General features: G+C 47.0%; 1 protein-coding gene across 1 annotated transcript; it reads right to left on the reverse strand.

The window, feature by feature from the left end:
- Nucleotides 1-10,307: 10,307 nt before the first annotated feature.
- Nucleotides 10,308-185,931, reverse strand: LOC140390209 (uncharacterized). The gene is made up of 3 exons (XM_072475175.1): nucleotides 185,774-185,931; nucleotides 159,990-160,119; nucleotides 10,308-16,568 (listed from the first exon to the last, which is right to left on the reverse strand). The coding sequence occupies exons 2-3, from the start codon at nucleotides 160,087-160,089 to the stop codon at nucleotides 12,817-12,819; spliced, it is 3,852 nt and encodes a 1,283-aa protein (XP_072331276.1). The 5' UTR covers nucleotides 160,090-160,119; nucleotides 185,774-185,931; the 3' UTR covers nucleotides 10,308-12,816.
- Between the last annotated feature and the right edge of the window lie 102,427 nt (nucleotides 185,932-288,358).

Below are 288,358 nucleotides of genomic sequence, written 5' to 3' on the forward strand. Positions count from 1 at the left end.
CACCCAGACAAGTCGAGACCTCATGGAGAAACTGCAGACTCTGAAACAGTTCCAGACTTCTGGTAACATAGATGTTAATTGGAAAGTTTTTAAGCAACAATTTCAACTTTACCTTTCTGCCTCAGATTTAGACTCAGCTAATGTTTTTTGCAAAATTGCTTTCTTTTTAATAATGGCTGGAGCTATATAATTCCTTCCATTTCTCCACCGAAGATGATAAAAATAAATTTAGTGTGGCGATTGAAAAATTTGATCTTCACTGCAAAACTCAGATGAATGCAACCTATAAGAGATTTGTCTTTAAAACGAGAGTGCAGAGAGATGGAGAATCCATAGATTACTTCATTACTGATCTGAAATTAAAGTCACAAACCTGAAACTTCTCAACCCTTTCAGACTCAATGATTCGGGATCAAATTGTTTTTGGCATCAAAGATGAAAAGTTAAGAGAATGTTTATTGAGGCAAAAAGATTTAAAATTGGAAGATGCAACTGAAATGTGTAGAGCGAATGAAATATCAAGGAATCGATATTCCGACATACCGATTAAAGAAAAAGGCGCAAAAACGCACCTCGGGGCCGACTGCGTTGGATCTGTGGCGCAGTTAAGAAATAAGCAAGTTTCGGACGGCAACCATATTGCGCATGCGCATAGTCGTTCTGCACATGCGCACTTCAACAAACTACACGATTTGGAAGAAGACCGTTTTGCGCATACACGCAGCCCTTTTACACATGAAGAAAGCAATGTCATGACGTGTGGATATTGTGGACACGCCCACCCACACAAAAAAATGCCCAGCAGATGGAAAAGTTTGCTCCAAGTGTGGCAAACTGAATCACTTCACTGTGCAGTGCAGATCTGCATTAAAAACATCCCCAACCTTGCTTCACAAACAACTGCCTTGCATCACCTCACAAGGAAGACCACTTTCTGCTCATGGACTGCAGAGCACACAAAAGAATGGTCTGATCTCAAGTCAGCACTGACCACTGCCCCTGTCCTTTCCTTCTTTTACCGTGGTGAGAGAAAAACATTTCCACAGATGACCATCCATTTTTTTTTGGGCCACTTCCTTAAGTACTCTGGGATATAGATTATCAGGCCCTGGGGATTTATCAGCTAGTCAAAAGGGGATTGGGGCAGTTCTCTTTCAAAAGAATGATGATGCTTTTTGGAGACCCGTTGCATATGCATCCAGATCTATGACAACCACGGAGACATATTACACTCGAGTCGAGAAAGAGTGTTTAGGCTTGTTTTTGGGAATACAGAAATTCCATGACTACATGTATGGACTTCCAATGTTCACGGTTGAAAAAGACCACCGACCACTTGTTCATATAATCAAGAAACAGTTGAATGATATGGCTCCAAGACTGCAACGAATCATCATGAAACTAAGAATTTACGACTTTCAACTGCTCTATACTCCAGGGAAAGACCTTGGCCGAGATTCTCCGAGCCCCCGTGCCGCAATCGCGCCCGGCGTGGGGGAGGAGAATCAGGCGTCAAACCCGTGACGCCGGGGCACGATTCTCTGTACACTAGAGAATCGCCCGCCAGCCGTGCGCGCGCGGTTGACATGGCGCCGGTCGGGGGCCGTTGAAAGCAGTCAGGGGCCAGAGCTGGGAGCTCTATGCTCCCTGGCTGCTAGCTCCCCTGAAGCAGGGATTCAGTGGCTGTCAATGCTGGCGTAAAACACCACCGGTTTCATGCCGGCGTGGGGACTTAGTCTCCCAAATGGAGACTAATTTATAATGGGGAACAAAGAAATGGTTCACCAACTAAATACTTACGGTCTTCACGAAGGAGGACACAAAAAAGATACCAGAAATGTTGGGGAATGCAAAGTTTAGTGAGAGGGAGGAACTGAAGGAGATCAGTATTCGTGGAGAAATGGTAATTGGGAGAACTGATGGGATTGAAGGCTGATAAATCCCCAGGGCCTGATAATCTATATCCCAGAGTACGTAAGGAAGTGGCCCGAGAAAAAATGGATGGTCATCTTCCAAGTGTTTAGCTTCCAAGATTCTATAGACTCTGGAACAGTTCTTACAGATTGGAAAGTAGCTTATGTAACCCCACTATTTAAAAAAGGAAGCAGGGAGAAATCAGGGAATTATAGGCCAGTAAGTTTGATGTCAGTAGTGAGGATGATTTGAGAATCCATTATCTAAGATTTTATAACGGAACACTTGGAACACAGAGAATCGGACAGAATCAGCTTGGACTGAAAAATAAATCATGCTTGACATATCTACTGGAATTCTTCTTCTGGTAGAGTTGATGAGGGAGCACCAGTTGATGTGATATATTTGGGGCTGGATTCTCCTTCGGCGGGATCCTCCACTTCACCGGCAGCGCACTCACGCCCGCAGATTTCCCGACGGCGTTGGGGTGGCCAAAATGGGAAACCCCATTGGTCGGCTGTCAGGACGGAGGATCCTGCTGCCAGTGGGGGTGCGCCATACCAGGAAATGGGTGTAGTAGGACAGAGAATCACACCCTTGGACTTTCAGGATTTCAACAAAGACCCACACGGGATTAGGAGTACTGTATTGAGATGGAAAGAAAACTGATCAGCAGACAGGAAACAAAAAATAGGAATAAATTGGCAGGCAGTGACTAGTGGGGTATCGCAGGGATCAGTGTTGGGACCCCAGCTATTCACAATATATATTAATAATTTAGATTAAATAACTAAATGTAACATCTCCAAATTTGCAGATTACACAAAGCTGGTTGGGGGGGGGGGGGCTGCGTTTTGATATATGTGAGGTTATCCAGTCTAGTAGCAAAAGCGGGAAGGCAGATTTTTTATCTGAATTGCCATAGGTTAGGAGAGTGGAGTGTGCAATAAGACCTAGGTGTGCTCCTACACCAGTCACTGAAGGTAAGCATGCAGGTACATCAGGCGGTAAAGAAGGCAAATATTATTATAATCTTTATTGTCACAAGTGGGCTTACATTAACACTGCAATGAAGTTACTGTGAAAATCCCTTAGTCGCCATATTCCAGCACCTGTTCGGGTACACTGAGTGAGAATACAGCATGTCCAATTCACCTAACAGCACGTCTTTCGGACTTGTGGGAGGAAATGGGAGCACCCGGAGGAAACCCATGCAGACATAGGGAAAATGTGCAGTCCTTCATAGCAAGAGGATTCGGGTACAGGAGCAGGGATGTCTTGCTGCAATTTTACAGGGCCTTGATGAGGTCACACCTGGAATATTGTGTGCTGTTTTGGTCTCTTTTCTGAGGAAAGATATTCATGCAGAAATGGTTTACCAGACTGATTCCTGGATGGCAGGACTGATGTATGAGGAGAGATTGGGTCGGTAAGGATTATATTTGCTAGAGTTTAACAGAATGAGGGGGAATCTCAGAGAAACCTATAAAATTAGAACAGAACTATTCAGGGTAGATGCAAGAAGGATGTTACAGATGATGGGGTTTGCAGAACCAGAAGCCACAGTCTGAGGATAAGGGGTAGACTGTTTCGGACCGAGGTGAGGAGAGCTTTCTTCACCTCGAGAGTGATGAGCCTATGGAATTTGCTTCCAAAGAAAGTGCCAAGTCAGCTGGCTCAGGGTGCCCGGCATGATCTAGATCATGCGCATTAAACTCATTTAAATATGCATGGCCTATTTGAGGCCGCATTCTGCCAGCTCCCAGAAGTCACAGTCCGCACCGACGCAGCCTCACTGGGCACCAATTAGGACTGGTCTCCATAAGATGAAATCAGGCGTGGTGGTCACACCAGAAGTTTGGGCCAAAACCCAATGGGAAACATCTTGCCAAACTCTCCAAAAATGACTTAGGGTGCGATTCTGCACATTCTCCCTGCGACTGCATGGGTTTCCCCCGGGTTCTCCAGTTTCCTCCCACAGTCCAAAGATGTGCAGGCTAGGTGGATTGGCCATGCTAAATTTCCCCTAGGTTAGATGGGGTTGCAGGGTTACGGGGATAGGGTGGAGGTGTGGGCTTAAGTAGGGTGCTCTTTCCAAGAGCTGGTGCAGACTCGATGGGCCGAATGGCCTCCTTCTGTACTGTAAATTCTATGATCTATGATACTATGATACTAAGTGATTCATTTAGATTCAATATAGGAAAGACCGGTGTCTGAAATTGTACCTTCAGTAGGTCTCGCCGATTACGTCGAAAAGGTTTTTCAAAAGGAGTACTAATCTGCATCAGCATGACCACTTGCTGGGGAGGTTCTTAGCTTATTCAAGCCTTCTTTACCGTTTTACTCTCTAGCATCGTTATTGAGGGTACAACAATTTAATAAGCTAAACTACATCAGGATGGACTCAGGCCTAAAACCAGAGAAGCTCAATCTGGAAGCACAGACACCGGAGGCAAAGGAAATTTTAAAATACTGGCTCCGATGCCCAGCCCTCTCCGCCGTCTGCAGCGACTGCGGGAAGATGGGGCATTTTTCGAGGGTCTGCCTGGCCAGGCCCAAGGGCCAGAAACACAAAGAACAGCAGGCCCAAAAATCAGGCTCACAGGCCCGCAGGCCTCGCAACGCGGCTGCGCATCGACTTGACATGCCCCCTTCTGACGCATCATCTGCCTTGTGCGAATCATGGGGGCGGCCATCTTGGCGGCGCCATCTTCTCGACCCGACTCGTGCGACCGACGGCGGCGGCCATTTACAAATCCGATTCGGCTGAGGACTCGGACTACCCGCAATTGGGAGCGGTCACCCTCGACCAAACGCAGCCAAAACACCTGCAGAACTCTATGATGAAGGTCCATGTCAATGGGTGCAACACTCCATACCTTTTAGACTCCGGGAGCACGGAAAGGTTTATTCATCCAGAAATGGTAAGGTGCTGCTCCTTGCACATCCATCCCGTGTCCTAGACCATAGCCCTCGCATCCAGGTCCCACTCGGTCCAAATCAAGGGGTATTGTATTGCGGATCTCTCGATCCAGGGCGCCGAATATACCCGTTTCAAATTGTATATCCTCCCTCACCTCTGCGCCCCCCTGCTGCTCGGATTGGATTTCCAGTGCAGCCATCGAAGCCTGACATTGAAGTTCGGCGGACCCTTGCCCCTCCCTCATGGTATACAGCCTTGCGACACTGAAAGTCGCACCTCCCTCTCTATTCATGAACCTCACACCCGACTGTAAGCCCGTTTCCTCAAGGAGCCGGCGGTACAGTGCCCAAGACATGACTTTTATCAAGTCAGAGGTTCAGCGTTTACTGGGAGAGGGGGTCATCGAGGCTAGCAACAGCTCCCGGAGAGCACAAGTGGTGGTAGTCCGGTCCCGGGAAAAGAAACGGATGGTCGTGGATTATAGCCAGACCATAAACCGCTTCACGCACCTCGATGCGTACCCCCTTCCTCGCATAGCAGAAATGGTAAATCGGATCGGCCAATACCGGGTATTTTCCACAGTCGATCTCAAATCCGCCTACCACCAGCTCCCTATCCGACCGAAAAACCGCCCTTATACCGCCTTCGAAGCAGCTGGCCGGCTCTTCCACTTCCTCAGAGCCCCCTTCAGCGTCACAAATGGGGTCTCCATCTTCCAGAGGGCGATGGACCAAATGGTGGACCAGTACGGCTTGCGGGCTACATACCCGTACTTGGACAATGTCACCATCTGCGGCCATGATCAGCAGGACCATGATGCGAACCTCGAACAGTTCCTCCAGACCGCCTGAGCCCTCAACCTGACCGATAACAAGGAAAAATGCGTTTTCCACACAACCCGGCTAGCCATCCTCGGCTATGTCGTGGAAAACGGGGTCCTAGGTCCCGACCCCGACTGCATGCGCCCCCTTAAGGAACTTCCCCTCTGCTGCAGCCTCAAGGCCCTCAAACGGTGGGCTCCGACCACCGTGCTCCTGGACGTACTCTCAACTAAGACGTCCGTGTCCGCCGCTCGAGCTGAAGAGGTCGATGAGGACGATCAGGCCGCCGAAACGAATGGACTTATGATTTCACTTCACCCCTGCCGGACTTTGTTTTTTTTAAACAGGGGGTGAATGTGATGAACGGTTACTGTATTACTGTACCCTTATCATCATATAAGGTGATGTCCCCTTTAAGACCGGGCTTTGTAGGGGGTTCCATCTCTGCTACTCCACTACTGGGCCGATATCTGGGGTTTGAGTATCTGTGTGTGTCTCTCTCCAGCTGGCACTGAAACTTCAGAGGCCAGGGGATGCCGCACTGGGACACCTCCACGGAAGAGAGCACTGAATCAAGCCTGCCGTTTATCCCTAACCGGAAGCCTGAGGCTTATATCACACAGATATCCAGACCCCCACCAATGCCCAGGTGATTCTCTCTCTTGCCGGTGGTGCAACACCCACCCGGTTCCTACTTCGCTGGAGTAGCTTTCCCAAGAGAGAGAATAGGACACTGCTGTTTATTACCTAACCAGCAGCCTGTCCTGAGTGAACGGGTTCGAATCGTTCAAGATGACCCTAGATTCTCGACCCCGGAATTAAGGTGAGGAATATCTTAACAATGACTTGGTCAGAGATCGCTGGTGAGAGATTGAAGAATTGAAACAACTCCAATTATCAGCAAATCGAGGTTTATTGCAAAACCCAGGTCAAAATCATCAAACAGAAGAAATTATAATAAAATCTTAAACTCTAACACAAACTAAGTCTATTCAGGAAGTACTATAACGGACACAACGTAAAATCTTATTGTTACACAATTTTAGCAATGGCACAAAACACAAATCAAGCCCCCTGCCCCAAAGCCTCAACCACTATCAAGGTAAAGGGAGTTTCGCAAGCTGCTGCAGGGTACTTACGGTCACAGGCTGCGAGAGGTCAAGTCGAAGGTGGAGAGGTCAAGCCAACAGACCCTCAATCGAAACACAGCCCCTTTTATATCCGTTTTACCTGGCTTTTTCCTGTGTTCGGCCAGCCCCTTTTGCATTGAATCCATAAAGTTTAAAGTTCCCGCTGGTCCTGCCCCCTTTGAGCCGGTCAGACCTGTCAAGATGGGAGTACCTCCCCTAGGTCCGCCTCCAGTCTGCTTTTTGAGATAACGAGGTTGAGCTCCCTTGTGAAGATTTTCAAAGTCTTCCATCTGCTCTGGAGATCGCTGCTAGGTTGATGGGGTGTTGATTGGATTCTGCTCTGGTGGAGGCAAAGTCATTTACATCTGCATGGGGCTATGACCATCCCATTGTCCTGCTTGCAGGCAGGCCCCTTGTGTATTCCCGTGCCCCTTTGTCTGTGTTTTAATCTTATCTAGTTGTCTGTCTCCTTCTTCCTTGTAGCGCCTGGGTGGGGGTTTGTAAATACCTGTGCCTCTACTCAGCTCAGCGGACCAAGCCTGCTGGGAAATCTGGTTACGTTCCTTTGGCTGAAAAGTGTCCAGTTTACAGTCTCTGGGTTTTATCCTTGGGCAGTCAAAAAAGGGCCGAATTGCCCGAAAACCTTACAGCTTGGAACCCTGAGGGACTCCGCCTCCGGCTCCGCCCACCTGGGAGTCGTATATAAGGGGCCGCCTTCTAGGCGGCACCCAGTAAGCTCCCGTCTCGGCACCAGGCTAGTTCTTAGCTTATTAAAGCCTTCTTTACGTTTTACTCTCTAGCGACATTATTGAGGGTACAACAATCCAGCCCGCAGGCCACCTCAGATAAGGAAGCAGAGGACCCATTTGAAGAAGATCCACCTGTGCATTCACCAGTTCCCTCCACCAACTCAGAGACACAACTCACTGGGTCGGAGTTGAAATGTAGGCTGATTGTTACATTCTAGGGAATGCTCATGGACACATCTCCACAGCAGGCTGACCCAGTGGCAGCCCAGATCTCTGACACTCTGAGGACTACTGGGGAACAGTCTGAGTCTGGTGATGCACCTCTGGAAATGACCATGTCCAATATGTGAATGGCAGTCAGCGGTAAATCACGTAGAGTTGTTAGAGGCATTCAACAGACTGGACCAAAGGTTGGAGGACTTCGTCCGCATTATCTTTGATATCATTGATCCGACATGTGAGGGTCTCGACTCAATGGGAAGGATGGCGGCCAACTTAGAGAGCTTGGCCCAGCAAATTCTGCTGGAATTACGCTCAAACCTGCACTCAATCGCTATAGGCATTTGTTAGATCCATTAATGACTAGGTAGGTTGAGACTGACTCCTGAACTGGGCCACCTGAGTGTAGCCCTGGTCTCCTCCCACATGGACTCCGACCCCCCTCCCTTCCAGATTCCTTTCCAGTTTTCATTTATCACTGCACCATTGTGTCATCCTGATAAGATGGTGGTGCTATGATTTTATTATGAGACCAGTTTCGACCATCCCTCGGTGAGTGTTAATGTGCCTCAAATATTCCAAGACCCTCACAGTGTGCCGATAAAACTCCCTCCCTTTCTTTTCCAGCCTCACCCAGCATTCCATAATCATCATGGTTGATATTCCAACCCTCCCGTCTAAACCCATAACTATAGTTGTCCCCATGTCCACTGTGCCCTCACCCATCAATGACTCAAGGCTGTGAAGGCATCACTTACGGAGGAGACTTTGAGTCTCTCCTAAGGAAGCTTCAACACCCTCCTCTCTATTACCTTTGCCCCTTAATGGGCAGAAGTTGCCTCCCCGAACCATTACCACCTCCTCTGTAGCTCAGTACCAGGCCAGACAATACCATGGTCAGTGACGCCCTATATACTGAGCTGTGTCATTTTGCAACTGAGCACAGCCTTTATCTCCCCCACCCCCACCACCCCTCACACCCAATAGCGGGACTGCAATGCCATGTATAGTCCTATAACCAAGCCTGCAAAGCCCAGGACTGATTTCATTCTTGCACCCGAACAGATGTAACGTGACCCAGGACTGACTTGAGTCTAGCACCTGTTGTTTTTGGTCCCTTGTACTTTGTGAAGTAACTCACCAAACACTTTGATATGTGCAAACCAGGATCCTTTTATTGTGTCTCGTGTGGTAAGATGGGAATCTGATACAGAGCACGTTATCATGCAGTCTTGCTACTCCTCTGGAACTTACACCTAGCACTGACCAATTAAATGTACGCCTTATTACCCTCTCAACCTTCTTCTGAAGATGGCCGGATGCGTCACCCTTTATATCTGGGTCCCAGGCCACATGACCTTGGTCTGGAGACTTCATGGTGTGCCTGTACCACCACCTGCTGGTTGAAGATCGCACATCATCCAACTATGATATAGCCCATAGGCATATTACCACAGCATCCTGATTACTTTGCGTCAGGCTGTCTTTCTCTTCACTCTTCCATTTCCTTGATACTGACAAGAGTGTCCCTCCCAACCTTCCATCAGTCTCTGTGCAACCTGTCCCTCATGTGAGGTCTTTCTCCTTCCCCAACTCCACATGTCTTGGTGCAAGCCCTCCCCTCTTGTCCCACATGAACACAAACCCCACATGCTCTGGAATCTGTGTACATCCGCTCCAACTCGTGTAGTTCTGTTCCTACTGTGCCTGTGTTCCAGTCTTTACTGTTAGACTCGAGCTTCCACTTCATAGCTTGCCGCTCTGCCTGCCATCGTTCCTCTCCCAAATCCGAAGTTCGTCCACTGCCCCGTGTCTCCATCCTCCTCTCCGTCACAATCCACCATCCCCATTTTGTCCCGTGTCTCCTTCCTCCTCTCCCACCACAATCCCACCATTTCCCATTATGTCTCGTGTCTCCTCCATCCTTCCCACCACAATCCCAATATTCCCCATTCTGTCCCATGTCCCCCTCCTATTTTCCAAGCACAATTCCACCATTTCCCATTCTGTCCCGTGCCTCCTTGCTCCTTTCCCACCACAATCCCACCATTCCCATTCTGTCTCGTGCCTCCTTGCTCCTCTGCTATCACAATCTCACTATTCCCCATTCTGTCCTGTGCCTCCTCTCCCAACACAATCTCACCATTTCCATTCTGTCCCGAGTCTCTCCTCTCCCACCACAAACCCACCATTTCCCATTCTGTCCTGCGCCTCCTCTCCCACCACAATCCCACCATTCCCCATTCTGTCCCGTGTCTCCTCTCCCACCACAATCCCACCATTCCCCATTCTGTCCTGCGCCTCCTCTCCCACCACAATCCCACCATTCCCCATTCTGTCCTGCGCCTCCTCTCCCACCACAATCCCATGTTGCAGTTCAGTCTAATTTGTTGCTGACGAGGCTCTGAATGGGAGGGGGTGTTACAGCACCCTGTGGTCAACTCCAGCTCCACTCGCCCCGGAGTCACAACACAAGGGAATTAACCAGTAATTCATTGAAAATATACCAGATTTCTGGCCCTTGGCTATCCAATAATGTCAGTCAAGAGGCTTGTAAGCTTAAACACAATTACTGTTTATTTATAATCAGAACAAATAAAGAATATGCAGTAAAACAACTACTTAACAGCGAGTGTATCGCTGACCGCACTAAACTGCACCCACACTCTACCCATACACACAATACAGACAAACACAGAGACGAAGGGAAAGGGTGAAAAATAATAAGGGTTAAGCAGATTGCTAAGAGTTTTTGTTCAGATGATGAGTTCTTCAGTATGAGTGTGGTTTAAAGTCTCTGGTCCACAGCTTGCAATATTCTTCTTTGCAGCTCAGCAGTGCATCCTATTTGCAGCTTTTCCAGGAGAGGCCTCTGGCTTCTTTCCTGCAAAGAGAGCTATCAGATTCTGGTCTCTGCTTCACCTCAGCCTCTTTCCTGCAAAGAGAGCTAACAGATTCTGGTCTCTGCTTCACCTCAGCCTCTTTCCTGCAGAGAGGGCTTTCAGATTCTGCATTCTGCTTGCACAGTCTTTTCTGGAGGGAGAGAGAGAGCTCTAACACTGAATTTCTAGAGCTAATTCATCAGATTTTTGAGAGAGGTTTAGTATTCCTCCACCCAGCTTGTAGAATTGAAAGTGAAATTTAAAAAAACAGCCATATGATGCGAAGAAACATTTCAGTAAGACCAGAACCAATTACCACTGGTTACCTGCAAAGCCCAGCATTTTGAGCCAGTTCATTGGTCAGCAGCCAAGTCAGACAAAGCGAGTCATTACTGATCTCTCCCCTGCCTGAATTTGGAGGTACTGGCCACCCACAAACTGCTTTGCCTTAAAGATACAGGCTGCATTACAGTCACAGGTCCATTACTCATCCATGGATCAAAGTGCTAATAGCAAAATAGAATAAAGGGAAAAATAGAGGAATAGACAGGAACAAACAGGTGGGATCCTCACAGGGGGTGTTGGGATCAGTGTGATTCCAGGGAGTAGGGTTTTTATTGAGCATCCATGACATGGCAATGGATGTACACACGGTTCCCGCCATGAATCATTCTGAAACTCAACCCGTCATCCGCTTGCCATAATTGGAGAGGAGGAATTTCCAAACTGTTTTCCCGTCGGCAGGTTTCCCATTTCTGGCCTCCCTCCAAATTTTCTGGCCCCGCCCACCACAAAACCTACCACAGGCTGGAGGGGAACATTTACCCTGAGTTTCTCTTTTCACTCTCACAGACCCTCATTTCCAATTTTTCCGGCGGCAGCGCACCCCCACCCCTAGGTTTCCCAGAGGGAGGGGTGGCTTCAATGGGAAATCCCATTGACAAGTGGCTGGTGTAGATAATCCCGCCGGCAGTGAGCGGCGTTGCCGAGAAACACGGAGCCGGGGATCCGGAGAATCAGCTCCCTGTGTTTTAACAAATACACCTGATTGGGGAGTCCAGACTTTAATCCTCAATTTCTCTTCCACATTTACTTTCTACAACTACTTCTTACTGGCAATATACTGTATCATTGTACAGACTGTGGAAACCACACAAGAATGTTCCTTCTTATCCTCTCCCTAATGATCTTGTTCATCTCTCAGGGCAGATACTAAAACTGTGACCTTTATTTATGCTTCTGAATTCTTGGTTTCTCATTACTCTCCCTGATCCAAGTACAAGTCATTGTTGTGGAACCACATTACTCTCCACTGCTGTATCTTAGTCAAAATTCACCGTACGACAATTGAAAAATGGAACAGCACACACATATAATTCTGTATATTTTTCCTGCTGAATCATAGAATCTCTACAGTGCAGAAAGAGGCCATTTGGCCCATCAAGACTGCACTGACCTTCTGAAAGAGCACTTTACCTCAGCCCATTTCTGTAACCCCACCTAACCTGCACATCCCTGGACTCTCAAGGACAATTTTTGTCATGGCCAATCCACCTAAGTTGCACATCTTTTGACTGTGGTAGGAAACCGGAGCACCTGGAGGAATCCCGCACAGACACGGGGAGAAAGTGAAAACTCCACACAGATAGTCATCCACGGTTGAAATTGAACCCGGGTTCCTGGTGCTGTTTTGAGACAATTTAACCGATAGTGAAGAAGAATATTTTTGACATCTCAAACTTAATTGTCCATTCTGATGAGTCTATTGTAGTCTTTTGGGATTCTTACCAGTAAAGTCTCTGGTATGTGATCATCTGAACACAAATGTCTATTTGAGAATTTACAGGTTGGGATTTTCCATTTAGCCAACAATTCCAAAGAGTCATTATTCTCAGAGTTAGTCCTGCTAAAGTTTAACAAAAAGAGTCCTGTACCCTGCAGAGTTATTTAGATCAGTGAAATAGAATGAATTCAATCAACCGAGAGAATGGAGCTCTCCAATTGGAACCTCTGGATATAGTTAGTTTAATTAGTGAAATAGAATGAAGCATTAGTTTATAGACTGAGCAAAACAGCTGTTCTCCACATAAGGGAAAGCGGATAGAGTCAGCAAATTTAAAGCTTAAAAATCAACTGGGTGAAACATCAGCTTCCCACCTTTGAAACAGTTGAATGATATTAATATTTATCAACAAACTCTCCAAGTTGACTGGCTTTTTCACTGATCCATTGGCACATATTAGACACCCTTCCTTTAACACCTTTTCTTTCCTTTGCCCTTTCCTTTCCAGCTTGATATTCTTTCCATTGCTCTGGTAACAGCTCCTCTTTCCCGGCAACTTTTGCGATTAACTGAGCCTGTTGCTTGACTTCGTTCAGAGACTGGATTCTCTCGATGAACCCAGGCTTCGCCTCCTCTTTCTCAGATTGAATCAGCAGATCGATGTAATCTGGGGTTGACAATGGGTTTGGTCGGAGAGCAATTTCTTCAAGTCTTAAAATGCTTTGGGATGATTTTTCAATTAATTCCAACACGACATCCTGAACATCACCAAATTCCTGCTGAAGTTTCTCCAGGATTCTCTGCTGTGACATCTTTTCACCAGATGCCCTTTCATACTTTTCCTTCAGCTCACTGTATGTCTGTTTCTCGTTTCTGGTTTCATAAATAAATCTGAACTTTTGATTGAAATGAACATTCCAGATACATTTATTTGGACAGACTGTGCAGTAACCATCACAGTCCATTGCTGCACATCTCTTTTTACCATCATCATTCAGGATTGGACAGGGATAGTGACAGGTGAAGTGACATTTTTGACAGTTGGTTATGTAATTATCCTTCACTCTGTTTTTCAGCTTTACCGGAACTGTGATTTTAATTTTATATTCAAAATCTTTATTTGCATCCAGATCGGCCTGGTGTTGGTTCAAAGCTTGTTTTGTCTTCCTGATCTCCTCCAGTTTTGTCAGACCTGCTGTGATCTGAGGCTGTAATCCCTGTACTGCAGCCTGCAGATGCTGACGCTCCCCAAGGACCTCCTTTGTTAAGAGTAAACTCTTTGTTTCCATTTTGGTCAGAGCTGAAAAAAATTTTTGCATACTGATCGATCCCATCTTCCAGAACATCGAATCAAAGTTATCACCCTCCCCCTCATCGCTATCACAAGGACTGCTCCTGTTGGCAGAGTTTCCAGAAGCTGATCTTTGAGCAAATACGGCTGAATTGTTGAATTTGAAGTGAACTGGAAAACCTTTTTTATCTTTGGGACACGGTACCTCAGCAACATTGATGGCCTCCAGAACAGGGGGAACCTGCCCATCTGCAAATGTCACCAGGATTTGGATATTCTCAGCAATATCTTTACCAAAAATGGAAAGAATTGAGTCAAAGATATATTTCTGTGTCTGAGTCAGACGAGCCAATGAGGCTTGAGCAACAAAACACACGGCATCGATCTGATCAATGCCATCTGGGGAAGTAAAGAACTCTCGGATCTGGTCAGTGATCAGTTTATCTCGGGTTAACCCTCTGGTATCTCCGAATCCCGGTGTGTCAATGATAGTGAGAGAGTAATCAATCTGGAATCCTTCTCGATGGTGGAGTTCATAGGCAGTGATTGAGGATGTCTGACTTTCAGCCTGGGATCTTCCTGTCCCTTCATCTATTAATTTATATCTGAAATTGTCCTCCCATTTCACACCCAGGATGTAGTTGATCATTCCGTTGATGAGGGTTGTTTTTCCAGCTCCTGTTGCTCCAAGAACCATGATTTTCTTGACACTGTGATTTCTGGTGCGTTTTCCGAAGGAGCATTTTACACGATGTCCATCCTTGTCAAGTTTCTTCTTCTTTAAGGGGAGGGTGTAAATGGAAGGGTTCCCATTGGCTGTTAATGTACTTTCTCTGCAAAGTTTCTCAGCTAGTCTCTTTGGTTTATTTTTATCACTTGGTTCATGAGAACCTCCTTCTCCACAGACAGCAGACACTTGCACTCTGTCGGATGTCTTGGGTCCCTCTAAAGTATAACGACATTCACTGTCTGTTGTCTTCATTGCCCTCATCATTACATTAATCTGGCTGGAGGAATCTGCCTTTTTTTCGCAGTTAGAACTCCCTTTCAGAACTCCATTAGCAGCAGCTCCAGTCTCAATTTGTTTGAACCTGTTGAGTATTGCAGAGAAATCACCAGGTAGATTTGTAGGGAGTGTGGTGACACTGTAACTCTCACTGACCGGACTGATCCCTGCCTTGGTCACTGCTCTGTATTGGAATTGATATTCCTGGTGTGGCTGTAACCCGGATATTGTGAAGGATGTGGATTTATCGGATGTACCAACAGTTGTCCATTCCTCCTGTTGGGTAGCTCGGTACTCCACCCTGTACCCAGCAATCTCACCAGTACCGTATCTCGGTGGCTGGAATTGGAGGGTCACACTGTCATGTGTTGTTCCACTAATCACAGGTCTCTCCGGCTGTGACGGGGGTTCGAAGCAGTGACTGACCACAATCCCTCTCTCATACAGGGAAATCGATGCTCCCACATTACTGTCATCCTGCACAGAAGCAACAATGAACTTTGTTTTCCCTCGTGCTCTGTTGGCTGTGGCAAAATCCAGGAATAATCGAGAGATCGCCCTCATCTTCTGGTATACAGGTGCTGAGTTAAACCACTGCTGGATGTGATGTTCTGCACTAACTCGGTCAGCAGGATTTGGTATCAGCATTTTCTCAGCTGTGTGAGATTGTAGGTAACTGTCTGCTTCTGACAGATAGAAATCCTCTTGATGCAGTGATGTGAATGAGAAGCAGACCACATACTCTGTCTGTGAATCCAACACTTCTCTTTCGAACTCACTCCTTGATTTCACAAAGTGTATAGCTGTCAATCTCGTGAGATAAGATCTCACCACATTCATTTCCCGCTTCTGGTTAGCCAGCCATTTGGTCAGTGACTGGTGTTTGAATGGTGACTGTTCCTTGTTCTTCAGAATATCCACCAGTGACCCCTCCTCCTCCCCACCTCCACGGATAGATGGTAACACTCTAGATAAAGTCTTCTGGAAAACCAGTTTGTACTCCAGACACATCTCTCGGAATTTATTTGTCCGGTTCCCAATCTCTGGAAATTGAGCAGTGACACTGTCTCTCATCATATCATTGCATCTCATCACTGCCTCATTGAGCTGCTCCAGCACAGACTGGCAGCGATTGACCAGTCCGACACTGATGTCTCGTACCAGCTGAGCAGCTTTGGAGTCCAGTTTGTTGAGTGGGTAGAGCCAGACTCTCATGGGCACTGCGTGCTCTCCATCCCGTCCCAGTAACTTTGGGAGGGTTCTGTAGATGTTAATGGCATCTTGGAATGTGGTGGGATTGTTTTCCAGGAAGAAATCCCCATAAAAGGTGCAGCTGCATTTCTGAATATTAGACTTTTGACCATCTGTTATTTTTAGGGAGGCCTGACCCTCAATTGCAATATTAGGAATCATTTTAATTACCTGCTCTAGGTTACCCTGAATATTCTGTAGGCTCTGTGTTGCAGAGACCTCTTGATCAAACACAAAGAAAGCCTGAGCTCCGTACAGCACTGCTGTAACCATGTGAGTTGCTGTTCCCTGATCAAACACATCCGGGTGGGTTACATTCTGCCTCCCTAAGTGGCCCATTGTCAGTTGCTCCAACCTGGTTGTTGTTCGGTATTGAAGGGTCACTCGGGCTTGTTGCTTTGATCGCTTTGTGTCATTGAGATATTTTGCTGATCCATTCACCTCGACCAATCCAGACAAGAAACTTGCTTTCAGTGATCCGTTCACATTCAGAGCCGAGGTTTTATTCTCAAAGGAGTCAGATGCAATGATGTGAAATTCTGTCATAGGCTGAAATTGTCCCTGCGACTGACGTTTCTCAAAATCGCACAGCATGACCCCTATGGGAGCAAAGATTAATAAAATGAGCGATATTGAGAAAAAGAATATCAGCAAATTCTACAAAAGTTAACAGAGAATTTGACAGAGGGGTTCTCATGGTTCGTATGGAGATTAATATAGAATCTGACAAAGAGGTTCACACGGCTCTTACTGAGATTTACATAGAATCTGAGAGAGAGGATCACACGGCTCTTACAGAGATTAATATAGAATCTGACAGAGAGGATCACACTGCTCTTACTGAGATTTACATAGAATCTGAGAGAGAGGATCACACGGCTCTTACTGAGATTAATATAGAATCTGACAGAGAGGATCACACGGCTCTCACTGAGATTAATATAGAATCTGACAGAGAGGATCACACGGCTCTTACTGAGATTAATATAGAATCTGACAGAGAGGATCACACGGCTCTTACAGAGATTAATATAGAATCTGACAGAGAGGATCACACGGCTCTTACTGAGATTAATATAGAATCTGACAGAGAGGATCACACGGCTCTTACTGAGATTAATATAGAGTCTGACAGAGAGGATCACAATGCTCTTACTGAGATTAATATAGAATCTGACAGAGGGGATCATACGGCTCTTAATGAGATTAATATAGAATCTGACATGGAGGATCACACGGCTCTTACAGAGATTAATTTTGAATCTGACAGAGAGGATCACACGGCTCTTACTGAGATTAATATAGAATCTGACAGAGAGGATCACACGACTCTTACTGAGATTAATATAGAATCTGACAGAGGACCACACGGCTCTTACTGAGATTAATATAGAATCTGACAGAGAGGATCACACGGCTCGCACTGAGATTAATATAGAATCTGACAGAGAGGATCACACGGCGCTTACTGAGATTAATATAGAATCTGACAGAGAGGATCACACGGCTCTTACTGAGATTAATATAGAATCTGACAGAGAGGATCACACGGCTCTCACGGAGATTAATATAGAATCTGACAGAGAGGATCACACGGCTCTTACTGTGATTAATATAGAATCTGACAGAGGGGATCACACGGCTCTGACTGTGATTAATATAGAATCTGACAGAGAGGATCACACGGCACTTACTGAGATTAATATAGAATCTGACAGAGAGGATCACACGGCTCTCACGGAGATTAATATAGAATCTGACAGAGAGGATCACACGGCTCTTACTGAGATTAATATAGAATCTGACAGAGAGGATGACACGGCTCTTACTGAGATTAATATAGAATCCGACAGAGACGATCACACGGCTCTTACTGAGATTAATATAGAATCTGACAGAGACGATCACACGGCGCTTACTGAGATTAATATAGAATCTGACAGAGAGGATCACACGGCTCTTACAGAGATTAATATTGAATCTGACAGAGTGGATCACACGGTTCTTACTGTGATTAATATACAATCTGACAGAGAGGATCACACGGCTCTTACTGAGATTAATATAGAATCTGACAGAGAGGATGACACGGCTCTTACTGAGATTAATATAGAATCTGACAGAGAGGATCACACGGCTCTTACTGAGATTACTATAGAATCTGACAGAGAGGATCACACGGCTCGTAGTGAGATTAATATAGAATCTGACAGAGACGATCACACGGCTCTTACTGAGATTAATATAGAATCTGACAGAGAGGATCACACGGCTCTTACTGAGATTAATATAGAATCTGACAGAGAGGATCACAAGGCTCTTACTGAGATTAATATAGAATCTGACAGAGAGGATCACACGGCTCTTACTGAGATTAATATAGAATCTGACAGAGCTGATCACACGGCTCTTACTGTGATTAATATAGAATCTGACAGAGAGGATCACACGGCTCTTACTGAGATTAATATAGAATCTGACAGAGAGGATCACACGGCTCTTACTGAGATTAATATAGAATCTGACAGAGCTGATCACACGGCTCTTACTGAGATTAATATAGAATCTGACAGAGAGGATCACACGGCTCTCACTGAGATTAATATAGAATCTGACAGAGAGGATCACACGGCTCTTACTGAGATTAATATAGAATCTGACAGAGAGGATCACACGGCTCTTACAGAGATTAATATAGAATCTGACAGAGCTGATCACACGGCTCTTACTGAGATTAATATAGAATCTGACAGAGCTGATCACACGGCTCTTACTGTGATTAATATAGAATCTGACAGAGAGGATCACACGGCTCTTACTGAGATTAATATAGAATCTGACAGAGTGGATCACACGGCTCTTACTGAGATTAATATAGAATCTGACAGTGAGGATCACACGGCTCTTACTGAGATTAATCTCGAATCTGACAGAGAGGATCACACGGCTCTTACTGAGATTAATATAGAATCTGACAGAGAGGATCACACGGCTCTTACTGAGATTAATATAGAATCTGACAGAGAGGATCACACGGCTCTTACTGAGATTAATATAGAATCTGACAGAGAGGATCACACGGCTCTTACAGAGATTAATATAGAATCTGACTGAGAGGATCACACGGCTCTTACTGACATTAATATAGAATCTGACAGAGAGGATCACACGGCTCTTACTGAGATTAATATAGAATCTGACAGAGAGGATCACACGGCTCTTACTGAGATTAATATAGAATCTGACAGAGAGGATCACACGGCTCTTACTGAGATTAATATAGAATCTGACAGAGAGGATCACACGGCTCTTACTGATATTAATATAGAATCTGACAGAGAGGATCACACGGCTCTTACTGACATTAATATAGAATCTGACAGAGAGGATCACACGGCTCTTACTGTGATTAATATAGAATCTGACAGAGAGGATCACACGGCTCTTACTGAGATTAATATAGAATCTGACAGAGAGGATCACACGGCTCTTACTGAGATTAATATAGAATCTGACAGAGCTGATCACACGGCTCTTACTGAGATTAATATAGAATCTGACAGAGCTGATCACACGGCTCTTACTGAGATTAATATAGAATCTGACAGAGCTGATCACACGGCTCTTACTGTGATTAATATAGAATCTGACAGAGAGGATCACACGGCTCTTACTGAGATTAATATAGAATCTGACAGAGTGGATCACACGGCTCTTACTGAGATTAATATAGAATCTGACAGTGAGGATCACACGGCTCTTACTGAGATTAATATAGAATCGGACAGAGAGGATCACACGGCTCTTACTGACATTAATATAGAATCTGACAGAGAGGACACACGGCTCTTAATGAGATTAATATAGAATCTGACAGAGTGGATCACACGGCTCTTACTGAGATTAATATAGAATCTGACAGAGAGGATCACACGGCTCTTACTGAGATTAATATAGAATCTGACAGAGAGGATCACACGGCTCTTACTGAGATTAATATAGAATCTGACAGAGAGGATCACACGGCTCTTACTGAGATTAATATAGAATCTGACAGAGAGGATCACACGGCTCTTACTGACATTAATATAGAATCTGACAGAGAGGACACACGGCTCTTAATGAGATTAATATAGAATCTGACAGAGTGGATCACACGGCTCTTACTGAGATTAATATAGAATCTGACAGAGAGGATCACACGGCTCTTACTGAGATTAACATAGAATCTGACAGAGAGGATCACACGGCTCTTACTGAGATTAATATAGAATCTGACAGAGAGGATCACACGGCTCTTACTGAGATTAATATAGAATCTGACAGAGAGGATCACACGGCTCTTACTGAGATTAATATAGAATCTGACAGAGAGGATCACACGGCTCTTACTGAGATTAATATAGAATCTGACAGAGAGGATCACACGGCTCTTACTGAGATTAATATAGAATCTGACAGAGAGGATCACACGGCTCTTACTGAGATTAATATAGAATCTGACAGAGAGGATCACACGGCTCTTACTGACATTAATATAGAATCTGACAGAGAGGATCACACGGCTCTTACTGAGATTAATATTGAATCTGACAGAGAGGGTCACACGGCTCTTACTGAGATTAATATAGAATCTGACAGAGACGATCACACGGCTCTTACTGAGATTAATATAGAATCTGACAGAGAGGATCACACGGCTCTTACAGAGATAAATATTGAATCTGACAGAGAGGATCACACAGCTCTTACTGAGATTAATATAGAATCTGACAGAGAGGATCACACGGCTCTTACAGAGATAAATATTGAATCTGACAGAGAGGATCACACGGCTCTAACTGAGATTAATATAGAATCTGACAGAGAGGATCACACGGCTCTTACTGAGATTAATATAGAATCTGACAGAGAGGATCACACAGCTCTTACTGAGATTAATATAGAATCTGACAGAGAGGATCACACGGCTCTTACTGAGATTAATATAGAATCTGACAGAGAGGATCACACGGCTCTTACTGAGATTAATATAGAATCTGACAGTTAGGATCACACGGCTCTTACTGAGATTAATATAGAATCTGACAGAGAGGATCACACAGCTCTTACTGAGATTAATATAGAATCTGACAGAGACGATCACACGGCTCTTACTGAGATTAATATAGAATCTGACAGAGAGGATCACACAGCTCTTACTGAGATTAATATAGAATCTGACAGAGAGGATCACACGGCTCTTACTGAGATTAATATAGAATCTGACAGAGAGGATCACACGGCTCTTACTGAGATTAATATAGAATCTGACAGAGAGGATCACACGGCTCTTACTGAGATTAATATAGAATCTGACAGAGAGGATCACACGGCTCTTACTGAGATTAATATAGAATCTGACAGAGAGGATCACACGGCTCTTACTGAGATTAATATAGAATCTGACAGAGAGGATCACACAGCTCTTACTGAGATTAATATAGAATCTGACAGAGAGGATCACACGGCTCTTACTGAGATTAATATAGAATCTGACAGAGAGGATCACACGGCTCTTACTGAGATTAATATAGAATCTGACAGAGAGGATCACACGGCTCTTACTGAGATTAATATAGAATCTGACAGAGAGGGTCACACAGCTCTTACTGAGATTAATATAGAATCTGACAGAGAGGATCACACGGCTCTTACTGAGATTAATACAGAATCTGACAGAGAGGATCACACGGCTCTTACAGAGATTAATATAGAATCTGACAGAGAGGATCACACGGCTCTTACTGAGATTAATATAGAATCTGACAGAGAGGATCACACGGCTCTTACTGAGATTAATATAGAATCTGACAGAGAGGATCACACGGCTCTTACTGAGATTAATATAGAATCTGACAGAGAGGATCACACGGCTCTTACTGAGATTAATATAGAATCTGACAGAGAGGATCACACGGCTCTTACTGAGATTAATATAGAATCTGACAGAGAGGATCACACGGCTCTTACAGAGATTAATATAGAATCTGACAGAGAGGATCACACGGCTCTTACAGAGATTAATATAGAATCTGACAGAGAGGTTCACACGGCTCTTACTGAGATTAATATAGAATCTGACAGAGAGGATCACACGGCTCTTACTGAGATTAATATAGAATCTGACAGAGAGGATCACACGGCTCTTACTGAGATTAATATAGAATCTGACAGAGAGGATCACACGGCTCTCACTGAGATTAATATAGAATCTGACAGAGAGGATCACACGGCTCTTACTGAGATTAATATAGAATCTGACAGAGAGGATCACACGGCTCTTACTGAGATTAATATAGAATCTGACAGAGAGGATCACACGGCACTTACAGAGATTAATATAGAATCTGACAGAGAGGATCACACGGCTCTTACTGAGATTAATATAGAATCTGACAGAGAGGATCACACGGCTCTTACTGAGATTAATATAGAATCTGACAGAGAGGATCACACGGCTCTTACTGAGATTAATATAGAATCTGACAGAGAGGATCACACGGCTCTTACTGAGATTAATATAGAATCTGACAGAGAGGATCACACGGCTCTTACTGAGATTAATATAGAATCTGACAGAGAGGATCACACGGCTCTTACTGAGATTAATATAGAATCTGACAGAGAGGATCACACGGCTCTTACAGAGATTAATATAGAATCTGACAGAGAGGATCACACGGCTCTTACAGAGATTAATATAGAATCTGACAGAGAGGTTCACACGGCTCTTACTGAGATTAATATAGAATCTGACAGAGAGGATCACACGGCTCTTACTGAGATTAATATAGAATCTGACAGAGAGGATCACACGGCTCTTACTGAGATTAATATAGAATCTGACAGAGAGGATCACACGGCTCTCACTGAGATTAATATAGAATCTGACAGAGAGGATCACACGGCTCTTACTGAGATTAATATAGAATCTGACAGAGAGGATCACACGGCTCTTACTGAGATTAATATAGAATCTGACAGAGAGGATCACACGGCACTTACAGAGATTAATATAGAATCTGACAGAGAGGATCACACGGCTCTTACTGAGATTAATATAGAATCTGACAGAGAGGACACACGGCTCTTACTGAGATTAATATAGAATCTGACAGAGAGGATCACACGGCTCTTACTGAGATTAATATAGATTCTGACAGAGAGGATCACACGGCTCTTACTGAGATTAATATAGAATCTGACAGAGAGGATCACACGGCTCTTACTGAGATTAATATAGAATCTGACAGAGAGGATCACACGGCTCTTACTGAGATTAATATAGAATCTGACAGAGAGGATCACACGGCTCTTACTGAGATTAATGTAGAATCTGACAGAGAGGATCACATGGCTCTTACTGAGATTAATATAGAATCTGACAGAGAGGATCACACGGCTCTTACTGAGATTAATATAGAATCTGACAGAGAGGATCACATGGCTCTTACTGAGATTAATATAGAATCTGACAGAGAGGATCACACGGCTCTTACTGAGATTAATATAGAATCTGACAGAGAGGATCACACGGCTCTTACTGAGATTAATATAGAATCTGACAGAGAGGATCACACGGCTCTTACTGAGATTAATATAGAATCTGACAGACAGGATCACACGGCTCTTACTGAGATTAATATAGAATCTGACAGAGAGGATCACACGGCTCTTACTGAGATTAATATAGAATCTGACAGACAGGATCACACGGCTCTTACTGAGATTAATATAGAATCTGACAGTGAGGATCACACGGCTCTAACTGAGATTAATATAGAATCTGACAGAGAGAATCACACGACTCTCACTGAGATTAATATAGAATCTGACAGTGAGGATCACACGGCTCTTACTGAGATTAATATAGAATCTGACAGAGAGGATCACACGGCTCTTACTGAGATTAATATAGAATCTGACAGACAGGATCACACGGCTCTTACTGAGATTGATATAGAATCTGACAGAGAGGATCACACGGCTCTTACTGAGATTAATATAGAATCTGACAGAGAGGATCACACGGCTCTTACTGAGATTAATATAGAATCTGACAGAGTGGATCACACGGCTCTTACAGAGATTAATATTGAATCTGACAGAGTGGATCACACGGTTCTTACTGTGATTAATATAGAATCTGACAGAGAGGATCACACGGCTCTTACTGAGATTAATATAGAATCTGACAGAGAGGATCACACGGCTCTTACAGAGATTAATATTGAATCTGACAGAGTGGATCACACGGTTCTTACTGAGATTAATATAGAATCTGACAGAGAGGATCACACGGCTCTTACAGAGATTAATATTGAATCTGACAGAGAGGATCACACGGCTCTTACTGAGATTAATATAGAATCTGACAGAGAGGATCACACGGCTCTTACTGAGATTAATATAGAATCTGACAGAGAGGAACACACGGCTCTTACTGAGATTAATATAGAATCTGACATAGAGGATCACACGGCTCTTACAGAGAATAATATAGAATCTGACAGAGAGGATCACACGGCTCTTACAGAGAATAATATAGAATCTGACAGAGAGGATCACACGGCTCTTACAGAGATTAATATAGAATCTGACAGAGAGGATCACACGGCTCTTCCTGAGATTAATATAGAATCTGACAGAGAGGATCACACGGCTCTTACTGAGATTAATATAGAATCTGACAGAGAGGATCACACGGCTCTTACTGAGATTAATATAGAATCTGACAGAGAGGATCACACGGCTCTTACTGAGATTAATATAGAATCTGACAGAGAGGATCACACGGCTCTTACTGAGATTAATATAGAATCTGACAGAGAGGATCACACGGCTCTTACAGAGATTAATATAGAATCTGACAGAGGATCACACGGCTCTTACTGAGATTAATATAGAATCTGACAGAGAGGATCACACGGCTCTTACTGAGATTAATATAGAATCTGACAGAGAGGATCACACGGCTCTTACTGAGATTAATATAGAATCTGACAGAGAGGATCACACGGCTCTTACTGATATTAATATAGAATCTGACAGAGAGGATCACACGGCTCTTACAGAGATTAATATAGAATCTGACAGAGGATCACACGGCTCTTACTGAGATTAATATAGAATCTGACAGAGAGGATCACACGGCTCTTACTGAGATTAATATAGAATCTGACAGAGAGGATCACACGGCTCTTACAGAGATTAATATAGAATCTGACAGAGGATCACACGGCTCTTACTGAGATTAATATAGAATCTGACAGAGAGGATCACACGGCTCTTACTGAGATTAATATAGAATCTGACAGAGAGGATCACACGGCTCTTACTGAGATTAATATAGAATCTGACAGAGAGGATCACACGGCTCTTACTGAGATTAATATAGAATCTGACAGAGTGGATCACATGGCTCTTACTGAGATTAATATAGAATCTGACAGAGAGGATCACACGGCTCTTACTGAGATTAATATAGAATCTGACAGAGAGGATCACACGGCTCGTACTGAGATTAATATAGAATCTGACAGAGAGAATCACACGGCTCTTACTGAGATTAATATAGAATCTGACAGAGAGAATCACACGGCTCTTACAGAGATTAATATAGAATCGGACAGAGTGGATCACACGGCTCTTACTGAGATTAATATAGAATCTGACAGAGAGGATCACACGGCTCTTACTGAGATTAATATAGAATCTGACAGAGAGGATCACATGGCTCTTACTGAGATTAATATAGAATCTGACAGAGAGGATCACATGGCTCTTACTGAGATTAATATAGAATCTGACAGAGAGGATCACACGGCTCTTACTGAGATTAATATAGAATCTGACAGACAGGATCACACGGCTCTTACTGAGATTGATATAGAATCTGACAGAGAGGATCACACGGCTCTTACTGAGATTAATATAGAATCTGACAGAGTGGATCACACGGCTCTTACAGAGATTAATATTGAATCTGACAGAGTGGATCACACGGTTCTTACTGTGATTAATATACAATCTGACAGAGAGGATCACATGGCTCTTACTGAGATTAATATAGAATCTGACAGAGTGGATCACACGGCTCTTACAGAGATTAATATTGAATCTGACAGAGTGGATCACACGGTTCTTACTGTGATTAATATACAATCTGACAGAGAGGATCACAAGGCTCTTACTGAGATTAATATACAATCTGACAGAGAGGATCACACGGCTCTTACTGAGATTAATATACAATCTGACAGAGAGGATCACACGGCTCTTACTGAGATTAATATAGAATCTGACAGAGAGGATCACACGGCTCTTACAGAGATTAATATTGAATCTGACAGAGTGGATCACACGGTTCTTACTGAGATTAATATAGAATCTGACAGAGAGGATCACACGGCTCTTACAGAGATTAATATTGAATCTGACAGAGAGGATCACACGGCTCTTACTGAGATTAATATAGAATCCGACAGAGAGGATCACACGGCTCTTACTGAGATTAATATAGAATCTGACAGAGAGGATCACACGGCTCTTACAGAGAATAATATAGAATCTGACAGAGAGGATCACACGGCTCTTACAGAGATTAATATAGAATCTGACAGAGAGGATCACAAGGCTCTTACTGCGATTAATATAGAATCTGACAGAGAGGATCACACGGCTCTTACTGAGATTAATATAGAACCTGACAGAGAGGATCACAGGGCTCTTACTGAGATTAATATAGAATCTGACAGAGAGGATCACACGGCTCTTACTGAGATTAATATAGAATCTGACAGAGAGGATCACACGGCTCTTACAGAGAATAATATAGAATCTGACAGAGAGGATCACACGGCTCTTACTGAGATTAATATAGAACCTGACAGAGAGGATCACAGGGCTCTTACTGAGATTAATATAGAATCTGACAGAGAGGATCACACGGCTCTTACTGAGATTAATATAGAATCTGACAGAGAGGATCACACGGTTCTTACTGAGATTAATATAGAATCTGACAGAGAGGATCACACGGCTCTTACTGAGATTAATATAGAATCTGACAGAGAGGATCACAGGGCTCTTACTGAGATTAATATAGAGTCTGACGGAGAGGATCACACGGCTCTTACTGAGATTAATATAGAATCTGACAGAGAGGATCACACGGCTCTTACAGAGAATAATATAGAATCTGACAGAGAGGATCACACGGCTCTTACTGAGATTAATATAGAATCTGACAGAGAGGATCACACGGCTCTTACTGAGATTAATATAGAATCTGACAGAGAGGATCACACGGCTCTTACTGAGATTAATATAGAATCTGACAGAGAGGATCACACGGCTCTTACTGAGATTAATATAGAATCTGACAGAGAGGATCACACGGCTCTTACTGAGATTAATATAGAATCTGACATAGAGGATCACACGGCTCTTACTGAGATTAATATAGAATCTGACAGAGAGGATCACAGGGCTCTTACTGAGATTAATATAGAATCTGACAGAGAGGATCACACGGCTCTTACTGAGATTAATATAGAATCTGACAGAGAGGATCACAGGGCTCTTACTGAGATTAATATACAGTCTGACGGAGAGGATCACACGGCTCTTACTGAGATTAATATAGAATCTGACAGAGAGGATCACACGGTTCTTACTGAGATTAATATAGAATCTGACAGAGAGGATCACACGGCTCTTACTGAGATTAATATAAAATCATACAGAGAGGATCACGCGGCACTCACAGAGATTAAAATAGAATCTGACGGAGATGAACACACGGTTTTTACAGAGATTCATATAGAATCTGACAGAGAGGATCACACGGCTCATACTGAGATTAATATAGAATCTGACAGAGAGGAACACACGGCTCTTACTGAGATTAATATAGAATCTGACAGAGAGGATTACACGGCTCTTACTGAGATTAATATAGAATCTGACAGAGAGGATCACACGGCTCTTACTGAGATTAATATAGAATCTGACAGAGAGGATCACACGACACTTCCTGAGATTAATATAGAATCTGACGGAGATGATCACACGGTTTTTACAGAGATTAATATAGAAGCTGACAGAGAGGATCACATGGCTCTTACAGAGATTAATATAGAATCTGACAGAGTGGATCACACGGCTCTTACTGAGATTAATATAGAATCTGACAGAGAGGATCACACGGCTCTCACTGAGATTAATATAGAATCTGACAGAGAGGATCACACGGCTCTTACTGAGATTAATATAGAATCTGACAGAGAGGATCACACGGCTCTTACTGAGATTAATATAGAATCTGACAGAGAGGATCACACGGCTCTTACTGAGATTAATATAGAATCTGACAGAGAGGATCACACGGCTCTTACTGAGATTAAGATAGAATCTGACAGAGAGGATCACACGGCTCTTACTGAGATTAATATAGAATCTGACAGAGAGTATCACACGGCTCTTACTGAGATTAATATAGAATCTGACAGAGAGGATCACACGGCTCTTACTGAGATTAAGATAGAATCTGACAGAGAGGATCACACGGCTCTTACTGAGATTAATATAGAATCTGACAGAGAGTATCACACGGCTCTTACTGAGATTAATATAGAATCTGACAGAGAGGATCACACGGCTCTTACTGAGATTAATATAGAATCTGACAGAGAGAATCACACGGCTCTTACAGAGATTAATATAGAATCTGACAGAGAGGATCACACGGCTCTTACTGAGATTAATATAGAATCTGACAGAGAGGATCACACGGCTCTTACTGAGATTAATATAGAATCTGACAGACAGGATCACACGGCTCTTACTGAGATTAAGATAGAATCTGACCGAGAGGATCACACGGCTCTTACATAGATTAATATAGAATTTGACAGTGAGGTTCACACGGCTCTCACTGAGATTAATATAGAATCTGACAGAGAGGATCACACGGCTCTTACATAGATTAATATAGAATCTGACAGAGAGAATCACACGGCTCTTACAGAGATTAATATAGAATCTGACAGAGAGAATCACACGGCTCTTACAGAGATTAATATAGAATCTGACAGAGAGGATCACACGGCTCTTAATGAGATTAAGATAGAATCTGACAGAGAGGATCACACGGCTCTTACTGAGATTAATATAGAATCTGACAGAGAGGTTCACACGGCTCTTACTGAGATTAATATAGAATCTGACAGAGAGGTTCACACGGCTCTTACTGAGATTAGTATAGAATCTGACAGAGAGAATCACACGGCTCTTACTGAGATTAATATAGAATCTGACAGAGAGGATCACACGCCTCTTACAGAGATTAATATAGAATCTGACAGAGAGGATCACACGGCTCTTACAGAGATTAATATAGAATCTGACAGAGAGGATCACACGGCTCTTACTGAGATTAATATAGAATCTGACAGAGAGGATCACACAGCTCTTACAGAGATTAATATAGAATCTGACAGAGAGGATCACACGGCTCTTACTGAGATTAATATAGAATCTGACAGAGAGGATCACACGGCTCTTACTGAGATTAATATAGAATCTGACAGAGAGAATCACACGGCTCTTACTGAGATTAATATTGAATCTGACAGAGAGGATCACACGGCTCTTACTGAGATAAATATAGAATCTGACAGAGAGGATCACACGGCTCTTACTGAGATTTATATAGAATCTGACAGAGAGGATCACACGGCTCTTACTGAGATTAATATAGAATCTGACAGAGAGGATCACACGGCTCTTACTGAGATTAATATAGAATCTGACAGAGAGGATCACACGGCTCTTACTGAGATTAATATACAATCTGACAGAGAGGATCACACGGCTCTTACTGAGATTAATATACAATCTGACAGAGAGGATCACACGGCTCTTACAGAGATTAATATAGAATCTGACAGAGAGGATCACACGGCTCTTACTGAGATTAATATAGAATCTGACAGAGAATCACACGGCTCTTACTGAGATTAATATAGAATCTGACAGAGAGGATCACACTGCTCTTACTGAGATTAATATAGAATCTGACAGAGAGGATCACACGGCTCTAACTGAGATTAATATAGAATCTGACAGTGAGGATCACACGGCTCTTACTGAGATTAATATAGAATCTGACAGAGAGGATCACACGGCTCTTACAGAGATTAATATAGAATCTGACAGAGTGGATCACACGGCTCTTACTGAGATTAATATAGAATCTGACAGAGAGGATCACACGGCTCTTACTGAGATTAATATAGAATCTGACAGAGAGAATCACACGGCACTTACAGAGATTAATATAGAATCTGACAGAGAGGATCACACGGCTCTTACTGAGATTAATATAGAATCTGACAGAGAGAATCACACGGCACTTACAGAGATTAATATAGAATCTGACAGAGAGGATCACACGGCTCTTACAGAGATTAATATAGAATCTGACAGAGAGGATCACACGGCTCTTACTGAGATTAATATAGAATCTGACAGAGAGGATCACACTGCTCTTACTGAGATTAATATAGAATCTGACAGAGAGGATCACACGGCTCTTACTGAGATTAATATAGAATCTGACAGAGAGGATCACAAGGCTCTTACAGAGATTAATATAGAATCTGACAGAGAGGATCACACGGCTCTTACTGAGATTAATATAGAAACTGACAGAGAGGATCACACGGCACTTACAGAGATTAATATAGAATCTGACAGAGAGGATCACACGGCTCTTACTGAGATTAATATAGAATCTGACAGAGAGGATCACACGGCTCTTACTGAGATTAATATAGAATCTGACAGAGAGGATCACACGGCACTTACAGAGATTAATATAGAATCTGACAGAGAGGATCACACGGCTCTTACTGAGATTAATATAGAATCTGACAGAGAGGATCACACGGCTCTCACTGAGATTAATATAGAATCTGACAGAGAGAATCACACGGCTCTTACTGAGATTAATGTAGAATCTGACAGAGAGGATCACACGGCTCTTACAGAGATTAATATAGAATCTGACAGTGAGGATCACACGGCACTTACAGAGATTAATATAGAATCTGACAGAGAGAATCACACGGCTCTTACTGAGATTAATATAGAATCTGACAGAGAGGATCACACGGCTCTTACTGAGATTAATATAGAATCTGACAGAGAGGATCACACGGCTCTTACTGAGATTAATATAGAATCTGACAGAGAATCACACGGCTCTTACAGAGATTAATATAGAATCTGACAGAGTGGCTCACACGGCTCTTACTGAGATTAATATAGAATCTGACAGAGAGGATCACACGGCTCTTACTGAGATTAATATAGAATCTGACAGAGAGGATCACACGGCTCTTACTGAGATTAATATAGAATCTGACAGAGAGGATCACACGGCTCTTACTGAGATTAATATAGAATCTGACAGAGAGGATCACACGGCTCTAACTGAGATTAATATAGAATCTGACAGAGAGGATCACACGGCTCTTACTGAGATTAATATAGAATCTGACAGACAGGATCACACGGCTCTTACTGAGATTAATATAGAATCTGACAGAGAGGATCACACGGCTCTTACTGAGATTAATATAGAATCTGACAGACAGGATCACACGGCTCTTACTGAGATTAATATAGAATCTGACAGAGAGGATCACACGGCTCTTACTGAGATTAATATAGAATCTGACAGACAGGATCACACGGCTCTTACTGAGATTAATATAGAATCTGACAGAGAGGATCACACGGCTCTTACTGAGATTAATATAGAATCTGACAGAGAGGATCACACGGCTCTTACTGAGATTAATATAGAATCTGACAGAGAGGATCACAAGGCTCTTACAGAGATTAATATAGAATCTGACAGAGAGGATCACACGGCTCTTACTGAGATTAATATAGAAACTGACAGAGAGGATCACACGGCACTTACAGAGATTAATATAGAATCTGACAGAGAGGATCACACGGCTCTTACTGAGATTAATATAGAATCTGACAGAGAGGATCACACGGCTCTTACTGAGATTAATATAGAATCTGACAGAGAGGATCACACGGCACTTACAGAGATTAATATAGAATCTGACAGAGAGGATCACACGGCTCTTACTGAGATTAATATAGAATCTGACAGAGAGGATCACACGGCTCTCACTGAGATTAATATAGAATCTGACAGAGAGAATCACACGGCTCTTACTGAGATTAATGTAGAATCTGACAGAGAGGATCACACGGCTCTTACAGAGATTAATATAGAATCTGACAGTGAGGATCACACGGCACTTACAGAGATTAATATAGAATCTGACAGAGAGAATCACACGGCTCTTACTGAGATTAATATAGAATCTGACAGAGAGGATCACACGGCTCTTACTGAGATTAATATAGAATCTGACAGAGAGGATCACACGGCTCTTACTGAGATTAATATAGAATCTGACAGAGAATCACACGGCTCTTACAGAGATTAATATAGAATCTGACAGAGTGGCTCACACGGCTCTTACTGAGATTAATATAGAATCTGACAGAGAGGATCACACGGCTCTTACTGAGATTAATATAGAATCTGACAGAGAGGATCACACGGCTCTTACTGAGATTAATATAGAATCTGACAGAGAGGATCACACGGCTCTTACTGAGATTAATATAGAATCTGACAGAGAGGATCACACGGCTCTAACTGAGATTAATATAGAATCTGACAGAGAGGATCACACGGCTCTTACTGAGATTAATATAGAATCTGACAGACAGGATCACACGGCTCTTACTGAGATTAATATAGAATCTGACAGAGAGGATCACACGGCTCTTACTGAGATTAATATAGAATCTGACAGACAGGATCACACGGCTCTTACTGAGATTAATATAGAATCTGACAGAGAGGATCACACGGCTCTTACTGAGATTAATATAGAATCTGACAGACAGGATCACACGGCTCTTACTGAGATTAATATAGAATCTGACAGAGAGGATCACACGGCTCTTACTGAGATTAATATAGAATCTGACAGAGAGGATCACACGGCTCTTACTGAGATTAATATAGAATCTGACAGAGAGGATCACACGGCTCTTACTGAGATTAATATAGAATCTGACAGAGAGAATCACACGGCACTTACAGAGATTAATATAGAATCTGACAGAGAGGATCACACGGCTCTTACTGAGACTAATATAGAATCTGACAGAGAGGATCACACGGCTCTTACTGAGATTAATATAGAATCTGACAGAGAGAATCACACGGCTCTTACAGAGATTAATATAGAATCTGACAGAGAGGATCACACGGCTCTTACTGAGATTAATATAGAATCTGACAGAGAGGATCACACGGCTCTTACTGAGATTAAGATAGAATATGACAGAGAGGATCACACGGCTCTTACTGAGATTAATATAGAATCTGACAGAGAGGATTACACGGCTGTTACTGAGATTAATATAGAATCTGACAGAGAGGATCACACGGCTCTTACTGAGATTAATATAGAATCTGACAGAGAGGATCACACGGCTCTTACTGAGACTAATATAGAATCTGACAGAGAGGATCACACGGCTCTTACTGAGATTAATATAGAATCTGACAGAGAGAATCACACGGCTCTTACAGAGATTAATATAGAATCTGACAGAGAGGATCACACGGCTCTTACTGAGATTAATATAGAATCTGACAGAGAGGATCACACGGCTCTTACTGAGATTAAGATAGAATCTGACAGAGAGGATCACACGGCTCTTACTGAGATTAATATAGAATCTGACAGAGAGGATCACACGGCTCTTACTGAGATTAATATAGAATCTGACAGAGAGGATCACACGGCTCTTACTGAGATTAAGATAGAATCTGACAGAGAGGATCACACGGCTCTTACTGAGATTAATATAGAATCTGACAGAGAGAATCACACGGCTCTTACAGAGATTAATATAGAATCTGACAGAGAGGATCACACGGCTCTTAATGAGATTAATATAGAATCTGACAGAGAGAATCACACGGCTCTTACAGAGATTAATATAGAATCTGACAGAGAGGATCACACGGCTCTTACAGAGATTAATATAGAATCTGACAGAGAGGATCACACGGCTCTTACTGAGATTAATATAGAATCTGACAGAGAGAATCACACGGCTCTTACTGAGATTAATATAGAATCTGACAGAGAGGATCACACGGCTCTTACTGAGATTAATATAGAATCTGACAGAGAGGATCACACGGCTCTTACTGAGATTAATATAGAATCTGACAGAGAGGATCACACGGCTCTTACTGAGATTAATATAGAATCTGACAGAGAGGATCACAAGGCTCTTACTGAGATTAATATAGAATCTGACAGAGAGGATCACACGGCTCTTACTGAGATTAAGATAGAATCTGACCGAGAGGATCACAAGGCTCTTACTGAGATTAATATAGAATCTGACAGAGAGGATCACACGGCTCTTACATAGATTAATATAGAATTTGACAGTGAGGTTCACACGGCTCTCACTGAGATTAATATAGAATCTGACAGAGAGGATCACACGGCTCTTACTGAGATTAATATAGAATCTGACAGTTAGGATCACACGGCTCTTACTGAGATTAATATAGAATCTGACAGAGAGGATCACATGGCTCTTACTGAGATTAATATAGAATCTGACGGAGATGATCACACGGTTTTTACAGAGATTAATATAGAATCTGACAGAGAGGATCACACGGCTCTTACTGAGATTAATATAGAATCTGACAGAGAGGATCACATGGCTCTTACTGAGATTAATGTAGAACCTGACAGAGAGGATCACACGGCTCTTACTGAGATTAATATAGAATCTGACAGAGAGGATCACACGGCTCTTACTGAGATTAATATAGAATCTGACAGAGAGGATTACACGGCTCTTACTGAGATTAATATAGAATCTGACAGAGAGGATCACAAGGCTCTTACTGAGATTAATATAGAATCTGACAGAGAGGGTCAGACGGCTCTTACTGTGATTAATATAGAATCTGACAGAGAGGATCACACGGCTCTTACTGAGATTAATATAGAATCTGACAGCGAGGATCACACGGCTCTTACAGAGATTAATATAGAATCTGACAGAGAGGATCACACGGCTCTTACTGAGATTAATATAGAATCTGACAGACAGGATCACACGGCTCTTGCTGAGATTAAGATAGAATCTGACCGAGAGGATCACTAGGCTCTTACTGAGATTAATATAGAATCTGACAGAGAGGATCACACGGCTCTTACATAGATTAATATAGAATTTGACAGTGAGGTTCACACGGCTCTCACTGAGATTAATATAGAATCTGACAGACAGGATCACACGGCTCTTACAGAGATTAATATAGAATCTGACAGAGTGAATCACATGGCTCTCACTGAGATTAATATAGAATCTGACAGTTAGGATCACACGGCTCTTACTGAGATTAATATAGAATCTGACAGAGAGGATCACACGGCTCTTACTGAGATTAATATAGAATCTGACAGACAGGATCACACGGCTCTTGCTGAGATTAAGATAGAATCTGACCGAGAGGATCACTAGGCTCTTACTGAGATTAATATAGAATCTGACAGAGAGGATCACACGGCTCTTACATAGATTAATATAGAATTTGACAGTGAGGTTCACACGGCTCTCACTGAGATTAATATAGAATCTGACAGACAGGATCACACGGCTCTTACAGAGATTAATATAGAATCTGACAGAGTGAATCACATGGCTCTCACTGAGATTAATATAGAATCTGACAGTTAGGATCACACGGCTCTTACTGAGATTAATATAGAATCTGACAGAGAGGATCACACGGCTCTTACAGAGATTAATATAGAATCTGACAGAGAGGATCACATGGCTCTTACTGAGATTAATATAGAATCTGACAGTGAGGATCACACGGCTCTTACTGAGATTACTATAGAATATGACAGAGAGGATTGCACGGCTCTTACTGAGATTAATATAGAATCTGACAGAGTGGATCACATGGCTCTCACTGAGATTAATTCAGAATCTGACAGTGAGGATCACACGGCTCTTACTGAGATTACTATAGAATATGACAGAGAGGATCGCACGGCTTTTACTGAGATTAATATAGAATCTGACAGAGAGGATCACACGGTTCATACAGAGAGAAATATAGAATCTGGCAGAGAGGATCACACGGCTCTTACTGAGGTCAATATAGAATCTGACAGACAGGAGCACACGGCTCTTACTGAGATTAATATAGAATCTGACAGAGAGAATCACATGGCTCTTACTGAGATTAATATAGAATCTGACAGAGAGGATCACACGGCTCTTACTGAGATTAATATAGAATCTGACAGAGAGGATCACAAGGCTCTTACTGAGATTAATGTAGAATCTGACGGAGAGGATCACACGGCTCTTACTGAGATTAATATAGAATCTGACAGAGAGGATCACACGGCTCTTACTGAGATTAATATAGAATCTGACAGAGAGGATCACACGGCTCTTACTGAGATTAATATAGAATCTGACAGAGAGGATTACACGGCTCTTACTGAGATTAATATAGAATCTGACAGAGAGGATCACAAGGCTCTTACTGAGATTAATATAGAATCTGACAGAGAGGATCACACGGCGCTTACTGAGATTAATATAGAATCTGACAGAGAGGATCACACGGCTCTTACTGAGATTAATATAGAATCTGACAGAGAGGATCACACGGCTCTTACTGAGATTAATATAGAATCTGACAGAGAGGATCGCACGGCTCTTACTGAGATTAATATAGAATCTGACAGAGAGGATCACAAGGCTCTTACTGAGATTAATATAGAATCTGACAGAGAGGGTCAGACGACTCTTACAGAGATTAATATTGAATCTGACAGAGAGGATCACACGGCGCTTACTGAGATTAATATCGAATCTGACAGAGAGGATCACAAGGCTCTTACTGAGATTAATATAGAATCTGACATAGAGGATCACACGGCTCTTACTGAGATTAATATAGAATCTGACAGAGAGGATCACAAGGCTCTTACTGAGATTAATATAGAATCTGACAGAGAGTGTCAGACGGCTCTTACAGAGATTAATATAGATCTGACAGAGAGGATCAGACGGCTCTTACTGAGATTAATATAGAATCTGACAGAGAGGATCACACGGCACTTACTGAGATTAATATAGAATTTGACAGAGAGGATCAGACGGCTCTTACTGAGATTAATATAGAATCTGACAGAGAGGATCAGACGGCCCTTACTGAGAATAATATAGAATCTGACAGAGAGGATCACACGGCTCTAACAGAGATTAATATAAAATCTTACAGAGAGGATCACGCGGCACTCACAGAGATTAAAATAGAATCTGACGGAGATGATCACACGGTTTTTACAGAGATTAATATAGAATCTGACAGAGAGGATCACACGACACTTCCTGAGATTAATATAGAATCTGACGGAGATGATCACACGGTTTTTACAGAGATTAATACAGAATCTGACAGAGAGGATCACACGGCTCTTACTGTGATTAATATAGAATCTGACAGAGAGGATCACACGGCTCTTAATGAGATTAATATAGAATCTGACAGAGAGGATCACAAGGCTCTTACTGAGACTAATATAGAATCTGACAGAGTGGATCACACGTCTCTTACTGAGATTAATATAGAATCTGACAGTGAGGATCACACGGCCCTTACTGAGATTAATATAGAATATGACAGAGAGGATCACACGGCTCTTACTGAGATTAATATAGAATCTGACATAGTGGATCACACGGCTCTTACTGAGATTAATATAGAATCTGACAGAGTGAATCACATGGCTCTCACTGAGATTAATATAGATTCTGACAGAGAGGATCACTCGGCTCTTACTGAGATTAATATAGAATCTGACAGAGAGGATCACACGGCGCTTACTGAGATTAATATAGAATCTGACAGAGAGGATCACACGGCTCTTACTGAGATTAATATAGAATCTGACATAGAGGGTCAGACGACTCTTACAGAGATTAATATAGAATCTGACAGAGAGGATCACACGGCGCTTACTGAGATTAATATTGAATCTGACAGAGAGGATCACACGGCTCTTACTGAGATTAATATAGAATCTGACATAGAGGATCACACGGCTCTTACTGAGATTAATATAGAATCTGACAGAGAGGATCACACGGCTCTTACTGAGATTAACATAGAATCTGACAGAGAGGATCACACGGCTCTCACTGAGATTAATATAGAATCTGACAGAGAGGATCACACGGCTCTTACTGAGATTAACATAGAATCTGACAGAGAGGATCACACGGCTCTTACTGAGATTAATATAGAATCTGACAGAGAGGATCACACGGCTCTTACTGAGATTAATATAGAATCTGACAGAGAGGATCACACGGCTCTTACTGAGATTAATATAGAATCTGACAGAGAGGATCACACGGCTCTTACTGAGATTAATATAGAATCTGACAGAGAGGATCACACGGCTCTTACTGAGATTAATATAGAATCTGACAGAGAGGATCACACGGCTCTTACTGAGATTAATATAGAATCTGACAGAGAGGATCACACGGCTCTTACTGAGATTAATATAGAACCCGACAGAGAGGATCACACGGCTCTTACAGAGGTTAATATAGAATCTGACAGAGAGGATCACACGGCGCTTACTGAGATTAATATAGAATCTGACAGAGAGGATCACACGGCTCTTACTGAGATTAATATAGAATCTGACAGAGAGGATCACACGGCTCTTACTGAGATTAACATAGAATCTGACAGAGAGGATCACACGGCTCTTACTGAGACTAATATAGAATCTGACAGAGAGGATCACACGGCTCTTACTGAGATTAATATAGAATCTGACAGAGAGGATCACACGGCTCTTACTGAGACTAATATAGAATCTGACAGAGAGGATCACACGGCTCTTACTGAGATTAATATAGAATCTGACAGAGAGGATCACATGGCGCTTACTGAGATTAATATAGAATCTGACAGAGAGGATCACACGGCTCTTACTGAGATTAATATAGAATCTGACAGAGAGGATCACACGGCACTTACTGAGATTAATATAGAATCTGACAGAGAGGATCACACGGCTCTTACTGAGATTAATATAGAATCTGACAGAGAGGATCACACGGCTCTTACTGAGATTAATATAGAATCTGACAGAGAGGATCACACGGCTCTTACTGAGATTAATATAGAATCTGACAGAGAGGATCACACGGCTCTTACTGAGGTTAATATAGAATCTGACAGAGAGGATCACACGGCTCTTACTGAGATTAATATAGAATCTGACAGAGAGGATCACACGGCTCTTACTGAGATTAATATAGAATCTGACAGAGAGGATCACACGGCTCTTACTGAGATTAATATAGAATCTGACAGAGAGGATCACACGGCTCTTACTGAGATTAATATAGAATCTGACAGAGAGTATCACACGGCTCTTACAGAGATTAATATAGAATCTGACAGAGAGGATCAGACGGCTCTTACTGAGATTAATATAGAATCTGACAGAGAGGATCAGACGGCTCTTACTGAGATTAACATAGAATCTGACAGAGAGGATCACACGGCTCTAACAGAGATTAATATAAAATCTTACAGAGAGGATCACGCGGCACTCACAGAGATTAATATAGAATCTGACAGAGAGGTTCACACGGCTCTTACTGAGATTAATGTAGAATCTGACAGAGAGGATCACACGGCTCTTACTGAGATTAATATAGAATCTGACAGAGAGGATCACACGGCTCTTACTGAGATTAACATAGAATCTGACAGAGAGGATCACACGGCTCTTACTGAGACTAATATAGAATCTGACAGAGAGGGTCACACGGCTCTTACTGAGATTAATATAGAATCTGACAGAGAGGATCACACGGCTCTTACTGAGACTAATATAGAATCTGACAGAGAGGATCACACGGCTCTTACTGAGATTAATATAGAATCTGACAGAGAGGATCACACGGCTCTTACTGAGATTAATATAGAATCTGACAGAGAGGATCACACGGCTCTTACTGAGACTAATATAGAATCTGACAGAGAGGATCACACGGCGCTTACTGAGATTAATATAGAATCTGACAGAGAGGATCACACGGCTCTTACTGAGATTAATATAGAATCTGACAGAGAGGATCACACGGCTCTTACTGAGATTAATATAGAATCTGACAGAGAGGATCAGACGGCTCTTACTGAGATTAATATAGAATCGGACAGAGACGATCACACGGCTCTTACTTAGATTAATATAGAATCTGACAGAGAGGATCACACGGCGCTTACTGAGATTAATATAGAATCTGACAGAGAGGATCACACGGCTCTTACTGAGATTAATATAGAATCTGACAGAGAGGATCACACGGCTCTTACTGAGATTAATATAGAATCTGACAGAGAGGATCACACGGCTCTTACTGAGATTAATATAGAATCTGACAGAGAGGATCACACGGCTCTTACTGAGATTAATATAGAATCTGACAGAGAGGATCACACGGCTCTTACTGAGACTAATATAGAATCTGACAGAGAGGATCACACGGCGCTTACTGAGATTAATATAGAATCTGACAGAGAGGATCACACGGCTCTTACTGAGATTAATATAGAATCTGACAGAGAGGATCACACGGCTCTTACTGAGATTAATATAGAATCTGACAGAGAGGATCACACGGCTCTTACTGAGACTAATATAAAATCTGACAGAGAGGATCACACGGCGCTTACTGAGATTAATATAGAATCTGACAGAGAGGATCACACGGCTCTTACTGAGATTAATATAGAATCTGACAGAGAGGATCACACGGCTCTTACTGAGATTAATATAGAATCTGACAGAGAGGATCACACGGCTCTTACAGAGATTAATATAGAATCTGACAGAGAGGATCACATGGCGCTTACTGAGATTAATATAGAATCTGACAGAGAGGATCACACGGCTCTTACTGAGATTAATATAGAATCTGACAGAGAGGATCACACGGCTCTTACTGAGATTAATATAGAATCTGACAGAGAGGATCACACGGCTCTAACTGAGATTAATATAGAATCTGACAGAGAGGATCACACGGCTCTTACAGAGATTAATATAGAATCTGACAGAGAGGATCACACGGCTCTTACAGAGATTAATATAGAATCTGTCAGAGAGGATCAGACGGCTCTTACTGAGATTAACATAGAATCTGACAGAGAGGATCACACGGCTCTAACAGAGATTAATATAAAATCTTACAGAGAGGATCACGCGGCACTCACAGAGATTAAAATAGAATCTGACGGAGATGATCACACGGTTTTTACAGAGATTAATATAGAATCTGACAGAGAGGATCACACGACACTTCCTGAGATTAATATAGAATCTGACGGAGATGATCACACGGTTTTTACAGAGATTAATATAGAATCTGACAGAGAGGATCACACGGCTCTTACTGAGATTAATATAGAATCTGACAGAGAGGATCACACGGCTCTTACTGTGATTAATATAGAATCTGACAGAGAGGATCACACGGCTCTTACTGTGATTAATATAGAATCTGACAGAGAGGATCACACGGCTCTTACTGAGATTAATATAGAATCTGACACAGAGGATCACACGGCTCTTACTGAGATTAATATAGAATCTGACGGAGATGATCACACGGCTCTTACTGAGATTAATATAGAATCTGACAGAGAGGATCACACGGCTCTTACTGTGATTAATATAGAATCTGACAGAGAGGATCACACGGCTCTTAATGAGATTAATATAGAATCTGACAGAGAGGATCACAAGGCTCTTACTGAGATTAATATAGAATCTGACAGAGTGGATCACACGTCTCTTACTGAGATTAATATAGAATCTGACAGTGAGGATCACACGGCCCTTACTGAGATTAATATAGAATATGACAGAGAGGATCACACGGCTCTTACTGAGATTAATATAGAATCTGACATAGTGGATCACACGGCTCTTACTGAGATTAATATAGAATCTGACAGAGTGAATCACATGGCTCTCACTGAGATTAATATAGATTCTGACAGAGAGGATCACTAGGCTCTTACTGAGATTAATATAGAATCTGACAAAGAGGATCACACGGCGCTTACTGAGATTAATATAGAATCTGACAGAGAGGATCACACGGCTCTTACTGAGATTAATATAGAATCTGACAGAGAGGATCACACGGCTCTTACTGAGATTAATATAGAATCTGACAGAGAGGATCACAAGGCTCTTACTGAGATTAATATAGAATCTGACAGAGAGGGTCAGACGACTCTTACAGAGATTAATATAGAATCTGACAGAGAGGATCACACGGCGCTTACTGAGATTAATATCGAATCTGACAGAGAGGATCACACGGCTCTAACTGAGATTAATATAGAATCTGACATAGAGGATCACACGGCTCTTACTGAGATTAATATAGAATCTGACAGAGAGGATCACAAGGCTCTTACTGAGATTAATATAGAATCTGACAGAGAGGATCACACGGCTCTTACTGAGATTAATATAGAATCTGACAGAGAGGATCACACGGCTCTAACAGAGATTAATATAAAATCTGACAGAGAGGATCACACGGCACTCACAGAGATTAATATAGAATCTGACAGAGAGGATCACACGGCTCTCACTGAGATTAATATAGAATCTGACAGAGAGGATCACACGGATCTTACTGAGATTAATATAGAATCTGACAGAGAGGATCAGACGGCTCATACTGAGATTAATATAGAATCTGACAGAGACGATCACACGGCGTTTACTGAGATTAATATAGAATCTGACAGAGAGGATCACACGGCTCTTACTGAGATTAATATAGAATCTGACAGAGACGATCACACGGCGCTTACTGAGATTAATATAGAATCTGACAGAGAGGATCACACGGCTCTTACTGAGATTAATATAGAATCTGACAGAGAGGATCACACGGATCTTACTGAGATTAATATAGAATCTGACAGAGAGGATCAGACGGCTCATACTGAGATTAATATAGAATCTGACAGAGACGATCACACGGCGCTTACTGAGATTAATATAGAATCTGACAGAGAGGATCACACGGCTCTTACTGTGATTAATATAGAATCTGACAGAGAGGATCAGACGGCTCATACTGAGATTAATATAGAATCTGACAGAGACGATCACACGGCGCTTACTGAGATTAATATAGAATCTGACAGAGAGGATCACACGGCACTTACTGAGATTAATATAGAATCTGACAGAGAGGATCAGACGGCTCTTACTGAGATTAATATAGAATCTGACAGAGAGGATCACACGGCACTTACTGAGATTAATATAGAATCTGACAGAGAGGATCAGACGGCTCTTACTGAGACTAATATAGAATCTGACAGAGAGGATCACACGGCGCTTACTGAGATTAATATAGAATCTGACAGAGAGGATCACACGGCTCTTACTGAGATTAATATAGAATCTGACAGAGAGGATCACACGGCACTTACTGAGATTAATATAGAATCTGACAGAGAGGATCACACGGCTCTTACAGAGATTAATATAGAATCTGACAGAGAGGATCAGACGGCCCTTACTGAGAATAATATAGAATCTGACAGAGAGGATCACACGGCTCTAACAGAGATTAATATAAAATCTTACAGAGAGGATCACGCGGCACTCACAGAGATTAAAATAGAATCTGACGGAGATGATCACACGGCTTTTACAGAGATTAATATAGAATCTGACAGAGAGGATCACACGGCTCTTACTGAGATTAATATAGAATCTGACAGAGAGGATCAGACGGCTCTAACTGAGATTAATATAGAATCTGACAGAGACGATCACACGGCGCTTACTGAGATTAATATAGAATCTGACAGAGAGGATCACACGGCTCTTACTGAGATTAATATAGAATCTGACAGAGAGGATCACACGGCACTTACTGAGATTAATATAGAATCTGACAGAGAGGATCAGACGGCTCTTACTGAGATTAATATAGAATCTGACAGAGAGGATCACACGGCTCTTACTGAGATTAATATAGAATCTGACAGAGAGGGTCACACGGCTCTTACTGAGATTAATATAGAATCTGACAGAGAGAATCACACGGCTCTTACAGAGATTAATATAGAATCTGACAGAGAGGATCAGACGGCCCTTACTGAGAATAATATAGAATCTGACAGAGAGGATCACACGGCTCTAACAGAGATTAATATAAAATCTTACAGAGAGGATCACGCGGCACTCACAGAGATTAAAATAGAATCTGACGGAGATGATCACACGGTTTTTACAGAGATTAATATAGAATCTGACAGAGAGGATCACACGACACTTCCTGAGATTAATATAGAATCTGACGGAGATGATCACACGGTTTTTACAGAGATTAATACAGAATCTGACAGAGAGGATCACACGGCTCTTACTGTGATTAATATAGAATCTGACAGAGAGGATCACACGGCTCTTAATGAGATTAATATAGAATCTGACAGAGAGGATCACAAGGCTCTTACTGAGACTAATATAGAATCTGACAGAGTGGATCACACGTCTCTTACTGAGATTAATATAGAATCTGACAGTGAGGATCACACGGCCCTTACTGAGATTAATATAGAATATGACAGAGAGGATCACACGGCTCTTACTGAGATTAATATAGAATCTGACATAGTGGATCACACGGCTCTTACTGAGATTAATATAGAATCTGACAGAGTGAATCACATGGCTCTCACTGAGATTAATATAGATTCTGACAGAGAGGATCACTCGGCTCTTACTGAGATTAATATAGAATCTGACAGAGAGGATCACATGGCGCTTACTGAGATTAATATAGAATCTGACAGAGAGGATCACACGGCTCTTACTGAGATTAATATAGAATCTGACATAGAGGGTCAGACGACTCTTACAGAGATTAATATAGAATCTGACAGAGAGGATCACACGGCGCTTACTGAGATTAATATCGAATCTGACAGAGAGGATCACACGGCTCTTACTGAGATTAATATAGAATCTGACATAGAGGATCACACGGCTCTTACTGAGATTAATATAGAATCTGACAGAGAGGATCACAAGGCTCTTACTGAGATTAATATAGAATCTGACAGAGAGTGTCAGACGGCTCTTACAGAGATTAATATAGAATCTGACAGAGAGGATCAGACGGCTCTTACTGAGATTAATATAGATTCTGACAGAGAGGATCACACGGCTCTAACAGAGATTAATATTGAATCTGACAGAGAGGATCACACGGCTCTTACTGAGATTAATATAGAATCTGACAGAGAGGATCACACGGCTCTTACTGAGATTAATCTAGAATCTGACAGAGAGGATCACACGGCTCTTACTGAGATTAACATAGAATCTGACAGAGAGGATCACACGGCTCTCACTGAGATTAATATAGAATCTGACAGAGAGGATCACACGGCTCTTACTGAGATTAACATAGAATCTGACAGAGAGGATCACACGGCTCTCACTGAGATTAATATAGAATCTGACAGAGAGGATCACACGGCTCTTACTGAGATTAATATAGATTCTGACAGAGAGGATCACACGGCTCTTACTGAGATTAATATAAAATCTGACAGAGAGGATCACACGGCTCTTACTGAGATTAATATAGATTCTGACAGAGAGGATCACACGGCTCTTACTGAGATTAATATAGATTCTGACAGAGAGGATCACACGGCTCTTACTGAGATTAATATAAAATCTGACAGAGAGGATCACACGGCTCTTACTGAGATTAATATAGATTCTGACAGAGAGGATCACACGGCTCTTACAGAGATTAATATAGAATCTGACAGAGAGGATCACACGGCTCTTACTGAGATTAATATAGAATCTGACAGAGAGGATCACACGGCTCTTACTGAGATTAACATAGAATCTGACAGAGAGGATCACACGGCTCTTACTGAGACTAATATAGAATCTGACAGAGAGGATCACACGGCTCTTACTGAGATTAATATAGAATCTGACAGAGAGGATCACACGGCTCTTACTGAGACTAATATAGAATCTGACAGAGAGGATCACACGGCTCTTACTGAGATTAATATAGAATCTGACAGAGAGGATCACACGGCACTTACTGAGATTAATATAGAATCTGACAGAGAGGATCACACGGCTCTTACTGAGATTAATATAGAATCTGACAGAGAGGATCACACGGCTCTTACTGAGATTAATATAGAATCTGACAGAGAGGATCACACGGCTCTTACTGAGATTAATATAGAATCTGACAGAGAGGATCACACGGCTCTTACAGAGATTAATATAGAATCTGACAGAGAGGATCACACGGCTCTTACTGAGATTAATATAGAATCTGACAGAGAGGATCACACGACTCTTACAGAGATTAATATAGAATCTGACAGAGAGGATCAGACGGCTCTTACTGAGATTAACATAGAATCTGACAGAGAGGATCACACGGCTCTAACAGAGATTAATATAAAATCTTACAGAGAGGATCACGCGGCTCTTACTGAGATTAATATAGAATCTGACAGTGAGGATCACACGGCTCTTACTGAGATTAATATAGAATCTGACAGAGAGGATCACACGGTTCTTACTGTGATTAATATAGAATCTGACAGAGAGGATCACACGGCTCTTACTGTGATTAATATAGAATCTGACAGAGAGGATCACACGGCTCTTACTGAGATTAATATAGAATCTGACAGAGAGGATCACACGGCTCTTACTGAGATTAATATAGAATCTGACGGAGATGATCACACGGCTCTTACTGAGATTAATATAGAATCTGACAGAGAGGAACACACGGCTCTTACTGTGATTAATATAGAATCTGACAGAGAGGATCACACGGCTCTTAATGAGATTAATATAGAATCTGACAGAGAGGATCACAAGGCTCTTACTGAGATTAATATAGAATCTGACAGAGTGGATCACACGTCTCTTACTGAGATTAATATAGAATCTGACAGTGAGGATCACACGGCCCTTACTGAGATTAATATAGAATATGACAGAGAGGATCACACGGCTCTTACTGAGATTAATATAGAATCTGACATAGTGGATCACACGGCTCTTACTGAGATTAATATAGAATCTGACAGAGTGAATCACATGGCTCTCACTGAGATTAATATAGATTCTGACAGAGAGGATCACTAGGCTCTTACTGAGATTAATATAGAATCTGACAGAGAGGATCACACGGCGCTTACTGAGATTAATATAGAATCTGACAGAGAGGATCACACGGCTCTTACTGAGATTAATATAGAATCTGACAGAGAGGATCACACGGCTCTTACTGAGATTAATATAGAATCTGACAGAGAGGATCACAAGGCTCTTACTGAGATTAATATAGAATCTGACAGAGAGGGTCAGACGACTCTTACAGAGATTAATATAGAATCTGACAGAGAGGATCACACGGCGCTTACTGAGATTAATATCGAATCTGACAGAGAGGATCACACGGCTCTAACTGAGATTAATATAGAATCTGACATAGAGGATCACACGGCTCTTACAGAGATTAATATAGAATCTGACAGAGAGGATCACACGGCACTCACAGAGATTAATATAGAATCTGACAGAGAGGATCACACGGCTCTTACTGAGATTAATATAGAATCTGACAGAGAGGATCACAAGGCTCTTACTGAGATTAATATAGAATCTGACAGAGAGGATCACACGGCTCTTACTGAGATTAATATAGTATCTGACAGAGAGGATCACACGGCTCTTACTGAGATTAATATAGAATCTGACAGAGAGGATCACACGGCTCTAACAGAGATTAATATAAAATCTGACAGAGAGGATCACACGGCACTCACAGAGATTAATATAGAATCTGACAGAGAGGATCACACGGATCTTACTGAGATTAATATAGAATCTGACAGAGAGGATCAGACGGCTCATACTGAGATTAATATAGAATCTGACAGAGACGATCACACGGCGTTTACTGAGATTAATATAGAATCTGACAGAGAGGATCACACGGCTCTTACTGAGATTAATATAGAATCTGACAGTGAGGATCACACGGTTCTTACTGAGATTAATATTGAATCTAACAGAGACGATCACACGGCGCTTACTGAGATTAATATAGAATCTGACAGAGAGGATCACACGGCTCTTACTGAGATTAATATAGAATCTGACAGAGAGGATCACACGGATCTTACTGAGATTAATATAGAATCTGACAGAGAGGATCAGACGGCTCATACTGAGATTAATATAGAATCTGACAGAGACGATCACACGGCGCTTACTGAGATTAATATAGAATCTGACAGAGAGGATCACACGGCTCTTACTGTGATTAATATAGAATCTGACAGAGAGGATCAGACGGCTCATACTGAGATTAATATAGAATCTGACAGAGACGATCACACGGCGCTTACTGAGATTAATATAGAATCTGACAGAGAGGATCACACGGCACTTACTGAGATTAATATAGAATCTGACAGAGAGGATCAGACGGCTCTTACTGAGATTAATATAGAATCTGACAAAGAGGATCACACGGCTCTCACTGAGATTAATATAGAATCTGACAGAGAGGATCACACGGCTCTTACTGAGATTAATATAGAATCTGACAGAGAGGATCACACGGCTCTTACTGAGATTAATATAGAATCTGACAGAGAGGATCACACGGCACTTACTGAGATTAATATATAATCTGACAGAGAGGATCACACGGCTCTTACTGAGATTAATATAGAATCTGACAGAGAGGATCAGACGGCCCTTACTGAGAATAATATAGAATCTGACAGAGAGGATCACACGGCTCTAACAGAGATTAATATAAAATCTTACAGAGAGGATCACGCGGCACTCACAGAGATTAAAATAGAATCTGACGGAGATGATCACACGGCTTTTACAGAGATTAATATAGAATCTGACAGAGAGGATCACACGACACTTCCTGAGATTAATATAGAATCTGACAGAGGATCACACGGCTCTTACTGAGATTAATATAGAATCTGACAGAGAGGATCACACGGCTCTTACTGAGATTAATATAGAATCTGACAGAGACGATCACACGGCGCTTACTGAGATTAATATAGAATCTGACAGAGAGGATCAGACGGCTCTTACTGAGATTAACATAGAATCTGACAGAGAGGATCACACGGCTCTAACAGAGATTAATATAAAATCTTACAGAGAGGATCACCCTGCTCTTACTGAGATTAATATAGAATCTGACAGTGAGGATCACACGGCTCTTACTGAGATTAATATAGAATCTGACAGAGAGGATCACACGACACTTCCTGAGATTAATATAGAATCTGACGGAGATGATCACACGGTTTTTACAGAGATTAATATAGAATCTGACAGAGAGGATCACACGGCTCTTACTGAGATTAATATAGAATCTGACAGAGAGGATCACACGGCTCTTACTGTGATTAATATAGAATCTGACAGAGAGGATCACACGGCTCTTACTGTGATTAATATAGAATCTGACAGAGAGGATCACACGGCTCTTACTGAGATTAATATAGAATCTGACAGAGAGGATCACACGGCTCTTACTGAGATTAATATAGAATCTGACGGAGATGATCACACGGCTCTTACTGAGATTAATATAGAATCTGACAGAGAGGATCACACGGCTCTTACTGTGATTAATATAGAATCTGACAGAGAGGATCACACGGCTCTTAATGAGATTAATATAGAATCTGACAGAGAGGATCACAAGGCTCTTACTTAGATTAATATAGAATCTGACAGAGTGGATCACACGTCTCTTACTGAGATTAATATAGAATCTGACAGTGAGGATCACACGGCCCTTACTGAGATTAATATAGAATATGACAGAGAGGATCACACGGCTCTTACTGAGATTAATATAGAATCTGACATAGTGGATCACACGGCTCTTACTGAGATTAATATAGAATCTGACAGAGTGAATCACATGGCTCTCACTGAGATTAATATAGATTCTGACAGAGAGGATCACTAGGCTCTTACTGAGATTAATATAGAATCTGACAGAGAGGATCACACGGCGCTTACTGAGATTAATATAGAATCTGACAGAGAGGATCACACGGCTCTTACTGAGATTAATATAGAATCTGACAGAGAGGATCACACGGCTCTTACTGAGATTAATATAGAATCTGACAGAGAGGATCACAAGGCTCTTACTGAGATTAATATAGAATCTGACAGAGAGGGTCAGACGACTCTTACAGAGATTAATATAGAATCTGACAGAGAGGATCACACGGCGCTTACTGAGATTAATATCGAATCTGACAGAGAGGATCACACGGCTCTAACTGAGATTAATATAGAATCTGACATAGAGGATCACACGGCTCTTACAGAGATTAATATAGAATCTGACAGAGAGGATCACACGGCACTCACAGAGATTAATATAGAATCTGACAGAGAGGATCACACGGCTCTTACTGAGATTAATATAGAATCTGACAGAGAGGATCACAAGGCTCTTACTGAGATTAATATAGAATCTGACAGAGAGGATCACACGGCTCTTACTGAGATTAATATAGAATCTGACAGAGAGGATCACACGGCTCTAACAGAGATTAATATAAAATCTGACAGAGAGGATCACACGGCACTCACAGAGATTAATATAGAATCTGACAGAGAGGATCACACGGCTCTCACTGAGATTAATATAGAATCTGACAGAGAGGATCACACGGATCTTACTGAGATTAATATAGAATCTGACAGAGAGGATCAGACGGCTCATACTGAGATTAATATAGAATCTGACAGAGACGATCACACGGCGTTTACTGAGATTAATATAGAATCTGACAGAGAGGATCACACGGCTCTTACTGAGATTAATATAGAATCTGACAGAGAGGATCACACGGCTCTTACTGAGATTAATATAGAATCTGACAGAGAGGATCACACGGCGCTTACGGAGATTAATATAGAATCTGACAGAGAGGATCACACGGCTCTCACTGAGATTAATATAGAATCTGACAGAGAGGATCACACGGCTCTTACTGAGATTAATATAGAATCTGACAGAGAGGATCACACGGATCTTACTGAGATTAATATAGAATCTGACAGAGAGGATCAGACGGCTCATACTGAGATTAATATAGAATCTGACAGAGACGATCACACGGCGCTTACTGAGATTAATATAGAATCTGACAGAGAGGATCACACGGCTCTTACTGTGATTAATATAGAATCTGACAGAGAGGATCAGACGGCTCATACTGAGATTAATATAGAATCTGACAGAGACGATCACACGGCGCTTACTGAGATTAATATAGAATCTGACAGAGAGGATCACACGGCACTTACTGAGATTAATATAGAATCTGACAGAGAGGATCAGACGGCTCTTACTGAGATTAATATAGAATCTGACAGAGAGGATCACACGGCTCTCACTGAGATTAATATAGAATCTGACAGAGAGGATCACACGGCTCTTACTGAGATTAATATAGAATCTGACAGAGAGGATCACACGGCTCTTACTGAGATTAATATAGAATCTGACAGAGAGGATCACACGGCACTTACTGAGATTAATATATAATCTGACAGAGAGGATCACACGGCTCTTACTGAGATTAATATAGAATCTGACAGAGAGGATCACACGGCTCTTACAGAGATTAATATAGAATCTGACAGAGAGGATCAGACGGCCCTTACTGAGAATAATATAGAATCTGACAGAGAGGATCACACGGCTCTAACAGAGATTAATATAAAATCTTACAGAGAGGATCACGCGGCACTCACAGAGATTAAAATAGAATCTGACGGAGATGATCACACGGCTCTTACTGAGATTAATATAGAATCTGACAGAGAGGATCACACGACACTTCCTGAGATTAATATAGAATCTGACAGAGGATCACACGGCTCTTACTGAGATTAATATAGAATCTGACAGAGAGGATCACACGGCTCTTACTGAGATTAATATAGAATCTGACAGAGACGATCACACGGCGCTTACTGAGATTAATATAGAATCTGACAGAGAGGATCACACGGCTCTTACTGAGATTAATATAGAATCTGACAGAGAGGATCACACGGCACTTACTGAGATTAATATAGAATCTGACAGAGAGGATCAGACGGCGCTTACTGAGATTAATATAGAATCTGACAGAGAGGATCACACGGCTCTTACTGAGATTAATATAGAATCTGACATAGAGGATCACACGGCACTTACTGAGATTAATATAGAATCTGACAGAGAGGATCACACGGCTCTTACTGAGATTAATATAGAATCTGACAGAGAGGATCACACGGCTCTTACTGAGATTAATATAGAATCTGACAGAGAGGATCACACGGCTCTTACTGAGATTAATATAGAATCTGACAGAGAGGATCACACGGCTCTTACTGAGATTAATATGGAATCTGACAGAGAGGATCACACGGCTCTTACTGTGATTAATATAGAATCTGACAGAGAGGATCACACGGCACTTACTGAGATTAATATAGAATCTGACAGAGAGGATCACACGGCTCTTACTGAGATTAATATAGAATCTGACAGAGAGGATCACACGGCTCTTACTGAGATTAATATAGAATCTGACAGAGAGGATCACACGGCACTTACTGAGATTAATATAGAATCTGACAGAGAGGATCACACGGCTCTTACTGAGATTAATATAGAATCTGACAGAGAGGATCACACGGCACTTACTGAGATTAATATAGAATCTGACAGAGAGGATCAGACGGCGCTTACTGAGATTAATATAGAATCTGACAGAGAGGATCACACGGCTCTTACTGAGATTAATATAGAATCTGACAGAGAGGATCACACGGCACTTACTGAGATTAATATAGAATCTGACAGAGAGGATCAGACGGCGCTTACTGAGATTAATATAGAATCTGACAGAGAGGATCACACGGCTCTTACTGAGATTAATATAGAATCTGACAGAGACGATCACACGGCGCTTACTGAGATTAATATAGAATCTGACAGAGAGGTTCACACGGCTCTTACTGAGATTAATATAGAATCTGACAGAGAGGATCACACGGCTCTGACTGAGATTAATATAGAATCTGACAGAGAGGATCACACGGCTCTTACAGAGATTAATATAGAATCTGACAGAGAGGATCACACGGCTCTAACAGAGATTAATATAAAATCTTACAGAGAGGATCACACGGCTCTTACTGAGATTAATATAGAATCTGACAGAGAGGATCACACGACACTTCCTGAGATTAATATAGAATCTGACGGAGATGATCACACGGTTTTTACAGAGATTAATACAGAATCTGACAGAGAGGATCACACGGCTCTTACTGTGATTAATATAGAATCTGACAGAGAGGATCACACGGCTCTTACTGAGATTAATATAGAATCTGACAGAGGGGGTCACACGGCTCTTACTGTGATTAATATAGAATCTGACAGAGAGGATCACAAGGCTCTTACTGAGATTAATATAGAATCTGACAGAGTGGATCACACGTCTCTTACTGAGATTAATATAGAATCTGACAGTGAGGATCACACGGCCCTTACTGAGATTAATATAGAATATGACAGAGAGGATCACACGGCTCTTACTGAGATTAATATAGAATCTGACATAGTGGATCACACGGCTCTTACTGAGATTAATATAGAATCTGACAGAGTGAATCACATGGCTCTCACTGAGATTAATATAGATTCTGACAGAGAGGATCACTAGGCTCTTACTGAGATTAATATAGAATCTGACAGAGAGGATCACACGGCACTTACTGAGATTAATATAGAATCTGACAGAGAGGATCACACGGCTCTTACTGAGATTAATATAGAATCTGACAGAGAGGATCACACGGCTCTTACTGAGATTAATATAGAATCTGACAGAGAGGATCACAAGGCTCTTACTGAGATTAATATAGAATCTGACAGAGAGGGTCAGACGACTCTTACAGAGATTAATATAGAATCTGACAGAGAGGATCACACGGCGCTTACTGAGATTAATATCGAATCTGACAGAGAGGATCACACGGCTCTAACTGAGATTAATATAGAATCTGACATAGAGGATCACACGGCTCTTACTGAGATTAATATAGAATCTGACAGAGAGGATCACAAGGCTCTTACTGAGATTAATATAGAATCTGACAGAGAGGATCACACGGCTCTTACTGAGATTAATATAGAATCTGACAGAGAGGATCACTCGGCTCTAACAGAGATTAATATAAAATCTGACAGAGAGGATCACACGGCTCTTACTGAGATTAATATAGAATCTGACAGAGAGGATCACACGGCTCTTACTGAGATTAATATAGAATCTGACAGAGACGATCACACGGCGCTTACTGAGATTAATATAGAATCTGACAGAGAGGATCACACGGCTCTTACTGAGATTAATATAGAATCTGACAGAGAGGATCACACGGATCTTACTGAGATTAATATAGAATCTGACAGAGAGGATCAGACGGCTCATACTGAGATTAATATAGAATCGGACAGAGACGATCACACGGCGCTTACTGAGATTAATATAGAATCTGACAGAGAGGATCACACGGCTCTTACTGTGATTAATATAGAATCTGACAGAGAGGATCAGACGGCTCATACTGAGATTAATATAGAATCTGACAGAGACGATCACACGGCGCTTACTGAGATTAATATAGAATCTGACAGAGAGGATCACACGGCTCTTACTGAGATTAATATAGAATCTGACAGAGAGGATCACACGGCACTTACTGAGATTAATATAGAATCTGACAGAGAGGATCAGACGGCTCTTACTGAGACTAATATAGAATCTGACAGAGAGGATCACACGGCTCTTACTGTGATTTATATAGAATCTGACAGAGAGGATCACACGGCTCTTACTGAGATTAATGTAGAATCTGACAGAGAGGATCACACGGCTCTTACTGAGATTAATATAGAATCTGACAGAGAGGATCACACGGCTCTTACAGAGATTAATATAGAATCTGACAGAGAGGATCAGACGGCCCTTACTGAGAATAATATAGAATCTGACAGAGAGGATCACACGGCTCTAACAGAGATTAATATAAAATCTTACAGAGAGGATCACGCGGCACTCATAGAGATTAAAATAGAATCTGACGGAGATGATCACACGGTTTTTACAGAGATTAATATAGAATCTGACAGAGAGGATCACACGACACTTCCTGAGATTAATATAGAATCTGACGGAGATGATCACACGGTTTTTACAGAGATTAATATAGAATCTGACAGAGAGGATCACACGGCTCTTACTGTGATTAATATAGAATCTGACAGAGAGGATCACACGGCTCTTACAGAGATTAATATAGAATCTGACAGAGTGAATCACATGGCTCTCACTGAGATTAATATAGAATCTGACAGTTAGGATCACACGGCTCTTACTGAGATTAATATAGAATCTGACAGAGAGGATCACACGGCTCTTACAGAGATTAATATAGAATCTGACAGAGAGGATCACATGGCTCTTACTGAGATTAATATAGAATCTGACAGTGAGGATCACACGGCTCTTACTGAGATTACTAGAGAATATGACAGAGAGGATCGCACGGCTCTTACTGAGATTCATATAGAATCTGACAGACAGGATCACACGGCTCTTACTGAGATTAATATAGAATCTGACAGAGAGGATCACACGGCTCTTACTGTGATTTATATAGATCTGACAGGGAGGATCACACGGCTCTTACTGAGATTAATATAGAATCTGACAGAGAGGATCACACGGCTCTTACTGATATTAATATTGATCTGGCAGAGAGGATCACACGGCTCTTACTGTGATTAATATAGAATCTGACAGAGAGGATCACACGGCTCTTACTGTGATTAATTTGGAATCTGACAGACAGGATCACACGACTCTTCCTGAGATTAATATAGAATCTGACAGAGAGGATCACACGGCTCTTACTGTGATTAATATAGAATCTGACAGAGAGGATCACACGGCTCTTACTGAGATTAATATAGAATCTGACAGAGAGGATCACACGGCTCTTACTGAGATTAATATAGAATCTGACAGAGAGGATCACACGGCTCTCTCTGAGATTAATATAGAATCTGACATAGAGGATCACACGACTCTTACTGAGATTAATATAGAATCTGACATAGAGGATCACACGGCTCTTACTGACATTAATATAGAATCTGACAGAGAGGATCACACGGCTCTCTCTGAGATTAATATAGAATCTGACAGACAGGATCACACGACTCTTACTGAGATTAATATAGAATCTGACAGAGAGGATCACACGGCTGTTACAGAGATTAATATAGACTCTGACAGAGAGGATCACACGGCTCTCTCTGAGATTAATATAGAAACTTACAGAGAGGATCACACGGCTCTTACTGAGATTTATATAGAATCTAACAGAGGATCAGATGGCTGTTACTGAGATTAATATAGAATCTGTCAGAGAGGATCACACGGCTCTTACTGAGATTAATATAGAATCTGACAGTTAGGATCACACGGCTCTTACTGAGATTAATATAGAATCTGACAGAGAGGATCACACGGCTCTTACAGAGATTAATATAGAATCTGACAGAGAGGATCACATGGCGCTTACTGAGATTAATATAGAATCTGACAGTGAGGATCACACGGCTCTTACTGAGATTACTAGAGAATATGACAGAGAGGATCGCACGGCTCTTACTGAGATTAATATAGAATCTGACAGAGTGGATCACATGGCTCTCACTGAGATTAATTCAGAATCTGACAGTGAGGATCACACGGCTCTTACTGAGATTACTATAGAATATGACAGAGAGGATCGCACGGCTTTTACTGAGATTAATATAGAATCTGACAGAGAGGATCACACGGTTCATACAGAGAGAAATATAGAATCTGGCAGAGAGGATCACACGGCTCTTACTGAGGTTAATATAGAATCTGACAGACAGGATCACACGGCTCTTACTGAGATTAATATAGAATCTGACAGAGAGGATCACATGGCTCTTACTGAGATTAATATAGAATCTGACAGAGAGGATCACACGGATCTTACAGAGATTAATGTAGAATCTGACAGAGAGGATCACACGGCTCTTACTGAGATTAATGTAGAACCTGACAGAGAGGATCACACGGCTCTTACTGAGATTAATATAGAATCTGACAGAGAGGATCACACGGCTCTTACTGAGATTAATATAGAATCTGACAGAGAGGATCACAAGACTCTTACTGAGATTAATATAGAATCTGACAGAGAGGGTCAGACGGCTCTTACTGTGATTAATATAGAATCTGACAGCGAGGATCACACGGCTCTTACTGAGATTAATATAGAATCTGACAGAGAGAATCACACGGCTCTTACAGAGATTAATATAGAATCTGACAGAGAGGATCACACGGCTCTTACTGAGATTAATATAGAATCTGACAGAGAGTATCACATGGCTCTTACTGAGATTAATATAGAATCTGACAGACAGGATCACACGGCTCTTACTGAGATTAATATAGAATCTGACCGAGAGGATCACTAGGCTCTTACTGAGAATAATATAGAATCTGACAGAGAGGATCACACGGCTCTTACTGAGATTAATATTGATCTGGCAGAGAGGATCACACGGCTCTTACTGTGATTAATATAGAATCTGACAGAGAGGATCACACGGCTCTTACTGTGATTAATATAGAATCTGACAGACAGGATCACACGACTCTTCCTGAGATTAATATAGAATCTGACAGAGAGGATCACACGGCTCTTACTGTGATTAATATAGAATCTGACAGAGAGGATCACACGGCTCTTACTGTGATTAATATAGAATCTGACAGACAGGATCACACGACTCTTACTGAGATTAATATAGAATCTGACATAGAGGATCACACGGCTGTTACAGAGATTAATATAGAATCTGACAGAGAGGATCACACGGCTCTCTCTGAGATTAATATAGAATCTGACAGAGAGGATCACACGGCTCTTACTGAGATTAATATAGAATCGGACATAGAGGATCACACGGCTGTTACAGAGATTAATATAGAATCTGACAGAGAGGATCACACGGCTCTCTCTGAGATTAATATAGAATCTGACAGACAGGATCACACGACTCTTACTGAGATTAATATAGAATCTGACATAGAGGATCACACGGCTCTCTCTGAGATTAATATAGAAACTTACAGAGAGGATCACACGGCTCTTACTGAGATTTATATAGAATCTGACAGAGGATCAGATGGCTGTTACTGAGATTAATATAGAATCTGACAGAGAGGATCACACGGCTCTTACTGAGATTAATATAGAATCTGACAGTTAGGATCACACGGCTCTTACTGAGATTAATATAGAATGTGACAGAGAGGATCACACGGCTCTTACAGAGATTAATATAGAATCTGACAGAGAGGATCACATGGCTCTTACTGAGATTAATATAGAATCTGACAGTGAGGATCACACGGCTCTTACTGAGATTAATATAGAATCTGACAGAGAGGATCACACGGCTCTTACTGAGATTAATATAGAATGTGACAGAGAGGATCACACGGCTCTTACAGAGATTAATATAGAATCTGACAGAGAGGATCACATGGCTCTTACTGAGATTAATATAGAATCTGACAGTGAGGATCACACGGCTCTTACTGAGATTACTAGAGAATATGACAGAGAGGATCGCACGGCTCTTACTGAGATTAATATAGAATCTGACAGAGAGGATCACACGGCTCTCACTGAGATTCATATAGACTCTGACAGAGTGGATCACACGGCACTTACTGAGATTAATATAGAATCTGACAGAGAGGATCACACGGCTCTTACTGAGATTAATATAGAATCTGACAGAGAGGATCACACGGCTCTTACAGAGATTAATATAGAATCTGACAGAGAGGATCAGACGGCCCTTACTGAGAATAATATAGAATCTGACAGAGAGGATCACACGGCTCTAACAGAGATTAATATAAAATCTTACAGAGAGGATCACACGGCACTCACAGAGATTAAAATAGAATCTGACGGAGATGATCACACGGTTTTTACAGAGATTAATATAGAATCTGACAGAGAGGATCACACGACACTTCCTGAGATTAATATAGAATCTGACGGAGATGATCACACGGTTTTTACAGAGATTAATATAGAATCTGACAGAGAGGTTCACACGGCTCTTACTGTGATTAATATAGAATCTGACTGAGAGGATCACACGGCTCTTAATGAGATTAATATAGAATCTGACAGAGAGGATCACAAGGCTCTTACTGAGATTAATATAGAATCTGACAGTGAGGATCACACGGCCCTTACTGAGATTAATATAGAATATGACAGAGAGGATCACACAGCTCCTACTGAGATTAATATAGAATCTGACATGGTGGATCACACGTCTCTTACTGAGATTAATATAGAATCTGACAGAGTGAATCACATGGCTCTCACTGAGATTAATATAGAATCTGACAGTTAGGATCACACGGCTCTTACTGAGATTAATATAGAATCTGACAGAGAGGATCACACGGCTCTTACAGAGATTAATATAGAATCTGACAGAGAGGATCACATGGCTCTTACTGAGATTAATATAGAATCTGACAGTGAGGATCACACGGCTCTTACTGAGATTACTAGAGAATATGACAGAGAGGATCGCATGGCTCTTACTGAGATTCATATAGAATCTGACAGACAGGATCACACGGCTCTTACTGAGATTAATATAGAATCTGACAGAGAGGATCACACGGCTCTTACTGAGATTAATATAGAATCTGACAGAGAGTATCACACGGCTCTTACTGAGATTAATATAGAATCTGACAGACAGGATCACACGGCTCTTACTGAGATTAAGATAGAATCTGACCGAGAGGATCACTAGGCTCTTACTGAGATTAATATAGAATCTGACAGAGAGGATCACACGGCTCTTACTGAGATTAATATTGATCTGGCAGAGAGGATCACACGGCTCTTACTGTGATTAATATAGAATCTGACAGAGAGGATCACACGGCTCTTACTGTGATTAATATAGAATCTGACAGACAGGATCACACGACTCTTCCTGAGATTAATATAGAATCTGACAGAGAGGATCACACGGCTCTTACTGTGATTAATATAGAATCTGACAGAGAGGATCACACGGCTCTTACTGTGATTAATATAGAATCTGACAGACAGGATCACACGACTCTTACTGAGATTAATATAGAATCTGACATAGAGGATCACACGGCTGTTACAGAGATTAATATAGACTCTGACAGAGAGGATCACACGGCTCTCTCTGAGATTAATATAGAATCTGACAGAGAGGATCACACGGCTCTTACTGAGATTAATATAGAATCGGACATAGAGGATCACACGGCTGTTACAGAGATTAATATAGAATCTGACAGAGAGGATCACACGGCTCTCTCTGAGATTAATATAGAATCTGACAGACAGGATCACACGACTCTTACTGAGATTAATATAGAATCTGACATAGAGGATCACACGGCTCTCTCTGAGATTAATATAGAAATTTACAGAGAGGATCACACGGCTCTTACTGAGATTTATATAGAATCTGACAGAGGATCAGATGGCTGTTACTGAGATTAATATAGAATCTGACAGAGAGGATCACACGGCTCTTACTGAGATTAATATAGAATCTGACAGTTAGGATCACACGGCTCTTACTGAGATTAATATAGAATGTGACAGAGAGGATCACACGGCTCTTACAGAGATTAATATAGAATCTGACAGAGAGGATCACATGGCTCTTACTGAGATTAATATAGAATCTGACAGTGAGGATCACACGGCTCTTACTGAGATTAATATAGAATCTGACAGAGAGGATCACACGGCTCTTACTGAGATTAATATAGAATGTGACAGAGAGGATCACACGGCTCTTACAGAGATTAATATAGAATCTGACAGAGAGGATCACATGGCTCTTACTGAGATTAATATAGAATCTGACAGTGAGGATCACACGGCTCTTACTGAGATTACTAGAGAATATGACAGAGAGGATCGCACGGCTCTTACTGAGATTAATATAGAATCTGACAGAGAGGATCACACGGCTCTCTCTGAGATTAATATAGAATCTGACAGAGAGGATCACACGGCTCTTACTGAGATTAATATAGAATCGGACATAGAGGATCACACGGCTGTTACAGAGATTAATATAGAATCTGACAGAGAGGATCACACGGCTCTCTCTGAGATTAATATAGAATCTGACAGACAGGATCACACGACTCTTACTGAGATTAATATAGAATCTGACATAGAGGATCACACGGCTCTCTCTGAGATTAATATAGAAACTTACAGAGAGGATCACACGGCTCTTACTGAGATTTATATAGAATCTGACAGAGGATCAGATGGCTGTTACTGAGATTAATATAGAATCTGACAGAGAGGATCACACGGCTCTTACTGAGATTAATATAGAATCTGACAGTTAGGATCACACGGCTCTTACTGAGATTAATATAGAATGTGCCAGAGAGGATCACACGGCTCTTACAGAGATTAATATAGAATCTGACAGAGAGGATCACATGGCTCTTACTGAGATTAATATAGAATCTGACAGAGAGGATCACACGGCACTTACTGAGATTAATATAGAATCTGACAGAGAGGATCAGACGGCCCTTACTGAGAATAATATAGAATCTGACAGAGAGGATCACACGGCTCTAACAGAGATTAATATAAAATCTTACAGAGAGGATCACATGGCTCTTACTGAGATTAATATAGAATCTGACGGAGTTGATCACACGGTTTTTACAGAGATTAATATCGAATCTGACAGAGAGGATCACACGGCTCTTACAGAGATTAATATAGAATCTGACAGAGAGGATCACACGGCTCTCACTGAGATTAATATAGAATCTGACAGAGAGGATCACACGGCTGTTACAGAGATTTATATAGAATCTGACAGAGAGGATCGCACGGCGCTTACTGAGATTAATATAGAATCTGACAGAGAGGATCACACGGCTCTTACTGAGATTAATATAAAATCTGACAGAGAGGATCAGACGGCTCTTACTGAGACTAATATAGAATCTGACAGAGAGGATCACACGGCTCTTACTGAGATTAATATAGAATCTGACAGAGAGGATCACACGGCTCTTACTGAGATTAATATAGAATCTGACAGAGAGGATCACACGGCTCTTACTGAGATTAATATAGAATCTGACAGAGAGGATCACACGGCTCTTACTGAGATTAATATAGAATCTGACAGAGAGGATTACACGGCTCTTACTGAGATTAATATAGAATCTGACAGAGAGGATCAGACGGCTCTTACTGAGATTAATATAGAATCTGACAGAGAGAATCACACGGCTCTTACTGAGATTAATATAGAATCTGACAGAGAGGATCACACGGCTCTCACTGAGATTAATATAGAATCTGACAGAGAGGATCACACGGCTCTTACTGAGATTAATATAAAATCTTACAGAGAGGATCACGCGGCACTCACAGAGATTAAAATAGAATCTGACAGAGAGGATCAGACGGCTCTTACTGAGATTAATATAGAATCTGACAGTGAGGATCACACGGCTCTTACTGAGATTAATATAGAATCTGACAGAGAGGATCACACGGCACTTACTGAGATTAATATAGAATCTGACAGAGAGGATCACACGGTTTTTACAGAGATTAATATAGAATCTGACAGAGAGGATCACACGGCTCTTACTGAGATTAATATAAAATCTTACAGAGAGGATCACGCGGCACTCACAGAGATTAAAATAGAATCTGACGGAGATTATCACACGGTTTTTACAGAGATTAATATAGAATCTGACAGAGAGGATCACACGACACTTCCTGAGATTAATATAGAATCTGACGGAGATGATCACACGGTTTTTACAGAGATTAATACAGAATCTGACAGAGAGGATCACACGGCTCTTACTGTGATTAATATAGAATCTGACAGAGATGATCACACGGCTCTTACTGAGATTAATATAGAATCTGACAGAGAGGATCACACGGCTCTTACTGTGATTAATATAGAATCTGACAGAGAGGATCACAAGGCTCTTACTGAGATTAATATAGAATCTGACAGAGTGGATCACACGTCTCTTACTGAGATTAATATAGAATCTGACAGTGAGGATCACACGGCCCTTACTGAGATTAATATAGAATATGACAGAGAGGATCACACGGCTCTTACTGAGATTAATATAGAATCTGACATAGTGGATCACACGGCTCTTACTGAGATTAATATAGAATCTGACAGAGTGAATCACATGGCTCTCACTGAGATTAATATAGATTCTGACAGAGAGGATCACTCGGCTCTTACTGAGATTAATATAGAATCTGACAGAGAGGATCACACGGCGCTTACTGAGATTAATATAGAATCTGACAGAGAGGATCACACGGCTCTTACTGAGATTAATATAGAATCTGACAGAGAGGATCACACGGCTCTTACTGAGATTAATATAGAATCTGACAGAGAGGATCACAAGGCTCTTACTGAGATTAATATAGAATCTGACAGAGAGGGTCAGACGACTCTGACAGAGATTAATATAGAATCTGACAGAGAGGATCACACGGCGCTTACTGAGATTAATATCGAATCTGACAGAGAGGATCACACGGCTCTTACTGAGATTAATATAGAATCTGACATAGAGGATCACACGGCTCTTACTGAGATTAATATAGAATCTGACAGAGAGGATCACAAGGCTCTTACTGAGATTAATATAGAATCTGACAGAGAGTGTCAGACGGCTCTTACAGAGATTAATATAGAACCTGACAGAGAGGATCACACTACTCTTACTGAGATTAATATAGAATCTGGCAGAGAGGATCACACGGCTCTTACTGAGATTAATATAGAATCTGACAGAGAGGATCACAAGGCTCTTACTGAGATTAATATAGAATCCGACAGAGAGTGTCAGACGGCTCTTACAGAGATTAATATAGAACCTGACAGAGAGGATCACACTACTCTTACTGAGATTAATATATAATCTGGCAGAGAGGATCACACGGCTCTTACTGAGATTAATATAGAATCTGACAGTGAGGATCGCACGGCTCTTACTGAGATTAATATAGAATCTGACAGAGAGTGTCAGACGGCTCTTACAGAGATTAATATAGAACCTGACAGAGAGGATCACACGGCTCTTACTGAGATTAATATAGAATCTGGCAGAGAGGATCACAAGGCTCTTACTGAGATTAATATAGAATCTGACAGAGAGTGTCAGACGGCTCTTACAGAGATTAATATAGAATCTGACAGAGAGGAACACACGGCTCTTACAGAGATTAATATAAAATCTGACAGAGAGGATCACACGGCACTCACAGAGATTCATATAGAATCTGACAGAGAGGATCACACGGCTCTTACTGTGATTAATATAGAATCTGACAGAGAGGATCAGACGGCTCATACTGAGATTAATATAGAATCTGACAGAGACGATCACACGGCGCTTACTGAGATTAATATAGAATCTGACAGAGAGGATCACATGGCTCTTACTGAGATTAATATAGAATCTGACAGAGAGGATCACACGGCTCTTACTGAGATTAATATAGAATCCGACAGAGAGGATCACATGGCTCTTACTGAGATTAATATAGAATCTGACAGAGAGAATCACACGGCTCTTACTGAGATTAATATAGAATCTGACAGAGAGTATCACACGGCACTTACTGAGATTAATATAGAATCTGACAGAGATGATCAGACGGCTCTTACTGAGACTAATATAGAATCTGACAGAGAGGATCACACGGCGCTTACTGAGATTAATATAGAATCTGACAGAGAGGATCACACGGCTCTTACTGAGATTAATATAGAATCTGACAGAGAGGATCACACGGCACTTACTGAGATTAATATAGAATCTGACGGAGATGATCACACGGTTTTTACAGAGATTATTATAGAATCTGACAGAGAGGATCACACGGCTCTTACTGTGATTAATATAGAATCTGACAGAGAGGATCACACGGCTCTTAATGAGATTAATATAGAATCTGACAGAGAGGATCACAAGGCTCTTACTGAGATTAATATAGAATCTGACAGAGTGGATCACACGTCTCTTACTGAGATTAATATAGAATCTGACAGAGAGGATCACACGGCTCTTACTGAGATTAATATAGAATCTGACAGAGAGGATCACACGGCACTTACTGAGATTAATATAGAATCTGACGGAGATGATCACACGGTTTTTACAGAGATTATTATAGAATCTGACAGAGAGGATCACACGGCTCTTACTGTGATTAATATAGAATCTGACAGAGAGGATCACACGGCTCTTAATGAGATTAATATAGAATCTGACAGAGAGGATCACAAGGCTCTTACTGAGATTAATATAGAATCTGACAGAGTGGATCACACGTCTCTTACTGAGATTAATATAGAATCTGACAGTGAGGATCACACGGCCCTTACTGAGATTAATATAGAATATGACAGAGAGGATCACACGGCTCTTACTGAGATTAATATAGAATCTGACATAGTGGATCACACGGCTCTTACTGAGATTAATATAGAATCTGACAGAGTGAATCACATGGCTCTCACTGAGATTAATATAGAATCTGACAGAGAGGATCACACGGCGCTTACTGAGATTAATATAGAATCTGACAGAGAGGATCACACGGCTCTTACTGAGATTAATATAGAATCTGACAGAGAGGATCACACGGCTCTTACTGAGATTAATATAGAATCTGACAGAGAGGGTCAGACGACTCTTACAGAGATTAATATAGAATCTGACAGAGAGGATCACACGGCGCTTACTGAGATTAATATCGAATCTGACAGAGAGGATCACACGGCTCTTACTGAGATTAATATAGAATCTGACATAGAGGATCACACGGCTCTTACTGAGATTAATATAGAATCTGACAGAGAGGATCACAAGGCTCTTACTGAGATTAATATAGAATCTGACAGAGAGTGTCAGACGGCTCTTACAGAGATTAATATAGAACCTGACAGAGAGGATCAGACGGCTCATACTGAGATTAATATAGAATCTGACAGAGACGATCACACGGCGCTTACTGAGATTAATATAGAATCTGACAGAGAGGATCAGACGGCTCATACTGAGATTAATATAGAATCTGACAGAGACGATCACACGGCGCTTACTGAGATTAATATAGAATCTGACAGAGAGGATCACACGGCTCTTACTGAGATTAATATAGAATCTGACAGAGAGTATCACACGGCACTTACTGAGATTAATATAGAATCTGACAGAGATGATCAGACGGCTCTTACTGAGACTAATATAGAATCTGACAGAGACGATCACACGGCGCTTACTGAGATTAATATAGAATCTGACAGAGAGGATCACACGGCTCTTACTGAGATTAATATAGAATCTGACAGAGAGGATCACACGGCGCTTACTGAGATTAATATAGAATCTGACAGAGAGGATCACACGGCTCTTACTGAGATTAATATAGAATCTGACAGAGAGGATCACACGGCACTTACTGAGATTAATATAGAACCTGACAGAGAGGATCACACGGCTCTTACTGAGATTAATATAGAATCTGACAGAGAGGATCACACGGCTCTTACAGAGATTAATATAGAATCTGACAGAGAGGATCAGACGGCCCTTACTGAGAATAATATAGAATCTGACAGAGAGGATCACACGGCTCTAACAGAGATTAATATAAAATCTTACAGAGAGGATCACGCGGCACTCACAGAGATTAAAATAGAATCTGACGGAGATGATCACACGGTTTTTACAGAGATTAATATAGAATCTGACAGAGAGGATCACACGACACTTCCTGAGATTAATAAAGAATCTGACGGAGATGATCACACGGATTTTACAGAGATTAATATAGAATCTGACAGAGAGGATCACACGGCTCTTACTGTGATTAATATAGAATCTGACAGAGAGGATCACACGGCTCTTAATGAGATTAATATAGAATCTGACAGAGAGGATCACACGGCTCTTACTGAGATTAATATAGAATCTGACAGAGAGGATCACAAGGCTCTTACTGAGATTAATATAGAATCTGACAGTGAGGATCACACGGCCCTTACTGAGATTAATATAGAATATGACAGAGAGGATCACACGGCTCTTACTGAGATTAATATAGAATCTGACATAGTGGATCACACGGCTCTTACTGAGATTAATATAGAATCTGACAGAGTGAATCACATGGCTCTCACTGCGATTAATATAGAATCTGACAGTTAGGATCACACGGCTCTAACTGAGATTAATATAGAATCTGACAGAGAGGATCACACAGCTCTTACAGAGATTAATATAGAATCTGACAGAGAGGATCACATGGCTCTTACTGAGATTAATATAGAATCTGACAGTGAGGATCACACGGTTCTTACTGAGATTACTAGAGAATATGACAGAGAGGATCGCACGGCTTTAACTGAGATTCATATAGAATCTGACAGACAGGATCACACGGCTCTTACTGAGATTAATATAGAATCTGACAGAGAGGATCACACGGCTCTTACTGTGATTTATATAGATCTGACAGGGAGGATCACACGGCTCTTACTGAGATTAATATAGAATCTGACAGAGAGGATCACACGGCTCTTACTGAGATTAATATTGATCTGGCAGAGAGGATCACACGGCTCTTACTGTGATTAATATAGAATCTGACAGAGAGGATCACACGGCTCTTACTGTGATTAATTTGGAATCTGACAGACAGGATCACACGACTCTTCCTGAGATTAATATAGAATCTGACAGAGAGGATCACACGGCTCTTACTGTGATTAATATAGAATCTGACAGAGAGGATCACACGGCTCTTACTGTGATTAATATAGAATCTGACAGACAGGATCACACGACTCTTACTGAGATTAATATAGAATCTGACTTAGAGGATCACACGGCTGTTACAGAGATTAATATAGAATCTGACAGAGAGGATCACACGGCTCTCTCTGAGATTAATATAGAATCTGACAGAGAGGATCACACGACTCTTACTGAGATTAATATAGAATCTGACATAGAGGATCACAAGGCTGTTACAGAGATTAATATAGAATCTGACAGAGAGGATCACACGGCTCTTACTGAGATTAATATAGAATCTGACAGAGAGGGTCACACGGCTCTCACTGAGATTAATATAGAATCTGACAGAGAGGATCACACGGCTCTTACTGAGATTAATATAGAATCTGACAGAGAGGATCACACGGCTCTTACAGAGATTAATATAGAATCTGACAGAGAGGATCACACGGCTCTTAATGAGATTAATATAGAATCTGACAGAGAGGATCACAAGGCTCTTACTGAGATTAATATAGAATCTGACAGAGTGGATCACACGTCTCTTACTGAGATTAATATAGAATCTAACAGTGAGGATCACACGGCCCTTACTGAGATTAATATAGAATATGACAGAGAGGATCACACGGCTCTTACTGAGATTAATATAGAATCTGACATAGTGGATCACACGGCTCTTACTGAGATTAATATAGAATCTGACAGAGTGAATCACATGGCTCTCACTGAGATTAATATAGATTCTGACAGAGAGGATCACTCGGCTCTTACTGAGATTAATATAGAATCTGACAGAGAGGATCACACGGCGCTTACTGAGATTAACATAGAATCTGACAGAGAGGATCACACGGCTCTTACTGAGATTAATATAGAATCTGACAGAGAGGATCACACGGCTCTTACTGAGATTAATATAGAATCTGACAGAGAGGATCACAAGGCTCTTACTGAGATTAATATAGAATCTGACAGAGAGGGTCAGACGATTCTTACAGAGATTAATATAGAATCTGACAGAGAGGATCACACGGCGCTTACTGAGATTAATATCGAATCTGACAGAGAGGATCACACGGCTCTTACTGAGATTAATATAGAATCTGACATAGAGGATCACACGGCTCTTACTGAGATTAATATAGAATCTGACAGAGAGGATCACAAGGCTCTTACTGAGATTAATATAGAATCTGACAGAGAGTGTCAGACGGCTCTTACAGAGATTAATATAGAACCTGACAGAGAGGATCACACTACTCTTACTGAGATTAATATAGAATCTGACAGAGAGGATCACACGGCTCTAACAGAGATTAATATAAAATCTGACAGAGAGGATCACACGGCTCTTACTGAGATTAATATAGAATCTGACAGAGAGGATCACACGGCTCTTACTGAGATTAATATAGAATCTGACAGAGAGGTTCACACGGCTCTTACTGAGATTAATATAGAATCTGACAGAGAGGTTCACACGGCTCTGACTGAGATTAATATAGAATCTGACAGAGAGGTTCACACGGCTCTGACTGAGATTAATATAGAATCTGACAGAGAGGATCACACGGCACTCACAGAGATTAATATAGACACTGACGGAGTTGATCACACGGTTTTTACAGAGATTCATATAGAATCTGACAGAGAGGATCACACGGCTCTTACTGAGATTAATATAGAATCTGACAGAGAGGATCAGACGGCTCATACTGAGATTAATATAGAATCTGACAGAGACGATCACACGGCGCTTACTGAGATTAATATAGAATCTGACAGAGAGGATCACACGGCTCTTACTGAGATTAATATAGAATCTGACAGAGAGTATCACACGGCACTTACTGAGATTAATATAGAATCTGACAGAGATGATCAGACGGCTCTTACTGAGACTAATATAGAATCTGACAGAGAGGATCACACGGCGCTTACTGAGATTAATATAGAATCTGACAGAGAGGATCACACGGCTCTTACTGAGATTAATATAGAATCTGACAGAGAGGATCACACGGCACTTACTGAGATTAAAAGAATCTGACAGAGAGGATCACACGGCTCTTACTGAGATTAATATAGAATCTGACAGAGAGGATCACACGGCTCTTACAGAGATTAATATAGAATCTGACAGAGAGGATCAGACGGCCCTTACTGAGAATAATATAGAATCTGACAGAGAGGATCACACGGCTCTAACAGAGATTAATATAAAATCTTACAGAGAGGATCACGCGGCACTCACAGAGATTAAAATAGAATCTGACGGAGATGATCACACGGTTTTTACAGAGATTAATATAGAATCTGACAGAGAGGATCACACGACACTTCCTGAGATTAATATAGAATCTGACGGAGATGATCACACGGTTTTTACAGAGATTAATATAGAATCTGACAGAGAGGATCACACGGCTCTTACTGAGATTAATATAGAATCTGACAGAGAGGATCACACGGCTCTTACTGAGATTAATATAGAATCTGACAGAGAGGATCACACGGCTCTTAATGAGATTAATATAGAATCTGACAGAGAGGATCACAAGGCTCTTACTGAGATTAATATAGAATCTGACAGTGAGGATCACACGGCCCTTACTGAGATTAATATAGAATATGACAGAGAGGATCACACGGCTCTTACTGAGATTAATATAGAATCTGACATAGTGGATCACACGGCTCTTACTGAGATTAATATAGAATCTGACAGAGTGAATCACATGGCTCTCACTGAGATTAATATAGAATCTGACAGTGAGGATCACACGGCTCTTACTGAGATTAATATAGAATCTGACAGAGAGGATCACACGGCTCTTACAGAGATTAATATAGAATCTGACAGAGAGGATCACATGGCTCTTACTGAGATTAATATAGAATCTGACAGTGAGGATCACACGGCTCTTACTGAGATTACTAGAGAATATGACAGAGAGGATCGCACGGCTTTAACTGAGATTCATATAGAATCTGACAGACAGGATCACACGGCTCTTACTGAGATTAATATAGAATCTGACAGAGAGGATCACACGGCTCTTACTGTGATTTATATAGATCTGACAGGGAGGATCACACGGCTCTTACTGAGATTAATATAGAATCTGACAGAGAGGATCACACGGCTCTTACTGAGATTAATATTGATCTGGCAGAGAGGATCACACGGCTCTTACTGCGATTAATATAGAATCTGACAGAGAGGATCACACGGCTCTTACTGTGATTAATTTGGAATCTGACAGACAGGATCACACGACTCTTCCTGAGATTAATATAGAATCTGACAGAGAGGATCACACGGCTCTTACTGTGATTAATATAGAATCTGACAGAGAGGATCACACGGCTCTTACTGTGATTAATATAGAATCTGACAGACAGGATCACACGACTCTTACTGAGATTAATATAGAATCTGATTTAGAGGATCACACGGCTGTTACAGAGATTAATATAGAATCTGACAGAGAGGATCACACGGCTCTTACTGAGATTAATATAGAATCTGACAGAGAGGATCACACGGCTGTTACAGAGATTAATATAGAATCTGACAGAGAGGATCACACGGCTCTCTCTGAGATTAATATAGAATCTGACAGAGAGGATCACACGACTCTTACTGAGATTAATATAGAATCTGACATAGAGGATCACACGGCTGTTACAGAGATTAATATAGAATCTGACAGAGAGGATCACACGGCTCTTACTGAGATTAATATAGAATCTGACAGAGAGGGTCACACGGCTCTCACTGAGATTAATATAGAATCTGACAGAGAGGATCACACGGCTCTTACTGAGATTAATATAGAATCTGACAGAGAGGATCACACGGCTCTTACAGAGATTAATATAGAATCTGACAGAGAGGATCACACGGCTCTTAATGAGATTAATATAGAATCTGACAGAGAGGATCACAAGGCTCTTACTGAGATTAATATAGAATCTGACAGAGTGGATCACACGTCTCTTACTGAGATTAATATAGAATCTAACAGTGAGGATCACACGGTCCTTACTGAGATTAATATAGAATATGACAGAGAGGATCACACGGCTCTTACTGAGATTAATATAGAATCTGACATAGTGGATCACACGGCTCTTACTGAGATTAATATAGAATCTGACAGAGTGAATCACATGGCTCTCACTGAGATTAATATAGATTCTGACAGAGAGGATCACTCGGCTCTTACTGAGATTAATATAGAATCTGACAGAGAGGATCACACGGCGCTTACTGAGATTAACATAGAATCTGACAGAGAGGATCACACGGCTCTTACTGAGATTAATATAGAATCTGACAGAGAGGATCACACGGCTCTTACTGAGATTAATATAGAATCTGACAGAGAGGATCACAAGGCTCTTACTGAGATTAATATAGAATCTGACAGAGAGGGTCAGACGATTCTTACAGAGATTAATATAGAATCTGACAGAGAGGATCACACGGCGCTTACTGAGATTAATATCGAATCTGACAGAGAGGATCACACGGCTCTTACTGAGATTAATATAGAATCTGACATAGAGGATCACACGGCTCTTACTGAGATTAATATAGAATCTGACAGAGAGGATCACAAGGCTCTTACTGAGATTAATATAGAATCTGACAGAGAGTGTCAGACGGCTCTTACAGAGATTAATATAGAACCTGACAGAGAGGATCACACTACTCTTACTGAGATTAATATAGAATCTGACAGAGAGGATCACACGGCTCTAACAGAGATTAATATAAAATCTGACAGAGAGGATCACACGGCTCTTACTGAGATTAATATAGAATCTGACAGAGAGGATCACACGGCTCTTACTGAGATTAATATAGAATCTGACAGAGAGGTTCACACGGCTCTTACTGAGATTAATATAGAATCTGACAGAGAGGTTCACACGGCTCTGACTGAGATTAATATAGAATCTGACAGAGAGGTTCACACGGCTCTGACTGAGATTAATATAGAATCTGACAGAGAGGATCACACGGCACTCACAGAGATTAATATAGACACTGACGGAGTTGATCACACGGTTTTTACAGAGATTCATATAGAATCTGACAGAGAGGATCACACGGCTCTTACTGAGATTAATATAGAATCTGACAGAGAGGATCAGACGGCTCATACTGAGATTAATATAGAATCTGACAGAGACGATCACACGGCGCTTACTGAGATTAATATAGAATCTGACAGAGAGGATCACACGGCTCTTACTGAGATTAATATAGAATCTGACAGAGAGTATCACACGGCACTTACTGAGATTAATATAGAATCTGACAGAGATGATCAGACGGCTCTTACTGAGACTAATATAGAATCTGACAGAGAGGATCACACGGCGCTTACTGAGATTAATATAGAATCTGACAGAGAGGATCACACGGCTCTTACTGAGATTAATATAGAATCTGACAGAGAGGATCACACGGCACTTACTGAGATTAAAAGAATCTGACAGAGAGGATCACACGGCTCTTACTGAGATTAATATAGAATCTGACAGAGAGGATCACACGGCTCTTACAGAGATTAATATAGAATCTGACAGAGAGGATCAGACGGCCCTTACTGAGAATAATATAGAATCTGACAGAGAGGATCACACGGCTCTAACAGAGATTAATATAAAATCTTACAGAGAGGATCACGCGGCACTCACAGAGATTAAAATAGAATCTGACGGAGATGATCACACGGTTTTTACAGAGATTAATATAGAATCTGACAGAGAGGATCACACGACACTTCCTGAGATTAATATAGAATCTGACGGAGATGATCACACGGTTTTTACAGAGATTAATATAGAATCTGACAGAGAGGATCACACGGCTCTTACTGAGATTAATATAGAATCTGACAGAGAGGATCACACGGCTCTTACTGAGATTAATATAGAATCTGACAGAGAGGATCACACGGCTCTTAATGAGATTAATATAGAATCTGACAGAGAGGATCACAAGGCTCTTACTGAGATTAATATAGAATCTGACAGTGAGGATCACACGGCCCTTACTGAGATTAATATAGAATATGACAGAGAGGATCACACGGCTCTTACTGAGATTAATATAGAATCTGACATAGTGGATCACACGGCTCTTACTGAGATTAATATAGAATCTGACAGAGTGAATCACATGGCTCTCACTGAGATTAATATAGAATCTGACAGTGAGGATCACACGGCTCTTACTGAGATTAATATAGAATCTGACAGAGAGGATCACACGGCTCTTACAGAGATTAATATAGAATCTGACAGAGAGGATCACATGGCTCTTACTGAGATTAATATAGAATCTGACAGTGAGGATCACACGGCTCTTACTGAGATTACTAGAGAATATGACAGAGAGGATCGCACGGCTTTAACTGAGATTCATATAGAATCTGACAGACAGGATCACACGGCTCTTACTGAGATTAATATAGAATCTGACAGAGAGGATCACACGGCTCTTACTGTGATTTATATAGATCTGACAGGGAGGATCACACGGCTCTTACTGAGATTAATATAGAATCTGACAGAGAGGATCACACGGCTCTTACTGAGATTAATATTGATCTGGCAGAGAGGATCACACGGCTCTTACTGCGATTAATATAGAATCTGACAGAGAGGATCACACGGCTCTTACTGTGATTAATTTGGAATCTGACAGACAGGATCACACGACTCTTCCTGAGATTAATATAGAATCTGACAGAGAGGATCACACGGCTCTTACTGTGATTAATATAGAATCTGACAGAGAGGATCACACGGCTCTTACTGTGATTAATATAGAATCTGACAGACAGGATCACACGACTCTTACTGAGATTAATATAGAATCTGATTTAGAGGATCACACGGCTGTTACAGAGATTAATATAGAATCTGACAGAGAGGATCACACGGCTCTTACTGAGATTAATATAGAATCTGACAGAGAGGATCACACGGCGCTTACTGAGATTAATATCGAATCTGACAGAGAGGATCACACGGCTCTTACTGAGATTAATATAGAATCTGACATAGAGGATCACACGGCTCTTACTGAGATTAATATAGAATCTGACAGAGAGGATCACAAGGCTCTTACTGAGATTAATATAGAATCTGACAGAGAGTGTCAGACGGCTCTTACAGAGATTAATATAGAACCTGACAGAGAGGATCACACAACTCTTACTGAGATTAATATAGAATCTGACAGAGAGGATCACACGGCTCTAACAGAGATTAATATAAAATCTGACAGAGAGGATCACACGGCTCTTACTGAGATTAATATAGAATCTGACAGAGAGGATCACACGGCTCTTACTGAGATTAATATAGAATCTGACAGAGAGGTTCACACGGCTCTTACTGAGATTAATATAGAATCTGACAGAGAGGTTCACACGGCTCTGACTGAGATTAATATAGAATCTGACAGAGAGGTTCACACGGCTCTGACTGAGATTAATATAGAATCTGACAGAGAGGATCACACGGCACTCACAGAGATTAATATAGACACTGACGGAGTTGATCACACGGTTTTTACAGAGATTCATATAGAATCTGACAGAGAGGATCACACGGCTCTTACTGAGATTAATATAGAATCTGACAGAGAGGATCAGACGGCTCATACTGAGATTAATATAGAATCTGACAGAGACGATCACACGGCGCTTACTGAGATTAATATAGAATCTGACAGAGAGGATCACACGGCTCTTACTGAGATTAATATAGAATCTGACAGAGAGTATCACACGGCACTTACTGAGATTAATATAGAATCTGACAGAGATGATCAGACGGCTCTTACTGAGACTAATATAGAATCTGACAGAGAGGATCACACGGCGCTTACTGAGATTAATATAGAATCTGACAGAGAGGATCACACGGCTCTTACTGAGATTAATATAGAATCTGACAGAGAGGATCACACGGCACTTACTGAGATTAAAAGAATCTGACAGAGAGGATCACACGGCTCTTACTGAGATTAATATAGAATCTGACAGAGAGGATCACACGGCTCTTACAGAGATTAATATAGAATCTGACAGAGAGGATCAGACGGCCCTTACTGAGAATAATATAGAATCTGACAGAGAGGATCACACGGCTCTAACAGAGATTAATATAAAATCTTACAGAGAGGATCACGCGGCACTCACAGAGATTAAAATAGAATCTGACGGAGATGATCACACGGTTTTTACAGAGATTAATATAGAATCTGACAGAGAGGATCACACGACACTTCCTGAGATTAATATAGAATCTGACGGAGATGATCACACGGTTTTTACAGAGATTAATATAGAATCTGACAGAGAGGATCACACGGCTCTTACTGAGATTAATATAGAATCTGACAGAGAGGATCACACGGCTCTTACTGAGATTAATATAGAATCTGACAGAGAGGATCACACGGCTCTTAATGAGATTAATATAGAATCTGACAGAGAGGATCACAAGGCTCTTACTGAGATTAATATAGAATCTGACAGTGAGGATCACACGGCCCTTACTGAGATTAATATAGAATATGACAGAGAGGATCACACGGCTCTTACTGAGATTAATATAGAATCTGACATAGTGGATCACACGGCTCTTACTGAGATTAATATAGAATCTGACAGAGTGAATCACATGGCTCTCACTGAGATTAATATAGAATCTGACAGTGAGGATCACACGGCTCTTACTGAGATTAATATAGAATCTGACAGAGAGGATCACACGGCTCTTACAGAGATTAATATAGAATCTGACAGAGAGGATCACATGGCTCTTACTGAGATTAATATAGAATCTGACAGTGAGGATCACACGGCTCTTACTGAGATTACTAGAGAATATGACAGAGAGGATCGCACGGCTTTAACTGAGATTCATATAGAATCTGACAGACAGGATCACACGGCTCTTACTGAGATTAATATAGAATCTGACAGAGAGGATCACACGGCTCTTACTGTGATTTATATAGATCTGACAGGGAGGATCACACGGCTCTTACTGAGATTAATATAGAATCTGACAGAGAGGATCACACGGCTCTTACTGAGATTAATATTGATCTGGCAGAGAGGATCACACGGCTCTTACTGCGATTAATATAGAATCTGACAGAGAGGATCACACGGCTCTTACTGTGATTAATTTGGAATCTGACAGACAGGATCACACGACTCTTCCTGAGATTAATATAGAATCTGACAGAGAGGATCACACGGCTCTTACTGTGATTAATATAGAATCTGACAGAGAGGATCACACGGCTCTTACTGTGATTAATATAGAATCTGACAGACAGGATCACACGACTCTTACTGAGATTAATATAGAATCTGATTTAGAGGATCACACGGCTGTTACAGAGATTAATATAGAATCTGACAGAGAGGATCACACGGCTCTTACTGAGATTAATATAGAATCTGACAGAGAGGATCACACGGCTCTTACTGAGATTAATATAGAATCTGACATAGAGGATCACACGGCTGTTACAGAGATTAATATAGAATCTGACAGAGAGGATCACACGGCTCTCTCTGAGATTAATATAGAATCTGACAGACAGGATCACACGACTCTTACTGAGATTAATATAGAATCTGACATAGAGGATCACACGGCTCTTACAGAGATTAATATAGAATCTGACAGAGAGGATCACACGGCTCTCTCTGAGATTAATATAGAAACTTACAGAGAGGATCACACGGCTCTTACTGAGATTTATATGGAATCTGACAGAGGATCAGATGGCTGTTACTGAGATTAATATAGAATCTGACAGAGAGGATCACACGGCTCTTACTGAGATTAATATAGAATCTGACAGTTAGGATCGCACGGCTCTTACTGAGATTAATATAGAATCTGACAGAGAGGATCACACGGCTCTCACTGAGATTAATTCAGAATCTGACAGTGAGGATCACACGGCTCTTACTGAGATTACTATAGAATATGACAGAGAGCATCGCACGGCTTTTACTGAGATTAATATAGAATCTGACAGAGAGGATCACACGGTTCATACAGAGAGAAATATAGAATCTGGCAGAGAGGATCACACGGCGCTTACTGAGGTTAATATAGAATCTGACAGACAGGATCACACGGCTCTTACTGAGATTAATATAGAATCTGACAGAGAGGATCACATGGCTCTTACTGAGATTAATATAGAATCTGACAGAGAGGATCACACGGCTCTTACTGTGATTAATATAGAATCAGACAGCGAGGATCACACGGCTCTTACTGAGATTAATATAGAATCTGACAGAGAGAATCACACGGCTCTTACAGAGATTAATATAGAATCTGACAGAGAGGATCACACGGCTCTTACTGAGATTAATATAGAATCTGACAGAGAGTATCACACGGCTCTTACTGAGATTAATATAGAATCTGACAGACAGGATCACACGGCTCTTACTGAGATTAAGATAGAATCTGACCGAGAGGATCACTAGGCTCTTACTGAGATTAATATAGAATCTGACAGAGAGGATCACATGGCTCTTACTGAGATTAATATTGATTTGGCAGAGAGGATCACACGGCTCTTACTGTGATTAATATAGAATCTGACAGAGAGGATCACACGGCTCTTACTGTGATTAATATAGAATCTGACAGACAGGATCACACGACTCTTCCTGAGATTAATATAGAATCTGACAGAGAGGATCACACGGCTCTTACTGTGATTAATATAGAATCTGACAGAGAGGATCACACGGCTCTTACTGTGATTAATATAGAATCTGACAGAGAGGATCACAAGGCTCTCTCTGAGATTAATATAGAATCTGACAGAGAGGATCACACGACTCTTACTGAGATTAATATAGAATCTGACAGAGTGGATCACATGGCTCTCACTGAGATTAATTCAGAATCTGACAGTGAGGATCACACGGCTTTTACTGAGATTACTATAGAATATGACAGAGAGGATCGCACGGCTTTTACTGAGATTAATATAGAATCTGACAGAGAGGATCACACGGTTCATACAGAGAGAAATATAGAATCTGGCAGAGAGGATCACACGGCTCTTACTGAGGTTAATATAGAATCTGACAGACAGGATCACACGGCTCTTACTGAGATTAATATAGAATCTGACAGAGAGGATCACATGGCTCTTACTGAGATTAATATAGAATCTGACAGAGAGGATCACACGGCTCTCTCTGAGATTAATATAGAATCTGACAGAGAGGATCACACGACTCTTACTGAGATTAATATAGAATCGGACATAGAGGATCACACGGCTGTTACAGAGATTAATATAGAATCTGACAGAGAGGATCACACGGCTCTCTCTGAGATTAATATAGAATCTGACAGACAGGATCACACGACTCTTACTGAGATTAATATAGAATCTGACATAGAGGATCACACGGCTGTTACAGAGATTAATATAGAATCTGACAGAGAGGATCACACGGCTCTCACTGAGATTAATATAGAATCTGACAGAGAGGATCACACGGCTCTTACTGAGATTAATATAGAATCTGACAGTGAGGATCACACGGCTCTTACAGAGATTAATATAGAATCTGACAGAGAGGATCACACGGCTCTTACTGAGATTAATATAGAATCTGACAGAGAGGATCACACGGCTCTTACTGAGATTAATATAGAATCTGACAGAGAGGATCACACGGCTCTTAATGAGATTAATATAGAATCTGACAGAGAGGATAACATGGCTCTTACTGAGATTAATATAGAATCTGACAGAGAGGATCACACGGCTCTTACTGAGATTAATATAGAATCTGACATAGTGGATCACACGGCTCTTACTGAGATTAATATAGAATCTGACAGAGTGAATCACATGGCTCTCACTGAGATTAATATAGATTCTGACAGAGAGGATCACTCGGCTCTTACTGAGATTAATATAGAATCTGACAGAGAGGATCACACGGCGCTTACTGAGATTAACATAGAATCTGACAGAGAGGATCACACGGCTCTTACTGAGATTAATATAGAATCTGACAGAGAGGATCACACGGCTCTTACTGAGATTAATATAGAATCTGACAGAGAGGATCACAAGGCTCTTACTGAGATTAATATAGAATCTGACAGAGAGGGTCAGACGATTATTACAGAGATTAATATAGAATCTGACAGAGAGGATCACACGGCGCTTACTGAGATTAATATTGAATCTGACAGAGAGGATCACACGGCTCTTACTGAGATTAATATAGAATCTGACATAGAGGATCACACGGCTCTTACTGAGATTAATATAGAATCTGACAGAGAGGATCACAAGGCTCTTACTGAGATTAATATAGAATCTGACAGAGAGTGTCAGACGGCTCTTACAGAGATTAATATAGAACATGACAGAGAGGATCACACTACTCTTACTGAGATTAATATAGAATCTGACAGAGAGGATCACAGGGCACTCACAGAGATTAATATAGACACTGACGGAGTTGATCACACGGTTTTTACAGAGATTCATATAGAATCTGACAGAGAGGATCACACGGCTCTTACTGAGATTAATATAGAATCTGACAGAGAGGATCAGACGGCTCATACTGAGATTAATATCGAATCTGACACAGACGATCACACGGCGCTTACTGAGATTAATATAGAATCTGACAGAGAGGATCACACGGCTCTTACTGAGATTAATATAGAATCTGACAGAGAGTATCACACGGCACTTACTGAGATTAATATAGAATCTGACAGAGATGATCAGACGGCTCTTACTGAGACTAATATAGAATCTGACAGAGAGGATCACACGGCGCTTACTGAGATTAATATAGAATCTGACAGAGAGGATCACACGGCTCTTACTGAGATTAATATAGAATCTGACAGAGAGGATCACACGGCACTTACTGAGATTAATATAGAATCTGACAGAGAGGATCACACGGCTCTTACTGAGATTAATATAGAATCTGACAGAGAGGATCACACGGCTCTTACAGAGATTAATATAGAATCTGACAGAGAGGATCAGACGGCCCTTACTGAGAATAATATAGAATCTGACAGAGAGGATCACACGGCTCTAACAGAGATTAATATAAAATCTTACAGAGAGGATCACGCGGCACTCACAGAGATTAAAATAGAATCTGACGGAGATGATCACACGGTTTTTACAGAGATTAATATAGAATCTGACAGAGAGGATCACACGACACTTCCTGAGATTAATATAGAATCTGACGGAGATGATCACACGGTTTTTACAGAGATTAATATAGAATCTGACAGAGAGGATCACACGGCTCTTACTGTAATTAATATAGAATCTGACAGAGAGGATCACACGGCTCTTAATGAGATTAATATAGAATCTGACAGAGAGGATCACAAGGCTCTTACTGAGATTAATATAGAATCTGACAGTGAGGATCACACGGCCCTTACTGAGATTAATATAGAATATGACAGAGAGGATCACACGGCTCTTACTGAGATTAATATAGAATCTGACATAGTGGATCACACGGCTCTTACTGAGATTAATATAGAATCTGACAGAGTGAATCACATGGCTCTCACTGAGATTAATATAGAATCTGACAGTTAGGATCACACGGCTCTTACTGAGATTAATATAGAATCTGACAGAGAGGATCACACGGCTCTTACAGAGATTAATATAGAATCTGACAGAGAGGATCACATGGCTCTTACTGAGATTAATATAGAATCTGACAGTGAGGATCACACGGCTCTTACTGAGATTACTAGAGAATATGACAGAGAGGATCGCACGGCTTTAACTGAGATTCATATAGAATCTGACAGACAGGATCACACGGCTCTTACTGAGATTAATATAGAATCTGACAGAGAGGATCACACGGCTCTTACTGTGATTTATATAGATATAACAGGGAGGATCACACGGCTCTTACTGAGATTAATATAGAATCTGACAGAGAGGATCACACGGCTCTTACTGAGATTAATATTGATCTGGCAGAGAGGATCACACGGCTCTTACTGTGATTAATATAGAATCTGACAGAGAGGATCACACGGCTCTTACTGTGATTAATTTGGAATCTGACAGACAGGATCACACGACTCTTCCTGAGATTAATATAGAATCTGACAGAGAGGATCACACGGCTCTTACTGTGATTAATATAGAATCTGACAGAGGGGATCACACGGCTCTTACTGTGATTAATATAGAATCTGACAGACAGGATAACACGACTCTTACTGAGATTAATATAGAATCTGATTTAGAGGATCACACGGCTGTTACAGAGATTAATATAGAATCTGACAGAGAGGATCACACGGCTCTTACTGAGATTAATATAGAATCTGACAGAGAGGATCACACGGCTCTTACTGAGATTAATATAGAATCTGACATAGAGGATCACATGGCTGTTACAGAGATTAATATAGAATCTGACAGAGAGGATCACACGGCTCTCTCTGAGATTAATATAGAATCTGACAGACAGGATCACACGACTCTTACTGAGATTAATATAGAATCTGACATAGAGGATCACACGGCTCTTACAGAGATTAATATAGAATCTGACAGAGAGGATCACACGGCTCTCTCTGAGATTAATATAGAAACTTACAGAGAGGATCACACGGCTCTTACTGAGATTTATATAGAATCTGACAGAGGATCAGATGGCTGTTACTGAGATTAATATAGAATCTGACAGAGAGGATCACACGGCTCTTACTGAGATTAATATAGAATCTGACAGTTAGGATCGCACGGCTCTTACTGAGATTAATATAGAATCTGACAGAGAGGATCACACGGCTCTCACTGAGATTAATTCAGAATCTGACAGTGAGGATCACACGGCTCTTACTGAGATTACTATAGAATATGACAGAGAGGATCGCACGGCTTTTACTGAGATTAATATAGAATCTGACAGAGAGGATCACACGGTTCATACAGAGAGAAATATAGAATCTGGCAGAGAGGATCACACGGCTCTTACTGAGGTTAATATAGAATCTGACAGACAGGATCACACGGCTCTTACTGAGATTAATATAGAATCTGACAGAGAGGATCACATGGCTCTTACTGAGATTAATATAGAATCTGACAGAGAGGATCACACGGCTCTTACTGTGATTAATATAGAATCAGACAGCGAGGATCACACGGCTCTTACTGAGATTAATATAGAATCTGACAGAGAGGATCACACGGCTCTTACTGAGATTAATATAGAATCTGACAGAGAGTATCACACGGCTCTTACTGAGATTAATATAGAATCTGACAGACAGGATCACACGGCTCTTACTGAGATTAAGATAGAATCTGACCGAGAGGATCACTAGGCTCTTACTGAGATTAATATAGAATCTGACAGAGAGGATCACACGGCTCTTACTGAGATTAATATTGATTTGGCAGAGAGGATCACACGGCTCTTACTGTGATTAATATAGAATCTGACAGAGAGGATCACACGGCTCTTACTGTGATTAATATAGAATCTGACAGACAGGATCACACGACTCTTCCTGAGATTAATATAGAATCTGACAGAGAGGATCACACGGCTCTTACTGTGATTAATATAGAATCTGACAGAGAGGATCACACGGCTCTTACTGTGATTAATATAGAATCTGACAGAGAGGATCACACGGCTCTCTCTGAGATTAATATAGAATCTGACAGAGAGGATCACACGACTCTTACTGAGATTAATATAGAATCTGACAGAGTGGATCACATGGCTCTCACTGAGATTAATTCAGAATCTGACAGTGAGGATCACACGGCTTTTACTGAGATTACTATAGAATATGACAGAGAGGATCGCACGGCTTTTACTGAGATTAATATAGAATCTGACAGAGAGGATCACACGGTTCATACAGAGAGAAATATAGAATCTGGCAGAGAGGATCACACGGCTCTTACTGAGGTTAATATAGAATCTGACAGACAGGATCACACGGCTCTTACTGAGATTAATATAGAATCTGACAGAGAGGATCACATGGCTCTTCCTGAGAATAATATTGAATCTGACAGAGAGGATGACACGGCTCTGACAGAGATTAATATAGAATCTGACAGAGAGGATCACACGGCTCTTACTGAGATTAATATAGAATCTGACAGTTAGGATCACACGGCTCTTACAGAGATTAATATAGAATCTGACAGAGAGGATCAGACGGCCCTTACTGAGAATAATATAGAATCTGACAGAGAGGATCACACGGCTCTAACAGAGATTAATATAAAATCTTACAGAGAGGATCACGCGGCACTCACAGAGATTAAAATAGAATCTGACGGAGATGATCACACGGTTTTTACAGAGATTAATATAGAATCTGACAGAGAGGATCACACGACACTTCCTGAGATTAATATAGAATCTGACGGAGATGATCACACGGTTTTTACAGAGATTAATATAGAATCTGACAGAGAGGATCACACGGCTCTTACTGTAATTAATATAGAATCTGACAGAGAGGATCACACGGCTCTTAATGAGATTAATATAGAATCTGACAGAGAGGATCACAAGGCTCTTACTGAGATTAATATAGAATCTGACAGTGAGGATCACACGGCCCTTACTGAGATTAATATAGAATATGACAGAGAGGATCACACGGCTCTTACTGAGATTAATATAGAATCTGACATAGTGGATCACACGGCTCTTACTGAGATTAATATAGAATCTGACAGAGTGAATCACATGGCTCTCACTGAGATTAATATAGAATCTGACAGTTAGGATCACACGGCTCTTACTGAGATTAATATAGAATCTGACAGAGAGGATCACACGGCTCTTACAGAGATTAATATAGAATCTGACAGAGAGGATCACATGGCTCTTACTGAGATTAATATAGAATCTGACAGTGAGGATCACACGGCTCTTACTGAGATTACTAGAGAATATGACAGAGAGGATCGCACGGCTTTAACTGAGATTCATATAGAATCTGACAGACAGGATCACACGGCTCTTACTGAGATTAATATAGAATCTGACAGAGAGGATCACACGGCTCTTACTGTGATTTATATAGATATAACAGGGAGGATCACACGGCTCTTACTGAGATTAATATAGAATCTGACAGAGAGGATCACACGGCTCTTACTGAGATTAATATTGATCTGGCAGAGAGGATCACACGGCTCTTACTGTGATTAATATAGAATCTGACAGAGAGGATCACACGGCTCTTACTGTGATTAATTTGGAATCTGACAGACAGGATCACACGACTCTTCCTGAGATTAATATAGAATCTGACAGAGAGGATCACACGGCTCTTACTGTGATTAATATAGAATCTGACAGAGGGGATCACACGGCTCTTACTGTGATTAATATAGAATCTGACAGACAGGATAACACGACTCTTACTGAGATTAATATAGAATCTGATTTAGAGGATCACACGGCTGTTACAGAGATTAATATAGAATCTGACAGAGAGGATCACACGGCTCTTACTGAGATTAATATAGAATCTGACAGAGAGGATCACACGGCTCTTACTGAGATTAATATAGAATCTGACATAGAGGATCACATGGCTGTTACAGAGATTAATATAGAATCTGACAGAGAGGATCACACGGCTCTCTCTGAGATTAATATAGAATCTGACAGACAGGATCACACGACTCTTACTGAGATTAATATAGAATCTGACATAGAGGATCACACGGCTCTTACAGAGATTAATATAGAATCTGACAGAGAGGATCACACGGCTCTCTCTGAGATTAATATAGAAACTTACAGAGAGGATCACACGGCTCTTACTGAGATTTATATAGAATCTGACAGAGGATCAGATGGCTGTTACTGAGATTAATATAGAATCTGACAGAGAGGATCACACGGCTCTTACTGAGATTAATATAGAATCTGACAGTTAGGATCGCACGGCTCTTACTGAGATTAATATAGAATCTGACAGAGAGGATCACACGGCTCTCACTGAGATTAATTCAGAATCTGACAGTGAGGATCACACGGCTCTTACTGAGATTACTATAGAATATGACAGAGAGGATCGCACGGCTTTTACTGAGATTAATATAGAATCTGACAGAGAGGATCACACGGTTCATACAGAGAGAAATATAGAATCTGGCAGAGAGGATCACACGGCTCTTACTGAGGTTAATATAGAATCTGACAGACAGGATCACACGGCTCTTACTGAGATTAATATAGAATCTGACAGAGAGGATCACATGGCTCTTACTGAGATTAATATAGAATCTGACAGAGAGGATCACACGGCTCTTACTGTGATTAATATAGAATCAGACAGCGAGGATCACACGGCTCTTACTGAGATTAATATAGAATCTGACAGAGAGGATCACACGGCTCTTACTGAGATTAATATAGAATCTGACAGAGAGTATCACACGGCTCTTACTGAGATTAATATAGAATCTGACAGACAGGATCACACGGCTCTTACTGAGATTAAGATAGAATCTGACCGAGAGGATCACTAGGCTCTTACTGAGATTAATATAGAATCTGACAGAGAGGATCACACGGCTCTTACTGAGATTAATATTGATTTGGCAGAGAGGATCACACGGCTCTTACTGTGATTAATATAGAATCTGACAGAGAGGATCACACGGCTCTTACTGTGATTAATATAGAATCTGACAGACAGGATCACACGACTCTTCCTGAGATTAATATAGAATCTGACAGAGAGGATCACACGGCTCTTACTGTGATTAATATAGAATCTGACAGAGAGGATCACACGGCTCTTACTGTGATTAATATAGAATCTGACAGAGAGGATCACACGGCTCTCTCTGAGATTAATATAGAATCTGACAGAGAGGATCACACGACTCTTACTGAGATTAATATAGAATCTGACAGAGTGGATCACATGGCTCTCACTGAGATTAATTCAGAATCTGACAGTGAGGATCACACGGCTTTTACTGAGATTACTATAGAATATGACAGAGAGGATCGCACGGCTTTTACTGAGATTAATATAGAATCTGACAGAGAGGATCACACGGTTCATACAGAGAGAAATATAGAATCTGGCAGAGAGGATCACACGGCTCTTACTGAGGTTAATATAGAATCTGACAGACAGGATCACACGGCTCTTACTGAGATTAATATAGAATCTGACAGAGAGGATCACATGGCTCTTACTGAGATTAATATAGAATCTGACAGAGAGGATCACACGGCTCTCTCTGAGATTAATATAGAATCTGACAGAGAGGATCACACGACTCTTACTGAGATTAATATAGAATCGGACATAGAGGATCACACGGCTGTTACAGAGATTAATATAGAATCTGACAGAGAGGATCACACGGCTCTCTCTGAGATTAATATAGAATCTGACAGACAGGATCACACGACTCTTACTGAGATTAATATAGAATCTGACATAGAGGATCACACGGCTGTTACAGAGATTAATATAGAATCTGACAGAGAGGATCACACGGCTCTCACTGAGATTAATATAGAATCTGACAGAGAGGATCACACGGCTCTTACTGAGATTAATATAGAATCTGACAGTGAGGATCACACGGCTCTTACTGAGATTAATATAGAATCTGACAGAGAGGATCACACGGCTCTTACTGAGATTAATATAGAATCTGACAGAGAGGATCACACGGCTCTTACTGAGATTAATATAGAATCTGACAGAGAGGATCACACGGCTCTTAATGAGATTAATATAGAATCTGACAGAGAGGATAACATGGCTCTTACTGAGATTAATATAGAATCTGACAGAGAGGATCACACGGCTCTTACTGAGATTAATATAGAATCTGACAGAGAGGATCACACGGCTCTTACTGAGATTAATATAGAATCTGACAGAGAGGATCACACGGCTCTTACTGAGATTAATATAGAATCTGACAGAGAGGATCACACGGTTCTTACTGAGATTAATATAGAATCTGACAGAGAGTATCACACGGCTCTCTCTGAGATTAATATAGAAACTTACAGAGAGGATCACACGGCTCTTACTGAGATTTATATAGAATCTGACAGAGGATCAGATGGCTGTTACTGAGATTAATATAGAATCTGACAGAGAGGATCACACGGCTCTTACTGAGATTAATATAGAATCTGACAGAGAGGATCACACGGCTCTTACTGAGATTAATATAGAATCTGACAGAGAGGATCACACGGCTCTTACTGAGATTAATATTGAATCTGACAGAGAGGATCACACGGCTCTTACTTAGATTAATATAGAATCTGACAGAGAGGATCACACGGCTCTTACTGAGATTAATATAGAATCTGACAGAGAGGATCACACGGCTCTTACTGAGATTAATATAGAATCTGACAGAGAGGATCACACGGCTCTTACTGAGATTAATATAGAATCTGACAGAGAGGATCACACGGCTCTTACTGAGATTAATATAGAATCTGACAGAGAGGATCACACGGCTCTTAATGAGATTAATATAGAATCTGACAGAGAGGATCACACGGCTCTTACTGAGATTGATATAGAATCTGACAGAGAGGATCACACGGCTCTTAATGAGATTAATATAGAATCTGACAGAGAGGATCACACGGCTCTTACTGAGATTAATATAGAATCTGACAGAGAGGATCACACGGCTCTTACTGTGATTAATATAGAATCTGACAGAGAGGATCACACGGCTCTTAATGAGATTAATATAGAATCTGACAGAGAGGATCACACGGCTCTTACTGAGATTAATATAGAATCTGACAGAGAGGATCACACGGCTCTTAATGAGATTAATATAGAATCTGACAGAGAGGATAACATGGCTCTTACTGAGATTAATATAGAATCTGACAGAGAGGATCACACGGCTCTTACTGAGATTAATATAGAATCTGACAGAGAGGATCACACGGCTCTTACTGAGATTAATATAGAATCTGACAGAGAGGATCACACGGTTCTTACTGAGATTAATATCGAATCTGACAGAGAGTATCACACGGCTCTCTCTGAGATTAATATAGAAACTTACAGAGAGGATCACACGGCTCTTACTGAGATTTATATAGAATCTGACAGAGAGGATCAAACGGCTCTTACTGAGATTAATATAGAATCTGACAGAGAGGATCACACGGCTCTTACTGAGATTAATATAGAATCTGACAGTTAGGATCACACGGCTCTTACTGAGATTAATATAGAATGTGACAGAGAGGATCACACGGCTCTTACAGAGATTAATATAGAATCTGACAGAGAGGATCACACGGCTCTTACTGAGATTAATATAGAATGTGACAGAGAGGATCACACGGCTCTTACTGAGATTAATATAGAATCTGACAGAGAGGATCACACGGCTCTTACTGAGATTAATATAGAATCTGACAGAGAGGATCACACGGCTCTTACTGAGATTAATATAGAATCTGACAGTTAGGATCACACGGCTCTTACTGAGATTAATATAGAATGTGACAGAGAGGATCACACGGCTCTTACAGAGATTAATATAGAATCTGACAGAGAGGATCACATGGCTCTTACTGAGATTAATATAGAATCTGACAGTGAGGATCACACGGCTCTTACTGAGATTACTAGAGAATATGACAGAGAGGATCGCACGGCTTTTACTGAGATTAATATAGAATCTGACAGAGAGGATCACACGGTTCATACAGAGGGAAATATAGAATCTGGCAGAGAGGATCTCACGGCTCTTACTGAGGTTAATATAGAATCTGACAGACAGGATCACACGGCTCTTACTGAGATTAATATAGAATCTGACAGAGAGGATCACATGGCTCTTACTGAGATTAATATAGAATCTGACAGAGAGGATCACACGGATTTTACAGAGATTAATGTAGAATCTGACAGAGAAGATCACACGGCTCTTACTGAGATTAATGTAGAACCTGACAGAGAGGATCACAAGGCTCTTACTGAGATTAATATAGAATCTGACAGAGTGGATCACATGGCTCTCACTGAGATTAATTCAGAATCTGACAGTGAGGATCACACGGCTTTTACTGAGATTACTATAGAATATGACAGAGAGGATCGCACGGCTTTTACTGAGATTAATATAGAATCTGACAGAGAGGATCACACGGTTCATACAGAGGGAAATATAGAATCTGGCAGAGAGGATCTCACGGCTCTTACTGAGGTTAATATAGAATCTGACAGACAGGATCACACGGCTCTTACTGAGATTAATATAGAATCTGACAGAGAGGATCACATGGCTCTTACTGAGATTAATATAGAATCTGACAGAGAGGATCACACGGATCTTACAGAGATTAATGTAGAATCTGACAGAGAAGATCACACGGCTCTTACTGAGATTAATGTAGAACCTGACAGAGAAGATCACAAGGCTCTTACTGAGATTAATATAGAATCTGACAGAGAGGGTCACACGGCTCTTACTGAGATTAATATAGAATCTGACAGAGAGAATCACACGGCTCTTACAGAGATAAATATAGAATCTGACAGAGAGGATCACACGGCTCTTACTGAGATTAATATAGAATCTGACAGAGAGTATCACACGGCTCTTACTGAGATTAATATAGAATCTGACAGACAGGATCACCCGGCTCTTACTGAGATTAAGATAGAATCTGACCGAGAGGATCACTAGGCTCTTACTGAGATTAATATAGAATCTGACAGTGAGGTTCACACGGCTCTTACTGAGATTAATATAGAATCTGACAGACAGGATCACACGGCTCTTACTGAGATTAATATAGAATCTGGCAGAGAGGATCACAAGGCTCTTACAGAGATTAATATAGAATCTGACAGAGTGAATCACATGGCTCTCACTGAGATTAATATAGAATCTGACAGTGAGGATCACACGGCTCTTACTGAGATAACTATAGAATATGACAGAGAGGATCGCACGGCTCTTACTGAGATTAATATAGAATCTGACAGAGTGGATCACATGGCTCTCACTGAGATTAATTCAGAATCTGACAGTGAGGATCACACGGCTCTTACTGAGATTACTATAGAATATGACAGAGAGGATCGCACGGCTTTTACTGAGATTAATATAGAATCTGACAGAGAGGATCACACGGTTCATACAGAGAGAAATATAGAATCTGGCAGAGAGGTTCACACGGCTCTTACTGAGGTTAATATACAATCTGACAGACAGGATCACACGGCTCTTACTGAGATTAATATAGAATCTGACAGCGAGGATCACATGGCTCTTACTGAGATTAATATAGAATCTGACAGAGAGGATCACACGGATCTTACAGAGATTAATGTAGAATCTGACAGAGAGGATCACACGGCTCTTACTGCGATTAATGTAGAATCTGACAGAGAGGATCACACGGATCTTACAAAGATTAATATAGAATCTGACAGAGAGGATTACACGGCTCTGTCTGAGATTAATATAGACTCTGACAGAGAGGATCACACAGCTCTTACAGAGATTAATATAGAATCTGACAGAGAGGATCTCAAGGCTCTTACTGAGATTAATATAGAATCTGACAGAGAGGGTCAGACGGCTCTTACTGTGATTAATATAGAATCTGACAGCGAGGATCACACGGCTCTTACTGAGATTAATATAGAATCTGACAGAGAGTATCACACGGCTCTTACTGAGATTAATATAGAATCTGACAGACAGGATCACACCGCTCTTACTGAGATTAATATAGAATCTGACAGAGAGTATCACACGGCTCTTACTGAGATTAATATAGAATCTGACAGAGAGAATCACACGGCTCTTACTGAGATTAATATAGAATCTGACAGAGAGTATCACACGGCTCTTACTGAGATTAATATAGAATCTGACAGAGAGGATCACACGGCTCTTACTGAGATTAATATAGAATCTGACAGAGAGTATCACACGGCTCTTACTGAGATTAATATAGAATCTGACAGACAGGATCACACGGCTCTTACTGAGATTAATATAGAATCTGACAGAGAGTATCACACGGCTCTTACTGAGATTAATATAGAATCTGACAGACAGGATCACACGGCTCTTACTGAGATTAAGATAGAATCTGACCGAGAGGATCACTCGGCTCTTACAGAGATTAATATAGAATCTGACAGAGAGGATCACACGGCTCTTACTGAGATTAATATAGAATCTGACAGAGAGGATCACACGGCTCTTACTGAGATTAATATAGAATCTGGCAGAGAGGATCACAAGGCTCTTACTGAGATTAATATAGAATCTGACAGACAGGATCACACGGCTCTTACTGAGATTAATATAGAATCTGGCAGAGAGGATCACAAGGCTCTTACAGAGACTAATATAGAATCTGACAGAGTGAATCACACGGCTCTTACTCAGATTAATATAGAATCTGACAGAGAGGATCAAACGGCTCTTACTGAGATTAATATAGAATCTGACAGAGAGGATCACACGGCTCTTACAGAGATTAATATAGAATCTGACAGAGAGGATCACATGGCTCTTACTGAGATTAATATAGAATCTGACAGTGAGGATCACACGGCTCTTACTGAGATTACTATAGAATATGACAGAGAGGATCGCACGGCTCTTACTGAGATTAATATAGAATCTGACAGAGTGGATCACACGGCTCTTACTGAGATTAATATAGAATCTGACAGAGAGAATCACACGGCTCTTACAGAGATTAATATAGAATCTGACAGAGAGGATCACACGGCTCTTACTGAGATTAATATAGAATCTGACAAAGAGTATCACACGGCTCTTACTGAGATTAATATAGAATCTGACAGACAGGATCACACGGCTCTTACTGAGATTAAGATAGAATCTGACCGAGAGGATCACTAGGCTCTTACTGAGATTAATATAGAATCTGACAGAGAGGATCACACGGCTCTAACTGAGATTAATATTGATCTGGCAGAGAGGATCACACGGCTCTTACTGTGATTAATAAAGAATCTGACAGAGAGGATCACACGGCTCTTACTGTGATTAATATAGAATCTGACAGAGAGGATCACACGGCTCTTACTGTGATTAATATAGAATCTGACAGACAGGATCACACGACTCTTACTGAGATTAATATAGAATCTGACATAGAGGATCACACGGCTGTTACAGAGATTAATATAGAATCTGACAGAGAGGATCACACGGCTCTTACTGAGATTAATATAGAATCTGACAGAGTGGATCACACGGCTCTTACTGAGATTAATATAGAATCTGACAGAGAGGATCACACGGCTCTCACTGAGATTAATATAGAATCTGACAGAGAGGACACACGGCTCTTACTGAGATTAATATAGAATCTGACAGAGAGGATCACACGGCTCTTACTGAGATTAATATAGAATCTGACAGACAGGATCACACGGCTCTTACTGAGATTAAGATAGAATCTGACCGAGAGGATCACTAGGCTCTTACTGAGATTAATATAGAATCTGACAGAGAGGATCACACGGCTCTAACTGAGATTAATATTGATCTGGCAGAGAGGATCACACGGCTCTTACTGTGATTAATAAAGAATCTGACAGAGAGGATCACACGGCTCTTACTGTGATTAATATAGAATCTGACAGAGAGGATCACACGGCTCTTACTGTGATTAATATAGAATCTGACAGACAGGATCACACGACTCTTACTGAGATTAATATAGAATCTGACATAGAGGATCACACGGCTGTTACAGAGATTAATATAGAATCTGACAGAGAGGATCACACGGCTCTTACTGAGATTAATATAGAATCTGACAGAGTGGATCACACGGCTCTTACTGAGATTAATATAGAATCTGACAGAGAGGATCACACGGCTCTCACTGAGATTAATATAGAATCTGACAGAGAGGACACACGGCTCTTACTGAGATTAATATAGAATCTGACAGAGAGGATCACACGGCTGTTACAGAGATTAATATAGAATCTGACAGAGAGGATCACACGGCTCTCTCTGAGATTAATATAGAAACTTACAGAGAGGATCACACGGCTCTTACTGAGATTTATATAGAATCTGACAGAGGATCAGATGGCTGTTACTGAGATTAATATAGAATCTGACAGAGAGGATCACACGGCTTTTACTGAGATTAATATTGAATCTGACAGAGAGGATCACACGGCTCTTACTGAGATTAATATAGAATCTGACAGAGAGGATCACATGGCTCTTACTGAGATTAATATAGAATCTGACAGTGAGGATCACACGGCTCTTAATGAGATTAATATAGAATCTGACAGAGAGGATCACATGGCTCTTACTGAGATTAATATAGAATCTGACAGTGAGGATCACACGGCTCTTAATGAGATTAATATAGAATCTGACAGTGAGGATCACACGGCTCTTACTGAGATTAATATAGAATCTGACAGAGAGGATCACATGGCTCTTACTGAGATTAATATAGAATCTGACAGAGAGGATCACACGGCTCTTACTGAGATTAATATAGAATCTGACAGAGAGGATCACACGGCTCTTACAGAGATTAATATAGAATCTGACAGAGAGGATCACATGGCTCTTACTGAGATTAATATAGAATCTGACAGTGAGGATCACACGGCTCTTAATGAGATTACTAGAGAATATGACAGAGAGGATCGCGTGGCTCTTACTGAGAATAATATAGAATCTGACAGAGAGGATCACACGGCTCTTACTGAGATTAATGTAGAATCTGACAGAGAGGATCACACGGCTCTTACTGAGATTAATATAGAATCTGACAGAGTGGATCACACGGCTCTTACTGAGATTAATATAGAATCTGACAGAGAGGATCACACGGCTCTCACTGAGATTAATATAGAATCTGACAGAGAGGACACACGGCTCTTACTGAGATTAATATAGAATCTGACAGAGAGGATCACACGGCTCTTACTGAGATTAATATAGAATCTGACAGACAGGATCACACGGCTCTTACTGAGATTAAGATAGAATCTGACCGAGAGGATCACTAGGCTCTTACTGAGATTAATATAGAATCTGACAGAGAGGATCACACGGCTCTAACTGAGATTAATATTGATCTGGCAGAGAGGATCACACGGCTCTTACTGTGATTAATAAAGAATCTGACAGAGAGGATCACACGGCTCTTACTGTGATTAATATAGAATCTGACAGAGAGGATCACACGGCTCTTACTGTGATTAATATAGAATCTGACAGACAGGATCACACGACTCTTACTGAGATTAATATAGAATCTGACATAGAGGATCACACGGCTGTTACAGAGATTAATATAGAATCTGACAGAGAGGATCACACGGCTCTTACTGAGATTAATATAGAATCTGACAGAGTGGATCACACGGCTCTTACTGAGATTAATATAGAATCTGACAGAGAGGATCACACGGCTCTCACTGAGATTAATATAGAATCTGACAGAGAGGACACACGGCTCTTACTGAGATTAATATAGAATCTGACAGAGAGGATCACACGGCTGTTACAGAGATTAATATAGAATCTGACAGAGAGGATCACACGGCTCTCTCTGAGATTAATATAGAAACTTACAGAGAGGATCACACGGCTCTTACTGAGATTTATATAGAATCTGACAGAGGATCAGATGGCTGTTACTGAGATTAATATAGAATCTGACAGAGAGGATCACACGGCTTTTACTGAGATTAATATTGAATCTGACAGAGAGGATCACACGGCTCTTACTGAGATTAATATAGAATCTGACAGAGAGGATCACATGGCTCTTACTGAGATTAATATAGAATCTGACAGTGAGGATCACACGGCTCTTAATGAGATTAATATAGAATCTGACAGAGAGGATCACATGGCTCTTACTGAGATTAATATAGAATCTGACAGTGAGGATCACACGGCTCTTAATGAGATTAATATAGAATCTGACAGTGAGGATCACACGGCTCTTACTGAGATTAATATAGAATCTGACAGAGAGGATCACATGGCTCTTACTGAGATTAATATAGAATCTGACAGAGAGGATCACACGGCTCTTACTGAGATTAATATAGAATCTGACAGAGAGGATCACACGGCTCTTACAGAGATTAATATAGAATCTGACAGAGAGGATCACATGGCTCTTACTGAGATTAATATAGAATCTGACAGTGAGGATCACACGGCTCTTAATGAGATTACTAGAGAATATGACAGAGAGGATCGCGTGGCTCTTACTGAGAATAATATAGAATCTGACAGAGAGGATCACACGGCTCTTACTGAGATTAATGTAGAACCTGACAGAGAGGATCACACGGCTCTTACTGAGATTAATATAGAATCTGACAGAGAGGATCACACGGCTCTTACTGAGATTAACATAGAATCTGACAGAGAGGATTACACGGCTCTTGCTGAGATTAATATAGAATCTGACAGACAGGATCACACGGCTCTTACTGAGATTAATATAGAATCTGACAGAGAGGATCACAAGGCTCTTACTGAGATTAATATAGAATCTGACAGAGAGGATCACAAGGCTCTTACTGAGATTAATATAGAATCTGACAGAGAGGGTCAGACGGCTCTTACTGTGATTAAAATAGAATCTGACAGCGAGGATCACACGGCTCTTACTGAGATTAATATAGAATCTGACAGAGAGAATCACACGGCTCTTACTGAGATTAATATAGAATCTGACAGAGAGAATCACACGGCTCTTACATAGATTAATATAGAATTTGACAGTGAGGTTCACACGGCTCTTACTGAGATTAATATAGAATCTGACAGACAGGATCACACGGCTCTTACTGAGATTAATATAGAAAATGACAGAGAGGATCACAAGTCTCTTACAGAGATTAATATAGAATCTGACAGAGAGGATCACATGGCTCTTACTGAGATTAATATAGAATCTGACAGTTAGGATCACACGGCACTTACTGAGATTAATATAGAATCTGACAGAGAGGATCACAAGGCTCTTACAGAGATTAATATAGAATCTGACAGTTAGGATCACACGGCTCTTACAGAGATTAATATAGAATCTGACAGAGTGAATCACATGGCTCTCACTGAGATTAATATAGAATCTGACAGTTAGGATCACACGGCTCTTACTGAGATTAATATAGAATCTGACAGAGAGGATCACACGGCTCTTACAGAGATTAATATAGAATCTGACAGAGAGGATCACATGGCTCTTACTGAGATTAATATAGAATCTGACAGTGAGGATCACACGGCTCTTACTGAGATTACTATAGAATATGACAGAGAGGATCGCACGGCTCTTACTGAGATTAATATAGAATCTGACAGAGTGGGTCACATGGCTCTCACTGAGATTAATTCAGAATCTGACAGTGAGGATCACACGGCTCTTACTGAGATTACTATAGAATATGACAGAGAGGATCGCACGGCTTTTACTGAGATTAATATAGAATCTGACAGAGAGGATCACACGGTTCATACAGAGAGTAATATAGAATCTGACAGAGAGGATCACACGGCTCTTACAGAGATTAATATAGAATCTGACAGAGAGGATCACATGGCTCTTACTGAGATTAATATAGAATCTGACAGAGAGGACACACGGCTCTTACTGAGATTAATATAGAATATGACAGAGAGGATCACACGGCTCTCACTGAGATTAATATAGAATCTGACAGAGAGGATCACACGGCTCTCTCTGAGATTAATATAGAATCTGACAGACAGGATCACACGACTCTTACTGAGATTAATATAGAATCTGACAAGAGGATCACACGGCTGTTACAGAGATTAATATAGAATCTGACAGAGAGGATCACACGGCTCTCTCTGAGATTAATATAGAAACTTACAGAGAGGATCACACGGCTCTTACTGAGATTTATATAGAATCTGACAGAGGATCAGATGGCTGTTACTGAGATTAATATAGAATCTGACAGAGAGGATCACACGGCTCTTACTGAGATTAATATTGAATCTGACAGAGAGGATCACACGGTTCTTACTGAGATTAATATAGAATCTGACAGAGAGGATCACACGGCTCTTACTGAGATTAATATAGAATCTGACAGTTAGGATCACACGGCTCTTACTGAGATTAATCTAGAATCTGACAGAGAGGATCACACGGCTCTTACAGAGATTAATATAGAATCTGACAGAGAGGATCACATGGCTCTTACTGAGATTAATATAGAATCTGACAGTGAGGATCACACGGCTCTTACTGAGATTACTAGAGAATATGACAGAGAGGATCGCACGGCTCTTACTGAGAATAATATAGAATCTGACAGAGAGGATCACACGGCTCTTACTGAGATTAATGTAGAACCTGACAGAGAGGATCACACGGCTCTTACTGAGATTAATATAGAATCTGACAGAGAGGATCACACGGCTCTTACTGAGATTAATATAGAATCTGACAGAGAGGATTACACGGCTCTTACTGAGATTAATATAGAATCTGACAGAGAGGATCACAAGGCTCTTACTGAGATTAATATAGAATCTGACAGAGAGGGTCAGACGGCTCTTACTGTGATTAAAATAGAATCTGACAGCGAGGATCACACGGCTCTTACTGAGATTAATATAGAATCTGACAGAGAGAATCACACGGCTCTTACAGAGATTAATATAGAATCTGACAGAGAGGATCACACGGCTCATACTGAGATTAATATAGAATCTGACAGAGAGTATCACACGGCTCTTACTGAGATTAATATAGAATCTGACAGACAGGATCACACGGCTCTTACTGAAATTAATATAGAATCTGACAGAGAGAATCACACGGCTCTTACATAGATTAATATAGAATTTGACAGTGAGGTTCACACGGCTCTTACTGAGATTAATATAGAATCTGACAGACAGGATCACACGGCTCTTACTGAGATTAATATAGAATCTGGCAGAGAGGATCACAAGGCTCTTACAGAGATTAATATAGAATCTGACAGAGAGGATCACACTGCTCTTACTGAGATTAATATAGAATCTGACAGAGAGGATCACAAGGCTCTTACAGAGATTAATATAGAATCTGACAGTTAGGATCACACGGCTCTTACAGAGATTAATATAGAATCTGACAGAGTGAGTCACATGGCTCTCACTGAGATTAATATAGAATCTGACAGTTAGGATCACACGGCTCTTACTGAGATTAATATAGAATCTGACAGAGAGGATCACACGGCTCTTACAGAGATTAATATAGAATCTGACAGAGAGGATCACATGGCTCTTACTGAGATTAATATAGAATCTGACAGTGAGGATCACACGGCTCTTACTGAGATTACTATATAATATGACAGAGAGGATCGCACGGCTCTTACTGAGATTAATATAGAATCTGACAGAGTGGATCACATGGCTCTCACTGAGATTAATTCAGAATCTGACAGTGAGGATCACACGGCTCTTACTGAGATTACTATAGAATATGACAGAGAGGATCGCACGGCTTTTACTGAGATTAATATAGAATCTGACAGAGAGGATCACACGGTTCATACAGAGAGTAATATAGAATCTGACAGAGAGGATCACATGGCTCTTACAGAGATTAATATAGAATCTGACAGAGAGGATCACATGGCTCTTACTGAGATTAATATAGAATCTGACAGTGAGGATCACACGGCTCTTACTGAGATTACTAGAGAATATGACAGAGAGGATCACACGGCTCTTACTGAGATTAATATAGAATCTGACAGAGAGGATCACACGGCTCTTACAGAGATTAATATAGAATCTGACAGAGAGGATCACATGGCTCTTACTGAGATTAATATAGAATCTGACAGTGAGGATCACACGGCTCTTAATGAGATTACTAGAGAATATGACAGAGAGGATCGCGTGGCTCTTACTGAGAATAATATAGAATCTGACAGAGAGGATCACACGGCTCTTACTGAGATTAATGTAGAACCTGACAGAGAGGATCACACGGCTCTTACTGAGATTAATATAGAATCTGACAGAGAGGATCACACGGCTCTTACTGAGATTAACATAGAATCTGACAGAGAGGATTACACGGCTCTTACTGAGATTAATATAGAATCTGACAGACAGGATCACACGGCTCTTACTGAGATTAATATAGAATCTGACAGAGAGGATCACAAGGCTCTTACTGAGATTAATATAGAATCTGACAGAGAGGATCACAAGGCTCTTACTGAGATTAATATAGAATCTGACAGAGAGGGTCAGACGGCTCTTACTGTGATTAAAATAGAATCTGACAGCGAGGATCACACGGCTCTTACTGAGATTAATATAGAATCTGACAGAGAGAATCACACGGCTCTTACTGAGATTAATATAGAATCTGACAGAGAGAATCACACGGCTCTTACATAGATTAATATAGAATTTGACAGTGAGGTTCACACGGCTCTTACTGAGATTAATATAGAATCTGACAGACAGGATCACACGGCTCTTACTGAGATTAATATAGAAAATGACAGAGAGGATCACAAGTCTCTTACAGAGATTAATATAGAATCTGACAGAGAGGATCACATGGCTCTTACTGAGATTAATATAGAATCTGACAGTTAGGATCACACGGCACTTACTGAGATTAATATAGAATCTGACAGAGAGGATCACAAGGCTCTTACAGAGATTAATATAGAATCTGACAGTTAGGATCACACGGCTCTTACAGAGATTAATATAGAATCTGACAGAGTGAATCACATGGCTCTCACTGAGATTAATATAGAATCTGACAGTTAGGATCACACGGCTCTTACTGAGATTAATATAGAATCTGACAGAGAGGATCACACGGCTCTTACAGAGATTAATATAGAATCTGACAGAGAGGATCACATGGCTCTTACTGAGATTAATATAGAATCTGACAGTGAGGATCACACGGCTCTTACTGAGATTACTATAGAATATGACAGAGAGGATCGCACGGCTCTTACTGAGATTAATATAGAATCTGACAGAGTGGGTCACATGGCTCTCACTGAGATTAATTCAGAATCTGACAGTGAGGATCACACGGCTCTTACTGAGATTACTATAGAATATGACAGAGAGGATCGCACGGCTTTTACTGAGATTAATATAGAATCTGACAGAGAGGATCACACGGTTCATACAGAGAGTAATATAGAATCTGACAGAGAGGATCACACGGCTCTTACAGAGATTAATATAGAATCTGACAGAGAGGATCACATGGCTCTTACTGAGATTAATATAGAATCTGACAGAGAGGACACACGGCTCTTACTGAGATTAATATAGAATATGACAGAGAGGATCACACGGCTCTCACTGAGATTAATATAGAATCTGACAGAGAGGATCACACGGCTCTCTCTGAGATTAATATAGAATCTGACAGACAGGATCACACGACTCTTACTGAGATTAATATAGAATCTGACAAGAGGATCACACGGCTGTTACAGAGATTAATATAGAATCTGACAGAGAGGATCACACGGCTCTCTCTGAGATTAATATAGAAACTTACAGAGAGGATCACACGGCTCTTACTGAGATTTATATAGAATCTGACAGAGGATCAGATGGCTGTTACTGAGATTAATATAGAATCTGACAGAGAGGATCACACGGCTCTTACTGAGATTAATATTGAATCTGACAGAGAGGATCACACGGTTCTTACTGAGATTAATATAGAATCTGACAGAGAGGATCACACGGCTCTTACTGAGATTAATATAGAATCTGACAGTTAGGATCACACGGCTCTTACTGAGATTAATCTAGAATCTGACAGAGAGGATCACACGGCTCTTACAGAGATTAATATAGAATCTGACAGAGAGGATCACATGGCTCTTACTGAGATTAATATAGAATCTGACAGTGAGGATCACACGGCTCTTACTGAGATTACTAGAGAATATGACAGAGAGGATCGCACGGCTCTTACTGAGAATAATATAGAATCTGACAGAGAGGATCACACGGCTCTTACTGAGATTAATGTAGAACCTGACAGAGAGGATCACACGGCTCTTACTGAGATTAATATAGAATCTGACAGAGAGGATCACACGGCTCTTACTGAGATTAATATAGAATCTGACAGAGAGGATTACACGGCTCTTACTGAGATTAATATAGAATCTGACAGAGAGGATCACAAGGCTCTTACTGAGATTAATATAGAATCTGACAGAGAGGGTCAGACGGCTCTTACTGTGATTAAAATAGAATCTGACAGCGAGGATCACACGGCTCTTACTGAGATTAATATAGAATCTGACAGAGAGAATCACACGGCTCTTACAGAGATTAATATAGAATCTGACAGAGAGGATCACACGGCTCTTACAGAGATTAATATAGAATCTGACAGAGAGGATCACACGGCTCTTACTGAGATTAATATAGAATCTGACAGAGAGGATCACACGGCTCTTACTGAGATTAATATAGAATCTGACAGAGAGGATCACACGGCTCTTACTGAGATTAATATAGAATCTGACAGAGTGGATCACACGGCTCTTACTGAGATTAATATAGAATCTGACAGAGAGGATCACATGGCTCTCACTGAGATTAATATAGAATCTGACAGAGAGGATCACACGGCTCTTACTGAGATTAATATAGAATCTGACAGAGAGGATCACACGGCTCATACTGAGATTAATATAGAATCTGACAGAGAGTATCACACGGCTCTTACTGAGATTAATATAGAATCTGACAGACAGGATCACACGGCTCTTACTGAAATTAATATAGAATCTGACAGAGAGAATCACACGGCTCTTACATAGATTAATATAGAATTTGACAGTGAGGTTCACACGGCTCTTACTGAGATTAATATAGAATCTGACAGACAGGATCACACGGCTCTTACTGAGATTAATATAGAATCTGGCAGAGAGGATCACAAGGCTCTTACAGAGATTAATATAGAATCTGACAGAGAGGATCACACTGCTCTTACTGAGATTAATATAGAATCTGACAGAGAGGATCACAAGGCTCTTACAGAGATTAATATAGAATCTGACAGTTAGGATCACACGGCTCTTACAGAGATTAATATAGAATCTGACAGAGTGAGTCACATGGCTCTCACTGAGATTAATATAGAATCTGACAGTTAGGATCACACGGCTCTTACTGAGATTAATATAGAATCTGACAGAGAGGATCACACGGCTCTTACAGAGATTAATATAGAATCTGACAGAGAGGATCACATGGCTCTTACTGAGATTAATATAGAATCTGACAGTGAGGATCACACGGCTCTTACTGAGATTACTATAGAATATGACAGAGAGGATCGCACGGCTCTTACTGAGATTAATATAGAATCTGACAGAGTGGATCACATGGCTCTCACTGAGATTAATTCAGAATCTGACAGTGAGGATCACACGGCTCTTACTGAGATTACTATAGAATATGACAGAGAGGATCGCACGGCTTTTACTGAGATTAATATAGAATCTGACAGAGAGGATCACACGGTTCATACAGAGAGTAATATAGAATCTGACAGAGAGGATCACATGGCTCTTACAGAGATTAATATAGAATCTGACAGAGAGGATCACATGGCTCTTACTGAGATTAATATAGAATCTGACAGTGAGGATCACACGGCTCTTACTGAGATTACTAGAGAATATGACAGAGAGGATCGCACGGCTCTTACTGAGAATAATATAGAATCTGACAGAGAGGATCACACGGCTCTTACTGAGATTAATGTAGAACCTGACAGAGAGGATCACACGGCTCTTACTGAGATTAATATAGAATCTGACAGAGAGGATCACACGGCTCTTACTGAGATTAATATAGAATCTGACAGAGAGGATTACACGGCTCTTACTGAGATTAATATAGAATCTGACAGAGAGTATCACACGGCTCTTACAGAGATTAATATAGAATCTGACAGAGAGGATCACACGGCTCTTACTGAGATTAATATAGAATCTGACAGAGAGTATCACACGGCTCTTACTGAGATTAATATAGAATCTGACAGAGAGGATCACACGGCTCTTACTGAGATTAAGATAGAATCTGACCGAGAGGATCACTAGGCTCTTACTGAGATTAATATAGAATCTGACAGAGAGAATCACACGGCTCTTACTGAGATTAATATAGAATCTGACAGAGAGGATCACACGGCGCTTACTGAGATTAATATAGAATTTGACAGTGAGGTTCACACGGCTCTTACTGAGATTAATATAGAATCTGACAGACAGGATCACACGGCTCTTACTGAGATTAATATAGAATCTGGCAGAGAGGATCACAAGGCTCTTACAGAGATTAATATAGAATCTGACAGAGAGGATCACATGGCTCTTACTGAGATTAATATAGAATCTGACAGTTAGGATCACACGGCTCTTACTGAGATTAATATAGAATCTGACAGAGAGGATCACAAGGCTCTTACAGAGATTAATATAGAATCTGACAGTTAGGATCACACGGTTCATACAGAGAGAAATATAGAATCTGGCAGAGAGGATCACACGGCTCTTACTGAGGTTAATATAGAATCTGACAGACAGGATCACACGGCTCTTACTGAGATTAATATAGAATCTGACGGCGAGGATCACATGGCTCTTACTGAGATTAATACAGAATCTGACAGAGAGGATCACACGGATCTTACAGAGATTAATGTAGAATCTGACAGAGAGGATCACACGGCTCTTACTGCGATTAATGTAGAATCTGACAGAGAGGATCACACGGCTCTTACAAAGATTAATATAGAATCTGGCAGAGAGGATTACACGGCTCTGTCTGAGATTAATATAGAATCTGACAGAGAGGATTACACGGCTCTTATTGAGATTAATATAGAATCTGACAGAGAGGATCACACGGCTCTTACTGAGATTAATATAGAATCTGACAGAGAGGATCACACGGCTCTTACTGAGATTAATATAGAATCTGACAGAGAGGGTCAGACGGCTCTTACTGTGATTAATATAGAATCTGACAGCGAGGATCACACGGCTCTTACTGAGACTAATATAGAATCTGACAGAGAGGGTCAGACGGCTCTTACAGAGATTAATATAGAATCTGACAGAGAGGGTCAGACGGCTCTTACTGTGATTAATATAGAATCTGACAGAGAGGATCACACGGCTCTTACTGAGATTAATATAGAATCTGACAGAGAGGATCACACGGCTCTTACTGAGATTAATATAGAATCTGACAGAGAGGATCACACGGCTCTTACTGAGATTAATATAGAATCTGACAGAGAGGGTCAGACGGCTCTTACTGTGATTAATATAGAATCTGACAGCGAGGATCACACGGCTCTTACAGAGATTAATATAGAATCTGACAGAGAGGATCACACGGCTCTTACTGAGATTAATATAGAATCTGACAGAGAGTATCACACGGCTCTTACTGAGATTAATATAGAATCTGACAGACAGGATCACTCGGCTCTTACTGAGATTAAGATAGAATCTGACCGAGAGGATCACTAGGCTCTTACTGAGATTAATATAGAATCTGACAGAGAGAATCACACGGCTCTTACATAGATTAATATAGAATTTGACAGTGAGGTTCACACGGCTCTTACTGAGATTAATATAGAATCTGACAGACAGGATCACACGGCTCTTACTGAGATTAATATAGAATCTGGCAGAGAGGATCACAAGGCTCTTACAGAGATTAATATAGAATCTGACAGAGTGAATCACATGGCTCTCACTGAGATTAATATAGAATCTGACAGTTAGGATCACACGGCTCTTACTGAGATTAATATAGAATCTGACAGAGAGGATCACAAGGCTCTTACAGAGATTAATATAGAATCTGACAGAGAGGATCACATGGCTCTTACTGAGATTAATATAGAATCTGACAGTGAGGATCACACGGCTCTTACTGAGATTACTATAGAATATGACAGAGAGGATCGCACGGCTCTTACTGAGATTAATATAGAATCTGACAGAGTGGATCACATGGCTCTCACTGAGATTAATTCAGAATCTGACAGTGAGGATCACACGGCTCTTACTGAGATTACTATAGAATATGACAGAGAGGATCGCACGGCTTTTACTGAGATTAATATAGAATCTGACAGAGAGGATCACACGGTTCATACAGAGAGAAATATAGAATCTGGCAGAGAGGATCACACGGCTCTTACTGAGGTTAATATAGAATCTGACAGACAGGATCACACGGCTCTTACTGAGATTAATATAGAATCTGACAGCGAGGATCACATGGCTCTTACTGAGATTAATATAGAATCTGACAGAGAGGATCACACGGATTTTACAGAGATTAATGTAGAATCTGACAGAGAGGATCACACGGCTCTTACTGCGATTAATGTAGAATCTGACAGAGAGGATGACACGGCTCTTACAAAGATTAATATAGAATCTGACAGAGAGGATTACACGGCTCTGTCTGAGATTAATATAGAATCTGACAGAGAGGATTACACGGCTCTTACTGCGATTAATATAGAATCTGACAGAGAGGATCACAAGGCTCTTACTGAGATTCATATAGAATCTGACAGAGAGGGTCAGACGGCTCTTACTGTGATTAATATAGAATCTGACAGCGAGGATCACACGGCTCTTACTGAGACTAATATAGAATCTGACAGAGAGAATCACACGGCTCTTACAGAGATTAATATAGAATCTGACAGAGAGGATCACACGGCTCTTACTGAGATTAATATAGAATCTGACAGAAAGGATCACACGGCTCTTACTGAGATTAATATAGAATCTGACAGACAGGATCACACGGCTCTTACTGAGATTAATATAGAATCTGACAGAGAGGATCACACGGCTCTTACTGAGATTAATATAGAATCTGACAGAGAGGATCACACGGCTCTTACTGAGATTAAGATAGAATCTGACCGAGAGGATCACAAGGCTCTTACTGAGATTAATATAGAATCTGACAGAGAGGATCACACGGCTCTTACTGAGATTAAGATAGAATCTGACCGAGAGGATCACACGGCTCTTACTGAGATTAATATAGAATCTGACAGAGAGGATCACACGGCTCTTACTGAGATTAAGATAGAATCTGACTGAGAGGATCACATGGCTCTTACTGAGATTAATATAGAATCTGACAGAGAGGATCACACGGCTCTTACTGAGATTAAGATAGAATCTGACCGAGAGGATCACATGGCTCTTACTGAGATTAATATAGAATCTGACAGAGAGGATCACATGGCTCTTACAGAGATTAATAAAGACTCTGACAGACAGGATCACACGGCTTTTACTGAGATTGATATAGAATCTGACAGAGAGGATCACACGGCTCTTACTGAGATTCATATAGAATCTGACAGACAGGATCACACGGCTCTTACTGAGATTAATATAGAATCTGACAGAGAGGATCACACGGCTCTTACTGAGATTAATATAGAATCTGACAGAGAGGATCACACGGCTCTTACTGAGATTAATATAGAATCTGACAGAGAGGATCACACGGCTCTTACTGAGATTAAGATAGAATCTGACCGAGAGGATCACAAGGCTCTTACTGAGATTAATATAGAATCTGACAGACAGGATCACATGGCTCTTACTGAGATTAATATAGAATCTGACAGAGAGGATCACATGGCTCTTACAGAGATTAATAAAGACTCTGACAGACAGGATCACACGGCTTTTACTGAGATTGATATAGAATCTGACAGAGAGGATCACACGGCTCTTACTGAGATTCATATAGAATCTGACAGACAGGATCACACGGCTCTTACTGAGATTAATATAGAATCTGACAGGGAGGATCACACGGCTCTTACTGAGATTAATATAGAATCTGACAGAGAGGATCACACGGCTCTTACTGAGATTAATATTGAATCTGACTGAGAGGATCACACGGCTCTTACTGTGATTAATATAGAATCTGACAGAGAGGATCACACGGCTCTTACTGTGATTAATATAGAATCTGACAGAGAGGATCACACGGATCTTACAGAGATTAATGTAGAATCTGACAGAGAGGATCACACGGCTCTCTCTGAGATTAATATAGAATCTGACAGAGAGGATCACACGACTCTTACTGAGATTAATATAGAATCTGACAGAGTGGATCACACGGCTCTTACTGAGATTAATGTAGAATCTGACAGAGAGGATCACACGGCTCTTACTGAGATTAATATAGAATCTGACAGAGAGGATCACACGGCTCTTACTGAGATTAATATAGAATCTGACAGAGAGGATCACACGGCTCTCACTGAGATTAATATAGAATCTGACAGAGAGGATCACACGGCTCTTACTGAGATTAATATAGAATCTGACAGAGAGGATCACACGGCTCTTACTGAGATTAATATAGAATCTGACAGAGAGGATCACACGGCTCTTACTGAGATTAATATAGAATCTGACAGAGAGGATCACACGTCTCTTACTGAGATTAATGTAGAATCTGACAGAGAGGATCACACGGCTCTTACTGAGATTAATATAGAATCTGACAGAGAGGATCACACGGCGCTTACTGAGATTAATATAGAATCTGACAGAGAGGATCACACGGTTCTTACTGAGATTAATATAGAATCTGACAGAGAGAATCACACGGCTCTTACTGAGATTAATATAGAATCTGACAGAGAGGATCACACGGCTCTTACTGAGATTAATATAGAATCTGACTGAGAGGATCACACGGCTCTTACTGAGATTAATATAGAATCTGACAGACAGGATCACACGGCTCTTACTGAGATTAATATAGAATCTGACATAGAGGATCACACGGCTCTTACTGAGATTAATATAGAATCTGACAGAGGATCACACGGCTCTTACTGAGATTAATATAGAATCTGACAGAGAGGATCACACGGCTGTTACAGAGATTAATATAGAATCTGACTGAGAGGATCACACGGCTCTTACTGAGATTAATATAGAATCTGACTGAGAGGATCACACGGCTCTTACTGAGATTAATATAGAATCTGACAGACAGGATCACACGGCTCTTACTGAGATTAATATAGAATCTGACAGAGGATCACACGGCTCTTACTGAGATTAATATAGAATCTGACTGAGAGGATCACACGGCTCTTACTGAGATTAATATAGAATCTGACAGACAGGATCACACGGCTCTCACTGAGATTAATATAGAATCTGACATAGAGGATCACACGGCTCTTACTGAGATTAATATAGAATCTGACAGAGGATCACACGGCTCTTACTGAGATTAATATAGAATCTGACATAGAGGATCACACGGCTCTTACTGAGATTAATATAGAATCTGACAGACAGGATCACACGGCTCTTACTGAGATTAATATAGAATCTGGCAGAGAGGATCACAAGGCTCTTACAGAGATTAATATAGAATCTGACAGAGTGAATCACATGGCTCTCACTGAGATTAATATAGAATCTGACAGTTAGGATCACACGGCTCTTACTGAGATTAATATAGAATCTGACAGAGAGGATCACACGGCTCTTACAGAGATTAATATAGAATCTGACAGAGAGGATCACATGGCTCTTACTGAGATTAATATAGAATCTGACAGTGAGGATCACACGGCTCTTACTGAGATTACTATAGAATATGACAGAGAGGATCGCACGGCTCTTACTGAGATTAATATAGAATCTGACAGAGTGGATCACATGGCTCTCACTGAGATTAATTCAGAATCTGACAGTGAGGATCACACGGCTCTTACTGAGATTACTATAGAATATGACAGAGAGGATCGCACGGCTTTTACTGAGATTAATATAGAATCTGACAGAGAGGATCACACGGTTCATACAGAGAGAAATATAGAATCTGGCAGAGAGGATCACACGGCTCTTACTGAGGTTAATATGGAATCTGACAGACAGGATCACACGGCTCTTACTGAGATTAATATAGAATCTGACAGCGAGGATCACATGGCTCTTACTGAGATTAATATAGAATCTGACAGAGAGGATCACACGGATCTTACAGAGATTAATGTAGAATCTGACAGAGAGGATCACACGGCTCTTACTGCGATTAATGTAGAATCTGACAGAGAGGATGACACGGCTCTTACAAAGATTAATATAGAATCTGACAGAGAGGATTACACGGCTCTGTCTGAGATTAATATAGAATCTGACAGAGAGGATTACACGGCTCTTACTGCGATTAATATAGAATCTGACAGAGAGGATCACAAGGCTCTTACTGAGATTCATATAGAATCTGACAGAGAGGGTCAGACGGCTCTTACTGTGATTAATATAGAATCTGACAGCGAGGATCACACGGCTCTTACTGAGATTAATATAGAATCTGACTGAGAGGATCACACGGCTCTTACTGAGATTAATATAGAATCTGACAGACAGGATCACACGGCTCTTACTGAGATTAATATAGAATCTGACAGAGGATCACACGGCTCTTACTGAGATTAATATAGAATCTGACTGAGAGGATCACACGGCTCTTACTGAGATTAATATAGAATCTGACAGACAGGATCACACGGCTCTCACTGAGATTAATATAGAATCTGACATAGAGGATCACACGGCTCTTACTGAGATTAATATAGAATCTGACAGAGGATCACACGGCTCTTACTGAGATTAATATAGAATCTGACATAGAGGATCACACGGCTCTTACTGAGATTAATATAGAATCTGACAGACAGGATCACACGGCTCTTACTGAGATTAATATAGAATCTGGCAGAGAGGATCACAAGGCTCTTACAGAGATTAATATAGAATCTGACAGAGTGAATCACATGGCTCTCACTGAGATTAATATAGAATCTGACAGTTAGGATCACACGGCTCTTACTGAGATTAATATAGAATCTGACAGAGAGGATCACACGGCTCTTACAGAGATTAATATAGAATCTGACAGAGAGGATCACATGGCTCTTACTGAGATTAATATAGAATCTGACAGTGAGGATCACACGGCTCTTACTGAGATTACTATAGAATATGACAGAGAGGATCGCACGGCTCTTACTGAGATTAATATAGAATCTGACAGAGTGGATCACATGGCTCTCACTGAGATTAATTCAGAATCTGACAGTGAGGATCACACGGCTCTTACTGAGATTACTATAGAATATGACAGAGAGGATCGCACGGCTTTTACTGAGATTAATATAGAATCTGACAGAGAGGATCACACGGTTCATACAGAGAGAAATATAGAATCTGGCAGAGAGGATCACACGGCTCTTACTGAGGTTAATATAGAATCTGACAGACAGGATCACACGGCTCTTACTGAGATTAATATAGAATCTGACAGCGAGGATCACATGGCTCTTACTGAGATTAATATAGAATCTGACAGAGAGGATCACACGGATCTTACAGAGATTAATGTAGAATCTGACAGAGAGGATCACACGGCTCTTACTGCGATTAATGTAGAATCTGACAGAGAGGATGACACGGCTCTTACAAAGATTAATATAGAATCTGACAGAGAGGATTACACGGCTCTGTCTGAGATTAATATAGAATCTGACAGAGAGGATTACACGGCTCTTACTGCGATTAATATAGAATCTGACAGAGAGGATCACAAGGCTCTTACTGAGATTCATATAGAATCTGACAGAGAGGGTCAGACGGCTCTTACTGTGATTAATATAGAATCTGACAGCGAGGATCACACGGCTCTTAATGAGATTAATATAAAATCTGACAGCGAGGATCACACGGCTCTTACTGAGACTAATATAGAATCTGACAGAGAGGATCACACGGCTCTTACTGAGACTAATATAAAATCTGACAGAGAGGATCACACGGCTCTTACTGAGACTAATATAGAATCTGACAGAGAGAATCACACGGCTCTTACTGAGATTAATATAGAATCTGACAGAGAGGATCACACGGCTCTTACAGAGATTAATATAGAATCTGACAGAGAGGATCACACGGCTCTTACTGAGATTAATATAGAATCTGACAGAGAGGATCACACGGCTCTTACTGAGATTAATATAGAATCTGACAGAGAGGATCACACGGCTCTGACTGAGATTAATATAGAATCTGACAGACAGGATCACACGGCTCTTACTGAGATTAATATAGAATCTGACAGAGAGGATCACACGGCTCTTACTGAGATTAATATAGAATCTGACAGAGAGGCTCACACGGCTCTCACTGAGATTAATACAGAATCTGACAGAGAGGATCACACGGCTCTTACTGAGATTAATATAGAATCTGACAGAGAGGATCACACGGCTCTTACTGAGATTAATATAGAATCTGACCGAGAGGATCACAAGGCTCTTACTGAGATTAATATAGAATCTGACAGACAGGATCACATGGCTCTTACTGAGATTAATATAGAATCTGACAGAGAGGATCACACGGCTCTTACAGAGATTAATAAAGACTCTGACAGAGAGGATCACACGGCTTTTACTGAGATTGATATAGAATCTGACAGAGAGGATCACACGGCTCTTACTGAGATTAATATAGAATCTGACAGAGAGGATCACACGGCTCTTACTGTGATTTATATAGATCTGACAGGGAGGATCACACGGCTCTTACTGAGATTAATATAGAATCTGACAGAGAGGATCACACGGCTCTTACTGTGATTAATATAGAATCTGACAGAGAGGATCACACGGCTCTTACTGAGATTAATATTGAATCTGACAGAGAGGATCACACGGCTCTTACTGTGATTAATATAGAATCTGACAGAGAGGATCACACGGATCTTACAGAGATTAATGTAGAATCTGACAGAGAGGATCACACGGCTCTCTCTGAGATTAATATAGAATCTGACAGAGAGGATCACACGACTCTTACTGAGATTAATATAGAATCTGACAGAGTGGATCACACGGCTCTTACTGAGATTAATGTAGAATCTGACAGAGAGGATCACACGGCTCTTACTGAGATTAATATAGAATCTGACATAGAGGATCACACGGCTCTTACTGAGATTAATATAGAATCTGACAGTGAGGATCACACGGTTCTTACTGAGAGTAATATAGAATCTGACAGAGAGGATCACACGACTATTACTGAGATTAATATAGAATCTGACAGAGTGGATCACACGGCTCTTACTGAGATTAATGTAGAATCTGACAGTGAGGATCACACGGCTCTTACTGAGATTAATATAGAATCTGACAGAGAGGATCACACGGCTCTTACTGAGATTAATATAGAATCTGACAGAGAGTATCACACGGCTCTTACAGAGATTAATATAGAATCTGACAGAGAGGGTCACACGGCTCTTACTGAGATTAATATAGAATCTGACAGAGAGGATCACACGGCTCTTACTGAGATTAATATTGAATCTGACAGAGAGGATCACACGGCTCTTACTGAGATTAATATAGAATCTGACAGAGAGGATCACACGGCTCCTACAGAGATTAATATAGAATCTGACAGAGAGGATCACACGGCTCTGACTGAGATTAATATAGAATCTGACAGAGTGGATCACACGGCTCTTACAGAGATTAATATAGAATCTGACAGAGTGGATCACACGGCTCTTACTGAGATTAATATAGAATCTGACAGAGAGGATCACACGGCTCTTACATAGATTAATATAGAATCTGACAGAGAGGATCACACGGCTCTTACTGAGATTAATGTAGAATCTGACAGAGAGGATCACACGGCTCTTACTGAGATTAATATAGAATCTGACAGAGAGGATCACACGGCTCTTACTGAGATTAATGTAGAATCTGACAGAGAGGATCACACGGCTCTTACTGAGATTAATATAGAATCTGACAGAGAGGATCACACGGCTCTTACAGAGATTAATATAGAATCTGACAGAGAGGATCACACGGCTCTTACTGAGATTAATATAGAATCTGACAGAGAGGATCACACGGCTCTTACTGAGATTAATATAGAATCTGACAGAGAGGATCACACGGCTCTTACTGAGATTAATATAGAATCTGACAGAGAGGATCACACGGCTCTTACTGAGATTAATGTAGAATCTGACAGAGTGGATCACACGGCTCTTACCGAGATTAATATAGAATCTGACAGAGAGGGTCACACGGCTCTTACTGAGATTAATATAGAATCTGACAGAGAGGGTCACACGGCTCGTACTGAGATTAATATAGAATCTGACAGAGAGGATCACACGGCTCTTACTGAGATTAATATAGAATCTGACAGAGAGGATCACACGGCTCTTACTGAGATTAATATAGAATCTGACAGAGAGGATCACACGGCTCTTACTGAGATTAATATAGAATCTGGCAGAGAGGATCACAAGGCTCTTACAGAGATTAATATAGAATCTGACAGAGTGAATCACATGGCTCTCACTGAGATTAATATAGAATCTGACAGTGAGGATCACACGGCTCTTACTGAGATTACTATAGAATATGACAGAGAGGATCGCACGGCTCTTACTGAGATTAATATAGAATCTGACAGAGTGGATCACATGGCTCTCACTGAGATTAATTCAGAATCTGACAGTGAGGATCACACGGCTCTTACTGAGATTACTATAGAATATGACAGAGAGGATCGCACGGCTTTTACTGAGATTAATATAGAATCTGACAGAGAGGATCACACGGTTCATACAGAGAGAAATATAGAATCTGGCAGAGAGGATCACACGGCTCTTACTGAGGTTAATATACAATCTGACAGACAGGATCACACGGCTCTTACTGAGATTAATATAGAATCTGACAGCGAGGATCACATGGCTCTTACTGAGATTAATATAGAATCTGACAGAGAGGATCACACGGATCTTACAGAGATTAATGTAGAATCTGACAGAGAGGATCACACGGCTCTTACTGCGATTAATGTAGAATCTGACAGAGAGGATCACACGGATCTTACAAAGATTAATATAGAATCTGACAGAGAGGATTACACGGCTCTGTCTGAGATTAATATAGAATCTGACAGAGAGGATTACACGGCTCTTACAGAGATTAATATAGAATCTGACAGAGAGGATCTCAAGGCTCTTACTGAGATTAATATAGAATCTGACAGAGAGGGTCAGACGGCTCTTACTGTGATTAATATAGAATCTGACAGCGAGGATCACACGGCTCTTACTGAGATTAATATAGAATCTGACAGAGAGAATCACACGGCTCTTACTGAGATTAATATAGAATCTGACAGAGAGTATCACACGGCTCTTACTGAGATTAATATAGAATCTGACAGACAGGATCACACGGCTCTTACTGAGATTAAGATAGAATCTGACCGAGAGGATCACTAGGCTCTTACTGAGATTAATATAGAATCTGACAGAGAGAATCACACGGCTCTTACTGAGATTAATATAGAATCTGACAGAGAGGATCACACGGCTCTTACTGAGATTAATATAGAATCTGGCAGAGAGGATCACAAGGCTCTTACTGAGATTAATATAGAATCTGACAGACAGGATCACACGGCTCTTACTGAGATTAATATAGAATCTGGCAGAGAGGATCACAAGGCTCTTACAGAGACTAATATAGAATCTGACAGAGTGAATCACATGGCTCTCACTGAGATTAATATAGAATCTGACAGTTAGGATCACACGGCTCTTACTGAGATTAATATAGAATCTGACAGAGAGGATCAAACGGCTCTTACTGAGATTAATATAGAATCTGACAGAGAGGCTCACACGTCTCTTACTGAGATTAATATAGAATCTGACAGAGAGGCTCACACGTCTCTTACTGAGATTAATATAGAATCTGACAGAGAGGATCACACGGCTCTTACTGAGATTAATATAGAATCTGACAGAGAGGATCACACGTCTCTTACTGAGATTAATATAGAATCCGACAGAGAGGATGACACGGCTCTTACTGAGATTAATATAGAATCTGACAGAGAGGCTCACACGTCTCTTACTGAGATTAATATAGAATCTGACAGAGAGGATCACACGTCTCTTACTGAGATTAATATAGAATCCGACAGAGAGGATGACACGGCTCTTACTGAGATTAATATAGAATCTGACAGAGAGGATCACACGGCTCTTACTGAGATTAATATAGAATCTGACAGAGGATCACACGACTCTTACTGAGATTAATATAGAATCTGACAGAGAGGATCACACGGCTCTTACAGAGATTAATATAGAATCTGACAGAGAGGATCACATGGCTCTTACTGAGATTAATATAGAATCTGACAGTGAGGATCACACGGCTCTTACTGAGATTACTATAGAATATGACAGAGAGGATCGCACGGCTCTTACTGAGATTAATATAGAATCTGACAGAGTGGATCACACGGCTCTTACTGAGATTAATATAGAATCTGACAGAGAGAATCACACGGCTCTTACAGAGATTAATATAGAATTTGACAGAGAGGATCACACGGCTCTTACTGAGATTAATATAGAATCTGACAAAGAGTATCACACGGCTCTTACTGAGATTAATGTAGAATCTGACAGACAGGATCACACGGCTCTTACTGAGATTAAGATAGAATCTGACCGAGAGGATCACTAGGCTCTTACTGAGATTAATATAGAATCTGACAGAGAGGATCACACGGCTCTAACTGAGATTAATATTGATCTGGCAGAGAGGATCACACGGCTCTTACTGTGATTAATAAAGAATCTGACAGAGAGGATCACACGGCTCTTACTGTGATTAATATAGAATCTGACAGAGAGGATCACACGGCTCTTACTGTGATTAATATAGAATCTGACAGACAGGATCACACGACTCTTACTGAGATTAATATAGAATCTGACAGAGAGGATCACACGGCTGTTACAGAGATTAATATAGAATCTGACAGAGAGGATCACACGGCTCTTACTGAGATTAATATAGAATCTGACAGAGTGGATCACACGGCTCTTACTGAGATTAATATAGAATCTGACAGAGAGGATCACACGGCTCTCACTGAGATTAATATAGAATCTGACAGAGAGGACACACGGCTCTTACTGAGATTAATATAGAATCTGACAGAGAGGATCACACGGCTCTTACTGAGATTAATATAGAATCTGACAGACAGGATCACACGGCTCTTACTGAGATTAAGATAGAATCTGACCGAGAGGATCACTAGGCTCTTACTGAGATTAATATAGAATCTGACAGAGAGGATCACACGGCTCTAACTGAGATTAATATTGATCTGGCAGAGAGGATCACACGGCTCTTACTGTGATTAATAAAGAATCTGACAGAGAGGATCACACGGCTCTTACTGTGATTAATATAGAATCTGACAGAGAGGATCACACGGCTCTTACTGTGATTAATATAGAATCTGACAGACAGGATCACACGACTCTTACTGAGATTAATATAGAATCTGACATAGAGGATCACACGGCTGTTACAGAGATTAATATAGAATCTGACAGAGAGGATCACACGGCTCTTACTGAGATTAATATAGAATCTGACAGAGTGGATCACACGGCTCTTACTGAGATTAATATAGAATCTGACAGAGAGGATCACACGGCTCTCACTGAGATTAATATAGAATCTGACAGAGAGGACACACGGCTCTTACTGAGATTAATATAGAATCTGACAGAGAGGATCACACGGCTGTTACAGAGATTAATATAGAATCTGACAGAGAGGATCACACGGCTCTCTCTGAGATTAATATAGAAACTTACAGAGAGGATCACACGGCTCTTACTGAGATTTATATAGAATCTGACAGAGGATCAGATGGCTGTTACTGAGATTAATATAGAATCTGACAGAGTGGATCACACGGCTTTTACTGAGATTAATATTGAATCTGACAGAGAGGATCACACGGCTCTTACTGAGATTAATATTGAATCTGACAGAGAGGATCACACGGCTCTTACTGAGATTAATATAGAATCTGACAGTTAGGATCACACGGCTCTTACTGAGATTAATATAGAATCTGACAGAGAGGATCACACGGCTCTTACAGAGATTAATATAGAATCTGACAGAGAGGATCACATGGCTCTTACTGAGATTAATATAGAATCTGACAGTGAGGATCACACGGCTCTTAATGAGATTACTAGAGAATATGACAGAGAGGATCGCGTGGCTCTTACTGAGAATAATATAGAATCTGACAGAGAGGATCACACGGCTCTTACAGACATTAATATAGAATATGACAGAGAGGATCACACGGCTCTTACAGAGATTAATATAGAATCTGACAGAGAGGATCACACGTCTCTTACAGACATTAATATAGAATCTGACAGAGAGGATCACACGGTTCTTACTGAGATTAATATAGAATCTGACAGAGAGGATCACACGGCTCTTACTGAGATTAATATAGAATCTGACAGAGAGGATCACACGGCTCTTACTGAGATTAATATAGAATCTGACAGAGAGGTTCACACGGCTCTTACTGAGATTAATATAGAATCTGACAGACAGGATCACACGGCTCTTACTGAGATTAATATAGAATCTGGCAGAGAGGATCACAAGTCTCTTACAGAGATTAATATAGAATCTGACAGAGAGGATCACATGGCTCTTACTGAGATTAATATAGAATCTGACAGTTAGGATCACACGGCACTTACTGAGATTAATATAGAATCTGACAGAGAGGATCACAAGGCTCTTACAGAGATTAATATAGAATCTGACAGTTAGGATCACACGGCTCTTACAGAGATTAATATAGAATCTGACAGAGTGAATCACATGGCTCTCACTGAGATTAATATAGAATCTGACAGTTAGGATCACACGGCTCTTACTGAGATTAATATAGAATCTGACAGAGAGGATCACACGGCTCTTACAGAGATTAATATAGAATCTGACAGAGAGGATCACATGGCTCTTACTGAGATTAATATAGAATCTGACAGTGAGGATCACACGGCTCTTACTGAGATTACTATAGAATATGACAGAGAGGATCGCACGGCTCTTACTGAGATTAATATAGAATCTGACAGAGTGGATCACATGGCTCTCACTGAGATTAATTCAGAATCTGACAGTGAGGATCACACGGCTCTTACTGAGATTACTATAGAATATGACAGAGAGGATCGCACGGCTTTTACTGAGATTAATATAGAATCTGACAGAGAGGATCACACGGTTCATACAGAGAGTAATATAGAATCTGACAGAGAGGATCACACGGCTCTTACAGAGATTAATATAGAATCTGACAGAGAGGATCACACGGCTCTTACTGAGATTAATATAGAATCTGACAGTGAGGATCACACGGCTCTCACTGAGTTTAATATAGAATCTGACAGAGAGGATCACACGGCTCTTACTGAGATTAATATAGAATCTGACAGAGAGGATCACACGGCTCTTACAGAGATTAATATAGAATCTGACAGAGAGGATCACATGGCTCTTACTGAGATTAATATAGAATCTGACAGTGAGGATCACACGGCTCTTACTGAGATTACTAGAGAATATGACAGAGAGGATCGCACGGCTCTTACTGAGAATAATATAGAATCTGACAGAGAGGATCACACGGCTCTTACTGAGATTAATGTAGAACCTGACAGAGAGGATCACACGGCTCTTACTGAGATTAATATAGAATCTGACAGAGAGGATCACACGGCTCTTACTGAGATTAATATAGAATCTGACAGAGAGGATTACACGGCTCTTACTGAGATTAATATAGAATCTGACAGAGAGGATCACAAGGCTCTTACTGAGATTAATATAGAATCTGACAGAGAGGGTCAGACGGCTCTTACTGTGATTAAAATAGAATCTGACAGCGAGGATCACACGGCTCTTACTGAGATTAATATAGAATCTGACAGAGAGAATCACACGGCTCTTACAGAGATTAATATAGAATCTGACAGAGAGGATCACACGGCTCTTACTGAGATTAATATAGAATCTGACAGAGAGGATCACACGGCTCTTACTGAGATTAATATAGAATCTGACAGAGAGGATAACATGGCTCTTACTGAGATTAATATAGAATCTGACAGAGAGGATCACACGGCTCTTACAGAGATTAATATAGAATCTGACAGAGAGGATCACACGGCTCATACTGAGATTAATATAGAATCTGACAGAGAGGATCACATGGCTCTTACTGAGATTAATATAGAATCTGACAGACAGGATCACACGGCTCTTACTGAAATTAATATAGAATCTGACAGAGAGAATCACACGGCTCTTACATAGATTAATATAGAATTTGACAGTGAGGTTCACACGGCTCTTACTGAGATTAATATAGAATCTGACAGACAGGATCACACGGCTCTTACTGAGATTAATATAGAATCTGGCAGAGAGGATCACAAGGCTCTTACTGAGATTAATATAGAATCTGACAGTTAGGATCACACGGCTCTTACAGAGATTAATATAGAATCTGACAGAGTGAATCACATGGCTCTCACTGAGATTAATATAGAATCTGACAGAGAGGATCACACGGCTCTTACTGAGATTAATATAGAATCTGACAGAGAGGATCACACGGCTCTTACTGAGATTAATATAGAATCTGACAGAGAGGATCACACGGCTCTTACTGAGATTAATATAGAATCTGACAGTTAGGATCACACGGCTCTTACTGAGATTAATATAGAATCTGACAGAGAGGATCACAAGGCTCTTACAGAGATTAATATAGAATCTGACAGTTAGGATCACACGGCTCTTACAGAGATTAATATAGAATCTGACAGAGTGAATCACATGGCTCTCACTGAGATTAATATAGAATCTGACAGTTAGGATCACACGGCTCTTACTGAGATTAATATAGAATCTGACAGAGTGGATCACATGGCTCTCACTGAGAATAATATAGAATCTGACAGAGAGGATCACATGGCTCTTACTGAGATTAATATAGAACCTGACAGAGAGGATCACACGGCTCTTACTGAGATTAATATAGAATCTGACAGAGAGGATCACACGGCTCTTACTGAGATTAATATAGAATCTGACAGAGAGGATTACACGGCTCTTACTGAGATTAATATAGAATCTGACAGAGAGGATCACAAGGCTCTTACTGAGATTAATATAGAATCTGACAGAGAGGGTCAGACGGCTCTTACTGTGATTAAATTAGAATCTGACAGCGAGGATCACACGGCTCTTACTGAGATTAATATAGAATCTGACAGAGAGAATCACACGGCTCTTACAGAGATTAATATAGAATCTGACAGAGAGGATCACACGGCTCTTACTGAGATTAATATAGAATCTGACAGAGAGTATCACACGGCTCTTACTGAGATTAATATAGAATCTGACAGACAGGATCACACGGCTCTTACTGAGATTAAGATAGAATCTGACCGAGAGGATCACTAGGCTCTTACTGAGATTAATATAGAATCTGACAGAGAGAATCACACGGCTCTTACATAGATTAATATAGAATTTGACAGTGAGGTTCACACGGCTCTTACTGAGATTAACATAGAATCTGACAGTGAGGATCACACGGCTCTTACTGAGATTAATATAGAATCTGACAGACAGGATCACACGGCTCTTACTGAGATTAATATAGAATCTGACAGAGAGGATCACACGGCTCTTACTGAGATTAATATAGAATCTGACAGAGAGGATCACACGGCTCTTACTGAGATTAGTATAGAATCTGACAGACAGGATCACACGGCTCTTACTGAGATTAATATAGAATCTGACAGAGAGGATCACACGGCTCTTACTGAGATTAATATAGAATCTGACAGTGAGGATCACACGGCTCTTACTGAGATTAATATAGAATCTGACAGACAGGATCACACGGCTCTTACTGAGATTAATATAGAATCTGACAGAGAGGATCACACGGCTCTTACTGAGATTAATATAGAATCTGACAGACAGGATCACACGGCTCTTACTGAGATTAATATAGAATCTGACAGAGAGGATCACACGGCTCTTACTGAGATTAATATAGAATCTGACAGACAGGATCACACGGCTCTTACTGAGATTAATATAGAATCTGACAGAGAGGATCACACGGCTCTTACTGAGATTAATATAGAATCTGACAGAGAGGATCACACGGCTCTTACTGAGATTAATATAGAATCTGACAGACAGGATCACACGGCTCTTACTGAGATTAATATAGAATCTGACAGTTAGGATCACACGGCTCTTACTGAGATTAATATAGAATCTGACAGAGATGATCACAAGGCTCTTACAGAGATTAATATAGAATCTGACAGTTAGGATCACACGGTTCATACAGAGAGAAATATAGAATCTGGCAGAGAGGATCACACGGCTCTTACTGAGGTTAATATAGAATCTGACAGACAGGATCACACGGCTCTTACTGAGATTAATATAGAATCTGACGGCGAGGATCACATGGCTCTTACTGAGATTAATATAGAATCTGACAGAGAGGATCACACGGATCTTACAGAGATTAATGTAGAATCTGACAGAGAGGATCACACGGCTCTTACTGCGATTAATGTAGAATCTGACAGAGAGGATCACACGGCTCTTACAAAGATTAATATAGAATCTGGCAGAGAGGATTACACGGCTCTGTCTGAGATTAATATAGAATCTGACAGAGAGGATTACACGGCTCTTATTGAGATTAATATAGAATCTGACGGAGAGGATCACAAGGCTCTTACTGAGATTAATATAGATTCTGACAGAGAGGGTCAGACGGCTCTTACTGTGATTAATATAGAATCTGACAGCGAGGATCACACGGCTCTTACTGAGACTAATATAGAATCTGACAGAGAGGATCACACGGCTCTTACTGAGATTAATATAGAATCTGACAGAGAGGATCACACGGCTCTTACTGAGATTAATATAGAATCTGACAGAGAGAATCACACGGCTCTTACTGAGATTAATATAGAATCTGACAGAGTGGATCACACGGCTCTTACTGAGATTAACATAGAATCTGACAGAGAGGATCACACGGCTCTTACTGAGATTAATATAGAATCTGACAGAGAGGATCACACGGCTCTTACTGAGATTAATATAGAATCTGACAGAGAGGGTCAGACGGCTCTTACTGTGATTAATATAGAATCTGACAGCGAGGATCACACGGCTCTTACTGAGACTAATATAGAATCTGACAGAGAGAATCACACGGCTCTTACAGAGATTAATACAGAATCTGACAGAGAGGATCACACGGCTCTTACTGAGATTAATATAGAATCTGACAGAGAGGATCACACGGCTCTTACTGAGATTCATATAGACTCTGACAGAGTGGATCACACGGTTCTTACTGAGATTAATATAGAATCTGACAGAGAGGATCACACGGCTCTTACAGAGATTAATATAGAATCTGACAGAGAGGATCACACGGCTCTTACTGAGATTAATATAGAATCTGACAGAGAGGATCACACGGCTCTTACTGAGATTAATATAGAATCTGACAGAGAGGGTCAGACGGCTCTTACTGTGATTAATATAGAATCTGACAGCGAGGATCACACGGCTCTTACAGAGATTAATATAGAATCTGACAGAGAGGATCACACGGCTCTTACTGAGATTAATATAGAATCTGACAGCGAGGATCACACGGCTCTTACAGAGATTAATATAGAATCTGACAGAGAGGATCACACGGCTCTAACAGAGATTAATATGGAATCTGACAGAGAGGTTCACACGGCTCTTACTGAGATTAATATAGAATCTGACAGAGAGTATCACACGGCTCTTACTGAGATTAATATAGAATCTGACAGACAGGATCACACGGCTCTTACTGAGATTAATATAGAATCTGACAGAGAGGATCACACGGCTCTCACTGAGATTAATATAGAATCTGACAGAGAGAATCACACGGCTCTTACATAGATTAATATAGAATTTGACAGTGAGGTTCACACGGCTCTTACTGAGATTAATATAGAATCTGACAGACAGGATCACACGGCTCTTACTGAGATTAATATAGAATCTGGCAGAGAGGATCACAAGGCTCTTACAGAGATTAATATAGAATCTGACAGAGTGAATCACATGGCTCTCACTGAGATTAATATAGAATCTGACAGTTAGGATCACACGGCTCTTACTGAGATTAATATAGAATCTGACAGAGAGGATCACACGGCTCTTACAGAGATTAATATAGAATCTGACAGAGAGGATCACATGGCTCTTACTGAGATTAATATAGAATCTGACAGTGAGGATCACACGGCTCTTACTGAGATTACTATAGAATATGACAGAGCGGATCGCACGGCTCTTACTGAGATTAATATAGAATCTGACAGAGTGGATCACATGGCTCTCACTGAGATTAATTCAGAATCTGACAGTGAGGATCACACGGCTCTTACTGAGATTACTATAGAATATGACAGAGAGGATCGCACGGCTTTTACTGAGATTAATATAGAATCTGACAGAGAGGATCACACGGTTCATACAGAGAGAAATATAGAATCTGGCAGAGAGGATCACACGGCTCTTACTGAGGTAAATATAGAATCTGACAGACAGGATCACACGGCTCTTACTGAGATTAATATAGAATCTGACAGCGAGGATCACATGGCTCTTACTGAGATTAATATAGAATCTGACAGAGAGGATCACACGGATCTTACAGAGATTAATGTAGAATCTGACAGAGAGGATCACACGGCTCTTACTGCGATTAATGTAGAATCTGACAGAGAGGATGACACGGCTCTTACAAAGATTAATATAGAATCTGACAGAGAGGATTACACGGCTCTGTCTGAGATTAATATAGAATCTGACAGAGAGGATTACACGGCTCTTACTGCGATTAATATAGAATCTGACAGAGAGGATCACAAGGCTCTTACTGAGATTCATATAGAATCTGACAGAGAGGGTCAGACGGCTCTTACTGTGATTAATATAGAATCTGACAGCGAGGATCACACGGCTCTTACTGAGATTAATATAGAATCTGACAGAGAGAATCACACGGCTCTTACAGAGATTAATATAGAATCTGACAGAGAGGATCACACGGCTCTTACTGAGATTAATATAGAATCTGACAGAAAGGATCACACGGCTCTTACTGAGATTAATATAGAATCTGACAGACAGGATCACACGGCTCTTACTGAGATTAATATAGAATCTGACAGAGAGGATCACACGGCTCTTACTGAGATTAATATAGAATCTGACAGAGAGGATCACACGGCTCTTACTGAGATTAATATAGAATCTGACAGAGAGGATCACACGGCTCTTACTGAGATTAAGATAGAATCTGACCGAGAGGATCACAAGGCTCTTACTGAGATTAATATAGAATCTGACAGACAGGATCACATGGCTCTTACTGAGATTAATATAGAATCTGACAGAGAGGATCACATGGCTCTTACAGAGATTAATAAAGACTCTGACAGACAGGATCACACGGCTTTTACTGAGATTGATATAGAATCTGACAGAGAGGATCACACGGCTCTTACTGAGATTCATATAGAATCTGACAGACAGGATCACACGGCTCTTACTGAGATTAATATAGAATCTGACAGAGAGGATCACACGGCTCTTACTGTGATTTATATAGATCTGACAGGGAGGATCACACGGCTCTTACTGAGATTAATATAGAAACTGACAGAGAGGATCACACGGCTCTTACTGAGATTAATATTGAATCTGACTGAGAGGATCACACGGCTCTTACTGTGATTAATATAGAATCTGACAGAGAGGATCACACGGCTCTTACTGTGATTAATATAGAATCTGACAGAGAGGATCACACGGATCTTACAGAGATTAATGTAGAATCTGACAGAGAGGATCACACGGCTCTCTCTGAGATTAATATAGAATCTGACAGAGAGGATCACACGACTCTTACTGAGATTAATATAGAATCTGACAGAGTGGATCACACGGCTCTTACTGAGATTAATGTAGAATCTGACAGAGAGGATCACACGGCTCTTACTGAGATTAATATAGAATCTGACAGAGAGGATCACACGGCTCTTACTGAGATTAATATAGAATCTGACAGAGAGGATCACACGGCTCTCACTGAGATTTGGGGCAGCACGGTAGCACAAGTGGATAGCACTGTGGCTTCACAGCGCCAGGGTCCCAGGTTCGATTCCCCGCTGGGTCACTGTCTGTGCGGAGTCTGCACGTTCTCCCCGTGTCTGCGTGGGTTTCCTCCGGGTGCTCCGGTTTCCTCCCACAGTCCAAAGACGTGCAGGTTAGGTGGATTGGCCATGCTAAAAATTGCCCGTAGTGTCCACAAGGGTTGGGAGGGGTTATTGGGTTGCGGGGATAGGGTGGAAGTGAGGGATTAATGTGGGTCGGTGCAGACTCGATGGGCCGAATGGCCTCCTTCTGCACTGTATGTTCTATATGTATGAGATTAATATAGAATCTGACAGAGAGGATCACACGGCTCTTACTGAGATTAATATAGAATCTGACAGAGAGGATCACACGGCTCTTACTGAGATTAATATAGAATCTGACAGACAGGATCACACGGCTCTTACTGAGATTAATATAGAATCTGACATAGAGGATCACACGGCTCTTACTGAGATTAATATAGAATCTGACAGAGGATCACACGGCTCTTACTGAGATTAATATAGAATCTGACAGAGAGGATCACACGGCTGTTACAGAGATTAATATAGAATCTGACTGAGAGGATCACACGGCTCTTACTGAGATTAATATAGAATCTGACTGAGAGGATCACACGGCTCTTACTGAGATTAATATAGAATCTGACAGACAGGATCACACGGCTCTTACTGAGATTAATATAGAATCTGACAGAGGATCACACGGCTCTTACTGAGATTAATATAGAATCTGACTGAGAGGATCACACGGCTCTTACTGAGATTAATATAGAATCTGACAGACAGGATCACACGGCTCTCACTGAGATTAATATAGAATCTGACATAGAGGATCACACGGCTCTTACTGAGATTAATATAGAATCTGACAGAGGATCACACGGCTCTTACTGAGATTAATATAGAATCTGACATAGAGGATCACACGGCTCTTACTGAGATTAATATAGAATCTGACAGACAGGATCACACGGCTCTTACTGAGATTAATATAGAATCTGGCAGAGAGGATCACAAGGCTCTTACAGAGATTAATATAGAATCTGACAGAGTGAATCACATGGCTCTCACTGAGATTAATATAGAATCTGACAGTTAGGATCACACGGCTCTTACTGAGATTAATATAGAATCTGACAGAGAGGATCACACGGCTCTTACAGAGATTAATATAGAATCTGACAGAGAGGATCACATGGCTCTTACTGAGATTAATATAGAATCTGACAGTGAGGATCACACGGCTCTTACTGAGATTACTATAGAATATGACAGAGAGGATCGCACGGCTCTTACTGAGATTAATATAGAATCTGACAGAGTGGATCACATGGCTCTCACTGAGATTAATTCAGAATCTGACAGTGAGGATCACACGGCTCTTACTGAGATTACTATAGAATATGACAGAGAGGATCGCACGGCTTTTACTGAGATTAATATAGAATCTGACAGAGAGGATCACACGGTTCATACAGAGAGAAATATAGAATCTGGCAGAGAGGATCACACGGCTCTTACTGAGGTTAATATAGAATCTGACAGACAGGATCACACGGCTCTTTCTGAGATTAATATAGAATCTGACAGCGAGGATCACATGGCTCTTACTGAGATTAATATAGAATCTGACAGAGAGGATCACACGGATCTTACAGAGATTAATGTAGAATCTGACAGAGAGGATCACACGGCTCTTACTGCGATTAATGTAGAATCTGACAGAGAGGATGACACGGCTCTTACAAAGATTAATATAGAATCTGACAGAGAGGATTACACGGCTCTGTCTGAGATTAATATAGAATCTGACAGAGAGGATTACACGGCTCTTACTGCGATTAATATAGAATCTGACAGAGAGGATCACAAGGCTCTTACTGAGATTCATATAGAATCTGACAGAGAGGGTCAGACGGCTCTTACTGTGATTAATATAGAATCTGACAGCGAGGATCACACGGCTCTTACTGAGATTAATATAGAATCTGACTGAGAGGATCACACGGCTCTTACTGAGATTAATATAGAATCTGACAGACAGGATCACACGGCTCTTACTGAGATTAATATAGAATCTGACAGAGGATCACACGGCTCTTACTGAGATTAATATAGAATCTGACTGAGAGGATCACACGGCTCTTACTGAGATTAATATAGAATCTGACAGACAGGATCACACGGCTCTCACTGAGATTAATATAGAATCTGACATAGAGGATCACACGGCTCTTACTGAGATTAATATAGAATCTGACAGAGGATCACACGGCTCTTACTGAGATTAATATAGAATCTGACATAGAGGATCACACGGCTCTTACTGAGATTAATATAGAATCTGACAGACAGGATCACACGGCTCTTACTGAGATTAATATAGAATCTGGCAGAGAGGATCACAAGGCTCTTACAGAGATTAATATAGAATCTGACAGAGTGAATCACATGGCTCTCACTGAGATTAATATAGAATCTGACAGTTAGGATCACACGGCTCTTACTGAGATTAATATAGAATCTGACAGAGAGGATCACACGGCTCTTACAGAGATTAATATAGAATCTGACAGAGAGGATCACATGGCTCTTACTGAGATTAATATAGAATCTGACAGTGAGGATCACACGGCTCTTACTGAGATTACTATAGAATATGACAGAGAGGATCGCACGGCTCTTACTGAGATTAATATAGAATCTGACAGAGTGGATCACATGGCTCTCACTGAGATTAATTCAGAATCTGACAGTGAGGATCACACGGCTCTTACTGAGATTACTATAGAATATGACAGAGAGGATCGCACGGCTTTTACTGAGATTAATATAGAATCTGACAGAGAGGATCACACGGTTCATACAGAGAGAAATATAGAATCTGGCAGAGAGGATCACACGGCTCTTACTGAGGTTAATATAGAATCTGACAGACAGGATCACACGGCTCTTACTGAGATTAATATAGAATCTGACAGCGAGGATCACATGGCTCTTACTGAGATTAATATAGAATCTGACAGAGAGGATCACACGGATCTTACAGAGATTAATGTAGAATCTGACAGAGAGGATCACACGGCTCTTACTGCGATTAATGTAGAATCTGACAGAGAGGATGACACGGCTCTTACAAAGATTAATATAGAATCTGACAGAGAGGATTACACGGCTCTGTCTGAGATTAATATAGAATCTGTCAGAGAGGATCACACGGCTCTTACAGAGATTAATATAGAATCTGACAGAGAGGATCACATGGCTCTTACTGAGATTAATATAGAATCTGACAGTGAGGATCACACGGCTCTTACTGAGATTACTATAGAATATGACAGAGAGGATCGCACGGCTCTTACTGAGATTAATATAGAATCTGACAGAGTGGATCACATGGCTCTCACTGAGATTAATTCAGAATCTGACAGTGAGGATCACACGGCTCTTACTGAGATTACTATAGAATATGACAGAGAGGATCGCACGGCTTTTACTGAGATTAATATAGAATCTGACAGAGAGGATCACACGGTTCATACAGAGAGAAATATAGAATCTGGCAGAGAGGATCACACGGCTCTTACTGAGGTTAATATAGAATCTGACAGACAGGATCACACGGCTCTTTCTGAGATTAATATAGAATCTGACAGCGAGGATCACATGGCTCTTACTGAGATTAATATAGAATCTGACAGAGAGGATCACACGGATCTTACAGAGATTAATGTAGAATCTGACAGAGAGGATCACACGGCTCTTACTGCGATTAATGTAGAATCTGACAGAGAGGATGACACGGCTCTTACAAAGATTAATATAGAATCTGACAGAGAGGATTACACGGCTCTGTCTGAGATTAATATAGAATCTGACAGAGAGGATTACACGGCTCTTACTGCGATTAATATAGAATCTGACAGAGAGGATCACAAGGCTCTTACTGAGATTCATATAGAATCTGACAGAGAGGGTCAGACGGCTCTTACTGTGATTAATATAGAATCTGACAGCGAGGATCACACGGCTCTTACTGAGATTAATATAGAATCTGACTGAGAGGATCACACGGCTCTTACTGAGATTAATATAGAATCTGACAGACAGGATCACACGGCTCTTACTGAGATTAATATAGAATCTGACAGAGGATCACACGGCTCTTACTGAGATTAATATAGAATCTGACTGAGAGGATCACACGGCTCTTACTGAGATTAATATAGAATCTGACAGACAGGATCACACGGCTCTCACTGAGATTAATATAGAATCTGACATAGAGGATCACACGGCTCTTACTGAGATTAATATAGAATCTGACAGAGGATCACACGGCTCTTACTGAGATTAATATAGAATCTGACATAGAGGATCACACGGCTCTTACTGAGATTAATATAGAATCTGACAGACAGGATCACACGGCTCTTACTGAGATTAATATAGAATCTGGCAGAGAGGATCACAAGGCTCTTACAGAGATTAATATAGAATCTGACAGAGTGAATCACATGGCTCTCACTGAGATTAATATAGAATCTGACAGTTAGGATCACACGGCTCTTACTGAGATTAATATAGAATCTGACAGAGAGGATCACACGGCTCTTACAGAGATTAATATAGAATCTGACAGAGAGGATCACATGGCTCTTACTGAGATTAATATAGAATCTGACAGTGAGGATCACACGGCTCTTACTGAGATTACTATAGAATATGACAGAGAGGATCGCACGGCTCTTACTGAGATTAATATAGAATCTGACAGAGTGGATCACATGGCTCTCACTGAGATTAATTCAGAATCTGACAGTGAGGATCACACGGCTCTTACTGAGTTTACTATAGAATATGACAGAGAGGATCGCACGGCTTTTACTGAGATTAATATAGAATCTGACAGAGAGGATCACACGGTTCATACAGAGAGAAATATAGAATCTGGCAGAGAGGATCACACGGCTCTTACTGAGGTTAATATAGAATCTGACAGACAGGATCACACGGCTCTTACTGAGATTAATATAGAATCTGACAGCGAGGATCACATGGCTCTTACTGAGATTAATATAGAATCTGACAGAGAGGATCACACGGATCTTACAGAGATTAATGTAGAATCTGACAGAGAGGATCACACGGCTCTTACTGCGATTAATGTAGAATCTGACAGAGAGGATGACACGGCTCTTACAAAGATTAATATAGAATCTGACAGAGAGGATTACACGGCTCTGTCTGAGATTAATATAGAATCTGTCAGAGAGGATTACACGGCTCTTACTGCGATTAATATAGAATCTGACAGAGAGGATCACACGGTTATTACAGAGATTACTATAGAATCTGACAGAGAGGATCACACGGCTCTTACAGAGATTAATATAGAATCTGACAGAGAGGATCACACGGCTCTTACTGAGATTAATATAGAATCTGACAGAGAGGATCACACGGCTCTGACTGAGATTAATATAGAATCTGACAGAGGGGATCACACGGTTATTACAGAGATTACTATAGAATCTGACAGAGAGGATCACACGGCTCTTACAGAGATTAATATAGAATCTGACAGAGAGGATCACACGGCTCTTACTGAGATTAATATAGAATCTGGCAGAGAGGATCACACGGCTCTGACTGAGATTAAAATAGAATCTGACAGACAGGATCACACGGCTCTTACTGAGATTAATATAGAATCTGACAGAGAGGATCACACGGCTCTTACTGAGATTAATATAGAATCTGACAGAGAGGATCACACGGCTCTTACTGAGATTAATATAGAATCTGACCGAGAGGATCACAAGGCTCTTACTGAGATTACTATAGAATATGACAGAGAGGATCGCACGGCTCTTACTGAGATTAATATAGAATCTGACAGAGTGGATCACATGGCTCTCACTGAGATTAATTCAGAATCTGACAGTGAGGATCACACGGCTCTTACTGAGATTACTATAGAATATGACAGAGAGGATCGCACGGCTTTTACTGAGATTAATATAGAATCTGACAGAGAGGATCACACGGTTCATACAGAGAGAAATATAGAATCTGGCAGAGAGGATCACACGGCTCTTACTGAGGTTAATATAGAATCTGACAGACAGGATCACACGGCTCTTTCTGAGATTAATATAGAATCTGACAGCGAGGATCACATGGCTCTTACTGAGATTAATATAGAATCTGACAGAGAGGATCACACGGATCTTACAGAGATTAATGTAGAATCTGACAGAGAGGATCACACGGCTCTTACTGCGATTAATGTAGAATCTGACAGAGAGGATGACACGGCTCTTACAAAGATTAATATAGAATCTGACAGAGAGGATTACACGGCTCTGTCTGAGATTAATATAGAATCTGACAGAGAGGATTACACGGCTCTTACTGCGATTAATATAGAATCTGACAGAGAGGATCACAAGGCTCTTACTGAGATTCATATAGAATCTGACAGAGAGGGTCAGACGGCTCTTACTGTGATTAATATAGAATCTGACAGCGAGGATCACACGGCTCTTACTGAGATTAATATAGAATCTGACTGAGAGGATCACACGGCTCTTACTGAGATTAATATAGAATCTGACAGACAGGATCACACGGCTCTTACTGAGATTAATATAGAATCTGACAGAGGATCACACGGCTCTTACTGAGATTAATATAGAATCTGACTGAGAGGATCACACGGCTCTTACTGAGATTAATATAGAATCTGACAGACAGGATCACACGGCTCTCACTGAGATTAATATAGAATCTGACATAGAGGATCACACGGCTCTTACTGAGATTAATATAGAATCTGACAGAGGATCACACGGCTCTTACTGAGATTAATATAGAATCTGACATAGAGGATCACACGGCTCTTACTGAGATTAATATAGAATCTGACAGACAGGATCACACGGCTCTTACTGAGATTAATATAGAATCTGGCAGAGAGGATCACAAGGCTCTTACAGAGATTAATATAGAATCTGACAGAGTGAATCACATGGCTCTCACTGAGATTAATATAGAATCTGACAGTTAGGATCACACGGCTCTTACTGAGATTAATATAGAATCTGACAGAGAGGATCACACGGCTCTTACAGAGATTAATATAGAATCTGACAGAGAGGATCACATGGCTCTTACTGAGATTAATATAGAATCTGACAGTGAGGATCACACGGCTCTTACTGAGATTACTATAGAATATGACAGAGAGGATCGCACGGCTCTTACTGAGATTAATATAGAATCTGACAGAGTGGATCACATGGCTCTCACTGAGATTAATTCAGAATCTGACAGTGAGGATCACACGGCTCTTACTGAGTTTACTATAGAATATGACAGAGAGGATCGCACGGCTTTTACTGAGATTAATATAGAATCTGACAGAGAGGATCACACGGTTCATACAGGGAGAAATATAGAATCTGGCAGAGAGGATCACACGGCTCTTACTGAGGTTAATATAGAATCTGACAGACAGGATCACACGGCTCTTACTGAGATTAATATAGAATCTGACAGCGAGGATCACATGGCTCTTACTGAGATTAATATAGAATCTGACAGAGAGGATCACACGGATCTTACAGAGATTAATGTAGAATCTGACAGAGAGGATCACACGGCTCTTACTGCGATTAATGTAGAATCTGACAGAGAGGATGACACGGCTCTTACAAAGATTAATATAGAATCTGACAGAGAGGATTACACGGCTCTGTCTGAGATTAATATAGAATCTGTCAGAGAGGATTACACGGCTCTTACTGCGATTAATATAGAATCTGACAGAGAGGATCACACGGTTATTACAGAGATTACTATAGAATCTGACAGAGAGGATCACACGGCTCTTACAGAGATTAATATAGAATCTGACAGAGTTGATCACACGGCTCTTACTGAGATTAATATAGAATCTGACAGAGAGGATCACACGGCTCTGACTGAGATTAATATAGAATCTGACAGAGGGGATCACACGGTTATTACAGAGATTACTATAGAATCTGACAGAGAGGATCACACGGCTCTTACAGAGATTAATATAGAATCTGACAGAGAGGATCACACGGCTCTTACTGAGATTAATATAGAATCTGGCAGAGAGGATCACACGGCTCTGACTGAGATTAAAATAGAATCTGACAGACAGGATCACACGGCTCTTACTGAGATTAATATAGAATCTGACAGAGAGGATCACACGGCTCTTACTGAGATTAATATAGAATCTGACAGAGAGGATCACACGGCTCTTACTGAGATTAATATAGAATCTGACCGAGAGGATCACAAGGCTCTTACTGAGATTAATATAGAATCTGACAGACAGGATCACATGGCTCTTACTGAGATTAATATAGAATCTGACAGAGAGGATCACATGGCTCTTACAGAGATTAATAAAGACTCTGACAGACAGGATCACACGGCTTTTACTGAGATTGATATAGAATCTGACAGAGAGGATCACACGGCTCTTACTGAGATTCATATAGAATCTGACAGACAGGATCACACGGCTCTTACTGAGATTAATATAGAATCTGACAGAGAGGATCACACGGCTCTTACTGTGATTTATATAGATCTGACAGGGAGGATCACACGGCTCTTACTGAGATTAATATAGAATCTGACAGAGAGGATCACACGGATCTTACAGAGATTAATGTAGAATCTGACAGAGAGGATCACACGGCTCTCTCTGAGATTAATATAGAATCTGACAGAGAGGATCACACGACTCTTACTGAGATTAATATAGAATCTGACAGAGTGGATCACACGGCTCTTACTGAGATTAATGTAGAATCTGACAGAGAGGATCACACGGCTCTTACTGAGATTAATATAGAATCTGACAGAGAGGATCACACGGCTCTTACTGAGATTAATATAGAATCTGACAGTGAGGATCACACGGTTCTTACTGAGATTAATATAGAATCTGACAGAGAGGATCACACGACTCTTACTGAGATTAATATAGAATCTGACAGAGTGGATCACACGGCTCTTACTGAGATTAATGTAGAATCTGACAGTGAGGATCACACGGCTCTTACTGAGATTAATATAGAATCTGACAGAGAGGATCACACGGCTCTTACTTAGATTAATATAGAATCTGACAGAGAGTATCACACGGCTCTTACAGAGATTAATATAGAATCTGACAGAGAGGGTCACACGGCTCTTACTGAGATTAATATAGAATCTGACAGAGAGGATCACACGGCTCTTACTGAGATTAATATTGAATCTGACAGAGAGGATCACACGGCTCTTACTGAGATTAATATAGAATCTGACAGAGAGGGTCACACGGCTCTTACTGAGATTAATATAGAATCTGACAGAGAGGATCACACGGCTCTCACTGAGATTAATATAGAATCTGACAGAGAGGATCACACGGCTCTTACATAGATTAATATAGAATCTGACAGAGAGGATCACACGGCTCTTACTGAGATTAATGTAGAATCTGACAGAGAGGATCACACGGCTCTTACTGAGATTAATATAGAATCTGACAGAGAGGATCACACGGCTCTTACAGAGATTAATATAGAATCTGACAGAGAGGGTCACACGGCTCTTACTGAGATTAATATAGAATCTGACAGAGAGGATCACACGACTCTTACTGAGATTAATGTAGAATCTGACAGAGAGGATCACACGGCTCTTACTGAGATTAATATAGAATCTGACAGAGAGGATCACACGGCTCTTACTGAGATTAATATAGAATCTGACAGAGAGGATCACACGGCTCTTACTGAGATTAATATAGAATCTGACAGAGAGGATCACACGGCTCTTACTGAGATTAATATAGAATCTGACAGAGAGGATCACACGGCTCTTACTGAGATTAATATAGAATCTGACAGAGAGGATCACACGGCTCTTACTGAGATTAATATAGAATCTGACAGAGAGGATCACACGGCTCTTACTGAGATTAATATAGAATCTGACAGAGAGGATCACACGGCTCTTACTGAGATTAATATAGAATCTGACAGAGAGGGTCACACGGCTCTTACTGAGATTAATATAGAATCTGACAGAGAGGATCACACGGCTCTTACTGAGATTAATATAGAATCTGACAGAGAGGATCACACGGCTCTTACTGAGATTAATATAGAATCTGACAGAGAGGATCACACGGCTCTTACTGAGATTAACATAGAATCTGACAGAGAGGATCACACGGCTCTCACTGAGATTAATATAGAATCTGACAGAGAGGATCACACGGCTCTTACTGAGATTAATATAGAATCTGACAGAGAGGATCACACGGCTCTTACTGAGATTAACATAGAATCTGACAGAGAGGATCACACGGCTCTTACTGAGATTAATATAGAATCTGACAGAGAGGATCACACGGCTCTCACTGAGATTAATATAGAATCTGACAGAGAGGATCACACGGCTCTTACTGAGATTAACATAGAATCTGACAGAGAGGATCACACGGCTCTTACTGAGATTAATATAGAATCTGACAGAGAGGATCACATGGCTCTTACTGAGATTAATATAGAATCTGACAGAGAGGATCACACGGCTCTTACTGAGATTAATATAGAATCTGACAGAGAGGATCACACGGCTCTTACTGAGATTGATATAGAATCTGACAGAGAGGATCACACGGCTCTTACTGAGATTAATATAGAATCTGACTGAGAGGATCACACGGCACTTACTGAGATTAATATAGAATCTGACAGAGAGGATCACACGGCTCTTACTGAGATTAATATAGAATCTGACTGAGAGGATCACACGGCACTTACTGAGATTAATATAGAATCTGACAGAGAGGATCACACGGCTCTTACTGAGATTAATATAGAATCTGACTGAGAGGATCACACGGCACTTACTGAGATTAATATAGAATCTGACAGAGAGGATCACACGGCTCTTACTGAGATTAATATAGAATCTGACAGAGAGGATCACACGGCTCTTACTGAGATTAATATAGAATCTGACAGAGAGGATCACACGGCTCTTACTGAGATTAATATTGAATCTGACAGAGAGGATCACACGGCTCTTACTGAGATTAATATAGAATCTGACAGAGAGGATCACACGGCTCTTACTGAGATTAATATAGAATCTGACAGAGAGGATCACACGGCTCTTACTGAGATTAATATTGAATCTGACAGAGAGGATCACACGGCTCTTACTGAGATTGATATAGAATCTGACAGAGAGGATCACACGGCTCTTACTGAGATTAATATTGAATCTGACAGAGAGGATCACACGGCTCTCACTGAGATTAATATAGAATCTGACAGAGAGGATCACACGGCTCTTACTGAGATTAATATTGAATCTGACAGAGAGGATCACACGGCTCTTACTGAGATTGATATAGAATCTGACAGAGAGGATCACACGGCTCTTACTGAGATTAATATAGAATCTGACAGAGAGGATCACACGGCTCTTACTGAGATTAATATAGAATCTGACATAGAGGATCACACGGCTCTTACTGAGATTAATATAGAATCTGACAGCGAGGATCACACGGCTCTTAGTGAGATTAATATAGAATCTGACAGTGAGGATCACACTGCTCTTACTGAGATTAATATAGAATCTGACAGAGAGCATCACACGGCTCTTACTGAGATTAATATAGAATCTGACAGAGAGCATCACACGGCTCATACTGAGATTAATATAGAATCTGACAGAGAGGATCACACGGCTCTTACTGAGATTAATATAGAATCTGACAGAGAGGATCACACGGCTCTTACTGAGATTAATATAGAATCTGACAGAGAGGATCACACGGCTCTTACTGAGATTAATATTGAATCTGACAGAGAGAATCACACGGCTCTTACTGAGATTAATATAGAATCTGACAGAGAGGATCACATGGCTCTTACTGAGATTAATATAGAATCTGACAGAGAGGATCACACGGCTCTTACTGAGATTAATATAGAATCTGACAGAGAGGATCACACGGCTCTTACTGAGATTAATATAGAATCTGACAGAGAGGATCACACGGCTCTTACTGAGATTAATATAGAATCTGACAGAGAGGATCACACGGCTCTTACTGAGATTAATATAGAATCTGACAGAGAGGATCACACGGCTCTTACTGAGATTAATATAGAATCTGACAGAGAGGATCACACGGCTCTTACTGAGATTAATATAGAATCTGACAGAGAGGATCACACGGCTCTTAGTGAGATTAATATAGAATCTGACAGAGAGGATCACACGGCTCTCACTGAGATTAATATAGAATCTGACAGAGAGGATCACACGGTTCTTACTGAGATTAATATTGAATCTGACAGAGAGGATCACACGGCTCTTACTGAGATTAATATAGAATCTGACGGAGAGGATCACACGGCTCTTACTGAGATTAATATAGAATCTGACAGAGAGGATCACACGGCTCTTACTGAGATTAATATAGAATCTGACAGAGAGGATCACACGGCTCTTACTGAGATTAATATAGAATCTGACAGAGAGGATCACACGGCTCTTACTGAGATTAATATAGAATCTGACAGAGAGGATCACACGGCTCTTACTGAGATTAATATAGAATCTGACAGAGAGGATCACACGGCTCTTACTGAGATTAATATAGAATCTGACAGAGAGGATCACACGGCTCTTACTGAGATTAATAAAAAATCATACAGAGAGGATCACACGGCTCTTACTGAGATTAATATAGAATCTGACAGAGAGGATCACACGGCTCTTACAGAGATTAATATAGAATCTGACAGAGAGGATCACACGGCTCTTACTGAGATTAATATAGAATCTGACAGAGAGGATCACACGGCTCTTACTGAGATTAATATAGAATCTGACAGAGAGGATCACACGGCTCTTACAGAGATTAATATAGAATCTGACAGAGAGGATCACACGGCTCTTACTGAGATTAATATAGAATCTGACAGAGAGGATCACACGGCTCTTACTGAGATTAATATAAAATCATACAGAGAGGATCACACGGCTCTTACTGAGATTAATATAGAATCTGACAGAGAGGATCACACGGCTCTTACAGAGATTAATATATAATCTGACAGTGGGGATCACACGGCTCTTACTGAGATTAATATAGAATCTGACAGAGAGGATCACACGGCTCTTACTGAGATTAATATAGAATCTGACAGAGAGGATCACACGGCTCTTACTGAGATTAATATAGAATCTGACTGTGAGGATCACACGGCTCTTACTGAGATTAATATAGAATCTGACAGAGAGGATCACATGGCTCTTACTGAGATTAATATAGAATCTGACAGAGAGGATCACACGGCTCTTACTGAGATTAATATAGAATCTGACAGTGAGGATCACACGGCTCTTACTGAGATTAATATAGAATCTGACAGAGAGGATCACAAGGCTCTTACTGAGATTAATATAGAATCTGACAGAGAGGATCACACGGCTCTTACTGAGATTAATATAGAATCTGACAGAGAGGATCACACGGCTCTTACTGAGATTGATATAGAATCTGACAGAGAGGATCACACGGCTCTTACTGAGATTAATATTGAATCTGACAGAGAGGATCACACGGCTCTCACTGAGATTAATATAGAATCTGACAGTGAGGATCACACGGCTCTTACAGAGATTAATATAGAATCTGACAGAGAGGATCACACGGCTCTTACTCAGATTAATATAGAATCTGACAGAGAGGATCACACGGCTCTTACTGAGATTAATATAGAATCTGACAGAGAGGATCACACGGCTCTTACTGAGATTAATATAGAATCTGACAGAGAGGATCACACGGCTCTTACTGAGATTAATATAGAATCTGACAGAGAGGATCACACGGCTCTTACTGAGATTAATATTGAATCTGACAGAGAGGATCACACGGCTCTTACTGAGATTAATATAGAATCTGACAGAGAGGATCACACGGCTCTCACTGAGATTAATATAGAATCTGACAGAGAGGATCACATGGCTCTTACTGAGATTAATATAGAATCTGACAGAGAGGATCACACGGCTCTTACTGAGATTAATATAGAATCTGACAGAGAGGATCACATGGCTCTTACTGAGATTAATATAGAATCTGACAGAGAGGATCACACGGCTCTCACTGAGATTAATGTAGAATCTGACAGAGAGGATCACACGGCTCTTACAGAGATTAATATAGAATCTGACAGAGAGGATCACACGGCTCTTACTGAGATTAATGTAGAATCTGACAGAGAGGATCACATGGCTCTTACAGAGATTAATATAGAATCTGACAGAGAGGATCACACGGTTCATACAGGGAGAAATATAGAATCTGGCAGAGAGGATCACACGGCTCTTACTGAGGTTAATATAGAATCTGACAGACAGGATCACACGGCTCTTACTGAGATTAATATAGAATCTGACAGCGAGGATCACATGGCTCTTACTGAGATTAATATAGAATCTGACAGAGAGGATCACACGGATCTTACAGAGATTAATGTAGAATCTGACAGAGAGGATCACACGGCTCTTACTGCGATTAATGTAGAATCTGACAGAGAGGATGACACGGCTCTTACAAAGATTAATATAGAATCTGACAGAGAGGATTACACGGCTCTGTCTGAGATTAATATAGAATCTGTCAGAGAGGATTACACGGCTCTTACTGCGATTAATATAGAATCTGACAGAGAGGATCACACGGTTATTACAGAGATTACTATAGAATCTGACAGAGAGGATCACACGGCTCTTACAGAGATTAATATAGAATCTGACAGAGTTGATCACACGGCTCTTACTGAGATTAATATAGAATCTGACAGAGAGGATCACACGGCTCTGACTGAGATTAATATAGAATCTGACAGAGGGGATCACACGGTTATTACAGAGATTACTATAGAATCTGACAGAGAGGATCACACGGCTCTTACAGAGATTAATATAGAATCTGACAGAGAGGATCACACGGCTCTTACTGAGATTAATATAGAATCTGGCAGAGAGGATCACACGGCTCTGACTGAGATTAAAATAGAATCTGACAGACAGGATCACACGGCTCTTACTGAGATTAATATAGAATCTGACAGAGAGGATCACACGGCTCTTACTGAGATTAATATAGAATCTGACAGAGAGGATCACACGGCTCTTACTGAGATTAATATAGAATCTGACCGAGAGGATCACAAGGCTCTTACTGAGATTAATATAGAATCTGACAGACAGGATCACATGGCTCTTACTGAGATTAATATAGAATCTGACAGAGAGGATCACATGGCTCTTACAGAGATTAATAAAGACTCTGACAGACAGGATCACACGGCTTTTACTGAGATTGATATAGAATCTGACAGAGAGGATCACACGGCTCTTACTGAGATTCATATAGAATCTGACAGACAGGATCACACGGCTCTTACTGAGATTAATATAGAATCTGACAGAGAGGATCACACGGCTCTTACTGTGATTTATATAGATCTGACAGGGAGGATCACACGGCTCTTACTGAGATTAATATAGAATCTGACAGAGAGGATCACACGGATCTTACAGAGATTAATGTAGAATCTGACAGAGAGGATCACACGGCTCTCTCTGAGATTAATATAGAATCTGACAGAGAGGATCACACGACTCTTACTGAGATTAATATAGAATCTGACAGAGTGGATCACACGGCTCTTACTGAGATTAATGTAGAATCTGACAGAGAGGATCACACGGCTCTTACTGAGATTAATATAGAATCTGACAGAGAGGATCACACGGCTCTTACTGAGATTAATATAGAATCTGACAGTGAGGATCACACGGTTCTTACTGAGATTAATATAGAATCTGACAGAGAGGATCACACGACTCTTACTGAGATTAATATAGAATCTGACAGAGTGGATCACACGGCTCTTACTGAGATTAATGTAGAATCTGACAGTGAGGATCACACGGCTCTTACTGAGATTAATATAGAATCAGACAGAGAGGATCACACGGCTCTTACTTAGATTAATATAGAATCTGACAGAGAGTATCACACGGCTCTTACAGAGATTAATATAGAATCTGACAGAGAGGGTCACACGGCTCTTACTGAGATTAATATAGAATCTGACAGAGAGGATCACACGGCTCTTACTGAGATTAATATTGAATCTGACAGAGAGGATCACACGGCTCTTACTGAGATTAATATAGAATCTGACAGAGAGGGTCACACGGCTCTTACTGAGATTAATATAGAATCTGACAGAGAGGATCACACGGCTCTCACTGAGATTAATATAGAATCTGACAGAGAGGATCACACGGCTCTTACATAGATTAATATAGAATCTGACAGAGAGGATCACACGGCTCTTACTGAGATTAATGTAGAATCTGACAGAGAGGATCACACGGCTCTTACTGAGATTAATATAGAATCTGACAGAGAGGATCACACGGCTCTTACAGAGATTAATATAGAATCTGACAGAGAGGGTCACACGGCTCTTACTGAGATTAATATAGAATCTGACAGAGAGGATCACACGACTCTTACTGAGATTAATGTAGAATCTGACAGAGAGGATCACACGGCTCTTACTGAGATTAATATAGAATCTGACAGAGAGGATCACACGGCTCTTACTGAGATTAATATAGAATCTGACAGAGAGGATCACACGGCTCTTACTGAGATTAATATAGAATCTGACAGAGAGGATCACACGGCTCTTACTGAGATTAATATAGAATCTGACAGAGAGGATCACACGGCTCTTACTGAGATTAATATAGAATCTGACAGAGAGGATCACACGGCTCTTACTGAGATTAATATAGAATCTGACAGAGAGGATCACACGGCTCTTACTGAGATTAATATAGAATCTGACAGAGAGGATCACACGGCTCTTACTGAGATTAATATAGAATCTGACAGAGAGGGTCACACGGCTCTTACTGAGATTAATATAGAATCTGACAGAGAGGATCACACGGCTCTTACTGAGATTAATATAGAATCTGACAGAGAGGATCACACGGCTCTTACTGAGATTAATATAGAATCTGACAGAGAGGATCACACGGCTCTTACTGAGATTAACATAGAATCTGACAGAGAGGATCACACGGCTCTCACTGAGATTAATATAGAATCTGACAGAGAGGATCACACGGCTCTTACTGAGATTAATATAGAATCTGACAGAGAGGATCACACGGCTCTTACTGAGATTAACATAGAATCTGACAGAGAGGATCACACGGCTCTTACTGAGATTAATATAGAATCTGACAGAGAGGATCACACGGCTCTCACTGAGATTAATATAGAATCTGACAGAGAGGATCACACGGCTCTTACTGAGATTAACATAGAATCTGACAGAGAGGATCACACGGCTCTTACTGAGATTAATATAGAATCTGACAGAGAGGATCACATGGCTCTTACTGAGATTAATATAGAATCTGACAGAGAGGATCACACGGCTCTTACTGAGATTAATATAGAATCTGACAGAGAGGATCACACGGCTCTTACTGAGATTGATATAGAATCTGACAGAGAGGATCACACGGCTCTTACTGAGATTAATATAGAATCTGACTGAGAGGATCACACGGCACTTACTGAGATTAATATAGAATCTGACAGAGAGGATCACACGGCTCTTACTGAGATTAATATAGAATCTGACTGAGAGGATCACACGGCACTTACTGAGATTAATATAGAATCTGACAGAGAGGATCACACGGCTCTTACTGAGATTAATATAGAATCTGACTGAGAGGATCACACGGCACTTACTGAGATTAATATAGAATCTGACAGAGAGGATCACACGGCTCTTACTGAGATTAATATAGAATCTGACAGAGAGGATCACACGGCTCTTACTGAGATTAATATAGAATCTGACAGAGAGGATCACACGGCTCTTACTGAGATTAATATTGAATCTGACAGAGAGGATCACACGGCTCTTACTGAGATTAATATAGAATCTGACAGAGAGGATCACACGGCTCTTACTGAGATTAATATAGAATCTGACAGAGAGGATCACACGGCTCTTACTGAGATTAATATTGAATCTGACAGAGAGGATCACACGGCTCTTACTGAGATTGATATAGAATCTGACAGAGAGGATCACACGGCTCTTACTGAGATTAATATTGAATCTGACAGAGAGGATCACACGGCTCTCACTGAGATTAATATAGAATCTGACAGAGAGGATCACACGGCTCTTACTGAGATTAATATTGAATCTGACAGAGAGGATCACACGGCTCTTACTGAGATTGATATAGAATCTGACAGAGAGGATCACACGGCTCTTACTGAGATTAATATAGAATCTGACAGAGAGGATCACACGGCTCTTACTGAGATTAATATAGAATCTGACATAGAGGATCACACGGCTCTTACTGAGATTAATATAGAATCTGACAGCGAGGATCACACGGCTCTTAGTGAGATTAATATAGAATCTGACAGTGAGGATCACACTGCTCTTACTGAGATTAATATAGAATCTGACAGAGAGCATCACACGGCTCTTACTGAGATTAATATAGAATCTGACAGAGAGCATCACACGGCTCATACTGAGATTAATATAGAATCTGACAGAGAGGATCACACGGCTCTTACTGAGATTAATATAGAATCTGACAGAGAGGATCACACGGCTCTTACTGAGATTAATATAGAATCTGACAGAGAGGATCACACGGCTCTTACTGAGATTAATATTGAATCTGACAGAGAGAATCACACGGCTCTTACTGAGATTAATATAGAATCTGACAGAGAGGATCACATGGCTCTTACTGAGATTAATATAGAATCTGACAGAGAGGATCACACGGCTCTTACTGAGATTAATATAGAATCTGACAGAGAGGATCACACGGCTCTTACTGAGATTAATATAGAATCTGACAGAGAGGATCACACGGCTCTTACTGAGATTAATATAGAATCTGACAGAGAGGATCACACGGCTCTTACTGAGATTAATATAGAATCTGACAGAGAGGATCACACGGCTCTTACTGAGATTAATATAGAATCTGACAGAGAGGATCACACGGCTCTTACTGAGATTAATATAGAATCTGACAGAGAGGATCACACGGCTCTTAGTGAGATTAATATAGAATCTGACAGAGAGGATCACACGGCTCTCACTGAGATTAATATAGAATCTGACAGAGAGGATCACACGGTTCTTACTGAGATTAATATTGAATCTGACAGAGAGGATCACACGGCTCTTACTGAGATTAATATAGAATCTGACGGAGAGGATCACACGGCTCTTACTGAGATTAATATAGAATCTGACAGAGAGGATCACACGGCTCTTACTGAGATTAATATAGAATCTGACAGAGAGGATCACACGGCTCTTACTGAGATTAATATAGAATCTGACAGAGAGGATCACACGGCTCTTACTGAGATTAATATAGAATCTGACAGAGAGGATCACACGGCTCTTACTGAGATTAATATAGAATCTGACAGAGAGGATCACACGGCTCTTACTGAGATTAATATAGAATCTGACAGAGAGGATCACACGGCTCTTACTGAGATTAATAAAAAATCATACAGAGAGGATCACACGGCTCTTACTGAGATTAATATAGAATCTGACAGAGAGGATCACACGGCTCTTACAGAGATTAATATAGAATCTGACAGAGAGGATCACACGGCTCTTACTGAGATTAATATAGAATCTGACAGAGAGGATCACACGGCTCTTACTGAGATTAATATAGAATCTGACAGAGAGGATCACACGGCTCTTACAGAGATTAATATAGAATCTGACAGAGAGGATCACACGGCTCTTACTGAGATTAATATAGAATCTGACAGAGAGGATCACACGGCTCTTACTGAGATTAATATAAAATCATACAGAGAGGATCACACGGCTCTTACTGAGATTAATATAGAATCTGACAGAGAGGATCACACGGCTCTTACAGAGATTAATATATAATCTGACAGTGGGGATCACACGGCTCTTACTGAGATTAATATAGAATCTGACAGAGAGGATCACACGGCTCTTACTGAGATTAATATAGAATCTGACAGAGAGGATCACACGGCTCTTACTGAGATTAATATAGAATCTGACTGTGAGGATCACACGGCTCTTACTGAGATTAATATAGAATCTGACAGAGAGGATCACATGGCTCTTACTGAGATTAATATAGAATCTGACAGAGAGGATCACACGGCTCTTACTGAGATTAATATAGAATCTGACAGTGAGGATCACACGGCTCTTACTGAGATTAATATAGAATCTGACAGAGAGGATCACAAGGCTCTTACTGAGATTAATATAGAATCTGACAGAGAGGATCACACGGCTCTTACTGAGATTAATATAGAATCTGACAGAGAGGATCACACGGCTCTTACTGAGATTGATATAGAATCTGACAGAGAGGATCACACGGCTCTTACTGAGATTAATATTGAATCTGACAGAGAGGATCACACGGCTCTCACTGAGATTAATATAGAATCTGACAGTGAGGATCACACGGCTCTTACAGAGATTAATATAGAATCTGACAGAGAGGATCACACGGCTCTTACTCAGATTAATATAGAATCTGACAGAGAGGATCACACGGCTCTTACTGAGATTAATATAGAATCTGACAGAGAGGATCACACGGCTCTTACTGAGATTAATATAGAATCTGACAGAGAGGATCACACGGCTCTTACTGAGATTAATATAGAATCTGACAGAGAGGATCACACGGCTCTTACTGAGATTAATATTGAATCTGACAGAGAGGATCACACGGCTCTTACTGAGATTAATATAGAATCTGACAGAGAGGATCACACGGCTCTCACTGAGATTAATATAGAATCTGACAGAGAGGATCACATGGCTCTTACTGAGATTAATATAGAATCTGACAGAGAGGATCACACGGCTCTTACTGAGATTAATATAGAATCTGACAGAGAGGATCACATGGCTCTTACTGAGATTAATATAGAATCTGACAGAGAGGATCACACGGCTCTCACTGAGATTAATGTAGAATCTGACAGAGAGGATCACACGGCTCTTACAGAGATTAATATAGAATCTGACAGAGAGGATCACACGGCTCTTACTGAGATTAATGTAGAATCTGACAGAGAGGATCACATGGCTCTTACAGAGATTAATATAGAATCTGACAGAGAGGATCACACGGCTCTTACTGAGATTAATGTAGAATCTGACAGAGAGGATCACACTGCTCTTACTGAGATTAATATAGAATCTGACAGAGAGGATCACATGGCTCTTACTGAGATTAATATAGAATCTGACAGAGAGGATCACATGGCTCTTACTGAGATTAATATAGAATCTGACAGAGAGGATCACACGGCGCTTACTGAGATTAATATAGAATCTGACAGAGAGGATCACACGGCGCTTACTGAGATTAATATAGAATCTGACAGAGAGGATCAGACGGCTCTTACAGAGATTAATATAGAATCTGACAGAGAGGATCACACGGCTCTTACTGAGATTAATATAGAATCTGACAGAGTGGATCACACGGCTCTTACAGAGATTAATATAGAATCTGACAGAGAGGATCACACGGCGCTTACTGAGATTAATATAGAATCTGACAGAGTGGATCACACGGCTCTTACTGAGATTAATGTAGAATCTGACAGAGAGGATCACATGGCTCTTACTGAGATTAATATAGAATCTGACAGTGAGGATCACACGGCTCTTACTGAGATTAATGTAGAATCTGACAGAGAGGATCACATGGCTCTTACTGAGATTAATATAGAATCTGACAGAGAGGATCACACGGCTCTTACTGAGATTAATATAGAATCTGACAGTGAGGATCACACGGCTCTTACTGAGATTAATATAGAATCTGACAGAGAGGATCACACGGCTCTTACTGAGATTAATATAGAATCTGACAGAGAGGATCACACGGTTCTTACTGAGATTAATATAGAATCTGACAGAGGATCACACGGCTCTCACTGAGATTAATGTAGAATCTGACAGAGAGAATCACACGGCTCTTACTGAGATTAATATAGAATCTGACTGAGAGGATCACACGGCTCTTACTGTGATTAATATAGAATCTGACAGAGAGGATCACACGGCACTTACTGAGTTTAATATAGAATCTGACTGAGAGGATCACACGGCTCTTACTTAGATTAATATAGAATCTGACAGAGAGGATCACACGGCTCTTACAGAGATTAATATAGAATCTGACTGAGAGGATCACACGGCTCTTACTGAGATTAATATAGAATCTGACAGAGAGGATCACACGGCTCTTACTGAGATTAATATAGAATCTGACAGAGAGGATCACAAGGCTCTTACTGAGAATAATATAGAATCTGACAGAGAGAATCACACGGCTCTTACTGTGATTTATATAGAATCTGACAGAGAGGATCACACGGCTCTTACTGAGATTAATATAGAATCTGACAGAGAGGATCACAAGGCTCTTACTGAGATTAATATAGAATCTGACAGAGAGGATCACACGGCTCTTACTGAGATTAATATAGAATCTGACAGAGAGGATCATACGGCTCTTACTGAGATTAATATAGAATCTGACAGAGAGAATCACACGGCTCTTACTGTGATTTATATAGAATCTGACAGAGAGGATCACACGGCTCTTACTGAGATTAATATAGAATCTGACAGAGAGGATCACACGGCTCTTACTGAGATTAATATAGAATCTGACAGAGAGGATCACACGGCTCTTACTGAGATTAATATAGAACCCGACAGAGAGGATCACACGGCTCTTACATAGATTAATATAGAATCTGACAGAGAGGATCACACGGCTCTTACTGAGATTAATATAGAATCTGACAGAGAGGATCACACGGCTCTCACTGAGATTATTGTAGAATCTGACAGAGAGGATCACACGGCTCTTACTGAGATTAATATAGAATCTGACAGAGAGGATCACACGGCTCTTACTGAGATTAATATAGAATCTGACAGAGAGGATCACACGGCTCTTACAGAGATTAATATAGAATCTGACAGAGAGGATCACACGGCTCTTACTGAGATTAATATAGAATCTGACAGAGAGGATCACACGGCTCTTACTGAGATTAATATAGAATCTGACAGAGAGGAACACACGGCTCTTACTGAGATTAATATAGAATCTGACAGAGAGGATCACACGGCGCTTACTGAGATTAATATAGAATCTGACAGAGAGGATCACACGGCGCTTACTGAGATTAATATAGAATCTGACAGAGAGGATCAGACGGCTCTTACAGAGATTAATATAGAATCTGACAGAGAGGATCACACGGCTCTTACTGAGATTAATATAGAATCTGACAGAGTGGATCACACGGCTCTTACAGAGATTAATATAGAATCTGACAGAGAGGATCACACGGCGCTTACTGAGATTAATATAGAATCTGACAGAGTGGATCACACGGCTCTTACTGAGATTAATGTAGAATCTGACAGAGAGGATCACACGGCTCTTACTGAGATTAATATAGAATCTGACAGTGAGGATCACACGGCTCTTACTGAGATTAATGTAGAATCTGACAGAGAGGATCACATGGCTCTTACTGAGATTAATATAGAATCTGACAGAGAGGATCACACGGCTCTTACTGAGATTAATATAGAATCTGACAGTGAGGATCACACGGCTCTTACTGAGATTAATATAGAATCTGACAGAGAGGATCACACGGCTCTTACTGAGATTAATATAGAATCTGACAGAGAGGATCACACGGTTCTTACTGAGATTAATATAGAATCTGACAGAGGATCACACGGCTCTCACTGAGATTAATGTAGAATCTGACAGAGAGAATCACACGGCTCTTACTGAGATTAATATAGAATCTGACTGAGAGGATCACACGGCTCTTACTGATATTAATATAGAATCTGACAGAGAGGATCACACGGCACTTACTGAGTTTAATATAGAATCTGACTGAGAGGATCACACGGCTCTTACTTAGATTAATATAGAATCTGACAGTGAGGATCACACGGCTCTTACTGAGATTAATATAGAATCTGACTGAGAGGATCACACGGCTCTTACTGAGATTAATATAGAATCTGACTGAGAGGATCACACGGCTCTTACTGAGATTAATATAGAATCTGACTGAGAGGATCACACGGCTCTTACTGAGATTAATATAGAATCTGACTGAGAGGATCACACGGCTCTTACTGAGATTAATATAGAATCTGACTGAGAGGATCACACGGCTCTTACTGATATTAATATAGAATCTGACAGAGAGGATCACACGGCACTTACTGAGTTTAATATAGAATCTGACTGAGAGGATCACACGGCTCTCACTGAGATTAATATAGAATCTGACAGAGAGGATCACACGGCTCTTACTGTGATTAATATAGAATCTGACAGAGAGGATCACACGGCACTTACTGAGTTTAATATAGAATCTGACTGAGAGGATCACACGGCTCTTACTTAGATTAATATAGAATCTGACAGAGAGGATCACACGGCTCTTACAGAGATTAATATAGAATCTGACTGAGAGGATCACACGGCTCTTACTGAGATTAATATAGAATCTGACAGAGAGGATCACACGGCTCTTACTGAGATTAATATAGAATCTGACAGAGAGGATCACAAGGCTCTTACTGAGATTAATATAGAATCTGACAGAGAGGATCACACGGCTCTTACAGAGATTAATATAGAATCTGACAGAGAGGATCACACGGCTCTTACTGAGATTAATATAGAATCTGACAGAGAGAATCACACGGCTCTTACTGTGATTTATATAGAATCTGACAGAGAGGATCACACGGCTCTTACTGAGATTAATATAGAATCTGACAGAGAGGATCACACGGCTCTTACTGAGATTAATATAGAATCTGACAGAGAGGATCACACGCTCTTACTGAGATTAATATAGAATCTGACAGAGAGGATCACACGGCTCTTACTGAGATTAATATAGAATCTGACAGAGAGGATCACACGGCTCTTACTGAGATTAATATAGAATCTGACAGAGAGGATCACACGGCTCTTACTGAGATTAATATAGAACCCGACAGAGAGGATCACACGGCTCTTACAGAGATTAATATAGAATCTGACAGAGAGGATCACACGGCTCTTACTGAGATTAATATAGAATCTGACAGAGAGGATCACACGGCTCTCACTGAGATTAATGTAGAATCTGACAGAGAGGATCACACGGCTCTTACTGAGATTAATATAGAATCTGACAGAGAGGATCACACGGCTCTTACTGAGATTAATATAGAATCTGACAGAGAGGATCACACGGCTCTTACAGAGATTAATATAGAATCTGACAGAGAGGATCACACGGCTCTTACTGAGATTAATATAGAATCTGACAGAGAGGATCACACGGCTCTTACTGAGATTAATATAGAATCTGACAGAGAGGAACACACGGCTCTTACTGAGATTAATATAGAATCTGACAGAGAGGATCACAAGGCTCTTACTGAGATTAATATAGAATCTGACAGAGAGGATCACACGGCTCTCACTGAGATTAATATAGAATCTGACAGAGAGGATCACAAGGCTCTTACTGAGATTAATATAGAATCTGACAGAGAGGATCACACGGCTCTTACTGAGATTAATATAGAATCTGACAGAGAGGATCACACGGCTCTTACTGAGATTAATATAGAATCTGACAGAGAGGATCACACGGCTCTTACTGAGATTAATATAGAATCTGACAGAGAGGATCACACGGCTCTTACTGAGATTAATATAGAATCTGACAGAGAGGATCACACGGCTCTTACTGAGATTAATATAGAATCTGACAGAGAGGATCACACGGCGCTTACTGAGATTAATATAGAATCTGACAGAGAGGATCACATGGCTCTTACTGAGATTAATATAGAATCTGACAGAGAGGATCACACGGCGCTTACTGAGATTAATATAGAATCTGACAGAGAGGATCACACGGCTCTTACTGAGATTAATATAGAATCTGACAGAGAGGATCACACGGCTCTTACTGAGATTAATATAGAATCTGACAGAGAGGATCACACGGCGCTTACTGAGATTAATATAGAATCTGACAGAGAGGATCACACGGCTCTTACTGAGATTAATATAGAATCTGACAGAGAGGATCACACGGCTCTTACTGAGATTAATATAGAATCTGACAGAGTTGATCACACGGCTCTTACAGAGATTAATATAGAATCTGACAGAGAGGATCACACGGCGCTTACTGAGATTAATATAGAATCTGACAGAGTGGATCACACGGCTCTTACTGAGATTAATGTAGAATCTGACAGAGAGGATCACATGGCTCTTACTGAGATTAATATAGAATCTGACAGTGAGGATCACACGGCTCTTACTGAGATTAATGTAGAATCTGACAGAGAGGATCACATGGCTCTTACTGAGATTAATATAGAATCTGACAGAGAGGATCACACGGCTCTTACTGAGATTAATATAGAATCTGACAGAGAGGATCACACGGCTCGAACAGAGATTAATATAGAATCTGACAGAGAAGATCACACGGCTCTCACTGAGATTAATATAGAATCTGACAGAGAGGATCACACGGCTCTCACTGAGATTAATATAGAATCTGACAGAGAGGATCACATGGCTCTTACTGAGATTAATATAGAATCTGACAGTGAGGATCACACGGCTCTTACTGAGATTAATGTAGAATCTGACAGAGAGGATCACATGGCTCTTACTGAGATTAATATAGAATCTGACAGAGAGGATCACACGGCTCTTACTGAGATTAATATAGAATCTGACAGTGAGGATCACACGGCTCTTACTGAGATTAATATAGAATCTGACAGAGAGGATCACACGGCGCTTACTGAGATTAATATAGAATCTGACAGAGAGGATCACACGGCTCTTACTGAGATTAATATAGAATCTGACAGAGAGGATCGTACGGCTCTTACTGAGATTAATATAGAATCTGACAGAGAGGATCACACGGCTCTTACTGAGATTAATATAGAATCTGACAGAGGATCACACGGCTCTTACTGAGATTAATATAGAATCTGACAGAGAGGATCACACGGCTCTTACTGAGATTAATATAGAATCTGACAGAGGATCACACGGCTCTCACTGAGATTAATATAGAATCTGACAGAGAGGATCACACGGCTCTTACTGATATTAATATAGAATCTGACAGAGAGGAACACACGGCTCTTACTGTGATTAATATAGAATCTGACAGAGAGGATCACACGGCACTTACTGAGATTAATATAGAATCTGACTGAGAGGATCACACGGCTCTTACTTAGATTAATATAGAATCTGACAGAGAGGATCACACGGCTCTTACTGAGATTAATATAGAATCTGACTGAGAGGATCACACGGCTCTTACTTAGATTAATATAGAATCTGACAGAGAGGATCACACGGCTCTTACTGAGATTAATATAGAATCTGACAGAGAGGATCACACGGCTCTTACTGAGATTAATATAGAATCTGACAGAGAGGATCACACGGCTCTTACTGACATTAATATAGAATCTGACAGAGAGGATCACACGGCTCTTACTGAGATTAATATAGAATCTGACAGAGAGGATCACACGGCTCTTACTGAGATTAATATAGAATCTGACAGAGAGGATCACACGGCTCTCACTGAGATTAATATAGAATCTGACAGAGAGGATCACACGGCTCTTACTGAGATTAATATAGAATCTGACAGAGAGGATCACACGGCTCTTACTGAGTTTAATATAGAATCTGACAGTGAGGATCACACGGCTCTTACTGAGATTAATATAGAATCTGACAGAGAGGATCACACGGCTCTTACTGAGATTAATATAGAATCTGACAGAGAGGATCACACGGCTCTTACTGAGATTAATATAGAATCTGACAGAGGATCACACGGCTCTTACTGAGATTAATATAGAATCTGACAGAGAGGATCACACGGCTCTTACTGAGTTTAATATAGAATCTGACAGTGAGGATCACACGGCTCTTACTGAGATTAATATAGAATCTGACAGAGAGGATCACACGGCTCTTACTGAGATTAATATAGAATCTGACAGAGAGGATCACACGGCTCTTACTGAGATTAATATAGAATCTGACAGAGGATCACACGGCTCTTACTGAGATTAATATAGAATCTGACAGAGAGGATCACACGGCTCTTACTGAGAATAATATAGAATCTGACAGTGAGGATCACAAGGCTCTTACTGAGAATAATATTGAATCTGACAGAGAGGATCACATGGCTCTTACTGAGAATAATATGGAATCTGACAGAGAGGATCACATGGCTCTTACAGAGATTAATATAGAATCTGACAGAGAGGATCACACGGCTCTTACTGAGATTAATATAGAATCTGACAGAGAGGAACACACGGCTCTTACTGAGATTAATATAGAATCTGACAGAGAGGATCACACGGCTCTTACTGAGATTAATATAGAATCTGACAGAGAGGAACACACGGCTCTTACTGAGATTAATATAGAATCTGACAGAGAGGATCACACGGCTCTTACTGAGATTAATATAGAATCTGACAGAGAGGAACACACGGCTCTTACTGAGATTAATATAGAATCTGGCAGAGAGGATCACACGGCTCTTACTGAGATTAATATAGAATCTGACAGAGAGGATCACACGGCTCTTACTGAGATTAATATAGAATCTGACAGAGAGGATCACACGGCTCTTACTGAGATTAATATAGAATCTGACAGAGTGGATCACACGGCTCTTACTGAGATTAATATAGAATCTGACAGAGAGAATCACACGGCTCTTACTGAGATTAATATAGAATCTGACAGAGAGGGTCACACGGCTCTTACTGAGATTAATATAGAATCTGACAGAGAGGGTCACACGGCTCTTACTGAGATTAATATAGAATCTGACAGTGAGGATCACACGGCTCTTACTGAGATTAATATAGAATCTGACAGAGAGGATCACACGGCTCTTACTGAGATTAATATAGAATCTGACAGAGAGGATCACATGGCTCTTACTGAGAATAATATTGAATCTGACAGAGAGGATCACATGGCTCTTACTGAGAATAATATTGAATCTGACAGAGAGGATCACACGGCTCTTACAGAGATTAATATTGAATCTGACAGAGAGGGTCACACGGCTCTTACTGAGATTAATATAGAATCTGACAGAGAGGATCACACGGCTCTTACTGAGATTAATATAGAATCTGACAGTGAGGATCACACGGCTCTTACTGAGATTAATATAGAATCTGACAGAGAGGATCACACGGCTCTTACTGAGATTAATATAGAATCTGACAGAGAGGATCACACGGCTCTCACTGAGATTAATATAGAATCTGACAGAGAGGATCACACGGCTCTTACTGAGATCAATATAGAATCTGACAGAGAGGATCACACGGCTCTTACTGAGATTAATATAGAATCTGACAGACAGGATCACACGGCTCTTACTGAGATTAATATAGAATCTGACATAGAGGATCACACGGCTCTTACTGAGATTAATATAGAATCTGACAGAGGATCACACGGCTCTTACTGAGATTAATATAGAATCTGACAGAGAGGATCACACGGCTGTTACAGAGATTAATATAGAATCTGACTGAGAGGATCACACGGCTCTTACTGAGATTAATATAGAATCTGACTGAGAGGATCACACGGCTCTTACTGAGATTAATATAGAATCTGACAGACAGGATCACACGGCTCTTACTGAGATTAATATAGAATCTGACAGAGGATCACACGGCTCTTACAGAGATTAATATAGAATCTGACAGTGAGGATCACACGGCTCTTACTGAGATTAATATAGAATCTGACAGACAGGATCACACGGCTCTCACTGAGATTAATATAGAATCTGACAGAGAGGATCACACGGCTCTTACTGAGATTAATATAGAATCTGACTGAGAGGATCACACGGCTCTTACTGAGATTAATATAGAATCTGACAGACAGGATCACACGGCTCTTACTGAGATTAATATAGAATCTGACAGAGAGGATCACACGGCTCTTACTGAGATTAATATAGAATCTGACAGAGAGGATCACACGGCTCTTACAGAGTTAATAAAGAATCTGACAGAGAATATTGCATGCCTCTTAATGGATTAATAATATGGGGCGGGATTCTCCGACCCCCTGTCTGGTCGGAGAATCGCCGGGGGCTGGCGTGAATCCCACCCCCTCTGGGTGCCAAATTCACCGCAACTGGGGGCGGGAATCGCACCGCGCCGGTTGGCTGGCAGCCCCCCCACCCCCCGTCGATTCACTGGCCCGCAATGTGTCCAAGTCCTGCTGCTGTTGTCTTTTCTGCCAGCAAGAATCAAACCACCTCTCTTACCGGCGGGACTAGGCGGCACGGGCGGGCTCGGGGATCTAGGGGGGGCGTGGGGCGATATGGCCCTGGGGGGTGCCCCACGGTGGCCTTGCCCGCGATCGGGGCCCACCGATCCGCGAGCGGGCCTGTGCCTTGGGGGCACTCTTTTCCCTCCGCCTTGGCCACAGCCTCCGCGATGGCTGATGCGTAAGAGACCCCCCCCGAGCATGCGCGGGGATGACGTCAGCAGCCGCTGATGCTCCCGCGCTTGCGCGGACTTCCGCCGACCGGTGCAGTCCCTTCAGCCCCGGCTGGCATGGCGCCAATGGCCTTTCCAGCCAGCCGGCGGCGCATCAACCACTCCGGCGCGGGCCTCGCTCCTGAAGGTGAGGGCTTAGCCCTAAAGGTGCGGAGAAATCCGTACCTTTGGGACGTCCCGACGCCGGTGTGGTTCACGTCACTCCGTCTCGCCGGGACCCCCCGCCCCACCGGGGAGGGGATAATCCCGGCCATGGTGACTAGAAAACTTTAGGAATAATAGCTCCTCTGTATCGGGCAGTTTAGGGTTAAAAGCCTTGGATTAGTGTGTGTTTGACTGCAGTGGTCATGATTTTGTACAAGAATTCTGTTTTGTTGGGGCTGGATATTTTTAGCAGCTAGATTGTGAAATTGACAAACAAATGTTCTTTTGTCTCGCCTAAAGGACTGTGCTTTGACTGTGGAAGTCCCTGGGGAGTTGAAATACTTTGCAGCCGGCAAAGATAATTCGTTTTTGAGCTTGGGGAGATGAAGTCTTTGCTGGGTGGTGCGAAGAACGGCAGGAAGAAAATTTGAAAGCATTAGAGAGGAAGTTGTTGGATAAACCTTGTCGGGAGCGTTAAATTATGATCTGTTTGATGCTGAGTCCACAATTACAGAATCATAGCATCAGAAGGAAGCCATTTGGCCCATCGAGCCTGCACCATCCCTTCAAATGAGCATTCGGGGCAGCACGGTAGCCCAGTGGGTAGCACTGTTGCTTCACAGTGCCCGGATCCCAGGTTCGATTCCCAGCTTGCGTCGCTGTCTGTGCTGAGTCTGCACAATCTCCCAGTGTCTGCTTGGGTTTCTTACTGGTGTTCCAGTTTCCTCCCACAAGTCCCAAAAGACGAGCTGTTAAGTTAATGGGACAGCCTGGATTCTCCCTCAGTGTACCCGAATAGGCGCTGTGACGAATCGGGGCTTTTCACAGTAACTTCAGTGCAGTGTTTATGGAATCTTATTATTATTGATCATCTACCCATGTCCAGTCCCCTGTCCACCCCAACCTATCCTGCTAAACCTATAACCTAACCTGTATATCCCTGGTCACTGAGGGGCAATTTCCCATGGCCAATGCACCTAACCTGCACATCTTTGGACTGTGGGAAAGAATTGGAGCACCCGGAGGATACCCACGCAGACACGGGGGAGAACATATAAACTCTACACGGAGAGTGATACAAGGTCGTAATTGAACCCGGGTCCCTGGTGCTGTCAGGCAGCAGTGCTAACCACTGTACCACCATGCCGCCCTATTGCCACCCTGCTTCCCTAATTCTCGCACAGGCGGATAGATTGAGATCTGTATGTTTTTTGCTGTGAAATGGAAAATTAAGTAGTAGCATTTAAGTTGTAAATTGTAAACTGTTCTTTTGGGTGTGAATTGAAAAAGTTTAATATTGTACTGAAAGTAAAGATTTATTTTCAAAATAACCAAGTCCTATTTCTTCATCACTCTTGGAGGGAATCAATTCTTCCACACTGTCTTTAAAATAATCTAAAATATTTGGGTTTCATTCCAATATCCTCGCCCCTATTGAGGTCTGATCTGGAATCGTAATAAAATTAGGGGCCTGTCCGCACTCAGACCCTTGTTTAGCTTGGGGTTATTGAACTTAAAGACGGTGAGTGTATGTGGAATCTATGCGTTCTTTCAGGTTTTTAATTGTTCCCCCTGCTGGAGGCGGAGGCCACAGAGAATACCGGGTCAGGCCAACTAATGATATGCAAATGGCGTTCACTGTACATGCGGAGTGGAGAGCATTGACGCCGTTGTCGAGGCACTGGAGAATTGCGTTATGGCGTGAAACCGGCGCCCGCCACGTTTACGGTGTCAAAACCGATTCTCTGCCCAATCTCGTTTCTCGATTCCGGAGTCAGCCAACGGAGAATCCCACCCAAAGAATCTGATGGAGAAGATCACACGGTTTTTACAGACATTAGTGTGATTTATTCCACAGTTAGTTTCTATGATTTACCTGTTATAAAAGATTCGGATCGACAATCGTACAACATTCCCAGCTGGAAAGGACGGCTCAGAGCTGCCACTTCCATCACTGCGCTATCCATATGAGTCATTGCTCCAAACTATTCAATCAACAGAATTATCTGTAATTCAAGTTTTGAAGGTTAATATCTTTCATGAAGCACAATATAAATACATATCAACCATTAGACATTCAACAGTCACAACGTTAAATACCCTGATATTTTACTGACAGTCCAATGGGATTGATCGTTACTTAATCATTGATAATGAACAGGAATACACTGTTGGTTTAAAGTTTGCAGATACATGAAGCAACTTCTTAAAGCAAACAAACTTTACAACACAAACAAAAAGGGAGGACAGAGTTGCATTTCAAGGGGACATTCACAGTCAAAACACAAAGGCCCGTACGTTCACATGATGCCTTGGGAAACATGAATTGAGTTATATCCATCTATTGATGGCCTGTCTTGAGTCCATTTATTGTCTTTATTCTGTCCATCGATGTTCTGTATTGTTCCCATGGATGACCTGTTTTACGTCCAGCGGTGGGCTGTGCTGCACCCTTTGATTCGTACATACAAACAAGGAATAAGCCATTCGACAAATCAAGCTTGCTTCGCCATTTAGTAAGATCATAGCTGACCTGATGATAATGTCAAATCTGCGTCCTGTCTGCCCCAATATCCTGGGTGCACTTACTTCTCAAGAATCTATCCATTTCTGCCTTAAAAAGATTCAAAGACTCTGCATCCACTACCTTTTCAGGAAGAAAGTTCCAAAGACTAACGACCCACTGAGAGAAAATAATTTGCTTCATCTCCATTTTAAATGGGGGGACCCTTATTTTTAAACAGTGACCCCTCGGTCTACATTCTCCCACAAGGGTAAACATCTGTTCCATGTCCATCCCGTCAATATCTCTCAGGATTTTTTATGTTTCAATCAAGTCACCTCTCACTCTTCTAAACTCCAGCGAATACAAGCCAAGCCTGTCCAACCTTTCCTCATAAAGGCAATCTGCCCGTTTGAGAGATTAGTCTGGTAAACCTTCCTGAACTGCTTCCAATGTGTTTACATATTTCCTTAAATAAGGTGACTAGTACTGTTCACAATAATCCAGACGTGGTCTCACCAAATACATATATAACTGAGGTATAAACTCCTTTTTTATTCAATACCCCTCACAATAAACCAAACATTCTATTAGCTTTCTGAATAACTTGCTGGACCTGTACATTCGCATTCTGCAAGTAATGCATGAGAACACTCAAATCTCTCTGCATCTCAGTGCTCTGCAATCTCCGACCATTTAGATAATAGGCTGATTCGCTACTACCAACCGACAGTAGAGAATTCCGCAATTGGGTGGAGAATCCAGCAGCACCAAAAAAACGCACTTGGAGCCCAATGTCAATCCCTTTCCGATGGCGGCGGTATTGAGGTTCGCTCCTCCGAGGCAGCAGTAGTCAATGGGTCAATTTGACCTATTTACATCCGAGCAACAGGCTGGACACCAAATTCTCCACATCTCCATGATTCTCTGGTCCTCTGGGCCAGGATTCACGTGGGTGACAATTGGTGCAGGTATTTCCAACGTGGCACAATGAATCTTGCATTGTCCAAGGTGGTACGTCTTTCAGGTAGGTGCCCCTAAAGTCTATTGGGGGCCCTCTTCCCCCCGCAATGCTAGTCCTGCAGACCGCACCCTCACCAGACACCTCATCAGAGCCCCATCACAGCCTCCTACCAGGGTTCCCCACCTGACAGCCCCCATAACAGAGAGCCCCATAACAGAGACGCACACCAGAGATCTCTCACCAGGGTATTGGGTATTTAAATGAGCCATTCGGGTAATTTAAATATGCAGATGTGGATTTTGCCCAGTGAGGCAAAATGCAGATTGCGTCGGGAGGAGCGAGTCAGATGATTCCGATCGGCCCAGCATGGAGCCCAATTTGTGTCTCTTGCGCGATTCACCTGTTGGCCGCTGAATCATGCCTGTAGAATCCGCCTGGGTGGAACGAAGAAACATCAAGGGATAGAAAATATTCATGGGAGTTGTTTACAGGCCTCCAAACAATGATGGTAAGGTAGTGGACAGCATGAAACTGGGAATTAGAGATGCCTGCAACAAAGGTGCGAAGGTAATCATGGGTGACTTCAATCTACAGACAGATTGGGCAAAGCAAATTAGCAATATTATTGTGGCGGATGAATTCCTGAAGTGTTTTAGACCAGCATGCTGGGGAGCCAACTAGGGAACTTGATATCCTAAATTTGGTATTTGGTGAAAAGGGATTAATTAATAATCTTGTTGTGGGGGTCCTTTAGTGATTATAACATGATAGAATTCTTTATTAGGATAGAAAATGAGGATGTCTCATCTGAAAATAAGGTCCCAAACCTAATCAAAAGAAACTAAGAAATTATGAGCCGTGAGTTGGCTAAAGTCGATTGGGGAACTTCATTAAAAGGCATGACAGTGGATAGGCAATAGCTAATATTTAAGGAATGAATGTATTTATTGCAGCAGTTTCTGGGGCAAAAACACAAGAAAGCAACCCAACCATGGCTAACAAAAGAAATTCAGGATAGTTTTCGATAATAAGAGGAGTTGTATAAAATAAAAACAGGAATGCTGGATAAATTCAACAGGTCTAGCAGCATCTGTGGAGAGAAACAGTGAAACAGAGTCAACATTTCATATCCAAATGATCCTTCAACAGAATTGATGTCATATAAAGTTGCTAGGAAAAGTATCAATGCTGAGGATTAGGAGCAATTCAGAATTCAGCAAAGGACAACCAATAGATAGATTAAGAGGTGAAAAATAGAGAATGAAAGTAAACTTACAAGTCACATAAAAGCAGACTGTGTAAGTTTGTATCAGGAAAGGAAAAAAAATGATTAGAGAACAAAAAACTGGCTGAACAATTAAACAACTACTTTAGTTGTGTCTTCACAATGGCAGAAATGCTAAGGAACCAAGGGTCCAATGAGAAAGACAAATTCAAGAAAATCAGAATTACTAAAAGAAATTGCTGGGGAAATTAATGGGACTGAAAACCAATAAATCCCCAAAGCCTGATAATCTACAAGCCAGGATCTCAAGGCTGCCATGGAAATAGTGGATTTGTTGTCATCTTCCAAATTTCTGTAGGCTTTGGCAGATTCCTGGCAGATTGAATCGTGGGAAAAGTTCCTATGAACCTTTTCCTAGTCCTCTGGATAATCCTGACAATAGGCCCTCAATATGGTTTTTAAAGTTTGGTGTTATCTTTCTAACGCTCCCTGCAATTCTGGATGATACGCAGTGAATTAAAATTGCTCTACTCTTTTTTAAATATAAATTTTGAGTACCCGATTCTTTTTTTCCCAATTAAGCGGCAACTTAGCGTAACCAATTCACCTACCCTGCACATCTTTTTGGGTTGTGGGGTGAGACCAATGCAGATACGGGATGGAACTCAGGTCGTCGGCGCCGTGAGGCAGCAGTGCTAACCACTGCCCCAGTTTGCCGCCCCTTAATTGCTCTACTTCTAAGCTTTCCATAACTTCCCTGAATAACTCTGACATAGAATTGGATTCTTGGTCTGACTGGATTTCTTTTGGTAGTCCATATCTAGTAAAATAATTAACTTAACTCCCCTACAACCCTCTTAGCTGTAATATTTTGCAATCGAATCGCCTCCAGAAATTGAGGAGACACATCCATTATCATCAACAAATACCAATTCTTGCTTTTCATTTCAGGAAGGGGTCCTATGCAATCAATTAGAACCATGGTAAAATGTTCCTCAAATGCTGGAATGGGTTTTAAAGATGCTGGTTTGATTATTTCTTAAGGTTTTTCCTGTTGCCTGACATGTGTGACATGTATGACAATATTCAACGACATCCTTATGCAGTCCAGGCCATTAAAAATGTTTTTCCATTTTTGCTTGAAATTTCCTTGCAACTAATTGACTCCCTACTAGAACCTCATGCACTATCCTCTACGCTTTGTTTCAATAACCCACCGGTAATACCACTTGATGAATCTGCCCATTTACATCTGCCTGAATATGTAAAGGACTCTGCTTCCTCATTAATACATTTTTTCCAATCTACACTTAGATTCTATTTCTGTATATACTTTCTGATACAACTGCTTTATCTCTGAATCCTTCTGTTGCAATCAGACCAACTTTCCTGAACTAAATATATCCACTTCACCCTCTATCTGCTCTTGTTCTTTATCAATCATCTGGTCAAAGATTTATTTGATAACTGAACTTCAGCCTCCATATCTGTACTCCTCAAGTTCTCTTCTCCCTATCTCAACCTGTGGCTTTGTGATCTTGTGGGATCCACCAACCAAGATGACAGGGAAATTTTGGCCTATCTGTTTTTTTCTTGAGGTTTGATACTATCTTCAACTTGGATATTTTCATATTCTTTAGAATATATTCTGTGTATTTTGAAATAACCTCTTAAATGTATTCCACTGCATCTCTATTGACCTATACGCTTGCCAATTCACTTCAGCCAGTTCTCAAATCATCTCCCCGTAATTGTCCTTATTTAAGTATAAAAGCATAGGATGGGAATTCTTCTCCATCCAGCGACGTCGGAATCGCGAAATGCAATTTGGGCAGAGAAGCGCGCGTCAGCCAAAAATCGAGGCTGTTGCCGGTGCCCAATGGAATGCCGTGCTCCGGCGCCTCGACAGCGATGTGCATACATACCACACTGCACACCTGTACGGGCATGCAAATTGTACAGTCGAGGCCATTAGCATATCCTTAATGGGCCTGATCCGGTATTCTCCGGCCTCCCGTGAATATTTGTTTTGGGGGAGGACTGTACGAGGCCACCAAAGGCTCGAATGGAGCCAAAAATATGACTTAAAGGGAATGTGTTGAACTTATGATCGGGCTGTTTTGAGGACTTGCTGCTGCAGCCAGCATACTGCCCATCCGCCCGCCTTAAGGTTATTCAGCGACTTGGCAATGTATTTTCCAAGGGATGGTAACATATTTACCACTTTTGGGGAGCTGTCATAGAAATTTGGAGTAATTGTTTGTGTTTCAACAAAAATCTGTCTGTCTTCTGATATAAAGTACTTTCCCCTTTAAATAAAGGTATCTTTCTTTTTAATTTTTACATTAACATTTATAGTTGTCTTATCATTATTGTTTCTTATTATTGTAATACAATATTCAATAAATTTGTTTGAACACATTTCAGGTCATAATTACTGATTCCTGTTATGTTCAGATTAGAGCTTTGAACGGAAGTGAGACTCTGAAAGGGACTCTCATGACTCTTTACAAAGGCCGAGGTCTGCGAGCAGGGGGAAGGCCTAGATCTGGGGGTGGGATGTCTAGGTCTGAGGACTGGTGTTGAAGGTCAACTGTTGAGACTCCTGGTGGTGACTGAGGGTGAATGTGATCAGAGGGGGTGGTGAGGGTAACAGGAGGCAGATTGAACTGATAGGTAGGGAGGGTGAGGCTGCAACGGTATCGCTAGAAGGGACGGCGAGGGTGAACATGGAGATAAACATCAACACAGGGGAAGGAAGAGGTTGGGGAATACTCAGTTGGAATACTCAGTTGGACAACAGAGAGAGAACCCCATCAGGCAGCATTAGAAAAGTTCAGTGGGATGAAGGATGAAGGCTCTGCTTGCACAAGTCTCTGAGAGTTCCTGCCAGACACACACTTCTCCCTCCAGAATCAATCGTGGCCCAGCTGCATACAGCTGAATCACCAGTGGGGAGGTCAGGGATTAGGTGAAGCTGAAAGAGAAAGACAATATTCAGCAAAAGTGAATATATTTGTGGATTATAAAGTTGCCGCGGAGTTCAGTAATCATCCTCTGGAGGGCCAAGGTCTAGAGGGGGGCTGGATTCCTTTGGCTGTCCTTCTGTGGGTTAGCTGCTCCTTCTGCAGTGACAGTATTGAGGGGGTCACAGGCAAAGGGTATTTGGAGAGCACGAACAACCCCTGGAATCACTAAGTTGGTAACCAAGGGGTTCCAGATGCTGCTCCACCTGCCTTTGGGTGCTCAATGATCCCAGCCTGACTCCTTGAGGGGAAGGAGCATCTGAAGGTAGGTCGAGGCGCCTCGTATCCTTTTTGTATTGCAACTGCAGGAATTCATCCATGTGCAGGTCTGCGCGCTTCCTCAAGAGAAACCAGACACTCTGCTACATCAGGATCTCATTGGCATCTGACATCTTCCCCATGGAGACCTCCATGTGCCAAATGTGGGCACCACTTCATCATTGATCAGGCGGATGGACTCTTTGCATGCTGTCCGCTGAGGAACTCCAACAGCTCTGCCTGATGTTGCTCAGGACTTTGCTGACTCTCCATCATGTTTTGGGAGGTCAATTCAAGAGGATTGTGACCTGACTCAGACCTCACAGATACCTCCTCCTCAGCAGCCCCCTGAGAACCGAGGAGCTCAGCTGAAGCTGCCTCCACCTGCTTCAGACATATGTCCATACGGTGATCACCAGATTGTGAGACACTTCTGAAGCTCACACTGATTCCCACCGAGATATGTGTTTCTCAGTTGCTGGAACGTGCAAGTGACCACAGTGATGTCTATAACGGTGTTTAGTTCTCCGCTTCTGGGTCATCTCTGCCTGGGGCTGAAGCTGCAGTTGAAACCTGATGAATTCCTACACCTCCTCAAGCCTGGTATCTTCCTCGAAGCACCTGTAAGGAGAGTGAAAGTGACAGTACCAGCTGCCTTCAACGTGCTGGTACCTTTGACCCTCATGTTTACATTGAATGAATGAATCCTTGCTAGGTGAAAGGCCAAGTCCGAGCTCCCACCACCATTGACTCGGTCCTACTCCGCTCCTGTGAACTCAGACACAATCTCCTCGAACTTTGTGAAAAACCTGAGAAATTGACATCCCAGACCCATCACAACCCCCATCTGCCCGCACTCCATAAAACCAGCCACCTTCACATAGTCTCTTGGGTTGTGTCGGATCTTTTCTTCCTCAAAGAGAGCGGAGTGTTTGATAGCAATTGAGTAGTGGAAATGGATTCATTTATCATTCCTGCCTGATGTGTTGGGTACTCTGCTACACAGACGAACCAACATGGTTGCAAATGGTACAACTCAGTTTTATTACTAACATATATTTACAGTGGTAAACTGGTTACTGAGTTTCAATTATAACCCTTGAATCTGTGGACCTATTCCTAATACTATCTTTGAGTGGCACTCAGCACATGGTGGATGTCTGAATGGCTTGCAGTGAGCTCTGTGCCCTGAGCTGTCTCCTGCTGGAATCAGCCGGAAGTGTTGTGTTCCCTGTTTTGTAGTGTGTATGCTCTTGCCTGTGATTGGCTGTGGTGTTGTGTGTGTTGATTGGTCCATTGATCTGTCTATCAGTGTGTATGTATGTTTGTACCATGATGTTTACCTGAATATCATGACATCCCCCCTTTTTTACAAGAACATGTGCCTATGTGGTTATAAATAGAGAAGTGTACTGAGTGCAGCTGGATGTGTGTGTGCAATATCTACAGCATGCACATGGGGCTAAACTATATACAAGGTGCGATGTTGGGTGCGACGTAGCAATGAGGTTGTACCAGAAACAGAACTGGGAAATGTTGAACGACAATACAAACTCCTGTAACGACAAGGAAGAACAGAAACATATTAACACAGTGGTATTACGAGTTCAATGTACAAACAGGCTCATAAGTCCAGTCTAGTAGGTGGGTGACGAATTCGGGTTGACCGTAAGGGTGGCACACCATTCATCACCCGGATTGACAGTGTTCACTTGCAACGGCTGGTGGGTCCTGGCTGGAGACATCCGGATCCCATCAATGACTGCAACACGGAAGACGTCCCGGTCGTCTGTGTCACTGGTCTGGATATCGTCTGGGCACGACTCGTAGTAAGGAGGCTGAATGGTGTGCACATCCCTGCGAGGTTGTCAGAATTGGGGAACATTGGCAGGTTGAGCAGCTCGACAGCAGGCAGCGTAGTGGCCCATCTTGCCACAGCGGAGGCATTGTCGGTTTCTTGCCGGACATTGCCGTTTTAAATGTGCGGCTCCGCAGTTGACGCACGTCGTGATGTCATGGCTTTCGTTGCGCCACCGCGCATGCGCAGTTCGGTCTTGCGTCGAGCATGCCTGCGCATCACGTCCCTCTGTGGCGACGTCTTTTTGGGCGCGCACAAACGCGGGAGGCCTCGAAAAGCTCGCAAAATGGCCGTCCTCATCCGGGCCGCGGGCCGGGAGGAAATCGATCGCCTGGACCCGTTCGGCCTCGTAGGACGCCTGCCTCGCCGATCCGGCCGCGTAGGACCCCTGCCGTGCCAATTCGGCCGCTTGAAATTGGGAGTAGCGGCTAGTCACGTTTTCGTGCAGGACACAGGCTTCGATTGCGGAGGTTAGGGTGAGGCCTTTAATTTTCAGGAGCTGCTGGTGTAGGGTGCCCGAGGTGACCCCAAAAACAATCTGGTCGCGAATCATTGAAGCGGAGGTGGTGTCGTAACCGCAGGACTGCGCGAGGATACGGAGGTGCGTAAGGAAGGATTGAAAGGGCTCATCCTTACCCTGCAGGTGCTGCTGGAAGAGATACCTCTCGAAACTCTCGTTGACCTCGACGTTGAAGTGTTGGTCGAGCTTGAGAAGGACCGTCTTGTATTTGGTCTTACCCTCACCTTCTGCGAACACCAGGGAGTTGTAGACATGGATGGCGTGTTGACCTGCCGTGGAGAGGAGGATGGCGATCTTTCTGGTGTCCAAAGCGCTCTCCCTTTCGGTGGCTTCCAGGAAGAACTGGAAGCGCTGTTTGAACAGCTTCCAATTGACGCCGAGGTTTCCAGCGACTTGTAGCAGCTGTGGCGTGCTGACGGTGTCCATGGCGTAGGATGGCAGATTCCAGAGGATTCGTAGGTAGGTCCCACAGTTACCGGGTTCCACTCCTGGTACCATGATGTGTTGGGTGCTCTGCTACATAGACAAACCAACACGGTTGCGAATGGTACAACTCAGTTTTATTACTAACATATATTTACAGTGGAAAACTGATTACTGAGGTTCGATCATAACCCTTGAATCTGTGGACCTATTCCTAATACTATCTTTGAGTGGCACTCAGCACATGGTGGATGTCTGAGTGGCTTGCTGTGAGCTCTGTGCCCTGAGCTGTCTCCTGCTGGAATCAGCCGGAAGTGTCGTGTTCCCTGTTTTGTAGTGTGTATGCTCTTGCCTGTGATTGACTGTGCTATTGTGTGTGTTGATTGGTCCGTTGATCTGTCTATCAGTGTGTATGTATGTTTGTACCATGATGTTTACCTGAATATCATGACATCCCCCCTTTTTTACAAGAACATGTGCCTATGTGGTTATAAATAGAGAAGTGTACTGAGTGCAGCTGAATGTGTGTGTGCAATATCTACAGCATGTACATGGGGCTAAACTATATACAAGGTGCGATGTTGGGTGCGACGTAGCAATGAGGTTGTACCAGAAACAGAACTGGGAAATATTGAACGACAAAACAAACTCCTGTAACGACAAGGAAGAACAGAAACATATTAATCATAGAATTTACAATGTAGAAGGAGGCCATTCGGCCCATCGAGTCCACACTGGCTCTCGGAAAGAGCACCCTACCCAAGGTCAACACCTCCACCCTATCCCCACATCCCAGCAAACCCACCCAACATTAAGGGCAATTTTGGACACTAAGGGCAATTTATCATGGCCAATCCACCTAACCTGCACATCTTTGGACTGTGGGAGGAAACCGGAGCACCCGGAGGAAACCCACGAACACACGGGGAGGACGTGCAGACTCTGCACAGACAGTGACCCAAGCCGGAATCGAACCTGGGACCCTGGAGCTGTGAAGCAATTGTGCTATCCACAATGCTACCGTGCTGCCCCAAATTAACACGGTGGTATTACGAGTTCAATGTACAAACAGGCTCATAAGTCCAGTCTAGTAGGTGGGCGACGAATTCGGGTTGACCGTAAGGGTGGCACACCATTCATCACCCGGATTGACAGTGTTCACTTGCAACGGCTGGTGGGTCCTGGCTGGAGACATCCGGATCCCATCAATGACTGCAACACGGAAGACGTCCCGGTCGTCTGTGTCACTGGTCTGGATATCGTCTGGGCACGACTCGTAGTAAGGAGGCTGAATGGTGTGCACATCCCTGCGAGGTAGTCAGAATTGGGGAACATTGGCAGGTTGAGCAGCTCGACAGCAGGCAGCGTAGTGGCCCATCTTGCCACAGCGGAGGCATTGTCGGTTTCGTGCCGGACATTGCCGTTTTAAATGTGCGGCACCGCAGTTGACGAATGTCGTGACGTCATGGCGTTCGTTGCGCCACCGCGCATGCGCAGTTCGGTCTTGCGTCGAGCACGCCTGCGCATCACGTCTCTCCGTGTCAACGTCTTTTTGGGCGCGCACAAACGCGGGAGGCCTCGAAAAACACGCGAAATGGCCGTCCTCATCCGGTCCGCGGGCCGGGAGGAACTCGATCGCCTGGACCCGTTCGGCCTCGTAGGACGCATGCCTCGCCGATCCGGCCGCGTAGGACCCCTGCCGCGCCAATTCGGCCGCTTGAAATTGGGAGTAGCGGCTAGTCACGTTTTCGTGCAGGACACAGGCTTCGATTGCGGAGGCTAGGGTGAGGCCTTTAATTTTCAGGAGCTGCTGGTGTAGGGTGCCCGAGGTGACCCCAAAAACAATCTGGTCCCGAATCATTGAATCGGAGGTGGTGTTGTAACCGCAGGACTGCGCGAGGATACAGAGGTGCGTAAGGAAGGATTGAAAGGGCTCATCCTTACACTGCAGGCGCTGCTGGAAGAGATACCTCTCGAAACTCTCGTTGACCTCGACGTTGAAGTGTTGGTCGAGCTTGAGAAGGATCGTCTTGTATTTGGTCTTACCCTCACCTTCTGCGAACACCAGGGAGTTGTGACATGGATGGCGTGTTGACCTGCCGTGGAGAGGAGGATGGCGATCTTTCTGGTGTCCGAGGCGCTTTCCTTTTTGTTGACTTCCAGGAAGAGCTGGAAGCGCTGTTTGAACAGCTTCCAATTGACGCCGAGGTTTCCAGCGACTTGTAGCGGCTGCGGCGTGCTGACGGTATCCATGGCGCAGGATGGCAGATTCCAGAGGATTCGTAGGTAGGTCCCACAGTTACCGGGTTCCACTCCTGGTACCATGATGTGTTGGGTGCTCTGCTACACAGACGAACCAACACGGTTGCGAATGGCACAACTCAGTTTTATTACTAACATATATTTACAGTGGTAAACTGGTTGCTGAGGATTGATTATAACCCTTGAATCTGTGGACCTATTCCTAATACTATCTTTGAGTGGCACTCAGCACATGGTGGATGTCTGAATGGCTTGCTGTGAGCTCTGTGCCCTGAGTGTCTCCTGCTGGAATCAGCCAGAAGTGTTGTTTTCCCTGTTTTGTAGTGTGTATGCTCTTGCCTGTGATTGGCTGTGGTGTTGTGTGTGTTGATTGGTCCGTTGATCTGTCCATCAGTGTGTATGTATGTTTGTACCATGATGTTTACCTGAATATCATGACACTACCTTTGTGAGATAGTCTTCTTTTGTGACATGTCATCGTTTGTGAGAATTAGGCATAAAGGTTGTGGATTACTAACCCCCCCCCTTCCAAAGAACACTGAGCACATCCACATGCAACAGAAACGCTCACACAACCTTTAATTTTCTGTATGCACCGAAGCCGGTTCACCCCCTCGGCCTTCCCTCCCTCCGCCTTCCCTCCCTCCTTTCCATGCCGAGTTCCTTGTCTACTGAAGGGTGAAGGAGACACAGTGGTCACTCCATCACAGTGTGGATTTACTGAAGTGAGGCCGTGAGGCGCTACATGCCTTTGACACTGGCAGGTTGACCCTGTCATGTTGGAGTGCTTGTGGTTTATGTGGCCACCTGATAAGACGTGTCCTGAAGTGAATAAGGGCGTTCATTCTCTTCCAGCTCTTTGTTGCCAACCTCTTGTGCACCCCATGGGCACTGGCAGCATCGGCCGCCTGTAGGCATGCAGGGTTGCTTTCCCTGCTTGATCTCTTTACCCTATCAGAGTACATTTTTCTGTATGTTATGACATCCTGGGTGAGTGCCCAGTCAGTTCCAAGCCCACAGATCGCGGAGTCCGGTGGCACAGTGGTTAGCACTGCTGCCTCACAGCACCAAGGATCCGGGTTCAATTCCGGCCCTGGGTGACTGACTGTGTGGAGTTTGAACTTTCTCCCTGAGTCTGCACAGGTTTCCTCCGGGTGCTCCGGAGATGCTCACGTTAGGCGGATTGGCCATGCTAAATTGCCCTTAGCATCCAAAAGATTAGGTGGGGTTACTGGGTTACGGGAATAGGGTGGGGTCTGGCCCTCGGTAGGTGCTCTTTCGGAGGGTCGGTGCAGACTCGATGGGTCGAATGGCCTCCTTCTGCACTGCAAAGATTTTCTGATCCTATGATAAGTGAATTAACGAAGAATTTATGTGTTTTTCTGTGATCTTTAACCCTTGACTGCTCCAATGAGTTCCAGGCACCAGGTTTACAAGTAAAACATAAAAAAACTGTTTATTTATAACAAGAGTAAAAGATGAACATATAATGGAAATAATCAGTCAATGGTCTACTAGCCTAACTATTCCCCAAATTTTCCCCCTCTCTGCTCTTTAAACAGTTACTTAAACAATTACTATCCCAGTTCATTTAAAGAGAATAAAAAAACAGATTGGGCAGGATTCTCTGGTTCCCCAGCCACGGTTTCTCGACGGCGCACTGTTTGCTGGTGGTGGGATTCTGTCTTCCCGCCGCTTGTCAATGGGATTTCCCATTGGAGCCATCCCAGGCTGCCAGGAAGTCCGTTGGAGAGGGTGGGCTCCAACATTGTAATTTTCTCCTTAGAGCTGCACCGACGCCTCCTCCATTATTTCCTTCCTTCTTTCCCTCCATGAAACCCCGTACCCGGGAATATTTAGATGTCAATTGTCCCTTTTTGTAGAGTCAGATATCCAATATCACGCTCACTCCCTCTCATCATTTAGCAAATCTCATCCCAGCCTCTCAGAGTAGAGAAAACATGTCGACGTCTGAAGGTGAAGTCTGAGGAATCTCTCAGTCTCATTGTTACATTTAAAGCTTCAACCCAGCCTTTTGGAGCAGTTTAGTCACCTATCCATTTTACAATCTCAGTTAAAACTAGAAATGGTGACAGGTTTGGGTCTGGAAACAAATTTGTGAAACCTTAATCTCTCACCTGTTCCAATTCAGCCCAATTTGTCACAAAATTCCTTCTATACAGTAATAGGTACGCAGTGAAATTCAGAGTGTAATATGAACTCTGAGTGAAGAATGAAGTGAGTGGGAGAAAGAGAGTGAGAAAGGAGATAAAAGAACAAAGAAAAATACAACACAGGAACAGGCCCTTCGGCCCTCCAAGCCTGCACCGACCATGCTGCCCATCAAACTGAATCCTTCTACATTTCCGGGGTCCGTATCCCTCTATTCCCATCCTATTCATGTATTTGTCAAGATGCCCCTTAAATGTCACTATCATCCCTGCTTCCACCACCTCCTCCGACAGCGAGTTCCAGGCTCCCACTACCCTCTGTGTAAAAAACGTCCCTCGCACATCTCCTCTAAACTTTGGCCCTCGCAGCTTAAACCTATGTCCCCTAGTAATTGGCTCTTCCACCCTGGGAAAAAGCTTCTGACTGTCCACTCTGTGCAGGGCAGAGTATTCTCACCCTGCCAATGCAATATTGTGGCACAGGAATGGGATTCTCCGGTTCCTCCTGTCACGTGTTTCTCGGCCGCGCGCTGTTCCCTGTCGACGGGATTCTATCCACCCACAGCTTGCCAATGGGATTTCCAATTGAAACCACCCCGTGCTGCCAGAAAATCCATTGGCAGCACATTCCCACTGTGAAAAGTGAATCTTAACAACCGGAGAATTACGACCCTGCTCCTTTCAGACCATGGGCGGGATTGTGCGGGAAACGGCGGGGTGGGCAACACCGGCTGGAAGGAGTGGCATGAACCACTTCGGCGTCGGGCCATCCCAAATGTGCGGAATCCTCCACACCTTCAGGGGCTAGGCCGGCGCCAGAGTGGTTTGCGCCGTGCCGGCCGGCGCGTGTTGGCGCATGCACGGGAGTGCCAGCGTGTGCTGGCGTCATCCTCGCGCATGCGCAGAGGGGGTTCATCTCCGCGTCGGCCATCGCGGACTGTTACAGCATTCGACGGGGAGGAATAGAGTGCCCCCACGGCACAGGCCTGCCCGTGGATTGGTGGGCCCCGATCGCGGGCCAGGCCACCGTGGGGGCACCCCTCGGGGCCAGATCCTCCTGCGCCCCCCGGAGGCCGTCCTCGGAGCCAGGTCCCGCCGGTAAGTACCTACTCTAATTTACGCCGGCGAGACCGGCTGAAAACGGGCTGCCATGCGGCCCATCGCGGGCTTAAGAATCACGGGGGGGGGGGGCTTCCCGACCAGCGCGATTACCACCCCCACCAAAACCCGGTCGCCAGAGAATTTGGCAGCCGGCAGGGGTGGGATTGACACCGCCCCCCCCCCCCCCCCCACCTCCCCCCCACGGCGATTCTCCGACCTGGCGGGGGGTCGGAGAATCCCGCCCCATTTCTTTAACTTGTTTACATGTGGGTGTCTCTGGCTGGGTCAGTATTTATTGCCCATCCTTAATTGCTCCTGAACTGAGTGGCTTGCTGCAGAGTGCATTTAAGAGTCAATCACATTGCTGTGGATTTGGAATCACATGTAGACCAGACCAGGTAAGGAAAGCAATGATCCTTCCCGAAAGGTTATTAATAATAAAAATCTTTATTATTGTCACAAGAAAGCTTACATTAACACTGCAATGAAGTTACTGTGAAAAGCCCCTGGTCGCCACATTCCGGTGCCTGTTCGGGTACACTGAGGGAGAATTCAGAATGTCCAAATTACCGAACAGCACGTCTTTCGGACTTGTGGGAGGAAACCGGAGCACCCGGAGAAAACCCGCGCAGACACAGGGGGAACGTGCAGACTCCACACATACAGTGACCCAAGCCGGGAATCGAACCTGGAACCCTGGAGCTGTGAAGCAACAATGCTAACCACTGTGCCAGATGGGGGGTTATGACAATCTACAGTGTTTTTATACTCATCATTGGACTGTAAAATCCAGATTTTTCTTGAATTCAAATTCCACCATCTGCCATGGACTTGAACCTGAGTCCCCAGAGAATTATCCTGGGTGGCTGGATTACTCATCCAGTGACAATACGATGATACCACTGTCTCCCCACAAGGAGCATAGGAGCTGAAGTAGTCCATTTGGCCTATCGAGTCTGCTCTGTCATGACTGATCCGATAATCGTCCTCCACTTTCCCATATTCTCCACAATCCTCAATCCCCTTACTGATTAAAAATCTGTCTGTCTCAGCCTTGAACATACTTAACGATCCAGCCTCGACAGCTTTCTGTGGTAAATAATTTCACAGACTCTTTACCCTCTGGGATAAGAAATTCCTCCTCATCTCTGTCTCAAATGGGCGACCACTTATTCTGAGATTATTACCTGTGGTCCCAGACTCTCTTCCAAGAGGAAACATCCTCTCAGCAGCTACCCTATCAAACCCCCCTGAGAATCCTAAACATCTCAATAACGCTGCCACTCATTCTTCCAAGCTCCCGTGAATTGTTGCAAGGTGGTGGCGGAGTGTAATGACTCTCTGCAAGCTCTCTCTCACAAATCCTCTTCCTACATCTCTTATTCATGTATGGAAAGATCTGTCTGGACTGTACCCAGAACAAACTTTTCACTGCACCTCAGTACACGTGGCAATAAATCCAAACCCAATTAGTACTGGCCCAACCTACTCAAGCTCTCCTCTTCAGAAGGTCCCTCCATACAGGTGGATGAGGGTAAAGCAGTTGATGTGGTGTATATGGATTTCAGTAAAGCGTTTGATAAGGTTCCCCACGGTAGGCTACTGCAGAAAATACAGAGGCATGGGATGCAGGGTGATTTAGCAGTTTGGATCAGAAATTGTCTAGCTGGAAGAAGACAAAGGGCGGTGGTTGATGGGAAATGTTCAGGCTGGAGTCCAGTTACTAGTGGTGTTTTGGGGCTACTGCTGTTTATCATTTTTATAAATGACCTGGAGGAGGGCGTAGAAGGATGGGTGAGTAAATTTGCAGATGACACTAAAGTCGGTGGGGTTGTGGACAGTGCGGAAGGATGTTACAAGTTACAGAGGGACATAGATAAGCTGCAGCGCTGGGCTGAGAGGTGACAAATGGAGTTTAATGCAGAAAAGTGTGAGGGGATTCATTTTGGAAGCAATAACAGGAAGATAGAGTACTGGGCTAATGGTAAGATTCTTGGTAGTGTGGATGAGCAGAGAGATCTCGGTGTACATAGATCCCTGAAAGTTGCCACCCAGGTTGAGAGGGTTGTTAAGAAGGCGTACGGTGTGTTAGCTTTCATTGGTAGAGGGATTGAGTTTCGGAGCCATGAGGTCATGTTGCAGCTGTACAAAACTCTGGTGCGGCCGCATTTGGAGTATTGCGTGCAATTCTGGTCGCCGCATTATAGGAAGGATGTGGAAGCATTGGAAAGGGTGCAGAGGAGATTTACCTGAATGTTGCCTGGTATGGAGGGAAGATCTTATGAGGGAAGGCTGAGGGACTTGAGGCTATTTTCGTTAGAGAGAAGAAGGTTAAGAGGTGCCTTAATTGAGGCATGCAAGATGATCAGAGGATTAGATAGGGTGGACAGTGAGAGCCTTTTTCCTCGAATGGTGATGTCTAGCATGAGGGGACATAGCTTTAAATTGAGGGGAGATAGATATAGGACAGATGTCAGAGGTAGGTTCTTTACTCAGAGAGTAGTAAGGGCGTGGAATGCCCTGCCTGCAACAGTAGTGGACTCGCCAACACTAAGGGCATTCAAATGGTCATTGGATAGACATATGGACGATAAGGGAATAGTGTAGATGGGCTTGAGAGTGGTTTCACAGGTCGGCGCAACATCGAGGGCCGAAGGGCCTGTACTGCGCTGTAATGTGCTATGTTCTATGTTCTGGGACCAATTGCATTTCAGGTGTGGTCTAACTCGTGCCTCGTATAATTTTAGCGGGCTTTTTCCCTAGGTGTGGGATTACAATTATGGACACGTGGGTTTTTAAACACAAAACACTGTTTATTCCACTAATTCAACTTAACATCTTAAATAAACATTGGATCTCTCAACAGCCCTTACTTCAAAGATAACTCAGAAAATATTGCAACAGTAAATAATTCCTTAAAATGTTCCTTCAAACTTCCAAGAGACTTAACACCTTTAAACAAAATCACATCAGGTTAAAGGCTTCACTATTATAAGTTGAAATCACCCAATTCATAGAATTTTCATAGAATTTACAGTGCAGATGGAGGCCATTTGGCCCATCGAGTCTGCACCGGCTCTTGGAAAGAGCACCCTACCCAAGATCAACACCTCCACCCTATCCCCATAACCCAGTAACCCCACCCAACACTAAATGATCCAGAGATAGTCTTTCATGGCAGAGATCCAGTTCACTGCAAACACAGACAATCCCAAAGCTCTTTTCAAACTGCAACTGCAGCTATCTGGAAACACACAGACACACACAAGCTGCTTTTACAAACTGCAAAACTAAACTGCAAAATGGCTGACCTGAGCTCAGCCCCACCCACTCTCTGACATCACTGTTTTCATGATGTGGAGATGCCGGCATTGGACTGGGGTGAGCACAGTACGAAGTCTTACAACACCAGGCTAAAGTCCAACAGGTTTGTTTCGATATCACTAGCTTTCGGAGCGCTGCTCCTTCCTCAGGTGAATGAAGAGGTCTGTTCCAGAAACACATATATAGACAAATTCAAAGATGCCAAACAATGCTTGGAATGCGAGCATTAGCAGGTGATTAAATCTTTACAGATCCAGAGATAGGGTAACCCCAGGTTAAAGAGGTGTGAATTGTACCAAGCCAGGACAGTTGGTAGGATTTCGCAGGCCAGATCACTGTTTTCTTAAAGGTACATTGCTTAAACATCCATGTCTTAAAGGTACTCTCACATGACACATCCTAATTAAGCTAATTGGCCGACAGTTACCTGATTTTTGTTTCCCTCGCTTCTTGAATAAGGGTGTTATTTGGCAGTTTTCCAATTCTCTGGGACTTTTCCAGATTTAAAGATTCTTAGAAGATTTCGACCAGTGCATTCACTATTTCTGTAGCTACTTCCAGGATGCCCCCCATAAAGTCCAGGGGACTTATCAATCTTCCCAATTAGTTTCCCTCATACTTTTCTATAGAGATATTGTACTTATTTCCAATTTACTCCTTGATTTAGTATTTTTGGAACATTATTAGTGTCTTTGGCTGTGAATACTGACATAAAGTATGTATTTACCTCCTCTGCCATTTTATGGTTCCCCAAAAACCATGGCCTGATCTACTTAGCTGGGTGTTGAGCGAGCGCCGGGAAATATTCTGCTATCTAATACTCATCTGGGTAGATCGGGGCCGCAACAGGGGTCACAGAGCCAAGGCCGCAGTTAGCCCCGTTCCTTGCACTGAAGAGCTCTGCTCTCCTCGGTGTGACCCCCGTACCCTCCTGCCCAAGCCTCAACCCCTGGATAAGGGGATCTCCCCCCCCCTCGCTCCGTCCCACACAGGGCACCTCCCAGTCTGATCCCTGAAATGCAAAAAGTGCCAGCTTGGCACACTGGTAGTGCCAGCTGGAAGTATGACCTGGACACCTTGGCAGTGCTGGGCTGGCATCCAGGTGGCACTGCCAAGGTGCTAGGCTGCCACTGCCAAGATGCCCAGGTGGCACCAACAGTTCCATGGTGCCACCCAGTCAGAGGGTAAGCACATGGGAGACCCTCACGAGTACCGTTCTATCTGGTCCCCGTTTGTGGATACTAGCACTGAACAGCGCTCGCCCAAGCTATCTCACTCTAATATGCAGAATTGCCAAAAAGTGACCCTGCCCAAAACGTGCGGGATTCACATCATGATGTCTTGCGAGATTGCGTTAGATCTTGCTTGGCATGAAAAGCTGGGTAAATCCCAGAAGTGGAATCTCCTGGCATATACCGGCTGCACCATGCTAATATACGACCCCCAACAACATGGGCTCTTATCTAATTAAATATTTTTTTGTGCAGTAGCTTATTGTGGCGCACAAAGACTCCGTGAGACGAATAGAGTGAAGTCGATGAGGCTTTATTAAGCGTGTCTGTTCCCCCGCAGCCCGATAGTAAACTGGCCTGCGGGGGAAGGCACCGGCTTCTTATACTTCGCCTTCAGGGCGGAGTATGAGGTCAACGGCCAACCAGGACCCGGGATCTGTCAGCCAATGACATTAGGGCTTCCAGTCCCACATGACCCCCAATACATACTACCACATTCACCCCTTGTCAAAAATGAACCCGGCGGGGTGATGCTTCGTATGGTGGTAAGGGTTTACAGTACTGGTCCTGGGAGGATAGAACAGTTACATAGTAGAACCGTATTGGACAGTATCGTTCTGTTACAACTATTTACAGAGGATATAGGAAAAACAAAATGTTCATTGGACAGTCCATCTTTGTTTTACATCGACGCCACGAGTCGGTCGGGCGGTCTGGTCGTCCGTGTCGATCGCCTCGGCCCCGGCGGTGGTGGTGGTGCTTGTACCAGCGTTGTTGCCTCCGGGAGCCGCACGGTTTCAGCTGTCGGTGCAAAGGGGAGGGGGACTGATCCTCCTGGGAAGGGGGCGGTCGCGGGGTGCGGCGGTGGCAGGAAGGGGGGCGGTTGGGTTGATGGTGCCGGGGGGGTGTGCGTGGTGCCGGCGGGCGCCAGATCCCGCAGGGAGACCGTGTCCTGTCGGCCGTCGGGGTACTCCACGTAGGTGTACTGGGGGTTTGCGTGGAGGAGGTGAACCCTTTCGACCAACGGGTCCGCCTTATGTGCCCGCGCGTGCTTTCGGAGCAGGATGGGTCCTGGGGCCGCCAGCCAGGTCGGCAGCGACGTTCCAGAGGAGGACCTCCTAGGGAAGACAAGGAGATGCTCGTGAGGCGTTTGATTAGTGCTCGTACATAATAACGACCGGATGGAATGGAGAGCGTCCGGGAGGACCTCCTGCCACCGTGAAACTGGGAGATCCCTGGACCGTAGGGCCAGTAGGACGGCCTTCCAGACCGTGCCGTTCTCCCTTTCTACTTGCCCGTTCCGCCGGGTGTTGTAGCTGGTCGTCCTGCTTGAAGCTATGCCCTTGCTGAGCAGGAACTGGCGCAGCTCGTCACTCATGAAAGAGGACCCCCTGTCGCTGTGGACGTATGCGGGGTAACCGAACAGTGTGAATATGCTGTTCAGGGCTTTAATGACTGTGGCTGCGGTCATGTCGGAGCAGGGAATGGCAAAAGGGAAGCGGGAGTATTCGTCCACTACATTAAGGAAATACGCGTTACGGTCGGTGGAGGGGAGGGGCCCTTTGAAATCGAGACTGAGGCGTTCAAAGGGGCGGGAAGCCTTAATCAGGTGCGCTCCATCTGGCCTGAAAAAATGCGGTTTGCATTCTGCGCAGATGTGGCAGTCTCTTGTGACTGTACGGACCTCCTCTAAGGAGTATGGGAGATTGCGGGACTTGATGAAGTGGTAAAACCGAGTGACCCCCGGGTGGCAGAGGTCCTCGTGGAGGGCTTGGAGGCGGTCAATTTGTGCGTTGGCACATGTCCCGCGGGATAGGGCATCAGACGGCTCGTTCAGCTTTCCGGGCCGGTACAAGATCTCATAGTTGAAGGTGGAGAGTTCGATCCTCCACCGCAAGATCTTGTCGTTCTTGATCTTGCCCCGCTGTGCATTATCGAACATGAAGGCTACCGACCGTTGGTCAGTGAGGAGAGTGAATCTCCTGCCGGCCAGGTAATGCCTCCAATGTCGCACAGCTTCCACTATGGCTTGGGCTTCCTTTTCCACTGAGGAGTGGCGGATTTCTGAGGCGTGGAGGGTTCGGGAGAAGAAGGCCACGGGTCTGCCCGCTTGGTTAAGGGTAGCCGCTAGAGCTACGTCAGAGGCGTCGCTCTCGACCTGGAAGGGGAGGGACTCGTCGATGGCGCGCATCGTGGCCTTTGCGATGTCCGCTTTGAGGCGGCTGAAAGCCTGGCAAGCCTCTGTTGACAGCGGGAAAGTCGTGGTCTGTATTAGGGGGCGGGCTTTGTCTGCGTACTGGGGGACCCACTGGGCGTAGTATGAAAAGAACCCCAGGCAGCGTTTCAGGGCTTTTGGGCAGTGCGGGAGGGGAAATTCCATGAGTGCGCGCATACGTTCGGGGTCGGGGCCTATTATCCCATTGCGCACTATGTAGCCCAGAATGGCTAGCCGATCGGTGCTAAAAACGCACTTGTCCTCGTTGTACGTGAGGTTCAAGGCTTTGGCGGTCTGGAGGAATTTTTGGAGGTTGGCGTCGTGGTCCTGCTGATCATGGCCGCAGATGGTTACATTGTCGAGGTACGGGAACGTGGCCCGTAACCCATGTTGATCAACCATTCGGTCCATTTCCCGTTGGAAGACCGAGACGCCGTTTGTGACACCAAAAGGGACCCTTAGGAAGTGGTATAATCGCCCGTCTGCCTCGAAGGCTGTGTACTTGCGGTCACTTGGGCGGATGGGGAGCTGATGGTAGGCGGACTTGAGGTCCACGGTGGAGAAGACTTTATACTGGGCAATCCGATTGACCATGTCGGATATGCGGGGGAGAGGGTACGCGTCTAGTTGTGTGTACCTGTTGATGGTCTGGCTATAGTCAATGACCATCCTTTGTTTCTCCCCTGTCTTCACTACTACCGCCTGCGCTCTCCAGGGACTATTGCTGGCCTGGATTATGCCCTCCTTTAGTAGCCGCTGGACTTCGGAGCGAATGAAGGTCCGGTCCTGGGCGCTGTACCGTCTGCTCCTAGTGGCGACGGGTTTGCAATCCGGGGTGAGGTTCGCAAACAAGGACGGGGGTTGCACCTTGAGGGTGGCGAGGCCGCAGATAGTGAGTGGGGGTATGGGGCCGCCGAATTTAAACGTAAGGCTCTGTAGGTTACATTGAAAATCTAAGCCCAGCAAGGTGGGGGCACAGAGTTGGGGAAGGACGTTAAGTTTGTAGTTTTTGAATTCCCTCCCCTGTACCGTTAGGGTAACTATGCAGAATCCCTGGATCTGTACGGAGTGGGATCCTGCAGCTAGGCAAATCTTTTGTGCGCTGGGGTAGGTAGTTAAGGAACAGCGTCTTACCGTGTCGGGATGTATAAAACTTTCCGTGCTCCCGGAGTCGACTAGGCATGGCGTCTCGTGGCCGTTAATTAGGACCGTTGTCGTCGTCGTCTGGAGAGTCCGGGGCCGAGCCTGATCGAGTGTAACCGAAGCGAGCCGTGGTTGTAGTAGTGGGGTGGGGTCCGTTGTTGCCGTCCAAGATGGCGTCGGGGATGGACAAAATGGCCACCCCCATACCTCGCCCGTAGCTGAGGGGTCACAAGATGGCGTCGGGGATGGACAAAATGGCCACCCCCATACCTCGCCCGTAGCTGAGGGGTCACAAGATGGCGCGGGGGTGGACAAAATGGCCGCCCCCATGCGTCGTACAGGTCGGGGGCGGTCCAAGATGGCGGGGCCCCTCCTCCCCTCGTGGTGGTCGGGACCCAAAATGGCGGCGTCTGCGGGTCGCACATTGAGTGCTGGGGGGTCTGGGGGGCGCTAGGACCGCGCGGAGTTCCTGCGTTGCGAGTGCCCGGGCCGCGGGTGCTAGGACCGCGCGGAGTTCCTTGGCTGCGAGCGCCAGGGCCGCGGGCGCTAGGACCGCGTGGAGCTCCCTCGCCGGGGACAGCGGTGGTCGGGGCCAAGGCCGGTGGGTCAGTACTGCGAGCGCTGGGACCGTGAGGAGCTCCCTCGCCGGGGACGGAGGTGATCGGGGTCCAGGTAAGTTGTATTGCCGGCGGGTCAGGCGTGGGGCGCGGGACGGGGGTGAGGGCCCAGGTCGGCGGCGCTGGCGGGTCAGGCATGGGGCGCGGGACGGGGGTGAGGGCCCAGGTCGGCGGCGGCGGCGGGTCAGGCGTGGGGCGCGGGACGGGGGTGAGGGCCCAGGTCGGCGGCACCGGCGGGTCAGTCGTGGGGCCGCGAGCGCTGGCACCGCGCGGAGCTCCCTCGCCGGGGACAGCGGTGGTCGGGGCCCAGGCCGGCGGGTCAGGCGTGGGGCGCGGGACGGGGGTGAGGGCCCAGGTTGGCGGCTCCGGCGGGTCAGTCGTGGGGCCGCGAGCGCTGGCACCGTGCGGAGCTCCCTCGCCAGGGACAGCGGTGGTCGGGGTCAAGGTAGGTGGCGCCGGCGGGTCAGGCGTGGGGCGCGGGACGGGGGTGAGGGTGGCGTTCGGGATGCGAAAAACCCCCTCCTCTCCGTGGAGAGTGTTGGCCGGCACCCAAATCGGGAGCGCCGGCGGCGGGTCGTACATGGACTGCGGGGAGGGGGGTTGGGGAGCGTAGGCGGCGTGCAGGGCTCCCAGTTCTCCCGGGGCCGCGGTGGTCGGGACCCAAAATGGCGGCGCCTGCGGGTCGCACATGGCGTGCTGGGGGGGTTGGGAGGCATAGACTGCCTGTAGGGCTCCCTGTTGTCCCGGGACGGCGGCGACCACGCGGGATCGGCACACCACCGCATAGTGGCCCTTTTTCCCGCAGCTTTTGCAGATGGCTGCGCGGGCCGGACAGCGTTGTCGGGGGTGCTTCGCCTGGCCGCAGAAATAACAGCGGGCGCCCCCGGTGCGACTCGGCGTTTGGACTGCGCAAGCCTGTGGGGTGTCCGGGGGGGGGGGGTAGGGGGTTTGCCGCGGCGGGTACGTACGGGGCCCAATGGCCTGCCGCACGGTCGGGGCCGTAGGCGCGGGTATTACGCGCGGCTACGTCCAGCGAGGCTGCCAGGGCCCGTGCCTCTGAGAGTCCTAGTGACTCTTTTTCTAGAAGTCTTTGGCGGATTTGGGAGGATTGCATACCTGCAACAAAAGCATCGCGCATTAACATGTCCGTGTGTTCACCGACGGCAGCTGCAGGCTCGTCCCAAAATCAGCAGCGCGGCGTAGAACTCGTCCATCGATTCTCCGGGAGCTTGCCGTCTTGTCGCGAGCTGGTAGCGAGCGTAGATTTGGTTAACTGGGCGAACGTAGAGACTTCTCAGTGCTGTGAAGGCCGTCTGGAAATCGCGGGTGTCTTCAATGAGGGCGAAAATCTCCGTGCTCACCCTCGAGTGCAGGACCTGCGGTTTTTGTTCGCATTCACTGCATGGGGGCTGATCCTCAGGCATTCTGGAATGATCCTGAGCTCCATAGTCCTTTTTAGGCACGCTTAATAAATTGTGGCGCACAAAGACTCCGTGAGACGAATAGAGTGAAGTCGATGAGGCTTTATTAAGCGTGTCTGTTCCCCAGCAGCCCGATAGTAAACTGGCCTGCGGGGGAAGGCACCGGCTTCTTATACTTCGCCTTCAGGGCGGAGTATGAGGTCAACGGCCAACCAGGACCCGGGATCTGTCAGCCAATGACATTAGGGCTTCCAGTCCCACATGACCCCCAATACATACTACCACACTTATCAATTGCATTTTGAAAATCCAAGTATATTACATCTACCATTTTCCCTTTATCCTCGCTCCCCCCCCCCCCCCCCCCCCCCCCCCGTCTCATTCGCTAAGGGGCCTCTATGTTCACTTTGGCCTTTCTTCCTTTTTGTGTATTTTAAAAAACCTATTCCTGTTTGCTTTCATATTACCAGCGAATTTACCCTCAGGGTTTAACTTCACCCTCTTTATTATTTTTTGGTTATCTTTTGTTGGGTTATAAAACGTTCTGAATCCTTTGACTTACCACTGATCTTTGCTACAGCGTATGTTTTTTCTTTCAGTTTAGTACTATCGTAAACTGCCTTGGTTAACTATGGTTAATATCTGCCATTGCTGATGAACCGTCTTTCCTGCAAAACTCCTTTCTCAGTCCACTCCAGCCAAGTCTTCCCTCATTCTTTTGTAATCACCCTTATTTAAGTTTGGCACAGTTATTTCTGACCAAAGTTTCTCACTCTCAAATTGTGTGCGATATTCTACCATGTTATGGTCAGTGTTTGCTTGGGCACCTTTTACTCTGAGATTGTTTACTAAACCTGCCTCATTACACTTTACCAGATGCAAATAGTGTGACCCCTGATTGGATCCACAACGTATTGTTCTCGGAAAATGTCCTTAATATACTGTTTGAATTGTTCCCCAAGACTACCTTTGGCAGTTTCATTTTCCCAATCCACGTGAAGATTAAAGTCACCCATTATTAATGTATAGCATTTTTTACATGCCGTCAGTATCTCCTGATTTATGCTCTATCTTACAGTACAGCTACTATTAGGGGGCCTATAGACCACTCCCACCAGTGACTGCTTCCCCTTGTTATTTCGTCCACCCATATGGATTCTACATTTTCCAATCCAAGATGATTTCTTGCTATTGTACTTATTCCATCTCGTACTAACAAAGCTATCCCACCACACTTTTCTTTCTTCCTGTCTTTATGAAAAATCACATACCCCTGAATGTGTCGTCCCCAGACATTGATAGTCCCACTCCCAGTAAAATCCCAGGAGGTTTTTTTGCCCAGCTACTGAGCTGGAGAAATGAGAGAGTGAGAATAGAAGAGTGAATTCTGTACTTACCAGGAGAAACCCGGGAAAATCACTGGAAGTTGGAGAAAAGGATCAGCAACATTCTGGAAATCCACTGTCCCTGTTCTAGTCAGTGACTGAGCATAAAATACATTATGTGTGACAGATGCTGTTTATTCACATAGCTAAAAGAACAAGTCCATCCAGACTCGAGTTAATTATTCAAATTTGATAGTTTCCTGAACTCAAACTGAGTTTGAGATTGGTTAGTTCAGAGAAACACCCAATTAGAGGAATACAAGTTTGCGTGTTATCAGTTATCTGAAAGCTTAAACTCTGAAAGGTTGAGATTCAGGCTGGGAAACTGAAACTAAAGAGTTGTTTTTATGGCCAGACCCCACCCACCCCTACAGCCATCTCCACCCAGCAAGAAAGGAAGAAGAGATCATCCATCAGTTTCCTGTCCACCTCCAAGCTGCCCCCCAAGATATGGTGGGTGTGTAAGGCATCAGCCAGCCCACCTTTGGGCCTATGGAGGCCCTTAACTAACTAATTAAATGTCAGTTAAGTGCCTTTTGCGACCCTACTGCAATAAAACAGTCAACGAGGATGACAGAATGAATGTCAGCTTGTCATTTCAGATGAAAATGCAGAGAGCAAGGGGCTATTTCCTTCTGGGGGGGGGGGGTGCCCCATCAGGGATCCTCCCCTCCCCTCCCTCCCCCCCCCTCCCTCCCGCTAACACTTTGTGAAACCCCCAATCCTCGCCTCCAAAATCTTACCTTAACCCACTTCTCTCTCCCCCCCCCCCCCCCCTCCCCCCCACGCAAGACCCTTGTTCCCTCCTCAACCAAAAATCCCTGAACTTTAAGCTTGGTCACCATGGATCTTCTCATTGGAATTGCATGTAGTTCCAGCAGTGGGCATTACTGAGTTCTGGAGCTGCTGGGACTACATCGCTGCCAGCCAACCTTGAGGATGTACCTTACAATGTAGAAAACATACAATTTCTTTGTTAAAGGTCACTGCCAATGTATTGTCATTCGTCAGCTGAATCCCAACATTTTTATTGGGGGTGTCAGGTGGGGTGTGTTAGCGTGCATGTTCCATTGTACAAGCCTCATTCACAAGCTGCGTTGCAAAGAGACCAGGGGCGGGATTCTCCCGGACACGGCGGGACGGTGTTGCGTGAACCACTCTGGCGTCGGGCCGCCCCAAAGATGCGGAATCCTCCGCACCTTTAGGGGCTAGGCCCGCCCCGGAGTGGTTGGCACCCCGCCGGCCAGCGTGGAATGCCTTTGGCACCGTGCCAGCCGGGGCCGAAGGGACTTCGCCGGCCGGCGCGGGTCCGTGCATGCGCGGGAGCATCAGTGGCTGCTGACGTCATCCCCGCGCATGCACGGGGGGGCGGGGGGGGGTCACCTACGCGTCGGCCATGGCGGTGGTTGACATGGTCGGCGTGTAGGAAAAGACTGCCCCCACGGCACAGGCCCGCTCGCGGATCGGTGGGCCCAGATCGCGGGCCAAGCCACCGTGGGGGCACCCCCCGGGGCCAGATTGCCCCCAGGACCCTGGAGCCCGCCCGTGCCGCCAGGTCCCACCGGTAAGGGACCTAGTTCAATTTACGCCGGCGGGACTGGCATGGAACCAGCGGGACTTCGGCCCATCGCGGGTCTGAGAATCGCCGGGGGGGGGGGCCGACCAACCGGCGCGATTCCCGCCCCCGCCGAATCTCCGATGCCGGAGAATTCGGCGGCTGGCGGGGGCGAGATTCACGCCGCCCCCCGCCGATTCTCCGACCCGGCGGGGGGTGTCGGAGAATCCCGCCCCAGGTCCTGGGAGCCTAGGCACATGCATCATCGTAAAAGCTGGTCCTATTTAATTCACTAACCACAAACTCCCTCTTACTGCAGTCCAGGAACACAACCTGTCCTGCCCATCTTCGTTTAGTTTATTTAAATTATTTGCATCTATTTATTAATGTTTACTCCCTTTTCTACACAATAACTTAATTGCACAATGCAATTGGAAAGATTTTGAACACTTGTAACCTCGGGCAACCACAACAATAGGAGCAACACGGTAGCATTGTGGATAGCGCAATTGCTTCACAGCTCCAGGCTCCCAGGTGAATTCGGCGGCTGGCGGGGGCGAGATTTTTTTGTGCAGTAGCTTATCAATTGCATTTTGAAAATCCAAGTATATTACATCTACCATTTTCCCTTTATCCTCGCCCCCCCCCCCCCGTCTCATTCGCTAAGGGGCCTCTATGTTCACTTTGGCCTTTCTTCCTTTTTGTGTATTTTAAAAAACCTATTCCTGTTTGCTTTCATATTACCAGCGAATTTACCCTCAGGGTTTAACTTCACCCTCTTTATTATTTTTTGGTTATCTTTTGTTGGGTTATAAAACGTTCTGAATCCTTTGACTTACCACTGATCTTTGCTACAGCGTATGTTTTTTCTTTCAGTTTAGTACTATCCTAAACTGCCTTGGTTAACCATGGTTAATATCTGCCATTGCTGATGAACCGTCTTTCCTGCAAAACTCCTTTCTCAGTCCACTCCAGCCAAGTCTTCCCTCATTCTTTTGTAATCGCCCTTATTTAAGTTTGGCACAGTTATTTCTGACCAAAGTTTCTCACTCTCAAATTGAGTGCGATATTCTACCATGTTATGGTCAGTGTTTGCTTGGACACCTTTTACTCTGAGATTGTTTACTAAACCTGCCTCATTACACTTTACCAGATGCAAATAGTGTGACCCCTGATTGGATCCACAACATATTGTTCTCGGAAAATGTCCTTAATATACTGTTTGAATTGTTCCCCAAGACTACCTTTGGCAGTTTCATTTTCCCAATCCACGTGAAGATTAAAGTCACCCATTATTAATGTATAGCCTTAATTACATGCCGTCAGTATCTCCTGATTTATGCTCTATCTTACAGTACAGCTACTATTAGGGGGCCTATAGACCACTCCCACCAGTGACTGCTTCCCCTTGTTATTTCGTCCACCCATATGGATTCTACATTTTCCAATCCAAGATGATTTCTTGCTATTGTACTTATTCCATCTCGTACTAACAAAGCTATCCCACCACACTTTTCTTTCTTCCTGTCTTTATGAAAAATCACATACCCCTGAATGTGTAGTCCCCAGACATTGATAGTCCCACTCCCAGTAAAATCCCAGGAGGTTTTTTTGCCCAGCTACTGAGCTGGAGAAATGAGAGAGTGAGAATAGAAGAGTGAATTCTGTACTTACCAGGAGAAACCCGGGAAATCACTGGAAGTTGGAGAAAAGGATCAGCAACATTCTGGAAATCCACTGTCCCTGTTCTAGTCAGTGACTGAGCATAAAATACATTATGTGTGACAGATGCTGTTTATTCACATAGCTAAAAGAACAAGTCCATCCAGACTCGAGTTAATTATTCAAATTTGATAGTTTCCTGAACTCAAACTGAGTTTGAGATTGGTTAGTTCAGAGAAACACCCAATTAGAGGAATACAAGTTTGCGTGTTATCAGTTATCTGAAAGCTTAAACTCTGAAAGGTTGAGATTCAGGCTGGGAAACTGAAACTAAAGAGTTGTTTTTATGGCCATCCCCACCCAGCAAGAAAGGAAGAAGAGATCATCCATCAGTTTCCTGTCCACCTCCAAGCTGCCCCCCAAGAAACGGTGGGTGTGTAAGGCATCAGCCAGCTCACCTTTGGGCCTATGGAGGCCCTTAACTAACTAATTAAATGTCAGTTAAGTGCCTTTTGCGACCCTACTGCAATAAAACAGTCAACGAGGATGACAGAATGAATGTCAGCTTGTCATTTCAGATGAAAATGCAGAGAGCAAGGGGCTATTTCCTTCTGGGGGGGGGGTGCCCCATCAGGGATCCTCCCCTCCCCTCCCTCCCCCCCCTCCCTCCCGCTAACACTTTGTGAAACCCCCAATCCTCGCCTCCAAAATCTTACCTTAACCCACTTCTCTCCCCCCACCCCCTCCCCCCCACGCAAGACCCTTGTTCCCTCCTCAACCAAAAATCCCTGAACTTTAAGCTTGGTCACCATGGATCTTCTCATTGGAATTGTATGTAGTTCCAGCAGTGGGCATTACTGAGTTCTGGAGCTGCTGGGACTACATCGCTGCCAGCCAACCTTGAGGATGTACCTTACAATGTAGAAAATATACAATTTCTTTGTTAAAGGTCACTGCCAATGTATTGTCATTCGTCAGCTGAATCCCAACATTTTTATTGGGGGTGTCAGGTGGGGTGTGTTAGCGTGCATGTTCCATTGTACAAGCCTCATTCACAAGCTGCGTTGCAAAGAGACCAGGGGCGGGATTCTCCCGGACACGGCGGGACGGTGTTGCGTGAACCACTCTGGCGTCGGGCCGCCCCAAAGATGCGGAATCCTCCGCACCTTTAGGGGCTAGGCCCGCCCCGGAGTGGTTGGCACCCCGCCGGCCAGCGTGGAATGCCTTTGGCACCGTGCCAGCCGGGGCCGAAGGGACTCCACCGGCCGGCGCGGGTCCGTGCATGCGCAGGAGCATCTGTGGCTGCTGACGTCATAGAACATAGAAAATACAGCACAGAATTTTTTTTTTTTTTAGTATGAAGTTACTGTGAAAAGCCCCTAGTTGCCACATTCCGGCGCCTGTTCGGGTAAGCCGGTACGGGAATTGAACCCGCGCTGCTGGCCTTGTTCTGCATCACAAACCAGCAGTCTAGCCCAGAGTTAACCGGCCCGGGTTCCCAGGGCGTTACCCTGGGTCTCTGGATTACTAGTCATGTGGCAACACCAGTACGTCACTGCCCCCCCTGTGGATCTTCCCGTACGTGCGGAGAAGGCCTGCTTCCTGTGTCTCAAGGCCCCTTCACCCATTCTGAAGGGTCTTGGCTGTTAGGAAAGAGTTAAGTTCCCCAACATTTGAATTAGAACTGGTGTTTTAATTGTTTTATTATTTAATAGATTTCACTTAATGTTTAAAGAGACTGCACCATATAAGTAAAGGGAATACAGGTGGCACTGGGTGAGTTGGTGGAGAAGTGATTGCTTCACAGAATAAACCTGCATCTGACGAAGTCAAGATTTACTTTCTAGACTTATTGGCGGCGTTATCATTGGAACCACCATTTGGGTTACCTGGGGGTCATCCTGTGGTGCCCACATGAGATTTGGGTCCTTCCTTTTGTTGATTTTGAGGCCAGTTCTCTTCGCTGGTGAGTATAGTCACCCTGTCGGATAACCGGGTCGGCCTGAGTCTTCGTTCATCTTCTCTTTCCTTTCTGCCTTGGGAGGCCCGATGGGCCTGATCATAATCTGGACACGCTGTTACTATTGCCAGTCTTCCCTTCCTGGACACGCTGTTACTATTGCCAGTCTTCCCTTCCTGGACACGCTGTTACTATTGCCAGTCTTCCCTTCCTGGACACACTGTTACTATTGCCAGTCTTCCCTTCCTGGACACACTGTTACTATTGCCAGTCTTCCCTTCCTGGACACACTGTTACTATTGCCAGTCTTCCCTTCCTGGACATGCTGTTACTATTGCCAGTCTTCCCTTCCTGGACACACTGTTACTATTGCCAGTCTTCCCTTCCTGGACATGCTGTTACTATTGCCAGTCTTCCCTTCCTGGACACGCTGTTACTATTGCCAGTCTTCCCTTCCTGGACATGCTGTTACTATTGCCAGTCTTCCCTTCCTGGACACGCTGTTACTATTGCCAGTCTTCCCTCCCTGGACACGCTGTTACTATTGCCAGTCTTCCCTTCCTGGACATGCTGTTACTATTGCCAGTCTTCCCTTCCTGGACATGCTGTTACTATTGCCAGTCTTCCCTTCCTGGACACGCTGTTACTATTGCCAGTCTTCCCTTCCTGGACACACTGTTACTATTGCCAGTCTTCCCTTCCTGGACACGCTGTTACTATTTCCAGTCTTCCCTTCCTGGACATGCTGTTACTATTTCCAGTCTTCCCTTCCTGGACACGCTGTTACTATTGCCAGTCTTCCCTTCCTGGACATGCTGTTACTATTGCCAGTCTTCCCTTCCTGGACACACTGTTACTATTGCCAGTCTTCCCTTCCTGGACATGCTGTTACTATTTCCAGTCTTCCCTTCCTGGACACGCTGTTACTATTGCCAGTCTTCCCTTCCTGGACATGCTGTTACTATTGCCAGTCTTCCCTTCCTGGACACGCTGTTACTATTGCCAGTCTTCCCTTCCTGGACATGCTGTTACTATTTCCAGTCTTCCCTTCCTGGACACGCTGTTACTATTGCCAGTCTTCCCTTCCTGGACATGCTGTTACTATTGCCAGTCTTCCCTTCCTGGACACACTGTTACTATTGCCAGTCTTCCCTCCCTGGACACGCTGTTACTATTGCCAGTCTTCCCTCCCTGGACACGCTGTTACTATTGCCAGTCTTCCCTTCCTGGACATGCTGTTACTATTGCCAGTCTTCCCTTCCTGGACACGCTGTTACTATTGCCAGTCTTCCCTCCCTGGACACGCTGTTACTATTGCCAGTCTTCCCTTCCTGGACATGCTGTTACTATTGCCAGTCTTCCCTTCCTGGACATGCTGTTACTATTGCCAGTCTTCCCTTCCTGGACACGCTGTTACTATTGCCAGTCTTCCCTCCCTGGACATGCTGTTACTATTGCCAGTCTTCCCTTCCTGGACATGCTGTTACTATTGCCAGTCTTCCCTTCCTGGACACGCTGTTACTATTGCCAGTCTTCCCTCCCTGGACACGCTGTTACTATTGCCAGTCTTCCCTCCCTGGACACGCTGTTACTATTGCCAGTCTTCCCTTCCTGGACACGCTGTTACTATTGCCAGTCTTCCCTTCCTGGACACGCTGTTACTATTGCCAGTCTTCCCTTCCTGGACGTCATCCCCGCGCATGCACGGGGGGGCGGGGGGGGGTCACCTACGCGTCGGCCATGGCGGTGGTTGACATGGTCGGCGTGTAGGAAAAGACTGCCCCCACGGCACAGGCCCGCTCGCGGATCGGTGGGCCCAGATCGCGGGCCAGGCCACCGTGGGGGCACCCCCCGGGGCCAGATTGCCCCCAGGACCCTGGAGCCCGCCCTTTCCCCCAGGTCCCACCGGTAAGGGACCTAGTTCAATTTACGCCGGCGGGACTGGCATGGAAACAGCGGGACTTCGGCCCATCGTGGGTCTGAGAATCGCCGGGGGGGGGGGGGGGGCCGACCAACCGGCGGGATTCCCGCCCCCGCCGAATCTCCGATGCCGGAGAATTCGGCGGCTGGCGGGGGCGAGATTCACGCCGCCCCCCGCCGATTCTCCGACCCGGCGGGGGGTGTCGGAGAATCCCGCCCCAGGTCCTGGGAGCCTAGGCACATGCATCATCGTAAAAGCTGGTCCTATTTAATTCACTAACCACAAACACCCTCTTACTGCAGTCCAGGAACACAACCTGTCCTGCCCATCTTCGTTTAGTTTATTTAAATTATTTGCATCTATTTATTAATGTTTACTCCCTTTTCTACACAATAACTTAATTGCACAATGCAATTGGAAAGATTTTGAACACTTGTAACCTCGGGCAACCACAACAATAGGAGCAACACGGTAGCATTGTGGATAGCGCAATTGCTTCACAGCTCCAGGCTCCCAGGTTTGATTCCGGCTTGGGTCACTGTCTGTGCTGAGTCTGCACATCCTCCCCGTGTGTGCGTGGGTTTCCTCCGGGTGCTCAGGTTTCCTCCCACAGTCCAAAGATGTGCAAGTTAGGTGGATTGGCCATGCTAAATTGCCCTTCGTGTCCAAAATTGCCCTTAGTGTTGGGTGGGGTTAATGGGTTATGGGGATAGGGTGGAGGTGTTGACCTTGGGTGGGGTGCTCTTTCCAAGAGCCGGTGCAGACTTGATGGGCCGAATGGCCTCCTTCTGCACTGTAAATTCTATGAATAAAGATGAAAATAAAATTCAGGACCTAATTACCCCACATGGACTTCACACTTGCACCAAATTCCTGGCTTTTGCACTCTGCTAACACCCTTCAGAACCATCATTTCTTTGTTAGTCCACCACCTTGATGTGTGAAACAGTGTGTGCGTTCTGACAATTGCTTCATTGATATCGGACAGGAGATCATTGTTCCTGGTTGGGTCACCCTTGGTGGCTAGGCCGGGGATGTTGCCAGTCAAAGTACAGTGCAAAAGTCCTCAGCAATGGCGTGTCGACAGCAATGGTCCTTAAGGTCCCCACATTGCAGGAAGACAGGCTTCTACCAGGGTCCATTTGCAAGTACTGTGCCAAGGGAGCGACAGAAATAAGTCTGTGAGCCTGGAAGTCCCTCGTCAAGTATCTGCACACTGGGAAAGTTGATTGAAAGTCATTTGATACCCGCGCTTGGAAAGATCAGCATCTCTGACTGAGCAGTCCTCGAGGGAGGGGACCAGCAAATGTACCCAAAAATTAGCTCTCCCGTTTTCTCCTGCTTCGCGAAACAAACTGTATGGGTTCACCACCTTTGTGTTCGAAGAGAAAAAAACACTCATTATCTGAAGTGGAATGATGGAACACTCACGGATGGTTTCAAGAGTGACTCATCCAGAAAGAAGAACTGCAATAATATTGCAAGAAATATCAATGCTCCAAATTGACATCACCGTCCTCAGTGAGACCTGTCTTCCTGGTGTGGGGTAGCTGAAAAAACATGCAATGTGCTGCACTTTCTCCTCGAAAGGAAAGGCTGATAGTGACCCTCATGTGCTCAGAGTTGGTTTTGCAAAATAGGAGCTTGGATTCACTGAAAAATCCCCAATTGTATTGGTAACATTCATGCCTCACAAGTGCCAGGCAATAACCACCTCCAACAAGAGAGAATCCAGTCCTCTACCCTCGACATTCAAGGGGGTTGAACCCATTCGTTGGAACCCCCACTATCAACATCATATAAACACAGAAGCTACAAGAGCAGGTCAGAGGTTGTGGTTTTTTAAAATACATTCATGGGTTGTGGGCTGTGCCAGCATTTATCGCCCACCACTGATTGCTCTTGAGAATGTGAGGGTGATCTGCCTTTTTGAACCGCTGCACTCCATGGTGAATAGTTCACCACCTCCAAACCCATCAGCAGGGGAGCCTGAAATTTAGGTCATAGAAACAAATGTACATAACAAAACAAATATACTCACAACTCTCTCTCATATACACACACATATAGAAACAAATACACACAGCACACACACATACAGCAGCAGAGAAAGAAATATACACACAGCAAACACATAGACACACACAAGCACATATTCACACACACAGAAACAAATACACATACCGATCATACACACTAATATAGAAGCAAACACACATATTCCTCACAGACTCATAGCGAGGCAGTGATGAGTAGTATTGTCACTGGACTAACAGTGCAGAAACCCAGGGTGATACTCTGGCGGCCGGTCCAGGTTCAAATCCCAACACAGCAGATAGTGAAATTTGAATTCAATAAAAATCAGGATTCAAAGTCCTGCTAATGGGGAAGCATAAAATACAACTCACATACAGAGAGGCAAATACATTCACAATGTTACCATCAAATCCTGCCGCCTCATTTCCCATTGTGTTATTTCTTCAACACAGTACGAAGTCTTACAACACCAGGTTAAAGTCCAACAGGTTTGTTTCGATGTCACTAGCTTTCGGAGCGCTGCTCCTTCCTCAGGTGACTGAAGAGGTATGTTCCAGAAACACATATATAGCCAGATTCAAAGATGCCCAACAATGCTTGGAATGCGACCATTAGCAGGTGATTAAATCTTTACAGATCCAGAGATGGGGTAACCCCAGGTTAAAGAGGTGTGAATTGTGTCAAGCCAGTTCAGTTGGTAGGATTTCGCAGGCCAGATGGTGGGGGATGAATGTAATGCGACATGAATCCCAGGTCCCGGTTGAGGCCGCACTCATGTGTGCGGAACTTGGCTATAAGTTTCTGCTCGGCGATTCTGCGTTGTCGCGCGTCCTGAAGGCCGCCTTGGAGAACGCTTACCCGGAGATGAGAGGCTGAATGCCCTTGACTGCTGAAGTGTTCCCCGACTGGAAGGGAACATTCCTGCCTGGTGATTGTTGCGCGATGTCCGTTCATTCGTTGTCGCAGCGTCTGCATGGTCTCGCCAATGTACCACGCTTCGGGACATCCTTTCCTGCAGCGTATGAGGTAGACAACGTTGGCCGAGTCGCACGAGTATGTACCACGTACCTGGTGGGTGGTGTTCTCACGTGTAATAGTGGTATCCCTGTCGATGATCTGGCACGTCTTGCAGAGATTGCCATGACAGGGTTGTGTGGTGTCATGGTCACTGTTCTGAAGACTGGGTAGTTTGCTGCAAACAATGGTTTGTTTGAGGTTGCGCGGTTGTTTGAAGGCAAGTAGTGGGGGTGTGGGGATGACCTTGGCAAGATGTTCATCGTCATCAATGACGTGTTGAAGGCTGTGAAGAAGATGACGTAGTTTCTCCGCTCCGGGGAAGTACTGGACGATGAAGGGTATTCTGTCGGTTGTGTCCCATGTTTGTCTTCTGAGGAGGTTGGTGCGGTTTTTCGCTGTGGCGCGTTCGAACTGTCGATCGATGAGTCGAGTGTCATATCCCGTTCGTACGAGGGTATCTTTCAACGTCTGTAGATGTCTGTTACGCTCCTCCTCGTCTGAGCAGATCCTGTGCATACGGAGAGCTTGTCCATAGGGGATGGCTTCTTTAATGTGTGTAGGGTGGAAGCTGGAGAAGTGGAGCATCGTGAGGTTATCTGTGGGTTTGCGGTAAAGCGAAGTGCTGAGGTGACCGCCCTTGATGGAGACGAGTGTGTCCAAGAATGCAACTGATTTTGGAGAGTAGTCCATGGTGAGTCTGATGGTTGGATGGAACTTATTAATGTCATCGTGTAGTCGTTTCAGTGATTCTTCGCCGTGGGTCCAAAGGAAAAAAATGTCATCGATGTATCTGGTGTATAACGTCGATTGAAGGTCCTGTGCGGTGAGTAGGTCCTGTTCAAACTGGTGCATGAAGATGTTGGCGTATTGGGGTGCGACTTTGGTCCCCATGGCTGTTCCGTGCGTCTGGATGAAGAACTTGTTGTCGAAGGTGAAGACGTTGTGATCCAGAATGAAGCGGATGAGTTGCAGAATTGCGTCTGGAGATTGGCAGTTGTCGGTGTTGAGTACTGAGGCTGTTGCAGCAATGCCGTCGTCATGGGGGATGCTGGTGTAGAGTCCCGAGACGTCCATTGTGACGAGGAATGTTCCTGGTTCAACTGGTCCATGGGTGCTGAGTTTCTGCAGGAAGTCCGTAGTGTCGCGACAGAAGCTGGGCGTACCTTGTACGATGGGTTTCAAGATGCCCTCGATGTAGCCAGAGAGGTTCTCACACAAGGTCCCATTGCCTGAAACGATAGGGCGGCCTGGTGTGTTGGCCTTATGTATTTTCGGGAGGCAGTAGAGATCTCTGATGCGGGGAGTGCGTGGGATGAGAGCACGTAGGGTGCTCTGAAGATCTGGATCCAAGGTCTTGATCAGTCTGTTAAGTTCACGGATGTGTTCCTTGGTCGGATCTGCAGGTAACTGTCTGTAGTGTTCTTGATTATTCAGTTGTCGGTATACTTCTTTGCAGTAGTCCCTTCTGTTCAGTACGACAGTGGCCCCTCCTTTGTCTGCTGGTTTGATGATGATGCTGCGGTTGGTCTTGAGAGCGCGGATGGCATTGCGTTGTGCTTGGGTGACGTTCGGGGCTGTCTTGTGAATGCGACTGATGAATCTGGCATTGACGCGACTCCTGACAGCTTGAGCATACATGTCGAGTCTAAGGCAGCGGCCTTCCGGAGGGGTCCAATTCGACTCTTTCCTCTTCGGTTGCTGCACCGCAGATCTCTCGGTCTGCTGTTCCGGTTCATTGATAGTCTGCTGGGGTTAGCTGTTGGCCTCTTGGGGTCTGTGGAAGAATTCCCGGAGCCTCATTCGCCTGATGAATTCCTCCGTGTCTGCCGCAAGACTGATGTGTTCTTCAACACAGTTCTTGATCATCTCGCAGAGCAGAATTCCTCACTTTTGTAATCAGCGTCTTTGGCTGTTCCTTGATATACTTGGTGGCATGGTAGCACAATGGTTAGCATTGTTGCTTCACTGCGCCAGGGTCCCAGGTTTGATTCCCAGCTTGGGTCACTGACTGTGCGGAGTCTGCACGTTCTCCCCGTTTCTGCGTGGGTTTCCTCCGGGTGCTCCGGTTTCCTCCCACAAGTCCCGAAAGATGTGCCATTAGGTATTTTGGACATTCTGAATTCTCCCTCTGTGTACCCGACCAGGCGCTGGAATGTGGCGACTGCGGACTTTTCACAGTAACTTCATTACAATGTTAATGTAAGCCTACTTGTGACAATAAAGATTGGATTGGATTTGTTTATTGTCATGTGTACCGAGGTGCAGTGAAAAGTATTTTTCTGCGAGCAGCTCAACAGATCATTAAGTACATGAGAAGAAAAGGGAATAAAAGAAAATACACAATAGGGCAACACAACATATACAATGTAACTGTAAAAGCACTGGCATCGGATGAAGCATACAGGGTGCAGTGTTACTGAGGTAAGTCCATAAGAGGGTCATTTAGGAGTCTGGTGACAGTGGGGAAGAAGCTGTTTTTGAGTCTGTTCGTGCGTGTTCTCAGACTTCTGTATCTCCTGCCCGATGGAAGAAGTTGGAAGAGTGAGTAAGCCGGGTGGGAGGGACCTTTGATTATGCTGCCCGCTTTCCTCAGGCAGCGGGAGGTGTAGGTGGAGTCAATGGATGGGAGGCAGGTTCGTGTGATGGACTGGGCGGTGTTCACGACTCTCTGAAGTTTCTTGCGGTCCTGAACCGAGCAGTTGCCATACCAGGCTGTGATGCAGCCAGATAGGATGCTTTCTATGGTGCATCTGTAAAAGTTGGTAAGAGTCAATGTGGACATGCCAAATTTCCTTAGTTTCCTGAGGAAATATAGGCGCTGTTGTGCTTTCTTGGTGGTAGCGTCGACGTGGGTGGACCAGGACAGATTTTTGGAGATGTGCACCCCTAGGAATTTGAAACTGCTAACCATCTCCACCTCGGCCCCGTTGATGCTGACAGAAGTGTGTACAGTACTTTGCTTCCTGAAGTCAATTACCAGCTCTTTAGTTTTGCTGGCATTGAGGGAGAGATTGTTGTTGCTACACCACTCCACTAGGTTCTCTATCTCCCTTCTGTATTCGGACTCATCGTTATTCGAGATCCGGCCCACTATGGTCGTATCGTCAGCAAACTTGTAGATGGAGTTGGAACCAAGTTTTGCCACGCAGTCGTGTGTGTACAGGGAGTAGAGTAGGGGGCTACGCACGCAGCCTTGCGGGGCGCCGGTGTTGAGGACTATTGTGGAGGAGGTGTTGTTGTTCATTCTTCCTGATTGTGGTCTGTTGGTCAGAAAATCGAGGATCCAGTTGCAGAGTGGGGAGCCAAGTACTAGGTTTTGGAGCATTGATATGAGCTTGGCTGGGATTATGGTGTTGAAGGCGGAGCTGTAGTCAATAAATAGGAGTCTGATGTAGGAGTCCTTGTTTTCAAGATGCTCTAGGGATGTGTAGGGCCAGGGAAATGGCGTCTGATGTGGACCGGTTGCAGCGGTATGCGAATTGCAGTGGATCAAGGCGTTCTGGGAGTATGGAGGTGATGCGCTTCATGATCAACCTCTCGAAGCACTTCATTACGACTGAGGTCAGGGCCACTGGTCGGTAGTCATTGAGGCACGTTGCCTGGTTCTTCTTTGGTACCGGTATGATGGTGGTCTTCTTGAAGCAGGTGGGGACCTCGGACTGGAGTAGGGACAGGTTAAAGATGTCCGTGAATACCTCTGCCAGCTGGTCCACGCAGGCTCTGAGTGCACGACCAGGGACCCCGTCTGGGCCCGTCGCCTTCCGAAGGTTCACTTTCAGGAAGGCCAATCTGACCTTGGAAGCTGTGATGGTGGGTATGGGTGAGTTATGGGCTGCTGGGGCACTCGCCAGCGGATTGTTGCTTACCTGCTCGAACCGAGCATAGAATGCATTGAGTTCATCGGGGAGGGGTGCGCTGCTGCCAGAGATACTGTTCGGCTTCGCTTTGTAGCCCGTTATGTTGTTTAGTCCTTGCCACAACCGCCGAGAGTCTGTCTGTGACTCTAGCTTGGTTTGATATTCTCTCTTGGCATTCCGGATGGCTTTGCGGAGGTCGTACCTGGATTTCTTGCATAGGTCAGGGTCGTCTGCCTTGACGCCTCAGATCTGTCCTTCAGTAGGGAGTCAATCTCACGATTGAGCCATGGTTTCCGGTTGGGGAACGCACGTACTGCTTTCTTTGGCACGCAGTCGTCCACACATTTGCTGATGAAGTCTGTGACGGTGGTGGCATACTCATTTAAGTTGGTTGCTGAGTTCTTAAATATGGACCAGTCCACTGTCTCTAAGCAGTCACGTAAGAGCTCTTCTGTCTCCTCGGACCAGCACTGCACAACCTTCTTAGCTGGATTCTCCCGCTTGAGTTTCTGCTTGTATGCCAGGAGAAGGAGCACCGTCTTATGGTCTGATTTCCCAAAGTGCGGTCGGGGGGTGGAACGGTAGGTGCCCTTGATTTTTGAGTAGCAGTGGTCAAGAGTGTTGTCGCCCCTGGTGGGACAGGAGATGTGCTGGTGGAATTTTGGCAGTATACTCTTGAGGTTGGCCTTGTTGAAGTCTCCGGCCACGATGAACAAGGCCTCCGGGTGTTCTGTTTCGTAGTTGTTTATTACTGTGTATAGTTTGTCCAGCGCCTTCCTCACTACTGCCTGGGGTGGGATGTAGACCGCCGTGATGATGGCTGAAGTGAACTCACGTGGAAGATAATATGGGTGGCACTTCACGGTCAGTTATTCCAGGTCCGGGGAGCAGTCTGTCGCCAGAGTCGCCACATCCAAGCACCAGGAGGAGTTGATGAGGAGGCAAACCCCTCCACCCTTCGCTTTGCCTGATGATGCCGTGCGGTCCGCCCGGTGAATTGAGAAGCCTTCAGGTTGTATGGCACAGTCCAGTGAGACAGGGGTGAGCCATGTCTCTGTGAAACAGAGCACACAGCAGTCTCTTACTGCCCTCTGAGAGGTAAGTCTGGCGTTAAGTTCATCAGCTTGTTTTCGATCGCTTGGACGTTTGCCAGGAGTATGCTGGGGAGAGGGGTCTTGAAACCGTGTTGCTTCAGTCTAACCTGCAGACCGCCGCGTTTCTGTCGCTTCCTTGGTCGGCGGCTGCTGCTGGCTGATCCTGGGATCCGATGTCAGCTCTTGTGGAAGGTAGGTGGTTGCGTCTGGCGGGGTCCAGGGCGCTGGCGGGGACCAGGGCGTTGTTTACATATCTTGGGTCGCGTCTGGCAGGGGCCCGGGCACTGGTTGAGGTAGAGGGGTTGCTAGGGGGGCATGTTTGCGGTCTGTTTGGGTCCCGGCGTTGTGCGGGCGCGGGAATACCTTGCAGCGCGTTCGGGTCCTCGTGTGCGGTCTCCGCCATTTCAGGGGTCCTGGGTTGTGGGCAGGGGCTTCCTGAGGCAGGTTGGGCTGGGTCCCATGGTCTGTTCCCTCCCTGGGCGCTCCTGGGGTCGGATCTTGAAGTAGGCCCGGTCGAGCCTCCACGTGGACTTTCCTTTCTTCCATCACCAGGTAGGTCGGGTCGCTGGACGGGTCTCTTGGGGTCACGCTGGGCTGGGTCTTGCCGTCGGGGGTCGGGTCGGGAGCTCCGGGGATTGGGCAAGGCGATCCGGGGTCTGGCGTCGGTAGTTAGGCCAGGTTTGGAGCTCCGAGGTCCGTGTTGGCTCCAAATCGATGTCGGAGCTTCACTTCCGGTTTGGGCCCAATCTTCTTCCAGGTCGCGGAGGTCAGGTCGGGTCGGGTCAAAAGGTCTCCAAGGGCCTCGGAGGATGTTCAAGCCTGCAAGAGAGGATAAAAGAGAGAGGTTAGTAATAATGTCAGGTTTAGAATTAAATTTTAAAAGATTAGAACGAGTATAAGTTAAGTAAAAAGTGGATCTGTTTGTGAGAGCTCGCAGAGAGTCGCCTCGCTCCGGCGCCATCTTGGTAAAGGATTATTGTTATTATACCACACGGAATGAATTGAATTGGCTGAAGTCTGACACCTGCTGGGACCTCAAGAGGAGCCGAGTTTGATAATGCATTCAGCACATGTGGCTGATGACAATATTTCAGCCTTGACACTTGCACCCCGCTTTGGGCTTTGTAAAGTAAAAATGGGAAAATATATAATTTGAAACATGGAAGTCTGGCAAAACAGGACATGAGGATGCATCAGAAAATGTCGGGAAAAATCCCACGAAGGGTTAACAGCAGCTGCAAAGGAAAGTTTTGAAATGCAGATAGCCTTTGTCAAACAGGCGTTAAGGAAACAGCTTGTAACTGTTCAAGCTATAAAACTAATGCCTGTCTTTTAAGTCAAGGCAGTTTGAACTTTTAGTTACATGGAAAAAAAACAATATTTTGAACCTTCTTTGAAGTTAATTATTTTAGTTAATTATTTTAGTAAGCTAAGGGCATTATTTGGAAATAAAGCAACTTTAGAAATGACAGGAACCAGAACACCCCTCTAGGATCAAAGCACTTATATGATAATATATATATCTTTAATCGTTTATTGTCACAAGTAGGCTTCAATTATGTTTCTGTGAAAAGCCCCTAGTCGCCACATTCTGCCGCCTGTTCGGATTGAACCCGCGCTGCTGGCATTGTTCTGCATTACAAGCCAGTTGTTTAGCCCACTGTGCTAATCCAGCCCCTTTTTAACATCACAAGGGAAAAAATGTAATCAAAGTTTGATGAGCTAAAGTCATTCTCAACATGAATACATCGTCGTGTTAGAAATAATTCAGATTAAAGGTCCCTTGAACAATCAAGAGTAAAATAAAGTTACTTTACGATAATGTCATATGAACTTAATAACTGCTAGAAGGAGAATAAAAACCCTTATAAACGGGGACAGCCAGCAGAGTCAGCTCTCATAGCTACCCTCGGTCATGGGAAGGATAGAACAGAGAAACCGAGCAGAACAGCGAATCCATCTGAGGAAGACCAAAAGTTAAAGAAGAAAGATTGTCAAGGTAGACCTGAAGGTCTTTTCAACCAACCAGGAGTTTCCAGAAACAAGGGGCGAGATTCTCCGACCCCCCGCCGGGTCGGAGAATCGCCGGGGGCTGGCGTGAATCCCGCCTCCGCCGGTTGCCGAATTCTCCACCACCGGATATTCGGCGGGGGCGGGAATCGTGCCACGCCGGTTGGCGGGCCCCCCCCCGCGATTCTCCAGCCTGGATGGGCCGAAGTCCCGCCGCTAAAATGCCTGTCCCACCGGCGTAGATTAAACCACCTACCTTACCGGCGGGACAAGGCGGCGCGGGCAGGCTCCGGGGTCCTGGGGGGGGGGGCGTGGGGCGATCTGGCCCAGCGGGGTGCCCCCACGGTGGCCTGGCCTGCGATCGGGGCCCACTGATCCGCGGGCAGGCCTGTGCCATGGGGGCACTCTTTCCCTTCCGCCTTCGCCACGGTCTCCATCATGGCGGAGGCGGAAGAGACTCCCTCCACTGCGCATGCGCGGGAATGCCGTCAGCGGCGGCTGATGCTCCCACGCATGCGCCGCCCGGAGATGTCATTTCCGTGTCAGCTGTCGGGGCACCAAAGGCCTTTTCCGCCAGCTGGCGGGGCGTAAATTCGGCCGGCGCGGGCCTAGCCCCTTAAGGTTGGGGCTCGGCCCCCAAAGATGCGGAGCATTCCGCACCTTTGGGGCGGCGCGATGCCCAACTGATTTGCGCCGCTTTGGGTGCCAGTCGGCAGACATCGCGCCGTTTCCGGAGAATTTCGCCCAAGATATTTTTACTTTTCTGGGGCGAAATTCTCCGTTATCGGCGCGATGTCCGCCGATCGGCGCAAAAAACGGCACAAATCCGACCTGCATCACGCCGCCAAAAACGTCGCGAAGTCTCCAGCCCGAAATGGGCTAGCAGCGACGTGACAGGATCAGCGCTTGCTCACGTGGTTCACGCCGTGCAGCGTCATACACGCCGCACGGCGTGACAGTTCATAAGGACGTGCTGCTCCCCCCTACCCGACCGGAACACCCGACCGGAACACCCGACCGGATGGCCAGCCGCCTCTCAGCCCCGAGGTTCCAGTCACGGGATGTGGAGGCGCTCCTGGACGCAGTGGAGCAGAGGAGGGAGGCCCTGTATCCCGGGCACGGCCGCAGAGTTGCCCCACGCCACAGCCGGCGTCTGTGGAGGGAGGTGGCAGAGGCCGTCACCGCTGTGGCCCTGACACCACGGACAGGCACCCAGTGCCACAAGAAGGTGAACAACCACGTCAGAGCAGGCAGGGTGAGCCTCCCCCCCCTGCCCGATATCCATATCCCCTATATCCCCCCTCCCCATATCCCCCCTCCTCCATATCCCCCTCCCCATAACCCCCTCCCCCATATCCCCCATATCCTCCCTCCCCCATATCCCCCCTCTCCCATATCCCCCTTCCCCATATCCCCCCCTCCCCATATCCCCCCTCCCCCATATCCCCCATATCGCCCCTCCCCCATATCCCCCCTCCCCCATATCCCCCATATCCCCCTCCCCCATATACCCCCTCCCCCATATCCCCCCCTCCCCCATATCCCCCGCCCCCATATCCTCCATATCCCCCTCCCCATATCCCCCCTCCCCATATCCCCCCTGCCCCATATCCCCATGTGAATCCAGCCCTAACCTTAACCTCTGCAATACACGCGCAACCGATGGCGTGCATTCATATACCTGTCTAACACTGTTGCCTTTTACCCCTGCCACCACCCCCCCACAGGAGAAGCGCGCACACAACAATAGGGAGCATGTGAGGACTGGAGGAGGCCCCGCTGATGAGAGGCCACTGACCGAACACGAGGAAAGGGCCCTGGAACTGGCTGGCGGACCTGAGGACCGGGAGGTTGCTGATGCAGAGGTCGGGGGCGTACTAGCAAGTGAGCCACCGACAGCCCGTCCCCATATCCCCCCTCCCCTATAACCCCCTCCCCCATATCACCTGATCACTGCCTGCGTGTCTAACCATGCATGCTTCATTGTGTATCGCAGGAGCAAACGTTGAGGCACCCATCCCCGCAGATGCAGACCGCCCGCATGATGCCCCTCGGAGGCCACGGGAGACGGAGAGACCCGGACCCTCCGGCATGCGACGCCCGCAGGATGCCCCTCGCACACCACGGGAGACGGAGACACCTGGAGCAACAGGGAGACGACGCCCTCGTCTCGTGCGGGTGCGACGACGCAGGTGTGTGCCACCCAGCGACGAGAGGCGCAGCCACAGGCCCCCGTCACAGCCGAGCCAGGACACCACTACCCAGGACACCACTACCCAGGACACCACTACCCAGGACACCACTACCCAGGACACCACTACCCGGGACACCACTACCCAGGACACCCCTACTCGGGACAGCACTACCCAGGAAAATGAAATACCGGACAGTGACACAGAGTGGATGGGCGGAGACGAACTGCAACCCCAAAGTGCCATGGACTCAGAGTGGGACGAAGAGCACGACACAACGCCACTGCTGTCATCAACACCCTCCACCATCGCAGAAACACTCACCACGGTTGGGCACTTTTGTGATGAGGCGTCTGGTACACTCACTGGTGCGCACAACACAGCCGTCCCGGTACAGCAGGTGGAGGTAGGAGCAGCAGAGGGGCCGGGTGGTCGGAGGGCAGCCCAGCCCAAGCGAACATCTGCCGCCCAGATGGATCCCGGGTTCCTGGAGTTACCACACCCACCCATAGATCCGATGCAACCACCGGACCTGGAGGAGTCCACCCGCGTCCAGGAGCTGGGAGTGGTGCCGGTCATACGTGCCACCCAGGCCGACACCGCACGGGTGGCGTCCGCGGTGGAGGCAATGGGTGCGACGGTGTCAGACATGGGGAACAGTTTGCGAGGCCTGGGGTTTTCCGTGCAGGCGGCGGCTGTGGCCCAGGACATGGCTGCCCTCTCACAGGAGGCCATGAGCCAGTGCCAGCAGCAGATGGCAGAGGCGCTCAACGCCGTGGCCCAGTCTCTGCAGGCCATGGCCCAGTCTCAGCAGGCCATAGCCCAGTCTCTGCAGGCCATCGCTGAGGGCATCGGCGCCATTGCCCATGTGCGAGCCGGTGTCGCACAGTCATAGACAGGGTTTGCCAACCCCCTGAGCTCCATGGCTGCAAACCTGCAGACCCCTGTCGATACCAGCACGGGCCTCCAGGACTGGCAGCGCCAGATGTCGGGGGGGCGTCGGATGGCCAGTCCGTTCACAACCCCCACCCATGTAGAGGCCTGGGGGCCATCGGGCACCCCGAGGGAGGAGGAGGTGCTGTGGTCCATCCCGGGTCCCCCTGCAGGGGAGGTCCCGGAACACCGCGACACCTCGGACTCCCCCCCCTTCCGTCCCAGGTGCATCGGGTGGGCAACGGGCAGGACAGGCTGGCAGCTCGCCATCCCAGTCGCCCGGGCCGCAGCCTGGCCCATCTAGGACAGGACGCCCCTGGAAACGGCCGCCAAAGGGATCCCGTGTCAGAGGGCAGGAATCACAGGAGTCCACCTCCAGTTCTGCTGTACCGTCTGGGGAACCACGTAGACGTAGTCATAGGGTCCGTAAGGCCAAACAATTAGACACTGAGTAAGTTGGCACGGGTGCAGGGCACAGATGAGTTTTAGGGGCTAGGGCACGTGCATGAATTCCATTCGTTATTAAAGTCAATGTTACACCTACAGAAGCTGCCTTTGTGCTCTGTCCAAAGTGTGCGGGGGTGTCATGTACGTTGAGCGCAAGTGTGTGTGTGAGGGGTGGTCTTACCTCAGCCCCAGGTGAGTCTGCCCCCTTCCCCCTGGGCCGGCATCAACATCCCCCCGGGCAGAGGACGGGACCGTGCGCTGCAATGTCACAGCCGCATGCAGGGATGGTCCGGGTGGATGGTGGTACTGTGGCCATGGGTCAGACATAGTCCAACGATGTGGAGCCAGGAGTTCATCGCAGAGCGGGTTGTCATCATCCTCCATGGCCTGCAATAGACACGCGTCCACCGGCAACTTTGTGAGCCCGGCCGTTGTGCCGCAGGTGGATCGGCAATTGGGAGTGGGGGGGTGGTGTGCATGCGGGTGGGGTGGGTGGGGTTGGGGAGCGGGGTGAGGGTGCTGGGTGGGTGGATGGGTGGGGGGTGTGGGTGGTCGGCTGTTGCCATGGTGTGCGGTCTGTGGCCATACTACCCGATTCCCACGCCCATCTAGTCAGTGAAGCGGGCGTCTATCAGTCTGTCCCGTGCCCGCTGGCCCAGCCGGTAACGGTGGACAGTCACCCGCCCGTGTCTAGCCCGTCTGCCCTGACCATTGCCCCATCCCCCTCATCTGGGGAGGACTGCGCCCCTTCCTGCTGCTCCTCCACTCCGCCCTCCTCTGCCTGCGGCACATCGCCCCTCTGTTGGGCGATGTTGTGCAGGACGCAGCACACCACAATGATGTGGCCGACCCTATCTGACCGATACTGGAGGGCGCCCCCAGAGATGCCCAGGCACCTGAAACGCATCTTCAGCACGCCAAAGCACCTCTCTATCACTTCCCTTGTCGCTACATGGGCATCATTGTAGCGGTTCTCCGCCTCATTGCGTGGCCTCCGTATGTGCGTCATCAGCCACGATTGCAATGGGTAGCCCCTGTCGCCCAGCAACCAGCCCCTCAGCCGGGGATGGCGTCCTCGTACATGCCGGGGATGGATGACCGCGACAACACGTATGAGTCGTGTACACTGTCCGGGTAACGGGCGTAGACGTGCAGGATCATCATGCGGTGGTCGCAGACCACCTGTGTGTTCATCGAATAGGTCCCCTTCCTATTGGTGAATACGGCCCTGTTATCTGCAGGTGCCGCACGGCGACGTGCATCCCATCGATCGCGCCCTGGACCATGGGGAACCCGGCCACGGCAGAGAAGCCCACGGCCCGGGCATCTTGGCTGGCCCGGTCCACGGGGAAGCGGATGTAGCGGTGCGCCATGGCATATAGGGCATCTGTCACTGCCCGGATGCACCGGTGCACCGATGTCTGCGATATGCCGGACAGGTCCCCACTCGGTGCCTGGAATGACCCCGTTGCATAAAAGTTCAGGGCCACCGTAACCTTGACGGACACGGGAAGAGGGTGTCCCCCGCCAGTGCCATGCGGTGACAGGTGTGCCAGCAGGTGGCAGATGTGTGCCACGGTTTCCCGCCTCATCCGGAGTCTCCTCCTGCATTCCCGGCCCGTGAGGTCCTGGTATGACTGCCGGGGCCGGTACACACGGGGCGCCCTCGGGTGCCTCTGTTGCCGTGGGGCCGCGACGTCCTCCTCCCCCTCCTTGTCCTGTTGGTCAGGTGTCCCTCCAGCCTGGGCGGCTGCACCCTGCCCCTCTGCGGCAGCCTGTTCCGCCTCTCTGGCACGCTCGTCCTCCTCCTCATCCAGGGCAACATAGACATTAGCGGCTGCCGCCACGGCGGCCAATATGACTCAGTGTAGGGGGGCTGAAATCCTGAATCGCCCGCACGTCCCTGTGAGGCTGGCGGAATTGCTGGGAGGTGGCAGGTTGAGCTGCTCGAAAGCAGGCAGTACAGTGGCCCATCCTGCCGCAGCGGAGGCATTGTCGCGCTTTGGCAGGACATTGCTGCTTTAAGTGGGCGGAGCCACAGTTGCCACATGTCGTGACGTCATGGCGTCCGTTGCGTTCGTTGCGCCACCGTGCATGCGCGGTGCGGTCCTGTGTAGAGCACGCCTGCGCATTGCGTTCCTCTGCGTCAACATCCCGCCTTTTGGCGCGTACAAGCGCGGGAGGCATTAGCGCGCAAAATGGCCGCCCTCGTCTGGGCGCGGGCCAGGAGGTACTTGATCGACTGGACCCGCTCCGCCTCGTGGGGCCCGTGCCGTGCCGTTTTGGCCGCCTGGATTTGCGAGTACCGGCTGGTCGCGTTCTCATGGAGGACGCAGGTCTCGATGGCAGTCGCTAGGGTGAGTCATTTTATTTTAAGGAGCTGTTGGCATAGGGTGTCCGAGATGACCCCAAAAACTATCTGATCCCGTATCATGGAATCGGAGGTGGCCTCATAGCCGCAGGACTGCGCAAGGATACGGAGGTGTGTTTAGTAAGATTGGAAAGGCTCATCCTTACCCTGCAGGCGCTGCTGGAAGAGGTACCTTTCGAAGCTCTCATTGACTTCCACGCTGAAGTGTTCATCGAACTTCAGAAGCACCGTCTTATATGTTGTCTTGGCCTCGCCTTCCACGAATGTCAGGGAGTTATAGATGTGGATGGCGTGTTGCCCCGCCGTGGAGAGGAGGAGGGCGATCTTCCTGCTGTCCGATGCATTCTCCCTGTCTGTGGCTTCTAAGAAGAGCTGGAAGCGCTGTTTAAACAGCTTCCAGTTTACGCCAAGATTTCCAGCGATTCGGAGCGGCGGCGGCGGGCTGATGTTTTCTATAGAGCAGGATGGCGGATTTCTGAAAGGGTGCAGGTAGGTCTCACAGTCGCTGGTTTGCGTCCACTACTGGTATCATGTAGTGTTAGGTGTTCTGATGCACAAATGATCCAACACGGCTGGAGATGGTACAACTCTATTTTATTGTCTAATTAACGGTAACAACTTAACTACTGGCTTGGGTACGTGCTTTACCAGCTAACCTGTGTACCCAGCCCTATCACTATCTTAGTGAGGCCCTCAGCACATGGTGTATGTCTGAGTGGCACAATGTGAGCTCTGTGCTCTGAGCTGCCTCCTGGTAGAATGAGCGGGAACTGTGGTGTTCCCTGTTTCATAGTGTGTGTGCTCTCACTGGTGATTGGCTGCGATGTTGTGTGTGTGCTGGTTGGTCCAACTGCCTGTCCATCAGTGTGTGTGTGCGAATGCACCATGATATGCTGATGTGGATATCATGACACTGGGTAGGCTTCTGAGGTGACATGAAGTTGGCAGGGACTCAATGTGCTGTTATAAGGGTGTGGCGCTGCTAGGTGCTGGTTGCTTATCCATGAGGGGATCTGACCTTGTCTCAAATCCTCCAGATTGTTCCTCCCCTCTCCCAGCAACCAAGCCCCATAGAGCCCACACACCTCATTTTGTGCAGCCTGATCGGATGCATTCCGATCCTCTCTAATTAAAACTTTTATAGTTTTGGCATGTGTCTCTAATTGTGCTATAATTTCTTTTAAATGTAGAGTCATTACCACCTCCTCGTGTAACCCCGACCCGACCACAGCATTTTCATCCCCCAAAATCTTCCTGAGCTGGCTCTTTAAATGGTTCATTTGTCGAGCCAATTCTACATTGTCCAGGCTATTGACAATTGATGTGCCAGTATTAAATGCTGTGAAACCATTATTGACCAGCCCTCGCCGTTGTCTCCCTGGTCCCACAGTAAAAATATTTTCCTGTTTATACAATTGATCAATATTTACATCCCCGAAATCCAGATTATAAAACTTTTGAAACATGTCTTACCAAAGGGCTTGGTACAGTAGTTCTGTTTCCCGAGGACACCATGCAGGTAACCGTACCTCTGTCAGGTTTAAAACCACTGAAGCCACAGCGTAATGTACCCCCTGATACAGCAGCTTTTCTGTGGGAATGAGTACTAACCCATTCCTGGGCCCCTGGGTGGTGGTTGGACAGTTGTGAGGGTCGATCGGTTGGGCTGTGGGTAGGGGCTTCTTCACCTGAACCAGCAGTTCGTTGGCTTTCACTGCCATCCCTGCCCTGGGAGCTACACCTGCTTCCCCACTGCGGTCCCAATTTATCCCGTTCCCGGGGTCCTGCCACCACCTCACAAAGGTAATTGCTGCCCCTTCGGGACACACCTTGCCAGACCCCCATAAACACAAATATAACCCCTGGTCATATGCCCACCATTTCTCCCAACATACAGTGACCCCTCCTGGTGACCCCGTGATGGTCCGGTAGGTGGCATTGTCCAGTCTTTCCCAGTCCGAGGATCGAGCCCTCATGTCCGAGCCCAACTTCCTGAGCCACCACCATCTCCCAAAAGGAACGTTCCCCTCACAGGTCAAGCACACTCGCCTGCCTTCAGTCACCACTTTAATTTCTGCACACGGGACTGACACTTCTCCGTATTCAAAACTCCTCTGGCTGGAGAATCTGGTCGAGTTTGACCCCAGCCATCCAGGTTATTTACCCTCATGGGAATAGTTGGCCTGGCCGTCCGCTACCGGGTTCGCCTGTCCGGTTGTTACAAGGGGTGCCCTGCCCCGAGAGCACCCGTAGACCAGGGACTCCTCTGTGTCCCCTCGTTGCCCTGCAAACACCTGTATGCCCATCGCCATCAAGATCCACATCATCAGGTGCCCCATCTGTAAAACAGACAAAACACATCCTTGCCTCTACAGTACAACCTACCCTTCCTACAGCACACCCTGACATAAAGTGCATGAATTCTATTCAGGCGGCTGCAGCAGCTATCGCTTTGAAGTATAAAATCCTGTTTAAACTCATTTCCACACATTACAAACATATTTTACACTACAAAACCTCCCTCTGGGGGGGGGAGGGGACGAGGGGGGGGGGGGACGAGGGTGGGGGGGGGAAGACCCAAAACCAAATACTATGTACAATGCCACCCGTCTCTGGGTGGCCAGCTTAAAACCTGCCTTCACTCAGGCGAGGCCACTCACCTGGCTGGCCGGGCTGCGCTAGCCAGATCTCTTCTCTCTGGGGGGTCTGCCTGCCCCTTTCTCCCTCTGCTATCGGATCTCGGGGTCCCCCTGGGCTCCCTGCCCAAGCTGATCCCCCTTCGTTGCTGGCCCTCTTGTTTCTGGCCCTGATCCCAGGTGTCATTAGTGATGGGGACCACCTTACTGTGGGTTTTGAGACCCTGCTACTCATTTGCCTGACTGGGGGTGCCCATACCAGAGATGACACCTCCATCTCCTCTCCTTCTGCCATTTCTGTCTCCCAGTTTACTTTACCTGCCTGTGGAAGATTGGAGTCAGTGTCCTTACATAGGCTTACCGCCCTCAACACTATCTCCTTAAACCCTTCACTCAGGCTTGCAGCTTGCACTACTGTCCTTTTAAAATTCTCATTTAACCCTTGGGGTGCCTTGAGAGGGGATGCTTGGGGATTATTCGTATGGACTATGGTGCTGGAGGCACCAGTGTCCAGCAAGTGACTCCCTACTACATCCTGCACCTCTAGCTGGGGGATCCCACATGGGTCAGATTCTGGTGGGCACAGATAAGTGGGCTGTTTTCGAGGGCAGTCATAAGGGTGTCTGAGGTATGGATACTGGTGCACCCTGGCCTGTTGCCATGGCTACCTGTCCTGATTCTATGGCTTTCGATTGTAAAAATGATAATAAATCCTTCAGATTTATCATCCCCAATCCCGGTTCCCCTAACGTTGGTGTTGGGGTTATCACTGCAGGAGCCCTCTCCTCAACTTGCTTCTTTGGGCTCTTACAATCCCTCTTGAAGTGTCCGGGCTTCCCACATCCATAGCACTCCGGCCTTTTGTCTGGGATTCTGCTGCCTTCCTGTCTCCACTCCCTTCTCTTTGGGGGTGTGTGGTATTATCAGGTATTGCAGTACCCGAGAGACTGAAGCCCATTGGTTAAACCTAGGAGTTTACCATTGGCTGTATTGTATGTAGCTCTGCTCTGACAGGCGGGGTATAAGAACCGGTGCCGTCCCAGCAGCCCTCATTCTGTACCGAAGCTGCTGGGGAACTGTTCTAGTCTATTAAAGCCTTCAGTTATGTTAAAACCTCGTTTTAATAGTTATTGATCGTGCATCAGGGTGTTGGTGCAATCTCGTGCACCCTTCCCTTAGAGGGCTTTTCCTCATCCCTTTCCCCATTCCGGTATGCCAGGGTGAGCTTACGGATCACCTCATCTTACCTGAGATTTGGGTCTTGCGGGTCAAACCAATTTTCTGCCTTGGCTCTAATCCTGGGGAGACAGTTAGTCACTAGTGTTTAAAGCCAGTGGGCTTCCCTCCCATCTAAATTCTGCCTATCGAGGGGGAATGTATACGCACACTCCCGCGTATACTGCCACGCCTGTCTGCGAACATGTCTGGAGACTCTGCTATCTGTTGTTTCGTCTCCCACACCCTCACAAATGAGCTACCCTGATTTTATCCCATGGCCTCCAAAACAGCAGTCTGCGCTGCTGCCACTGTTGCAGGCCTTCCCCTTCCCGGGAGGTCACTGCCTTGCAAAGATAGGGGTCCAAAGTCATCAGCAGCAACTTTACCCTTTCCACCTCATCACAGTCATTTATATTGGCTGCCTGCTGCACTTCCATAAAGTGTAATGAGGGGTCCCCAGTCCTGGTCAATTTTGGGATGTGGGTCACCATTCCCTTTCGAGTCTGTGTCCCGTGGGGAATGATAATGTCACTTTCTAGCGGTCCCCTGTCTGCCTGTCCCACCGGGGGACCGTACTTGCGCAACCTTACCGGGCACATCTGCCCTACCTGGGGCTGCTGCCCCTGTAATTCTCCTAATTCCGGCTCTCCCACCATGATCGGTAACCCCACCCCCTGGTGTGCTACGCATAGCGGAGACGCCGCTAACTGAGGGTGCTCTCCTGACCCCCCTTGGACCTGTTCCTCCCCTGACAGCCTGAACCCCACCTGCCGAGCCGGACACATTACCGGCGCCTCAGGAGGCGGTCTAACCCCCCCCTTGCCCCTGGGGAATCGTCTGCTGCTTGAAGCTCTCTATCTCCTGGGGACCCTTCCAATCCTATCAGACAGATCCGTCCCCTTGCCTGGGACAGAGGCTCTTCCAGCTTTTTGATCCTCAGCTGATAAGGCCTGTGGTCGCTCCCACCCAGCTCACTACAGGCCACTCTGTATGCTGCCTGGATATCTTTGAATTTCCCTTCTAATTCTCTGTACCTTTGGGTACCCTGTACATGGAGTTCTTGGAAATTTCTCTCCCTCTCCTTTGCCTCTGTTACTTGACATTGGAGATACCCTTGGGTATTCCGGTTAGACTCATTCACCGTCTGAATGAACTGTTTGGCTTCATACAACTCCTCATTGAGCCTTTCCTCTGCCCTAGGGCTTTCCTCAGCATTTCTCTGCACTACCTTAAGTTGGCTCTCCAACTCAATAATTTGCTTTTCCATTTTTGCAGCCTGTTGGGACAAGCATACTAGCCAGACTGGCTTTTCCTGGTTTTTATGATGGCTCTTACCCTGTCCATTCCCTTGCAGCCTCTACTGGCTACTCCGCTCCTGTGAGAGCTAATACCCACGGTTTTGTCAGATTAATTTTCTTGAACAGGAGAAAATGCCCTCTTCCATTTTACTCCTTTCTCTCACCTCCTCTGGTAAGTCACAAATTCCAGTCCACCGTAGACCCGCCACGTTACGGCGTAACGAAAAGGGTTTCCTTTACTCCCCAACAGGCTGGTATTGGGTGTCACAGATAACTGTGGGTGTCTCTCTCCTGCAGGTGTTAAAACCATGACCCGGAAGTGTCGCACTGGGATAGCTTCGCAAGAGAGAGGGGACAAGTCTCACTGTTTATACCTAACCAGTGAGGTTGTCCTTATGCCACACCAGTTACCTTGACTGCCACCTACACCTGTGTGAGTCTGTCTCCTGTGATGGTGAAATGTCACCCGGAAGCGCCCCACTATGCAACTTCACAACAGAGAGAAAGACGGATCACTGTTTATTCCTAACGAGTAGCGTCTCATGAGTGAGCGTGTTCAAAGTGCTCAGATTCCCTTTTCTGGTCCTCGACTACGGGATTATGTCCTGGCAATTATTGTGACTTGACCAGAGTGGACAGTGAAAGGAAAGTGAGAACCACAATAATGGTAGTTTTAAAATAATTGATTTATTCAATAGAAATTAAGTCTTCTGCAACTCAGATTAATCCCCACACACACACAAACACCGATTATGAAATACCATGTGTAAAACAAGAGACTAAACGGCACATCGAAAATTCTTACAGTTTACACAGATTTACTTTAGCGACGCAAACACAGATACATTCACTCACCCACCCCAAACTTCAACATTCTATACTAATTGGGAATTTTCTGTGAGCTGGAGGAATATACTCACTGCTCAAGGGACAGGATAGTTAAAAATATGTTGACACAGATTTCTTTAGATCTTCTTCCAAGCTGGCTGGTCCTTGCGGCTGTTACTCCTTCAGTTCTTGTGGTCTCTTTTCAGCCAGGCGAAGCATGTGGCAGGCAAGAGAGTAGAGTTTCTTTCCAGAGAGTAGAGTTCTTGCAGAAGAGAAGAGTTCCTCAGACTTGACTTTGTGAGGGCAAAATCCTGAATGGGCCAAACATTGACCCTCCCACAGGTGAGTTCCAGGACAAAGGAAGCCTTTCTGATTGTTGACAGAATGGAAGTGATCAAGTTCCCCAATCAAAAGGTGTCATAATGTAGTTTGATTTTAATCAGTGCCCTTACAAAAGCTTGCAATGTCTCTAGTTTCTGCTGGTCTCTTGACAATGGTCGCTGGAGACAACTTTAATCGTTATCTCATTAAGGTATTGTGCTTCCGTCTGGCCAGGACAATAAGTGATTTGCATTTCAACTGCCCCTGGTCTCATAATGAGATTGGGCTGTTTTATGGTTCATGGCCTGTTTGTCTTGATTCAGTTGTCTGCTTGATCTGCCCATCTAAAATGGAATGTCCTGTCCCAACATGTCCAGTTCATTTTGGTCCTTTGATGAGTTTGCTGCAACTTACATTCTGGACAAGATAGTTTATCTATTACTCCTACTACCACTTCACCGCTCCACTGGACTTTCCAACCTTACCTTATATAATGGAACGCTACTCTTCTCACCCTGAATTCCACATATCACCACCTTTTCTGGCAACATTCTTCCCAAACTACATAATTCCTCATCTCTTACCATTAAAGATTGACTAGCCCCTGTATCTCTTAAAATTGTGACTTCTTTACCTGCTCCTTCTGATACACATGAGTAAACTTTACCCACACAAGTAAATTCTTTAAAGACATCTGGCACCTTCTTAACAATTACTTCTTGAACAGGCTGTACAATCGTTTGCACCTCCTTCGCTTCCCTTGGGCTTTCCTTTACCACGCTAACAAATCCCACTGTCTTATCCTGTTTTACCACACCAGCCTCCCCAGTGCTTTTCTTCAACCACCAACACTGTGACTTTACATGGCCTAGTCAGTGAAACATTTGAAACTTTTCATTTCTTTCCCACCCTCCTGGATTTCTTTTTTAATCTGAGGTACACTCTCTTTATTGTCTCCCATCAGATCACCTTTACTTTTACACTTGGTTATTTTTCATGTCCCCAGTTTCTATCCCTCACTGGCTGAAACTGACGTCGGAAACCAACTTTGATTTATGAACCAATTCATAATTATCTGCCATTTCTGCTGCTAACCTCACAGTTTTAACCCTCTGTTCTTCCACATGAGTTCTCACTACATCAGGAATTGAATTTTTAAACTCCTCCAAAAGTATAATTTATCTGAGAGCTTCATACGTTTGGGATATTTTCAAAGCCCTTATCCACCTATCAAAATTACTCTGAGCTTTTCAAACTCCATGTATGTTTGACCAAATTATTTCCTTAAATTTCTAAACCTTTGTCTGTAAGCTTCAGGCATTAGCTCATATGCACTTAAGATGGATTTATTCACCTCCTCATACGTTCCAGATACCTCCTCCGGTAGTGATGCAAACACTTCACAAGCTCTACCTACCATCTTTGTTTGAATCAATAATACCCACATGTCCTGTGGCCATTTCATTTGTTTAGTTACCTTCTTAAATAAAATGAATTTATACCTCCTTCTTGTCAAACCTTGGCAATGCTTGGACACATTTAAATAGATCCCCGCCACGCCTTCGACTTTGACGCTCTTTCTCACTATCCTCATCACTATCATCCAACTGTACGTTTCCCTTGACGTCTGCCAATTTTAACTGACTGTCATGTTTCATGGCCAATTTCTGAAGTTCAAACTCCCTCTCTTTATCTTTTTCCCTGATCTATATCCCCTTTCTTTTTCTTTTTGTTCTGCTAGGGCTATTCTTTCTTTTCTCCTTTCTTCTCTCTCCTTTTCTTTTTCCTCTCTCTCTCTTTCTTTTTCCTCTCTCTCTCTTTCTTTTTCCGCTCTCTCTCTTTCGTATTCAAGCCACTTTAATTATTTCTCATGTTCCATTTGTTTAATTTGCAACTGAATTTTTGCCATTTCCAATGAGTCAAACGGTATCTCAGGCAACTTGAAATGCTTAACCACCGCCATAATTACTTCATCTTTTCGCACTTTGTCAGGTAATGTTAACTGCAATGTTTTTGCCAAATCTAACAGTCTCTGTCCGTAAAGTAATGTGTGTGACTGTCTCCACCCCAAAAACTTCTGAGCCTCTGAAAGAGCCATTGTCCACAACACACTCCCCATTTAAACTAAAATACCACACCGGAAAAGCAACAATCCTTCACTGTCTTTAAGTTCGCAAAAGCCAATCCAATAGATAGGCTTTTATCCCGGATGAGCCCCCAAAATGTATCATGGAGTTCACCCAACTCCCCCCTTCAATGGATTGTTGCTTTTGAAGCACACGGCTTGTTCCCCAGTTGTAGTATTGCAATTATGGACATGTAGTTTTTAAAACAAAACACTGTTTATTCCATGAACTCAAAATTAACCTTTTAAATAAACATTGGATCTCTTAACACCCCTTACTTCAAAGATAACCCCGAAAATAATACAACACTACCCAATCCTGCAAACTGTTTCTTTACACATCGAAAAGACTTAACAAATCCTTCAAACAGAAGCACATTAGATTTATATTCAATACTGAGGCCTTTTTACAATTCCGATTTCACCAAAGGATTAAGAGATAGTCCTTCATGGCAGAGATCACCAGCAATGCAGCTCACAGCCACACCCAAGCTTTCTTCAAACTGGCTTACTCCTTTCAAGCAGCTCACAACAAAACAGCCAGGCACTTTTCAGCTGCTCTCTCTCAAAACTGAAACTAAAATTTCAAAATGGCCGAGCTGAAGCCCAGCTCCACCCACACTCTGACATCACTGCATTTCTTAAAGGCACATTGCTTAAACATCCATTTCTTAAAGGTGCTCTCACATGACAATGATCATGAAACATGGCCGATTGTTGTAAAAACCCCATGTGGTTCAGGGAAGGGAATCTGTCCTTCCCCAGTCTAGTCTACAGTGATGCAATTGAGAAGTACCCCCTTCTGAAATGGCCGAGGCCCCACGGGCCTCTCGCCTCAAATGAAGGTTTGCCAGTTGATTTGCGAGCACCGCGCTCGCCATCCCCCCCCCCCCCACCCTGCTAACAAGGTGGGGAAGCACTTCAGCATCACTTGCTCAGCCAACCCGAGACAGCTCACAACAATGGCACCCAGGAGACCGGCCCCAAATTCGGGAATGCAGCCCTGGGGAGGCTCCTAGGTACAGCGGAGGCCAGGAGGGATGTCCTGTTCCCCCGAAGGTCCCGGAGGGTGATCCACAAGGCAGCCAGTGCTGCCTGGGATGAGGTGGCGGCAGCAGTCACCTCAGATAGTGTGAGCAGGAGGACCAGCCTCCAGTGTCTGAAGAAGGTCAATGACCTACACCGGGCAGCATGAGTGAGTAGACACCAATGCCTCCCCCTCGCGAACCTTCCGCCCCCACATGAGCATCCACCACCCCAACTCTCCACGTGACCCCCAACCCTCCCTTCATCCCCTTCACTCCAGCCCCCCGAAACAACTCCCTTCACACCACTGTGAACCACGCGTGTGGCTAACGATGCTCTCTCTGTGTCTCCTCGGGAAAGGCTGTCACATAATCGCCGGGAGTGGCCCAGACTGCGTGCCAGACTTAAGAATCCTCACCTCCTACAACAGGTCCTGGAGGTGACTGGTGTGGCTGAGGACAGGGCGGTCACCCACGCGGAGGCTGGCGGACGCCGCAGAGGTGAGGAACCACCGGGCTCCACCCAGGGGAGCTGTCAAACGAGAGTTGTTATTGCCTTACTGACTGACCCATCCCTCTCACTGACCACATGTCCATTCTCCCGCAGGTTCTCCAGCCGATGGTGCCAGCCCATCCCAAGCGGCCCCCTCTCCAGCCTACAAGGAGAGATCCTCGGCGGAGCGCTCCGAGCATGCCACCATAATAGTCACAGCACAGCTGTCATTCCCACCATCCACCTGCGCAGATACACCACCTCGGTCGGAAATGTTAGTGGTCAGGTTTCAGGGGCACAATCTGGTGAGCACCACACAGCTGGTGATGTACATCAGCTGGAGGCAGGAACCCCCATGTGAGACAGCAGGTGGATGGCTGCTGGATCCCAGGACCCAGCCTGATGCTGAGCCTGCGGAAGAGGTATTCCCAGAGATGATGGAGATGATAGGGAGCGTCCGGAACGTTCAGAGGGATTTGCCAGTGACACTCCAGCAGATCCATGGCCGACTGGAGGAGTCCCAGACGCTCGGGGCGCAGGAGATGTCGCCGACAATGAGTGGCACCGAGGCCAACACTGACAGGGTGGCGACTGTAGTTGGGAGCCTGGTGCACAACGTGGGCACCATTAGTGGAGGTGCCCAAGGCGTCACACAGTCGGTGTCACGCAGCTGAGGGTCTCGACAGAATGTCTGACTCGCTGGGGGATGTCACCCAGTACCAGGCTGACCTTGATGAGGTTCTGTTGGACATGTCTCGCTCTCAGGTGGGAATGGCTGAGGCGCTGCGGAGCCTGTCCCAGTCACCGAGGGTGGTGACATGTTGGTGCAGGCATCAGGGGGCCGCCACGGCTTGCAGAGCCAGATGATGCAGGGGCAGCCGGGGCTCGTACCAGCTGCCCCTCCATCCCAAGGTGAACCCGATGGGCACTGAATGGGAGAAGGGGGCGCTGAGTGGCAACCCAGATCTGTCTCATGCAGTGGCGATGGTGTCCACTCGTCCCTGTGTTCCACCTCTCTGATGAGGCCACGTCTCACAGGCAGCACCCAGCATGCTGCTGCTGCCAAGTCCGGCGTTCCGCTCCCCGACTTAGCAGCAGCACCAAGGGGCAAGTTCTAGATCTAGGTCTAAATTTAAAATCCCTGCCGTAGCGTTCAATATCTGTAAGACATTGGGAGAAGGTGTGAGACTGACAAACAGCAGTGGCTCCCTCCCAGGGACCTTCCATTCCCCCATTGATCCCCCCCCAAAGTCTTGCCCATGCACTCCCCGCCGCAGCAGGCTCCCCTCACCGGACCCCAGACCCTGTACCCCAGACACCCGTTGAACCAGGTGCTGGTCCCCTCCCCATGGCACTCACCCACCCTCCAGCCGTGGACATCTCCCCGGAGCTGTGTCCCATCCGCTGGGTGTTCAGATCTTGGCTGCTGCATGTGTGGTGTTGCCATCCGCAGTGTTCAGGTACAGTGTCCAGGCATCAAGATGTGATTGGGATGCTAGGCAATGACTCCCACATGCTACATGGCCCACCCCCAGGAATCCGCTTGGCTTGTGTGAAGTGCTCACTTAAGCACGATTGCCAATTCCCAGTTCACATTAGCCTTCAGCTATACGGCCAGAGGCCTCAGCAGTTGGTGGGGATTATAGGTGGGCGGTGGGGCAGACAGGCAAGAACACGGTCGCTCCAGGAACGGGTTCACGCGGTACAAGGGTTGGCATGGTGGTGCCACATGTGGTTGCCTCCTGGTAGCCTCCCCAGCGCTTCCCTCCCACCCTCCCACGGTGGCCACCCACTCTGGAGGGTTCACCACCCCAAGCTAAGTGTCCCCCATCCCTAGCTGAGGGCCCCCCACCCCCTGCCGTGCACTGAGGCAGCAAGCCCTGCTCCCTGGGCTATTTGCCTGTGAGCAAAGATGGCTACCCATCTCTTAAGCTCCCCGCAGAAGCCCTTTCACCAGGTTTACATTTTTAAAAAGGAGTACAAGTCGACATCAGTGTGACCACTTGCTGGGGAGGCCGATGAATCACGGGAGGCTATTGGATAAGGGGTCACTCCCGTTAATTGTATAGAAATAGGACTTAAGTGGTGATAATTGGTTTCTCACCCCACTACGGTGAGATCCCTATTTCACCGACGGGTGCGGGCCAGTTGCATCGCAAACTGTTTGGCGCCTGACGCAGTTCTTGCTTTCGGCCGCTCCCATTGTTAACCAGCCTTGATTCGCTCGAGCGAGAAATGGAGAATCCCGCCACTAATTTACTGAATTTCTCAATTCCAGGTAGTCTTCAATTAGTGGAAATGGATAGTGATCTATGCACAATGCTGGGTGAACTAAGGTTTTAAAATAGCCACATATTCTTACTGAACCATCATGCTTTAACACTGGAACTATTGGGGTCACCCAATCGTTGGTAATAACAGGTTCAATGATTCATGTCTGAACCAATCTTTCAAGTTCTTCTTCAACTTTTGGCCCGGTTCTTGCTTTGAGACATTTTGGTGCACTGTTTGGCTTAAACTTGAGTTTGACTTAAACTCCTCTCTTAGAGCCCAGTGAATTTTCAAATACCTTTGAATCAACCAGTTGGTTCACGATGGCCCAGTTATGTTTTATCTTTCTCAACCATGCTCAACCAAATAAGGCAGAAAAGTTTCCTTGGACAAGGTAGAGAGGCAATTCTGCTGTTTGATCATTAACGTCCACATTCACCAAAATGCATTCTTTAGTTGTACAACATTTTCTGTGTACGCCCTTGGGACAACATTTGATAGCTATCAAAATAGATGTTTCAGCTTCTGATTTATTGCCTCTGGTCTCAGTGGTACCCCAGCGCCCATATCCACGTCGATCTTGACTTTGCTATCAACAGGTCTTGGGAATACCCAGAAGTATTGTTGGTTTTTTGGTGAACTCAACTAGTAGACTTGGCTGTATTTTGTTTTGATGTTAATTTTGTGGGGTGAAGTTTGATGTGGCCAACATGTCTCAGCAATATTTCCATTTATGCCACAATTCTTCCATTTATTCTCCTTACTCCAGCATTCTCCTGCTGAATGTCTTACTTGTGCAGGCTAATGATATGAGATACTTTTCACAGACTTGCCTTCAGCAGCTTCCATCCTATGGATCTTTGCTCACACTCCAATCAGTGAACACTCTGAAAGAGCACTCCACCCAAATCCACTTACCTGCCCTATCGCAATAACCACTTAACCTAACCTACACATCCCTGGACACTAAGTAGCAATTTAGTAAGATCAATCCACCGAACCTGCACATCTTTGGACTGTGGCAGGCAACCGGAGCACCGTGCTAACCACTGTACCACCGTGCTCCCTTTTTAAAATTTGTGAATACTTTGCTAATTTACGCGAAGTTACACAAAATTTCAAAATGCTTTCACCTTCTTGACCATGGAGGTGGAAACAAATCCTTTCTGCAATCGAAATTGGGCGGGGAAAGAAATGTCCCTCCAAGAATGTCATTAACTCTTTGGAGGCCGTATCTCCTGGTTCAGCTGGGCGGGTCAGATTTTGTCAGAACATTAATGTTTTTCACCCAACCCAGCTGAGGGAAGTTGTAAACTGCAGATTTGCGACAAGATACAGCTGGAAACTTTCTTCATAAGAATTCCATGTCTCATAATCCTCGTCAAACACTCCATGGCACCACTTTTTCCTACCATTTTCCAGATCCTGGTTCCCAGGTTTCCAATTCTTTACCGTTTCAGCCTTTCTCCCTGTGGTAGTATGCATTAGGGGTCATGTGGGACTGTGAAGCCGTGATGTCATTGGCTGACAGATCCCGGGTCCTGGTTGGCTGTTGACCTCTAGCTCCGCCCTGAAGGCGGAGTATAAGAACCTGGAGTTCTCCCCCGCAGGCCAGTCAGCTACTGAACTGCGGGGAACAAGTTACGCTTAATAAAGCCTCATCGACTTCATCTCTATTCATCTCTCGTGAGTCTTTGTGTGCTACACTCCCTTCTTGTTGTTTTTAGAAGCAAGCAATCTCCTCGCCCACAAGCAAACTAATTCTTCCCTTGCCTGGTGTGGTAGTCTGTGTTAGGAGGATTACGGTACCTAGTAATGCCGGAATACCATTGGTGGAGAATGTACTTGTTCCCATTGGATAAGCTTGTATGGTAGCTCCGCCCTGCAAGGTGGGGTATAAGAGCCCGTGCCGCCCCAGCAGCTTTCTTCTGTACCTGCGCTGCTGGGGGAAACATCTAGCGTATTAAAGCCTTCAATTGTCTCCAATCTCGTTTCTGAGGTTATTGACTGTGCATCACCTGGACTATCGTTTCCTGAGCAGTAGGTTGCAGAGTCGCCAGCCTTCTAGGTTCCTGTCGCCATAATCTGTTTACAGTGCCACGTGCACAGTCTCTGCAGCTTCAAGAGTAAATGTCTGAAACTCGGTTTCATTGTTTAAAATATGTTTCAGTTACTGAAAGCTGCGGTCTGATTTTTTTTTCATAAACTTTTGTTCACACCAGTGGCTGTTTGTGATCAATCGAGTTACTTCATCGCCAGTTTTCGAGGGTCTGAGCATAAAATTTGTTGATGGTTGTTTATGGCCCAAATCCTTGTTACCAGTTTTCTCTTTTGTTATATTTTCCCTGTTCGCCACAAAGAGAAAAAGAAGTGGGGCTGTTACGCTCTAAATTCATAAAAATATAGTGCAGGGATTATTCAGAGATGTTGTAAGATGGTGAACTGAAAGCCTGTGCAAACTCTCCGCCAGCACAACACAAAAACTAGGTAGTTAAGCAGTTGGTGTGACCACAATTGGAACAGAGAAAATGTGACTTTGGCACTCCCTCGTGACTGGTGGGAAATGAAAGTGTTTAACTAACTAAAGTCTTGTGTTGGGTGTGGTTGGAATCCAGTCTCAATTCTATCAAATACAAATCAAAATATTTATAGCAGTCACGGTTTCAACTGGTGTGTTTCAGTTCAGGGTGACCCCTGACAGTGCCTGGGGAGAGAAGGGCGAGGGGGGAAACAGGCCAAGCAGCGGGGGTGCTCCCCACCCCCCACAGGATGCCTGGGCACCGACCGCCATTATGACGGCCATCTTGGTGCGCACCCACTGACTACCCACCTCTGCCCCTGGTTCTACAAAGTTACACCGGCCATATGGGTGCACCCACCCCCGCATCCAATCCCAGTCACAGCGCGCCTCCCTGCGCCCCACACACCTCTCCCAACTGGCCGCCTCCCACCGGGGAATCACCCAGGGCAACAGCCACGGCAGACCCCAATGAGGAAAGTGCAAGCCAATGGGACCCCTGGCAGCAGGGGCAGACGCCAGGATCGGGGGCACCAACAGTGCCAGATACCGACGGGACAGGGGCAGTGGCAATGGACGCAGCTCTGCGAGATGCCCTGTGGCTACGTGAATGGGGGCCTCTCGGAGAGGAGGGGGAAGCTGCAGCAGCAGAGCGGCCAGCAGACGACCGGGCTGCAGAGGAATGGGCTGCAGAGGAACGCGTTGCAGAGGAACGGGCTGCAGAGGAATGGGCTGCAGAGGACCGGGCTGCAGAGGAATGGGCTGCAGAGGACCGGGCTGCAGAGGAATGGGCTGCAGAGGACCGGGCTGCAGAGGAACGGGCTGCAGAGGACCGGGCTGCAGAGGACCGCGTTGCAGAGGAACGGGCTGCAGAGGACCGGGCTGCATAGGAACGGACTGCAGAGGAACGGGCTGCAGAGGAACGGGCTGCAGAGGAACGGACTGCAGAGGAACGGGTTGCAGAGGAACGGGCTACAGAGGAACGGACTGCAGAGGAACGGGCTGCAGAGGACCGGGCTGCAGAGGACCGGGCTGCAGAGGAACGGGCTACAGAGGAACGGACTGCAGAGGAACGGGCTGCAGAGGACCGGGCTGCAGAGGACCGGGCTGCAGAGGAACGGGCTGCAGAGGAACGGACTGCAGAGGACCGGGCTGCAGAGGAACGGGCTACAGAGGAACGGACTGCAGAGGAACGGCCTGCAGAGGAACGGCCTGCAGAGGAACGGGCTGCAGAGGACCGGGCTGCAGAGAAATGGGCTGCAGAGGGATAGGTGGTGGCCACACAGGCTGGTGACCAGGCCGCCCAACAGGTTGAGGAGGAGGAGGTGCCAAGGAGGCGCCACATGATGCCTCAAGTGTATCCGCCTGTCGTTCGAGGACCTGCTGGACCGGGCAAGCCGTCAGCGATTTCGGCTGAGCAGAGAGACAGTGCGACACATCTGTCAGGTGATGGCACACCTGGCACTGCGGGGGTATGAGGGGTAACACCCGCTCCTGGTGACTGTCAAGGTGACGGTCGCACTGAACCTCTGTGCGGCAGGGTCCTTGCAGTCGGCGAGTGGGGACCAGTCCGAACTTATAGAGCTCGGTGCACAGATGCATCAACATCGTCACCGAGGCGGATCATTACACCTGGCCGGGTCAGATTTTCCAGATGGGCGACCCAGCCCACCAGGGTGCCCGGTCAGCGGGGTTCACCACCATCGCAGGGATGCCCCGGGCCCAGGGGGCGATAGACGGGATGCAGTTTGCCCTCCGGGCACCTGCGGATAACAGGCCGCTCTACACTAACCAAAGCGGGTATCACTCGATGAACATCCCGACCTAAGATTCCTCACAACCTTCAACAGGCTCTGGAGGTGACTGGTGAGGCCGACGACAGGTCGATCACCTACGTGAAGGCTGGTGGACGCCGCAGAGATGAGGCTCCACTCGCAGGACCTGTCAAACATGAGTTATTTTTGCCTTACTGACTGACCCATCCCTCTCACTGACCACATCACATGTCCCTTCACCCACAGGTCCTCCAGCTGACGGTGCCGGCCCCTCCCGGGTCGCACCCTCTCCCTCCTCCCACAAGACCACCTTGGAGGGGAGCTCCGAAGAAGACATGATCGAGGCATCATAACTGTTATCCATACCCTCCACCAGCACAGATACACACACCTCGGTGGGACATGTGTAGAGGGTGCCATCTCCGCTACTCCACTACTGGGCCGATATCTGGGGTTTGAATATCTGTGTGTGTCTCTCTCCAGCTGGCACTGAAACTTCAGAGGCCAGGGGATGTCGCACTGGGACACTTCCACTGAAGAGAGCACTGATTCAAGCCTGCCGTTTATTCCTAACCGACAGCCTGAGACTTATATCACACAGATCTCCAGACCCCTACCAATACCCAGGTGATTCTCTCTCTTGCCGGTGGTGCAACACCCACCCGGTTCCTACTCCACTAGAGTAGCTTTCCCAAGAGAGAGAATAGGACACTGCTGTTTATTTCCTAACCAGCAGTCTGTCCTGAGTGAATCGCTCAAGATGACCCTCGATTCTTGAACCCGGAATTAAGGTGAGGAGTATTTTAACAATGACTTGGTCAGAGATCGCTGGTGAAAGATTGAAGAATTTAAACGACTCCAATTATCATCAAATCAAGGTTTATTGCAAAACCCAGGTCAAAATCATCAACAGAAGAAACACAATAAAATCTTATGCTCTATTACAAACTAAGTCTATTCAAAAGTAATATCGCGGACACAACGAAAATTCTTATGATTACACAGTTTTTAGCAATATCACCAGGCACAAAACAAGTTCCCTTCCCCAAAGTCTCAACCACTATTAAAGTCAAGGGAGTTTTGCAAGCTGCTGCAGGGTACTTACGGTCACAGGCTGCAGAGGTCAAGTCAGGGGTGCAGAGGTCGAGCCAAGAACGAAGAGACCCTCAATCGAAACACAGCCCCTTTTATATTGTTTTACCTGGCTTTGTTCTGTGATCGGCCAGCCCCTTTTGCATTGAAAAAGGTAAGTTTTAAAGTTCCCGCTGGTCCCGCCACCTTTGAGCCGGTCAGAGCTGTATGTTTCCGGGTATTCCTCGCAGGTCCGCCCCTTCCAGCTAGGCAGACCTGCGCGATTTGAATTTGGCGCTGGCTCCGCCCCCTCCTTCCAGTGAGTTTCTGCCGGTAGCTTCTGTCAAGATTGGAGTACCTCCCCCAGGTCCGCCTCCAACTTGGTTTTTTCTACCGTCCGCGATTTGAATTTGGCGCTGGCTCCGCCCCCCTCCTCCCAGTGAGTTTCTGCCGGTAGCTTCTGTCAAGATTGGAGTACCTCCCCCAGGTCCGCCTCCAACTTGGTTTTTCTGCCGGTAGCTTCTGTCAAGATTGGAGTACCTCCCCCAGGTCCGCCTCCAACTTGGTTTTTCTGCCGGTAGCTTCTGTCAAGATTGGAGTACCTCCCCCAGGTCCGCCTCCAACTTGGTTTTTCTCTACCGCTGATCTTCTAGGGGCTTTTCCAGCGCAATATGCTGAACCCAGACAGTCTGTTTTCTAGGATAACGAGGTTAGGCTCTCTTGTGGAGAATTTCAGTGTCTTCCAGCTGCTCCGGAGATGGCTGCTATTCTCACCTCGCTATGTTGATGGGGTGTTAATTGGATTCTGCTCTGGTGGAGGCCAGGTCATTTACATTTGCATGGGGCTATGACCATCCCATTGTCCTGCTTGCATGCAAGCCTCCTGTGTATTCCCGTACCCCTTTGTCTGTGTTTTGATGTTATCTTGTTGTCTGGCTCCTTCTTCCTTGTAGCTCCTAGGGGGGTTTTTGTAAATACTTATGTACTTATGTCCCTACTCAGCTCAGCGGACCAAGCCTGCTGGGAAAACTGGTTCCGTTTTCTTGGCTGAAAAGTCAGTTTACAGTGTCTGGGTTTTTATTCTTGGGCAGTTCCAAAGAGGCCGAATTGCCCGAAAACCTTACAGATGCCCCTTCGATACGTCCCTACCTGCTTGGACCGTATCGACACAGGTGAAGGGCAATTATTTCCTTTTGTGTGGACCGTAGGCCCCCCCTCAACAACATGCGAAATTACAATTCCCAAGACAGTTCCCTTAATCTAGGCTACCCCTGGTTTCAATGAAAGGGAAAGACAAGACCATACTTAATTCAAGCAGACAGTAACATATACACATTTCACCGGAACCCCAAACGTAAGGGTCCCTGTACATATATCACAATCAAGTACACATTTCACCGGGACCCCAAACGTAAGGGTCCCTGTACATATATGACAATCAAGTACACATTTCACGCGAATCCATACAACTATTTACAATTGCATCTGTTTATTTCACCAAGGATCCTTCTTTCTTGGCTGCACTTCGCTTCTTCCCGTTGAGGGCTCTTCATTTATCCTCCATCGTCGATACCTGCAGCTGAGAGGTTTAGTCCAACTGAGGCGACAGCATAATGTACCCCCTGTACAACATTTCCTTTGTGGGGGCAAACACTAAACCATTCTCAGGCCCCCCCCTGGTGGTGATCGGACAGTTGTGAGGGTCGATCGGTTGGGCTGTGGGCAGGGGTCGCTTTACCTGAACCAGCAGTTCGGTAGCTTCTACAGTCATCCCTTCCCTGGGCGTTACACATCCCTCCCCACTGCGGTCAATTTATCCCGTTCCCTGGGTTCTGCCACCACCTTACAAAAGTGATTAATGCCCCTTGTGGACATGCCTTGGTAGATCCCCATAAACACAAATAAATGCCCTGGTCAGAAGCCCACCCCTTATCCCCGCAAACGGTGATCCTACCCGGTGACCCCGTGATGGTCCGTTAGGTGTTGGTGTCCAGGCGTTCCCAGTCCGAGGACCGATCCCTCATGTCCAGCCTCAGCTTCCTGGGCCACCACCATCTCCCCAAAGGAACGTCCCCCTCACAGGTTAAACACACCCGCCTGCCCTCAGTCACCCTAACCCGGTCAGTCGAAGGACTCTTCTGTCTCGCCTCTGCGGAGTTCTCCCGGTCCCACCATCGCCAAGATCATCAACTCCACATCGTCGGGTGCCCCATCTGTAAAAAACAAAACACATCCTTGCCTCTACAGCCCTACCGACCTTAAAGTGCATGGGTTCTATCCAGCGGCAGCATCAGCTCCCGCTTTGAAGTTGCCGCAGCCTGTCTGTGATTCTGTGTCCACAGCCCGGCTCCCCAGGGTCCTAGTGCCTGCTGCTATCCGGCGGCAGCAGCAGCTCCCGCTTTGAAGTTGCTGCAGCCTGTCTGTGATTCTGTGTTTACAGCCCGGCTGCACCAGGGTCCTAGTGCCTGGTGCTTCATCATTTTACCATTGCACCAGGCGCTTCTGTGTTCCCACGATCCTAAATACTTCACACACAACTACACACTAATTAGAACTAGCAGGGGGAAAGAAAAGGGAATATGATATATACAATGCCACCCGTCTCCGGGTGGCCAAATTAAAACTGTGCCCCGCTAAACTGGGGCAGTCCGCCTGTTTGGTCGAATGGCTCGGGCCAGACCGTCCCCTCCCGGGGGTTCGGGCTGCCTCTTGCCTCTCCTTCCCCAACAGGGTTCGGGGATCCCTCAGCGCTCCCTCCTACTCGGGCCCCCTTACTGCGGGACCGGGTTCTAGGGAGTTGTGAGGGTGACCATCTTAGAGGGGGCTTGGAGACCCGATTGCTCCTTCGTCCCCTGACTGGTTCCCAAGCCCAAGGTGATACTTCCACTTCCTCCGCCTCCTTAGCCTCTATACTAAGGCAGGCCACCTGACCCACAGGTAAGGGCTTGGGAATTGTCACTGTCCCTGGGCTGGGTGCTTGCAGCACTGTCGGTCTCTTTGGGACTGCCCCTTCGGGACAGCACCTTACCACCGGTTGTGTGGTCGTGGAGTCAGGGACCTCCCCCACCGTCGTCAATTCTGCAGGCGGTTTCTCCACTATCACTCCCAGCCCCCCCCCCAACTTACTCTTACCGGCCCTGGTGGGGTCGAAAAGTTTGCACTGGTTCACGTGGAACCATTTAATCTTCCGGGGGAGCTGTACTGCGTAAACCATGGGGCTGGCCTTGTCCACTATATTGTACGGTCCCGCGTACAGTGGCTCGAAGGCTCCTACCCGTGCAAAATTCCGGCCCATTACTTGGTCCCCTATGGCCCATTCCTGGGTAGTGTGGGGCTCGAGTAGCAGCTTGTTCCTCCGGTGCTGGGTTCCCATATTAAACGCTGCCTGCCAGTTAATTTCCTTTAGCTGCTCCATCAGCTTCTTAGCAAACCTGTCTCGGTTTACCTCCCTAAGCTCTCCCTCTGTCAGGGAAGGTACCCTGACATGGATCGGGGTTCTCATGACTCTCCCTGTCATGAGCTCGTGCGGGGAGTACCCTGTGCTTCTGGACTGGCTTGCCCGGATCCCCATTAAAACTAAGGGTAAGATTTCTACCCACCGGTTGGGCGAGCTGCCTGTTTCTTTCCTGATCCTCTCCTTTATGGTCCTATTTAACCTTTCCACAGGACCTGAGGATTGAGGGTTATAAGCCACATGCCATTTTGCCTTAATCCCCAGGACTTTCAGGGTCGCTTGCATCACTTGTCCCGTGAAGTGACTCCCCTGATCTGACTCCACAAACTGTGGGAGTCCCCACCTCGAGAATACCTCCCTGACCAGTATCCTGGCTGTGCCTGCTGCGGTGGCTGTTCGGCAGGGGAAGGCTTCTACCCACTTGGTGAAAATATCCACCAACACCAGACAGTACTTGTAACCCCCTGCCGCTGGGGGAAGGGGTCCAATATAGTCGATCTGTATCGACTGCCAGGGCCCCTCCACCCTGCGGATGTGCCCCAACGAGACCTTTCTTTTCTTGGGGTCCGGGTTATTGGTAGCACACACCAAGCAGCTCGCACAGAAATCGCGAGCATCCTCCCGGAGGCTCGGCCACCACCCCACCCTCTCCACCCGTTGCCAGGTGGTCTCAGGGCCGGGATGTCCCGCTCCGGGGCTCTCATGGGCCATTTCGATAAATTCCCTATGGTGTTGGGAAGGCACTATCCACTGGTCCCCCCTGAAGAGCATGCCCTCCTTCAGTGTGATATCCTTTCCCCCATAGGGCCCCTCTATCCTTTCCTGTCTACCCATGGCCGTTATGACTTTCTTTAGCTCGGGGTCCTGTCCCTGGGCAGTGGCCAGATCTGGGGCCAAACTCGTCCCATCCCCCCTCTGGGGCTGTCTTGTAACGGCCGCTACCTGTCCCTCTTCGTACGGGTCCCACGCTATCCCATTCTTAGCCCCCTCTCGAGCCAGGCCGTCTGCTTTCTGGTTCCCCTCGCCCCGTGGCTCTGTTTTGGAGTGAGCTTTCACCTTGAGGATATACCTGTCCTCTCCCTGCCCAACTGCCGCCACGATCTTCTCGAGGAGGGGTTTTGTGGCCAGTGGCTTCCCATCCGAGGAGGTGTATCCTCGGCGGGACCAGATAGCCAGGTACTCCGTGCAGGAGTTACATGTAAACATGCTATCTGAGCAGATGGTATATGGCGTGGGAAAACGGTCGGGGTGGGTCACCACATACATCACTGCAGCCAGCTCTGCCTGCTGGGCGCTGAGTGTATGGGGGAGTTTAAGGGCCAGGGCTATGTCGGCATCGGGGTCCCAGATCCCACAGCCCGTGAACCTGACGCCCTCCGCTACCGTACTGGACCCATCCACATAGATCTCCCTCCCTGTCGGGTGCAGCCCTGCCCGGAGTCCGAACCCTAGCTCCCATACCCCTTCTACGGAACAGTGGTGTGGCTCCCCGGGGTATATCAGGTTGGCTGCGAGCTGTGGCTCATTCAGCCCTTTTACCTGAAGGGCCATTTGAGACAGCAGGAGGGTCCACCTGGTGATTCTGGCGCTGCTGACCGTGCCGTCCTTAATCCGGCCGTCCAGCAGCATTTGGGTCGGGGTGTGATGTGTCAGGAGAGTGATGGGGCCCATCCTAACAAATACCTGCATCCGCTTTACCGCCCAGTGGGTGGCCAGCAGATGCCTCTCACAGTTGGAGTATGCCCGCTCCACGTCTGTGAGGACCCGAGAGGAGTACACCACCGGCCTTAATTTGCCATGTCGGGTCTGGAGGAGCACAGCACTCAGGCCATCGCTGCCTGCGGCCACCTCCAGGAAAAACTCCTCCCGGGGGTTAATGGCTCCCAGGGCTGGGGCTTTCTGCAAGTCCTGCTTGAGTTGGACGAACGCCGTCTCACATTTACTGTCCCAGTCCCACTCCACCCCCTTGTGCAGCAGCCTAAGCAGAGGCGCTGCTGTGGTGGCATAGTCCTCAATGAAATCCCTGCAGTAGCCGGTGATTCCTAAAAAGGACCGTATCCCCTTTACATCTACGGGGACTGGGAGTTCCTGCACTGTTTGTCTCCTGGCAGTGTCAATCCCTCTCTCCCCAGCTCTCAGGGTTAACCCCAGGAACTTCACCTCTCCTAGCCCGATCTGTGCCTTTTTAGGGTTAACTTTCAGCCCTCCTTTGTGTAACATCCCCAACAGCTCGTCCACTAGGGGCCCATGCTCCTCACTATTACTGGTGAACAACAGGATGTCGTCCACATACTGCACCAGCTTGTGTGGCTCACTGAAACCCTTTAAGCATTCGGCCATGCATTGATGGAAAATGCTCGGGCTGTTGTGGAATCCCTGCGGGAGACAGGTCCAGGTGTACTGTTGCCCCTTAAAGGTAAAGGCAAACTTGTATTGGTTTTCCCTTCTGACCGGGACGGACCAAAATCCATTCGAAATATCCAGCACCGTAAAAATTGAGGCGGATGCTGGAAGTTCTCCTAACAAGTCTGCCACGGCCGCCACCGTTGGGGCGCAGGCCGGAATGTGTTTATTCAGGACTCTGTAGTCCACGGTGGCCCTCCAGGAGTTGTCCGGCTTCCTCACCGGCCAGAGCGGGGAGTTTACATGGGTGGCAATTGTCCTCAACACCCCTTGCCGCACCAGTGAGTTTAGGGCCACCTCCAAGTCTGCCTCTGCTTCCCGGGGGAAGCGGTACTGTTTCTGGGGCTGGGACATGGGGTCCCCATCTACCCTGACCTCTGTCCCAGTAACTCTCCCACAATCATGCTTGTGGGTGGCAAAAGCAGCCAGATTCTTGCGGACATACTCCCTGAACTCTTCCGGGGTATTCCTTTCCAGGGCTTCTAGATCGTACCCTTCCTTTGGCTGTACCACGCACAAAGCTCCCTTCTCCTGGGCTCTGTCTATTACCCTCAACTCCCTTTCAGTCCCTTCCGTTGCTGCACCCCACAGGCAGTGATTTCTTAGGTCCACCAGGATCTGATGAGCCACTATGAAATCAGCTCCTAGGATCCCTTTCCCCTCCTGTTCCCATCTCATCAGGACGCATTTCCAGTGCGCCTGGAGTGCCCCTAACCTGATAGACAGGGGAACAGAGAAAAAACCCATTTTTTCGTTCCCGGTAAAGCCAATGAGACTATAGGGTACCCCGCTAGACAGAGGGGATGCTCGGGGATTGTCCGTGTGGACTATAGTACTGGAAGCACCTGTGTCCAGTAGGTAACTCCCGACCGTATCCTGGACCTCCATTTTGACCCAGGGTCTCCCGCACGGGCCATACTCCAGTGGGCATAGAAAGGTGGGCTGCTGAGGGGCTAGTCATTCGGAGGCTTCCCTGGGTGCGGGGGCGGGCTGACCCTGGCCCGTTGCCATGGCCACCTGTCCTGAGCCTTGCAAAAAGGCTAAAAGTTTCTTTACCTCGAAGGTTTCCGGAGCAGCTGCTCCTGCCACCGGGGTCTGACTCTCTACTGCGGGAGCCCTCTCCTGCTTGCTGGGGTTTTTACATTCCCTCTTGAAATGCCCGGCTTTCCCACACCCGTAGCATACCGGTTTCTTGTCCGAGGTCCGGGTGCCCTCATGCTTCCACTCTCTCTTAGGGGCTGCTGGCACGATTTCGTGCACTTTACCCTTAAGGGGCTTGTCCTCACCCCTCTCCCCATTACGATATGCGAGGGTAAGTTTCCTGAGGACCTCTTCCTCGTTAAGGGCCGGGGTCTGCGGGTCGAACCAGTGTTCGGCTTTTGCCCTAACGTTAGGGAGACAATTGGCAACTAGGGTCTTCAGCCAGTGGGCGGTTCTTTCCCCTAAATTCCGTCTATCCGCTTGAATCCCGCATGCCTCCATATAGACAGTCCACAGTCTGTCTGCGAACATGGTGGGAGATTCCCCTGGTTGCTGCTTGGTTTCCCCCACCCTCATGAAAGGGCTCCCCAGATTCAAGCCCATTGCCTCCAGAACAGCAGTCTGTGCTGCCGCCCAGGTGTCAGGTCTTCCCCCATTCCCAGAGGTCACTGTCCTGCATAGCTGGGCATCTAGGGTTATCAGGAGCATCTTTATTTGCTCCCCCTCGTCGCAGTCATTGATGTTGGCAGCCTGTTCCACCTCCATAAAATGCAGCGACGGATCCCCCTTTGGAGTTAGTCTGGGAACGTGGGCCACCATCCCCCTGAGCGCGGATGCCCCATGAGGAACGATAATGTCGCCCTCAACCGGTCCCCTGTTTGCCATCCCCGCCGGGGGACCATACCTTCTTTGCCTGACAGGGCACATCTGCCCTACCTGGGGTTCCTGCTCCTCCTCCCCACTGTCCAGCTCTCCTGCCTCGTTGGGTAGCCCCCCTGTCCCCGGGCTAACTACCCATATAGGAGACGCCGCTATCTGGGGATACACCACTGGCCCCCCTTGGACCTGCCCCTGACCGGGCGGTCCAAACCCTACCTGCTGACCCGGCCCCGTCACCGGCATCCCAGGCAGTGGCCTGTCCCCATCCCATGGGGACCCACATACGAAACCAGGCGGACACGCCTCCAGCTGGGGGTACCCTGCCGACCCCCCTTGGACTTGCCCTTGAACGTGCAGTCCGTTCCCCGCCTGCCGACCCGGGCACGATCCCGGTGCCTCAGGAGGCGGTCTATTCCCCTTGGCCTGTGGGGAATCATCCGCTGCGAGGAGCACCTTGCCCCTTGGGGACCCCCCTGGACCTACCAGGTGTATCTGTCCCCTGACCTTGGACAAGGCCTCCTCCAACTCCGTTATTCGTGCCTGGCACGGCCCATGGGCACAGTCCCCTACTTCCTCGCGAGCCACTCGGTACGCTGCCTGGATGTCCCGGCACTTCCCCTCCAGCTTCCTACACTGCTCTGTACTCCGAGCATAGAGTTCCTGGAGCCTCCGTTCCTTTTCTTTACCCTCCACTATCTGGCAGTGGAGATAGTCCTTCTCACACCGGTTAGACTCGCTTTCCTGTTTCATTTCTGCCATTTCTTCCCGCAGTCGTTCCGCTGCGCTAGCGCTGTCCCCTGCGCTGGCCCTCACTTCTCTCAACTCCTGCTCTAACTCTTCGACCCTATCCTCTGTCTTGACTACCTGCTCGGACAGGCAAACCAGCCAAACTGCCTTCTCCAAGTGCCTTTTGTGCGCCTTGCTTTCTGTCCATGCAGCCGCTGCCATTACCGGTTGCTCCGCATTGATCAATTCTGAAACCCAAGGTTTGGTGAGGTTGACCTTTTGCCACAAATACGAGGATATTCTCTCCTCCATTTTGCTTAGTTCCCTCACCCCCTCTGCCAAGTCACATACTCCAAACCACCGGGGTCCTGCCGCGGTCGCCATTGTAGAGGGTGCCATCTCCGCTACTCCACTACTGGGCCGATATCTGGGGTTTGAATATCTGTGTGTGTCTCTCTCCAGCTGGCACTGAAACTTCAGAGGCCAGGGGATGTCGCACTGGGACACTTCCACTGAAGAGAGCACTGATTCAAGCCTGCCGTTTATTCCTAACCGACAGCCTGAGACTTATATCACACAGATCTCCAGACCCCTACCAATACCCAGGTGATTCTCTCTCTTGCCGGTGGTGCAACACCCACCCGGTTCCTACTCCACTAGAGTAGCTTTCCCAAGAGAGAGAATAGGACACTGCTGTTTATTTCCTAACCAGCAGTCTGTCCTGAGTGAATCGCTCAAGATGACCCTCGATTCTTGAACCCGGAATTAAGGTGAGGAGTATTTTAACAATGACTTGGTCAGAGATCGCTGGTGAAAGATTGAAGAATTTAAACGACTCCAATTATCATCAAATCAAGGTTTATTGCAAAACCCAGGTCAAAATCATCAACAGAAGAAACACAATAAAATCTTATGCTCTAATACAAACTAAGTCTATTCAAAAGTAATATCGCGGACACAACGAAAATTCTTATGATTACACAGTTTTTAGCAATATCACCAGGCACAAAACAAGTTCCCTTCCCCAAAGCCTCAACCACTATTAAAGTCAAGGGAGTTTCGCAAGCTGCTGCAGGGTACTTACGGTCACAGGCTGCAGAGGTCAAGTCAGGGGTGCAGAGGTCGAGCCAAGAACGAAGAGACCCTCAATCGAAACACAGCCCCTTTTATATTGTTTTACCTGGCTTTGTTCTGTGATCGGCCAGCCCCTTTTGCATTGAAAAAGGTAAGTTTTAAAGTTCCCGCTGGTCCCGCCCCCTTTGAGCCGGTCAGAGCTGTATGTTTCCGGGTATTCCTTGCAGGTCCGCCCCTTCCAGCTAGGCAGACCTGCGCGATTTGAATTTGGCGCTGGCTCCGCCCCCTCCTTCCAGTGAGTTTCTGCCGGTAGCTTCTGTCAAGATTGGAGTACCTCCCCCAGGTCCGCCTCCAACTTGGTTTTTTCTACCGTCCGCGATTTGAATTTGGCGCTGGCTCCGCCCCCCTCCTCCCAGTGAGTTTCTGCCGGTAGCTTCTGTCAAGATTGGAGTACCTCCCCCAGGTCCGCCTCCAACTTGGTTTTTCTGCCGGTAGCTTCTGTCAAGATTGGAGTACCTCCCCCAGGTCCGCCTCCAACTTGGTTTTTCTGCCGGTAGCTTCTGTCAAGATTGGAGTACCTCCCCCAGGTCCGCCTCCAACTTGGTTTTTCTCTACCGCTGATCTTCCAGGGGCTTTTCTAGCGCAATATGCTGAACCCAGACAGTCTGTTTTCTAGGATAACGAGGTTAGGCTCTCTTGTGGAGAATTTCAGTGTCTTCCAGCTGCTCCGGAGATGGCTGCTATTCTCACCTCGCTATGTTGATGGGGTGTTAATTGGATTCTGCTCTGGTGGAGGCCAGGTCATTTACATTTGCATGGGGCTATGACCATCCCATTGTCCTGCTTGCATGCAAGCCTCCTGTGTATTCCCGTGCCCCTTTGTCTGTGTTTTGATGTTATCTTGTTGTCTGGCTCCTTCTTCCTTGTAGCTCCTAGGGGGGTTTTTGTAAATACTTATGTACTTATGTCCCTACTCAGCTCAGCGGACCAAGCCTGCTGGGAAAACTGGTTCCGTTTTCTTGGCTGAAAAGTCAGTTTACAGTGTCTGGGTTTTTATTCTTGGGCAGTTCCAAAGAGGCCGAATTGCCCGAAAACCTTACACATGTCCGTGGTCAGGCTTCTGGGGCACAATCTGGTGAGCACCACACAGCTGCTGATGGATATCAGGTGGAAGCAGGAACCCCCATGTGAGACAGCAGGTGGATGGCTGCTGGATCCCAGGACCCAGCTGGGTCCCAGTCAGATGCTGAGCCTTTAGAATAGGTATTTCTGGAGCTGACGGAGATGATAGGGAGCAGCTGGGACATTAAGAGGGAGATATCAGCGTCACTCCAGCAGCCCTCTAGGTTCCTGTTGCCGTAATGTGTTTACAGTGCCACGTGCACAGTCTCTTCAGCTTCAAGAGTAAACGTCTGAAACTCGGTTTCATTGTTTAAAATATGTTTCAGTTACAGAATGCTGCATTCTGATTTTTTTTTCAAAAACCCTTGTTCACACCAGTGGCTGTTTGCGATCAATTGATTTACTTCATCGCCGGTTTTCGAGGGTCTGCACATAACATTTGTTGATTGTTGCTGATGGCCCAAATCCGTGATGCCAGGTTTCTCTTTTGTTATATTTTCCCTGTTCGTCGCAAAGAGAAAAAGAAAGGGCAGCACGGCGGCACAGTGGTTAGCACTGCGGCCTCACAGCGCTGAGGTCCCAGGTTCGATCCCGGTTCTGGGTCACTGTCCGTGTGGAGTTTGCACATTCTCCCTGTGTTTGTGTGGGTTTCGCCCCCACAACCCCAAAATGTGCAGTGTAGGTGGACTGGTCATACTAAATTGCCCTTAATTGGAAAAAATTAATTGGGTACTCTAAATTTATTTTTTTTTTAAAGAGAAAAAGAAGTGGGGGTGTCCCGCTCTAAATTCATAAAACATGATGTGGAGATGCCGGCGTTGGACTGGGGTGAGCACAGCAAGAAGTCTTACAACACCAGGTTAAAGTCCAACAGGTTTGTTTCAAATCGCTAGCTTTCGGAGCGCTGCTCCTTCCTCAGGTGAATGAAGAGGTATGTTCCATAAACATATATAGACAAAGTCAAAGATGCAAGACAATGCTTTGAATGCGAGCATTTGCAGGTGATTAAATCTTTACAGATCCAGAGATGGGGTAACCCCAGGTTAAAGAGGTGTGAATTGTGTCAAGCCAGGACAGTTGGTAGGATTTCGCAGGCCAGATGGTGGGGGATGAATGTAATGTGACATGAATCCCGGGTCCCGGTTGAGGCCGCACTCATGGGTGCGGAACTTGGCTATAAGTTTCTGCTCGACGATTCTGCGTTGTCGCGCTTCCTGAAGGCCGCCTTGGAGAACGCTTACCCGGAGATCAGAGGCTGAATGCCCTTGACTGCTGAAGTGTTCCCCGACTGGAAGGGACCATTCCCGCATGGCAATTGTCGCGCGATGTCTGTTCATCCTTTGTCGCAGCGCATAAAAACATATTGCGGGATTTATTTGGAGATGTTGGAAGATGGTGAAGTGAAAGCCTGTGCAAACACCCCGCTGACTTCACCACAGATCACGTGACATTCCTCCAGCAGACAGTATTACATAAATACCTAACATAGGGTCTTAAAGGAAGTGGAAACAGAAATAGTGGAGGCATGGGTATTAATATTCCAAAATTCGCTGGATTAAGGAAAGATTCCAATGGGTTTGCAAAATGCAAATGTAACTCCCCTGTTCAAAAAGGGAGAAAGGCAGAATGTAGGAAAGTATAGACCAGTTACTGTAATGTCTGTCTTTAGGAAATTGTTGGAATCCATTATTAAGGAAGTAGCATTGGGACATTTGGAAAGTCAAAACGCAATTCATCAAAGTCAGTATGGAGCATGGTTTCATGAAGGGTCAATTATGTTTGACTCATTATCTAGGGTTCTTCAAAAGTGTAACAAGCAAATTGAATAGGGATCCTGGCGATTCAGTATATCTGACTTTGCGCAAAAAGTTAACACACAAAATAAGGTCACATGAGGTTAGGGGTAATTTACTGGCTTGGATGAAGAATTGACTAATTAACAGAAAGCAGAGTGGGGATAAATGGGTCTTTTTCTAATTGGCTTCCGGAGCTCCATGATGGCCGTCTGGATAAACGGGTATGAAACACCTTGCCTTTTCGACTGCCACCAGAAGCAGGCGGTATAGTATGCAGGACAGGACGTTCATTAGGTCCGAGGTCCAGCGTCTCTTGCGGAGGGGGTCATAGAGGCCAGCAATAGCCTCTGGAGAGCTCAGGTTGTGGTCGTCAAGACCGGGGAAAAGTTCCGGATGGTGGTTGATTACAGCCAGACCATTAACCGCTTTACGCAACTCGATGCGTACCCCCTTCCCCGGATTGCAGACATGGTAAATCAGATTGCGCACTACCGCGTGTGCTCTACGGTAGATCTGAAGTCTGCATACCACCAGCTCCCAATCCGCCCGGAGGACCGCCACTACATGGCATTTGAGGCAGATGGCCACCTTTTCCATTTCCTCTGTGTCCCCTTTGGCGTCACAAACGGGGTTTTGGTGTTCCAACGAGCAATGGACCGAATGGTGGACCAGTACGGGCTGCGGGCCACGTTTCCATACTTGGACAATGTCACCATCTGAGGCCATGATCAGCAGGACCACAACGCCAACCTCCACCGATTTCTCCAAACCGCCCAAAAACTCAACCTCACCTACAACAAGGAGAAATGCGTTTTCCGCATAACCAGGCTAGCCATCCTCGGCTAAGTCGTGGAAAACGGGGTCCTAGGGCCCGACCCTGACCGTATGCACCCCCTCCTCCAATTCCCTCTCCCTCACTGCCCCAAGGCCCTGAAGAGGTGCCTTGGATTTTTCTCCTATTACGCCCAGTGGATCCCCCAGTATGCGGACAAAGCACACCCACTATTTAAGGCCACCATTTTTCCACTGGCAGCCGAGGCTCGCCAGGTCTTCAACTGCATCAAGGCGGACATCGCCAAAGCTGCAATGCGCACGGTGGACGAGTCCGCCCCCTTCCAGGTGGAGAGCGATGCCTCAGAGGTCGCTCTCGCCGCCACCCTCAACCAAGCAGGCAGACCGGTAGCGTTCTTTTCCCGCACCCTCGCCACCTCTGAAATTCGACACTCCTTGGTCAAAAAAGCCCAACGCATCGTGGAAGCCGTGCGGCACTGGAGGCACTACCTCGCTGGTAGGAGGTTTACCCTCATCACCGACCAACGATCGGTTGCCTTTATGTTTGACAATACGCAGCGGGGCAAGGTCAAGAATGACAAGATCTTGAGGTGGAGGATCGAACTCTCCACCTATAATTACGATATAGTATATCGTCCTGCGTAGCTCAACGAGCCCCCAGATGCTCTGTCCCACGGCACGTGCGCCAACGCGCAAGGTGACCGATTACGTGCTATCCATGATGACCTCTGCTACCCGGGGGCCACCCGGCTCACCCACTACATCAAGGCCCGCAACCTGCCCTACTCCACTGAGGAGGTAAGAGCTATAACCAGACACTGCCAAATCTGTGCGGAGTGTAAACCGCACTTCTACCGACCGGATAAGGCCCACCTGGTAAAGGCATCCCGGCCCTTTGAACGCCTCAGTATCGATTTCAAAGGGCCCCTCCCCTCCAATAATCGTAACACGTACTTCCTGAACATCATAGACGAGTTCTCCCGTTTCCCGTTCGCCATTCCCTGCCCCGATATGACCACTCCTACAGTCATCAAAGCCCTGCATAGTGTCTTCACCCTGTTCGGTTTCCCCAGCTATGTCCACAGCGACAGGGGCTCGTCGTTCATGAGCGACAAACTGCGTCAGTACCTGCTCAGTGAGGGCATTGCCTCGAGCAGGCCTACCAGTTATAACCCCAGGGGAAACGGGCAGGTGGAGAGGGAGAACGCGACGGTCTGGAAGACCGTCCTACTGACCCTGCGGTCTAGGAATCTCCCGGTTTCTCACTGGCAGGAGGTCCTCCCCGATGCGCTCCACTCTATTAGGTCCCTCCTTTGCACGGCCACAAACTAGACCCCTCATGACCGCTTGTTTTTTTCCCTAGGGGAGCTACCTCAGGGGCCTCGCTTCCTCCCTGGCTGATGACACCGGGTCCAGTCCTCCTCCGAAAACATGTTCGGAGCCATAAGACCGACCCTCTGGTAGAGAGGGTCCAGCTCCTGCACTCCTATCCACACTATGCGTATATCAGACACCCCGATGGCCGGCAGGATACCGTCTCCCTTCGGGACCTGGCGCCCGCAGGCTCCGACACCACGACCACTACTGCATCCCCCACACTAGGTCCCATCCAACCTCCCATGTTCAGCGCCCCTACCCCTATCCAACCTCCCATGTTCAGCGCCCCTACCCCGATATGGTTCTCGCGCTCCCTCCCACCCGCCGCACCGGTCCACAGGAATGAAGCTCCGGAAGAGCCGCTCCAGGAAATGAAAAATGAAAAATGAAAATTGCTTATTGTCACGAGTAGGCTTCAATGAAGTTACTGTGAAAAGCCCCTAGTCGGCACATTCCGGCGCCTGTTCGGGGAGGCTGGTACGGGAAGTCCACGCCTGTGCCTTCTCCGGGCCCAGCTCCACAGCCACCCGAAATGGCTGCAACACCAGTGCTTCGGCGGTCTTAACGTACGATCCGGGCACCAGGCCGACTGAATCTGTAAACCCATCACCCCTGCCGGACTTCATTTTTTAAACAGGGGGTGAATGTGGGGAATGGAACGACTGTTATTTCACCAGTGTACTGTGATATCATGTTACTGCTGTATCATGTTACGTTATGTGTTTAACCCTGTGGGCTCCACCTATGGGCCATTGTACGGCTTCGCCCACAGGGGGATATGTCGAGGCATGTATGGGCTCGCCCATGGCTCCACCCCTTACAGGACGTATAAAGGCAGGTGACCTGCAGGGCCGCATTCATTGTTGTACCGGTCACAGGCAGGCTCAGTTGTAAGCTGATTAAATCCACAGTTTACTTCTCAAAGTGTCTCTCAGTGAGTTGATTGTCGCATCAGTAACTAGTGGTGTGCCACAGGGATCGGTACCCTCAGGCCCCAATTATTTACAATCTATGTATGTCGCAAAACATTGGCTACTTTCCCCTTGGAGAGAGAGAGAGCGAGCTGACTGGTGGTGATTTAAACTGAAAGTCACCATACCTCAGGCAAGGGGCAAGGTTAAGAAGGCGGGACATTCATGGATAACTTTGGTCAGTGCGCTAATTGAACCCGCACTGTTGCCGTTGCTCCACATCAACAAATCAGTCGCCCAGCGAACTGAGCTGACCAACCCTCTTACAATCTTCATTAATGACCTGGATGTAGAGATAGAAGGTACTATAGCGAAATTTGCAGATGACACTAAAATAGGTGAGATAGTAATCTGCAATGAGGAAATAAGAAAGTTACAAATGGATAAAGGTAGATTAGGTGAGAACGCCAAAATTTGGCAGATGAAATTTAAGGTGGATAAGTGTGAGGTAATCAATTTTAGTCGGAAGAATAAAAAGGCAACTTAAGGGGCTGGGTTCTCCGATCGGCGACCTTTCACTGGTGGCAGGAGTTTATCTTCCCACTGCCAGCCCACATCACTGGAAAACCCATGGCTGGGATTGAACTGCCAGCGGGAAAAGAGAATCCCAATGGCTGGAGAATTCCATTCGATAATGGCTGGAGAATTCCAGCCATTATCGAAATGGAGAGAAACTTCAAAATACTTTGGTGCAGAGGGATCTGGATCCTCGTGTCTGAATCGCAGAAAGTTAGTATACAGGTGCAGCAATTAATAAGGAAGGCAGATGGAATTTTGGCATTCATTTTTGATCGCATAGAGTATAAAAGTAGGGAAATACTGTTGTAATTGTGTACGTCATTAGTGAACCTACATCTGGGTACTGTGCACAGTTTTGGTCCCCTTACTTGAGGAAGGATGTAAATGCATTAGACGCGTGTTAAAATCTACCCGTGGTTATGTGTAGTCTCGGATACACTCAACTAAGTAGAAATTTGCGCTACACTTTTCGGGTGCGAAATGAAATCTTTATTGTGTGTCTATTGATTATAATTGAGAGTTTGAAATCTTCTTGTGGTTACAAATCAAATGTTCTCAAGAAAGCCCCTGCCAGCAGAAGACTTTTCCGAGATATCAGTAAACTTTGTAAGTTACAAAAGACTTGAACTTCAAAAATACAGTAATGATTTCTTGCTCAAAGCAGACTTAGAGTTAGAATAGAAATATGAAAATAGGGAAAAAAGATAGCAAATAGTCAGGTTAATAGTGCAGGATGATTCCCGAATGAAAAATGACTGCCTGGAGTAAATCTGTTCCTACCCCTGTAAGATGCTGATTGGTTTGGGTGAGTTTTCAATACATTTGATTCGATGATTGGGTTGGCAGTCTTCAATGTGCAACATTATCTCATTAAACTTTTAAGTTAATATAAATGTTGCATGTGGAATTCTTAAATGTGTATTGGAATGCAAACTCTGCTCTTATCATTGAACTTGTATGTGCTGAAATCTGCAATTCCTTTCTTTTGAACAATGGAGAGTTCATATGAACTAATATGTCAATTTGACCCTCAGTAGAAATGTTGCATTTTCTTCTAGTTCGACTGCAAATGTTTCAAATGCTGTGCTTTTATTTTTGCAAGCTATGTGCTTTTGTAACCTGAGGTCATGTTTGACCATTTTTGCAGTCTTATAATCTGTAGAATTCTCTACCCTAGAGTACAGTGGACACCAAAGCGCTAAACAAATTTAAGGAGGAGATCGCTTTTAATTAGTATGTAAATGTCGCCACAGTCCCAAAGGACCATAGGCTGCTCTCCCCTTTGAGAGCTGACTGGTGGTGATTTAACCTGAGGGTCACCAGGCCTCAGGTGAGGGGTAAGGTTGAGAAGGTGGGGCCTTCATGAATAACCTCAGCCGGTACAGGAATTGAACCCGCACTGCTGGCCTTGCTCTCCTTCACAAACCAGCTGTCCAACCGATTTATTCAATAGCAGGATGAAGGTTTATTGGGAGTGGGCATGAAGGTGGAGTTGAGACAAGATGAGGTCAGCCATGATTGTATGAATGGCAAGCGGGCTCGAGGGGCTGAATTGCCTACTCCTGATCTTGGTTCTTATGTTTTTATTCTGAACAGCACAACATAAAAGCTGGGTAGTTAATCAAAACAACATTGGTGCGCCCACAATTGGAAGAGAGAAACTGTGACTGTGACACGTACTCATCTCTGGTGTGAAATGAAGAGTGTTTAACTGACGTTTTGTGTTGGTGGGGTTGGAATCCAATTTCAATGATACCAAATACAAATCAAAATATTTCTAGCCGTCACCGATGCAACTGATGTGTTTCAGTTCAGGATGGCCCCTGACAGGGCCGGGGGAGGGGAGAAGGAGGGGGGAGAACAAGACGAGCAGCTGGGGTGCTCCCCCACAGGACTGGGGCAATGCCCGGGCACCGACCTCCATTACGGCGACCATCTTGCTGCGCAACCTACTTCGATCCCTGGTTCTACACAATGACACCAGCCGTATGGGTGCACCCATCCTGCACCGCATCCCCGCCACAGCGCGTGCACCCGCACCCTCGAACACCCCTCCCAACTGGCCGCCTCCCACCGGGGAACCTCCCAAGGCAACACCCACGGCAGCCCCCAGTGAGAGCAGTGCAAGCCAATGTGACCCCTGGCGGCAGGGACGGGCACCAGGACCGGGGGCCCCGATAGTGGCGGATACTGACGGGGCAGAGGCCGTGGCAATGGTCGCAGCTCTGCAAGATGCCCTGCGGCTGTGTGAACGAGGGCCCCTCATCTCCGCCCCTGCTCCGAGCACGATTTCGGTGCGGAGAGTCGGAGAATTCCGCCCTAAATGATCCATATGAATGGTGATCACCAATAGGTCTGGCATTGATTGGTCCATCACTTACACCTTTGACCCCTATTCTCTGCTTTTAATCTTGCAACCAGTTAGATATCTATTATGATACCTTATTGTCTAAACCGTCTGACTAAATTCATTGGCCTAGAATGTGGCCAAATGTCACAATGTCAATATCAGGACTTACAATGTTTCTGAGAAACAGTTTAATTGTGAGAAAGAACTGGGACTGACGAACAAGTGAAAGTAAATTTTGTGAAATTCCAAAGACCCTGAGGCATCAACAACATTTCAGTTGAATCCACGATGTCTATAAATATTTTGATTCGTATTTGGTATCATTGATACTGGATTCCAACCCCACCCAACACAAGACTTCAGTTAAACACTGAAACTCGGTTTCATTGTTTAAAATATGTTTCAGTTACTGAAAGCTGCTTTCTGATTTTTTGTGTTCAAAACCCTTGTTCACACCAGTGGCTGTTTGCGCTCAATTGAGTTACTTTATCGCCGGTTTTCAAGGGTCTGAACATAAACTTTGACCATGGTTGTTTATGGCCCAAATCCTTGTTGCCAATGTTCTCTTTTGTTATCTTTCCTTGTTAGCTGCAAAGAGAAAAAGAAGTGGGGGAGTCACGCACTAAGTTCATAAAAACATAGTGCAGGGATTATATGGAGATGTTGGAAGATGGTGAACTGAAAGCCTGTGCAAACTCTCCGCTATCTTCACCACAGATCACGTGACATTCCACCAGCAGACAGTATTACATAAATACATAACATAGGGTCTTAAAGGAAGTGGCAGCATCGTGGAGGCATGGGCTGTAATATTCAAAAATTTGCGGGATTTGGGAATGGTTCCAGTGGATTGGAAAAATGCGAATGTAACACCCTGTTCAAAAAGGGAGAAAGGCAGAAGGTAGGAAAGTAAAGACCAGTTACTGTAAATGTCTGTCTTTAGGAACTTGTTGGAATCCATTATTTAGGAAGTAGCACTGGGACATTTGGAAAGTCAAAACGCAATTCATCAAAGTCAGCTTGGAGCATGGTGGAGAAGGGTCAATTATGATTGACTAATTTTCTAGTGTTCTTCAAAGGTGGAACAAGCAAATTGAATAATGGTGGTTCTGTAGATGCAGTGGGCGGGATTCTCTGATCCTGAGGCTAAGTGTTGACGGCGTCGTAAACGCCGTCGCGTTTCTCGACGGCATCAACATGCCCTCAGGAGCAGCAATTCTGACCCCTACAGGGGGCCAGCACGGCACTGGAGCGACCCATGCCGCTCCAGCTGCCGATCCCTGGCGTCAGATGGGTGCCGCGGGCCTGCGCAGGCACAGTGGGGACGGCGCTAATGTGAGCATGCTCAGTGAGACCGGCACCAATGCGCGCATGAGCAGTGGCTCCCTTCTCTGCGCCGCCCCAGACGCAACATGGCGTAGGGCTACTGGGGCGGGCGCGGAACAAAAGAGGCCCCCAGCCTGAGAGGCCGGCCCGCCGATCGGTAGGCCCCGATTGCGGGCCAGGCCACAGCGGAGGCCCCCTTGGGGTCGGACCCCCCTCCCCCCCCCACCAGGTCGCCCCCAGATGCATCCACGCCGAGGTCCCGCCGGGTAAAAGAGCAGGTGTGGACTGCGCCGGCGGGATTCGGCTTTTTTAGCGTGGCCGCTCGGCCCATCCCGGGCCGTGAATCACTGGGGGTGCCTCCTTAGAGCGGCCCCCGACCGGCGCTGCGCCGACCGCACCGACAATGGTGCCGATTCTCTGCTCTCTGGACAATCAGCGGACCGACATCGGTGCGGAGTAGTGCGATTCGCGCCGGTCCCGGTGATTCTCCGGCCTGGCCCCGGGGTGAGAGAATCCTGCCCCCATATCTGACTTTGCGAAGGCATTTGATAAGATATTGCACAAATGGTTAATACACAACATAAGGTCACATGAGGTGAGGGATAATTTACTGGCTTGGATGGAGAATTGACTACGTAATAGAAACAGAGAGTTGGGATAAATTAGCCTTTTTCGGATTGGCAAGATGTAACTAGTGGTGTGCACGAGGGATCGGTATCCTTTGGCCCCAACTATTTACAATCTATGAATGTCGCAGAACATAGGCGACTTTCCCCTTTGAGAGAGAGAGAGAGAGAGAGAGAGCTGACCTGTGGTGATTTAAGGAGGAGATGGATAGATTTTAATTAGTATGTAAATGTCACCACAGTCCCAGAGGACCATAGGCTGCTCTCCCCTTTGAGAGCTGACTGGTGGTGATTTAACCTGAGGGTCACCAGGCCTCAGGTGAGGGGTAAGGTTGAGAAGGTGGGGCCTTCATGAATAACCTCAGCCGGTACAGCATTTGAACCCGCACTGCTGGCCTTGCTCTCCTTCACAAACCAGCTGTCCAACCGATTTGTTCAATAGCAGGATGAAGGTTTATTGGGAGCGGGCATGAAGGTGGAGTTGAGACGAAATGAGGTCAGCCATGATTGTATGAATGGCAAGCGGGCTCGAGGGGCTGAATTGCCTACTCCTGATCTTGGTTCTTATGTTTTTATTCTGAACAGCACAACATAAAAGCTGGGTAGTTAATCAAAACAACATTGGTGCGCCCACAATTGGAACAGAGAAACTGCGACTGTGACACGTGCTCATCTCTGGTGTGAAATGAAGAGTGTTTAACTGAAGTCTTGTGTTGGGTGGGGTTGGAATCCAGTATCAATGATACCAAATACGAATCAAAATATTTATAGACATCGTGGATTCAACAGAAATGTTGTTGATGCCTCAGGGTCTTTGGAATTTCACAAAATTTACTTTCACTTGTTCGTCAGTCCCAGTTCTTTCTCACAATTAAACTGTTTCTCAGAAACATTGTAAGTCCTGATATTGACATTGTGACATTTGACCACACTCTAGGCCAATGAATTTAGTCAGAGACGGTTTAGACAGTAAGGTAAGTATCTTATCGTAATAGATATCTAACTGGTTGCAAGATTAAAAGCAGAGAATAGGGGTCAAAGGTGTAAGTGATGGACCAATCAATGCCAGACCTATTGGTGATCACCATTCATATGGATCATTTAGGGCGGGATTCTCCGACTCTCCGCTCTGAAATCGCGCTCGGAGCAGGGGCGGAGAATTACCCAAAATAGGCTCCCACACCGGCACGCGATTCTCCGGTGACCGGCCACTCGCACGCAAACGATCGACGTGGGGCCAGTCGGGGGCTGTTGAAAGCAGCCCCCGCGGCGATTCTCCATGCTTGACGGGCTGAGTCAACCTGAGTCCACCTTCATGCCCGTTCCCAATAAACCTTCATCCTGCTGAGTTCCGCCAAGTCCCGCCGGCGTGGTTCACATAGATCATAGATCATAGATCATAGAACATAGAATTTACAGTGCAGAAGGAGGCCATTCGGCCCGTCGAGTCTGCACCGGCTCTTGGAAAGAGCACCCCACCCAAGCTCAACACCTCCACCCTATCCCCACAACCCAGTAACCCCACCCAACACTAAGGGCAATGTTGGACACTATGGGCAATTTATCATGGCCAATCCACCTAACCTGCTCATCTTTAGACTGTGGGAGGAAACCGGAGCACCCGGAGGAAACCCACGCACACACGGGGAGGATGTGCAGACTCCGCACAGACAGTGACCCAAGCTGGAATCGAACCTGGGACCCTGGAGCTGTGAAGCAATTGTGCTATCCACAATGCTACCGTGCTGCCCATGTGTTCCCACCCGGCGGGACATCGGCGTTCTGGCTGCGGGGCTGTCCTGGTGGGGAGGGCAGGAGGATCCGACTCCAGGGGGTGCCTCCACAGTTGCCAGGCCTGCAATCGGTGGCTACCGATCGGCGGGCACGCCATTCCGGGGGGGGTGGGGGTGGGGGGGGGTGGCCTATGTTCCTCCACGATGGGCACCTATAGGTCGCTGCCATGTTGCGCGGGGGCTGCGCGAATACGACCGCCGCGCATATGCGCAGACCCGCGGCCAGCCGGCATGCGCATGCGTGGCCGCGTGGGCGTAACTGCAGGGCCCCGCCGGCAGCCAAAGCTGCGGGACGCACACCGTGCCATGCTAGTCCCCTTGAAGATGGAGAATCACCCCGGACTATCGAGGAAAAAGTCCGGAGTGATTCTCACCCGTTTTCCGGCGGGTGTGGGGACAGTCGCCAGAAAGGAGAATCCCGCCCAAAGGTTTTGAAATCAAAATACATTTTCAACAGCGCAGAGGACATGAGCAAGGAATTACAGGATTAATAAACTTGCAGAATGGATAAATAGTGAGCGAATGAATTAGGGGGGATTCTGACTTGGAGGCAAGATGAATGCAGCTCCAACAGTGCTTTAGAAAATCAACACCATTCAGGATAAAGCAGCCACTTGATTGACACCCTGGGCGGGATTCTCCAGTAATGGGGCTATGTCCCCACGCTCGCGAAAAAAACCGTGCGAATCACTCTGGATTTACCTGGAGAAAGTCCAGGGTGATCCTCTGCTTTGCAGGGAGCTGACAGGGCCCTGGAGTAGTCCACGCAGCTCTGGCTGCCGATACGGGGCCTGCACTTCCAGCCGGGGGTCTGCGCATGAGCAGAGCAGCGGCCTGCGGTGGCGGCCCCACGCGGCGTAGCGGCACCGAGAAGATTGCCCCCTCCCCCGAGATCGCGCGTGCCCGTGGATCAGTGGCCCCTGATCGCTCGTCTGGCCATCCTTGAGCCCCCCCCCCCCCCCCCCCCCCCCATGAAGGATCCCCCATCCGCCCAGCAGGGCAGCCGCGGACTGAGTCCGCAGCCACCACTCCGAGTACCCCCCGGGTGAAGCCATGAGAGAACAACACCGGCGGTAACTCGGCGCGTTGTTGGCGGAGAATCGCCGCGGGGGCCTCTTTCAATGGCACCCGACCGGTGTCGTGTCGACCACACGCATGCGATTGGTGGCGATTCTCCGGGGACCTGGGGTTTGACACTCATTCTCCGTCCCCGCGCCGAGCGCGATTTCGGCGTGGAGAATCCCGCCACCTATTCTCAAACATTCACTCCCTCCACTACCGCCGAACAGTACCAGCTATGTATACCATCTACAAGGTGCACTGCAGCAACACGCCAAGCGTCCTTAGATAGAACCTGAATAAACCCATGACCTCTACATTCAGAAGCATAAGAGTAATAAAAGCAAGGGAACACCACCACTTGGAGGTTTCCCTCCAAGCCACACACCATCCTGACTTGGAAACGTATTGCTATTCCTTCACTGTCGCAGGGTCAAAATCCCAATACCTGGCCAAAGCAACGTCAGAGCAGTTGGTCATGTTGGGGAGGGGTAACATTGATGTGCATCCTGCATGGGCCATCATTTCAGAGGTGAGGGCGAACCAACATGAGAAAAAAGACCATTAACCTACGTTCATTGATGATCCATTGACAGAATGAGGACCTTTGGAGACGAATGCTGTTACTTATCTATTTGATTCTGTAGGGAGGAGATCGTCAGTAAGATGGAGCCTGGATTTATCGCTATTTGCATTAAACTTACAGAAGTAGAAAGGATGAGAAGCACCTGGATCACCAAAGGTAGGATCAATAACCTCGAGACCAAGTCCTCCTTCAGACACAGGGATGTTGTGCAAAGGTAGTTCACAAGACTCAGGGTCTATAGAATTCTGAATTTCAGAAATCTGTAGGAATAATAAGGCAATAATAATCAGGGATTTTAACTACCCAAAATTAACTGGATCGTTTTGGTGTACAAGGTAGGGTGGGAGCAAAATTCTTAAATTGAATCCAGGAGAACATTTCTATCCAGTACGTAGAAAGCTCAACAAGGGAGGGGGCAATTCTGGACCTAATATTCAGGATTGAGCCCGGGCAGGTGGAAGGTGTATCGGTAGGTGAGCACTTTGGAGATAGTGACCATAATTCAGTTAGATTTAGGATAGTTATGGAAAAGGATAAGGATGAACCGGAAGAAAAGTTCTTAACTGAGAAAGACAAATTTTACTGAAATAAGATACGATTTGACCCAAGTGGGCTGGGAGCAGCTACTTGCAGATAAAACTGTGTCAGAGCAGCCGGAGGTCTTCATGGAGGAGGTAGCAAGAGTACAGGACAAATAAGTTCCTGTGAAGACAAAGAGTGGGACCAAGACCAGAGAACCCTGGATGTCAAGGGACATAAATGTCAGGATTAAGAAAAAAAAGAGAAGCTTATGGCAGATACCAAGGGCTCAATACAGCTGAGTCCAAGGTGAATATAAAAAGAGCAGGCGGAATCTTACAAAGGAAATAAGGAAAACTAAGAAAGTGAATGAAAAAGCTTTGGTGGATAGAGTAATGGAAAACCTAAAGGGTGTAATTAAATACATAAAGAGCAGGATAATAACGAGAGAAAGAGTGGAGCAAATTGTGGACCATATAGATAATCTGTGTGTGGGCCCGGTAGATAAGGTGGTTAAGAGGCATATATATACTTGCCTTTATTAGTCAAGGTATAGAATACAAATGCAGGGAAGTTGTAGTTAGGCCCCAGGTGGAGTACTGTGTGCAGTTTTGGTCACCACATTATTGGAGGGATGTGATTGCACTGGAGAGAGCAGATTCACCAGGATGCTGTCTGGGTTGGAGGGGCTGAGCTATGAGGAAAGATTGGATAGATGGGGCCGTGTTCCTTGGAGCAGCAAAGATTGAGAGGGGAGCTGAGAGAGAAGCATAAGATCATGAGGCACAAATAGGGTGGATAGAGAGACACTTTTCCATTTGTAGAGGAGTCAATAGCCAGGGGAAATAGATTTAAGATAAGAGGGGAATTGAGAAGAAACCTTTTTACTCTGAGGAATGAAATGAAGTTACTGTGAAAAGCCCCTAGTTGCCACATTCCGGCGCCTGTTCGGGGAGGCTGTTACGGGAATTGAACCGTGCTGCTGGCCTGCCTTGGTCTGCTTTCAAAGGCAGCGATTTAGCTCTGTGCACCTGGATGGTGGTAGTCTGGTACTCACTGTCTGAAGAGGTGGTTGAATCAGAAACTCTCGTAACATTTAAGAAGTGTCCTGCTCTGCCATGTGAGCAGCACGGTAGCACAGTGGTTCACAGTTGCTTCACAGCACCAGGGACCCAAGTTCGATTCCCGGGTCACTGTCTGTGCGGAGTCTGCACGTTCTCCCCGTGTCTGCGTGGGTTTCCTCCCACAGTCCAAAGATGTGCAGGTTAGGTGGATTGGCCATGATAAATTGCCGTTCGTGTCCCCCGAAAAATGGTGAGCTTGGATTACTGGGTTACGGGGATAGGGTGGACGCATGGGCTTATGTAGGGTGCTCTTTCCAAGAGCTGGTGCAGACTCGATGGGCCGAATAGCCTCCCTCTGCACTGTAAATTCTATGATTCTTTGATTCTATAACCTCCAGGGCTATCAGTCAAGTGCTGGAAAATGGGATTAGTGCAGTCAGATTTTTGTTGACCAGCAGGGATACGATGGATCAAATGGTCTCCTTCTGTGCTGTAAACATCTCTCTATCTGTGAACCCATGAATCTAAAACTCACATCTCTTATCGGCAGATGTGCGAGTATCAGTGTCACCTACAGCTCTGAATGTCCATGAATCTGGTGACCCATATTTGCCACATTCTCCAGGAATTGGTGCCATGGGGACTAGGAGAGCATCCATTGCTGGTGACCATACTGAACTCGAGGCCAGTGGCTCCTTCCAGGACTCCACCAGGGAGAGGCGTTCCAGGATTTTGACCCAAGAACACTGAAGGATGCTGATTTATTTCCAAGTCAGGGTGGTGAGTGACTTGGAGGGGTACCTCCAGGTGGTGGGGTTTTAGGTATCTGCTGCTCTTGTCCTTCGAGATAGTAGCGGTCGTGGGTTTGGAAGGTTCTGTCTAAGGAGCCTTGGTGAGTTCCTGCAGTGCATCTTGTAGATGGGTCACACGGCTGCCACTGTTCACCGGGTGGTGGAGAGAGTGGATGTTTGTGGGATGCGTGCCTAACAATCGGGCTGCTTTGTCCTGGATGGTGTTGAGCTTCTTGAGTGTTCTTGGAGTTGCACTAATCCAGGCAAGTGGAGAAGACATGACAAATAGTCATCGGACTTGAAACGTTAGTTCTTTTCTCTCCCTACAGATGCTGCCAGACCTGCTGAGACTTTCCAGCATTTTCTCTTTCGTTTCAGATTCCAGCATCCGCAGTAATTTGCTTTTATCTTATATTCCATTACACTCCTGATCTGTGCCTTGTAGGTGGTGCACGGGCTTTGGGGGGTCAGAAGGTGAGTTACACACCACAGGATTCCTAGCCTCTGACCTGCTCTTAGAGCCAGGACATTTATATAGCTCGTTCAGTTCAGCTTGGATCAACGTAACCCAGGATGTTGATAGCCTGGATATTATCCAGGTTTTGCTGCATTTGGACGTGGACTGAGGAGTCATGAATGGTGCTGAGCATTGTGAAATCATCAGCGAACATCCCCACATCTGATCTTATGTTGGAAGGAAGGTCATTGATGAAGCAGCTGAAGGTGGTTGGGCCTAGGACACTATCTTGAGGAACTCCTGCACTGATGTCCTGGAGCTGAGATGATTGACCTTCAACAAACACAACCATCTTCCTTTGTGCCAGGTATGACTCTGACTCCTACCTCCTGGGTGACTATGGTACTGACCCCCTCCCCCACTAGATCCCATAAATACACACAAACCTCCAAACCCTCTGAGCTCCCCCAGCCTCAAAGCCCTTCATCCCCCGACTCCCCCCACTCTTGAAAGTCCCCAGCCCATGATGACCACCCAGCCCCTGTCTACACATTTAACCCTGTCCACCCAACATGCTCTGAATCCCCTCAGTCTCCCAGCTAACCCCATCCCCCAAGAGTAGCCTCTTGACACCTCTAACTATCCACCCCTACAATCTCCTGACTACACCCTGTCATGATATGCAGACACACACATAACGATATATCGACAGGCACAGACAAGCAGCTAATGGACACAGAGAACAGGACATGACCAATAAGCAGGCAGGACACTCAGGGGTGGGTTCTGACTATAAAAGACACGAGGCACTGACACTCTGCCTCTCTCCACTGATGAACATCTAGAGAGTCAGTCGAGGGTGTTGTTCCAATCTCACACCTCCACCACGTGCCTCAGAGCTTGTCTGGTTCAGTCAGACAGAGTAACCACACTTAAGTTAGCAGAGAGTCAAACTCACAGAGAACTGTGCTAACTGTGCGATTAGTCAATAAACCTGATTAAACTAACTTCAAGGTCTGGAGTATCTTTTTGATCTAAGCTGCATCCAGTTGCAGCCAGTGTTAGACCAGTGTACCTAACGTGAGATGATGCCAGCAGACTACTAATTTAAGGTGGCTTACCTCAGTACATTCCGTGACGACCAGCAACTGTATCCCGGCACCATGGAGAAGATTCAGGCTCCTCACCAGTTCAGGACCTCCGGCAATCTCAGTGCCAACTGGCGGATATTCAAGCACAAGTTTCTGCTGTACATCGCAGCCTCAGAACACCAGGGTGCGCCTGATGCAAGAAAGATCGCACTTCTCCTCTCAACAGCGGGTGATCAAGCCATCAAACTCTTCAACTCATTTAACTTCACCGAAGGCCAGGACAAGACAAAGTCTCAGACCATCCTGGACAAGTTCGATAGTCTCTGTGAAGTGGACACCAATGAAATCTTCGAGCGCTACATATTCAAACAGCGTCTTCAAGGTAAAGATGAATATTCCAATGCCTTCTTAACTAACCTCCGCCTGCTAGCGCTGTCCTGCAACTTTGGTGATATGGCTGACTCCATGACCTGAGACCAAATTGTGTTTGGAGTTCACTCTGATCCTCTGAGAGAGCAGCTCTTAAAAATCAAGCACATCACCCTGCCAGTCGAGATTGAAACATGTAGTGCATGAGCACGCAAAAAATCGGTATTCCCAATACAAATCGGCTGAAAATGAGAAACTTGCCTCCCATGAGGCAGAGAGTGTGCAGGCCATCTCCCGGATGCAGCGCCTCAGCATTGAAGACAGCGGCCATCTCGTGAGCTTTTCCCGGAGCCCCACGCATGCGCGATGCGAACAGGATAACGAAGCGGCCGACACCCACACTGCGCAGGTGCAGATGTTTCCCGACCGCACTGCGCATGTGCGACGAGGTACACCGCGTCATGATGCCGACGTCATGACGTGCCCGAATTGTGGCAATGCCCCCTTAAAGGGACACTGCCCTGCAAGAGGCAGGCGATGTTTAAACTGCGGGAAGCCTGGACACTATGCAGCCTTATGCAGGTCTGCACCACCAGTCAGAGGCCAGCGCTCCCAATTCCGACGACGGCGCATTCAGAATGTGCAACAACGATTACAGGATTCTGATCCTGGCAGTACAACGGATCCAGAGGACGAGTGCCTGGAGTCTGCCTCCCGAGTGGGCATCATCACCACATGTGAACATACCACACCTAACTCATCTCGCATTCAGTCCATCCTCGCTGTGGATTCGGAGGACGAATGGCGTGCGGTGATGCAGGTCAACCGGTGTTCCATCCAGTTCAAGCTGGACACAGGTGCTGCTGCCAATCTCCTCTCACAGGCAGACTTCAAGAGCATTAGGAAGCCCCCCAAGGTCCTTCCAGCAGCCTGCCAGCTCCTGGACTATAACGGTAATGCCATCACGGCACTGGGGTCCTGCCATCTACTCATCTCCAACCGGAGTACCCATGCACGGTTAAGGTTTGAAATTGTCAAGCCGGACAGGGCATCCCTACTGGGCGCGCATGCCTGCAAAAAGCTAAACCTGGAGCAGCGGGTTTATTCAACGACATCCTCCAACATGGATCTTCAAGCTGGCACTGACGACATCCTCGCTCAGTATCCAGATATGTTTGATGGGATGGGCACTTGGCCATATCGGGACAAGATCCTACTGCGACCTGATGCCAAGCCAGTGGTCCATGCACCATGCCGGGTCCCGGCTCCGCTGAAGGAACAGCTCCAGGAGCTGCAGCAGCAAGGGATCATTACAAGGGTAACCGAACCAACTGACTGGGTCAGCTCGATCGTGTGTGTTAAAAAACCCTCTGGAGACCTGCGCTCTGCATTGATCCCAAGGATCTCAACCAGAATATAATGTGTGAACACTACCCCATCCCGAAGCGGGAGGAACTCACCCGTGAGATCGCACATGCAAGGTTTTTCATGAAGTTAGATGTGTCACATGGATTCTGGCAAATCCAGCTGGATGAGTCCAGCAGAAGGCTCTGCACCTTTAACACACCGTTTGGCAGATACTGCTATAACCGTATGCTGTTCGGCATCGTCTCGGCATCGGAGATATTTCATTGCATCATGGAGCAGATGAAGGAGGGCATTGAAGGGGTTCGTGTGTACGTGGACGACGTCATCATATGGTCCACGACCCCTGAGGAGCATGTTTCCTGTCTCCAGCAGGTATTCCGCCGTGTCCACGCCAATGACCTGAAGCTGAACAGGGCCAAATGTTGCTTTGGCATGTCGACACTCAAGTTACTAGGTGACCAGATCACTCAGCAGGGCGTGTGCCCCGACACAGGCAAGGTCAAGGCCATCGCAGCCATGAAGGGCCCGGAAGACAAGAAGGCGGTATTGCGCTTCCTGGGCATGGTCAATTTTCTGGGCAAACATGTTTCATCCCAAACATGGCTTCACACACCACGGCCCTACGAAACCTAGTGAAGAAGTCCACTGCCTTCGAGTGAGAGGCGGCCCATCAGGCAGAGTGGTTGGAGCTGAAAGCCAAGCTCACCACTGCACCCGTATTGGCATTTTTCGATCCAGGCAGGAAAATGAAAATCTTGACAGATGCGAGCCAGGATGGCATCGGTGCGGTCCTGCTGCAACGTGATGGCACCTCATCCTGGGCACCGGTTGCCTACACATCAAGGGCAATGACGCCCACCGAACAAAGGTATGCACAAATCGAGAAGGAATGCCTGGGCCTTCTCACTGGCATTCTCAAGTTTCCCGACTATGTCTACGGCCTGCCAACATTCACAGTCGAGACGGATCACAGGCCCCTGGTCCAGATTATCCACAAGGACTTTAATGACATGACGCCTTGGTTTCAGCGCATCCTCCTCAAACTCAGACGGTACGACTTTGACCTGGTCTATACACCTGGCAAAGAGCTCATCATTGCCGATACACTGTCCCGCTGCATCACTGTGCCTAGTGAACCACTAAACGTCATCCGGCACATTGGGTCACAGGTTGAGACACAGGTGCAGCTGTGTGCTAGCACCCTCCCGGCATCTGATGAGAAGGTGATTCGTATCCTTGAGGAGACAGCCAAAGACCCCTTCTTGCAGCATGTTGTGCAACACTTAGCCATGGCTGGCAAAAAGGGCAGTGCCCTCAATTTTTCAATGTAAAGGACGACCTGACGGTGGTTGATGGTATCCTCCTCAAACTGGACCGGATTGTAATTCCACACAGTCTCCATAGCTTGGTGCTCTGTCAAATCCATGCGGGCCACCTGGATGTGGAAAAGTGCAGACGCAGAGCCAGGTAGGCTGTCTACTGGCCCGGGATCAGCCAGGACATCGCGAACATTGTCCTTAACTGTGCGAACTGTCAACACTTCCAGCCAGTGCAGAGTAAGGAGACACTTCAGCAGCATGAAATCGAAACCTCTCCGTGGTGCAAGGTTGGCATCGACCTCTTCCATGCAAATGGTCATGATTATGTGTTAATCATTGATTACTTTTCCAATTACCCTGAAGTCGTTAAGCTCTCAGACCTCACATCTCGGACCGTCATCAAGGCCTGGAAGGAGACGTTTTCCAGGCATGGTATCCCACTCACTGTCATGAGTGACAATAGCCCGTGCTTCAGCAGCCATGAATGGCCTCTGTTTGCCCAGTCGTATCAGTTCAAACACGTCACTTCCAGCCCACACTATCCGCAGGCAAACGGAAAAGTTGAGAAAGGGGCGTACATAATGAAGCAGCTCATCTGCAAGGCCGCGGATTCTGCGTCTGACATCCACCTCGCGCTGCTTGCGTACAGGGCGACCTCACTGTCCACTGGCTTGTTGCTGGCTCAATTCCTGATGAACAGGGACCTGCGAACGACACTTCCAGCCATACACGTGCCCAACCTGGATCACCTCCCGGTGCTGCAGAAGGTGCAGCAACTCCGAGACTGGCAAAAGCAGGGCTATGATGCTCATGCCACCGATTTGCCTGTGTTATCCCCGTCAGACACTGTTCGAATCAAGATCCCTGATGGAGGCTAGTCCACTGTTCGACCAGCCTCCAGTTGTTTGACTGGCTGCCCCGCGCTCGTATGTTGTGCGTCTGGCTGATGGTCCTGTTGTGCGATGAAACAGATGGGCACTTTTCATATTCTCATAGGAAATACGCAGAGTAAGTTGAGCAGAGTGGACATTGGTTAAAGTAGACCCTTCTTTCTCCTTCCTTTCATAAAGGACCTGCTATAAAATTGTGCCAGAAATCCTGCATGGGACACCATACCAGAGGGAGTGGGGGATGAACTCCAAAAGATATGAATGGGATGGTTGGTGTGGGGGGTGGGGGCGGGGGGGAACGGGGCGAGTGGAAGTGGGACAACATATGCGATGGTGAAAATGCACAGGCAGGACAGCAAAGGTGAAGGCAGTCTGCGAGTCTGAGATGTCCATGACGGGATGTCCTCCGGAGGCCTGAAGCCTGGACGGCCCCAGCCCACTAAGGGCCTCCTGCTCTGGTTAGGTGCCCTATCCTCAGACTGACTTGCTGGAGTGGCTGGGGTCATAGACTGAGTGGATATGAGGGCAGCTGGACACCCTTTCGGGCTCCTGCGTGGATGGCCCAGGGGTTTCGTGCAGAGGCTACACCTCTTTTTTGGATGTTGAGGTGCCCTTCCTGACTCCTTGAGGAGAGATGGAGAGAGGTTGAGGTGCTCCATCCCCTCTTGCCCAGCCACGGGTGAAACATACCCATGACGCGAGCGATGGTATATTGGTCCAGGCACAATTCCAGCAGAAACTTGACCAGGTTCTCCTCCACCCTCCCAATGGAGGTCTCAATATGATTATGTGCCAAATCCAACATCGGGCCGAATGTGGATGGACTGCTCCTTCATTCTAATCTACTGACAGTCTCTGCCAAACCTGCCTGATGTTTCTCTGCCTTTCTTTCCATCTCCAACATGTCACTGAGGGCTGATTCCAAACGCTCATCATCAGATTTGGTCTCAGCAGGGGCCTGGTCTCCAGCAGTCCCCCAAATGCAAGACACCTTGGCAGTTACTGCCTCCACCTTCTGTGAACCTTGGTCTGAAATGATCACCAGATTATGAACCGGGGTTTTCTCCAGAACAAGATCCCACCGAGGTTTCTGTCTCTGTGCAGGTGGAGGGTGCAGGTGAACACAATGATGGGTCATCTTCAGATGCTTCCTCATCCGAGATGCTCTGGGCAAAGGGGCCGATATGCTGGCCTCCTCCCTCTGCCTGTTCTTGCCGGTGGTTGTAATAGAGAGAAGCGGTAATTAGTCATTGGCCAAACCAACATTATAGGGCACTCACAGTGATTGTCCGGTTATGATCGAGGTCTACTGCATGGATCCTCACTGGCTTGTTGGAGATAGTTGATCTCATCATCTGCAATGAATCAATACCTGTCCTCACCAGCTAGCTCTGCCGCCTGTCCTGGTAGGGGGAGATTGGCCTCAATCCGGGCATCCCCCTCCGTTCATTGATCTTTCCTTGTTGTTGTGGGAGATTTTGTTCCCCCGTTAACTGTGAGCACCACAGATGAAAGAGAAAATCAAACCCATGGGGCGGGATTCGCCCCTTGCCGATGGCGAAATCACGAAATGCGATTGGGCGGAGAATAGTCACCAAAATCACGGTAGGCACCGGTTTGACGACAAATCGGGATGCTCTGGCACCCCGAAAATGGCATATAAGTACAGTCGGCATATTACAACAATAATAATCTTTATTATTGTCACAAGTAGGCTTACAGTAACTCTGCAATGAAGTTACTGTGAAAAGCCCCTTGTCGCCACATTCCGGCGCCTGTTCGGGTACACAGAGGGAGAATTCAGAATGTCCAAATTACCTAAAAACGTCTTTCGGGACTTGTGGGAGGAAACCGGAGCATCCGGAGGAAACCCACGCAGTCATGGTGAAATGGGAGTGTCCCTTTTGTCTTATCACATGGCTTCAGTGATGTCATTGTGTGTGGTGGAGCTGGGCTGTGGCTCTGAGTTTTAGTTTAGGCTGTTTTGTGGCTCTGAATTTCCTTGCTTTTGTTTTCACATTTGGCTGCTGTATATAGACAGAGAAATATCTTGGAGTCTCTCTACCTTCAGTTTAAAAGCTGTTTCCGGACTGCTTGATAACTTGATAAGAAGCAACTGTTTCCTGGAAGGATTCAAACCTGCTGTTTTGGAAAGGAAACAAGAGCATCCAGACCAAGTTTTGAGTGGTGTGTGCTGGGCCACCCCTTTGAAAAGGGGTTTATGGTTCATGGGATCTTGTTATTAAATTGGAGCAGCTAAAGGGGGAAATTTATGAAGGGTTATACTGGTTTAGCACAGTGGGCTAAACAGCTGGCTCAGAACAATGCCGGCAGTGCGGGTTCAATTCCCGTACCGGCCTCCCTGAACAGGCGCCGGAATGTGGCGACTAGGGGCTTTTCACAGTAACTTCATTGAAGCCTACTTGTGACAATAAGCGATTATTATTATATTATTGTTCCATTGAGTACTGTAGCTGTGTGGGGTATTTATGTTTGAAGTTGATGAAAATGCTTCCCGTGTGTGCTTATAAAAATTTTAACTAAATTTGTAGAATAAACTTTGTTTTTGATTAAAGTGTTTAAGGCCTGTGTTGAATAACCCCTGAAAGGTAGGCCCCTGAGCTCACCATAACCAAAATCAATAAACAGTTGTAGGTCAGGTGAACTCCATGATATACTTTGGAGTTTTCTAAACCTTGGCCTATAACAATGGGGAGAACATGGAGACCCCACACAGACAGTGACACACACCGGAAATTGCACCTGGGACCCTGGCGCTGTGAAGCAACAGTGGTAACCACTGTGCTACATAAGTGGGCCTGACACGTATTCTCCAGGGCCATCCGAGATTCACCGCCTCCGCTGGGCCGAGTTCCCGACGGTTCACTTGTGGTCTCAAAAATTGTGAACCTGGCGTCGTGGCTGCTGAGCGAGAGAGAAGGGGTAGGACACGAGGGGAGCGACTGTGGGCTGCCGGCCCAGACACTGGCCTTGCTGGCTGGGGTGGGGGGCCCTGCCAGGGCCAGGGGAGGGGGATACAGGACGGCGGCCGGTGTGCCCCCCGACAGGACTGCGCCGGTGCCCAGGCACCGGCCGTCATGACGGCAGCCATCGTGCTGCGCACCCACTGACCACACAGCTCGGCCCGTGATTCTACACAGTCACACAAGCCGTATGGGTGTGCCAACCCCCCCCCCGCACCCCACCCCACCCAGCCGGCCGCCACTGACCAAGGGACCACCCAGGGCCACACTCACGGCAGCCCCCAATGTGGGCAGTGCCAGCCAACTGTACTCCTGGCAGCAGGGATGGGCGCCAGGAACGGGAACACCGACAGTGCCGGACACTGACGGGGCAGGGTTGTGGGGGGCCATGCTGGGGTGGAGCCCGCAGTGCCAACCATGGCCACCATCTAGACCATTGAACCTGTTTGGCACGGGGGTTTGCGCCATGCTAACATGTTGGCCTTTCAACCCCTGCAGATAATGGTGTCTTGGCATTCAATCAGCAATGCTGGCCGTCCTGGTGATGGTGCAGCTCTGCGAGATGCCCTGAGGCTGCGTCAGCGGGGGCCGCTCGGAGAGGAGGGGGAAGCTGCAGCAGCAGAGCGGCCAGCAGAGGAACGGGCTGCAGGGCAACGGGCTGCAGGGGAAAGGGCTGCAGGGGACTGGGCTGCAGAGGAATGGGCTGCAGAGGAAAGGGCTGCAGGGGACCAGACTGCAGAGGAACGGGCTGCAGGGGACCGGGCTGCAGAGGAATGGGCTGCAGAGGAACGGGCTGCAGGGGAACAGGCTGCAGGGGAACAGGCTGCAGAGGACCGGGGTGCAGAGGACCGGGCAGCAGAGGAACGGGCTGCAGAGGAACAGGCTGCAGGGGAACGGGCTGCAGAGGAACGGGCAGCAGAGGAACGGGCTGCAGAGGAACGGGCAGCAGAGGAATCGGCTGCAGGGGAACGGGCTGCAGGGGACCGGGCTGCAGAGGAATGGGCTGCAGAGGACCGTGCTGTAGAGGAACGGGCTGCAGGGGAACGGGCTGCAGAGGAACGGGCTGCAGTGGAACGGGCTGGAGAGGAACGGGCTGCAGAGGAACGGGCAGCAGAGGAACGGGCTGCAGGGGAACGGGCTGCAGAGGAGTGGGCTGCAGGGGAACCGGCTGCAGAGTAACGGGCTGCAGAGGAACGGGCTGCAGAGGAACGGGCTGCAGGGGAACGGGCTGCAGAGGAACGGGCTGCAGAGGAACGGGCTGCAGGGGAACGGGCTGCAGAGGAACGGGCTGCAGGAGAACGGGCTGCAGGGGGATGGGCTGCAGAGGAATGGGTTGCAGAGGAGGGGGGCTGCAGAGGAACGGGCTGCAGGGGAACGGGCTGCAGGGGGACGGGCTGCAGAGGAATGGGTTGCAGAGGAAGGGGCTGCAGAGGAACGGGCTGCAGAGGAACGGGCTGCAAAGGAACGGGCTGCAGAGGAATGCGCTGCAGAGGACCGGGCTGCAGAGGACCGGGCTGCAGAGGAACGGGCAGCAGAGGAACTGGCTGCAGGGGAACGGGTTGCAGAGTAACGGGCAGCAGAGGAATCGGCTGCAGGGGAACGGGCTGCAGGGGACCGGGCTGCAGAGGACTGGGCTGCAGAGAACGGGCTGCAGAGGACCGGGCTGCAGAGGAACGGGCTGCAGAGGAATGGGTTGCAGAGGAACAGGCTGCAGAGGAACGGGCTGCAGAGGAATGGGTCCAGTTAACGGGCTGCAGAGGAACGGGCTGCAGAGGACCCGGCTGCAGAGGAACGGGCTGCAGAGGAACGGGCAGCAGAGGAACGGGCTGCAGAGGAATGGGTTGCAGAGGAACAGGCTGCAGAGGAACGGGCTGCAGAGGAATGGGTCCAGTTAACGGGCTGCAGAGGAACGGGCTGCAGAGGACCCGGCTGCAGAGGAACGGGCTGCAGAGGAACGGGCTGCAGTGGAACGGGCAGCAGAGGAACGGGCTGCAGGGGAACGGGCTGCAGAGGAGTGGGCTGCAGGGGAACCGGCTGCAGAGTAACGGGCTGCAGAGGAACGGGCTGCAGAGGAACTGGCTGCAGAGGAACGGGCTGCAGGGGAACGGGCTGCAGAGGAACGGGCTGCAGAGGAACGGGCTGCAGGGGAACGGGCTGCAAAGGAACGGGCTTCAGGGGAACGGGCTGCAGGGGGACGGGCTGCAGAGGAATGGGTTGCAGAGGAAGGGGCTGCAGAGGAACGGGCTGCAGGGGAACGGGCTGCAGGGGGACGGGCTGCAGAGGAATGGGTTGCAGAGGAAGGGGCTGCAGAGGAACGGGCTGCAGAGGAACGGGCTGGAGAGGAATGCGCTGCAGAGGACTGGGCTGCAGAGGATTGGGCTGCAGAGGAACCGGCAGCAGAGGGACTGGCTGTAGGGGAACGGGTTGCAGAGTAACGGGCAGCAGAGGAATCGGCTGCAGAGAACGGGCTGCAGAGGAACGGGCTGCAGAGGAACGGGCAGCAGAGGAACGGGCTGCAGAGGAACGGGCTGCAGAGGAACAGGCAGCAGAGGAACGGGCTGCAGAGGAACGGGCAGCAGAGGATCGGGATGCAGGGGAACGGGCTGCAGAGGAGTGGGCTGCAGAGGAGTGGGCTGCAGAGGACCCGGCTGCAGAGGAACGGGCTGCAGGGGAACGGGCTGCAGAGGAACGGGCTGCAGAGGACCGGGCTGCAGAGGAATGGGCTGCAGAGGAACGGGCTGCAGGGGAACAGGCAGCAGAGGAACGGGCTGCAGAGGAACGGGCTGCAGGGGAACGGGCTGCAGAGGAACGGGCTGCAGAGGAACGGGCTGCAGGGGAATGGGCTGCAGAGGAATGGGCTGCAGAGGAACGGGCTGCAGGGGAAGGGGCTGCAGAGGAACGGGCTGGAGGGGAACGGGCTGCAGAGGAACGGGCTGCAGAGGAACGGGCTGCAGGTGAACGGGCTGCAGAGGACCGGGCTGCAGAGGAATGGGCTGCAGAGGACCCGGCTGCAGAGGAATGGGCTGCAGAGGAACGGGCTGCAGTGGAACGGGCTGCAGAGGAAAGGGCTGCAGAGGAACGGGCTGCAGGGGAATGGGCTGCAGAGGACCGGGCTGCAGAGGAACGGGCTGCAGAGGAACGGGCTGCAGAGGAACGGGCAGCAGAGGAACGGGCTGCAGGGGAACGGGCTGCAGAGGAGTGGGCTGCAGTGGAACCGGCTGCAGAGTAACGGGCTGCAGAGGAACGGGCTGCAGAGGAACTGGCTGCAGAGGAACAGGCTGCAGGGGAACGGGCTGCAGGGGGACGGGCTGCAGAGGAATGGGTTGCAAAGGAAGGGGCTGCAGGGGAACGGGATGCAGAGTAACGGGCAGCAGAGGAATCGGCTGCAGGGGAACGGGCTGCAGGGGACCGGGCTGCAGAGGACTGGGCTGCAGAGAACGGGCTGCAGAGGACCGGGCTGCAGAGAAACGGGCTGCAGAGGAATGGGTTGCAGAGGAACAGGCTGCAGAGGAACGGTCTGCAGAGGAATGGGTCCAGTTAACGGGCTGCAGAGGAACGGGCTGCAGAGGACCCGGCTGCAGAGGAACGGGCTGCAGAGGAACGGGCTGTAGTGGAACGGGCTGCAGAGGAACGGGCTGCAGAGGAACGGGCAGTAGAGGAACGGGCTGCAGGGGAACGGGCTGCAGAGGAGTGGGCTGCAGGGGCAACGGCTGCAGAGTAACGGGCTGCAGAGGAACGGGCTGCAGAGGAACTGGCTGCAGAGGAACGGGCTGCAAGGGAACGGGCTGCAGAGGAACGGGCTGCAGAGGAACGGCCTGCAAGGGAACGGGCTGCAGAGGAACGGCTGCAGGGGAACGGGCTGCAGAGGAACGGGCTGCAGGGGAACGGGCTGCAGGGGGACGGGCTGCAGAGGAATGGGTTGCAGAGGAAGGGGCTGCAGAGGAACGGGCTGCAGGGGAACGGGCTGCAGGGGGACGGGCTGCAGAGGAATGGGTTGCAGAGGAAGGGGCTGCAGAGGAACGGGCTGCAGAGGAACGGGCTGCAGAGGAACGGGCTGCAGAGGAATGCGCTGCAGAGGACCGGGCTGCAGAGACCGGGTTGCAGAGGAACCGGCAGCAGAGGAACTGGCTACAGGGGAATGGGTTGCACAGAAACGGGCAACAGAGGAATCGGCTGCAGGGGAACGGGCTGCAGGGGACCGGGCTGCAGAGGACTGGGCTGCAGAGAACGGGCTGCAGAGGAACGGGCTGCAGAGGAACGGGCAGCAGAGGAACGGGCTGCAGGGGAACGGGCTGCAGAGGAGTGGGCTGCAGGGGAACCGGCTGCAAAGTAACGGGCTGCAGAGGAACGGGCTGCAGGGGAACGGGCAGCAGAGGAATGGGTTGCAGAGTAACGGGCAGCAGAGGAATCGGCTGCAGGGGAACGGGCTGCAGAGGAATCGGCTGCACGGGAACGGGCTGCAGGGGACCGGGCTGCAGAGGACTGGGCTGCAGAGAACGAGCTGCAGAGGACCGGGCTGCAGAGGAACGGGCCGCAGAGGAATGGGTTGCAGAGGAACAGGCTGCAGAGGAACGGGCTGCAGAGGAATGGGTCCAGTTAACGGGCTGCAGAGGAACGGGCTGCAGATGACCCGGCTGCAGAGGAACGGGTTGCATAGGAAGGGGCTGCAGAGGAACGGGCTGCAGAGGAACGGGCTGCAGAGGAACGGGCTGCAGAGGAATGCGCTGCAGAGGACCGGGCTGCAGAGGACCGGGCTGCAGAGGAACCGGCAGCAGAGGAACTGGCTGCAGGTGAACGGGTTGCAGAGTAACGGGCAGCAGAGGAATCGGCTGCAGGGGAACGGGCTGCAGGAGACCGGGCTGCAGAGGACTGGGCTGCAGAGAACGGGCTGCAGAGGAACGGTCTGCAGAGGAATGGGTCCAGTTAACGGGCTGCAGAGGAACGGGCTGCAGAGGACCCGGCTGCAGAAGAACGGGCTGCAGAGGAACGGGTTGTAGTGGAACGGGCTGCAGAGGAACGGGCTGCAGAGGAACGGGCAGTAGAGGAACGGGCTGCAGGGGAACGGGCTGCAGAGGAGTGGGCTGCAGGGGCAACGGCTGCAGAGTAACGGGCTGCAGAGGAACGGGCTGCAGAGGAACTGGCTGCAGAGGAACGGGCTGCAAGGGAACGGGCTGCAGAGGAACGGGCTGCAGAGGAACGGCCTGCAAGGGAACGGGCTGCAGAGGAACGGCTGCAGGGGAACGGGCTGCAGAGGAACGGGCTGCAGGGGGACGGGCTGCAGAGGAATGGGTTGCAGAGGAAGGGGCTGCAGAGGAACGGGCTGCAGGGGAACGGGCTGCAGGGGGACGGGCTGCAGAGGAATGGGTTGCAGAGGAAGGGGCTGCAGAGGAACGGGCTGCAGAGGAACGGGCTGCAGAGGAACGGGCTGCAGAGGAATGCGCTGCAGAGGACCGGGCTGCAGAGACCGGGCTGCAGAGGAACCGGCAGCAGAGGAACTGGCTACAGGGGAATGGGTTGCACAGAAACGGGCAGCAGAGGAATCGGCTGCAGGGGAACGGGCTGCAGGGGACCGGGCTGCAGAGGACTGGGCTGCAGAGAACGGGCTGCAGAGGAACGGGCTGCAGAGGAACGGGCAGCAGAGGAACGGGATGCAGGGGAACGGGCTGCAGAGGAGTGGGCTGCAGGGGAACCGGCTGCAAAGTAACGGGCTGCAGAGGAACGGGCTGCAGGGGAACAGGCTGCAGGGGAACGGGCTGCAGGGGAACGGGCTGCAGAGAAACGGGCTGCAGAGGACCGGGCTGCAGAGGAATGGGCTGCAGAGGAACGGGCTGCAGAGGAACAGGCAGCAGAGGAACGGGCTGCAGAGGAACGGGCTGCAGAGGAACGGGCTACAGGGGAACGGGCTGCAGAGGAACGGGCTGCAGAGGAACGGGCTGCAGGGGAATGGGCTGCAGAGGAATGGGCTGCAGTGGAACGGGCTGCAGGGGAAGGGTCTGCAGAGGAACGGGCTGGAGGGGAACGGGCGGCAGAGGAACGGGCTGCAGAGGAACGGGCTGCAGGGGAGCGGGCTGCAGAGGAATGGGCTGCAGAGGACCGGGCTGCAGAGGAATGGGCTGCAGAGGACCGGGCTGCAGAGGACTGGGCTGCAGAGGAACCGGCAGCAGAGGAACAGGCTGCAGGGGAACGGGTTGCAGAGGAACGGGCTGCAGGGGAACGGGCTGCAGAGGAATGGGTCCAGAGGAACGGGCTGCAGAGGACGGGCTGCAGAGGACCGGGCTGCAGAGGAACCGGCAGCAGAGGAACTGGCTGCAGGGGAACGGGTTGCAGAGGAACGGGCTGCAGGGGAACCGGCTGCAGAGTAACAGGCAGCAGAGGAATCGGCTGCATGGGAACGGGCTGCAGGGAACCGGGCTGCAGAGGACTGGGCTGCAGAGAACGGGCAGCAGAGGAAAGTGCTGCAGGGGAACGGGCTGCAGAGGAGTGGGCTGCAGGGGAACCGGCTGCAGAGTAACGGGCTGCAGAGGAACGGGCTGCAGAGGAATTGGCTGCAGAGGAACGGGCTGCAGGGGAACGGGCTGCAGAGGAACGGGCTGCAGAGGAACGGGCTGCAGAGGAACGGGCTGCAGAGGAACGGGCTGCAAGGGAACGGGCTGCAGAGGAACGGCTGCAGGGGAACGGGCTGCAGAGGAACGGGCTGCAGGGGAATGGGCTGCAGGGGGACGGGCTGCAGAGGAATGGGTTGCAGAGGAAGGGGCTGCAGAGGAACGGGCTGCAGGGGAACGGGCTGCAGGGGGACGGGCTGCAGAGGAATGGGTTGCAGAGGAAGGGGCTGCAGAGGAACGGGCTGCAGAGGAACGGGCTGCAGAGGAACGGGCTGCAGAGGAATGCGCTGCAAAGGACCGGGTTGCAGAGGACCGGGCTGCAGAGGAACCGGCAGCAGAGGAACTGGCTGCAGGGGAATGGGTTGCACAGAAACGGGCAGCAGAGGAATCGGCTGCAGGGGAACGGGCTGCAGGGGACCGGGCTGCAGAGGAACGGGCTGCAGAGGAACGGGCTGCAGAGGAATGGGTTCAGTTAACGGGCTGCAGAGGACCCGGCTGCAGAGGAACGGGCAGCAGAGGAATGGGCTGCAGGGGAACCGGCTGCAAAGTAACGGGCTGCAGAGGAACGGGCTGCAGAGGAACATGCTGCAGATGAGCGGGCTGCAGGGGAACAGGCTGCAGGGGAACGGGCTGCAGGGGAACGGGCTGCAGAGGAACGGGCTGCAGAGGACCGGGCTGCAGAGGAATGGGCTGCAGAGGAACGGGCTGCAGAGGAACAGGCAGCAGAGGAACGGGCTGCAGAGGAACGGGCTGCAGAGGAACGGGCTACAGGGGAACGGGCTGCAGAGAAACGGGCTGCAGAGGAACGGGCTGCAGGGGAGCGGGCTGCAGAGGAATGGGCTGCAGAGGACCGGGCTGCAGAGGAATGGGCTGCAGAGGACCGGGCTGCAGAGGACCGGGCTGCAGAGGAACCGGGAGCAGAGGAACAGGCTGCAGGGGAACGGGTTGCAGAGGTACGGGCTGCAGGGGAACGGGCTGCAGAGGAATGGGTCCAGAGGAACGGGCTGCAGAGGACGGGCTGCAGAGGACCGGGCTGCAGGGGAACCGGCAGCAGAGGAACTGGCTGCAGGGGAACGGGTTGCAGAGGAACGGGCTGCAGGGGAACCGGCTGCAGAGTAACGGGCAGCAGAGGAATCGGCTGCAGGGGAACGGGCTGCAGAGAACGGGCAGCAGAGGAACGTGCTGCAGGGGAACGGGCTGCAGAGGAGTGGGCTGCAGGGGAACCGGCTGCAGTGTAACGGGCTGCAGAGGAACCGGCTGCAGAGGAACTGGCTGCAGAGGAACGGGCTGCAGGGTAACGGGCTGCAGAGGAACGGGCTGCAGAGGAACGGTCTGCAGGGGAACGGGCTGCAGAGGAACGGGCTGCAGGGGAACGGGCTGCAGGGGGATGGGCTGCAGAGGAATGGGTTGCAGAGGAGGGGGGCTGCAGAGAAACGGGCAGCAGGGGAACGGGCTGCAGGGGGACGGGCTGCAGAGGAATGGGTTGCAGAGGAAGGGGCTGCAGAGGAACGGGCTGCAGAGGAACGGGCTGCAGAGGAATGCGCTGCAGAGGAATGCGCTGCAGAGGACCGGACTGCAGAGGAACGGGCAGCAGAGGAACGGGCAGCAGAGGAACTGGCTGCAGGGGAACGGGTTGCAGAGTAACGGGCAGCAGAGGAATCGGCTGCAGGGGAACGGGCTGCAGGGGACCGGGCTGCAGAGGACTGGGCTGCAGAGGAACGGGCAGCAGAGGAACGGGCAGCAGAGGAACGGGCTGCAGGGGAACGGGCTGCAGAGGAGTGGGCTGCAGGGGAACCGGCTGCAGAGTAACGGGCTGCAGAGGAACGGGCTGCAGAGGAACGAGCTGCAGAGGAACGGGCTGCAGGGGAACGAGCTGCAGAGGAACGGGCTGTAGAGGAACGGGCTGCAGGGGAACGGGCTGCAGGGGGATGGGCTGCAGAGGAATGGGTTGCAGAGGAAGGGGCTGCAGAGGAACGGGCTGCAGGGGAACGGGCTGCAGAGGAACGGGCTGCAGAGGAACGGGCTGCAGAGGAACGGGCTGCAGAGGAACGGGCTGCAAGGGAACGGGCTGCAGAGGAACGGCTGCAGGGGAACGGGCTGCAGAGGAACGGGCTGCAGGGGAATGGGCTGCAGGGGGACGGGCTGCAGAGGAATGGGTTGCAGAGGAAGGGGCTGCAGAGGAACGGGCTGCAGGGGAACGGGCTGCAGGGGGACGGGCTGCAGAGGAATGGGTTGCAGAGGAAGGGGCTGCAGAGGAACGGGCTGCAGAGGAACGGGCTGCAGAGGAACGGGCTGCAGAGGAATGCGCTGCAAAGGACCGGGTTGCAGAGGACCGGGCTGCAGAGGAACCGGCAGCAGAGGAACTGGCTGCAGGGGAATGGGTTGCACAGAAACGGGCAGCAGAGGAATCGGCTGCAGGGGAACGGGCTGCAGGGGACCGGGCTGCAGAGGAACGGGCTGCAGAGGAACGGGCTGCAGAGGAATGGGTTCAGTTAACGGGCTGCAGAGGACCCGGCTGCAGAGGAACGGGCAGCAGAGGAATGGGCTGCAGGGGAACCGGCTGCAAAGTAACGGGCTGCAGAGGAACGGGCTGCAGAGGAACATGCTGCAGATGAGCGGGCTGCAGGGGAACAGGCTGCAGGGGAACGGGCTGCAGGGGAACGGGCTGCAGAGGAACGGGCTGCAGAGGACCGGGCTGCAGAGGAATGGGCTGCAGAGGAACGGGCTGCAGAGGAACAGGCAGCAGAGGAACGGGCTGCAGAGGAACGGGCTGCAGAGGAACGGGCTACAGGGGAACGGGCTGCAGAGAAACGGGCTGCAGAGGAACGGGCTGCAGGGGAGCGGGCTGCAGAGGAATGGGCTGCAGAGGACCGGGCTGCAGAGGAATGGGCTGCAGAGGACCGGGCTGCAGAGGACCGGGCTGCAGAGGAACCGGGAGCAGAGGAACAGGCTGCAGGGGAACGGGTTGCAGAGGTACGGGCTGCAGGGGAACGGGCTGCAGAGGAATGGGTCCAGAGGAACGGGCTGCAGAGGACGGGCTGCAGAGGACCGGGCTGCAGGGGAACCGGCAGCAGAGGAACTGGCTGCAGGGGAACGGGTTGCAGAGGAACGGGCTGCAGGGGAACCGGCTGCAGAGTAACGGGCAGCAGAGGAATCGGCTGCAGGGGAACGGGCTGCAGAGAACGGGCAGCAGAGGAACGTGCTGCAGGGGAACGGGCTGCAGAGGAGTGGGCTGCAGGGGAACCGGCTGCAGTGTAACGGGCTGCAGAGGAACCGGCTGCAGAGGAACTGGCTGCAGAGGAACGGGCTGCAGGGTAACGGGCTGCAGAGGAACGGGCTGCAGAGGAACGGTCTGCAGGGGAACGGGCTGCAGAGGAACGGGCTGCAGGGGAACGGGCTGCAGGGGGATGGGCTGCAGAGGAATGGGTTGCAGAGGAGGGGGGCTGCAGAGAAACGGGCAGCAGGGGAACGGGCTGCAGGGGGACGGGCTGCAGAGGAATGGGTTGCAGAGGAAGGGGCTGCAGAGGAACGGGCTGCAGAGGAACGGGCTGCAGAGGAATGCGCTGCAGAGGAATGCGCTGCAGAGGACCGGACTGCAGAGGAACGGGCAGCAGAGGAACGGGCAGCAGAGGAACTGGCTGCAGGGGAACGGGTTGCAGAGTAACGGGCAGCAGAGGAATCGGCTGCAGGGGAACGGGCTGCAGGGGACCGGGCTGCAGAGGACTGGGCTGCAGAGGAACGGGCAGCAGAGGAACGGGCAGCAGAGGAACGGGCTGCAGGGGAACGGGCTGCAGAGGAGTGGGCTGCAGGGGAACCGGCTGCAGAGTAACGGGCTGCAGAGGAACGGGCTGCAGAGGAACGAGCTGCAGAGGAACGGGCTGCAGGGGAACGAGCTGCAGAGGAACGGGCTGTAGAGGAACGGGCTGCAGGGGAACGGGCTGCAGGGGGATGGGCTGCAGAGGAATGGGTTGCAGAGGAAGGGGCTGCAGAGGAACGGGCTGCAGGGGAACGGGCTGCAGGGGGACGGGCTGCAGAGGAATTGGTTGCAGAGGAAGGGGCTGCAGAGGAACGGGCTGCAGAGGAACGGGCAGCAGAGGAACGGGCTGCAGGGGAACGGGCTGCAGAGGAGTGGGCTGTAGGGGAACCGGCTGCAGAGTAACGGGCTGCAGAGGAACGGGCTGCAGAGGAACGAGCTGCAGAGGAACGGGCTGCAGGGGAACGGGCTGCAGGGGAACGGGCTGCAGGGGGACGGGCTGCAGAGGAATGGGTTGCAGAGGAAGGGGCTGCAGAGGAACGGGCTGCAGAGGAACGGGCTGCAGAGGAATGCGCTGCAGAGGACCGGGCTGCAGAGTACTGGGCTGCAGAGGAACCGGCAGCAGAAGAACTGGCTGCAGGGTAACGGGTTGCAGAGTAACGGGCAGCAAAGGAATCGGCTGCAGGGGAACGGGTTGCAGGGGACCGGGCTGCAGAGGACTGGGCTGCAGAGGAGTGGGCTGCAGAGGAATGGGATGCAGGGGAACGGGCTGCAGAGGAGTGGGCTGCAGAGGAGTAGGCTGCAGAGGACCCGGCTGCAGAGGAACGGGCAGCAGAGGAACGGGCTGCAGGGGAACGGGCTGCAGAGGAGTGGGCTGCAGGGAAACCGGCTGCAGGGGGACGGGCTGCAGAGGAACGGGCTGCAGAGGAACTGGCTGCAGAGGAACGGGCTGCAGGGGAACGGGCTGCTGAGGAACGGGCTGCAGAGGACCGGGCTGCAGAGGAATGGGCTGCAGAGGAACGGGCTGCAGAGGAACAGGCAGCAGAGGAACGGGCTGCAGAGGAACGGGCTGCAGAGGAACGGGCTACAGGGGAATGGGCTGCAGAGGAACGGGCTGCAGAGGAACGGGCTGCAGGGGAATGGGCTGCAGAGGAATGGGCTGCAGTGGAACGGGCTGCAGGGGAAGGGTCTGCAGAGGAACGGGCTGGAGGGGAACGGGCTGCAGAGGAACGGGCTGCAGAGGAACGGGCTGCAGGGGAGCGGGCTGCAGAGGAATGGGCTGCAGAGGACCGGGCTGCAGAGGAATGGGCTGCAGAGGACCGGGCTGCAGAGGACCGGGCTGCAGAGGAACCGGCAGCAGAGGAACAGGCTGCAGGGGAACGGGTTGCATTGGAACGGGCTGCAGGGGAACGGGCTGCAGAGGAATGGGTCCAGAGGAACGGGCTGCAGAGAACGGGCTGCAGAGGACCGGGCTGCAGAGGAACCGGCAGCAGAGGAACTGGCTGCAGGTGAACGGGTTGCAGAGGAACGGGCTGCAGGGGAACCGGCTGCAGAGTAACGGGCAGCAGAGGTATCGGCTGCAGGGGAACGGGCTGCAGGGAACCGGGCTGCAGAGTACTTGGCTGCAGAGAACGGGCATCAGAGGAACGTGCTGCAGGGGAACGGGCTGCAGAGGAGTGGGCTGCAGGGGAACCGGCTGCAGAGTAACGGGCTGCAGAGGAACGGGCTGCAGAGGAACTGGCTGCAGAGGAACGGGCTGCAGGGGAAGGGCTGCAGAGGAACGGGCTGCAGAGGAACGGGCTGCAGGGGAACGGGCTGCAGAGGAACGGGCTGCAGGGGAACGGGCTGCAGGGGAACGGGTTGCAGAGTAACGGGCAGCAGAGGAATCGGCTGCAGAGGAACTGGCTGCAGGGGAACGGGTTGCAGAGGAACGGGCTGCAGGGGAACCGGCTGCAGAGTAACGGGCAGCAGAGGAATCGGCTGCAGGGGAACGGGCTGCAGAGAACGGGCAGCAGAGGAACGTGCTGCAGGGGAACGGGCTGCAGAGGAGTGGGCTGCAGGGGAACCGGCTGCAGTGTAACGGGCTGCAGAGGAACCGGCTGCAGAGGAACTGGCTGCAGAGGAACGGGCTGCAGGGTAACGGGCTGCAGAGGAACGGGCTGCAGAGGAACGGTCTGCAGGGGAACGGGCTGCAGAGGAACGGGCTGCAGGGGAACGGGCTGCAGGGGGATGGGCTGCAGAGGAATGGGTTGCAGAGGAGGGGGGCTGCAGAGAAACGGGCAGCAGGGGAACGGGCTGCAGGGGGACGGGCTGCAGAGGAATGGGTTGCAGAGGAAGGGGCTGCAGAGGAACGGGCTGCAGAGGAACGGGCTGCAGAGGAATGCGCTGCAGAGGAATGCGCTTCAGAGGACCGGACTGCAGAGGAACGGGCAGCAGAGGAACGGGCAGCAGAGGAACTGGCTGCAGGGGAACGGGTTGCAGAGTAACGGGCAGCAGAGGAATCGGCTGCAGGGGAACGGGCTGCAGGGGACCGGGCTGCAGAGGACTGGGCTGCAGAGGAACGGGCAGCAGAGGAACGGGCAGCAGAGGAACGGGCTGCAGGGGAACGGGCTGCAGAGGAGTGGGCTGCAGGGGAACCGGCTGCAGAGTAACGGGCTGCAGAGGAACGGGCTGCAGAGGAACGAGCTGCAGAGGAACGGGCTGCAGGGGAACGAGCTGCAGAGGAACGGGCTGTAGAGGAACGGGCTGCAGGGGAACGGGCTGCAGGGGGATGGGCTGCAGAGGAATGGGTTGCAGAGGAAGGGGCTGCAGAGGAACGGGCTGCAGGGGAACGGGCTGCAGGGGGACGGGCTGCAGAGGAATTGGTTGCAGAGGAAGGGGCTGCAGAGGAACGGGCTGCAGAGGAACGGGCAGCAGAGGAACGGGCAGCAGAGGAACGGGCTGCAGGGGAACGGGCTGCAGAGGAGTGGGCTGTAGGGGAACCGGCTGCAGAGTAACGGGCTGCAGAGGAACGGGCTGCAGAGGAACGAGCTGCAGAGGAACGGGCTGCAGGGGAACGGGCTGCAGGGGAACGGGCTGCAGGGGGACGGGCTGCAGAGGAATGGGTTGCAGAGGAAGGGGCTGCAGAGGAACGGGCTGCAGAGGAACGGGCTGCAGAGGAATGCGCTGCAGAGGACCGGGCTGCAGAGTACTGGGCTGCAGAGGAACCGGCAGCAGAAGAACTGGCTGCAGGGTAACGGGTTGCAGAGTAACGGGCAGCAAAGGAATCGGCTGCAGGGGAACGGGTTGCAGGGGACCGGGCTGCAGAGGACTGGGCTGCAGAGGAGTGGGCTGCAGAGGAATGGGATGCAGGGGAACGGGCTGCAGAGGAGTGGGCTGCAGAGGAGTAGGCTGCAGAGGACCCGGCTGCAGAGGAACGGGCAGCAGAGGAACGGGCTGCAGGGGAACGGGCTGCAGAGGAGTGGGCTGCAGGGAAACCGGCTGCAGGGGGACGGGCTGCAGAGGAATGGGTTGCAGAGGAAGGGGCTGCAGAGGAACGGGCTGCAGAGGAACGGGCTGCAGAGGAACTGGCTGCAGAGGAACGGGCTGCAGGGGAACGGGCTGCTGAGGAACGGGCTGCAGAGGACCGGGCTGCAGAGGAATGGGCTGCAGAGGAACGGGCTGCAGAGGAACAGGCAGCAGAGGAACGGGCTGCAGAGGAACGGGCTGCAGAGGAACGGGCTACAGGGGAATGGGCTGCAGAGGAACGGGCTGCAGAGGAACGGGCTGCAGGGGAATGGGCTGCAGAGGAATGGGCTGCAGTGGAACGGGCTGCAGGGGAAGGGTCTGCAGAGGAACGGGCTGGAGGGGAACGGGCTGCAGAGGAACGGGCTGCAGAGGAACGGGCTGCAGGGGAGCGGGCTGCAGAGGAATGGGCTGCAGAGGACCGGGCTGCAGAGGAATGGGCTGCAGAGGACCGGGCTGCAGAGGACCGGGCTGCAGAGGAACCGGCAGCAGAGGAACAGGCTGCAGGGGAACGGGTTGCATTGGAACGGGCTGCAGGGGAACGGGCTGCAGAGGAATGGGTCCAGAGGAACGGGCTGCAGAGGACGGGCTGCAGAGGACCGGGCTGCAGAGGAACCGGCAGCAGAGGAACTGGCTGCAGGTGAACGGGTTGCAGAGGAACGGGCTGCAGGGGAACCGGCTGCAGAGTAACGGGCAGCAGAGGTATCGGCTGCAGGGGAACGGGCTGCAGGGAACCGGGCTGCAGAGTACTTGGCTGCAGAGAACGGGCATCAGAGGAACGTGCTGCAGGGGAACGGGCTGCAGAGGAGTGGGCTGCAGGGGAACCGGCTGCAGAGTAACGGGCTGCAGAGGAACGGGCTGCAGAGGAACTGGCTGCAGAGGAACGGGCTGCAGGGGAACGGGCTGCAGAGGAACGGGCTGCAGAGGAACGGGCTGCAGGGGAACGGGCTGCAGAGGAACGGGCTGCAGGGGAACGGGCTGCAGGGGAACGGGTTGCAGAGTAACGGGCAGCAGAGGAATCGGCTGCAGAGGAACTGGCTGCAGGGGAACGGGTTGCAGAGTAACGGGCAGCAGAGGAATCGGCTGCAGGGGAACGGGCTGCAGGAGACCGGGCTGCAGAGGACTGGGCTGCAGAGAACGGGCTGCAGAGGACCGGGCTGCAGAGAAACGGGCTGCAGAGGAATGGGTTGCAGAGGAACAGGCTGCAGAGGAACGGTCTGCAGAGGAATGGGTCCAGTTAACGGGCTGCAGAGGAACGGGCTGCAGAGGACCCGGCTGCAGAGGAACGGGCCGCAGAGGAACGGGCTGCAGTGGAACGGGCTGCAGAGCAACGGGCTGCAGAGGAACGGGCAGTAGAGGAACGGGCTGCAGGGGAACGGGCTGCAGAGGAGTGGGCTGCAGGGGCAACGGCTGCAGAGTAACGGGCTGCAGAGGAACGGGCTGCAGAGGAACTGGCTGCAGAGGAACGGGCTGCAAGGGAACGGGCTGCAGAGGAACGGGCTGCAGAGGAACGGCCTGCAAGGGAACGGGCTGCAGAGGAACGGCTACAAGGGAACGGGCTGCAGAGGAACGGGCTGCAGGGGAACGGGCTGCAGGGGGACGGGCTGCAGAGGAATGGGTTGCAGAGGAAGGCGCTGCAGAGGAACGGGCTGCAGGGGAACGGGCTGCAGGGGGACGGGCTGCAGAGGAATGGGTTGCAGAGGAAGGGGCTGCAGAGGAACGGGCTGCAGAGGAACGGGCTGCAGAGGAACGGGCTGCAGAGGAACGGGCTGCAGAGGAATGCGCTGCAGAGGACCGGGCTGCAGAGGACCGGGCTGCAGAGGAACCGGCAGCAGAGGAACTGGCTACAGGGGAATGGGTTGCACAGAAACGGGCAGCAGAGGAATCGGCTGCAGGGGAACGGGCTGCAGGGGACCGGGCTGCAGAGGAACTGGCTGCAGAGGAACGGGCTGCAGGGGAACGGGCTGCAGAGGAACGGGCTGCAGAGGAACGGGCTGCAGGGGAACGGGCTGCAGAGGAACGGGCTGCAGGGGAACGGGCTGCAGGGGGATGGGCTGCAGAGGAATGGGTTGCAGAGGAGGGGGGCTGCAGAGGAACGGGCAGCAGGGGAATGGGCTGCAGGGGGACGGGCTGCAGAGGAATGGGTTGCAGAGGAAGGGGCTGCAGAGGAACGGGCTGCAGAGGAACGGGCTGCAGAGGAATGGGCTGCAGAGGAATGCGCTGCAGAGGACCCGGCTGCAGAGGAGCGGGCTGCAGAGGAACGGGCAGCAGAGGAACTGGCTGCAGGGGAACGGGTTGCAGAGTAACGGGCAGCAGAGGAATCGGCTGCAGGGGAATGAGCTGCAGGAGACCGGGCTGCAGGGGACTGGGCTGCAGAGAACGGGCTGCAGAGGACCGGGCTGCAGAGAAACGGGCTGCAGAGGAATGGGTTGCAGAGGAACAGGCTGCAGAGGAACGGTCTGCAGAGGAATGGGTCCAGTTAACGGGCTGCAGAGGAACGGGCTGCAGAGGACCCGGCTGCAGAGGAACGGGCTGCAGAGGAACGGGCTGCAGTGGAACGGGCTGCAGAGGAACGGGCTGCAGAGGAACGGGCAGTAGAGGAACGGGCTGCAGGGGAACGGGCTGCAGAGGAATGGGCTGCAGAGGAACTGGCTGCAGAGGAACTGGCTGCAGAGGAACGGGCTGCAGAGGAACGGGCTGCAGAGGAACTGGCTGCAGAGGAACGGGCTGCAAGGGAACGGGCTGCAAGGGAAAGGACTGCAGAGGAACGGGCTGCAGAGGAACTGGCTGCAGAGGAACTGGCTGCAGAGGAACGGGCTGCAAGGGAACGGGCTGCAGAGGAACGGGCTGCAGAGGAACGGCCTGCAAGGGAAAGGACTGCAGAGGAACGGCTGCAGGGGAACGGGCTGCAGAGGAATGGGCTGCAGGGGGACGGGCTGCAGAGGAATGGGTTGCAGAGGAAGGCGCTGCAGAGGAACGGGCTGCAGGGGAACGGGCTGCAGGGGGACGGGCTGCAGAGGAATGGGTTGCAGAGGAAGGGGCTGCAGAGGAACGGGCTGCAGAGGAACGGGCTGCAGAGGAACGGGCTGCAGAGGAATGCGCTGCAGAGGACCGGGCTGCACAGAACCGGGCTGCAGAGGAACCGGCAGCAGAGGAACCTGGCTACAGGGGAATGGGTTGCACAGAAACGGGCAGCAGAGGAATCGGCTGCAGGGGAACGGGCTGCAGGGGACCGGGCTGCAGAGGACTGGGCTGCAGAGAACGGGCTGCAGAGGACCGGGCGGCAGAGGAACAGGCTGCAGATGAGCGGGCTGCAGGGGAACAGGCTGCAGGGGAACGGGCTGCAGGGGAATGGGTTCAGTTAACGGGCTGCAGAGGACCCGGCTGCAGAGGAACGGGCAGCAGAGGAACGGGCTGCAGAGGAACGGGCTGCAGAGGAGTGGGCTGCAGGGGAACCGGCTGCAAAGTAACGGGCTGCAGAGGAACGGGCTGCAGAGGAACAGGCTGCAGATGAGCGGGCTGCAGGGGAACAGGCTGCAGGGGAACGGGCTGCAGGGGAACGGGCTGCAGAGGAACGGGCTGCAGAGGACCGGGCTGCAGAGGAATGGGCTGCAGAGGAACGGGCTGCAGAGGAACAGGCAGCAGAGGAACGGGCTGCAGAGGAACGGGCTGCAGAGGAACGGGCTACAGGGGAACGGGCTGCAGAGGAACGGGCTGCAGAGGAACGGGCTGCAGGGGAACGGGCTGCAGGGGGATGGGCTGCAGAGGAATGGGTTGCAGAGGAGGGGGGCTGCAGAGAAACGGGCAGCAGGGGAACGGGCTGCAGGGGGACGGGCTGCAGAGGAATGGGTTGCAGAGGAAGGGGTTGCAGAGGAACGGGCTGCAGAGGAACGGGCTGCAGAGGAACGGGCTGCAGAGGAATGCGCTGCAGAGGACCCGGCTGTAGAGGACCAGACTGCAGAGGAACGGGCAGCAGAGGAACGGGCTGCAGAGGAACTGGCTGCAGAGGAACGGGCTGCAGGGGAACGGGCTGCAGAGGAACGGGCTGCAGAGGAACGGGCTGCAGGGGAACGGGCTGCAGAGGAACGGGCTGCAGGGGAACGGGCTGCAGGGGAACGGGTTGCAGAGTAACGGGCAGCAGAGGAATCGGCTGCAGAGGAACTGGCTGCAGGGGAACGGGTTGCAGAGTAACGGGCAGCAGAGGAATCGGCTGCAGGGGAACGGGCTGCAGGAGACCGGGCTGCAGAGGACTGGGCTGCAGAGAACGGGCTGCAGAGGACCGGGCTGCAGAGAAACGGGCTGCAGAGGAATGGGTTGCAGAGGAACAGGCTGCAGAGGAACGGTCTGCAGAGGAATGGGTCCAGTTAACGGGCTGCAGAGGAACGGGCTGCAGAGGACCCGGCTGCAGAGGAACGGGCCGCAGAGGAACGGGCTGCAGTGGAACGGGCTGCAGAGCAACGGGCTGCAGAGGAACGGGCAGTAGAGGAATGGGCTGCAGGGGAACGGGCTGCAGAGGAGTGGGCTGCAGGGGCAACGGCTGCAGAGTAACGGGCTGCAGAGGAACGGGCTGCAGAGGAACTGGCTGCAGAGGAACGGGCTGCAAGGGAACGGGCTGCAGAGGAACGGGCTGCAGAGGAACGGCCTGCAAGGGAACGGGCTGCAGAGGAACGGCTACAAGGGAACGGGCTGCAGAGGAACGGGCTGCAGGGGAACGGGCTGCAGGGGGACGGGCTGCAGAGGAATGGGTTGCAGAGGAAGGCGCTGCAGAGGAACGGGCTGCAGGGGAACGGGCTGCAGGGGGACGGGCTGCAGAGGAATGGGTTGCAGAGGAAGGGGCTGCAGAGGAACGGGCTGCAGAGGAACGGGCTGCAGAGGAACGGGCTGCAGAGGAACGGGCTGCAGAGGAATGCGCTGCAGAGGACCGGGCTGCAGAGGACCGGGCTGCAGAGGAACCGGCAGCAGAGGAACTGGCTACAGGGGAATGGGTTGCACAGAAACGGGCAGCAGAGGAATCGGCTGCAGGGGAACGGGCTGCAGGGGACCGGGCTGCAGAGGAACTGGCTGCAGAGGAACGGGCTGCAGGGGAACGGGCTGCAGAGGAACGGGCTGCAGAGGAACGGGCTGCAGGGGAACGGGCTGCAGAGGAACGGGCTGCAGGGGAACGGGCTGCAGGGGGATGGGCTGCAGAGGAATGGGTTGCAGAGGAGGGGGGCTGCAGAGGAACGGGCAGCAGGGGAATGGGCTGCAGGGGGACGGGCTGCAGAGGAATGGGTTGCAGAGGAAGGGGCTGCAGAGGAACGGGCTGCAGAGGAACGGGCTGCAGAGGAATGGGCTGCAGAGGAATGCGCTGCAGAGGACCCGGCTGCAGAGGAGCGGGCTGCAGAGGAACGGGCAGCAGAGGAACTGGCTGCAGGGGAACGGGTTGCAGAGTAACGGGCAGCAGAGGAATCGGCTGCAGGGGAATGAGCTGCAGGAGACCGGGCTGCAGGGGACTGGGCTGCAGAGAACGGGCTGCAGAGGACCGGGCTGCAGAGAAACGGGCTGCAGAGGAATGGGTTGCAGAGGAACAGGCTGCAGAGGAACGGTCTGCAGAGGAATGGGTCCAGTTAACGGGCTGCAGAGGAACGGGCTGCAGAGGACCCGGCTGCAGAGGAACGGGCTGCAGAGGAACGGGCTGCAGTGGAACGGGCTGCAGAGGAACGGGCTGCAGAGGAACGGGCAGTAGAGGAACGGGCTGCAGGGGAACGGGCTGCAGAGGAATGGGCTGCAGAGGAACTGGCTGCAGAGGAACTGGCTGCAGAGGAACGGGCTGCAGAGGAACGGGCTGCAGAGGAACTGGCTGCAGAGGAACGGGCTGCAAGGGAACGGGCTGCAAGGGAAAGGACTGCAGAGGAACGGGCTGCAGAGGAACTGGCTGCAGAGGAACTGGCTGCAGAGGAACGGGCTGCAAGGGAACGGGCTGCAGAGGAACGGGCTGCAGAGGAACGGCCTGCAAGGGAAAGGACTGCAGAGGAACGGCTGCAGGGGAACGGGCTGCAGAGGAATGGGCTGCAGGGGGACGGGCTGCAGAGGAATGGGTTGCAGAGGAAGGCGCTGCAGAGGAACGGGCTGCAGGGGAACGGGCTGCAGGGGGACGGGCTGCAGAGGAATGGGTTGCAGAGGAAGGGGCTGCAGAGGAACGGGCTGCAGAGGAACGGGCTGCAGAGGAACGGGCTGCAGAGGAATGCGCTGCAGAGGACCGGGCTGCACAGAACCGGGCTGCAGAGGAACCGGCAGCAGAGGAACCTGGCTACAGGGGAATGGGTTGCACAGAAACGGGCAGCAGAGGAATCGGCTGCAGGGGAACGGGCTGCAGGGGACCGGGCTGCAGAGGACTGGGCTGCAGAGAACGGGCTGCAGAGGACCGGGCGGCAGAGGAACAGGCTGCAGATGAGCGGGCTGCAGGGGAACAGGCTGCAGGGGAACGGGCTGCAGGGGAATGGGTTCAGTTAACGGGCTGCAGAGGACCCGGCTGCAGAGGAACGGGCAGCAGAGGAACGGGCTGCAGAGGAACGGGCTGCAGAGGAGTGGGCTGCAGGGGAACCGGCTGCAAAGTAACGGGCTGCAGAGGAACGGGCTGCAGAGGAACAGGCTGCAGATGAGCGGGCTGCAGGGGAACAGGCTGCAGGGGAACGGGCTGCAGGGGAACGGGCTGCAGAGGAACGGGCTGCAGAGGACCGGGCTGCAGAGGAATGGGCTGCAGAGGAACGGGCTGCAGAGGAACAGGCAGCAGAGGAACGGGCTGCAGAGGAACGGGCTGCAGAGGAACGGGCTACAGGGGAACGGGCTGCAGAGGAACGGGCTGCAGAGGAACGGGCTGCAGGGGAACGGGCTGCAGGGGGATGGGCTGCAGAGGAATGGGTTGCAGAGGAGGGGGGCTGCAGAGAAACGGGCAGCAGGGGAACGGGCTGCAGGGGGACGGGCTGCAGAGGAATGGGTTGCAGAGGAAGGGGTTGCAGAGGAACGGGCTGCAGAGGAACGGGCTGCAGAGGAACGGGCTGCAGAGGAATGCGCTGCAGAGGACCCGGCTGTAGAGGACCAGACTGCAGAGGAACGGGCAGCAGAGGAACTGGCTGCAGGGGAACGGGTTGCAGAGTAACGGGCAGCAGAGGAATCGTCTGCAGGGGAACGGGCTGCAGGGGACCGGGCTGCAGAGGACTGGGCTGCAGAGGAACGGGCAGCAGAGGAACGGGCAGCAGAGGAACGGGCTGCAGGGGAACGGGCTGCAGAGGAGTGGGCTGCAGGGGAACCGGCTGCAGAGTAACGGGCTGCAGAGGAACGGGCTGCAGAGGAACGAGCTGCAGAGGAACGGGCTGCAGGGGAACGAGCTGCAGAGGAACGGGCTGCAGAGGAACGGGCTGCAGGGGAACGGGCTGCAGGGGGACGGGCTGCAGGGGAACGGGCTGCAGGGGGACGGGCTGCAGAGGAATGGGTTGCAGAGGAAGGGGCTGCAGAGGAACGGGCTGCAGAGGAACGGGCTGCAGAGGAATGCGCTGCAGAGGACCGGGCTGCAGAGTACTGGGCTGCAGAGGAACCGGCAGCAGAGGAACTGGCTGCAGGGTAACGGGTTGCAGAGTAACGGGCAGCAGAGGAATCGGCTGCAGTGGAACGGGTTGCAGGGGACCGGGCTGCAGAGGACTGGGCTGCAGAGAATGGGCTGCAGAGGACCGGGCTGCAGAGGAATGCGCTACAGAGGACCGGGCTGCAGAGTACTGGGCTGCAGAGGAAACGGCAGCAGAGGAACTGGCTGCAGGGTAACGGGTTGCAGAGTAACGGGCAGCAGAGGAATCGGCTGCAGGGGAACGGGTTGCAGGGGACCGGGCTGCAGAGGACTGGGCTGCAGAGAATGGGCTGCAGAGGAACGGGCTGCAGAGGAACGGGCTGCAGGGGAATGGGCTGCAGAGGAATGGGCTGCAGTGGAACGGGCTGCAGGGGAAGGGTCTGCAGAGGAACGGGCTGGAGGGGAACGGGCTGCAGAGGAACGGGCTGCAGAGGAACGGGCTGCAGGGGAGCGGGCTGCAGAGGAATGGGCTGCAGAGGACCGGGCTGCAGAGGAATGGGCTGCAGAGGACCGGGCTGCAGAGGACCGGGCTGCAGAGGAACCGGCAGCAGAGGAACAGGCTGCAGGGGAACGGCTTGCAGAGGAACGGGCTGCAGGGGAACGGGCTGCAGAGGAATGGGTCCAGAGGAACGGGCTGCAGAGGACGGGCTGCAGAGGACCGGGCTGCAGAGGAACCGGCAGCAGAGGAACTGGCTGCAGGTGAACGGGTTGCAGAGGAACGGGCTGCAGGGGAACCGGCTGCAGAGTAACGGGCAGCAGAGGAATCGGCTGCAGGGGAACGGGCTGCAGGGAACCGGGCTGCAGAGTACTTGGCTGCAGAGAACGGGCATCAGAGGAACGTGCTGCAGGGGAACGGGCTGCAGAGGAGTGGGCTGCAGGGGAACCGGCTGCAGAGTAACGGGCTGCAGAGGAACGGGCTGCAGAGGAACTGGCTGCAGAGGAACGGGCTGCAGGGGAACGGGCTGCAGAGGAACGGGCTGCAGAGGAACGGGCTGCAGGGGAACGGGCTGCAGAGGAACGGGCTGCAGGGGAACGGGCTGCAGGGGAACGGGTTGCAGAGTAACGGGCAGCAGAGGAATCGGCTGCAGAGGAACTGGCTGCAGGGGAACGGGTTGCAGAGTAACGGGCAGCAGAGGAATCGGCTGCAGGGGAACGGGCTGCAGGAGACCGGGCTGCAGAGGACTGGGCTGCAGAGAACGGGCTGCAGAGGACCGGGCTGCAGAGAAACGGGCTGCAGAGGAATGGGTTGCAGAGGAACAGGCTGCAGAGGAACGGTCTGCAGAGGAATGGGTCCAGTTAACGGGCTGCAGAGGAACGGGCTGCAGAGGACCCGGCTGCAGAGGAACGGGCCGCAGAGGAACGGGCTGCAGTGGAACGGGCTGCAGAGGAACGGGCTGCAGAGGAACGGGCAGTAGAGGAACGGGATGCAGGGGAACGGGCTGCAGAGGAGTGGGCAGCAGGGGCAACGGCTGCAGAGTAACGGGCTGCAGAGGAACGGGCTGCAGAGGAACTGGCTGCAGAGGAACGGGCTGCAAGGGAACGGGCTGCAGAGGAACGGGCTGCAGAGGAACGGCCTGCAAGGGAACGGGCTGCAGAGGAACGGCTACAAGGGAACGGGCTGCAGAGGAACGGGCTGCAGGGGAACGGGCTGCAGGGGGACGGGCTGCAGAGGAATGGGTTGCAGAGGAAGGCGCTGCAGAGGAACGGGCTGCAGGGGAACGGGCTGCAGGGGGACGGGCTGCAGAGGAATGGGTTGCAGAGGAAGGGGCTGCAGAGGAACGGGCTGCAGAGGAACGGGCTGCAGAGGAACGGGCTGCAGAGGAATGCGCTGCAGAGGACCGGGCTTCAGAGGACCGGGCTGCAGAGGAACCGGCAGCAGAGGAACTGGCTACAGGGGAATGGGTTGCACAGAAACGGGCAGCAGAGGAATCGGCTGCAGGGGAACGGGCTGCAGAGGAACGGGCTGCAGGGGAGCGGGCTGCAGGGGGATGGGCTGCAGAGGAATGGGTTGCAGAGGAGGGGGGCTGCAGAGGAACGGGCGGCAGGGGAATGGGCTGCAGGGGGACGGGCTGCAGAGGAATGGGTTGCAGAGGAAGGGGCTGCAGAGGAACGGGCTGCAGAGGAACGGGCTGCAGAGGAACGGGCTGCAGAGGAATGCGCTGCAGAGGACCCGGCTGCAGAGGAGCGGGCTGCAGAGGAACGGGCAGCAGAGGAACTGGCTGCAGGGGAACGGGTTGCAGAGTAACGGGCAGCAGAGGAATCGGCTGCAGGGGAATGGGCTGCAGGAGACCGGGCTGCAGAGGACTGGGCTGCAGAGAACGGGCTGCAGAGGACCGGGCTGCAGAGAAACGGGCTGCAGAGGAATGGGTTGCAGAGGAACAGGCTGCAGAGGAACGGTCTGCAGAGGAATGGGTCCAGTTAACGGGCTGCAGAGGAACGGGCTGCAGAGGACCCGGCTGCAGAGGAACGGGCTGCAGAGGAACGGGCTGCAGTGGAACGGGCTGCAGAGGAACGGGCTGCAGAGGAACGGGCAGTAGAGGAACGGGCTGCAGGGGAACGGGCTGCAGAGGAGTGGGCTGCAGGGGCAACGGCTGCAGAGTAACGGGCTGCAGAGGAACGGGCTGCAGAGGAACTGGCTGCAGAGGAACGGGCTGCAAGGGAACGGGCTGCAGAGGAACGGGCTGCAGAGGAACGGCCTGCAAGGGAAAGGGCTGCAGAGGAACGGCTGCAGGGGAACGGGCTGCAGAGGAATGGGCTGCAGGGGGACGGGCTGCAGAGGAATGGGTTGCAGAGGAAGGCGCTGCAGAGGAACGGGCTGCAGGGGAACGGGCTGCAGGGGGACGGGCTGCAGAGGAATGGGTTGCAGAGGAAGGGGCTGCAGAGGAACGGGCTGCAGAGGAACGGGCTGCAGAGGAACGGGCTGCAGAGGAACGGCTGCAGGGGAACGGGCTGCAGAGGAATGGGCTGCAGGGGGACGGGCTGCAGAGGAATGGGTTGCAGAGGAAGGCGCTGCAGAGGAACGGGCTGCAGGGGAACGGGCTGCAGGGGGACGGGCTGCAGAGGAACGGGCTGCAGAGGAATGCGCTGCAGAGGACCGGGCTGCAGAGGACCGGGCAGCAGAGGAACCGGCAGCAGAGGAACCTGGCTACAGGGGAATGGGTTGCACAGAAACGGGCAGCAGAGGAATCGGCTGCAGGGGAACGGGCTGCAGGGGACCGGGCTGCAGAGGACTGGGCTGCAGAGAACGGGCTGCAGAGGACCGGGCTGCAGGGGAACAGGCTGCAGGGGAACGGGCTGCAGGGGAATGGGTTCAGTTAACGGGCTGCAGAGGACCCGGCTGCAGAGGAACGGGCAGCAGAGGAACGGGCTGCAGGGGAACGGGCTGCAGAGGAGTGGGCTGCAGGGGAACCGGCTGCAAAGTAACGGGCTGCAGAGGAACGGGCTGCAGAGGAACAGGCTGCAGATGAGCGGGCTGCAGGGGAACAGGCTGCAGGGGAACGGGCTGCAGGGGAACGGGCTGCAGAGGAACGGGCTGCAGAGGACCGGGCTGCAGAGGAATGGGCTGCAGAGGAACGGGCTGCAGAGGAACAGGCAGCAGAGGAACGGGCTGCAGAGGAACGGGCTGCAGAGGAACGGGCTACAGGGGAACGGGCTGCAGAGGAACGGGCTGCAGAGGAACGGGCTGCAGGGGAACGGGCTGCAGGGGGATGGGCTGCAGAGGAATGGGTTGCAGAGGAGGGGGGCTGCAGAGAAACGGGCAGCAGGGGAACGGGCTGCAGGGGGACGGGCTGCAGAGGAATGGGTTGCAGAGGAAGGGGTTGCAGAGGAACGGGCTGCAGAGGAACGGGCTGCAGAGGAACGGGCTGCAGAGGAATGCGCTGCAGAGGACCCGGCTGCAGAGGACCAGACTGCAGAGGAACGGGCAGCAGAGGAACTGGCTGCAGGGGAACGGGTTGCAGAGTAACGGGCAGCAGAGGAATCGGCTGCAGGGGAACGGGCTGCAGGGGACCGGGCTGCAGAGGACTGGGCTGCAGAGGAACGGGCAGCAGAGGAACGGGCAGCAGAGGAACGGGCTGCAGGGGAACGGGCTGCAGAGGAGTGGGCTGCAGGGGAACCGGCTGCAGAGTAACGGGCTGCAGAGGAACGGGCTGCAGAGGAACGAGCTGCAGAGGAACGGGCTGCAGGGGAACGAGCTGCAGAGGAACGGGCTGCAGAGGAACGGGCTGCAGGGGAACGGGCTGCAGGGGGACGGGCTGCAGGGGAACGGGCTGCAGGGGGACGGGCTGCAGAGGAATGGGTTGCAGAGGAAGGGGCTGCAGAGGAACGGGCTGCAGAGGAACGGGCTGCAGAGGAATGCGCTGCAGAGGACCGGGCTGCAGAGTACTGGGCTGCAGAGGAACCGGCAGCAGAGGAACTGGCTGCAGGGTAACGGGTTGCAGAGTAACGGGCAGCAGAGGAATCGGCTGCAGGGGAACGGGTTGCAGGGGACCGGGCTGCAGAGGACTGGGCTGCAGAGAATGGGCTGCAGAGGACCGGGCTGCAGAGGAACGGGCTGCAGAGGAATGGGTTGCAGAGGAACAGGCTGCAGAGGAACGGGCTGCAGAGGAACGGGCAGCAGAGGAACGAGCTGCAGGGGAACGGGCTGCAGAGGAGTGGGCTGCAGGGGAACCGGCTGCAGGGGGACGGGCTGCAGAGGAATGGGTTGCAGAGGAAGGGGCTGCAGAGGAACGGGCTGCAGAGGAACGGGCTGCAGAGGAACTGGCTGCAGAGGAACGGGCTGCAGGGGAACGGGCTGCAGAGGAACGGGCTGCAGAGGAATGGGCTGCAGAGGAACGGGCTGCAGAGGAACGGGCAGCAGAGGAACGGGCTGCAGAGGAACGGGCTGCAGAGGAACGGGCTACAGGGGAATGGGCTGCAGAGGAACGGGCTGCAGAGGAACGGGCTGCAGGGGAATGGGCTGCAGAGGAATGGGCTGCAGTGGAACGGGCTGCAGGGGAAGGGTCTGCAGAGGAACGGGCTGGAGGGGAACGGGCTGCAGAGGAACGGGCTGCAGAGGAACGGGCTGCAGGGGAGCGGGCTGCAGAGGAATGGACTGCAGAGGACCGGGCTGCAGAGGAATGGGCTGCAGAGGACCGGGCTGCAGAGGACCGGGCTGCAGAGGAACCGGCAGCAGAGGAACAGGCTGCAGGGGAACAGTTGCAGAGGAACGGGCTGCAGGGGAACGGGCTGCAGAGGAATGGGTCCAGAGGAACGGGCTGCAGAGGACGGGCTGCAGAGGACCGGGCTGCAGAGGAACCGGCAGCAGAGGAACTGGCTGCAGGGGAACGGGTTGCAGAGGAACGGGCTGCAGGGGAACCGGCTGCAGAGTAACGGGCAGCAGAGGAATCGGCTGCAGGGGAACGGGCTGCAGGGAACCGGGCTGCAGAGGACTTGGCTGCAGAGAACGGGCATCAGAGGAACGTGCTGCAGGGGAACGGGCTGCAGAGGAGTGGGCTGCAGGGGAACCGGCTGCAGAGTAACGGGCTGCAGAGGAACGGGCTGCAGAGGAACTGGCTGCAGAGGAACGGGCTGCAGGGGAACGGGCTGCAGAGGAACGGGCTGCAGAGGAACGGGCTGCAGGGGAACGGGCTGCAGAGGAACGGGCTGCAGGGGAACGGGCTGCAGGGGAACGGGTTGCAGAGTAACGGGCAGCAGAGGAATCGGCTGCAGAGGAACTGGCTGCAGGGGAACGGGTTGCAGAGTAACGGGCAGCAGAGGAATCGGCTGCAGGGGAACGGGCTGCAGGAGACCGGGCTGCAGAGGACTGGGCTGCAGAG

The sequence above is a fragment of the Scyliorhinus torazame genome, chromosome 14, assembly GCF_047496885.1.
Source record: "Scyliorhinus torazame isolate Kashiwa2021f chromosome 14, sScyTor2.1, whole genome shotgun sequence".
NCBI lineage: Eukaryota > Metazoa > Chordata > Chondrichthyes > Carcharhiniformes > Scyliorhinidae > Scyliorhinus > Scyliorhinus torazame.

Excerpts from the sequence above, each read along its gene's own strand:
- LOC140390209 (XM_072475175.1), bottom strand. The coding sequence starts at position 160,089 with ATGACTCATATGGATAGCGCAGTGATGGAAGTGGCAGCTCTGAGCCGT. Across the intron at positions 16,569-159,989 it reads ATCCGAATCTTTTATAACAG|GGGTCATGCTGTGCGATTTT; the intron begins GTAAATCATAGA and ends TTGCTCCCATAG.